At 45.0% G+C, this 288,358-nt stretch overlaps 3 protein-coding genes across 11 annotated transcripts; 2 read left to right on the top strand and 1 right to left on the bottom strand.

The window, feature by feature from the left end:
- Nucleotides 1–7,592: 7,592 nt before the first annotated feature.
- CNGA2 (cyclic nucleotide gated channel subunit alpha 2) lies at nucleotides 7,593–31,999 on the top strand. Of its 2 annotated transcripts, none has more exons than XM_029604952.1 (6): nucleotides 7,593–7,702; nucleotides 10,300–10,410; nucleotides 20,872–21,051; nucleotides 21,531–21,629; nucleotides 28,550–28,656; nucleotides 29,821–31,999. In XM_029604952.1, the coding sequence occupies exons 1-6, from the start codon at nucleotides 7,599–7,601 to the stop codon at nucleotides 31,239–31,241; spliced, it is 2,022 nt and encodes a 673-aa protein (XP_029460812.1). In that variant the 5' UTR covers nucleotides 7,593–7,598; the 3' UTR covers nucleotides 31,242–31,999. The 2 variants fall into 2 exon arrangements, with proteins under 2 accessions (XP_029460812.1, XP_029460811.1); XM_029604951.1 differs by having other exon boundaries at nucleotides 21,522–21,629.
- Nucleotides 32,000–45,603: 13,604 nt separating this feature from the next.
- PIH1D3 (PIH1 domain containing 3) lies at nucleotides 45,604–134,685 on the bottom strand. Of its 4 annotated transcripts, none has more exons than XM_029607345.1 (8): nucleotides 134,540–134,685; nucleotides 127,138–127,250; nucleotides 114,858–114,963; nucleotides 112,682–112,772; nucleotides 103,452–103,557; nucleotides 92,506–92,602; nucleotides 71,359–71,444; nucleotides 45,604–46,047 (listed from the first exon to the last, which is right to left on the bottom strand). In XM_029607345.1, exons 3-8 carry the CDS (start codon nucleotides 114,948–114,950, stop codon nucleotides 45,918–45,920), a joined length of 603 nt encoding a protein of 200 aa, XP_029463205.1. In that variant the 5' UTR covers nucleotides 114,951–114,963; nucleotides 127,138–127,250; nucleotides 134,540–134,685; the 3' UTR covers nucleotides 45,604–45,917. The 4 variants fall into 4 exon arrangements, with proteins under 4 accessions (XP_029463205.1, XP_029463207.1, XP_029463204.1 ...); XM_029607347.1 differs by lacking the exon at nucleotides 134,540–134,685 and adding an exon at nucleotides 134,302–134,470 and having other exon boundaries at nucleotides 127,138–127,327; XM_029607344.1 differs by lacking the exon at nucleotides 134,540–134,685 and adding an exon at nucleotides 134,302–134,470.
- A 63-nt stretch (nucleotides 134,686–134,748) lies between these two features.
- NUP62CL (nucleoporin 62 C-terminal like) lies at nucleotides 134,749–261,905 on the top strand. 5 transcript variants are annotated; one of them, XM_029607341.1, is made up of 16 exons: nucleotides 134,791–134,886; nucleotides 137,853–137,977; nucleotides 138,085–138,186; nucleotides 157,465–157,557; nucleotides 158,168–158,471; nucleotides 171,139–171,494; nucleotides 182,451–182,597; nucleotides 199,059–199,232; nucleotides 206,030–206,140; nucleotides 206,570–206,681; nucleotides 218,958–219,102; nucleotides 222,838–222,887; nucleotides 229,839–229,973; nucleotides 251,216–251,327; nucleotides 255,944–256,010; nucleotides 261,673–261,905. In XM_029607341.1, the coding sequence occupies exons 5-16, from the start codon at nucleotides 158,179–158,181 to the stop codon at nucleotides 261,762–261,764; spliced, it is 1,794 nt and encodes a 597-aa protein (XP_029463201.1). In that variant the 5' UTR covers nucleotides 134,791–134,886; nucleotides 137,853–137,977; nucleotides 138,085–138,186; nucleotides 157,465–157,557; nucleotides 158,168–158,178; the 3' UTR covers nucleotides 261,765–261,905. The 5 variants fall into 5 exon arrangements, with proteins under 5 accessions (XP_029463198.1, XP_029463202.1, XP_029463201.1 ...); XM_029607338.1 differs by lacking the exon at nucleotides 137,853–137,977 and having other exon boundaries at nucleotides 134,749–134,886; nucleotides 138,013–138,186; XM_029607339.1 differs by lacking the exons at nucleotides 134,791–134,886; nucleotides 137,853–137,977 and adding an exon at nucleotides 134,908–135,454 and having other exon boundaries at nucleotides 138,013–138,186.
- Nucleotides 261,906–288,358: the final 26,453 nt, after the last annotated feature.

The raw sequence follows: 288,358 nt of genomic DNA, 5'->3' as shown, positions 1-288,358 counted from the left end.
TCCCCCGTCCATGGTCTCAGATAGAAATTTATATCATAAGCCCTTTGGGGACAGGGAAATACTTCACTACCTGAATATAACCTGCTTTGAAATGGTTGACCAGTCACAAAAGGCAGAATATATATAAAAAATTAAAACATAAAACCTCCAGTCCTCGTGGACACCCAAACCACTCCAGTTTTCAGGCTCATGGATAGCTGAATCGGACACGGTTATTTTAAACAGTCTGTGTCCCAAAGATTACACAGTCTTCTCCTTGTCCAGAGTAAAGCGTAAAGGAGGAGGAGTTGTTGCGTTTATAAAATCATCTCTTAATCCGATTAGGAAAATGGTTACAGACACGGATCCGTTTGAAATACTTATAATAATGACAATGTCCTTAAATATAATCAGAGCTTACTGTCCTCCAAAAACTCTAGAAATATATCTATCAAAGTTCCTAGAACTTGTTGCCTCTCTAAACCTGAATTTAGAGAATAGTATAATAATAAGTGATTTCAATATACATATAAATGCTTTAAACAAATCTACTAGCACTATCTCTTTCCTAGAAGCTATGCATGGCATGGGCTGGTTGCAGCTCATTACTGAACCTACTCATATAAAAGGTAATACCTTAGATTTGGTATTCTAACTATAATCCTGCTAGTCACTATACCTTCCGACAAATATAGGAATGAAAAAGTACCCTGGTCTGATCATCAATTAATTTCTTTTTCCGTAAATATTGAAAAGCAAGACAGAGCAAGAAATACAAATAGAATTATAAATATAAGGAAAAAGTTCACAACTGAGGACTTTTTTTTACAGCATTTGCCAATAAATTGCCTACAATATTGCACGAAGATACAGAAAAAACAGTTGAAAATTGGAACAACTCCATTATTGACACATTAGATTCAATAGCCCCATTAAAATCTATTATGATACATAAGAAAAAATCAAATCATCATTGGTATACTGATACACTACACAGCCTGAAAACATCTCTGAGAAAAAAGGAGCGTCTTTGGAGAAAGCATAAAAGCAGTCATGCAAAAAACAGCTATTTTGCAATATTAAGAACATACAGACGAGAGATAAATGTAGAGAAAAAGAAGTATTATGCTAACAAAATTAATTTAGCTAATAAGAATCCAACTGCTTTATTCAATATTGTTAAATCTTTGACCTCTCCTCTTAGCTCTGAATTATCTGATATTGACAACAATACCTGTGATAAAATAGCTTTATTTTTCCAATCAAAAATTCTGAATATTACATCAGAATTTAATAATTTACCTTATCCCACATATGCAGATCAAATTCCAACATACTATTGGAACACATTTGATAAAATCTCAATTGAAACAGTTCAAAAGATAATAAACAAGCAAAAACCATCCAATTCCCCCTTGAATCCCTGTTCTGGTGCTATTTTCAAAGGTCTAGGAGAACACTGTCCTGACATAATCTGTTCGATAATAAATCAATCATTAGAAATTGGGAATTGTCCATATCAATTGAAACAAGCCTCCATTACTCCAATTCAAAAGAAAAAGTCAACAACATTTTTGGATCTTTCTAATCTCAGGCCAATTGCTACTTTGACTTCCCTATCTAAAACAATAGAATCATTCGTATTATATCAATTGAATGAATACCTGCTTGAACATGACATATTGCATCCAAATCAACACGGATTTAGGAAGGGATACTCAACAGAAACACTCCTGCTCTCCTCTTTTGACACATATATCAGAGGTTTCGATTCGAATACATATTTTTTATTAATACAACTGGATATTTCTGCAGCGTGTGATACGCTAGATCATAAGATACTACTGTTCAGACTCCAAACTATCGGTTTACAAAATACAGTATTAAGCTGGTTTAGCAGCTATCGCACTAATTGTTGTTATCAAGTAAATCTCAAAGGCAAGTCATCACAAATTTATACTCAGTCTACTGGAGTCCCACAAGGGTCTTCTTTGATGCCAGTATTATTCAACATTTATGTATTACCGCTGTGTCAAATACTATCTGCATTAGACATCCAATTCAAGATCTATGCGGATGACATACAGATCTTTGTCCCATACAAATCTTCATGGGCTGATACCATCTCCCTATGTAAAATTTACATTAAGACAATTGAGCAATGGCTAATTCACAGCAGGCTCAAACTCAATACCAAAAAAACAGAGATTCTACTGTTAAGTGTGATAGAAAATCCTGCAAACTGTCCACTGTCATCGATTACATTAGGAAATGATTTAATAGAAATCAAAAGAGTAGCTTGCAACCTAGGAATCCAATTAGATACTAATTTGTCCCTAACACACCATGTTTCAAATTTAGTAAAAAAACTCATTTTTCAAACTTCATACTTTAAAAAAATTAAAACCACTCCTATTCAAATCTGACTTTCAAACAGTGCTTCAATCTCTTATTTTCTCTGGATTAGATTATTATAACAGTCTTTATTTAGGTTTATCTGATTCCACTCTGAAACCTCTGCAGCAGATTCAAAATGCTGCAGCTTGTTTACTGACAGGATCTCCAATGAGACAACACATTACACCTATTCTGTTCAAATTACATTAGCTCCCAATTAAATTTAGAGTTAAGTACAAAGTATTATCACTAATACACTTGCTGATATATGATCATGACTCGACCTGGTTATGCACCGCATTGCGGCTCTATAACCCAACCAGAAGCCTCAGATCTTCTAGTATGAATTTACTTGATGTTCCCACAATCAGGCTTGCAAGATTAAACATAACCAGGGAAAGAGCTTTTTCCATAGCGGGTCCTTTACTCTGGAATTCGCTTCCAAATGCTCTGAGACAGATCACCAATCACAAAGAATTCAAAAAATCAGTAAAAACATATTTATTTAAAGAAGCTTTTGCAGGACAAGAAGGAATGAACATACAACAATTATAAATTTCACATACTTATCGATTCCCTGCCAATTATACTATTGTAAACTCTATGAAAAAAATTCTGGGAACCTCTGTTCCTAATCTAATTTTTAAGTTATTTCTGACTATACCCTTGTTTGTATAAGATTTAGCATAGTTAATTTAAAGAATTTGAGGCGATACAGTTAGAATTAGGGCTTAATTTATAAATTGCATTTTTTTCTTAACTTTCTATTCTTCTGTTTATTCTATATGATTTTCTATATTTTTATATTATTTTAAGTTTTTATCTTAATTTAATTTGTAGTTGTTATCTCCAATTTTTATTTTGAAATTTGTAAACTTGGTCAACTCCTGTTGCGAAAGACGGTATAGAAATGTTTTTAAATAAATAAAATAAATAAATATTCTTAATGAATATACATGAACTAGATTTGCATGCATTAGTTATATCCTGAAAACCCAAGTGGATTGGTGTCCTTGAGGACTGGAAGTTGCCTGTCCCTGGGCTTTGAGAACATGGGAACTAAATCTCAGAACCTGGAGACTCTGGACCAGATATTAAGAGTTCTCAGCCATGTTTATAAGGAATAGTAGAGATAATTAGGTGAGTGAAGTGGTGCTGGGCCTTATTGCTAAACTGAATTCCTTTCTGAGTTGAAGAAGTTGGATATCATCTGTTCTTTATTCTTTAGTATTTTTATTTAATTTTGCAAAATTCAGATTCACTAGTGCTACAGCTTTTTTTCCCCCATAGCAATGGTTATAAAGATAATAATTATTATTTATTGTTTGATTTATATTTCACTTTTCAGGCACTTCAAAATAAAATACATTCAGCTACTCAACATATTATTATGTGCTTGCATGGTAAATTGTTGAAGATGGGTAAATAAATGTTGAATTTTGTTAGAGGACACTGAAAACTGTAGGGAATTAGAAAATTGCTGACCGAGAAATCTTGTTATTCTTGTGTTATTTCTTGCCATTACTTGTATTTTGCATTGCTTTCGCCTTTTACATCAAAGACTGAAATTGAAGTAACTGAGAGTCAGCAGCAGCTCAGAAGGAAAGGCTAAACCTGTTGCTTAAATCTGAATACCTTTGCTGTTATACCAGATTGTGATAAATTGCAGGAAGACCTTCTGAGACTGGAAAATTGGGCATCCAAATGGCAGATGAAATTTAAAGTGGATAAGTGCAAGGTGATGCATATAGGGAAAAATAACCTATGGTATAGTTACACAAGGTTAGGTTCCATGTTAGGAGCTACCACCCAAGAAAGAGATCTAGGCGTCATAGTGGATAACACATTGAAATCGTCGGTTCAGTGTGCTGCGGCAGTCAAAAAAGCAAACAGAATGTTGGGAATTATTAGAAAGGGAATGGTGAATAAAACGGAAAATGTCATAGTGCCTCTGTATCACTCGATGGTGAGACTGCACCTTGAATACTGTGTACAATTCTGGTCGCCGCATCTCAAAAAAGATATAGTTGCGATGGAGAAGGTACAGAGAAGGGCGACCAAAATGATGACGGGAATGGAACAACTCCCCTATGAGGAAAGACTAAAGAGGTTAGAACTTTTCAGCTTGGAGAAGAGACGGCTGAGGGGGGATATGATAGAGGTGTTTAAAATCATGAGAGGTCTAGAACGGGTAGATGTGAATCGGTTATTTACTCTTTCGGATAGTAGAAAGACTAGGGGACACTCCATGAAGTTAGCATGGGGCACATTTAAAACTAATCGGAGAAAGTTTTTTCACTCGGGTAGATTTTAAAAAAGAGCGCGATCGCGTACTTTTGTTCGCGCAGCAGGCGCAAACAAAAGTACGCTGGATTTTATAAGATACGCGCATAGCCGCACGTATCTTATAAAATCCTGGATCGGCGCAGCCTGCCTCCGTTTTCTCCGAGGCCGCTCCGAAATCGGAGCGGCCTCGGAGGGAACTTTCTTTCGCCCTCCCCTCACCTTCCCCTCCCTTCCCCTACCTAACCCACCCCCCCGGCCCTGTCTAACCCCCCCCTTACCTTTGTCCCTCGATTTACGCCTGCTAGAAGCAGACGTAAATCTACGCACGCCAGCGGATTGCTGGTGCGCCGTCATCCGACCCGGGGGTTGGTCCGGAGGCCTCGACCATGCCCCCGGGCCGGCGCCACACCCCAGGTCCCGCCCCCGAAACGCCGCGTCATTCGGCCCCCGCCCCCAACATGCCTCCTTAAAAAAAACCCCGGGACTTACGCGCGTCCCGGGGCTCTGTGCGTGCCGGCGGCCTATGCAAAATAGGCGCCGGCACACGAGGGCCCTGCTCGCGTAAATCCAGGCGGATTTACGCGAGCAGGACATTTAAAATCCTTCTCCAAAAGTGGCACATTTGAATTCAGTTAGGGACAGGACTTTGTCTTTGGCTGGTCCTAAAATTTGGAATTCCCTTCCTGTTGATATTAGAACGGAAACTTGTATCCAGAAATTTAAGAAATTGATAAAGACTTGGCTATTTGAACAGGCCTTTTTAGAGTCAAGTTGAGTTATTTAACATCTTAGATTCTCTTATTGATTATATAGAATTTTAGTGTTATTGTTTTTTAAGTTTTAAAATTAATCTATTTTTAGATGTTTTTTAGTAATATTTTATGGTTTAAGATGTACTACATGTGTATTAAATAGACTTAGAAATGTCTTTTAGAGAGGTTATAAATGTATGATTTATTTTATTATTGATGTTAATTGACTAAAATGTGCGTCTTTATGATCTTATAGATCTGTATTGACATTTTACTCTGTTAACCGTCTTGATTTCTTTTTGAGGAAAGTCGGTATACAAAAATCTGTAAATAAATAAATAAATAAATAAAATCCGCCCGTCAGTGCACAATTAAGCTCTGGAATTTGTTGCCAGAGGATGTGGTTAGTGCAGTTAGTATAGTGGTGTTTAAAAAAGGATTGGATATGTTCTTGGAGAAGTCCATTACCTGCTATTAATTAAATTGACTTGGAAAATAGCCACTGCTATTATTAGCAATAGTAGCATGGGATAGACTTAGTTTTTGGGTACTTGCCAGGTACTTATGGCTTGGATTGGCCACTGTTGGAAACAGGATGGTGGGCTTGATGGACCCTTGGTCTGACCCAGTATGGCATGTTCTTATGATTATAAACAAAAGTTAAAAGTTTTCAAATTCATACTTTACCAATCCTAACAAATGACATTAATAAAAAGGCAACTGTTTTGTGGCCTGAGTAAATACAGGATCTATAACATATAATAACTGTAATTTCTGGGAGAAACCCTTTGCTGACCTGAATCAATTTTAGGGGTTTATCAAACTGAAATAAGAGTAGATGAGGGGTGCTCAAACCAGTCCCTGGGGCCCCCAGTCAGTTAGATTTTCATGATATCTCTAATGAATATGCATGAGATTTATTTCCATACATTAACTCCTATGTATGCAAATATTTCTCATGCATATTCATTAGGGATGTCCTGAAAACCAGACTTGCTTGGGGGGGGGGGGGGGTGCTAGGACAGGTTTGAGCGCCCCTGGAGTAGATTAGTGTTTCCCAATCCTCTCCTGGAGGTACACCTATCCAGTCTGGTTTTCAGGATTGCTGCAGTGAATATGCATGAGATAAATTTGCATACATTAGGTATCCAATGTATGCAAATCTTTCATACATGTTCATTAGGGATATCCTGAAAACCCTACATGTGCCTCCAGGAGAGCACTGGGAAACACTGGAGTAGATGCAACATGAATGAAATAACAGAAATTCAAACACTGGCCATTTCAGAAAGGCAAACCCTGCTTTTACTTTATTTGCCAGTCCTCATTCCTAAGCAGGTGTGTGGTGGTCAAAAAGCCAACCACAATAGACAAATAAAATATTGGTGACCACATCAATGTTTTATGCACTATAAATCCACAATCCATTTTTCAATGAAAATAACTTCTGAGCGTGAGCATTGTGCTGTTTGCAACAAATTTTATAAGGACATGAATGATGGGTTACAAGTTGTATTTCTGACATTTGTTAGCCTAAGGATGGATTGCGAGTGATCTTAATCTCTCTCTGGTTTTTATTCTCTGCAATTTGCATTTCAGTTCTTGGATAGTGGAAGAAAAGGAGATCAGAAATGCACTATTCAGCTCTTTCAAGCACAATTTAGGATTAATTAAAATTTCTGTACTATAGGATCATTCAGTTGATCCAGCGTGCAGCTGCTTTTAACTTCCTCACTGTGTAGTAGCTGTAAGATCTGGTGCTCCATAACTTGGGTAACATTTTCATTTATAGTTAATCCACTTTGATTTCATGTTGTGGAAGCGCAGAATATAAATGAATAAAAATAAAAACCCTGGGTTTAGTCCTTAGTTGATGAATACCGGGTCAGCAATTAAAGTCCATGGGTTTAATCTAAAAATAAAATTATATCCAAATTGGGGCCAGAATGCCTGGGTTTATTTCCCAGACCATCCAAAGTGACACTGGGAATTCAGGATCTGGTTAATGTGTGTGAGGGGTGGAGATATGGAGAGAGGGGTCTGTGTGTCGGCAGTGCAAGTGGACGTTGTGGGGAGGAGATTAAAGTTTATGTGAACAATGTTGGATCCTGTACATTTCATTTTGTTTTTTTCTGCAGTTTTCCAGAACAAAGCCCATGGCTCTGTAGTCTCACATGGAGAAGGATGGGACAGATAAACGTACAGAAGAACTCCCCATCCAGCCGCAGGCTCTCTGTTAAATCCAACAATGATGAGGAGCAGGAAAGACTAGAAAACGGCACCAGCAGGTCAGCTTCTTCATGGATACCATTCGCTGGCTCATGCGTTAGAGACCAGGCTAAGAATCTTTGGATTTTGGGACAGCAGAATGGATGAAATGAGAGGTTACTCAATGAGTTGAAACATTTTTCTATGACTTTCCTCGACTTCCATCCAGTCCTACCCGCCCCCCCCCCCCAAAAAAAAAAAAAAAAACTAATTTTAAATCTAGTGTACAGAGAATTACTTAAGAACATAGATTTAGATTGATGTAAGAATGGCACGAGTTCATTGCCTCATAAGTTCTTTCCAAGTGGATACATGTGGAAGAGCATAAATGTGAACCCTGCCGGCTAAGGATTCCCTTCTGAGAAATTAGCTGAGGGTTCTGGGAGTGGGGTTTTGGAGTGTACCGTGGGAGTAGAGCACATTCTTAAATTATTTCATTGGGGGCGCCAAGGGTGCCATGCTTTTCCTCGCCAATGAAAGGGAAGGGGGGAATGGTAGGATGGCTTTTCTCTGACTAGATTATTCTGTTCAGGTACATGAGAACACAGGGCGATTTCTTTCTTAACATTAAACTGATCTGAGAAGCAGGAGAAGGGCCCCGCTCATTTAAGTCATTATTTAGCTGAGGAATTGTGATCGCCTCTTAAGATTTGTTTGAGAGGAAAAGAGAAGAAAGTATTTCTTTCTTTTCTAACGTTTTCAAAGCTATGAAACATGGCAGAACATGGCTTTGTAAAACAACTCAACCTACTGTTGACTGCCTCTGGGATATGTAGTACTATACATGCACAAAACTTTAACGTTTTATTTTTTTATTTTTAAAGAAACTGCAATAAAACTGGGGAGCACAATTTTTGTTGAGTTAGATCTGACACTTATTTTTGACTAACTTTTGACATCTGAATCAAAAAATGACCCCAGTTTTTCTCTATCACGTCAACTTTTTAAGGTACATGATTCCCTCCCTTTGTCCCAAGTATCATACAAAATGTATATGCAAAGGAAATAAAAGAAAATATTACCTGAATATACTGTTTATTTAGTTATTTTATTCATACAAAGGCTATATATTGTTACTGTAAGTCAAATTGTGTACAAGTAGTAAAGTTCTGCTACCAAACATACATATTAAGGTAAAAATTTACGCTTATAGCTTTTCCGGCAGTGTTCAATCTGTGGACAATCTCGCCGGATGCTCCAACAATAGTCATCCATCATATGTACATCCCATCTACCCTGAATACCATGCCTCCATGACCTTCACATCTTGGTGGAATTATTCACCTTGCTCATCACTGACTGCACCAAGATTTTTCCGGAAGTCAGCAAGATGGCTATGCAGAAAATGCACCTTGATGCTCATGTTGCAACAAAGCATTTTGAAACTCTCCAAGAGTTTCTGGACAATTTTGGTGTAATTCTGTGTTCGTGTATTTCCAAGAAAGTCCTTGACAAGGTTTTTGAATGATAACCAAGCATACAACAATTCTGGCACTTACCGCAAAGTGCGAAAAAGTTATCGCAGTTTGCAGTAATACCTATGCGAAGCGCTAAGATAGCGCACTTTGTGATAAATTGCCTATTACCATAAAACTCGCCCCTTTTCCTATCATGCGATATTTAGTGCATTTTGATAAATCCAGGCCTAAGATAGGCTGTAGAGAAAAAACTTGATGTGATAGAAGAAAACTAACTGCAGTTTTGAAATCAGCATGCTTATTTAAGTCTGAAACAGCTGAAAAATCGAACTCAACAGGAATTATGTTAAAAATTGTTCCCCAGTGTAATTTGTGTATGAGCATGGAAACACTTCATCCTTTTTCTACAGGGTTCCTCTTTTCTTATGTGAAAATCTCATTCAGTCAGTTAGCAATTAGAAACAGGCCAACCTCCTCTGACCCTGTATAAATCCACATTCGGATCTAGGAACATTTGACTTAATGTTCTTGGAATGTCAGTCAGTTTAAATGATTCAGTTGTGATTGTTGTTTTAAAAATCCAGATTTAATTGGATTGATTTGGATTTTCACAAATATTTCTCATGAAGACAGCATGGAACTTCAGACTTTGAGTATGACTTGGAATCTATGAATATCCACATTTGAACCAGATGGATATGGATTCTGAGTTGAATGGCAAACAACCAAGATTTAGCTGTGTTGTGCTGCAAAGAGCTCAGATTTATCCATACCTTTTTGTAATATTGTCTAGCTCAATTGTTTATAATAAGAACCTGTTGTATAATAAGTTTGCCCATCCATAGTAACAATGGGATCCATTTTCATATCCGGCTAACTAGAAGGATATGTTCAGTGATGCAGTCACGCTGCTGATTATACTTGGTTATCTTAAAGTTAGCTAGTTATGTCTAACCGGCTAACTTTAGGGTGGCCTGACCAGAGTTAGCCGCATAAGTTAAATGTCTAACTCCGAATATTGGAGTTATTCGGAATTGCTTCTTGCCAACTCACAGAATGCCCCCTTCTTATCCGGCTAATTCTAGTCAGATAAGGACTAAATTTAGCTGGGTAAGCTTTTTAGACAAATAACTATTTCGTTATGGTCTAAATGGCTTTTGAATACGGAGCTCACAATTGAGACTGATTTTTCTTCGCAGAGCACCATCAGCATGTGATGATACTTCTTCGGAGCTGCAGAGGGTTGCAGCTCTGGACAATGGGGAAGTTGCATCGCACGCTTCCGTCCGAGGGAGAAGGGCGTTGTCCAGGTACAGTGAATGTTAAGTTTCTAGATCCACTGACTGAATCTGCTTCATAGCACATAATATATTTCCATTGTGAAAGAGGTATGATAAACTCTCTTGAAAACCAAGAAGGAAAGGGCTATTGAAAATACTATCCATATACAACACTTATTTTTGTCTCTTTACCTATGAGTAGATTAGAAATATATAAGTCCCATTTAACGTGTAGATAGATTTATGGTTAGGTTGTACAATACAGCACAACTGAATAATCATGATATTTGTGCAAATGGTACGCATGGCTTACTACCGCTATGGGTGTTTAAAGTGGGTTTTTTTGATCAGTCAAGTCCCACTCACCCTGAAAAGCCGCAACTTCTGATTGAAAATGAATGAAGTCTCATTTACAGTGACACCCACCAACCTGCTACCTAAGCTGAATTTAAAAAATGGGCAAAAGTGATAAAATGCAGAGGTACGCCTTCCTGTCCAACCCTCCAAGTTGTGTCTGCCCCTTCTTCCTGCCTTCTTAGCAATGCCTCAGATTTGGAAAGATGAGCATTTAAATCCACCCCCCTGCAAAAAAATCCAAAGCCTCCCCATCTCCTTCTTTTCCCTTCCGTCTCCCTTCTGATCCCACCTTCCTCTCAGTCCCATACCTGCCATTTTTCCCCCAGTTCCCCCCTCCTTTCTTGCCTTCATCCCCCATCCATCTCCTTTCAGATTTCTCTCCCCCCCCCTCCCAACTTTGTTTCTCTCTGTCTACACTCTCCCTCCTGTCAGGTTACGCTCCCTGCCCCTCTATCTCCTATCCATCCTCACAGATTATGGTCTTACCCCACTTACCTTCTTCTGGGTCCTATCAATCCTCGGCTTCCTCTCTTCCCCCGCCCCAATTTTAATGTTCAGGCTGTGGTGGGGAAAGGCTGGGAGAATGGGAATATGAGGGCCTGCTCCTCCTCCTCCCTCATGTGCTTTCTCTTTAGGGAGATGGCTGGCGGGGGGGGGGGGGGGGGAGAGGCTACCTAGGCTGGAATCATTGTTGGGGTGAGCAGAGGAAGAGAGAAAGGAGGAAGAGCAGATTCTTTGTAGTTAATGGCTCAGCCAGTTACTCTTCTTCTTCCTGTTCCAAGTAGGACTGAGGCAGGAATGGTGGTGGTATGAATTACCAGCACATACTGCCCCTGTCAAATAGGTTCGCCCTCACTACTCGACTTAACATTTCTGTAGCACTACTAACAAAGTAACATAGACCATTTGGTCTTTCTGCAGTCATTATTACTATCTAGTTTGCCCAGTAATTTTCTTATGGTAGTAACTCCTGCTCTGTGTAGGTCACCTCCAAGCCTTATGTTAAGAGTAGTAATATTTACAATCAAAACCAAGCAACTGTCAAACCCATAACGAAATTGCTGCTAGCTACATTTTTATGGGGAGAGAAGCCTTCCTGATAATTCACATAATGCTGCTTGAATGTGTCTTGTTTTTGCACTGCCGCTCCATGCAGGTTACTTCCATGTACCTTTTTCTTCACTTCCAACCTCTAGCCTTTAGAGATCCATAGTATTTATCCCCTATCCTTTACTGTTTTCATCTTCATCACCTCTTTCGGAAGGGCATTCCAGGCATCCATCATCCTCTCCATGAAGAAATATTTCCTGACGTTGGTTCTGAGTTTGTCCCCTTTGGAATTTCATTTCATGACCCCTAGTTCTATGGTTTCCTTTCCAAAGGAAAAGGTTCAAAGTTCATGCCTCATTAAAACCTTTCAGCTATAGTATCTGAAGGTCTGTCTCATATTGCCCCTACACCTTATCTCCTCCTGGGTATACATATTTAGATCCTTCAGCCTTATAAGTCTTCCAATACTGACCCCAAACCATTTTGGCCACTCTTTTCTGGACTTTCTCTGTCCTGTCTCTATCCTTTTTGAGATACGGTCTCCAGAACTGAACACAGAACTCTAGGTGAGGCCTCACCAAGGAACTATACACCTCCTTTTTCTTACTGATTATTCCTCTTTTTATGCAGCCCAGCATTCTTCTGGCTTTAGCTATCACCTTGTCACATTGATTCGCTGCCTTCAGATCACTAGACACTATCACCCCAAGGTTTCTCTCCCAGTCCATGCACATTAGTCTTTCATTCCCCATTACATACAGCTCTTTTGGATTACTGCACCCCAGATGCATCACTTTTCAGTTCTTGGAATTGAATATCAGCTGCCAAATATTTGACTACTGTTATGAATTTGATGCACATGGGTTCCCCCGCAAGCAGACTGCACTCACCTCACACCACGCTTCACTGACGCGGGAGAACGCCACCGTCGGGCCTGCCCACGTGGCCAGAGCCGCGGACTTGTTTGTTTCCTGTGGTCCGGAGGCTGCCCATCGAGCTGCCCTTCACCACGGACTTGTCTATCTTCCTCTTTGCGGCTGGAGCTGCCCCCGATGTCTTCATCACCCCTGGGTTGGAGTAGCGGCTGGAGTGGGACAGGGTGGTCCGCGACTCAGTCCCGCAGGTGGGCTGAGTAGGGCGCCCTGAGAGACAGTGCCAATGTTCTTCCGCCCAGCTTCTCGTCTCGTCTGGACTTCGTCAGTTCCGCGTCTCGTCCTGGATGCCGTTGCATCACTCTTGGTATCATGTCTTGTTCCTGATGTTGTCGCATCGACCCTGGTCCGGGATGCCGTCGCATTGACCATTGATCCGTGATGTCTTCGCATCAGCTTTGGTGTCAAGTCTTCGCGATGCCGTTGCATCGATCCTGGTGTCATGTCTTCGTGTCAAGGCCCGTCTGCCCTCGACCTCAGGCCAGGCCTGCTGCTCCATGCCATTCCAAGCGGCAGGTCCGAAAGGGCTTGGAATGGTCGGAGGACCATTCACATTCCAACATCATCTGTTGTTGGCCATGGGAGCTTGCAGGCCTGGCAGAGGGTAAGACGGTCAGCCATGGTGGAACACACCGACAACCCTCGGTTCGGTCCTGGATCCGTCTGGGGTCGGGCTGAGGCCCATGGGCACACGAAAACAACCAGTCTCAACAGAATTCAAGGCTATGTGCCTGATGGTGGTGCTCCGCCGATGGATCTGCCTTGTTTCAGAGATTTGTCTTTGTTCCTGGACTGGTTATGGGACAGAAATATTTTTTTTTTCAGGACTTTGTGTTCTCGACCCACTGGAGGTGTCAGTTTTGCCACTGTTACGACCTGCTGGAGGCGCCAGCTGTCTGGATTTCTTTTTTAAAACGACCTGCAGGAGACACCTGCTCTCCTACTGGTGCTGCTGGTTTTTGTTTTCCCGCCCTGGGTTCCCTCCCCCAGGTCTTCTTGGTGTTTCGTGGTGCTTCTTGTCTGGGTCTTGTTTGTTGCTTGTTGTGTTTTGTTCTTTGTTGGTTGCTCGTTTGTCCTGTTTTTTGTTCATTGTTTGTTTTGTTTCCGCTTGTTGTTTTCCATTTGTGTGTTCCTCGTCCTCCTCGTTCCCGCATTTCCCATCTCTCGCTCTTCACTCTTTCGCCCTTCGCTCTTTTGCCCTTCGCTCCTTCTCTTTCCGCTCTGTTGCTCTTTGCTCTTTCGCTCTTTCAGCTCCCTTGCTCTCCACTCCCTTGCTCTCCGCTCCCTTGCTCCCTCTCTTGTGTTTTTTGTATTGTTGGTCACGCGGTCACTGCTTGTGCGGTCACTGCTAGCGCGGTCACCGTTCGCTCGGTCACCGTTCGCGCAGTCACTGCTCGCGCGGTCACTGTTCGCTTGGTCATTGCTCGAGCGGTCACCGTTCACTTGGTCTCTGCTCACGCGGTCACCATTCGCCCGGTCACCGCTCGCTTGGTCTCGTGTTCCCTCGGTCTCGTCGTGTCTTCCGTGTTTTTGTGGTTTCCTGTTGCTTTGCTCTGTTTCATGCTGTCCCCGGATTTACCAGCTTCCATTTTTTGGACCCTCGAATACCTCCATCCGGTACGGACTGATACCCTTATCCTCAAACTGTTGATAGGAAGTTTGAGGAGGGGAGCTTTGAGGAGGGGGTACTGTTATGAATTTGCTGCCCGCGGGTTCCCCCGCGAGCAGACTACACTCACCTCACCCCACACTTCACTGACGCAGCAGGACGCCACCGTCGGGCCTGCCCATGGGGCCAGAGCCGCGGACTTGTTTGTTTCCTGTGGCCCGGAGGCCGCCCATCGAGCTGCCCTTCACCGCGGTCGGAGCCGCAGACTTGTCTATCTTCCTCTTCGCGGCTGGAGCCGCCCCCGACGTCTTCGTTACCTTCGCGGCCTGGAGGCCGCACCCCCCGAGTTGGAGTAGTGGCTGGAGCCATCCCTGGGGTCTCCTGCAGTAGCTGGAGCCGCTGCCGTCTTCGGGCCTGCTCCTTAGGCCCAGCTCTGCGTCTGTACGCGATGACGCTGTGCATGCTGCTGTCCACGGTCCTGTACAGCCCTGCTTCCTGCTCCTTAGGCGCCGGTGCATGCCTCTCTGCAAGATTTAAAGGGCCAGGCACAGGAAGTGTGCTGGCCCCACCTAGGGAGTGGACTTCCTGCCCAGCCCTATAAAAGGGCTGCTCCATCAGTCAGTCTTTGCCTTGCATCGGAGTTGCTTCACTCTGGAGGCTCCAGCCTGCCAGAGCTCTGTCAGGTCTTCATCGTCTTCACCATGGAGTTCTTGTTGTCACGCCATGTCAAGTTATGTCTTCGTTGCCTGAGGTCCCTGTCCAGGTTTCCTGGTGTTTCGCTTTGATCCTCCGTTTCCTGATGTTCCAGGTTCTTTGGTGTCCTGCTCCTGTGTCTTCGTCTTCAGCGCTCTTGAGCCTTCTGGTTCTGTAGGCCGGGGTCCCTCGGATGATGTTGTGCCCGAGTATGGACTAGCCTGCAGGTGGACGGATGTCCCGTGCTCCTGAGCTGTCATGTCCTGCCAGCCGTTGGAGTTCTGCTTCGACTGGATCCTTCCCCGCACTTGTCCTGCTCCCAGCGTGGTCCGTGATCAGCCTCTTTGGGCTGTGTAGGGCCTGGATTGGCCACTGTTGGAAACAGGATGCTGGGCTTGATGGACCCTTGGTCTGACCCAGTATGGCATTTTCTTATGTTCTTATGTTCTTAAGATATAGGAAAAGGACTGGAGAGCCGAGGATCAGGCAGAGGTTAGGAAGGGAGAGCACTAGGGATCCATGAGTCATGGACATACCTGGGAACTCTCCGGATTTGGCCCGGAGACTCCGGAATTCTAAAAGAATTACCAGGTCTCCGGGCCAATACCGGAAATCTTCTGGTGCTGCAGCAAAACCAATGTGCTTGGACCCGGAAAGAAGAAAGGAACATCATTGGTCTTGTGTGGCTGAAAAAGGAGGAACTCAACAGTGATTTCTACCATCTCTGGACCTTTTCAACATTGCAATTTCCTGCCCGTGCATCAAACGAGAAGTAAGAAACAGGCAGCGTCCACTTCCGCAGCACTGGAAGAGAAGGAAGAGGCTGCTGCTGCTCCAGGAGCCCAAGTTAGAGTCTGCTGTTGCTAGTGTGTTTTGAAAGGGGTGGGGGGGGGGGGGGGAGAGAGAATGAATGAGCATGTCTGTGAGAGTGAGTTAGTGTGTATTTGTGTAGGAAGAAGAGATCTGAGAGTGTATATAGGTGAGTAGGAGAGAGCTGAGTGCAAGTGAGCATGGGTGTGAAAGTGAGTGGGCATGTGTGTATGGAAGAGGGAGAGATGTGTGTGAATGAGTGTGTGTGTGTTGGTGGGAGAATGGCAGAAGTAAAGGTGTAAACGGACATGTGAGAATGAGCAGTGAAAGTAAGTGGAAACATGTAAAAGTGTTTATGAGAGCAAATTTGTGAGCATCCGGTCCCACTGTGCAGTTGCGCCCCCCCCCCCCCCCCACACACACACACTAATCCATGGTAATCTCAGGGTGACTGGAAGTCAAAAGTTCCCAGGTATGATGACCATATCCTAATCATGAGAATCAGTGAACCATGTCTCTGAAACAGGAACAATGGTGATTCGATTATTAGGAATGTAGATAGCTGGGTGGCTGGTGGGCGTGAGGATCGCCTGGTAACATGCCTACCTGGTGCGAAGGTGGCGGACCTCACGCGTCACCTAGATAGGATTTTAGACAGTGCTGGGGAGGAGCCGGCTGTCGTGGTACACGTGGGCACCAACGACATAGGAAAATGTGGGAGGGAGGTTCTGGAAGCCAAATTTAGGCTCTTAGGTAGAAAGATTAAATCCAGAACCTCCAGGGTAGCATTCTCTGAAATGCTCCCTGTTTCACGCGCAGGTCACCAGAGGCAGGCAGAGCTCCGGAGTCTCAATGCGTGGATGAGACGATGGTGCAAGGAAGAGGGATTCAGTTTTGTTAGGAACTGGAAAACCTTTTGGGGAAGGGGGAGTCTCTTCCGAAGGGATGGGCTCCACCTTAACCAGAGTGGAACCAGACTGCTGGCGCTGACCTTTAAAAAGGAGATAGAGCAGCTTTTAAACTAGAACAAAGGGGAAAGCCGACAGTCGCTCAGCAGCGCATGGTTCGGAGAGATGAATCTTTAAAGGATACTAATGATGCATTAGAATTAGGGCATCCCGACAGTGAGGTTCCAATAATTAGAAAAGTAGTCCAAGTGCCTGTAACTAAAAACTCACCTGAGCTAAAAAAATTCTAACTTATCCCTATCAATTAAAAAGCAGAATAAAAATACAAACAAAAAACAAACTTTGAAATGTTTGTATGCTAATGCCAGAAGTCTAAGAAGTAAGATGGGAGAATTAGAATGTATAGCAGTAAATGATGACATAGACTTAATTGGCATCTCAGAGACATGGTGGAAAGAGGATAACCAATGGGACAGTGCTATACCGGGGTACAAATTATATCGCAATGACAGAGAGGAGCAGTCGGGAGGAGGTGTGGCGCTTTATGTCCGGGATGGCATAGAGTCCAACAGGATAAACATCCTGCATGAGACTAAATACAAAATTGAATCTTTATGGGTAGAAATCCCTTGTGTGTCAGGGAAGACTACAGTGATAGGGGTATACTACCGTCCACCTGGTCAAGATGGTGAGACGGACAGTGAAATGCTAAGAGAAATTAGGGAAGCTAACCAAATTGGTAGCGCTGTAATAATGGGAGACTTCAATTACCCCAATATAGACTGGGTAAATGTATCATCGGGTCACGCTAGAGAGATAACGTTCCTGGATGGAATAAATGATAGCTTTATGGAGCAATTGGTTCAGGAACCGACGAGAGAGGGAGCAATTTTAGATCTAATTCTCAGTGGAGCACAGGACTTGGTGAGAGAGGTAACGGTGGTGGGGCCGCTTGGCAATAGTGATCATAATATGATCAAATTTGATTTAATGACTGGAAAAGGAACAGTGTGCAAATCCAAGGCTCTCATGCTAAACTTTCAAAAGGGAAACTTTGAGAAAATGAGAAAAATTGTTAGAAAAAAACTGAAAGGAGCAGCTACAAAAGTAAAAAATGTCCAAGAGGCATGGTCATTGTTAAAAAATACCATTCTAGAAGCACAGTCCAGATGTATTCCATACATTAAGAAAGGTGGAAAGAAGGCAAAACAATTACCGGCATGGTTAAAAGGGGAGGTGAAAGAAGCTATTTTAGCCAAAAGATCTTCATTCAAAAATTGGAAGAAGGATCCAACAGAAGAAAATAGGATAAAGCATAAACATTGGCATGTTAAATGTAAGACATTGATAAGACAGGCTAAGAGAGAATTTGAAAAGAAATTGACTGTAGAGGCAAAAACTCACAGTAAAAACGTTTTTAAATATATCCGAAGCAGAAAGCCTGTGAGGGAGTCAGTTGGACCGTTAGATGATCGAGGGGTTAAAGGGGCACTTGGAGAAGATAAGGCCATCGCGGAAAGATTAAATGATTTCTTTGCTTCGGTGTTTACTGAAGAGGATGTTGGGGAGGTACCCGTAATGGAGAAGGTTTTCATGGGTAATGATTCAGATGGACTGAATCAAATCACGGTGAACCTAGAAGATGTGGTAGGCCTGATTGACAAACTGAAGAGTAGTAAATCACCTGGACCGGATGGTATACACCCCAGAGTTCTGAAGGAACTAAAATGAAATTTCAGACCTATTAGTAAAAATTTGTAACTTATCATTAAAATCATCCATTGTACCTGAAGACTGGAGGATAGCAAATGTAACCCCAATATTTAAAAAGGGCTCCAGGGGCGATCCGGGAAACTACAGACCGGTTAGCCTGACTTCAGTGCCAGGAAAAATAGTGGAAAGTGTTCTAAACATCAAAATCACAGAACATATAGAAAGACAAGGTTTAATGGAACAAAGTCAGCATGGCTTTACCCAGGGCAAGTCTTGCCTCACAAATCTGCTTCACTTTTTTGAAGGAGTTAATAAACATGTGGATAAAGGTGAACCGGTAGATATAGTATACTTGGATTTTCAGAAGGCGTTTGACAAAGTTCCTCATGAGAGGCTTCTAGGAAAAGTAAAAAGTCATGGGATAGGTGGCGATGTCCTTTCGTGGATTGCAAACTGGCTAAAAGACAGGAAACAGAGAGTAGGATTGAATGGGCAATTTTCTCAATGGAAGGGAGTGGACAGTGGAGTGCCTCAGGGATCTGTATTGGGACCCTTACTGTTCAATATATTTATAAATGATCTGGAAAGAAATACGACGAGTGAAATAATCAAATTTGCAGATGACACAAAATTGTTCAGAGTAGTTAAATCACAAGCAGATTGTGATAAATTGCAGGAAGACCTTGTGAGACTGGAAAATTGGGCATCCAAATGGCAGATGAAATTTAATGTGGATAAGTGCAAGGTGATGCATATAGGGAAAATTAACCCATGCTATAATTACACAATGTTGGGTTCCACATTAGGTGCTACAACCCAAGAAAGAGATCTAGGTGTCATAGTGGATAACACATTGAAATCGTCGGTTCAGTGTGCTGCGGCAGTCAAAAAAGCAAACAGAATGTTGGGAATTATTAGAAAAGGAATGATGAATAAAACGGAAAATGTCATAATGCCTCTGTATCGCTCCATGGTGAGACCGCACCTTGAATACTGTGTACAATTCTGGTCGCCGCATCTCAAAAAAGATATAATTGCAATGGAGAAGGTACAGAGAAGGGCTACCAAAATGATAAGGGGAATGGAACAACTCCCCTATGAGGAAAGACTAAAGAGGTTAGGACTTTTCAGCTTGGAGAAGAGACGACTGAGGGGGGATATGATAGAGGTGTTTAAAATCATGAGAGGTCTAGAAAGGGTAGATGTGAATCAGTTATTTACTCTTTTGGATAGTAGAAAGACTAGGGGACACTCCATGAAGTTAGCATGGGGCACATTTAAAACTAATCGGAGAAAGTTCTTTTTTACTCAATGCACAATTAAACTCTGGAATTTGTTGCCAGAGAATGTGGTTCGTGCAGTTAGTATAGCTGTGTTTAAAAAAGGATTGGATAAGTTCTTGGAGGAGAAGTCCATTACCTGCTATTAAGTTCACTTAGAGAATAGCCACTGCCATTAGCAATGGTTACATGGAATAGACTTAGTTTTTGGGTACTTGCCAGGTTCTTATGACCTGGATTGGCCACTGTTAGAAACAGGATGCTGGGCTTGATGGACCCTTGGTCTGACCCAGTATGGCATTTTCTTATGTTCTTATGTTCTTATCCATATCCATCATTAGTGCCTGCAGGTCTGGGATTTTATTGCCCAGATTCCGAGCATTTGTGGTCATAGAGTTCCAACTTTTCTCCTTTGGTTTGTTGCTCTTCCTAGTCATGTTTTCTGCTCTTTTTAACGGATTGATTTTGCTATTTTCTTCTCCCACTTCCTGTATTTCTTGGGGATGAAATGCCAATTTCATTGCCCACCTCCTGCCACCCCTGCCTTCTAGAGTAAATGTCTGAAAGTATGTTCTGAATTTCTCACTTAGTATTCTCTTTCTTGTGACAGAACTGTGTAGACATATAAAATATAGTTAGCCCCTGCTCCATTGAGCTTACAATCTAATTGAGACACAGTTAAGACAAATAGTTTCTAGTATTCACTCAAATATTACAGTAAAACCCGTTTAACGTGCAACGGTCAAGATTTGAATTCGAGGCTTTTGAATTTAAAAGCAATCTCAAAGAAGTGGGTCTTTATGTGGGCTAGAAACACAGCCAGAGATGGAGCAAGAAGCATCAACTCAGCAAGGCTGTTTCAGGCACATGGTGCTGCAAGACAAAAGTGCAGAGTTTGGAGTTAGCAATGGAGAAGAGCACAAACAGAAGAAGCTTACCCGATGAGGAAGGAGGTGGGCGTGACAAGAGATGAGAGATAGCATGGAGCCGCGGAGTGAATGCATGCTTGCAGGACACTAAATGGCGTATCGTTGTTACAGGAGATAACAGCATATCATGCAGTAAGAAATGAATCTTTATCTGCAAAGCCTCTTATTGAGTCTCCACCTCCTCTCTCTCTCTCTCTCTCTCTCTTTCAGGATAGTCCGACTGGTAGTGGTTCTGAGAGACTGGGCTCACAAAAGCTTACAAGACAACGAGCAAAGACCTGATTCGTTCCTGGATCGGTTCCGTGGGCCAGAACTCCAAACTACAGATAGCCGGGTCAGCAATACACAACCAGACCAGGACGATGGAGATGGCAAGAAAAAGAAAAAAAGGTAGAGTTCCTTTTACTTCATCTGTTTCTTCTTTGGCTTTAATCAGCTGGGCCTTTATTTTTCCTCTTATAGTATTCAGTCCATAGGACCTCTCTATATACCCTGTGTAGAGAGGGCCTTTGTTGTTTTCTGGTTTAATAATTGAGACGAGGATAAATAGACAAACCCTGGGCCTTATTCAGAAAGGACTTTTCCTCACTTTATGCCTACGGACAGTTTCTTTATTGAATCAGGTCCATTATAAGGGCAATTTTTGAAAACCATTTACCGGGGTAAATGAGCTGTCTGAAAATGTCTCACCCTGTACGTGGCGAGATCAACCAGCCACGTCCATTTTACCTGTGGGGGAAAGTAGGCGTGCTCCGAGACAGCAGCAACACACTGTTTGGCATTTTCACAGCTGTGTTATATTTCAGGGGAAGAGTATCCACAGACACAAAAAGAGACTTGTGATTTTGTTTTCTTTTTAGGAAAAAAAGGCGGATATTTGTAGTGAACCCTGCTGGGAAATGGTATTATCGCTGGCTACTGGTCATTGCTCTGCCTGTCCTTTATAACTGGAGCTTACTGGTGGCAAGGTGAGTCTGGCTTTCTTTCAAATGATAACAGTACAATCGGTTTGCAAGCCTTTGTTTTACTCAAACTGAAATGCATGCATTTTGTAAGACAATGTCACTAAAGATTTATATACTGCATTCTAATGCAGGTGAAACATCTTCAGAGCGATAGTCGTGTTAGTCTGGTGTAGCAAAATTGACAGGAATCGAGTGGCACCTTATAGACTAACCAGTTTATTTTAAGCTCATGTTTTACTAAATTGGTTAGTCCTATAAGGTGCCACTTGACTCCTGTCATTTATTCTAATGCAGTCATCAGGATATCCACAATGAATACGCATGAGATGGATTTGCATACAATGGAGGACTGGGTTGAGAACCACTGCAATATTTTACTTAATACTTCTGAGAAGAGTATTATACAGATCAGTAGCAAAGTTAGTGTTACCAAAACAGTAAGATGGGAAGAAGTAAGAGGAATAAAAGAAGGAACATGCAAATGCACACACTAGGCAAGGAGAAACCCAGAAACAGAGGATGAGAACACGGTAACAGAAAGAAAACTGTATTAGGAGCTAGGAAGAAGATGACAACCTGTACGGAGCTGTATCATATTTCTACAACAGCAGTGCTGGCCACTGACGAACCAATGCACTTTAGTTTGAAATGCATTTTCTGAGTTTATATTTATGTGCATACTTTTGGATATTGAAAGTATGTACATAAATACATTCCCCGCCCCAGCTTGGTCTCTCAGAACACCTCAGGCAGGGCTCAACAGTTTATTTGTATAACTCCTCACCTCTCCTTCCAGACTACTTCTTCACTGGGTTGCTTTTTAGATGTCTTATGTCAAAAACCACATGAAGCAGCATAGGCTTCTATACCAGGGGTGGGCAATTCCAGTCCTTGAGGGCCGCAAATCAATCGGCTTTTCGGGATATCCCTATTGAATATACATGAAAGAGATTTGCATGCACTCTGCCTCATTTGTATGCAAATCTGTTTCATGCATATTCATTAGGGATATCATGAAAACCTGACTGGTTTGCGGGCTTTGAGGACCAGAATTGCCCACCCCTGCTCTATACAAGCACCCTCTATACAAGGAGTGGCCAACTCCGGCCCTTGAGAGCCACAAACAGGCCAGATTTTCAAGATATCTACAATAAATATGCATGAGATAGATTTGCATGCACTGCCTTCATTGTATGCAAATCTATCTCATGCATATTCACTGTGGATATCTTGAAAACCTAGTTTGTTTGTGGCTCTCTAGGACCGGAGGTGTTCACCCCTGCTCTATACTGTCCTTTTTCTCATGTGAATTGCACAGCCATCAGCTTGGGAGCCCCCTTGTGTCGCTGATTCATCCTGCTTTTTGACAGAGAAAAGAAAGCTACTTACTTGTAATAAGGGTTCTCTGTAGTCAGCAAAATAAATCATCTATACAACCTCTCCTGTCTCCCCTATAAAATTGAAACTAAGCTTAATTAGCAACTAAGGTACATGCATGGGAATAGGCCGCACTGGAACTCCCATACATGCAAACAGCTACTCTGTCTTGGTGCCATCAGAAGATATCAACCACTTGTGTGACTGATTTATCATGCTGTCTATGGAGAACCCCTGTTACAGGTAAGCAACTTTACTATTAACGCCGAGATCCTTGATTAACTGTCACCCACACGTCCTCTTCTCCCTGTGACTCGTAGCCATAACAAAAATGACGCATGACTTCACATTTTTTAACATCAGTACCATAACTTAACTACAATACTCAGCACGAGCCGCTTGCTGCCTGCTGTCTCCTAGCAGCTCTCTTAACCCGCCCCCCCCCCCCCCCAGCCGTGACTTCCGAGCAAGCCCGGTGGCTCATGCCCCCCGCCACCAGCATGAGGTAGTGATACTTGCCTCATGCCCCCCCAAAGCTGCAGCCTCTTCACTTCAGAAAATCGTCTATAGCTTCCTGTATTGCATTGTTGAAAAGATCATACCCAATATCCGAAAGATGATTTCAGTCTGTACAGTCCTTCGCAGAGATCATCTGCCCAACCATGCAATATGTGGTATCCCCCTAACCTCCAGGCCCATCGCCCCACCTGTCGGTTAACCTTCCTGTGCCCTCTTTCCCATAGCCTGCTGTCTCGCCATTTTAGCCGATGGATGATATCGGACCACGTGTCTTCGGGAGCCATGAAACCAATGCCCTCAAGTCATTCTTCATGCGTTGTATCAGTTGCACACATGATGATTTCCCCAGATCATTGCTGCCTAAGGGCCGGATTTTAAAAGGGTTATGCGCATAAGGTACGCGTGTAACCCTTTTAAATCCCCCCCCCCCCCGCGCGCTGCCCCGGGACTCACGTAAGTCCCGGGGCTTTGCTAGGGGGGCGTGTCGGGTGGGCGGCGCGACGATCGGGGCATTCCCGGGGTCGTTCTGGGGGCGCAGCTGAGGCCTCCGGAACAGCCCCTGGGTCGGGAGATGGCGCGCCAGCAGCTCGCTGGCGCGCGTGAGTTACGCTTTCCAGAGGCAGGCGTAACTTTTAGAATAAAGGTGGGGGGGGGGGGGGGTTTAGATAGGGCCAGGGGGGTGGCTTAGGTAGGGGAAGGGAGGGGAAGGTGCGGGTGGGTGGAAGGAAAGTTCCCTCCAAGGCCGCTTCGATTTTGGAGCGGCCTTGGAGGGAATGCGCCGACCCCGGATTTTATAAGATGCGCGCGTATCTTATAAAATCCAGCGTACTTTTGTTCGCGCCTGGTGTGCGAACAAAAGTACGCGCTCGCGCTGTTTCTTAAAATGTACCCCTAAGTTAATAACAATGACCTCAGGCTCGACCAGGCTATCTTTCTTGAGTTTTAAAAAAAAGGCAGCAACTGATCCCACATCATTCCTTGCTTGCCCATCCAAATTATACAAACATTTTGTGCAGCCAAACCTAAATGAGATCCATACGAATGACTTCCGGCCCTCCTTGCTGCCCAATGAACAAAGGAGTGTCCCACGATCCAGACATTCCTTTGCCATTGCGATAATTCTGCAAAAGAGGCCAAAGAAAGGTTATAGACTCATATTCGATCTGTCTTGATATAAATGTATACCACATCTGACTTCCACCTTCCTATTTTCTGAATGGTTTCTATAGTCAACCCTGCCTGGGCGGTGCTAGTGGCAGCCCCTATTCTGAAGGAATATGTCCCAAAATCCTTAGAATTGCAGCTGATTTCTGATAAGGCTAGGTTCAATACTGCTGTATCTGGTAAGAGGGGAATGGTCCGCGTGTATTAATAAGAATTTTCCCCTTCCGTTCGTACTGCTACGAAATTCAAAACATTCTGCACCGGGCAAGTCATTAGTGACGCCGTCCGGTTAAGACTTAATTTAACTTCCCTCTCTGCCTGGTCTGTCTTTGACCTCTGTATAATTATCTGTACTGACTGATCAGAAACGTTCACGTTCCAAAACAGTATGCCCCTCCTGCCATTGTCTCTTCTGGACGCAGCCACCAGCTCGCTAATGCATAGTGCACCGAAGAAGGCCAGTGAGAATGCGGCCCAAAACAATTTAGTTTCAAAGTCTGAGTGACACACGGCTGGTAACCCCAGCCACAACCGAATGAGCCGATCGTGTATAATAGGTAGTCTAGAGTCAATTGCTGGCCCTGCCTTTCTGGCCCATCCTGTCAGCAACTTTTTACCAAGAAGCTTTTTGTTGGGTCGCCCCACCCCTGCACTTTCATGAAGACAGTGAATCCTGCCAGCTGATTAGTTACATCACCAGACGAAGTCGTTGCTTTACATTGCCGGTCCTCCTCCCCTCCTCCTGGAGCAAGGCTGCTTTTCGCGCCTTGCTCTGGGAGGAGGGGAGAGAGGACGGGCAATCTCGAGCGGCTGCGAAAAAAAAAGTTAGTGGTTGCTTTACACATGGGACTGTGAGGAGGGAGGAGGCCTTAGCTGCTGGGGGGAGCAGGGAATTGAAGTGGTGAAAACGAGAGTCTCCCAAAAGAAAACAGGCAAAGTGCTGGAAGAAAGTGGAGGGAGGGGAAGAAAAAATACGGGAAAGCTTCAAAGCGTGTCAGGTCAGTCCAGTAAAGTAAAGCAGCCTTGCTTCGGGAGGAGGGGAGAGAGGACTGGCAATCCTGACCGTCCACTTCGTTGCAACTTTTTTTTTTTTTTCCGCTTTTCGCTTTTTAGATTTTTTCTGCTTTCGTTGCTTCGGGAGGAGGGGGGAGAGGACTGGGGCTGCCCCGGAGACCAGCACCCATTGACGCGGCCAGGGCAGGTGAGCGTAGGAGAACCGTCCACTTCCTGGTACCTGTCATTTCAAATGACATTTGAAATGACAGATACCAGCGCACCCAGGATACTGTATAGGCGCTGTATAGCGCTCTATACAGTAAAATGGGTTGCACGGGCCTAACGCTTCACGGACGCTTCTTAGACGCAGCTTGCATTTGCAAGCTATTTACATACAGGATCGAGTGGTAGGTGAGCTGGACTGTGCGTGCGGCAACCGCGGGTGTGCCGGGCACTAACGCAGCTCTTCCTACCACTTGTTACTGGATTGACCTGATAGTATATTACACATAATGTGCAAGCTATAAATAGTCAAAAGCAGCCACTTTAATCTTATATACATGTCTCGAAAATACAATAAAATACTTGAAACCGGTCTCTCAAAATGGAAAAAATCTTCAGATTCAGGTAATGAAACAAAGTTATAAATCCTAACAAAAAGCTCAAACTTTGAAATCAGTCCTTCAAGATGAAGAAAATGCTCAAATTCATGTACCGAAATGAAATTGTGAATTCAAACGCCAAGAACTGTAAGCACAAGCTTTTCATATAAAATTGACATCATGTCATTTTGTAGGCTTTGTTATGGTTAGAGGTGTTTGAGTGGATTCTTGGGGTACTGTGGAGATGACCACGCCCACGGGGAGGAGCCCCGTGGGGAGCCACAGCACCAGGCTAGACTCAGGGCGCACGAGCACACAGATAGTCTTTTATTAAACAGCTGATGGGTTCCACCAGAGGTGGCAGTAGTGAGGTAATCCAGATATCCTCGGCAGAGAAGGCCCGTCTCACTAAGATGGAATGGGGTTGTCCGGTTCCAGGTTCCCAGTGCAGCAGAGCTGTGGAGGAGACAGACTGACAGAGTTAGAATACTCACAAGATGGTAGCTGTGTGGTGGCGATTCCAGTAGCTACAGGCACTGGGGCAGGGAGAGCAAGCCCTCGAGGAGCGAGTACTTGATTCCTGATAGGTACCTGAGAGAAAGAAAAGGGCCCCCGAGGAGCGGGTACCCAGGTTAGAAAAGTACCCGAAGGGCAGAGGGATAATCAGCAGGAAAAGTCCAGGGGTCCTCAGTGGAGGAAACCAGTCCACTATCAGGTAGAAGATAAGCCGTGCAAGGTAACGAAGCAGTTTCCGGATGCATACTCAGCACAGGGTTATAGTTGACAGGAAGACCAGGTAATTACTCACAAGGGTAGATAGCGGTAAGGATGAAAATCCTGGCAGGCAGGAGCGAACCGGTGCAGGTACTAGGGAAGAGAGCGCAGGCCCTCGAGGAGCGAGTACCCAGACTCCCTGGGGTACCTGAAGAGAGAACCAAGGACCCGAGGAGCAGGAACCCAAGATTCCGCAGAAGAGATCCGGAACAGTCCAGTAAGAGAGAGGAAATCTGGGGAGACGAAATTCAAATAGCAAATCCTTGAATGAAGCAAATTTAGTAACGCTCGGAATCAGCAGAGAGGCTCCTTGCTAACTCAAGGAGCAAAGGGTGGAAGGAGGTTTTAAATAGTCTGTCCTAGCTGACGTCATCCACGGGGCGGAGTCCAGTTCTCCCACCCTGGTCTCTTTAAGTATCCTACAATGGAGCGCATGCGCGCATAGGCACAACCTGAGGGGGAGCTCCAGGAAGCGGCAGCGTCTAGACAGGACGCCCAGGCCTCCTGCCCACAGAGCAGGCTGTGGCGCTGCAAAATGCCGGGAGGCACTCCACCCTCCCGCGGCATCGTGAGGAGCGCAGCTAGCTGGAAGGTAAGCCGGCTCGGCCACATCAGGTGGAGCCGAGCAGCGCAACAGGCTTGGGGCCTGACTTATTCATCAAACTGTGCTGCACTACAATGTCTCTTACAGTTCACACTACAATGTGTGCATCAGTAGCATGGGATCTTCTTGGTGTTTGGGTAATTGCCTCTTGTGGCCTGGTTTGGCCTCTGTTAGAAACAGGATGCTGGGCTTGATGGACCCTTGGTCTGACCCAGCATGGCAATTTCTTATGTTCTTATGCCTGTTACCCGTAGAAGAGAAAATTGAGGATCTACTGTGTCTCCCTCCTGCCAGACCAATCAGTGTAGGGGTTAGAAAGGATCGCTAGGGTAGAGGGGCAACAGAGGAAGGACAAAAAGAAGATCAATTGAAATGAGAGAGGAGAGTTGAATGAAACAGGGGATCAGCTGATAGAGGAGACAGGCTGGAGAGGGGATTGACTAGGGAAGACATGTATGTGTTTTTGTGTGAGAGGTCCAGGTATGGGAGCACACGATGACTGGGGAAGAGAGACAAAAGGGGTGAGGGATGAGAAGGGGAGATGGACCAGAGATGGGGGACATCTCTTTTTCCCCAATCCAGATCCTTCCTCCTCTGACCTAGATCCTCAGTCCTTCCTCCGTCTCCCACATGATGTTTAATGACTTTTTAAAAAATCGTGTTGCATTGATTTTGTAAACTGTTTTGGATTTCATTTTATGGGAAAAGGCAGTATCAAATTACGAAATGTAATATCCCCTCTCCAATCCCAGAATTTCTTCCTCTTTCCTCCATACCCTCTTTCTCTTCCTATCTACTTCCTGTGAATAAAAGATATTTAGGTCAGAATTATACTGCATCTAAAAGGCCGTCTCTCAGATTCTTAAGTTATCTAAATTCTCCTGCAGGGCCTGCTTCAATGATTTGCAGAAAGGCTACACCCTCATCTGGTTGGTCCTGGACTATGTCTCTGACTCTATCTACGTCGCTGATATTGTTATCAGGCTGCGTACAGGTAAGCCTGTGTGACTATACTATTACCATGAGATTGATGCACGAAAAAAGGATGAATATAGAACCACCACTACTACCAGCATTAGTGACTACAATTTGTAAGAATAATCAAGTACTTGAACAAACTACCTACGGAGATGGTGGAATCTGTCATTAGAGGTTTTAAGAGCTCGTTAAGCAAATTTTTTTTTTTTTTGAGAGATATAGTATAGTGAACCCTGCCTGGAGACAGAGGGATGGACTATTTGACCCATCAAGGTCTTTTCCTAGACCTATTTTCCTATGGTACTGAGATATTTCAGCTTTGCTCATTTTTGTGTGTGTTCTATTGAATTTAACAGAATTATACGCCTAGAGATGTTCATAAGATCAGAGGTGATAGCACATTATACAAAAATGTGCTAAGATATGGTTCCAATACAACAAAAAATGTGATCACTAACTTGGTATTGACAAAGAGATACTATGGAATTAAAACTCCACCTCAGAGAAAGTAAACTAGCTAAAATATTCAGGAGATGAGAGTAAAACTTTCATATTTAAAGATGTAAAAGCAAGGGCTATGCTGAATAAGCCATTATAGATTTATCCATTTTAAGTTCTTTCAGTGTACTGTATTTAGGAAAAAGAATATATGGAAGTATTTTAAATTAAGGTAATTTATAGAAGTGGGAATAAAATAGAATTTTGTAATAGATGAAACAAATCTATTGATGAAATATGGAAATACAGATATTTACATATTTCTGTGCTGGACTTTGGATTTTAGATTTAATTACTTGCCTTTTCCAAGTCTGAGCTTAAGGCGATTTACAATTCAGGTACTGTAGTTATTTTGCTGTTCAGGAGGGCTTACAATCATAATCTTGCTGATGTAAAATTTCTATCCTTACTTAAATCTTTTTTCCACTTCTAAAAGCTCTGTTTATATTTGGAATTTGAAACAAAGAGAAATCTCTTTACGTACCATAGAAAAAAATATTAAATTCTAGAAGCTTAATTCAGACACTTATGACTGACACTTTGTGGGTATACAGGGCCTTTGCATGCGAATAGAAGCCCAAGTGGTTAATTTGACTGAGTGTTTGAATGGGTCTCAAAGAAAATATAAGTCATACAACAATGAAAACTTCCCAGATGGCAATGTTTCTCTTCCTTGTCTTAGGTTTCCTGGAACAAGGTCTACTAGTCAAAGATCTGAAAAAGCTGCGAGACAACTATATCAGTACCCTACAGTTTAAATTGGATATTCTCTCAATATTGCCTACTGATCTGGCATATATCGCACTGGGACTGCACTATCCTGAGCTACGCTTTAATAGGTTACTTCACTTTCCTCGCATGTTTGAGTGTTTTGATCGAACCGAGACAAGAACCAGTTACCCTAACATGTTCAGGATCTTCAACCTGGTCCTCTACATTCTGATCATCATCCACTGGAATGCATGCATTTATTATGCTATTTCCAAGTCCATTGGTTTTGGAGAAGACTCTTGGGTTTATCCAAATATCACTGATCCTAACTATGGATATCTCACCAGGGAGTATATCTACTGCCTCTACTGGTCCACCTTGACTCTGACTACAATTGGAGAAACTCCACCTCCTGTGCGAGATGAAGAGTATCTGTTTGTCATCTTTGATTTCTTAGTAGGTGTTCTCATTTTTGCCACCATTGTAGGTAATGTGGGCTCCATGATTTCAAACATGAATGCTACCAGGGCAGAGTTCCAAGCAAAAATTGACGCCATAAAACATTATATGCAATTCCGTAAAGTCAGTAAGGATATGGAGGAGAAGGTCATCAAGTGGTTTGACTATTTGTGGACCAATAAAAAGACAGTAGATGAGCGGGAGGTTCTCAAGAACCTCCCAGACAAACTTAGAGCAGAGATTGCCATTAATGTCCACCTTGAGACACTAAAAAAGGTTAGAATATTCCAGGATTGTGAGGCAGGGCTCCTAGTGGAGTTGGTATTGAAACTTCGTCCTCAGGTCTTCAGCCCTGGAGACTATATTTGCCGGAAGGGAGACATTGGCAAAGAGATGTATATTATTAAAGAAGGAAAACTAGCTGTGGTTGCAGAAGATGGAGTAACTCAATATGCACTACTAACTGCAGGAAGCTGCTTTGGCGAAATCAGCATTCTCAATATTGAAGGAAGCAAAATGGGTAATAGACGTACAGCAAATATTAGAAGCATTGGCTATTCGGATCTCTTCTGCTTGTCTAAAGATGACCTCATGGAAGCTCTAATTGAATACCCAGATGCTAAGAAGGTTCTTGAGGAACGTGGACGAGAGATTCTTATTAAAGAAGGCTTGTTAGATGAGTCTAAAGATAAACAAGGAATTGGGGGAAAAGATGTGGAGGAAAAGATGGAAAGGCTCGAATCCAATCTAGATGCACTACAGACCCGTTTTGCCCGTCTCCTAAATGAGTACAACTCAGCCCAGTTGAAACTCAAACAGCGAATCACCATTGTGGAAAACAGGGTGAAATATCTTAACAGCAGTGATTATTTATCTGATGATCTGGACAGTGCCACTGAGACAGAGGAACACAAAAAACATGACAAACGCTGATGGCAGGAGGTGAAAGTCACTGCTGATTTCCACTGTAATAAACACATACCTGCTAGTGGCTTCCTGGAAGCGAGACTATATTCTTCTTCCTACCTTAAAGCAGTCAACCCTAGTGCAAACAAAAGCTATATGTACCTCTGTGCTTTGTTATATTTAATTATGTTATTATGGGTAGTTTTTACTCAGGTTTATGGAGATTATTGCCTTAATCAAAGACTTCTACTTTTACTGGACAGAGTTTATTAAGGCAGCTGCGCTAGCCCTGAATTTTTCTCCTAATATTCTCTTAGCAGACAACCAAATCAATGCAATGTTTTAAACACACTAATCAGAGCCATGGGGCACATAGGAGCTGATGTCATGACTCGTGTAATAAAGCCCTGGTGGATTGTAAGGTACCTTCACCTGCCTTTCTCCAGTTTTTTAAATTGTAACTGAGGGAGAATAAAGGATCTGGTTTCTTATACAGTTCTGATTCCTGTGGAAAACAGAGGCCCAAAATATGAACTAAATAGTTAAGGCTGGATTCATATGAAAATATTCAGTCATGTCAGGTGCTTTACTGCTGTAGCTAAAGGCCCTGAAATCAGTCAGTCAGAGTTGACATTTTTCTGGTCATGGTTGATACTATGGATGAATACTTTGCTCAGAACTGGGTCCTTATAGTAATCTCTCAATTGCTATTTCTTGTACTTAGTGATGTAAAAAAGTAAATACATTTTTATCCCTAACTAAAGTTGCTGGGAACTTATGGATGATCACAGAAAAATAAGATAAAAATATACTGAAAGATAAATAAATTGTAGAAAACAGCATACAAGATGAGCACGAGTTTTTATTACCTATCCCTGAATTCTTTTTGTGTGTTGTACATAGGCAGTAGATTCTTAAATATGATTATCCCAAACCATGATTTTCTGGAGTTTTGATGAAATCAGACTTTGATAAACACTTGAAGCAACTGTGAACCTGAGTACAGGAAACTTCAATAAGCAGGCAACACGCAGCCTTTTTATTTTTTTAATTGCTAGCAATAAAGCCAGACGGCATATTGAGTATTCATGTAGTCTTTTATCAAAAATCTTTCAATATTCATGTAGCTATCTAATTGTCGAAGAATTTCCTAAAAATCATATTTTTCTCATGTTAGGTAAATAAATGTTGATTATATTAACAGAAAATTGGGAGAGAATTATTTTTTCATCTTATAATTTCCTAGTGAATTTATGGTGTAAATCAGCATATGCTGATTTTTATGTATACATAAATATACTGTTCAATCTGAAACAGAATTAGAAATGCCTATTTTTATTTTAAGAGGATAATTTTCAAAAATCATTTACTTAGGCAAAAGGGCTATCTGAAAATTGCCCACTTTATATGTGGGTACAAGTATGCATGGGGATCAACACATGTAATTTTACCTATGGAAAAAATACGTGGGATCACAGGACAAGTGAGATCAGGGGAGACAACAGAGCCTATAGTTTTTGCAATTTCAAAAATATGTGCATTGTCTTTTATGGAAAAAAATATATGCAAATCTCTGCAAGTACTTTTTCCCTAGGAAAATTTCAAAGAGAAAATACATGCATAATTTCATTTTGAGAACTGATGCAAAATCCGTAGCCCATGGACTTTGCAGCAATCCGCATAGTTTTGAAAATTGCACCCTTAGGATAAATGGCTGTTGTGGACCCTTGGTCGCTGTGGAGATGACTCCGCCCATGGGGAGGGGCCTTGTGGGTAACCACAGGCTGAACTCAGATAGCAGACACAGTATGGACAGAGGCTTTATTGTACTGCTGTAGAGACGCTTTGGCGCCATATTTGAAAGTGTTGGGTGAGACAGTGTTTGTCCGGGTATTGAAGAATAGTGGCCGTTCTGATTAACTAATTTTGAGAAATTTCCCCTGATGAAGATTGTTCTCTGCAATCGAAACATGAGTCATGTCGGGAGCACTTTAATCTAGACTTCATGTTGAACTGGCTAAGTATTCCTCTTTCCAACATTTGTTGTTACAAGTTTTTAATGTGGTGAGAAGCATTATGAGTTGTGTTCTATATTGATGGATATACCTTTTTCAGGGTGATTTGAAAAACTTTTTTGTTAAGAAGATTAGATATTTAAATTAAGTTACTAACTGGGATGTACAAATGACAATAAATGATTGAATTTCACATTTTGCTTTGTAAGCTGATTGAAGCTTGCGGGGCGAGAGGCTGCAGATTGAAACTCCAAAGCGAATATTTTATGATATTGTCATTTGTCATTATTTGGGTTTGATGGTATCCACTGGACTTTGATCCTTTTCCCTCTCTTTGTTCTATTTTTGAATTACTTAAAGACTGTCATATAAATTGTGTTATTTTGATCAATATAAAGTTTGCAGATTTTTAAGGTTTTTTGTGCGCAGAATTCTCCCAGGAGTATAGAGCGGGTACCTTGAATTGGGAACTGGAAAGGGTGGCTTTTAATTTTTTGTGGGGGGGGTTTGGGTAACATAATAATGACAGCAGAAAAGGCCCAAATGGTCGATCCAGTCTGCCCAGTAAACTTCTTATGGTAGAATCTGTTGCACTGTGTAGGTTACCCCCATGTTTCTCTTAAGAGTAGCAACTGCCGCTCCATGCAGTTATACCTTATGGGTATGGGGTATTCACTTCTGGGCTGCTTCCAGCTGGGGGCCTGGGAGAGATGGGCATTGGTCTTGCACACTTGGGGGATGCTATTTCAGGCCTTTTAAACATCAAGCCAAGAACATTGGGACTGTGTTCACATATTGATGCTCCCAGTGAAAGTTAACTAGATCCTTAGTTGTTGCTAACTTTCGGGAAAATGCAGCGTTGTGTTTTTTTTCCCCATTGAATTAGCTAATAAGCTGCTTTGCATACATTTGAAAATCTTATGCATGCAAAGCGGCTCATTTAAATACCCACATTATTTGGCCAAAAATGTTGCACAATATTGCTGCAATAAGCGTTTTTTGCATGAGAAACACTTATTGCAGCTTAGTAAATATACTCTTTAGCTTGTTACAGTTAACACTGGCAGGCTGAGGTCAGTACGGATGCTTGTAAGGGGTGACATCAGCAAACCAGTTAGTCTCTGTCTTGTTCTGCTAATTGGTGGACATAACCCATTCATCTGGACTGGTTTGACTATATTCAAGGAGAGGAGATTATCAGGCAAGATTAAATTTCTCTATTATGGTTTTAAAGCACAGCAAGAATGCCTTAAAGCATTAAAACTATCTATATTGCTCAAAATAATACCTTAACTATTTCCTAGTACTTTCATCCTTTTTAGGTCTTATTCAGGAAATTATTTCTTTATTATCCTAATAATTGTATTATTTTTTTATATATCCGGGAATGCACCCACTTATAAAAGTATCCTTCTCCAAATCTATTCTTCATTTGCTAATGGTACATTTATGTTTTCTATATATAATTAGTGAGATGATTATGTGGGGTACTGAAAAAGAGACACACCAGTGTGGCATAGTCGGGCCTGCTGCTAGGGGCGCATAAGTGACCCTAGCACCTCCTTGACAACGCAACCCCTAATTTAGGACTTTAAGACTGGACTAATTTAATTTTGGTGCAGATATTAATTTACAGTGCTTCAAAGATACAAGAACCAAGGTAGCTCACCTTGCATCAGGCACAACTAACAGGCAAACGTCCACCATCTGGGTGTATTGTGAGGTCCTACCCACTCCCTGGGGCCTTCCCAAGCCTTTCTAGACTCGAGTTCTTATGGTATGGTAAAGGGAACCTCCCTTCACCCACAATCCCTTGCAACATTCTTCCTTAAGGAGGACTGGCTTAAAACCTTGAACTGGGCTCCTTAAGGTAGAATGAGCAAGTTGATGGTACACTCCGTCAAAACCAGTACCTAGATATTCTTAGATTAATGATGGGAGTGGCTAATATAAACAGTTAAACAGATAATATAAACAGTTAAATATAAACAGTTCCTCAAAAATGAAATAGAAATCAGAACAAAAAGGGGGATATTAATGATTTGGGATATTTTTTGGTCCAGCAGTTTCCTCTTGTTTGTTTGAGTTTCCAGTTCAAATCAGAATTGGCTTCTAAGGCAGGGGTTCTCAACACAGTCAAGACACACCTAGTCAGTCACATGTTTAAGATAAGAAAATTATTCCTTACCTGCTAATTTTCGTTCCTGTAGTACCACGGATTAGTTCAGACAGTGGGTTGTGTCCCCCTTCTAAAAGATGGAGTCAGAGCAAAATTGTAAGGACGGCCCCTTATAGGTTAGAGCGCCCTCTGCGTCCCTTCAGCATTAAGAATATCAAAGCCATTAAGGAACATTTGGAAGGATCATGAATCAAGTAACATTGAACCTTGAAAAACTTTGAGTAAAAAACTGATCAAGAAAACTTGCAAAAAGGAACTGGTAGGCACATAACAGCACAAAGTGAAACAAGTAGTAGAGCTGAGAGCAATCCCTATCCCATAGATTCTTAGGGAGGGCATCTGGACTGATCAGTGGTACTACAGGAACGAAAATTAGCAGGTAAGGAATAATTTTCTTTTCTCTGTACGTACCCGGATCAGTCTAGACAGTGGGATGTACCAAAGCTTCCTACGTAGGGTGGGCCCCGGATAGCCCAGCTCGAATGACATGTGCACCGAAAGAACCAAACACCGGTGGCTGTACATTCAAGCAATAGTGACATGCAAACGTGTGCAACGACTTCCAGGTCGCCGCTCTGCATATTTCCTGAGGAGAGATGGCCTGGCTTTTTGCCCAGGAGGCGGCTTGAGCACGAAGCGAATGAGCTTTGATACTTTACAGAGGTACATGACCAGCCCCGATATACGCTGAAGAGATCGCGTCCTTTAGCCAAAGAGCAATGGTGGTTTTAGAAGCCTTGTTTCCTCTGTTGGGACAGCTCCAAAGGACAAAGAGGTGGTCTGATAAGCAGAAATCATTAGTAACCTCCAAATAGCGAATGAGTATACGCCTAACATCAAGTCGTCGAAGTTCTCTGGAGTCTTCGTCTGTAAAAGATGGGAGTTCCACCATCTGATTCATGTGAAAAGCGGAGACCACCTTTGGCAGGAAAGCAGGAACCATGCGCAAAGATACTCCGGAGTCCGAGAAATGGAGATAGGGCTCTCTGCACAACAATGCTTGAAGTTCCAAGATCCTCCAAGCTGAACAGATAGATATTAGGAAAACCATCTTGACTGTGAGATCCTTTATTGTAGCTCTTGCCAATGGCTCAAAAGGCGGGTCGGATACAATCCGGAGGACCAAATTCAGGCTCCACGAGGGACAGACACTGTGAACCGGTGGCTTGACATGCTTTGCTCCCTGCAAAATCGTACAATGTCAGGATGAGACGAGAGAGGAGCTCCATTCAAGTGATGTACTAGAGAGCCAAGAGCCGCCACCTGGACCCTGAGGGAATTGTAGGCCAAGCCTTTGTCTAGGCCCTGCTGTAAAAAGGAGAGAACGTTGGCTACCGAAGCACGACTCAGAGAAACCTGCACGGTGTCACACCAAGTCTCAAATACTTTCCAGATCGCACATATGCGATGGATGTAGATGGTTTTCGGGCTTTAAGGAGGGTGGAAACTACTGCATCTGGGTAACCACGTCTTCTCGGCCTGTGCCTTTCAAAAGCCAGGCCGCAAGACAGAAGCGATCTGCCCGGTCGAAAAATACCGGTCCTTGACCTGGAAGGTTTGGTAGCTGTCCCAGTCGAAGAGGTTCGTCCACTGCCATGTTGACTAAGTCCGCAAACCAAGGTCTGCGGGGCCACTCTGGTGCCATGACAATTACTGCCCCTTAGTGGACTTCTATTCTTCAAATCACTTTCCCCACCAGGGGCCACGGCGGGAACACATAGAGTAGAAGGTTTTGTGGCCATGGGAGAACCAAGGCATCCATTCCTTCTGCGCCGTGCTCTCTTCTTTGACTGAAGAAGCGCGGAGCTTTCGTGTTTTGCTGAGTGGCCATGAGGTCTAGATGAGGAGTTCCCCATCGACGGAAAATCAGCTGAACTGCTGCATCGGACAGTTCCCACTCTCCGGGATCTAAGCGTTGACGGCTTAGGAAGTCTGCCTGAACATTGTCCACTCCCGCTATATGGGAGACCACTAGCTGGGCGAGGTAGAGTTCCGTCCATGCCATCAACTTGTCTGTTTCCCGGGATACGTGACGGCTCCTTGTTCCTCCCTGACGGTTGACATATGCTACTGTCGTCGCGTTGTCAGAGAGTTTCCGCACCGCTCACCCCTGGACCAGGGGAAGGAAACGCTGTAATGCTAGATGGACCGCTCTGGTTTCCAGATGATTTATCGGCCATTGTGCCTGCTCGGACGTCCATCAACCCTGAGTCGACAGTCACTCGCAAACTGCTCCCCAGCCGGAAAGGCTGGCATCTGTGGTGACGATCACCCATTGGGGAACCTCCAAGTCCACTCCCCGCAATAAGTAATCCAGATGGAGCCACCAGAGCAGGATGTCCCTGGCCAAGTCCGGCAATGGTAGTTGTGCTTGAAACTCCCGAGATACCGGCTTCCAGTGAGAGAGCAATGCACTCTGTAGAGAACGCAGATGTGCGAAGGCCCAAGGAACTAAATCTATAGTGGAAGCCATAGAGCCTAGCACCTGGAGATAGTCCCATGCCATGGGGAATGGAAGGCAACTGAAGCGCTGAACTTGGGCGAGTAGGGCTTGTGCCTGGTCCTGATGAAGAGAAACCTTGCCCAGACTGGTATTGAAATGAGTCCCTACGAAGTCTATTGTATGTGAAGGGGCAAGACTGCTCTTGGCAAGGTTGATGACCCATCCGAGAGAATGGAGGAGCTGGAGGACTCTGTTGACCGCTCGCTGGCACAGATCCCTGGACTTCGCTCGGATAAGCCAGTCGTCCAGGTAGGGGTGTACTAGGACTTCCTTCCATAGTGCCGCCACTATGACCACCATCACCTTGGTGAAAGTGTGCAGTATGGTTACCAGACCAAATGGCAGAGCCTGGAACTGAAAATGTAGGCCGAGGATCTTGAAGCGGAGATAGCGCTGATGATCCTGGAAGATGGATATGTGAAGATAGGCCTCTGACAAATCCAAGGAAGCTAGAAATTCCCTCTTGTGTACCGCCGCTATCACGGAGCATAAGGTTTCCATCCAGAAACAAGGGATCTGTTGACCATCTTGAGGTCGAGGATGGGATGAAAGGATCCTTCCTTCTTGGGGACCACAAAGTAGATGGAATAATGGCCTGACCCTTGTTCCTCCAAGGGCACCGGGAGAATGGCCCCCAAGTCCAGGAGACGATCTAGCGTCTGGCGAACTACGCGTTGTTTGTGCACTGGTCCGCAAGAGGAGAAGACAAACTGGTCTCTTAGAGTTCGAGCAAATTCTAAAGCATAGCCGTGCTGTAGAATATCCAGGACCCATTGGTCGGAGGTGATTTTGACCCATTCCTCATAGTAGAGAGACAGCCATCCACCTATCCTGGGCATCAAGCAGTGGGCCGGCAACACTTCATTGAGAGGACTTGGCAGGAGCCCCTTGCGAGGGGTTATCCCTGGACGGTCTTCATCCCCGAAAGGAATGGGCCCAGGACTGTGACCTGGAGGAGGGAGTCCTCTGCAGAACTGTCCGTGATTGCCGGAAATGACGTTGACCCCGGAAACAGGTGCAAGTAGCACCGAGAGTCCTGACACTCTGAGGACGATCTTCAGGTAACTTGTGTACCTTATTCTCACCAAGGGATGCCAAAGCAGACATCTAGCTGAGACACCTTGCACATAGGCCTTCACGGGAGAGCCGCGATCCGGCCTCTCCACAGGCACAGCATTGTGCCGGGCGTGGCATCGGAGGGGAAATCAGGTCCAGCTCCTCTCCAAACAGTAACTTTCCTTTAAATGGTAGGGAGTACAGCTGAGACTTGGAGGAAGAATCCGCTGACCAGTTACGGAGCCAAAGCAGATGTCTAGCCGAGACTACCGAGACCATAGACCTGGCCAGTACCCGGAGTAGGTCGTAGAAAGCATCTGCCCCATAAGCTATGACCACTTCCAGTTGTTCCGCCTGCTGTGCCTCTTGTGGAGATAGTTCTTGAGCACTGAGTCGCTGCTGCACCCATCAGAGACCTGCTCTTTGCATAAGAGCTACAGACAGCTGCTCTGACCCCCAGAGCTGACACCTCAAAAACTCTCTTTAGGTATACCTCCAGCTTGCGATCCTGCATGTCTCTGAGAGCTGCTCCCCCAGTGACTGGGATAGTCATTCTTTTCGTGACTGCCAACACTGACGCGTCCACCTTGGGGACTTTGAGGAAATCCGAGTCTTCAGGAAGTGGGTACAACTTGTCCATCACTCTGCTGACCCTCAGAGAAGCTTCCGGAGTATCCCACTCCCTGGATAACAACTGGAGGAGCATAGGATGAAAAGGGAATGTCTTGGCTGGTGGACAGAGGCCCATCAGGACAGGATCACCCTTCTTTGTTGTTGTACTGGGACCTGAGGTATCTTGAGGGGCCTCAATGTCCAGTTCATTTAGCACATGGGGAATAAGGGGATCTAACTCATCCCTCTGAAAAAGACGTAACACCCGGGGGTCATCACCTTCTACTAGCATCGCAGGCGTTGGATCGTCCAGGTCTGGGTCGGTATCCAGATCCTGATGAGGGTGATTGTGAACGGGAGGGTGAGAGACCACCCGCAGGACCCTTGTGATGGGGCTCCTGATGCTGGAGGTACTCCCCCTCCTGTAGATCCCTGGGGCAAAGTTAGTCCTGAGCCTCATCCCAGACTCATCCAGCCTAAACACCTTGGAAGGAGGAGGGGCGGAGGCTGGGTCCATCCGAGCCAGATAGGCATTATGCATCAAAAGAATAAAGTCTGTGGAGAAAGGCTGAGGGGAGGTGGGCCCAGTGGCAGATTCTCAGGAGGGTGCCCCAATGGAGATTCTGGGTCTGGGAGGTTCGTGGGAGTCAGAATTGGTGGTGCCAGCGGAAATCCGCCATCAGAAACTGAGTTTGGCTGTGTTGGAGCAGGCAGATGAGGCAAGATGGCCGCCGTTCCCGCGTTGGACGGGAACAGGGCGTCTTCTTGAAGCTGTGTGTGCACAAGTGCGCAAAGTAGAACGCCCCCCCTGGGCTTGAGGTGCCTTCCCCGCCGAAGAGACACCTTGCACATAGGCCTTCACGGGACGGCCGCGATCCAGGTTCTCCACAGGCACAGCATCGCGCCGGGCGCGGCATCGGAGGGGAAATCAGGTCCGGTTCAACAAACACCCTCTGGAAACTGTCAGCAGTCACAAGCAGAGTCTGCGCTGGCAAGGTAATAAAGGCTGATAGAATTAGCATAGAGGAATGGCGCCTCTCTGTTAGGGCTGCTCTGAGGAAAACGTCATCTCAGAAAGCAGGCCGGGGGGGAGAAGTTGGGCCACCAACGTGCACCCCAGCCGGCAGCAAAATAGTGAAGAGGATTCTGGTGAAAAAGAAAAAGTACAGAACTTACCCCAATGTGAAACAGAAATACATAGACAATTTGGAAGTACCAAAGTTCTGCCTGCAAGTTTCAGAATGATTGAAAGTAAGGCAAGCTCTTTCACAGATCCTTTATATTTCATTTTTTTTTTTTTTTTTTAAATATGATCCATCGAAAGAAAGAAAATACTAATAAAATCTATCAAGAGTACAGGGGAACCCCAGGTGCCACCTTCATCTGCTGGAGTCAGAGTAATACTTGAGGGACGCAGAGGGCGCTGTAACCTATCCTGAAAACCTGACTAGTTAGGTGTCTCAAGGACTGGGTTGAGAACCACTGCCATTAGCCCATATTTGCAACAACCCAGGGTTTTTTTTTCCGCATTTCTAACTTCCATTAACCCATCCATTGCAATTACAGTGCTTGGCCAGGGGCCACAGGCTATGGCATCCTCCAGAACCTTGTATGCAGGCACCCTGGGTCTTGATACCAAGCATCACAGTATGCAATAGCTGAGAATCCCGCTCTTCCAGAAGCTGTACCATTGTATCCACTGCATCCCCAGCCCTGACTAGCCAGAGCAACAGTACACAAGCTTGGAAATAGCACTGCATGCCATTTTGGAGCACGGAGTTCTCATTCAGCCATTGGACTGGTCTATTTAATAGTGAACTGAATCATCTAAATGTTTTATTGTACTTCTGCTGTAAAGAGATATTAAGAGGTGATTTTTATGCTGAAGAAGGTCGCATCAGTCAATAGAATTAGATGAGCAACAATTTGTTGGTGCTTAAATATTTGCATCTGATACATATATTAAGTTCTAGTAAAATGAATCTGATTGGACTGCCTCAAGGGTTTCTTCCTTTTTGCGTCTGTCACAAACACAATAGTTAATAAACTATACTGTAAATGAAAGCCAAAGTCCAAATCTCACTACATCACTGCATAATACTAGCACATTTACAGCAGTGCCACATTTATTACAAACTTGTCAATATTTTGTTCAGGGTGAAAGGTATTTGTCAAAGTGTTATAGAATACCATGTCATGGTAAGATTAAGTTTATTCATTTTACACGTGTTACTATAGTAGCAATACCACAGACCAGCTAGAAAAATTAATATTTAGTGCTTGTTGCACAGGAATGACCTACCATCAACAGGGAACATTCAAAAGGAAGGCATAATAGCAAAGCTAGTGTATCCTTGAACTGAATTAACCTGCTAGGCTGGAACTAAGGTATTGTTTTGTCATCTTGTTGTTTTGCCACCAAGGTTATTTATTAATTCTTGTAACTGAGAACTTAAGACAGGAGTCCTGGATTTTTCAGATATTTCTCTTATTCTGTGTCTATGGGGAAAAGATGTTGCTTTTCACTTTTTGCATGCTGATTTAATATAGGTTTGGTTAATGACTTGCTTCTAGACTAGATTTAGGCCTGATTTACTAAGACCCCCCCTCCCCCGTTCTTTGTCCATGGGAAAAGCTTAGTAAAACAAACCCTTTACCTAAAATTTCATAACTCTTCTAAAAATCATAAGTGAACACCATTATCATAAAAATTCAAAGATAAAAATGGGAAAAAAAAGCAAAAAAAAAAAAAAAAAAGTAAAACAAACTAAAATGTTTATTTTACAGATCAGGTTGCTGCAACCACCTATTTCTTTTCCAGCATGTAGTCCTCCAGAATTCATAGGGGGCCTGATGTATGAAATGTCATAATCAGGTGAAAAGAGCATGTATTTTTTTTTTCATTACTTAAATGCCATATGGCAGTATTTCCTTCCCCACTTTCTTTTTCATTTCTTATGTTAGAAAATGGCTTAGAAACAGTAAGCAGTAATGTTTTGGCCTTTACAGCTCAGTAAACGTAGCACGAGGCAAAGAACAGATCCATTAGCAATTATTAGCCAGGAAGACGTGGGAAATCACCATCCCTTACTTCTGGCCAAAAATGTTTATTATGGAGGCAATTTTTGCAAAATTCCTGCAGAAGTGCAAATTCCACTGGTACTTTTTACCCATGGACTTGGCAGCAATTTTCAAAGGGAACACTTTCCCTTTGAAAATTGCCTAGGAAAATGTACTCGCACCACTTTGCACTTTCTTTTTGTGTGGGTACTTTTAGCAGGTGAAGTTAAAAAAAAAAAAAAAAAATGTACATGGAAGTGCAAGCCCAACCCTAACCCTGCCCCTGGGAATGTCTCTCTCACTATGGGGTAGATTTTCAGAGCCCTGCTCGCCTAAATCCGCCCAAAACCGGGCGGATTTAGGCGAGCAGGGCCCTGCGCGCCGGGAAGCCTATTTTACATAGGCCTCCCGGCGCGCGCAGAGCCCCGGGACTCGCGTACGTCCCGGGGTTCTCGGAGGGGGGCGTGTCGGGGGCGTGTCGGGGGGCGGGCCCGGTCGTCGCGGCGTTCCGGGGGCGTGTCGGCAGCGTTTTGGGGGCGGGTACGGGGCGTGGCTACGGCCCGGGGGCGTGGCTACGGCCCGGGGGCGTGGCCGCGCCCTCCGTACCCGCCCCCAGGTCGCGGCCCGGCGCGCAGCAGGCCCGCTGGCGCGCGGGGATTTACGTCTCCCTCCGGGAGGCGTAAATCCCCCGACAAAGGTAAGGGGGGGGTGTAGACAGGGCCGGGTGGGTGGGTTAGGTAGGGGAAGGGAGGGTAAGGTGAGGGGAGGGCAAAGGAAAGTTCCCTCCGAGGCCGCTCCGATTTCGGAGCGGCCTTGGAGGGAACGGGGGGAGGCAGCGCGGCTCGGCGCGCGCAGGCTATACAAAATCGATAGCCTTGCGCGCGCCGATCCAGGATTTTAGTGGATACGCGCGGCTCCGCGCGTATCTACTAAAATCCAGCGTACTTTTGCTTGAGTCTGATGCGCAAGCAAAAGTAGGCTGATCGCGCTTCTTTTAAAATCTACCCCTATGGGTACAGTTATGGGTGTCCTGGCACTATGTATGTCATTTTACCCACACATAAGGTAGGCAATTTTCAAAGACCCCATTTCCATGGGTAAGTAGCTTTTGAAAATTGCCCTCTATATCTGATAATAGAATCCTGTATAACAACAAATGACTGGATGCTATGAACAATAAACTCAGTAAAAAAAAAAAAGACAGAAGCATTCAATTCCCTGAGCATCACAAAACTATCCAGAAGACTTTATTTTCCACATCAGTGCATGTATTCTGGGTTATTGCCCAGGCAGAAGGGTAAGTTTCCAGGGAATGCTGAAAAGCTCTAAAACACACTGCTGCAGAGCTGTAAGTGAAGAGACATCTCACGCAGAATACTCATGAGTGCACAAAAATTAAACATCTGTATGGTACAACAGGCAGGTAAGGGCTGATTCGTATACTTTGCTGTAGTCTACTTAGAGACATAGTATAAAAGGTCATCATCATGTTTAGCTCATTTTGCATGGACCTGTTGAACTCTTGAGAGACAGTCACTTGTTTGTTGATCTTTATCTGTACCATTTGCTTAGCATGGTTTGAGTTTTTGGATCACAACAGAAAACAAATCTCAGCCCATCTGCTTTTTTTTCAATCATGAACCCTAAACTGTGTGTTTTTCAACCTGTATACCTTATCTAAATGATAATCACAAGCAGCAACATCTATTTTAAGACAATTTTAGCAGACTAAAAAAAGAAAAACAAAACAAAACCCAAAGAAACGCGAGCTGTGGATTGTGATGCAAACCCCCTCTCTTAGGGGGTAGATTTTATAACATGCGTGCAGTTCCCGGTGCGCACACATGGACGCACCAATTTTATAACCTGAATGTGCTGGCTCACGCACATGCGCGCCAGATTTTATAATCTGCACACGTATGTATGGGTGGTGCACGCAAGGGGGGGGTGAATTTATGCAAACTCTGTGCGGCGACGCATTCGGGCCTTCCCCAGTTCCCTCCCAGTTCATTCCAAATAAGCGGACTGGGAGGGAACTTTCCTAACCCCCTGCCTAACCTTCCTTCCCCTCTCCTCCCCACCCCTTATAAAACGTACCTACCTGGCTTTAATTTTATTTTATTTCTTGCTGCTCCTCCTGCGCAGAAGTAATTTATGCATGCCAGCCGGCTGCCAGCGCGCGCTTCCCCGGAACAGTGGCTAGGCCACTGTCCTGGCCGGCCTCCGCCCTGCCCCACCCCTCCCAGAACATGCCCCCCGGTCCGCCCCATTGAAGAGGCCCGGCACTTGTGCTTGTACCAGGGTTTACATGCGTGGCCGGGCCCAATTCGCCCGGCATGCTCAAGGCCCGACCACCTGAGTAAACTCTGGGATTTACGCGCGCAGGCCTTTTAAAATCTGGGCGTGAAATATATAGGGGTAGATTTTCAAAAACGGCGCGCTGGCATACTTTTGTTGGTGCTCCAGGCGCCAACAAAAGTACGCGGGATTTTAGTACGCGCGTAGCCGCTAAAATCCTGGATCGGCGCACGCAAGGCTACCGATTTCGTGTAGCCGGCGCACGCCGAGCCACGCAGCCTGCCTCCGTTCCCTCCCAGGCCACTCCGAAATCGGAGCGGCCTGGGAGGGAATTCGCTAACGCCCTCCCCTCACCTTCCCCTCCCTTCCTCTACCTCACCCCCCCCCTACCTTTGTTGGGGGATTTACGCCTCCCAGAGGGAGAAGTAAATCCCCACGCGCCAGCGGGCTGCTGGCGCGCCTAGACGCAACCCAGGGGCGGTTCCGGAGGGCGCGGCCACGCCTCCGGACCACCCCGGGCCGAAACCACGCCCCTGGGCCCGCCCCCGAAATGCCGCGTCCCGCCCCGAAAACGGCACGCCGCTCGGCCCCACCCCCGACACGCCCCCCTCGGAAAACCCCGGGACTTACGCGAGTCCCGGGGCTCTGCGCGCGCCGGTAGGCTTATTGAACATAGGCGCACCGGCGCGCAGGGCCCTGCTTGCGTAAATCCGGGCGGATTTACGCGAGCAGGGCTCTTAAAATCCGCCCCTCAGTGAATGTAGCAATTAGATTATAACAATTCTGATCCTTCCCACAAGTGTCTGGGGGAGGGGACGGGATGACAGCCCTCACTTGGGTATTGCTCAGACTTTAAGTTTATTAAATTTTATTTATTTGATTTATATTCTACTTTTCTATCCAAAAAACAATTATATAATTAGGAATATCCTTTCACAACATTCTTTCCTTGCAGCAGTCTGCCCCATGAAGTTCTTTTCTCAAGCAAAGTTGATAAAGTCAAAATCTCTTTGCATGGGTAAAGTGATTTCCAGAATCTGCTTCTCTGACAGGAAGTGAGCTTTTCCGTTCTTGCTGTCCACAGGGTGAGGAAGGAACAATCCCAGCTTACTGGAAAAGAAAACAGTATGAATTCACAGATCTATTCACAAGCACAATGTGTGAGGACAGAGTGGAGGGACAGCAAAGTGGAAGGTGTCCAGTAGGGGGAATTGTGAGTTCATTCTGGACAAGGCTATGCAGATAATTATCAGATATTATTCTGCTCTCTATTTGCTCTTGACTTGAGCAGTGATGCTGCGCCAACAATTCCTCGTGACTGATCACTGCATTTCACTTTTTGATTTAAGGCTCTAGTGATGCACAATTGTACATTGCAGATGAAAAGTCCTGTATAAGATACATCCATTTTGCTGTCAAAGTGGTATAAATCTGAATAAAATTTAGAAGATCCAATAGGTTGGTATGTGAAGAAAATGAAGACTATGGTACAATGTATAACTTCACAGTCATAAAGAGATGAATCATCCCAGAACACAAGACAAATGAGCTTAATTTTATCAGAATATTTTAGGGCAATGGGAACATTTGTTCTTTTACTTTTTATCACCTTAGTGCTTGTGCAGTATAAACTCATCCCATGCAATAATTGTAACAGTAACATCATATCATACAGTAAGCAATGACCTCCTTTCATCTCCCATTCCTCTGAAATATATGCTGACCTTTTTTTTTTACTTCAAGGCTGCCTTCACCCTTGCCAACCAAGAATATTAACAACTTTTCTCAGTTGTTAATATTCTTTTTCATTTTAAATAACTTTTCCTATTAACGTTAGAGTTTGTGAAATAAGCCCAGATACACAGGTTTGCAAACTAAAATCCTAAATCATTTGTAGACCATATATACTAGCGATATGCAGCAGCTGCACAAACTTCATAAAATAAGCTACAAGTAGGAGGTAGAGGCTTTCACTGTTGACAAGTCAAAAGGTAGGGATCTGATATCACTGCTCATTTCCAATTTATTTAAAAAGAAACAGTTACAGACTTTCAAACCTACCATCCAAACAGCAATCGTGATTTACTGTGAGCAGTGGGCAGTCCTCACACATGGGTGACATCATCGGATCTCAAAGATTCTAGAGCTTTCAGCATGCTCTACTGAGCATGTGCAGCTGTAGTCTCCTCCCTGCCTCCTAGGCAGTGCCCCCCAACTCTTTTTCAGTGGAGCGGTGTGGCCATGGTTTCAGCTTTGTTCTCCTCACAGCTACTTCTGTGATGATTCTGGAGCTGCAAGCAGCTGTTTTTTTTCTAGCAGAGCCTCTGTATTTTATATTTTTCTTCTATAACCTGTGGTAGTTTGTGTTTCTTTTGATTTTTCCCCTTTATTCATGCACCTCTCTGCCGACTGCATTGCAGGCCTAGTGAACTGGGCAGCCCAGTAGAAGTTTCTCTTTTCCTTAATAAATAATGTTGCACATGCCTCGTGGGACTGACAGTATACAGATCATGTGTGGTCCAAGTAGGCATCGGGCCCTGGGGACCACCTGAATTCCCGTCCCAGGCAGTAGTTTCAAGAAGTTTTGTCCGACTGCTGGGCAAAAATGAAGACTCAGATAGTAAAGGAATCCAGGACCGGACCATTCCCATGGGGAAGAGAGTGCATCCACACCACACTACTAGGAACTAATCTCCATGAGCTCAAATTAATCTTCACCTCTGGTGTCCTGGATTATGTAGCCTCCCTTCCTGCTTTTCATCTTGCTCTGGTAGTGCAGGCTCTTTGGAAGAGAGGGTGAGCATGAGCCTAGGCAATCAGATTTGCTGCTGCACCTTTAGGTGCCATGCCTGAAATCAGTTACTCATGCACGTCTGTTTCAGAGCACTGATGGTCAGATGCTGGAGCATCGAGCACCATCAACAGTGTCGAGTGTTATAGACGCCATTGAGTGCCAGGGGTGCTGTCAGGCACTATGGGCGTTGAGTGCTATTGAAGCCGAGGGTGCCATGGGCATTGTTGAGTGCCATCAACACCATGGAGTGCTGTGGTGCGACATGGTCGCTGTGGAACTCCATGGGCACTGTTGACACTGTGGAGCACCACGGCCACTGTTGGCACTGTTGACAGTGGTGTAGCTATGGGTGGGCTTGGGTGGGCTATGCCCCACCCACTTTGAGCTCAGGCCCACCCACTTAGCATTTCCCCAGCCCAGCAGCATGAGAAGAGACACCCTGGTACAGGGCCCCCACGAATAGGCCCTGTGCTACTAGCTGTTCACACCTAGCAAAACAGCTGTCAAAAAGGGAAGGTGGCCCAGGAGTCCACTGGTGGACCCTGTCCCACCGGTGACTGAAGAGGGAAGGTGGCCCACGAGGCCACCAGTGGTTCCCATCGCACTAGTGGCCGAAAATAGAATGAGGCCCGGGAGGCCACTAGTGGACCCCATCCCACCAGTAGCCGAGAAGAGAAACTCGACTGGAGAGAGCCCATTCGCCTGCTCCTTATCGGTTGTTGGACCTACTGAATTCAAAACACTTGTGGCTATCACATGTTCTATGCTGATCTCATGATGCATGAGATCAGCATAAAGGAAGTGCTAGCCGCAAGAGTTTTGAATAGCACAGGGGCCGGCGATGAGAAGGAGCAGCAGTAGCAGCAGAACGGGCTCCCCCATCTGCTCCCAATGGGGAGACTGCCTGGGTTTTGGGCTTGTGTGAAAGGGAGTGTGTGTGTGTGAAAGGGAGTGTGTGTGTGTGGGAGTGTGTGTGTGTGTGTGTGTGTGAGAAAGGGAGCCTGCCTGGGTGGGTGTTGGTGTGAATGGGAGCCTGCCTGGGTGTGTGGGAGTGAATGGGAGCCTACCACGGGGTGGGGGTGTGACTGCGAGGCTACCAGGGAGTGTGTGTATATGAGAGAACATGTGGGTATGGAGAAGCTTTGTGTATGTATGTGAAAAAGCAAGTGGGAGAGACCGTGTGTGTGTGTGTGTGTGTGTGTGTGTGTGTGTGTGTGTGAGAGAGCGTGAGCGAGCAAGCGTATGTGCTTGGAATTGGGAGTCTGCATGTGAGAGAGAATATGAGAGTAGGAGCCCCAGATTGTCTTTTGGTTGTCTTGTGAGACTGAAGACCTCTTTTCTCTTGCTTTGGTTATTTGTGCCCTTTTCTGTATCCAGGAGGTCCTAAGCCTCTGGTATGTTTCAGGGTTCACTTTACAGAAGCTCTGACTGCATTAGCTTTAGTGCGGAAAAGTAGGCTTCTCACCCCGCGTTCACATCACATCTGTCTTAGGCGTCTATTGCTGTGCAACGGGGTTTTTGTTTCTTAGTCTGTCCTATGGGTCTCTTTGAGTTGTAGAACCCAACTCCTTTCCCTCCTAGAGCCCATTATGGGTCAGCTGCCTCAAAACAAATAAAATAAAATCATGCTTAACAAAGAAAAGGGGGAAAGGTAGTGCCTTTAGCACTATGGGGCTTCCTGCTTTTTTCTTGTTTTGGGCAGTCTGTGGCTTGGTAATCACCCATGTGTGAAGACTGCCATCCCTTGGAGAAAACAGAGTTGTGTAACTGTAACAGGTATTCTCCGAGGACAGCAGAATGTCAGTCCTCAGAATTCCCTCCCACCTCCCCTGGGAGTTGGTTTCTCCATGTATTAGCTTTATCATGGACGGAGGGGTTTTGCCTAGGAGGCAGGAAGGTGACTGTAGGAGCATGTTAAAGCTCTAGAATCTTTGAGATCAAGAACATAAGAACATGCCATACTGGGTCAGACCAAGGGTCCATCAAGCCCAGCATCCTGTTTCCAACAGTGGCCAATCCAGGCCACAAGAACCTGGCAAGTACCCAAAAAAAGTCTATTCAATGTTACCATTGCTATTGGCAGTGGCTATTCTCTAAGTGAACTTAATAGCAGGTAATGGACTTCTCCTCCAAGAACTTATCCAATCCTTTTTTAAACACAGCTATACTAACTGCACTAACCACATCCTCTGGCAACAAATTCCAGAGTTTAATTGTGCGTTGAGTAAAAAAGAACTTTCTCCGATTAGTTTTAAATGTGCCCCATGCTAACTTCATGGAGTGCCCCCTAGTCTTTCTACTATCCGAAAGAGTAAATAACCGATTCACATCTACCCGTTCTAGACCTCTCATGATTTTAAACACCTCTATCATATCCCCCCTCAGTCGTCTCTTCTCCAAGCTGAAAAGTCCTAACCTCTTTAGTCTTTCCTCATAGGGGAGTTGTTCCATTCTGTGCCAGGCTTCATTGGATGATATCACTCGTGTGAGGATTGACAGCCTGCTGCCCTCGGAGAATACCTGTTACAGGTAAGCAACTCTGCTTTCCTAAGGATTTGATCTTTTTAAATTTTTCTTTAAAAGCACAAATTAATTTTTTCATCTCTATTTGCAATTTCATATCCGTTCAATATTTTCTTTTTCGCTGTGGGTAGAAACCCAAAAGGCTATAGCAAATTTGCTTACCATAAATGTGGTACTCCATAGACAGCAGGGTAAATTAGCTATGACACATGGGTGATGTCAATTGATGGTGCTGAATGGACCCTTATTTCTTGGCTCATAGAGCTTTTGCTTTACTAAGCATGCTCAGAAGTCCTCGCATGTGTGCTGCCTCATGAGCCCCTTAGTTGTCTATAGCGCTTAGTTTTAGCTCAGTAGTCAGCTATCCAGTGAGATGAACGGGTATGAAGCATGGCTATTTTATCCTGCTGTCTATGTAAAACTCCATTTAAGCTAAGCAAACTTGTTTTCTCCATCAATAAGCAAGGTTGATTTGCAATATCAAGTAGGGAATCCCAAGCTGAGGGTTGTGTGACATAGCCTTTACTGAAAAACCAATTCAGACCTCCCCTTGACGAGTGGACTTCTGAGAGAACAGACTGTGCAAAACTGCTTGCCTAAAATTACTGTCACTTCTTGATTGATTGTCTAGACAGTAGTAGGAGCACTGAGAGGAGAGGACCACCTTGCTGGTGGCTGAAAGGAATCAGTAAGTTTTTGCTTGGGAAATTTTCTTTTTTAAAAGTATTGGGACGACGTTAACTATTTGGGAATATTATTTAGTGTGTTTGTGTGTGTTTGTGCTTTTAATAGTCTGTAAGGCAGCTTATAAGCAGAAGTTAGAGTGTTTATATATTAAAAAAAAAAAAAAAAAGTAGCTAGAAGCTAGAAATAAGCTAGGAGAGGTGTATACCTAAGTAAAAAGGTTGAAAAGTTCAGTTCAGTTACTCACCTTGGAAAGGTGTTGAGGTAGTGTGATTGGGTTTGAATAGGGACCAACATTTGTTAATCAAGAGAGCAGTGAGTCACTCTGGCTAACTGAAGTTAGACTGTATTTCGCAACCCTCCCACCCCATCCTTTAAGTTATAGGCAGGTGCCACTTTCACAAAAAACCCCCCAAAAAAACAACCTAACAAACCTTATTGAGAGTTTGATCATTCACCTGTAGGCCACTACCAGACATATAGTGAATTCACTAATATATTTAATATACATATTTAATATATTTAATTAGTCAGCTGGCAGGCGTGCAAAAGATAAAACAAATTTTTTGAGGAGGGTTAGATTAGGGCTAGGGGGGAAAGGTTAGGGGAAGGGGTGGGAAGGTCAGGTTAAGGAGAGGGAACGGGGGAAGGCAGCGTGGCTTGGCACGCACAAGGTGCACAATTGTCTACCCCCTTGCGCACGCCGTCCCCGGATTTTATAACTTGCGCGTGCAAGTTATAAAATCAGGTGTACATGTGAGCACACCGGGTAGCGCGCGCCCATGTACGCCGCATACGCATGTTATAAAATCTACCCCTTAGTGTAGCTGTGCTTAAAAAGGATTGGATAAGTTCTTGGAGGAGAAGTCCATTACCTGCTATTAATTAAGTAGACTTAGAAAATAGCCTCTGCTATTACTAGCAACAGTAGCATGGAATAGACTTAGGGGCTGATTTTTAATCCTACGCGCATGGAGTACATTTGTGCGCGCTACCCAGCGCGCACAAATGTGCACCCGATTTTATAACATGCGCTTGCTGCCGCACGCGCATGTTATAAAATCCGGGGTTGGCGTGCGCAAGGGGGTGCACACTTGTGCACCTTGCGCGTGCCGAGCCCTAGGGGAGCTCCGATGGCTTTCCCCGTTCCCTCCAAGACTGCTTCGAAATCAGAGCAGCCTTGGAGGGAACTTTTCTTTTGCTCCCCCCCACCTTCCCCTCCCTTCCCCTATCTAACTCACCCCCCAGCCCTACCTAAATCCCCCCCTACTTTATTTTATTTTTTATGCTTGCCTCTGTGCTGGAGGCCTCGAGACTGCCCCTGGACCGTCGCCCCGCCACCGGCCCCTTCCCGACCCTATTTTAAAGCCCCGGGACATACGCGCGTCCCAGGGCTTGTGCGCGCCACCGAGCCTATGTAAAATAGGCTCAGTGTGCGCAGGGAGGGTTTTAAAGGGTTACGCGCATAACCCTTTGAAAATTTACCCCTTAGTTTTTAGGTACTTGCCAGGGTCTTATGGCCTGGATTGGCCACTGTTGGAAACAGGATGCTGGGCTTGATGGACCCTTGGTCTGACCCAGTATGGCTTGTTCTTATGGACTAACACCACTTTCCATGTAAGGAAGTTTAAGAAGCAGACTTCAGGGGCTCGCAGAATGCCTTCATTAGTTGTGTCATGAACCTCGACACCAGAAGATAGATGGAGATTGGCTTGCCATCCACTTGAATGCGGTAAGTTGCAATGGCACTAAGATGTACCATGACTGACTATGGACACAGAAGAGGAGACACAGAATAAGTACTTCAGAAAATTCTTTGAAGCGTATGCAAATGGGTTCAGGGAGCCTGTTTGACATGAAGATGAACATTTTTTCCATTTAAAACTGTATGCTCTTCTGGTGGAAAGCTTCCTGGCTGAAATCACAATATACTTAACTTACTTGGAGAGTGATAGTGATGATGCCAATGAGCACTCAACCTCCATGCTGTCAGGAAAGAGGAGTTTTGGATAACATAGATGATCCCCCTCTTCAGAGAGTAAGCTGGATTGGATCCCAGAGGGATCGGAGGGCTGACTGAACCTCTTGAAGTAAGAGAATCACATTTGCGTGGGCCTTGCTGGAGCAATGAGGATAAGGAGCACCCAGTCTTTGAGTGCCTTTTGCATTGTTCTCACTACCAACAGGAGTGCAGGAAAGGCATATGGCAGCTCTGCATCCCATTTGAACAGAAAAGCACCCGAAGCTGATCAGTACTTGATTTGAAGAATGGAGCTCCTAGAGAATTCCAGGAGGGAGTCCCCTCCTGCATCAACTGTACTGGTAATGGCTTACAGACCAGAGGCACAACAGAGCATATAAGATATGAAGTCACCAAATGAGGAGATGGGATGGAGATAAGGAAATCAACATGGTTGGAGGTAAGTGTAGTAACTCCATTTCAGGGCCCTTCAATAACTGTTTGTGTTTTGAGTACATTCAGTGAACTAATGGGGACTGGTGCTCACATTGTGCTGGGGCATGGAGAGTCGATGGTTCCGAGGCTGGGTGCATCGATGAAACAAATATCTGTATTTGATTAATTAAGGCCTTATGTGCTGACAGCCTGGTGCATCAATGGCACCAAGAACTTATGTGATATTGGCGCTGGGTGTTTTGAGGGGGCTGATCTCAATTTAAGCTTCGGCAGCACATGTTACATGTGCCGTCTGCGGCAGGACCCCCTCACATTTCTACAGTGACTCCAGCTTCTGGTTCCTCCTTGTTGGCGGCAGTGGGCTGTCAGCTCCGTCCTTGGGCCTCCGGCTCTGCCACAGGCCCTGGTGTTCCCAGTCTTGCTTCCACTTCTCTTCGGGCCTCTCCACGTGGCCCACTGAGAGACACTGCTATTCATGCTGCACCCCTCCCTAGGCACGTGTGCACCATTGATCCTTCAGTAGGGTCCGTGGCGGGAACCTAGCCGTGGCCCTGGATGATGACGTCAACTTAGCTACAGTATTTAAGCTCATGCTCCGCTCCCTAGCGTTGCCTTTGCAACAGGTCTCCTCGCTGGTCGAGTACTTGTTGCCTCCTAGAGATTAGTCTCATCTTTGCGTTCCTATTCATCGTTGTTCCTGTCTCCTCATTCCTACCTTGCTACATACCTCTGATTGACTCTGATTGACTACATGGACTTTGACTTTGCTTTGCCTGACTTTGCCATTGATTATCTCCAGATCCAGACCTCTGCTTCGCCTGACTACGCTACTGCCTATCTCCAGATCCAGACCTCTGCTTTGACTGACTACGCTTTTGACCATCTCCGCGATCAGACTTCTGCTTTGCCTGATTATGCTCTTGACTATCTCCGTGATCAGATCTCAGCCTTGCTTGCCACTGACTTCGGATTGCCGCCTGCCCTTGGACACTTCTCCCGCTTACTCCCTGGACATGGGTTTTTCAGGCTTCGGCCTGCTTTTGCTTGAGTGCCCTCTGTCTGCCTCCGTTCCATTGGCGCTCGAGTTTCCAGGACATTACCCAATCCATAGTAAGACTGTACCATCTCTCACCTGCTGTCTCTGGGCTGAACCAACTCTTACTTCGACTACAAACAGAGGCCCACCTAAGCCCCGGCACCCAAAGGCTTAACTCGTGGGGAATGAGGGCTGGTAAAGGTGAAGCTCCAGCGGCCTCTGTCTATCAGCCCACTCCGCCTGCCGAAGGTGGGTACCCGTAGGTCCTTACCTACAGGGTGTGTTAACCTTACCTCGGCCCAAGGGTCCACCTCTGACGCAACAGCACTGACTGTGCCAATGTCTTTGACACATGGCACTTTTTCTTCTTGTGTACTAACAAGCCACACACAGCATGCAATGCAGGGTTCAGCAATCCCTTTCATGAATCTTTCACATTTTGCTTGATCCTGATATTGTGCCGAAGGCAGAGCTTTGCTTGAGGTGCTCCTGTTGAATTTAAAAAGGAGGGACCTCAAGGAATCCTTACTCAGAGAGGAAAAATAACTCTGACTTTTCATTGGCCTGCAGAGTTATTCCATCTTCCAGGTCCTGTTCCTCTGGGACCTCAATGACAACTGACCACAGTTGTAGTAGCTGGCTGAGTTGCAGTCTGGCCCCAGACATTTGTAACTAATATTATAGCCATTGGTAATGAACATCTTGTGGAAACATACACAGTCCATTAATCCATTAGAACATAAGAAATAAGAAATTGCCATGCTGGGTCAGACCAATGGTCCATCAAGCCCAGCATCCTGTTTCCAAGAGAGGACAAACTAGGCCACCAGAACCTGGCAAGTACCCAAACGCCAAGAAGATCCCATGCTACTGATGCAATTAATAGCAGTGGCTATTCCCTAAGTCAACTTGATTAATAGCAGTTAAGAGACTTCTCCTCCAAGAACTTATCCAAACCTTTTTTGAACCCAGCTACACTAACTGCACTAACCACATCCTCTGGCAACAAATTCCAGAGCTTTATTGTGCGTTGAATGAAAAATAATTTTCTCCAATTAGTCTTAAATGTGCTACTTGCTAACTTTATTGAGTGGCCCCTAGTCCTATTATCTGAAAGTGATGATCTTCTTGGAACCAGACATTCTTTATCCTTCTGTAATAAGCAAGGATAAGGAAGATTTAAGCAGTTTGTGTGATATTTGTTTAGTTGTGGTAAATTTATTGTATTTGTTTTGTGTATGTGATCCCAGTATTGTAAATCACAGCAACCTTTTTTTTGTGAGTGTGAGGAATAGAAATTGTTTTACATAAAGACGTTTTCTTTTTTTTTGTCTAGCACTGAAAAGTACTGCTGAAGGACTGCTGAGGCAGCAAGGCAACCTGAACAGAGTTTGAAGGAAACAGATTATAGAAAACTACAAAATTCCAAAACATATACAGAGAGGGGGACCATGCCCGTGCAGAAGCTCGGATAAAAAACGATGGAGGGACTCATAAGGCAGCATGCACATGGGAACTCCTGTACATGCTCAGTAAAGCAAATGCTATACGAACTAGGAGAAAAGAGTCTGTTCGGCGTCACTCATATGCCATGGCTAATTCAGCCCTTTGTCGACAAAGAACAAATTTTGTGAAGGTAGTTAGACGTGTATGATACATCTGCTTTTGGCAACAAGATCAAAAGCTCCAAGACGTTTCCTATAGGTCACAAGATACTTCTTAGATAATAATGACCCTACTGCTCTCTCATGGCAAAATATGTTACCATTTTCTGATGTTAATTAGTCTAAACAGTTCAGCTGAAATTTGTTTACAGCTTTGTAGAATGCAAAGTCCAAAAAGTATTTGATCTCACAAAACATTTTAGCAAAGAGAGATGATTTAATGAAAAAAAAAAAATGCCTGTCAGAAGTGAGGATCTAAAATGAACTGTAAATATATAAACATTTTTTTTTAAAGTTTTAAGGATATTAGTGTTGGTCACAATTAAAAAAAAAAAAAAAAAATCCAATAGAAACCCATAGTTTGGTCTGCTGCATCCCTTACAGACGGTGTAACAACTCAATATCCAAGGGATGGTCTACCTTTGACCAGGGAACCACATGTTGCTCTATCATGGTCAAAATGTAGCTCTTCTCTCTTGGCCACTTGGCAACTGAGCTGTAAGTGTTACGCTCGGCAATCCACGGGCTATTTCTGCAGACCGCTGCTCTCACTTCCAGGCCAGCCTGTGCGGGTGTGCCATGACCCAGCTCGGGGAGTGGCTCCCTGCACACCTGCGGCCGCTGCCCGCAATGGAAGCGCTGCCAGCTCTAGACCCTACGTGATGCTTCCTGACATCTGTGAGAGGCCCCTGTTTCAGGGCACTCTAGACTGCTGGGTGACACTGGCTTCACGGCTGTCCCTTCCAATGCCTATAGCGCCGGAGGATGCAGCACTGCTCCAGGGCCTCCCACAGGAGCGTGCGCGTCCAACTGACCTCCCTTAAAGGGCCAGTGTTATCTAAAGCTGCTTCAGATGACTCCCCAATACCTGGGCAATTGGTCAACTCCTCCTGGAGAGTGCTTTGCCTGCATTCCTGGTTCCTGTCTCTGCTATGGTGTTCTTGAGTTTGTGTCTTCGGTCCATGGTTCCCTGACAGTCTGGTTTGTCTCCAGCTCTTCTCTTCTGTGGTCAGTCTTCCTCTTGTCTGTCGTCAGCAACTCCTCATGTTCCTGTGGTCTCTTGTCTTCCTCCTGTTCATCATCTTCCTTGGATTGATCTTCTGGCTTAGACTTTGGACTGGACCCCGACGCTGATGACCGCAGCCTGCCATTGATCACAGCCTGTATCTCGTCTTTGATTGAAGTCTGCCTGCCTCCATCCCCTGCCTTGTCCAGACTCTACTGCCTGTCGCCTGTCCAGATTGTGGTCTGACCCAATTGCATTTCCTGCTATGCAAAAAATACAATAAATAAGGCCATTATTTTGGTTCGTTAAAAATGGAACGAACCAAAAATAGTTTCTGATGAAAATACCCCAAACGTTTGGGTATTTTCATATATCATTACATTAAAAAAATAATGGGCATTTGGCGGCCTGGCCCAGTCCCACACCAGGCCCAATGTAAAGGCCTAGGCCTGCCTGGAGTGGGCCAGGGCTATGTCCTTCACAAGTGCTGAGGCACTCCCACCCCAGCCCCCTTCCCAGATCTTGCATTGAAACAGGCAGGAGTGATGCCCAGTCACTCCTGACTAGGCCCCAATGTTTTAATAAGTTATGCATCCACCTGGGAACAGCACCAAAATGATGTCACTTTGGCACCTTCCACCAGTGCAGCTGGCCCCATTTTGATGTACAGCCATACAACAAAATGGTGTGAGCCACATCAGTTGAAGGTACTGAAGTGACAGGTGGGAGGGACTGAGCATTGCTCTTGCCTGTTTCAACACTGAATCTGAGAAGGGGGTAAGAGGCATTGGGTGGGAGCTCCCTGGTCCCAGACTATTCTGGGTAAGCCCCAGGCTTGGGCCTCAGCACTAGGCCCTGTACCAGGGGCTAGGCCAGGCCATGGGCAGTTTTATGGCCTGGGAAGGCTAGCCACCAGAGGCAGTTCAGGTTTTTGTTTGTTTATTTTTTCATGGTAACCAAACCAAAAAAAGCATCAAACTTAATAAAAACGCTCCCCCTCCCCCAACAAAATAAAAAAGGAAACACAAAATTTGGGGGCTGCACATCCCTACTGAGCAACACTGCAGAGGGCAGGAGAGGTTGAAGCAGTAAGCACACACAATAGAAGAGATGTGAGCTATTCTGCCACAGCCCCTCTTCTCCTGACCTCAGCAGTGCTGCTGGTTACTGCAGAGACATTAAGGAGGGGCTGGAGCAAGGATCAGAGGCTTTTCTCTGCCACCCCCTCTGCAACCAGCAACAGTGGAGGACAGGAGGATAAGGGAGGCGTGAGACTGGAGCTGACAGGACAGCAAAGAAGAGCCAGTCACCTCCCAGCTTCAGCCCTCCCCATCCTGTTCAACCCCACTGCCTGAAAAAGAGCTCTTCTGTCTGGTGGGAAAGGATAAAGGGGCAGATTTTCAAAGGGATACGTGCGTACCCCCTGAAAACCTGCCCCAAGCTCCCCCTGCGCGCGCCAAGCCTATGTTGAATAGGCTTGACGGCGCGTGTAGGTCCTGAGGCTTTCCTGGGGGGTGTGTCGTGGCGGTGCGTCGTCCAGGGGTGTAGTTCCGGCCCTGGGGCGTTTTGGGGGTGTGGGGGGGGGGGGTTAGGGAGGGGAAGGTGCGGAGGGAACGGAGGCAGGCTGCGCGGCTCGGCGCACGCAGGCTGCCGATTTTGCACAGCCTTGCGCGTGCCGACCCCGGAGTTTAAAGGCTACGCGCGTATCTATTAAAATCCGGCGTACTCTTGTTTGCGCCTGGTGGGCGTACTTTTTAAAAATCTACCCATTAGAGTATAGTGCCCCAGGACCAGCTCTCACTGTGCTTCAAGACTTTTAGTTGACAGCAGAGGGAAGGAAGGAGTCACCTTACGTGACAGTCAGGCTAGAATGATTTGAGGCAAGGGAAAAAGGGTGAATACTGAAAGGGAGTGAGGAAAGATGGGAGTGAATATAGCTGAGGAATACTTGGGGGACAGGCATTGCATGAAGTGAAGTGGGGAAGGTGAGGAGTGGGAATACTTGAGGAAAAAGCAGTACAAAAAGGGAGGGGGGTGAATGTTTCTGGGGGCAATGATGTGAAAAGAGGTGAACGTTGTGGGGTGGGTGGCAGCACAAGGAGGAGCTTACGCTGTGGGGGGAGATGGGGGGACAGTGCTTCCCTCACCATTTCCCTGAAGTCAGCAATGCAAACTGTTAAACATTTTATTCCTCCCCAAGGTCCATGCAGCCACCTATTCTGCAAGAGGTGTGAGGGAACCCTGGGTTTGGAGGGGGAAACAAAGGGAGAGGGCTGGGATAGAGGGTTGTATAAAGTGTGTGAGGGTGTGTGAGTTGGTGGTAGAAGTGGCATAGGAGAGCCAGGGATGGGGGAAGTAGAAAAGATTTTAAAGAATGGGGAAAGGCAGTAGAGGGATGCGAGTATGTGTGCAAGAAAGCTAGAAATGATGAGTGGTGGTGAAGGGAAAAGGTATCGGGCTGGGGCAGAGGTGGTGATGGGAGAGTCGTTAGGGAGCTGAAGAAGAAGAGAAAGTGAAGATGGGTGGCAGAGAGCTATAAGTAGTGAGGAGGAAGGGACGGTGAGAGAGAACCAGAAAGGGTGAAGAGAGAGAATAAAAAAGAGTGGGGGAAATGAGGGTGGGGGAAACAGAAGCCAGAGGTGTGATTGGGAGGGAGAAGGAATAGAGATGCAGAGGTGGTACAAGAGGGGATGAGTGCTTCTGGGGGAGCGACTTGAAAAAGGCTGAATGTTGGGGGTGAGACAAAGGAGAAGCAAGATTGGAGGATTGAGAGATTGGGATAAGGACAGAATGGACTGAGAGACAGACTGGTGGGGTCAGAGCAGAGGGATTGAAAGAGATTAATGGGTGCAGGGTGGAGGGACTAAAAGACACTGCTGGGCACAGGGTATGGGGACTGAGAGAGAGAGACACTGTTGGAAGGAGGGATGCCTCCCACACTGCCCATCTTTTAAAAACATGAGAATTTTTGGTACTGTGGATTTGGATTCCTTGGCTTTTGGTGTGTAAAAGGTTAAGCACCCTGTCCTATTATAAAATCTCACAAATGCTAGCTTTAAGTATAAAGAAGACTGAGGTCTTGGTTCTTCAAAGGTTTGAAAAATTGAATGTTCCCTCGTCATTTGTTTTTCAAAATCAGACAATTCAAATAGCTACTTAAATTAAGAATTTAGGTGTGATGCTGGACCGTAACCTGAAGATGTGTTCTCAGATTAAACCATTATTATAAAGCAGGGTACTTCAAGCTATGGTGGGGAAGGCCATTAAGATCTCTTCTGGGGTTGCAGGAATTTTGGTTTGTGGTACAAGCGTTGGCCCTGCCCATGCTGGGTAAGATCATAAGAAAAGAAGAAGTTGCCATACTGGGTCAGACTAAGAGTCCATCAAGCCCAGCATCCTGTTTCTAACAGTGGTCAATCCAGGCTACAAGTACCGAAACAGTAAATACATCCCATGCTACTAATGCCAGTAATAAGCAGTGGCTATTCCCTAAGTCAACTTGATTTATAGCAGTTTATGAACTTCTCCTCCAGGAACTTGTCCAAACGTTTTTAAAACTTAGCTCTACTAACTTCCTTTACCACATCCTCTGGCAATGAATTCCAGAGTTTACTGTAATGCCTTGCTATTGGGTTACCTAAGAATACATTTAAGGGCCTTACAGATCTTACAAAATTCAGCAGCAAGGCTGGTATCTGGATTAAACAGAAGGGCTCATATTTCCTCAGTGCTACAAGAACTGCACTGGTTGCCTGTTGCAGAGCACATTCAATTTAAGGTATTATTACTCATACATAAGATGCAAAATATGGACTTGCTGCCTTGGTTTAATCAGTTGCTTTGCATATACAATCCAAAGTGTACCCTTCGATCAGCACAAAGAGGGTTGCTTGAGGTACCATCTATGAAACTAGGCTGATTAGCTGATATGAGACAGAGATTTTTCTTTGTTGCCAGTCTGATATTATGGAACTCATTACCTTTGCAATTGTGGATGACCAAATGCACGCAATCATTTTTAGAAATTGTTAAAAACTAATTTATTCTGCCAGGCTTTTGATTGCTGAAGATCACTGTAAATGTTTTCAGCAAGTGGAAAGTAATACTGTTTTTTTTTCTTTTTCTTGTTTTTAGCTGTTTTAGTTTTGTAACTGACTTTGAATGTTAATGTTGGAAGCCGCTTAGTGCTTTGAATAAACTGCATACAAATCTCGAAATAAATAAATAAATCTGTAAGATTTTTTTTTTTGAAAGGCTTAATAAACACGTGGACAAGGGTGAGCTGGTTGATATTGTGTATCTCAATTTTCAAAAGGAGTTTGACAAAGACCCTCATGAGAGGCTCATCAGGAAATTAAAATGTCATGGGACAGGAGGCAATGTCCTACTGTGGATTGGCAACTGGCTAAAAGACAGGAAACAGAGTAGGGCTGAAAGGTCATTTCTCTCAATGAAGAAAGGTAAATAGTGGAGTGCTCCAGGGATCCGTACATGGACTGATGCTATATTTATAAATGATTTGGTAAAAAGAACAATGAGTAATGTAATCTACTTTGAAGTGCTGAAAAGCAGAATATAAATCAAACAAATAAAAATAAAATAAATAAAATTACTATTCATATTATGAGCCAACTATGAGGAATGGTAAAAGGACCTTGCAAGACTAGGGGACTGCACATCTAAATGGCAGATGAAATGTAATGTGGACAAGTGCAAAATGATGCATATAGGGAATAGTAATCCAAACTATAGGTACATGCTGCTGGGCACTGTATTATGGGTCACCATCTAGGAAAAGGATCTTAAAAGTCACCATGGACAATTGAAATCCTTGGCTCATTGTGAAGCGATGGTCAAAAACGCAAATAGAATGTTATTAGAAAAGGAATGGAAAATAAATCAAGTTTGCTTACTGTAAATGGTGGTTTTTGTACATAGCAGGATGAATTAGCCATGGCATGTGACATCATCTGGTGACACCTAATAGTCTTGTCTCTCGTAACTAGTAGAGCTTTTAGCTCTACTGAGCAGGTGTGGGAATTCCTGCATGGGCATTCCCTCATGAGCATCCTCAGTTGAGTTTAGAGCTAAATTGAGCTAGGTACAGTTGACTCTCCAGGGAGGCGGGTGGGTATTTACATGGCAATTCATTCTATCTATGGAAAATAAAGTTTACAGTAAGAAAACTTGCTTTTCCTATTGTAAGCAGGGCTGAATTAGCCATGAAGTGGGGAATCCCAAGCTGAGGGTTGAAGTGGAGCGTTTACTGAAGTAATCCGGTTCCTACCATGGAGAGCAGATTACCTGGTGAACAGGGCACACAAAACTTTTGAATTTACTGTCACTCCTTGAGAGGTTGTCCAGAGAGTAATGGGATGTAAAGGTGTGTACTGAAGACCAAATTGAAGCTTTACAGATGTCTTTGAGATGTACTGTTCGCAGATGAGCAATGGAAGAGGCCATAACTCTAACCTGATGAGGTTTGACAGAGTCTGTAATTTGTAGACCTGCAGTTTTGTAGCAGTGATGGATGCAGTCTGTTATCCAGTTAGACAATATACACTTGATAACTGCTATGACTAGTCTGTTAGGATTATATGATACGAAAAGTTGCGAAGCCTGATGAGGCTGAATTATTCTCTTGTAGCAGGCTAAGGCTCTTTTGCAATCTAGGATATGAAGGGCTTTCTCACCTTCATGTATGTGTGCCTCAGGAAGAAGGTGGGCAATACGATGGCCTGATTTCTTATGAAAGTTGTATTAGCTTTTCATAATAACTTCAGGTGTGTGTGTGGAGCACCACCCTATTGTGGAAGAACTGCATATATGGCGGATAGTGAACTAATGCCTGAAGTCTGATGTAACTGCTACAAGAAATACTATTTTCCATGTAAAAAACTTAAGGGAAGCAGATTCAAAAGGTTCAAAGGGCAGCTTCAGCAATTGAGAAAAAGTAACCTTTAGATCCCATAGCACTGGAGGTTTAACTTGCCTTAGGCCTTTCATAAATCTTGATAGCAACAAATGAGTAGTTATAGGCTTACTGACTACTTGAATACGGTAAGCCACTATGGCACTGAGAAGTACTCTCAGTAGGATGTGGCAAGGCCCGACTCAGAAAGAAAGCAAGTAGGTTAGCAAATGTTTAGGTTCACATGAAAATGGGTTCAAGACTCAACTCTCCGACTACCTTGAAGACAACAAAATTCTATTCCCCTCACAATACGGTTTTCACAAATCAATGAGTACAGAATCCCTCCTCATCTCCATGTCAGACTTCATTTTAATGGGCCTTGACAAAGGTCAATCCTTCCTCCTGATTCTACTGGACTTATCAGCGGCCTTTGATAAGGTCAACCATTCCACTCTCACATCCTTACTGGCTTCTATAGGTATCTCAGGCACCGCACTCTCATGGTTTAAATCTTTTCTCTCCAATAGAGGCTTCAAGGTTAAGATACAGAATAAGGAATCATCTCGAATGGACTCTTCCATAGGAGTCCCCCAGGGCTCCTCGCTGTCGCCTACACTCTTCAACATTTATCTCTTACCAATCTGCCAACTCCTCTCCAACCTTAACCTCAAACACTTTCTTTACGCCGACGATATCCAGATCGTGATACCCATTAAAGAATCTTATATGAAAACATTGGATTACTGGGAAAATTGCCTCCTTCAAATTAAACGCCTCCTATCCAACCTAAACTTAGTTTTAAACTCCTCCAAAACCGAACTGCTGCTCATCTCCCCAGATAACAACAACTCCATCTCTAATCTTCCGGCTATCCCTACTACCACACAAGTGAGAGACCTAGGAGTCTTAATTGACAACCGGATGAACCTTAAAGCCTTCATTAACAGAACCACCAAAGATTGTTTCCACAAACTCCAAGTTCTGAAAAGAATTAGACCGCTCTTCCACTTTCAGGACTTCAGAACTATTCTACAAGCTATCATTTTTTCCAAGATCGATTACTGTAATTCTATCCTTCTGGGCCTCCCTTCCTCCTACACTAAACCACTTCAGATAATACAAAATGCTACAGCAAGATTACTGACAAATTCCAGGAGAAGGGACCACATAACTCCAATCCTAAAAGATCTCCACTGGTTGCCAATTCACTTCAGAATCCTCTACAAATCTCTTTCCATAATATACAAAACCATCCATCTACATATTCCACTCGACTTACAAGTCCCTTTCCAAATATACAACTCCTCCAGACCAATTAGAGACACACTCAGAGGATCTCTTCAAGTACCTCCTACTAAAACCACCAGACACATCACTTTAAGAGATCGGGCCCTCTCAACAGCCGGCCCCTCCTTATGGAACTCCATCCCTCCCAACCTCAGACAAGAACCTAGCCTCCCAACTTTCAGGAAAAGACTTAAGACCTGGCTGTTTAAACAAGCATTCCCGGACACCAACTAATTCTCACACCATCAACCAAACGCTATCCAGCCAGTCCTACCAGACGTTATCCAACCAGTCCTACCCCTTCTCCATGTAATATCTATAGCTTATATTATAGATATTGTAAATATATTTATCTAATGTAAATTTCTTTATCTAAAGTTATCCTCTCCTTTTTTCTTCTCTTCTCCCAAGTTTTAATTCCCTTGTTATTTGTAACTGCTCACTTCCACAGGTTACACTGTTGTTCATTGTACACCCCTGTTATATGTAAACCGGCATGATGTGATTGTATCATGAATGCCGGTATATAAAAATCTTAAATAAATAAATAAAAATAAATGTTGACATCATATTGAGAACCTTTCCCATTTAAAGCCATAGGCTCTTCTAGTTGATGGCTTCCTAGCAGATGCTATTATGTCCTCAATCTCTCTGCGTAAAGAGAAATCTGCAATTACTGAGCATTCAACATCCGAGGGCTAGGAGATTTGGATGGAATTGACTTCCTTCTTCTTAAGTTAATAAGGTTGTATCTGACTCCAGATGAAATGGAAGGCTACTGGAAAGCTGTAAGAGATATGCAAATCAAATCTGCCTGGGCCATGCTAGAGCTCTGTGGATCAGTTGAACTCAGTCCTTGAGCACTCTATGCACATCTGCTACACGCTAGGAAATAAAAATTTGCCAATGTCCAAAGGTTCTGAAACATATTTAGGTCTATCAAATCCCACCTAGTGGACAGATAACTAGAGATGTTAAATATGTTCTATGAGCCAAAACAGTTTGATGGGTCCAATAGAATAATTGTTCAGATAGGTGCCAATTAATGTGTTGGCTAAATTATTGTTTGTATCTTAAATAGCCTGTATATCTATAATGGAATATTATTTTCCTTTCTCTTCCTCTCCTACTGAGTCTAATTAGACATGGTGACAGTATTACATTACTCAATTAATTCTTAATTCATATGTTCTACTCCATGGTATTTCTTTTCAAGAACTGCCTTGATTTATGTAATGATCTACCTAATTTTAAAAAATCAGGTTTGTCAAATAATGCACTGAAACAAACAGATGTATAGGCACAACAAAAATATAGAGGGACTATATAATGGAATTTCTATTCAAAGTTACAGTGGAAGTTTTATAATTTAAATATGTGGAAGAGTAAAGATTCAGCAGGAGATCTATAGTATCTGTAGACAATGTGGTAAAATAAGGAAAAGGAAATGAGAAGCAGGAAGGATAGCTTGTGAGGAGGAGAGAAGATGATGGCTTCAAAACAGAAAGGGCCGGATTTTAAGAGGTACGCGAGGACGTACATTTGTGCGCACAAATCTATGCTCGATTTTATAACATGCACACGCAGCCACGTTACACCTTGCGCGCGCCGAGCCCTAGGGGAGCCCCAATGGCTTTCCCTGTTCCCTCCGAGGCCGCTCCGAAATCGGAGGGAACTTTCCTTCCACCCCCCCACCTTCCCCTCCCTAACCCGCCCCCCAGCCTTTGTTAAATAAGTTGTGCCTGCCTCTGGGCAGGCATAGGTTGCGCACGCCGGCCAAGTGCCGGTGTGCGATCCCCCGGCATGGCTGCTGTGCTAGAGGCCTCGGTCCTGCCCCCACCCCCATCCCGCCCGTCCCACCCACTCCCCGCCCATTGTTTCAAGCCCCGGGACATATGTGCATCCCGGGGCTTGCGCGTGTCGCCGGGCCTATGCAAAATAGGCTCGGCGCACGCAGGAGCAGGTTTTCGCGGTTATGCACATAATTTACACCCGTAACCCTTTTAAAATCCACCCCAAAGGACTTAGGAAAATGCTCCTTTCATTCTACTTACATAGCACTGTGAGAGTGGTATAGTTCCTTTAAATGACTGAAAATGTTCAAAATATTGGTAGAGAAGCTCTGAGAAAGAGAGAAAAAAAAGGCAGGCCGAACAAACCAGAGTAGAACCAGGCTGCTGGTGCTAACCTTTAAAAAGGAGATACAGCAGCTTTTAAACTAGAACAAGGGGGAAAGCCGACAGTCGCTCAGCAGCGCATGGTTCGGAGGGAGGTATCTTCAAAGGATACTAATGATGCATTAAAATTAGGGCATCCCGACAGAGAGGTTCCAATAATAAGAAAAGTAGTCCAAGTAACTGAAACTAAAAACTCACCTGAGCTAAAAGATTCCAAATTATCCCTGTCAACTGAAAAGCAGGTTGTTAATACAAACAAAAAATATATTTTGAAATGTCTGTATGCAAATGCCAGAGGTCTAAGAAGTAAGATGGGAGAGTTAAGAGTGTATAGAAGTGAATGATGAGATAGACATAACTGGCATCAAAGAGACTTGGTGGAAAGAGGATTACCAATAGGACAGTGCTATAACAGGGTACAAGTTATATCGCAATGAGAGGATCAACTTGGTGGGGGTGTGGCACTTTATGTCTGGGAGGGTATAGAGTCCAACAGGATAAAGATCATACAAGAGACTAAATGCTCAGTAGAATCTATATGGGTAGAAATCCTATGTGTGATGGGTAAGAGTATAGTGATAGGAGTATACTACCGTCCACCTGGACAAAATGGTCAGACAGATGATGAAATGCTAAGGAAATCAGGGAAGCTAATCAATTTTGGTAGTGCAGTAAAAATGGGAGATTTCAATTACCTGAATATTGACTGGGTAAATGTAACATTAGGGCGCGCTAGAGACAAAAAGTTCCTGGATGAAATAAATGACTGCTTCATGGAGCAATTGGTTCAGGAACCAACAAGAGAGGGAGCTATTTTACATTTAATTCTTAGTGGAATGCAGGATTTGGTGAGAGAGGTAATGGTGGTGAGGCCACTTGGCAATAGTGATCATAACATGATCAAATTTGAACTAATGACTGGAAGGGGGACAATATGTAAATCTACAGCACTAACACTACATTTTGAAAAGGGAAACTTTGATAAAATGAGGAAAATAGTTAGAAAAACCTGAAAGGTGCAGCTGCAGAGAAGGTTTTCATGGATAATAATTTGGATGGACTGAACCAAATCACGGTGAACCTAAAAGATGTGGTAGGCCTGATTGACAAACTGAAGAGTAGTAAATCACCTGGACCGGATGGTATATACCCCAGGGTTCTGAAGTAACTAAAAAATGAAATTTCAGCCTTGAGATCGGGAAGGAGAGTGAGTGGAAGGAGACCAGAGGCTTTACGGAGGCAGAGTCAGCTGATAGCTCTGACAGGGCCAGCCGAGACACTCTCCGCATCTGATGTCATCAGCTGGGTGATGCCGGAAGGGGCCTTTAGAAGCGGCCCCCCCAACGCTTTATTCCCTTGGAGATCGGGAAGGAGAGTGAGTGAGTGGAGGGAGACCAGAGTCAGCTGAGAGCTCCGACGGGGCCAGCTGAGACTCTCCGTGTGTGACGTCATCAACTGGGCAACGCCAGAAGGGGCCTTTAAAAGTGGCCCACCTGCAGCGCGTCGCCAAAGGGGCGCACGGCTTTGTTTTATTCTTTGGTCAATTCTGTTTATAATCCATCATCATTGACTGGAACTCGCAACTCTTCCTATCTCCAGAAGGGGGGGGATCTCAGATTGAACATGATCCTAATTGAGCTAAGTGAACCTTTCATTGTTTATTGCTATCATTAGAATTTTTCATATTAAGTAATGCCCCACTCAACCCGGAAGTGTTGGGTATGAGAGAGGCCAGTAATGGAAGGCACTATAACAAGCCTGCTGTTGGGCCCTATGGATGCTCACATCAGGAGAGGAGTTATAAATCCGGGTGAGGTGTCACTTGAAGGGAACCAAGAAGGAATGGAATCCCTTCGTGACTTGGTGATCTCACTGTCCCCGGATCAGAGAACACCCCCTAAGAACCCTGCGATAATTAGATCAGTATCAACTTTGGACACCCTGCTTCCTTTTGGTGAAGTAGGTGGAAATCCCGGAATATCTAAGATACCTGTCCCGGAGGGGGCCGGTTCTTTTGGCAACTCAGATGGAATCGCAACAGAGGGGCAGTTACTACATCAATTAGATGCTAATATTTCTGGTGATTTATTGAGTTGTGAAACTGATATTTTGCCTAAAGTTAGACTGCCTGTTTTCTCCTTAAAAACAATCTAGGAAGCTTTGGTGGTGGCAAATAAAACTTTTACCTCGTAATTACAGCCTTTGGCTAAAAAAATTAGTAAATATAGAAACCAAAGTAAATAAGGTAATGAATGAAGATATTAGGAGAGATCAGGCTATAGAGTCTACTAGGGTAGAATTAAAGAAATTAGCTGAACAAAATGAAATGTTAGTTAAAGAAAACCAGTATGTAACAAGAAAAATGGAAAATCTTGAAAACCAGATCCGCAGTAAAAATTTAAGACTGGTAAACTTTCCAAAGTTACCAGCAATTTCTGCGAAAGAAATGTGGAACAAATTTGCATTGGAAGTTTTAAAAATTCCTCAACAAGCTTTGCCTCCACTAACTCAAATTTATTATCTCCCTTCATGGAAGAAAGCTTCGGAAAAGGATCAAGATTTTCAAGTAATATCTCCCTTGAATGTTTCAGAATTATTAAAATCTTCTAATTTGATAGAGGCCCAATCTGCTACCATGATTATATCTTCTTTTAAACAATGATAGAGATTGGGTCTTAAGATTATATTTTAGAAACATTAAAGAAAAATTTTGCCAATTAAATGTTAGGAATTTTCCAGATGTCACTAAAGATACACAAATGAGAAGGAAACAATTTTTGATTATGAGATCAAAACCTTTGCAAATGGGAGCCTTGTTTAAACTAAGATTTCCATGTAAATGTTGTATAGTTTACCAGAATGTTAAATATTGTTTCTTCCAGCCGCCATATTTGACAGTATTTATAATGGATAGAAGTAAGGATGAAAGTTATGCTGTAGCAACCCCTTAGAAAGTTATGATGTTCTCTAAATTGTAAAAGAAACTCCTCAGTTAGGACTGTGCTAAATAAATTTCTTGATATTTCGTATTGTTTAGTAAGTAACCTTCAAGTGTTCAAGGAAACCCCCTTTTTGAGGACTTTGAAAAATTATGGTTTAGTTTAGTATTATTTCTAAAATATAACTATGCGGAAGCCGATCCAGTTGGCTGTATTACAGTAAAAACAATAGGAATCGGATGATAATACGAAGCCCTTTATTTCAATGCCCGACTCTGACCGAGTTTCGCTCATAGAGCTGCCTCAGGGGCAATTCAGTAGCAGAATGAATGTCAGAGCATCTCGCAGGAACTAGTGCATGTTCGCATGTGATATTGTGACATTGTGACACTTTGAAAACAGCCCAGCAGGCAAATTTTAAGCCCTGCAAGTTGAATTGCCCCTGGACACCGAGGGGGGTCATGGCCGAGACTCTCTTTCCTTGCAGTGTTGAAGTCCCGGACTCTGAAGTTGGTGGTTCCGATTTTTTTTTTTAGCACCAAACAGTTTCTCCATTTTGTCCAGGTGCACCTGAAGACCCTTGGGGGTCATCTGGGCACAAAGGTCGCAGCCACAGACATCATGCAATGCCCCCAGGCACAGGACACAGACCTCATGGGGGTCTGTGATGGACATGGTCTGGGGCACTGGGAGCAGCAGCAGAAGCCGGATGACGCCATGGCAAAAAGAACACTGCGCACAGTCGATGCCCAGCAGCCATCAGGAGATGACACTGTTGGGAATCGACTGCGAAGTACCACAAAAACTTACCAATACCGTGAAAAAAGACCCGAAAACACACAGAGGGACCCAACGGGACTCGGGGAGGAAGAAAAAAGTTATTTTCCACAGCAAAAAAGCACAAGCTCCACAGCAGAGCGGCTTCAGCTTCGCAGAAAGAGAGACTGAAGAGAGACCCCGCATGGATGCGTGGATGGCGGCATGCTGGGCATGCTCAGTGTGTCTGTCAAATGTTTTCTGTGCCGGGCTCCATATGATGATGTCACCTATGTGTGAGGACTACCATCCTGCTTGTCCTTGGAGAATGTAAATGTAAGTCAAAGGTCAGTATTAAGTTTTGCTTCTGCCTTCTGGGCGTAACTTATAAGAAACATTGCATTACAAGAATGCAATGTTATTAGCACATAAAAGAGAAAATTAGAATATTATCCAGTTAGAAATTGTTACATTAACAAAGTAATTAACCCACTAGTGACATATATAACCAAGTGTAAAGGCTTGGGAGCTCTGAGCTTACTTTACATTATTGGTAAAGTTCACTGTTCCTAAGATATCTTTTAATAAAGATTAATGATTTTTCTCTTACTGCCTACTACTATTCAGTGCTTACTAGTGCCCCCAACAACGTGGTTGCAAATTTTATGGAAGCTTTAAATATGCATACTTTAAGAAAAATTCAAAGAGCGACTTTTCATGTTGGCTCTCTTTGAAAATTTGCAGCAACAAAGTACATATGCTAAAAAAGTTGCATTTTTCTGCAAGTGGATGAGCAGGGGGCAATAAAGCATGTGTACATTTGAAAATCAAATGGAAGTAAGGTCTGCATGCATTGTTAGCTGCTCTGAGGGCAATTTTTAGCTAAGCCCTTTTACCCGTGTAAATGGCTTTGAAAATTGCCCTCCTCAGCCGGCTTCCAATTCCTACCTGCACTGATTTTTGGTTCACTTTATATTCAGGTCAGTGATCTTCTAACTCTTGTGGAGTAAAACTGTATTTATTAGCAAATGTTTGCTAGCAGACAGAAATGTTAATTATGACACAGTCATATTCTCACTGCATTTATTAGTAACCAAAGTGGCCCCTCTTCAGCATAAAGTATTTATGGCAAACAGAATATAACAAGATGATAACTAGAGATAAAATTAGCTTCAAGAACCAAGCCTCTCTTAGCTCAGTGAAAGAGAGATGCTGCTCAACTTACTTTTTAGGGGTTCGAAGATCAAGAAACTTGTCCCGGATATCAAGAGTAATATCTGCAAGCTTTGTATCTTGCAGTTTGATTTTAATCTGAAAGAAGAGGTTGCAGTTACTGTTACATGGCAAAGACTACTGCTGCTACAGATCTGTCACTGTATGGAGTGCATAATAATCCATATGAAATATTCAATTTTTCGTATTACTTTTTGCCACTTATACTCCCTTTTCTATTGGCAAATAAAGCAAAATGCTCCAATAGCTTAGGAACAGAAGGGAGCCTTACCTGATACTACATTCTTCAGTGTTTCTCTTTTGCCAGTTCTGCGATTAGGATTACCATATTTCCAAAACTAAAAACCAGGGGGCAATTTTAAAATTACATATACTGGTGTAAAGTCTGTGGGTACTTAATTTGCACAATCTTTTTTTTTTTTTTTTTCCATGGCAAACATTGTGCATAATTTTGAAACTTTAAATACACATGTCTGCATTCCTCACCTTAACCCTGTCCCAGGACCGCCTCCACACAATGCATGTAACAGTATATGCATTGCAGACCATGCATACCTTTACCCACAGGGAGGCAAGGTAATTTACAAAAAACCCTTTTACACAGGTAAAAGTGAAATGTAATCTTATCTGCTAATTTCCTGTCCTTGAGTCCCGACAAGACAGTCTAGACAAGTGGGTTATATTCCACTACCAGCAGATGGCAGCATAGAGCAACTGGTTTGCTGTTCCCCTATATAGGGTCTTAAATGTGTTACCTAGTAACTTCATTGTGTGTTCCTTAGTCTTTGTACTTTTTGAAAGAGTAAACAACCGATTTGCCAAATTCATCCACTCATTATCATATCTCCCCTCAGCCGTCCCTTCTCCAAGTTGAAAAGCCCTAACCTCTTTAGCCTTTCCTCATTAGGGGAATCGTTCCATCCCCTTCTCTGTATTTTTTCTAATTCTGCTGCATCTTTTTTGAGATATAGTGACCAGAACTGCACCCAATACTCAAGGTGCAATCCTACCATGTAGCAATAAGGAGGCATTATGATATTCTCTGCAATATTTCCATTCTTTTCCTATTAATTCCTAGCATTCTATTTGTTTTCTTGGCCACTAACCACACATTGAGCAGAGTATTTTAATATATTATCCACGATGATGCCTAGATCCTTGTCCTGGGTGGTGACTCCCAATGTGGAAGCTTTCATTGTATAGCTATAATTTGTCTTGCTTTTCCTGACATTCATCACTTTGCACTTGTCCACATTTAATGTCATCTGCCATTTGGATGCCCAGTCTCACTAGGTCATCTTGCAATTAAAAACTTTAAATAATTTTGTATCATCTGCAAATTTGATCACCTCACTTGTTGCTCCCATTTATAGGTCATTTATAAATGTGTTAAAAAGCAGTGGTCCCAAGGGGCCTGGCCCAAGATGGCAGTAGCTTAGATGGTCACACTCCTAACAACTCCTGATTTATTTCAAAATTTCTTTGTTCATACCTGAATTAATTGCCATGGTTCGGAAGAGGAAGGGAAAGTGCTAGTCTACCTGCTGCTCCTCCGGATTCCCTTTCCTCTGGTCCTATGTATTCCTTTTGTGGTCTGATCCGGAGTGCTAGGAGCTAAGTTGGGAGGTCCTTCATTGGGATCCCTGGGGGGAAAGATGTGCCCCTGGCTTCCCTTGGAGATAGCATTTCGCTGAGCCCCAATATTAGGGGGTCCTCCGGAGGATCCATTCGTCGTGTGTTTAGCTGATGTGGATGGAATGATCTCATCAGCTGGTGAGGTGGGAAGTGCAGCCATGATTTCAGGGAATTTGGCTTCATTGGCTGGACTGTTGCAAGGGAGCTTTTCTCCCCCGATAGAACCCGGAGGGAGCCCTGTATCTCTGGAAAATGCGGCATGTGTGTCATCTTATCCTGCTACTGGAGCTCAGGTATATTTGGCCCTCTCTGCTACTTCTGTACTTTCTGAAAATGAGTTTTCCTTGGAAAGACTGACTGTTTTTACCCTTGAGGAAATATGTATGTATTTATTTATTTAAATCTTTTCTATACTGTCGTTAAGAGGGGTCCGTCACAATGGTTTACAATAGGGCACATAAAATAGGATGCTGCAATATATTAATTTACACAGGTGCCATAATGATTCGGTACATAGTTTTTAAACAAAATAATTGGTTTGTGATACAATACTGTCCAGAATTTTCTCTCAGGTTTGAAAATAATGCTATCTTTGTGTTGCTTTATCTTAGAGTGATGGGCGATAAGATAAAGTAAAAGAATAAAAATACAGCCACACACATATTGATTGTATTGGTGTGTGTTGATGTTCATGTGTTTGTACCTCATACTTCGCTGGCTTCACTATTCCCCCTTCTCAATTTGATAAGCTTGCTTAGCCAGGTTTTTAAGCTTTTTCTAAAGGTTTTGCTGTCTGTTTGTAACCTTAACTCTAATGGCATGGTTCCACAGGATGGGTCCTGCCAAGGATAGTGCTCTCTCTCTTACTTGTGTTAGTCTTGCTGATTTTATTGATGGAATATTAAGGAGTACTTTGTTGGCTGATCTCAGGTTTCTGTTTGGTACGTGTACGCGGAGGGCAGTGTTAAGCCATTCCGCTTTTTCGTTATGTATTAATTTATGTATGGTGCAAAGTGTTTTGTATTGTATCCTTTGCTCAACGGGTAACCAGTGTAACTCGGCTAGGGTTTCGGTGATGTGGTATTTTTTACTTTTTCCGGTCAAAATTCTTGCAGCAGTGTTTTGTAAAATTTGTAGTGGTCTGAATGATGTGTATGGTAGACCTAGTAATAGGGCATTACAGTAGTCGGTGCTTGCAAAAATCAGTGCTTGTAGTACTGAACGAAAGTTGGTAGTCGTTAGAAGTGGTTTGAGTCTTCTGAGAACCATGAGTTTAGTGTATCCTTCTCTCACTTTTAAGGATATATGTTGTTTTAGGTTTAATTCTGTGTCGATTATAACTCCTAGGTTCCGTACTTTCTCTGCTAGTTCTATTTTTTGGTTGTTTTTGAGTGTGATAGTTTTTTGAATGATCTCAGTCTTTTTGCGTTCTAAATGTAGAAACTCTGTTTTTTCTATATTGATTACTAGCTCCATTTGGTTTAGTAATTGTTTTATGATATCAAGATACATATTAGCTATGTTTAGGTTTTTTCAATAGTTTCATCTATGGGTAGTACTAAAGCAATATTGGGCACAGGCAAAGTGCCGACATCTCAAATTACTTCAATTTCTTCAAAAAATTTGTCCATTGACCAAAGAATTGGAAGTTTGGAACTGTATAGGAATGAAAATCAAAATCATTTATCTAAGGTCGCTACCTCAGTTAAACAGATGGAGGAGGTTAATCAGGTGGTAATAAAGGGTAATGTTGTTCTTGCACTTATGTGGGAGAATTTAGACAACATAATTAGGTGCAGGAATTGATATCTAATCAATTTTCCTTGTCTTCCTTTTGTTACACCTTTGGATAAGTTTAAAAAAATATTTGAAAGAGGTATTAACAATTCCTAAAAATTCTTTTTCCACCAATTTCTAAAATATATTATCTGCTACCTGTTAAAAAGTGTGATGGGTTTATCTAATTGTTATATCTACCCCAAGGACTGTATCTACTAGGTCTGAATTCAATTTAGAAAAGCCATCTGTAATCACTTTGGTCTGCTATCATGGGATTGGGAAGTTCTCTATTGGGGAAAATGGACTCTATGGGCCGGAGTTTCAAAGGGTTAAGCACGCCGAGCCTATTTTCAAAAGGCCCGGTGACGTGCGTAAGTCCCGGGGCTTTACTAAAGGGGCGGTCCGGGGGTGGGGCCAGAGGCTTCCGGCACAGCGGCCATTTGCCGCTGTGCTGGGGACTGCGCGCCGGCAGGGCTGAAGTAAGTTTGGAAACAAAAAAAAAAAAAAGAAGAGAAAGATAGGGGGGAAGGGTGGGGGAGGGAGGGGAAGGGAAGTTTCCTTCGAGGCACTCCGATTTCGGAGCGGCCTGGGAGGGAACGGGGGAAGGCAGCGTGGCTCGGCGCGTGCAAGGCGCACAACTGTGCACCCCCTTGCACGCGAGTTATAAAATTGGGCGTACATGTGAGCACGCTGGGTAGCATGCGCACATGTACGCCCATGCGCTGTTTTGAAAATCTACCCCATATTATTAAAATATGAAGATCTTCAGGAGCAATTTGCCTCCCATGAACAAAATTTCAAGGTACATGAAGAGAAAAATGAATCAGTTTGCAACTCAATATAATGACATGAAAAAGTGTCATTTATCCCTAATTAGAGATAAGAAGTGGCCTGCGTCAATTTGAAAACTTGGATAACTACTCAAAGAGATTTAATTTTAGATTTCTGAAATTTCCTAAGGAGGATTTGATTGTACCTCTTGAAATGCTAAAAAGATTCTACCTGGAAATATTAAAAATTCCAGCAGAGGCTTTTCCACCTATTTCTAAAGTTTTCTATCTTCCTGATACATCCAAAGATCAAGAAGGTGTTAGGGGCAATGTCCCCAATTTTGATAATCCTAATAGAGATGTAATTTGACTGCTCTTTTGCAAAAATCTTAACTGGATGTGGAGACCCGGGCCACCTTGTAAAATGATTTATATTTTAGAACCTGATAAAGAATGTATTTTTAAAAAGTACTTTTGTATTGAATCTTGTTTCTTCTTAGGTAGTAAAGTATTGATTTTTTTTTCTAATGTAGCCAGAACCACTCAGCAATGTTGTAAACCCTTTCTTCTGAAGCGACAGAAGGTGTTGGCTTTAGGTGCCATCTTTTCATTGCGTTTTCCTTGTAAATGTCATGGTAAGTGGGGAGGCAACAAATATGTTTCTATGAACCATACCAGCCTGAGGGATTTTTGTTTAACCAAGAGGCACCAGTTCCAGCAGCTGTTAGCTGAACCTATGTTAGCTTACGCTTTGCCAGCATTATATAATATATTATTGGGCACATGTTTTTCTTGAAATTGTTTTCTTCTTAATCCCCTCAATGATAGTGGTCTAAAGTTTCCTTTATTTGCTCCTAATATGTATGGAGGATTTTTATGTTTTTTTCTTGATGGAATATTGCTTTCTTTGTCTAGGTTTTTCTGACATGTAAATTTAAACTTCAATTAAAAAAAAAAAAAAAGTGTGATGGAATGGCTTTGCTGGGTGATTTATCCCCTACATTAGAAGACAGTTAAAATGTAACTGATATTTTGCAAACATCGGATAGAGATTTGGCAAAACCATCTACCTTGAAAGCAGCTCTTGTCTTGGACCCAGAAAGAGATTGGCTATTGTGACTGTTCTTTAAACATCGTGGTGTTCTCTTAACTTATGGATTAATATTTTTCCAAATATATTTAAAGTTACTCATAGGAGAAGGAAACAGTTTTTGTTAGAGACCCAGAATTCTGTAGCTTGGAGCAAATTTTTTTCGTCAAGTTCCCATGTAAATGTTTAGTTAAATTCCAAAATGTTTCATATATTTTCTTTGAACCTATTCAACTAACATTGTTTCTAAGTGATAGAATTGTTGCCAGGTGTTCTGGTAACGTATGATATTATTTTTACTTAAGATCAGGGTTCCTTAATATTGATTGTATGATTGCTGTACTTAATTTTTCCTTTTTGTTCTTTTCCTTAGATTGGGTCAGCCATTATTGAGGACTTAAAATTGTTTGAAAATTGGCCCGGTGTGCATAAGGCCCAGCCACACGCGTAGACCCTAGTATTCACACGTGCTGGGGTTTTAAAATCTATCCCATAAGCTTTATGCTATGGCCTTGTACTCTCCTAGTGCCCCTTTTATCCCTCGATCATTTAAGGTCAAAATGACTCCCTCACAGGCCTTTTGAGTTAAAAGTACCTGAAAAAGTTTTCATAATGTGTTTTTGCTTCCACAGAAAACTTCTTTTCAAATTCTCTCTTGGCCTTCCTTATCAATGCTTTGCATCTAACTTGCCAGTGTTTATGCTGTTTCCAGTTTTCTTCATTTGGATTCCTTTTCTGTTTATTGAAAGATGTTCTTTTGGCTAGAATAGTCTTTTACAACTCACCTTTTAACCATGCTAGCAGTCGATTGACCTTTCTTCTACCTTTTTTAATGCATGGAATACATCTGATCTAGGTTTCCAAGATGGAATTTTTAAACAACGTCCATGTCCAATGTAAACTCTTGATCTCTGCAGCTGCTCCTTTCAGATTTCCTAACCATTTTTCTAATGTTCTCATAGTCTCCCTTTTAAAAGTTAAATGCTATTGTAGTACATTTCCTCAGTATCCTCCCTCCAGTTATCAAGTCAAATTTGATCATGCACCAATACCTCTTACACCAAATCATGTGTTCCACTAAGGATTAGGTCTAAAAGAGCTCTCTCCCTCATTAATTCTTGTGCCAGTTGCTCCATGAAACAGACATTTATTTCAGCTAGAAACTTTGAGGCCCATATTCAGTCACTGTCCAGATAGGAAAGTTAGCCGGATAAACGTATACGGCTAACTTTGGAGGTATATTCATAACATAAGAAATTGCCATGCTGGACTAGACCAAGGGTCCATCAAGCCCAGCATCCTGTTTCCAACAGAAGCCAAACCAGGCCACAAGAACCTGGCAAGTATCCAAACACTAAGAAGATCCCATGCTAATGATGCCAGTAATAGCAGAGCCCATTCCCTAAGTCAGCTTGATTAATAGCAGTTAATAGACTTCTCTTCCAAGAACTTATGCAAACCTTTTTTAAACCGAGCTACACTAACTGCACTACCCAGATCCTCTGGCAACAAATTCCAGAGCATAATTGTGCGTTGAATGAAAAAGAATTTTCTCCAATTAGTCTTAAATGTGCTACTTGGTAACTTCATGGAGTGCCCCCTAGTCCTTCTATTATCTGAAAGTGTAAATAACCAATTCACATCTACTCATTCAAGACCTCTCATGATTTTAAAGACCTTGGGGTGATAGTGTCTAACGATCTGAAGTCAAAACAATGTGACAAGGCGATAGCTAAAGCCAGAAGAATGCTGGGCTGCACAGAGAGAGGAATATCTAGTAAGAGAAAGGAAGTGATGATCCCCTTGGACAGGGCCTTGGTGAGGCCCTGTCCAAGGGGATCATCACTGGATCGTCCCTGGAGTACTGTGTTCAGTTCTGTAAACCGTTTCTCCAAAGGAACAGAGACAGGATGGAGGTGGTCCAGAGAAGGGCAACCAAAAAGCTGGATGGTCTTCATAAAATGACTTATGAGGAGAGATTAAAGAACCTAAATATGTACACCCTGAAAGAGAGGAGGAGCAGAGGTGATATGATACACCTCTTTAAAAAAACTTAAAAACATGGCTCTTCAAAAAAGCTTTTCACAATGAGAGTGGAGAGTAAGGAATACTAGCGGACAAGAGAGAACTCCGGCACACTGTTAAAAGTCAACAAATAGCAGTTATCCCTCCTTTATTATTTTTTCTCATACCTAAAGATTAATTTAAGAGTACAGTATTCTCATATGGATATCCTATTATTCATATAAATGGAACTTCCAATCCACAATCCAAATAGCGTATATTATTTGAATCATGTAACTGAAACTTTATTGGCACCTACTAGCTAATTTATAATCCTAACCAGAATTATTTATGTGCCTATCTGTAAACCGTTGTGATGGTATACTACTAAACGACGGTATAGAAAAGTTTTTAAATAAATAAATAAATAAATAAATAAATAAATACTTTCAGATTCTTGAAAGGTTTTAATGATTCATGGTCAACATCAAACCTTTTACAATGGAAAAAAAAATCAGTAGAACTAGGGGTCACGATTTGAAGCTCCAGGGAGGAAGACTCAGAAACAATGTCAGGAAGTATTTCTTCATGGAGAGGGTGGTGGATGACTGGAATGCCCTTCCGGAGGAAGTGGTGAAGACTAAAACTGTGAAAGATTTCAAAGCGGCGTGGGATAAACACTGTGGATCCATAAAGGCTAGAGGATGGGAATGAAGAGTAGAGATATGGGAGTGGCTTGCTGGAATGTTAACTACTACTACCTGGTGATTACTACCCTTACTCAAAAAAAATCCCTTGCATGATTAATGCAACCCCAACATTGCTCTCTGCTTCAATGGCAGGGGGTAAAGTGGAAAAGATGATTGGCATTCAGACAACAACCAACAAGGACTAAACTTCATAATCTGGGTAAACAAATAAGCGTGGGGGTAGCTTGCTTATTACGCCGGTTACTACCCTAAACCAATTAAGCCTGATATATCACTTTGAATACATATACATTGTTGCTCTCTGCTTCTACGGCAGGGGGAAAAAGTGGAAAACAGGATTTACATTCAGGCACCAACCAACAAGGCATTGATCTGTGCAATCTGGGTAAACAAGCATCGGGGTAACTTGCTTGATGCGGCGATTACAACCCTTAACCATAAGCCTTATGCTCACCTTTGATGCAACTCCAACATCCTGCATCAATGACAGGGGATGGCAGGAAATTTGAATCAGTTACCAACAAGAGTCCTGAAGTTGGTGGTTGGTGAAACAGATAAGTATGGGAAAATAAGAGTGGAAGCTTGCTGGGCAGACTAGATGGGCCGATTGGTCTTTTTCTGCCGTCATTTCTATGTTTCTATCATATCCCCCCTCAGCCATCTCTTCTCCAAGCTGAATAGCCCTAACCTCTTCAGCCTTTCCTCACTATTGAATATAGCTGGATATCTTAAAGTTAGCCAGTTATCTTTAGGACTGTTCTTTGGCCCAACTAGACTTAGCTGGCTAAGTTAACCAGCTAATTTTGAATATCTGAGTTAGCTGGCTAACAACTCCTCCCAGTTATGCCCCCGAATACCTCTAACTTAGCTGGCTAAATTTAAGCTGGCTAAGTGCCCAAATATTCATTAAGCCATATAACTTCTGAATAATCTATCCAAATGCTTCTGAATATGGACCTCTATCTCCTTAGCATGTCCTGATGTGGCATTTATCGGGTCAATACTGATGTAATTGAAATAACCCATTATTTCTGTGTTTCTAATTTTGTAGTGTCCCTAATTTCTGTTCGCATTTCATCATCTGTCTGTTCATTCTGATGAGGTGGATGGTAGAACACAACCACTGCTATTCTATTCCCTCTCTCACTTAGAATTTCTTTCCATAAAGATCCTATAGTGAATTTTGTTTCCTGCAGAACATTTATTCTGTTTGACTCTATGCGCTGTTTAACATATAGCGCCACCCCGCCACTAATTTGATCCATCCCATCATTACAATATAATTTGAACCCTGCTATCACATCGCCCATTTAGTTATCCTTCTTCCACCAGGTTTCTGAGATACCAATTATATCTACCTCTTGATTCAGTGCTATACATTCTAGCTCTCCCATCTTATTTTTTTAGACTTTCAGCATTTGTATATAGACATTTCAAAGTATGTTTTTTGTTTATGTTAACCTGCTTATCAGTTGACAGATGTAATTCTGAATCTTTCTGCTCTGTCTGCTCTTTACTTAAAGGCACCTAGGCTACTTCAGCATTAATTGCAATCTATCGGGATTCCTAACTTTCTTGTTTTGTTAGTATCCTTCAAAGGTACATCATTCTGAACCATGCAATTCTGAGCGACTGTCAGCTTTCCCCCATCATCTAGTTTATAAGCTGCTCTATCCCCTTTTTAAAGGTTAATCCCAGCAGCCTGGTTCCACTATGGTTAAGATGGAGCCCATTCTGTTGGAATAGGCTCCCCCTTCCCTGGAATGTTCCCCAGTTCCTAACATATCGTCTCATCCATGCACTGAGACTCTGTCGATTGGCCTGCCTCTGGGGTTCTGCATGTGGAATGGGGAGCATATTTGAGAATGCAACCCAGGAGGTTCTGGATTTCATTTTCATATCTAAATTTGGCTTCCAGATCCTCCCTCCTGCACCTTCCTATGTCACTGGTACTAACAAGTACCACGACAGTTGGGTTCTCTCTGGAACTCTCTACCTTCATACCAAGCAAGTAGGTTATTAAGCGATCCACACATACACAGCAGCCACCCATCTATCTAATTTCTAATGATTTAATCATCAGCTATAACATCCCTTCTAACCTTTACCTCCTGGGCATATGGCCCTGGAGACACATCCTCGGTGCAAGTGTAATGTATCACTTGAAGAGCAGGTTCTATCTACAGGAACACTTTCTGCTACATGAAGGTGATGGTTTCTTGCAAAGTGATTTTGCTCCTCTAAAGCAGCACAAAGACTGCTTGACTGGAGTTTGGACTGCTCTACTACATCGAAACATAGAAATGACGGCAGAAGAAGTTCAAACGGCCCATCCAGTCTGCCTAGCAAGCTTTCAGTTATTTTTCTCATACTTACCTGTTACTCTGACCATTGAGGTCAGGGCCCTTATTGGTAACTTTTTGGTTATAATTTCCTTCCACCCCCGCCAGTGATGTAGAGAGAAGTATCAAGCCTAATTGGTTAGGGGTAACCACCGCCGCAATAAGCAAGCTAATCCCATGCTTATTTATTTACCCAGACTATGCAATTCAGTCCTTGTTGGTAGTTGTCTGAATGTAAATCCTCTTATCTTCATTCCCCCCTGCCGTTGAACCAGTGAGCTGCGCTATATGGGACGGATTACGCACGTAACCCCGAAAACCCGCTCCTGCGTGCGCCGAGCCTATTTTGTATAGGCCTGGCAATGCACGCAAGCCCCAGGAATCGTGTATGTCCCGGGGCTTGAAAAAAAGAGGCGGGGGCATGGCCAGAGGCCTCCGAATGACCACTAGGCTGGGAGTGCTGGCGCATGCAACCTACGTCTGCCTGGAGGCAGGCGCAACTTTAAGAACAAAGGTATGGGGGGGGGGGGTTTAGGAAGAGCTGGGGGCTGGGCGGAAGGAAAGCCATCCCTTGCGCGCATGTTATAAAATCGTGCGTAGATTTGTGCGTGCTGGGTTGCGCGCACAAATCTACGCACTCGCGTAATTCTTAAGATCCGGCCCTATATGCATTCAAAGTGAAGTATCAGGCTTAATTGGTTTGGGGTAGTAACTGCTGTAACAAGCAAGCTACTCCCACGCTTATCTGTGAATGCAAATCCTTTGTCCCGCATTCCTCTTGCCGTTGAAGCATAGAGCAATGTTGGAGTCGCATTAATCGTGTGTATGTTTATTGAAAAAGGGTATTAATCACCAGGTAGTAGCCGTCATTCCTGCAAGCCACCCCCATGCCTCTTATCTTCATTCACATCCTTAAGACTTTATGGATCCACAGTGTTTATCCCATGCCCCTTTGAAATCCTTCACAGTTTTAGTCTTCACCACTTCCTCCGGAAGGGCATTCCAGGCATCCACCACCTTCTCTGTGAAGAAATACTTCCTGAAATTGGTTCTGAGTCTTCCTCCCTGGAGTTTTAAATCGTGACCCCTGGTTCTGCTGATTTTTTTGCAATGGAAAAGGTTTGTCGTTGACTTTGGATCATTAAAACCTTTCAAGTATCTGAAGGTCTGTATCATATCACCCCTGCTCCTCCTTTCCTCCAGGGTATACATATTTAGATTCTTCAGTCTCTCATCATAAGGCATTAGATGAAGACCATACACCTTTTTGGTCGCCCTTCTCTGGACCGCCTCCATCCTGTCTGTTCCTTCGGAGATACGGTCTCCAGAACTGAGCACAATACTCTAGGTGAGGCCTCACCAAGGACCTGTACAAGGGGATAATCACTTCCCTTTTCTTACTCAATATTCCTCTCTCTATGCAGCTCAGCATTCTTCTGGCTTTAGCTATCGCCTTGTCACATTGTTTCGCCGACTTCAGATCGTTAGACACTATCACTCCAAGGTCTCTCTCCTGCTTCATGCACATCATACCTTCACTCCCATCGAATACATTACTTTTGGATTTCCACACCCCATATGCATGACTGCACGTCTTGGCACTGAATCTCAGCTGCCATATCTTCGACCAGTCTTCCAGCTTCCTTAAATCCCGTCTTATTCTCTCCACTCCTTCCGGCATATCCACTCTGTTGCAGAACCTATCATCTGCAAATAGACAACCTTACCTTCTATCCCGTCCGCGATGTCACTCACGAAGATATTGAACAGGACCGGTCCCAACACCGACCCTTGAGGCACTCCACTCATCACTGCTCTCTCTTCCGAGTAAGTTCCATTTGCCATCACACATTGTCTTCTGTCCTTCAACCAGTTTGCTATCCAGGCCACCACCTTGGCACTCACTCCCAAGCTTCTCGTTTTATTCACTAGCCTCCTTTGCGGGACTGTATCAAAAGCTTTGCTAAAATCCAAGTAGATGACATCCAGCGCTCTTCCTCGATCCAATTACTTTGTCACCCAATCAAAAAAAAGTCTATCAGATTCGTCTGACAGGACCTTCCCTTGGTGAAACCATGCTGCCTCTGGTCCAGCAATTCTGCTGCTTGTAGATAGTTCACTATTCTTTCCTTCAGCAGCTACTCCAATACTTTTCCCACCACCGAGGTGAGGCTAACCGGCCTGTAGTTTCCAGCCTCCTCTCTGCTCCCACTCTTGTGAAGAGGGACCACCGCCGTTCTTCTCCAATCACTCGGCACCACTCCCATTTCCAGGGATCTATTGAACAGGTCACTCAGCGGAGCCGGCAGCACATCTCTGAGCATTTTCAGTATCCTGGGATGAACCTCATCAGGCCCCATGGCTTTGTCCACTTTCAGTTTTCCTAGCTCTTCCCAAACATTCTCTTCCATAAACGGAGTTTCATCCATTCCACTCCTCTCCAGTTTCTTGTTAACTAGCGTCGGTCCTTCTCCGGGGTCTTCTTTAGTGAACATCGAACTGAAGTATTCATTTAATATTTCTGCCATTTCTTCATTTGTCTCCACCCATTGATCCTTTTCACCTTTCAATTTCACTATACCACTTTGGACTTTTCTCCTTTCACTGATGTATCTGAAAAATGTTTTGTCACCTCACTTTACCTCTTTGGCAATCCTTTCTTCCGCTTGACTTTTCGCTTTCTTGATTACTTTCTTCGTCTCCCTCAGTTTTACCAGATATTCCTCCTTGTGATCCTCCCTTTGGGATCTTTTATATTTCTTAAACGCTGTTCTTTTAATTTTTATTTTATCAGCCACTTCCTTTGTGAACCAGATAGAAAAGTAAAGAAAAGAATGAAACCTAACATATATATTAGTCGCTTCAGTAATTGCTCCTTTTAATTTGGCCCACTGTTGTTCCACATATCTCATTTTCTCCCATCCTTCTAGTTCTTCCTCCAGGTACTTCCCCTTTTCAACAAAGTCCGTGTTTTTGAAACACAAAACCCTGGTCTTTGTGCGACTTCTCCTCTATATACCTGTCTGCCTCAGCTCCTTCAGGTCTGCCACTCTGGCCTCCAGAGATTGGATTTATTCTTTGATAGCCAGCTCTTTGCACTGGGTGCACATAAACAATACCCTACCAACAGGGAGATAATCATACATATAGCACTCAGTGCAAAAAAATTGGATAGCCCCCAACTTGCAGCTGGACTTCTGTCTGCATCTTAATTTTATTAAGTTGGTAAAGTTTAAAGCTGATTATGGAGTATGTATGTCTCTCAATTTAAGGCATCTTAAATTATTTGGAGAGCAATATGTAACCACTCTCCAGTTTGTGCAATTAGCCAGATAAATTTATCCAGCTAACTAGCACTATATATTTAGCAGCGTTGCTGTTGAATATACCTGGCTATCAATGCAAGTCAGATAAATTTATCCAGCTAACTTTAGGACAGGTCAAGGGGCAACCAGAATTAGCCAAATAAGTCATCTGGCTAACTCTGAATATTGGAACTAACTGGATAACTTATTTAACTAACTCAACTCCTCCCAGTTATGCCCCAGCAACACCACTAAGTTATCCAGCTAAATTCTAGCTGGATAACTTATTTGGCTAGAATTCAGCTGGATAAATTTTTTTATCCAGCTGTTTTTTGTAATTTCCTCCTTTCTCAAGTTTATTGTAAACTGGCGTGATGTGCTCGCACGAACACCGGTATATTAAAAGCTGTTAAATAAATAAATAAAATAAATAAATAAATGCATAAATTTTCATTTAGTCAGATAATATTCAGTTATCCAGCTAAATGCTTTTGAATATGGACCTCGTGTCTTTTAAAATTTAAAAGCTGAATTTTAAAAGCCCAGTGTGCGCCAAAACCAGGAAATACGCGCACAAGTCAGGCCGATGCGAGCAAGTGGATCTTAAAAGCCATCTGTGTACGTGCTTATCTCCCGCTATGCGCACAAATAAAAAGTTATGAAAAAGGAGTGGGGCATTGGCATAGGCTGGGTGGGGCATTGGTGTTCCTGGATTTCACCTTGAAATCTGCATGTAAATACTTACGTCTACAGGTGCGTGCTGGGGTCCCCAGCCGCATATCATTACTTCTGCTATGGATGGCATGTAAGTCGAAAACAATAAAGACTAAACAAATCAGCAGGATTTTAAAGTTCAGGGCTAAGAGGGGGAAGGGAGGCTATGAAACCAGGGGGGTTTGGAACTGGGAATAAACTGGTAAAACTGATAATGGTGTCGGCACATGTTTGTTTCTTTTAAAATGCCTCCACTTACGTGGTAGAAGTGGCATTTGCACGCATAGGCTCGCGTCTACTTAAAATTGTGCACACATGTTCAGGCTATTTTATAACTTGTGCTGTTACTGGAACAGAGATTCTGTAATATTATAGGATCAGAACATCTATACTGCTGGCAATGAAAGGTCTTAATTATTCTTTTTCTCACTGCAGTAATTGTATCTTCTGCAGCAATACTCCATAGTAGGTACAATATTTTGACAGCATATACACCAGTGCTCATGGAAAGGTGGGAAAGTACATTTTATCCTTGAGTTCACATAACAGAATCTGCAAGAAGTGAATGCCGCAAAAGGATTGGCTAAATAAATATTGTGTTCACCATGTTTGGTAACACTTCTTTTTCATAACATGGCAAATATCCATCATTTATACTAACCAATTCACAGCAGGGCACAGTAATTCTCCATTTTATTTTCAAAAGTGTGCATTGAAACCCACATAGTAAATCTTGTATTTTCTCACTAAGATTTTCTTAAACAAGCTATATGCTGTGGCAGTAATCCTGTGATAGTATGGTTGACTGTTCTTTATTACATGTTCTTCACATTCTCGATTAAACAAAATGTTCATTGGTCACTAAGCAGAGGAAGGGGGATCACTAGTCATTTAATAAGGTAACTATTGGCACACACTGGGCATGGTCTATAAATTAAGGAAAAGGAAAATTCATTTTTGGAATACCACAGATAAATCCAGATGCATAGCTTTTTTGTCCCTACCAGCAGATGGAGACAGAGAAGAAAAGCTTAACGGACACTGTGCTACTTAAGATAGCGTGCTACCTGCAGTCCCTCAGCATGAACTGTACCCAAGACAAGATTAGATTAAACCATAAACAACTTCCCCCTCCCCCAACATGAGCAGAGGAAAGTCAAGCCCTCAACCTGGAGCCTTTCCATCTATAAAAGAGATTGAATACTCCCAAACCTAAAACTATTTCTTACTATTTAAACACAGAAAACAGAATGGTTCCAGAGAGGGTGGGGCATTGGACTAATCACTGGTATTCCAGGAATGAAAATGAATAGGCAAGAACCAATTTTCTTTTCCTGTTCATATCCCAGATCAGTCCAGATGCATGGGATGTACCCAAGCGCCCCTTAACTGGGCAGGAATCTGAAAGACACACTTACAACATCTCTCCAAGCTGCTTCCGGTGCCCGGACATCCAGTTAGTAATACCTTGAAAATGATCTGTAGGGAAACCAACTGACACTCAGCAAAGAATACTGCATGCACCCAAGTAGAATGGACTTGTAGCCCCATTCGAATCAGACACCCTTTGCAAATATAAGCCCACACAATGGCTTCCTCCAGCCATCGTGCAATGCTAGCTTTAGAAGCTTTATTCCCTTTACTCATTCTACCCCACAGAACAAAAAGGTGATTGGACCTCTGAAAACTGTTGGTAACATTCAAACAGCGCACATCCAACAAGTGAAGTTCCTTCATATGTGGAGAAGAAGAATACAAATTCTGAAAAACACTAAGTTCAACCTTCTCACTGAGATGACAAGAAGATACCACCTTCGGTATAAGAGAGTGGTACCATGTGCAAAGACATCTCATCCTCCAAAATCTGAAGAAAAGGGTCCATACAAGACAATTCCTGAAGCTCTGAAATCCACCTGGCCAAACAAATCGTCACTAGAAAGATCACCTTTGGCATAAGGTCCTTCAGCAATGCCTTTCTCAACGGCTCGAACAGAAGATCACAGAGAACTCACAAAATCAAATTTAAGGGTCCACGAGGGGAACACTCGCCTCACTGGAGGCTGCAAGTGTTTCTCCCTTCTATGAAAACGGACTGCATTTGGATGCAAAGCCATTCAAATGCACCTTACCTCTAAATTAGCCCAAGGCTGCAACCCAGACCCTTAGAGAATTAAATACCAGCCCTTTCTCTAGATCATTCTGCATAAAAGGCTTGCATGTGAAATATGAATGCCCAAAGGGGTGCAATACCCTCCCTGAGGCACTATGTTTCAAAAGATTTCCACATTTTGACATAAGCCTATGAAGTGTAAGTACTCCTAACCTGCAGTAAGGTCATAATGACTTCCTCTGAATAGCCTTTCAATCACAAACAATTCCTTTCAAAAGCCAGGCTGCGAGACAAAGGCGAACTGCCTGATCCAAGTTGGTCCTTTATGAAACAACTTGGGAAGATGCCTGCACCTTAGAGGGCCATCCACTGCTCGATTTACCAAGTCAACAAACCATGGCTGACACCCCATTCTGGAACTTCAAGGATCACCTTCCCCGGGTGAGTCTCGATACGCCTTAGCACCCTTCCTATTAGGGGCCAAGGAGGAAACACAAAATAGAATTCCCGACAGCCACAGGATAACCAAAGCATAGAGGCCTTCTGCTCTCACCTCCCACCTGAGACTGACAAAGTGGATTGCTATGACGCTCTGCTTCGATGCTATCAAGACCAGGTGAGGCATACCTCACCTGGAGCAAATGAGAGTCACTGCATCTTCCACCAACTCCCATTCTCCATGGTCCAGTACCTGCCAGCTGAGAAAATCTGCTTGAACACTGTTCACCCTGGCGACATGAAACGCTGCCAGAGCCACTAGGTTTTGCTCTGCCCAGTGGAAAAGCACCGGCCACTTGAGACTCCAGGAGGCTACTGATCCCTCTTGGCAACTGACAAACTATGATCACTGCATTGACTGATAGGGCCCTCACCATTCTAACGTGCAACTACAGGAGACAAGAAAGCAAAGCCTTGCAAAATGCTTTCGTTTCCAAATGATTGACTGACTACGAAGCTTCCTCCACCAACCACTGACCCTGTACCTCTTGCCCTTGACAAATGGCTTCCTCAGCCTTTCAGACTGGCATTGGTGGTTATTACCACCCAATCTGGGATCTCCCACTCTACGCCCAGCTCCAAATGGGCCTGAAAAGCCATCAGAAGAGGCTGAACCTGGATTTCCCTAGCAGTGGTAAATGGAGTTGACATTCCTCAGACTGAGGGTTTTAGCAGGACAGAAGCGCCCTCTGAAGAGGCCGCATGTGTGTGAATGCCCAGGGGAACTAGATTTAGTGTAGATGTCATAGAACCCAGGACCTGCAAATAATCCCAGACTCTAGGTACAGAAAACTGCAAAATCTGGCAGACCTGTGCCTGCAACATTAGCACCCTTTTCTCTGTGAGAAACACTTTGCCTGGTCTGGTATCAAACTGGGATCTCAGGAACTCTAGCAACTGGGTTGGAACCAAGTTGCTCTTTTCCAGATTCATCATCAAGCCCAAGGTCTACAACTTTGCAGGACTCTGATGAAATGAATGCTGACATAGGTCCTTCCACTTCACCCAAATGAGCCAGTCATCCAGATAAGGATGCACCAAGATGCCTTCCTTCCTTAGTGCTGGGGCGACCACCACCATCAACCTGGTGAACTTACAAGGAAGCAGCACTAGTCTAAATGGGAGTGCCCAAAACTGAAAATGTTCCCCTAGCACCATGAATCAAGGAATTTGTGGTACTCTGCCTGGATAGGAACCTGTAGATATGCTTCTGTGAGACCCAGAGAAGCCAGGAACTCCCCTGTGTGGGCCAATCAATGATTGTAGGGTTTGCATAAGGAAATGCAGAACCCTCAGAGCCACATACACCTTCTTCAGATCAAGAATGAACCAACAGGTACCCTTCTTCTTTGGGAATACAAAATAGATGGAATATATTCCTTTGCCTGCTCCCCTACAGGTACAGAGACTATCATTTCCAGGTGTTGTAGCTATTCTAATGTAGCACCAACCATCTCTCGTTTGAAATGGGAGGTGAAAGGGGAGAACATGTAGGCTTTGCAGGGAGGCCAAGCATATCTTACACTTATGACTGTCAGAACTCACTGGTCTGTTGTTACCTTGGTCCACTCTTCGTAAAAGAGGCCAACCATCCGCCAATGATCTCTGGAAAAGAGTGGACCAGCCGCATTTCATTCTGCAGTATTATCTCCTGCGGGTCTACACAAGCCACATATGACTGCGTACTACCAGATCCCTGCCTCTGAGAGGCCGCCCGAGCCACGAAACCTCTACATGTTTTATCTCTCAGCACCAGGACTGACTCCTCAAACCACCCAAGATGGAGCTCCATATTACGATCTTGAAGATCTTGCAACGCTCCAGTTCCTTCCACTGGGATAGCGTTCTTTCTTCTCACTGCCGACACTAAGGCATTCACCTTAGGACTCTTGAACAGCTCCACAGGATCCTCTGGCAAGATTTAAACATTGCCTTTGTCCTTCCAATCTTCAGGCCTGTTTCTGGAGTGTCCCACTCCTTCACCACCAAAGCCCTATGGAAAAGAAAAGTCCCCATGGGGCCCCGCCTAAACGGGGTCCTGTATCCTCATGTTCCGATTCCACCTCAGATCGTTTTTTTTTTTCTTTAGCTCTGCCAGGACCTCTGTGATCATTATTTGCTACCCCTCATGCCTGAAAGGTCTTCGCACTTCAGGGTCATCATTGCTGGCCACAGGAATCTCGCCCTCCTTCAGAGGGTCCTCTCCAAAACAGATACCAAGCTCAGATCTGGATCTAATGCAGATGAGGCAAGATGGAGAGCAGATGGCCTTCAAAGAAGATCTCTTCCTGCCTGAACTTCCAGGCATGAGTCCCTTCTTTTTCCAAAAAGGACTTGTGCATCAGCAGCCAACAAAAAAAAATAATTCACTGAGAGAGGATCCCCATTCTCCTGCGAATCAAACCGGAGATCAGCTGGACCTTCCACTTCAGGCTGGAAGGACCCCGAGGAATCCCCCATTGAAACCAAGGAAGGCGTATCTACATTTTATCTTAAGTTCCCATGCAAATGTGTGGTCTTTTTTCAGAAAATAAGTTTATTTTTATGGACCCCAAACATTTGCAAACTTTCATTTCAGACAACAGTGTAAATTAAATTATTACCACACCAAAAACTCAAAGCCCAATTGGTCCTCTCTTCAACAAATCAAAACGTAATAAACAGAGGACACTATATTTTCTCTTTATGTACACTGATGCTTGGTATTTTCCATTAGGCTAAACCATAGATTGGTGATAGCCTTACTAGTAAATATACTGTCTTTAATTTTTATTTTTCTTCAATAATTTAAAATTCTCTAGTTTTGCTTATTAGCCATCCATAAATGGTATCTCTCAACTAATAGCGTTTGAATGATATGCTTAAATTAGCTCTCTCTTATACAGTCTCCATCAATCGCCCTGTTAACAATACTTTATACTTAGATGTTTTAGTGGGAGGGTTTCCTCTCCTTGTAAAGTCCATTCAGTATTGCAAAATTGGAACCATCAGCCCTGAATTGACCAAGTCCAGGAAGTAAGCTGAAGAGGCGTCAAGGGACTTGGCTTGAGTCAGGGCTGGTGGCAATCTGGAAGCAGTGGCAAGCAAGGCTGAGGTCAGATCACAGAGATAGTCAAGCATAGTCAAACAATGCTGAGAGTCAATGGCATCATCAGGCGAAGCAGAGGTCCGGGCTTGGAGAGAGGCAACGGCGTAGTCAGATGAAGCCTGACCACGCCATTGCCTCATTCCAAGCCCGGACCGTATTGCCTGATTACGCCTTTGCCTCTCTCCAGACCTGGACCTCTGCATTGCCTGACTATGCCGTTGCCTCTCTCCAGACCCGGACCTCTGCATTGCCTGCCTACGCCGTTGCCTTTCTCCAGATCCGGACCTCTGCATTGCCTGCCTACGCCGTTGCCTCTCTCCAGATCCGGAGCTCTGCATTGCCTGACTACGCCGTTGCCTCTCTCCAGACCCAGACCTCTGCATTGCCTGACTACGCCGTTGCCTCACTCCAGACCCAGACCCAGGCCTTGCTTGCCACTGCTTCCAGATTGCCGCCAGCCCTGACTCAAGCCAGTCCCTTGAAGCCTCTTCAGCTTACTTCCTGGACTTGGTCAATTCAGGGTTCGGCCTGCTCTTGCTCGGGCGCCCCCTGTCTGCCTTCGTTCCTTTGGCGCTCGAGTCTCCAGGATATTACCTTGTCTGGTGTAAGACTGTACCATCTTTCTTCTGCTGTCTCTGGGCTGAACTCGATCTGCACATTGTCTACATACAGAGGCCCACCTAAGTCCAGCTGGCCCCGGCACCCAAAGGCTCAACCCGTGGGAAACGAAGGCTGGTATTGGTGAAGCTCCAGCTGGCCTCTGTTCATCAGCCCACTCCACCTGCCAACGGTGGGGACCCAGAGATCCTTACCTACGGGTTGCGTCAACCCCACCTCGGCCCAAGGGTCCACCTCTGGAGCAACATGAAGGACTTCAGGTGGCATGCTATGTTAAGCAGCACAGTGTCAGAAAAATGTTTGTCTCCATCTGCTGGTAGGGATGAAAAACACATGTATCTGGATTGATCTAGGGTTTGAACAGGAATTAAAGAATAGCATTGGAGGTCTGGATAGTACAGGCTAAGAAAAGGGGATATGGAAAATGCATTTGAGGATTAAGCCAAGCATAAGGTAGATCATGGGGTCTGACTCACCAACATGTCCTCACAGCAGGCTGTAGATACATCCCTTCTACTCATTCCCAGGAATATATCCTCTGTCCCAACACGCTGTTTGAAAACAATCTCGTACCTGATAGAATGAAAGTCAATGGCGACATGACAAAATGTTTCTGAACAAGAGGGAGACAGGAAATCAGAGGGATTGACTTTCAAACCACTGGGACATGCACTCTCAAGTGTTTTCTTTTATATTATAAAAAGGAAATACTTGGTGAGAGAATAAAACCTAATATATATAGTCAGGTAACTAGAAAGAAATAATGGTACTGTGCAGAAAGAAATAACAGTAAGTCAGGTGGATTGGAGAGGAGTCTCCTCCCAGAATTGTTTTTATAATTATACAAAGTGATGCATTTTGGCCAGTTTAGGTAAACCAAAATTGGATGAGCAAGGGTGTTTTCTTCAATAAAGCACTGAAAACATTTTAGATTTGCCAAGTCCTTCTGAGACTGGATTTTGCAAATCTGCAATTCTATTACAACGTTTCCTATATAAATAGAAAATGAAATATATTTAAGATTTTAAAGCATTAAAAAACAGAGTACTAAATAAAATTTTAACAAAAAAACAAAGCAGTTTCAAACTTACAAAAGAAAGAGATACTATACTGTTTGTAGGAATGGAAAAGTGCTTCTACCGCTGAAACTTCCTGAAATTATTATTATTTTACTAGCAAAAGCTGCCTGGCATTGCTTGGGTTGGCTGGTCTTTAACAGCTATAAATTTTAAAATCAAACAAAAGTGAAAACAATAAATATTGCTTTATTTTGTTAAATAATTAACAGCAAGCATATAGAAACTTAGGAAACCTCTCCATAACTACATTGACAGTTTATTAGATGTCTCTCGTTGCCCAAATCTAGAGAGCGCTAAACAGCGATTGTTATAGAAGACTAAAAAGCACCTGTTCCAGTACGGATACCTGAGGCACTGCACTATTTACTATCCTCCACTGACAGAACTGACCAATTAGTCTTACTCTCGGTTTCCTTTCTTTTAACTAGTTCACAATCCACAACTGTGGCATAGCTAGAGGTGGGCTTGGGTGGGCCATGGCCCACCTACTTATGGCTCAGGCTCACGCAATCAGGCCTGCAAGTTGGCTGCCATGGTTCTCATCTTGTGGCGGTCAAAGGAAAGGGCTGCCGCAGGACCCCCATCCTGCATTGAGCAAAGAAGGAAAGGGCTACTGCGGATCCCATCCATGGTGGTTGAAGAAGGGGTCTGGCAGTGCCTGAAGAAGACACCTTGTGTGTGTGTGTGGGGGTGTGTGTGTGTGTGTGTGTGTGTGTGAGAGAGAGGGGAAGCCTATGTGTGAGCATGCGTGTTTCAGGTAGCCTGTGTATGTGTGTGTATGTATGTATGCATGTATGTATGTCTGTGGGAGCAGGAGAGATAGGGCTTTGCAGACAAAGCATACTAGCAAAAAGTACCTGGTGGTGCTCTGGTCCACAACTGATATAACCAAACAAAAGTGGAAAAGAAAAAATATTTTTTTAATATATTAAATTAAGAGAAGAGCCTGTGGATGTTGGTGTGTGTGTATGTGTGTTGCGCCCGTCGGTTTCGACGGCTTCGCCCCGCCTACCTCTCTCTATTTGCGGCTCCTCCCGCTCACCTTGGACTGACGGCCGCGGCGGCGTCTGCTTGCTGTTTTCTCCGGCGTCCCCGGACCGGCTTTGGTGCTGCCTCCCGCCATTCTCCTTCAAGGTACCTCTAGGGTGCATGCACGCACGCTGCCCTCATCTTTAACTTCATGTTGGCGCGAACCTCAGGGGCGTCCCCCCCTGTTCTGACGTCACGACGCCAGGGTATATCTGCCTACAGTATTTGCTAGCTTGTTGAGTTAGCAACAGGATTCGTACGGATGGGATTTGCTCTCCGTTCCTAAGCTACTCTGCCACTCCAGCTCTATCTGGAATTCTTACTACCCTTCGGGGTCGCTAACGGGGTACTCGCTCCTCAGGGGCCTCTCTGCTTCTTTCAGGTGCTATCAGGAAACCAGTACTCGCACCTCGAGGGCCCATGTTCCCTGTGTCGCTGCCTGCAACCTCTATCTTTCTGCTTGGAAGAACTACCTTACAATCACCATCATTGTGTACAGAAGACATTTCTCTCTACAGTACTGCTTCGCCAGAATCAGGTACTCGCTCCTCGAGGGCCTGCTCTCTGCTCCGGTGCCAGACCTCTCGTCTAGTGGAATCTCAGCTAGTGAGTACAAACACCACTGAGTCTCTCTGCTCTAAGGGATCAGGTACTCGCTCCTCGAGGGCCTGCTCTCTGCTCCGGTGCCAGACCTCTCATCTAGTGGAATCTCTGCTAGTGAGTACAAACACTCCTGAGTCTCTCTGCTCTAAGGGATCAGGTACTCGCTCCTTGAGGGCCTGCTCTTCCTGTCTCTGAGCTCTCCTATTTTTATTTGGGACTCTGAATGCTAATCTTATTGTGTGCTCATAACTCTCAGTCTCTTTCCACTACAGCACTGCTCTACAGAGGATCCGCTGTTCCAGCGTTCTGTGAGAGACGCGCCCAGCCGGGCTCTACAACTACTACTCACTACTGCCACCTCTGGTGGTTCCATAAACCGTTTAATAAAAGATTCAAATCTGTGTTTGTCTGTCTGGAGTTTAGCCTGACACTGTGGTCCCTCACGGGACTGCCCCCCGTGGGTGTGGTCAGCTGCCACAGTGTTCAAGGATCCACCCAAACACCATTAACCATAACAATGTGTGCCTGAGAGTCAGCACTTTGCAGACAGAGCATATTGTCTATGAATAATGCACCTTCCATTGTTCAGGACACCATCTGGTGGCCACAGACAGACACGACAGTGTGATTGACAAAATTCTTTTATATATTAGATTTATTTTTAGAAATACAGGAAGTAATCATTTGCCTAAGAATTGGGGGCATGCTTCCAGATGAAACACATGAAAGAGCACTCTCAGCAGTAGGTCCAATATTTTGGAATACTCCCCCCATTGAATTAAGAAACTGTAAGGACTCTAGGATATTTAAAAAATATCTTAAAACCCACCTTTTCAACATTGCTTTTAATGAATAATTATTTTTAGTTAACTTTTAGTTTTTATTTTAAAATCCATTTTGCTTTGCTTAAAATTTACTTTATGTATAATTGTCTCTTTTGCCAAACACTGTGAGTGTATCTTTGTAATCCACCCTGAATGTAAGAAGGGCGGAATAGAAATATTCTAAAATAAACAAATAGTTGCTCTCTGCCCCTCTGAGGAAGCTATGATGGAGCCAAAGTGAGAGCATGTCACAACCCAATAGGCTCCGAAGGGGTATGAGAATCACTGTAAGGAAAAGGCATCTGTTGCAATCCGCGGGCCCATCCCATGGACCGCCGCTCTTACCTCCAGCTCAGTCCCAGATGCACAGCTTCCTGATGCCGCGGCCATCCAACTCAGCATGGCTAGCCCAATGCCGCTGCCTCCGTGACATGCTGGAGGGATTCCCTAGGTGCGCGCATGCCCAACTTGCTGACTTTTAATGTCATCAAAGTGCGCCGCGGCAGGAAAATCCCACCAGCACCCTTTGATGACATCAGACTCCAAGAAGGAAGCTAAGACTCTGTCTACCAATAGGGTGTATGACTGAGCCATTGATCTCTACCTAACAGCGAACCGCCTCAAAGGAGAGTATATCCCTTATCCACCCCAGTGATGAAAACGATAGAGTACATCAAGGAAAAACTTGACTGGGGTTTCATCAGGCCCTCCACATCTTCTGCTGAGGCAGGGTTCTTTTTCTTCTCCAATAAAAATGGCTATTATGCCCATATATCGATAACAGGGTGCTGAATACAATAATGAAAAAGGACCAGTAACCCTCACCATTCATTTCCAAGCTGTTTGAACATCTTCAGGGATCTAGAGTATTTACAAAGCTGGACCTCCACGTGGCCTACAACCTAATTCGGATCAAACACGGAGATGAACAGAAGATGGCATTCAATATGCGAGATGGGTACTATGAGTACTAAGTGATGCCTTTTGGCTTAACCTTTTGGTTTATGTAATGCCCCCGCCATATTTCAGAAAGGGCATCTCTGAAAGTATGGCTTCTTGTAAAAGTAGAAGGAGCATCTCAAGGAAGAAGGCTGTTTGTGCCCTATCGAGAGGGATTAGTTCAGTTCTTTTATTTGAGCTATCTTTTCTCTGAGCTTTTCTCCAAAGAGATGCTCCCCCAGATCAGGGACATCAGCTAACTTTTCATGAACATTGTTGAGAATGCTGTTGGCTCTTAACCAGGCCATGTGTCAAGCTCCTATTGAGGCAGATGAGGTATGTAATATGGCATCAAAGGAGTCATAGCCAGAGCAAAGATGATGTTGTATACATTCTTCTGCATCTAGAAGTGGTTAAAGATGTGCGAAGGTGGTGGACCTCGTGTGTCACTAGATAGGATTTTAGACAGTGCTAGGCATGAGCCAGCTGTTATGTCATTGGTGCCCACATGTACCACAAGAAAATGTGTGAGGGAGGTTCTGGAAGCCAAATTTAGGCTTTTAGGTAGAAAGCTGAAATCCAGAATCTCTAGCATTCTTTGAAATGCTCTCTGTTCCACGCACAGGTCACCAGAAGCAGGCAGAGCTCTGGAGTCTTAATGTGTGGATGAGATGATGGTGCAAGGAAGAGCGATTCAGTTTTGTAAGGAACTGGGGAACCTTTTGGGGGAGGGGGAGTCTTTTCCGAAGAGACGGGCTCCACTTTAACCAGGAGATAGAGCTCTGTACAGATGGAAGCATGTGAGAGCTTCCATCTGTACCTTCAGAGTGTTTAGGGCCAAGCCCTTAACCAAACTCTCCTGCAAAAATTCCAAAATCAGTGGAATATCTACTCAAAGAGGATGAGAACCCTCTCACTCTGCACCAGCTCTCCATTACTCTCCAATCCCTAATATAAGTGAGAGGGATAGAAAACTTTCTAGCTCAAAGCAATGTGGATATCACTGCTGGAGAATAACCACACTTAAGCAGATGAGTCTCTCAAGGGCCAAATTGTAGACAAAACGGACCTGGATCATTGTGCACAATCGGCCCCTGGTGCAGAAGATCCAACCTGACTAGCAGCCTCATAGGACTGTCCACTAGGAGTTGGAGATTGGCATACCACGGTCTCCATGGCCAATCTGGAGCCACCAGATGTATGGTCTTGGTATGACTCACAATCTTCTGAATTACCCTGCCGATCATCAGCCAGGGAGGGAAAACCTAGAACACCCTGCTCCATTGCTACATCTGGACAAGAGCTCGAGCCTCAGGACTCTCTGATCCCTTCTGCAATTGTAGAATCGTGGCACTTTTGCATTGCTATAAGTCGCCATTAAATCCAGATACGGCCGACCTCAATGAACCACTATAAGGGGAAAGCATCGTCCACCAGCTCCCACTTCCCTGGGTCTAAGATCTGCCTGCTGAGGATGTAGGCCCTCACATTGTCCTTCCCAACAATGTGAGAGGTGGATAAACTCCTGAAGATATTGCTCTGCCCACATCATGAGATCATCTATCTCCATTGACACCTGATGACTTATTGGTCCACCCTGCTGACTTATGTAGGCGACCATCTTCGCATTGTCTGACAGTATTCTCGCCGCTTGGCCTGCCAACCATTCGGTGAAACATTGACACGCCAATTCCAAATGAATGATGGTCAACTGTCATTCCTCGGCTTTCCACCAACCCTGCCAATGAGCCCCCTAACCCAGGAAGCTCGCGTCTGTCATAAGCACCAACCAGACGGTGTCTCCAAGGGCACTCCTTTCCCGAGGTGGTCCGCTTGTAACCACCACTGCAGCTGCTCGCCCACTTCCAACGGCAAGTGGAGCTTTATTGTGTACTCTTGTGATTGAGGATTCTACTGGGACAGCAACACACACTTAAGTGGCCACATATGCGCCCTCGCCTAGGATACTTCCTCCAGCGTTGCTGCCGTTGACCCCAAGACCTGCAGATAGGTCCACACCATTGGATGAATACTCATCTTCAAGGACTGGAGTTGAGTTACCAAATTCCAGATGCATTTCTCTGGTAGCAACATTGCCCCGCTACATATTGAGTTGCACTCCGAGGTACTCCAGGCTCTGTGTGGGCTGTAGACTGCTCTTGGCTAAGTTCACTACCCAAACCAGCCTCAGAAGTAGGCAGATCACTTTTCGAGGTACCAATTGACTTTCTTCCGCACTCTTGGCTCAAATCAACCAGTTGTCCAGATATGGATGGACTAGAAAGCTCCTCTTTGCACAGAGATGCTGCTATCACCACCGTGACTTTGGAGAATGTTCTAGGCACCGTAGCCAGATTGGACAGTAGGGCTTGATACTGGAAATAGTGCCCTAGAACGTTGAAATGAAGGAACTGCTGATGCTCCTGTTGAATGGGGATCCCTGTATAGATAGACTTCTGTCAGATTGAGAGATGTGAGGAATTCCTCTTTTTGTACTGCCATAATTACAGAGCGTAAAGTTTCCAACCTGAAGTGAGTCATTTGCAAATACCAGTTGACACCCTTCAGATCCAGGAACGATAGGAAGGAATCCTCTTCCTTTTTGGTAATGATAAAATAAATAGAATATTGCCCTGTATTTTCCTGTGATCTGGGAACTGAAATCATGCCATGAGGTCTAACGTAGCCTCCACTGCCACTCCCTTCTTTAGTGAGTTGCATGGAGAGACCATAAAGGCATCTGTTGGAATTCAGAGAAATTTCTTATTACATCCAGGACCCACTGGTCCATCATGATTTGGGTCCACCTGAGATAAAAGTGAGATAGACGTCCATCTATCTCTGGAATCGATAGGTGCCCCCCCCCCACCCCCACACCTTCATTGCGAAGATCGAGATACTCCGGTCTTGGAGCCTGCGTTCTTATGTGGCTTCTTAGGCCAAAAGGACTGACAAAGGGACACAACTTCTGAGTTATCGGCCCTCTGTAAGGGTGAAAATGACAGGAGTCCATGGAATGGGCTTTTGCCCCAAAAGAACGTGCCACTGCCTTGTCTTCCCACTGATTCACCATCTTCTCCAACTCATTCCTGAATAAAAGAGAGCCCTTAAGGGTAACCTTTTCAAATTTGACATAGAAATAGTATCAATTGACTAGTTCCGTTCACAGCAGGCATCTTGTCACTATCATGGAAGCTATACCTTTAGCGGCTGTATGCATCAAGTCACATCCCGCATCAACTAAAAATGTAGCTCCTGGTTCCATTGCCAGCTTGCTATTAGCTCCCAATCCTTGAGTCTCCTGAGAGAGATGCAAACTTGTTCGTGCCACCAAGACATCAGCAAGAATCTATTTGCTAATTCATGCCATTACTTCAAATGCCTGCTTGAGGATGGCCTCAATCCTTCTATCCTGGGCATTGTTCAGAGATGCTCCCCTTTTGACCGGAATGGTGGTTCACTTGGTAACAGCGCACACCAGTGCATCAAACTTTGGGAATTGCAACTGCTCCCTTGCCTTCGGATCCAAGGGGTAAAGGCCCACCAAGGAATACCCACCTCTAAAACTTGCTTTTGCAGCATTCCACTCAAGGACAATTAACTCTTGCACTGGTTCCAGGACAGGAAAAAACAAAACAAGACACCTTGTGCAAGGTAACCAAGATGGGATCTTTCTTTTGTAATCCTGTAGCATTACCCCCCATCTACTCTGAGCATTTTCAGGGATCTGGCAACTTGTCCTTGTGAAAGAAGCAGAGTAGAGTCTTATGTGGCTCCAAATCAGGTGGAATTTCCCCCTCTTCCAGAGGTGTGGAATCTGAGTCACCACTGGATCATCCGATGGGTCACAATCCTCATCCTCCTCTACCTCACCAAGGACAGCCTGTCTACGGCATTTGCCCGACTTGAACGCCAAGTGGGAAGAACTATGACAGGTCCCCTTCTTACTGAGCTACTTCATCTTCACTGGATGTCTTTTCAGAGAGGCCTGTAAGCCTTGGAAAAACTCCACCCAGGAGAAGGAGAATGAATCCATACCAGGGCCCATAGGAATGAACATGGTACTCTCCAAACCCTTTCCCGGGGATGTCCCTCCCATTGGGAAGGGGGAGAAGGGAATTGTCCACCATATCACCTCTTGTATCCCTCTCCACTGAGTCCTTCATTGGTAGAGGGGATGCCCCTGTGGCAGCAAAATCCTTGGGAAGCAAATCACATTGAGCCTCCAGAGAGCGCTGGCACAGATGAAGTGAGAGCGACAGCTGGATTGCCCTTATATGGCAAGCTGCACAAATAGCCCCCAGTGCCATTATCCATCACCAAAAAGGCCACTCTCCATCCATGCAATCTCCTGAACGCATATCAATGTGTGTGCAGATGTACCCGCAGAATTACATGCTCAAATCTAGGCTGTGGGTGTGCGCATCTACTGTAAGCCACAGTCACACTGTGCATACTCAAGCACGCATCTGAGCACATGGGAAAAAAATTGCTCACCGCGGCCTAAGAGCGCTTAGCTGTGGCCTAGCCGCCCACCATGCAGTCGATCGATAGGTCCTGTGACGCAAGGCCTAGAAGCAAATGTTGCTCTCCCCATTGACCTGTGCCACCTCCTCTCTACACTAACTCCGCAGAGGTTGTGGGGGGAGGGGGTTTAGCGCTGAGGGAGAGAAATGACCCAGTAAGGAAAAAGGGGGGTTTATCACTTCCCTCCTTTCTCTTTTATTTTTTTTTTTAAACTGAGCTCAGCCCTTCCCTGGCTGAGAGCATGATCAGGTCAGCGGCTATGGGGAGAGAGGGCACACATCTTTTCTGCTGATCTCTCCCTTGTCCTCCAACACTCTGTTTTGTTTTGTTTTTTTTTTTAAACTAAACCTGGTCAGGCATTGAGGCTCAACTGCTCAACTGAGGGAGGGACCAGCCTGGTATCACTTCAGGAGTTCAGCCTCTTCCTTTTTTCTTCTTCTTTTTATGTTCTTTCTTTCTTTTTTTTTTTAAAACAGGCAATCCCCATCAGGGAGATGTATGCCCACCATCTACTGGAGATGGGGAATACTGGCAGGCTGATGACAGGGCAGGGTTATATGTCAGTGATGTCAGCGAGTCAATTTTCTCTGTCTCCATCTGCTGGTGCATAATCCACTGGTGTGGATTGGCCTGCCTGAGTGCAGAGGAATGCAATATTGCGGGCATATAACCCAGTACAAATTTTAAGGTCTTCCCAGATAGCATTACTTGACGTTCCTTCCAGTAAGCAGGAGTGAAACTAGGGAACATGCCTTTTCCATCATAGCACCAAGCCTATGGAATTCTCTTTCTATAGAAAGGAGTATAATAGGGTGCTCATAAATGTTTAAATCTGTTTTAAACAGGCTTTTAATTTATCTTAATTTAGATTAGATCCTTAATTTAGATTAGATTGATGGCCTTTTTTTATTTCAGAAATGCTATTTTGTTTTAGCTTTTAAGAATTTTCCTTTTGATTGACCCAGTTTAAATATTTTATATTCTATTTAATAAGAACATAAGAAATTGCCATACTGGGTCAGACCAAGGGTCCATCAAGCCCAGCATCCTGTTTCCAACAGCGGCCAATCCAGGCTACAAGTACTTGGCAAGTACCCAAAAACTAAATCTATCCCATGCTACTGATGCTAGTAATAGCAGTGGCTATTTTCTAAGAGAACTTGATTGATAGCAGTTAATGGACTTCTCCATGAACTTATCCAAACCTTTTTTAAACCCAGCTATAACTGCACTACCCACATCCTCTGGCAACAAATTCCAGAGTTTAATTGTGCGTTGAGTGAAAAAGAATTTTTTCTGATTAGTTTTAAATGTGCCACATGCTAACTTCATGGAGTGCCCCTAGTCCTTCTATTATCCAAAAGAGTAAATAACTGATTCACATTTACCTGTTCTAGACCTCTCATGATTCTAAACACCTCTATCATATCATAGAGGTGTTCTATCATATCATAGACATATCATATCATATCTCTATCATGGCAGGAGCTAGAGACAACCTCGTCTGTCTCTGGCTCCTGCCATGCCCTCAGCCTCCAGCCTTGTCCTGCCAAGTCCAGTACTAGCCCAGCTTCCAGTCAAGGCCAGCCATGATGTTTACCAGGAGACAAGCCCTACCGGCCCCCAGAACCTAAGGGTTCAATCGGCAGGGGAGGGGAGTTGGCTAGGCAGAAGACCAGCGCTCGCCCAGCCCTGCAGTCCTGTACCACCACTGTGAGGGTTTATCCGGACTCCAGCCTGGCACCCCATGATAGATATTGCACAGATAGAAACATAGAAGGAAAACTGACACACCCAGTTGGATAAATCAGGAAAAAGAACAGCCTACAATTAAAATGGATCATTTCATATATAATGGCACAACTTCATGCAGTATCAGTCATGCAGCTAATTTATAAGGCCCTAGCCCCCCTCATCTGGCAAATTTTAGGGGGAAAAAACCCCTCTCTTCAGATCTCTCCCTCAATAAAAAATATATTTATACCTTTTCTGTGCTGCGCTGAGATGCACATGTGCCTCCTCTTTGGTGTAGCTGGCACCAGCCACACAAACAGCCGCCTACAGTATGCTGACTCTGCGCATATGTGCCTCACTCTCACACCCAGTGTGGACTGCAAAAACGCCCGTCTCTGGTGCCGACTGGGACCTACAGTGCAAGCTCCTGCTTTCAATGTTACTGGCACTGTGCATTCTTAGCGGCCAGTTGAGCAGGCCTGAATTTTGTGGTGAATTTCCTGTGCTACAAGGGGGTATCCTGGGAGATGAAGAATACTTTGCCTTCTTGGGCAGGCATTTAGCCGCGCCCCCCCCCTTTGAGAATTTGGTCCCCTGAATTGCCGAGGTTCTTGGGGGTATCCCTTACACTTTTGCGCCTAACCAAATTACCTGCCACAACTTTAGCCACTGTTATGTTGCACTTACTCCGGCTGCTCTCTGGGATCCCAAAGGTCATCCAATTCTGATCCTTCTGGCACTTCCTCCACAGTCCAGATATCACTCTCATTTACACATTTCTCTTCAGAGGCAACTGAAAAATGACAGAGAAAACAACAGATCCTTACTTTCCTTTCACTAAGATCCAGATATGCTTTTTGATTTAAAACTTTTAGGCATGAAGCCTTGAATGCTTCTTCATGACAATGACCGGATTTTAGAGGAGCCGACTGTGAGAGATGCTCTCTATAAGCACGAAGTGTCCTTGTGTGGCCCAGCCCTATGTTGGGAGAGATAGGAGTGTCTGTTCCGCATGCAGTCTGTGGCAGACCCGCAGCACAGCCCCCTCATCTTTCTACAGTGACTCCAGCCTCTGGTTCCTCCTTGCTGGCAGTGGTGGGCCGTCAGCTCCATCCTTGAGCCTCCCCCGGTGCCTCTGGCCCTGCTACGGTCCCTGGCGTTCCTGGTCCTATCACTTCTCGTCAGGCCTCTCTGCGTGGCTCGCGGAGAGATGCTGCTAATCGCACCATGCCCTTCCCTAGGCACGCACATGCACTATTGATCCTTAAGTCGGGACCATGGCGGGAACCTAGCCATGGCCCCAGATGATGATGTCATCCTAACTACAGTATTTAAGCTCAAGCTCCGCTCCCTAGCATTGCCTTTGCATCAGGTCTCCTCGCTGGTCGAGTACTCGTTGTTTCCTAGAGATTTGTCTCATCCCTGCATTCCTGTTCCTCGTTGTTCCTGGTTCCTGTCTCTTCATTCCTACCCTGCTTCATGTTTCGGATTGACTACACGGACTTTTGACTTTGCTTTGCCTGACTTTGCCATTGATCATCTCTAGACCCAGACCTCTGCTTTGCATAACTACGCTGTTGACCACCTCCGTGATTAGACCTCTACCTTGCTTGTCTACGCTCTTGATTATCTCCGTGATCAGACCTCAGCCTTGCTTGCCACTGCCTTCGGATTGCCGCCAGCCCTAACTCGCCTGCCCTTGGATGCGTCTCCTGCTTACTCCCTGGACATGGTTTCTTCAGGCTTCGGCCTGCTTTTGCTCGAGCTCCCCCGTCTGCCTTTGTTCCATTAGCGCCCGAGTTTCTAGGACATTACCCAGTCCGGTGTAAGACTGTACCATCTCTCACCTGCTGTTTCTGGGCTGAACCAACTCCAACTGCAACTACATACAGAGGCCCACCTAAGTCCTGCTGGCCCCGGCACCCAAAGGTTCAACCAGTGGGGAACAAGGGCTGGTATAGGTGAAGCTCTAGCGGCTTCTGTCTATCAGCCCACTCCGCCTGCCGACAGTGGGGACCCACAAGTCCTTACCTACGTGTTGCCCAAGGGTCCACCTCTGACACAACAGGTTGCAAAGGCCATGGACTCTGTGGAACCGCATGCCCTCCTGGCCATCCCAGGCCTGGCATCCAAGATACAAGAACAGCAGCGGTTTCTTGAGGCATTGGCTTCCTCCATTGAGCATCTCCATGCCCGGCTTGATGCCCTCACCAGTAATCTGGTTTCTATGCTGGCTCCTCCTCATCCACATCGATGCCTCAAGCCTTGCTGGCCCTCCCAGCGCCCCCATGCTTCAACGGTGACTCTAGACTCTGCAGAGGGTTTATCAACCAATGCTATATGCAATTCGCTCTGCATCCCTTCATCTTCCAGGACAAATTGAGCAAAGTCACCTTCATCCTATCTCGTCTTGAAGGGAAGTTGCTGGCTTGGGCTTCCCCCCTATGGGAACGGTCAGTCTCCCTCCTAAGGGAGTTATCTCAGTTTGTGGCTGTGTTTCAACGGACCTTTGATGATCCTGGGCAGCATGCCGTGGCAAGCACCAGCTTATTACATCTTTGTCAAGGTCAAAGAAATCTTTATGACTATACCATACTTTGGCTTTTGAGCTCGCCTGGCAGGAGGACTGCCTGCGAGCTATCTACCTGGATGGACTTTCCTCACAGATGAAGGATGAGCTGGCTGCAAGGGAGCTCCCGTCCTCTCTCGAGGACCTTATAGACTTGACAGGCCGAATCAACCACTGTCTCCAAGAGCGTCACTGGGAGAGTCGGATGCCCAAGAAGCCCTCTCGGGTTCGATCCTGTTCGCCACTGACCACCAGCTCTGCCCCGAGTAGGGTCACTATTGTGGCTAAGATGGAAGAGCCCATGCAGCTGGGTCATGGGCGGCTGTGTCTGTATTGCAAAGCTCCTGGCCGCCATCTCCAGACCTGTTCTGTCTGTCCGGGAAACTTCCCGGCCTAAGTTCAGTAGGGGTCCTGAACTTGGGCGCAATTTCTCTGGCCCCTAAATTGTCTGTACCGGTCACCTTGATCTTGGATTCCTGGTCCTTTCCAGTTCTTGCTCTGATGGATTCCGGAGCAGGAGGTAATTTCATTCTCAAGGATCTAGTCCAGCTCCTGGGTATAAGTACCCGTCCGCTAGAGACCTCTTTGTGTATAGCATCTATTTATGGATAACCGTTATCCGGTCGAATCTTCCTTACCACGGAACCAGTCCAGCTGCGCACTGGCGCCCTGCATACAGAAGAACTTGAACTGTTAGTATTGGAGAAATCCATCCATCCGGTAGTTCTTGGACTCCCCTGGCTTCAAAAGCACTCTCCCCAATTTAACTGGGGTTTGTTGCAACTGGTGGAGTGGGGTCCCGCCTGCCACCAGTCTTGTCTTTAGAAAGTGGTACCGCCATCCGTAGTTCCTTTGGCTGCCACCTCTTCAGATATACCTGCTCCTTACACAGATTTTGAAGATGTGTTTTCCAAGCAAAAAGCAGACCTTCTTCTGCCTCTGAGGTTCGACTGTCCCATTGACCTCCTTCCTGGGACCATGCCTCCCTGAGGACGCACCTACCCTCTGTCTCTGCCAGAGACAAAAGCTATGACGGAGTACATCCAAGAAAACCTTGCAAAGGGATTCACCCACCCCTCAACTTCTCCTGCTGGGGTGGGATTCTTTTTTGTGACCAAGTAAGATGGGTCGTTCAGGCTGTGTATTGACTACCGCAGCCTAAACTCCCTCACTTGCAAAGATAAGTATCCTCTGCCACTGATCTCAGAATTATTCAACCGTTTGCAGGGAGCATCTATATTCATGAAATTGGACTTACGTGGAGTATATAATTTGGTATGGATCCGTCCAGACGACATTTGGAAGACTGCCTTTAACACCTGGGACGGGCATTACAAATACCTGGTGATGCCTTTCAGCCTCTGTAATGCGCCCGCAGTTTTCCAACGAATGATGAACGCAATTTTCAGAGCTTTGTTGTATACCAAGGTTGTGGCATACCTGGATGATATCCTTGTCTTTTCTAAGGATCTGGCCACACACTGCACTAATGTCAGTATTGCCCTCTAACGCTTTCACGAGAATCACTTATTTGCAAAATTGGACAAATGCTTGTTCAAGAAATCCAGTCTGCCTTTCCTCAGATACATTATCTCCCAACGAGGATTTTCTATGGACCCTGTCAAGCTGAAAGGAATCCGGGATTGGCCGCATCTCGTGGGTCTTAAAACCCTCCAGCGCTTCCTGGAATTTCTAAATTACTATCACCATTTCATCCCACACTATTCCACTTTGGCTGCTCCTCTGACAGCATTAACTCGTAAGGGCCAAGATACATGAAATTGGACTCCGTAAGCCGTCGCAGCCTTCCACCGCCTCAAAGAAGCCTTCCAGGTGGGGTCTTGTCTTATCACCCAGACTCGAACTGTCCTTTTCAAGTGGAAGTGGACACCTCCGCTATTGAAACTGGGGTGGTCCTGAGTTAACGCACTGCTTCTGGTGCTACAGTCCCATGTTCATTTTACTCCCGCAAGTTCTCATCTGTGGAGCAGAACTACAGTATTAGAGATCGCGAGTTACTTGCCATAAAATTAGTCCTCGAAGAATGGCACCCGTGGCTAGCGGGTGCGCAACATAAGTTTATCGTGTTCACCGACCATAAGAACCTGGAACATTTGAGCCATGCCCAGTGTCTCAACACCAGTCAGGCCCGATGCACCCTGTTTTTTCCCAGGTTCAATTTTGAGCTTCGTTACCGTCCAGCCGATAAAAACCTCCGGGCAGATGCCCTATCACGCTCTTTCGAGCCTGAAGACACTCTGGAAGAATCCAGCCATATAATAAACCCGGCTTGCATCTGTCTGTTACTCACCCAGTCCCTGCTGGGAAGACTGTCATGCCTCGATGACTCCAAGAAAGAGTCCTCCGCTGGGCGCATGATTCTAAGTTTGCTGGTCACCTAGAGCGCAGCACAAACCTTGGCACTGCTCCAGCGGTTCTTCTGGTGGCCTACTATGGTCTCTGATGCTAAAGCATACGTCAATCCTGTAACACTTGTGCATAGCAAAAGCCCTCGGTCGGTCGACCTTGGGGTCTCCTGCAACCACTTCCAGCTCCCGGGGAACTGTGGACCCACCTGTCTACGGATTTCATTGTGGATTTGCCAAGGGTCATACTGTTATATGGGTAACCATAGACCGATTTTCAAAAATGGCCCATTTCGTCCCTCTACCGGGCCTACCATCTGCTCCAGAACTGGCACGCCTATTTTTCCGCCACATCTTCAGACTGCATGGGCTACCCAAGGACATCGTATCTGATAGAGATCCACAGTTCATTGCCAGATATTGGCACGCTCTTTGCTGAAAATTCGGTATTAATATCAGTTTAACAACTGCTTATCACCTCCAAGCCAATGGACAAGTCGAGCGAATGAATTGATCTTTGAAGCCCTTCCTGCGTGCTTACATCAACGACCGCCAAGACAATTGGTCTGAACTTCTCCCTTGGGCGGAGTTTTCTCCCAACTCCCACATTGCCACTGCTACAGGCACATCACCGTTCTCCATCATCTATGGAAAGCAACCACGACCATCGTTGCCCATACCTTTGTCAGTACAGTCCCCTGCGGCACAGGCTACTGTGGATGCCCTCAAGACTTAATGGGAACAGACGAATCTTCGCTTACATCGAGCCGCTTCCCAGGCCAAGAGAACTGCCGACAGTCACTGACGCTCGGCTCCTGAATTCCTTCCTGGCCAGAAAGTCTGGTTAAGTACTCGGTATATCCGACTCAGAATACCTTCTCAAAGGTTCGCTCTACGGTACATTGGACCTTTTACAGTCACCCGATGCATTGGACCAGTTACATACTAGCTTCGGCTGCCTACTACGCTGGGAATTTATAATACATTTCACGTATCTCTTTTAAAACTGTGGTCTTATCCTGGCCTGCCCGAAAGGATCCTGAACTATCTCCACTCGTGGCTGAAACTGATTCGACGTACAAGGTACATGAACTCCTCGACGTCCGCCGTAGGGGCCGCCGGTGGGAATACCTCTATTCTTGGGAGGGTTATGGACCTGAAGAAAATTCTTGGGAACCAGCTCAGAACATCCTGGACAAAACCCTCCTCCTGAACTTTCATCATGCCCATCTGGGCAAACCCCCGACCTCAAAGAGGGGGGCGTAAAGGGGGGTACTGTTTTGCGTGCCGTCCGCGGCAGACCTGTGGCACGGCCCCCTCAACTTTCTACAGTGACTCCAGCCTCTGGTTCCTCCTCGCTGGCGGCGGTGGGCCATCAGCTCCATCCTCGGCCTCGCCCGGTGCCTCCAGCCCTGACACAGTCCCCGGCGTTCCCAGTCCTGCTACCACTTCTCATCGGGTCTCTACGAGTGGCCCGTGGAGAGACGATGCTACTCACGTCGTGCCCCTCCCTAGGCGCACGTGTGTGCACCATTGATCCTTAAGTAGGGACTGCGGTGGGATCCTAGCCGTGGCCCCGGTTGATGATGTCAGCCTAACTACAGTATTTAAGCTCAGGCTCCGCTCCCTAGCATTGCCTTTGCATCAGGTCTCCTCACTGGTCGAGTAATCGTTGCTTCCTAGAGATTCGTCTCATCCCTGAGTTCCTGTCTCTTCATTCCTACCCTGCTTCATGCTTTGGATTGACTACCCGGACTTTGATTTTGCTTTGCCTGACATTGGCATTGATCATTGTTATTGTTTGTAAGTTTTTGGGTGGACTCTTGGACACTGTGGGGGAAGTACAGTGAAGGGCCACAGGTCAGGCTCAGCTTTGGACACACAACACAGAATTATCTTTTATTAAACAGAGTTGAGAAGCCACCAGAGGTGACAGTAGTGAGTAGAGATGAAGCCCGGCTGGGCTTGTAATCCCTCAGGACACTAGAACAGCGATCCCTCAATAGCTGTGACAGCGGTTTCTCCCGGAAGGTAACACAGAAACTGGAATAGAGGCAGGCCCTCGAGGAGCGAGTATCTGGTTCCAGGGAACAGCTCTGAGAGAATATAGATAGTAACTCACTGATGGTGTAGGCAGCGGTTTCTTCCAAGCAGAAGTGAGCTGAGGCAGCGAGTCCGGGAACATGGGCCCTCAAGGAGCGAGTACTGGTTCCAGACAGCGACCTGAAAGAAAAGAGAGAGGTCCCCGAGGAGTGGGTACCCCGATAGAGTAAGTCCAATTAAGGAGAGGCAGAGTAGCTAGGTACGGAGAGCGAATCCCATGCGTAAGGAGTCCCTTCACCCCTTGTTAACTCGATTAGCTAGCAAACAAAGTAGGCTTTTGTATCCGGGATGCGTGACATCATCACAAGGGGATGCCCCTGAGGTTTGCGCCAAAGAAGGAATAAGAAGCAGGGCCGCGCGGTGCACGCACCCCTATGGCAGCTGAACAACATTGCGGGATGCAGCGCTCAAGCCGGACCGGGGACACCGGAGAGGACGGGAGGCAGACGCCGCGGCAGCCAGATGTCCATCAACTGTGGGAGGAGTCGCCAAAGAGGTAAGAAGGGCGGAGTGGAGATGTCGGGCAGCGACAGTCGTAACAATCATCTCCAGACCCAGACCTCTGCTTCATCCGACTACGTTACTGCCTATTTCAAGACCCAGACCTCTGCTTCACCAGACTACGCTCCCACAAAAGAGCAAGCCTTTAAAGGGCAACTTCGTAAGGTTAGACTTTGAGGTTGTATCAGCCAACCAATTTCTCAGCCATAGCTGATGTCTGGCCGCTATTACCGAAGCCACCCTTCTGGTTGACGTGCAGACCAAATAGCAGCCCGCATCTGACAAAAAGGCAACTGCTGGTGGTCAGAATTCACACCAGATTCAACAACCTCCTCAGAGAGAAATAAACAAGATAGTATGTGTGCATGCAAAACTGAGCACCCAGGTAGGTGCTCCTATGCGCCTAACTAGGCACCCAACTGGACGCACAGCCAGGCACACAAGCACAAACTGACGCAACTGAAGAGGGGCAGCCTTATGTGCAGGAAAAATGCGTGAAAACGTCACTGCGGCCTACCACATGGCAAAAAAGACAAGCCTGAGAGCAGGGCCTAGACAAAAGGCTGCTCAACTCGCCAAACTGCCCACGTCCCCTAAGCTCGCCCCGGACACGGTAACAAATTTCAGATCGGCGCACCGAGACTGGAGGAAAAAGAATCCATACTGAACTCCCTTTCTTCTCTCTCTCTCTCTTTGTTTTTTTTAAATTACTCTTTACCGGAGCTTAGCCCATCCTGAGTGAATACAAAGTCGGTCTCCAGTTGCGGAGGGGAAAGGGCAAGGACCTTCCACTGGTCGGCTTCCTGCACCTGCTTGCCTTTCAGCTGGTTTTTTGTTTTTTTTACAGCTAAGTCCAAGCCGACTGAAAAACCAGCTACTGGATCAAGGCACTCATCTGAGGGAGGGATCCAAAGATATCACCTCAGGAATTCTCAACTGAGGGAGGGGCCCATAAGGTATCACCACAGGAGAGCAGGGCGAATAAATCTCCTTCTCTTCTCCTTTGAAAAAAATTTTTAAGCAATCCCCAGCAGGGAGATGCACATCCACCATTTGCTGGAGATGGAATATCCTGGCGGGCTGATGTCAATGCAGGGATATATTTACAGTGAAGTCAGCTTTGCTCCATCTCCATCTGTTGGTAGAGGTGCATAACCCCATTGGTTTTAGATCCACCAGTCCCTATGCTAGGAAAGGTTTAAACTTCAGAGCTCTCTATCAATTTTTTTTTTTAAATGCAGATTGAGATCCCAACTGTTTTGAAAAGCACAAGAATGATAGATTGTTTAGCTTCTGAATGGTTTTTTTTCCTTCTATTCTCTGACTACTTAATGTTCATAGAAATAAAATAAAACCTTGCAAAAATAGTATATATATCCAAGTCCAGGTCTAAGGAACTAAAATTGCTCTAGAATTTTTTTTTTTTTTTTTTTTTAAGTTTCACAACACTAGGATGACATACCCATTTTTAAGGCAATGACCTTCTTCCAAACACTATTTGCTTCGACAGTGGCATAAGTAACAAGATTATTCTCTTTAAATACTTACATTTCATTTTTTAATCTAAAAAAAAAATTAAACATGCTCTCATTTGGAAATCAGCAGGTTGGAAAGGCTATTAATGCATGTGAATAAAGCAGGTCTAATTTCAGTGAGAATAGGTTTTGTTAATTGGCCTATGTTCTAGATTAATTTATATCTGTATTGGATGAATGGATTTCAACACTTCTATTTAAAAGAGATAAGAGTCACTATTGCTGCAAATTAAGCTGCACAATGTGCAGAACATTTTTGAGAGATGGAAAAAAAGCTTCCCTGCTTGATATCTCTGTTTCTGGGGGAGGGGTAGGGAGGCCGGTGGTATTCAGGCTTGGTCTACTTTGGTGTTGAAAGATACTGTGCTAATCACCAATAAATGATGAATGAGATCAGTAAGCCTCCTCCGGATCCCCCCCAATTCGTGTCACCCAGTCCAGCAAAGCTTTTCCCATTTTAAAAGCACCGTTGGCTCAGATTACATTTTTGCTAGGAAAATAAATCAGCAACATGTGATACACCCATGTGATCACTAGGTGTCTCAGCTCAGCACAGTAATTTTCCTGCAGAAGCCCGCTGAGAATGAATATGGAATCGTAATTGTTCCCTCACTGCAGGAGCACTGCAGTCCCACCAGGTAGCAGATCAGGGCTGATCTCCATTACCAGTGTACTGAAGAGAAGCACAAGACCGAGTGAGTGAAAAGGGAGGCTGACTACTTTGTTCACTCTACACTGGAACCCTCCCCTCCCCCCCCCCCGAAAAACTATAAACCTCTCTCCAGTTACTCAGCTGTTTTCTCATCTGAGAAATGACAGGAAGATAGAAGTCAAAATTCATACCCACTTCTGTCTGGTTCCCTTTGCCTTTCGAGTAAGCATTCTTTGCTTGTCCAATATGCTCAGGACTCGTGCTAGAAAATGCCTGTGGCTGCTAAAAGAACAAAAAACAAAAATACAGATGTGATGAATTCCTGCAAAACTAATATCATCAGCAAGACAAAGTCTCTGTGTGACTGATTATTACACATCAATAGATCTTGATGTGCTAGATTTAAAAAAAAGGCACCATTTTTACTGATTCAGAGCACAAATGGTAATGTGTGTATATGTGCATTTTTCACTGGGTAGACACTTTCAAATTGCTTACCTTACATTCCTCTCTCAAAAACAATCCAGTTAGAAACAAAAAAAGTCTAACATCTAAACTCTAGAACAGGTATTTCAGAATCAGTTACATACGGTGTTACACCATTAACTTTGAGGGAGATAAAAAAGGATTTCTTGGGGCCTGACTCTTTGTTGCTGCGGTTCAAATCCCTTTTTATTTCACCACACGGAAATTCTGTATCATGTTTTGCTATGCACAGGTTTGTGGTTCATTTATATTGCATTAGAAAATAAACTTCAGACATACAACTCATTTTTAACCCCACAAGGGATTTTATTTCTATCCAGCCATCCATAAAAAAGAAATTGTTTTTATATGAGTTGAGGCATTGTTTGATTCCTCTATGATAAACATGGGAAAGACCCAATAGAACTGTAGCTAAGGCACTTTTAGGAGGACTCTGCAAGGCAGGGAATGGCATTCTTAGGTTTTCTAGCAGCCCCAACCAAATAAAAATCAGAGGCAACTTCTGATGCACTAAGCTCTATGTTGGGCTCCTGCAGCACTAATGACACAAAATTAATATTTCCCTATTCATATCCCATACTCATATCCTGTATCTATTTATATGATTCTCTTTCCAAACCCGTCGTTTTTGTGACATTTTACGTAAGATCACACAGTTGTAATTTTCAAAGGGTATAGGTGCCCTGTCACATGACAGGGGCAAAGGTCTACCTGAGGCTGGCTGGCGTCATTTTGACAATGGTGCAGTCAGCCCTGGATGCCTAGGGGGCATTCTGGCAACCACTAGCCATTACTTAAAGTGCTTTTGGGGGTTATGGAGTTGCTGGGAAAGGGAGGGGGGGGGGGGGGGGGAGTGCAATTTTTCATACATAAAGGAGCAGGGTTTGGGACTGAGGGAACCAGGCCCACATCATTTAAACCATTTTTTTTTTTTAAACAACTTTGACTACCTTGGGAGATAGTGGTGGGGGGAGGGCAGAGGAGACGAGGGGTCTCACAAGACTCTGGAGGTTTTTACACTACCATGGAAGGATGGGAGAGAGAGAAAGTGATGGCAGCCCCAGGATGTGGGGCCACCATCGCATGAGTTAACACTGTGGCATTTTGCCACAGGATTTACTAACCTGTGGTACCAAATACTGAATTTCAGTGAATCTCACAGTACTTTTCCATCAGTGAAGAATACCATACCTTAATAAATAGACCCCTTAGGGTCTATTTATTAAGAAGTTAGGTTCCTAAATCGGTCCCTTTGAAAACTGATTAAAGCTGAGCACCCAGTTTCATTAGTCTCCTAAAAAGAAGGTGGTAACAGGGCTGAAGTTCAGGCAGGAAAAAAATTAGGAGCTTAACACCAATTTTCAGCATTAGGCACCTAACTTGGGTTCCTAAATCTAACCAAATGAACTGCAGATCTAAATTTAGGGACCTAAATTCATCCAAATTTATGTGAATTTTCCTCTGAAAATGTAGGTACCTAAATTCAACTAAAAATCTATCTAAATTTAGAAGTCTAAAATGTAGGTATCTAATTTTAGGAACTGAGTATTTTTTTTAAAATTGACCCAACAGTCACTAATCTACTCAAGCTTCCTCTGGTCTCTCAATGTCTGTTTTTCTGCTCAGCACCTTCTCCTTCAACCCCTGCCTTTCCTGACTTTTAAAAACAGTCTCTGAAAATCACCAAGGTCCCAATGTCTCTCATGTCCAACTGTTTCAGCCCCTGTATGCCAGCTCTTCCTATGGCCCAGACTGGTTTCTTTAGGGGATGAAGGAACTCATGAAATAGCACAGACTCCTTATAACACAGAGAATCAGTCCAGTTAAAAGCAGTACATTTTGGATTTAACAGTCCTGATACAGTAGAGAACCGATACTGACCTCACTGTCAAAATCCTCATCCTTTGCATTTGGAGAAAGCAGGTTAGCAAGAGCCTGCAGAGAAGCAGATGAAGTAAAGCCGTCGAAATTCATTCTGAATGGTCACCTACACTCACAAACAGACAAACAATATATATTTTACATATATTTTGCAGTGTATAGTGTGTGTGTGTGTGTATATATATATATATATACACAAAACTGACTACAGGAACAGAAAAAACATTAAATACACAAAAAATATCTAATGTTTATTAATCTTTTATTTTTAAATAAACAAAGCAAAGCCCTACAAAGCTATTCTTCATCTAAAATGAAATTCACAACGCGACATGTGACAGCATTTTTAAAAAATGTTTTTCATGTCATGTAGAGAAAATAATTAAAATAACTTGTATATCAAACGGTAAGATATACTGAATAACATCCTGATATCCTGTGGAGGAGTAGCCTAGTGGTTAGAGCAGTGGGCTATGAACCAGGAGACCAGCGTTCAAGTCCCACTGTCGCTCCTTGTAACCTTGGGTAAGTCACTTTACCCTCCTTAGGCCTGGATTTATCAAAATATGAGTGTGTGTGTGAGAGAGACACTAGGAAACTCACCCAAAGATGAGATTTGTGCAATGTTCTCTCAACCTAGCTTGATGGACTCTCTACCTGGGTAACATCAAGCTAGGTTGAGAGAACATTGCACAAATCTCATCTTTGGGTGAGTTTCCTAGTGTCTCTCATCAAATCTTCACAAGAGAGCAGTGTTCTGTTTGTACGTCTTACTTTGAATGTCAAAGTGGCCCGTAACCCCTACACTAATACCTAAACCTCACCTTGAGTGACTAGGTATGTCTCATACCTAGTCATAAATACCTACCTAGTATGATGGCATTATGGCTAGACTAGGATATCTCTCTCTCTCTCTCTAATATGAGGCCCCTGATAGCTAGGCTGGCTCTCCAGCTGCTTAAAATACTAAAAAACGCTATTTGCGAAAACATCGCAAAGCATGCTAAAGCCCTATTGTACGGCTTAATGCAAATGAAAAAGGTGTAGTTAAAATTGGCATTACAGCCGTGCGATAGGGCTACGCAAAATTTTGAAACCAGCCCACTTGGCCATAAATCCCACCATAAACTCCTCCCCTTTTTCTAATTTGTATCACACCATGCGTTATGGTGCTTTCGCATGCATTAAAGGCGCTTTTGCAGGCGTTAAAGGTGCTTAACGCATGTGAAAACGCCATATAGCACTTTGATAAATGACCCCCTTAGATTGTAAAATACCTACAGAACCTGAATGTCATCCGCTTTGACGTGCTGAAAAAAAGTGTGAAAAGCAGAATATAAAAATTAAAATAAAGCTGTTAAACATTCGAGTCTGCTTTCATAAGAGTCTTTACAAAAGGATATGCAGCCTATGACCTGCTGATAACACCAGCACATAACCTGTAATCCACACAACAAAATTGGCAAACCAACAATCTTGTAGATCCTTGATGACTGAGAATCTCACCCATTCTTGTTTCACCACTGTCAGCTTCTTCAAGGGGAGGTAATGTTTATTTTTCAATCAATATCAAGGTGTTCATAGGAACACGAAAAGAGGGCTTGCGACTTATATTACTTTATTTATTTTTATTTATTATTTTTACTATACCGGCTTTCATGACATAGATCACATCAAACCGGTTTACATTTAACAAAGTGTGCAAGAAACGTGATAACTCAAAACAACTGAAACAAGAGCATTGTAAGGAGAGTGACAGTTACAATAAAACAAGGAAATAAATAACTGGGAGTTAGAGGTGAGAAGAGGGGGATATAACTTACAGCAAATTATTTACAAGGTTACAAGATTGAATCCGATTAAATGTGATTTGAATAGTAAATGATAGTGTTAACACTGTGAAGGTGATGGCAGCGGATGACAAAGTTTGTTTTTTAAAACCATTTTTTTAATAGTGTGGTTGAGATGTGGGGTGTAGGTCTCAGTCGGAGCTTGGATAGTGTGGTTAAGATGTCTGGTGACGGACTCAGTTAGGGATTGGAAAGGCTTTTTTAAAAAGCCAAGTTTTTTAAAAAGCCAAGTACTTCAATATGTTGCTTTATCTCGGCTATCCCTCTTGCTCTGAATGCATATTTAATGGATACATTTTCCATTTGCTCAAGTTTCTTGATATAATTGCTTTTCATCCTATGGCCAAAACCTAAGACCAACGAAATATTAACACTTCTGTTCCATGATAATTTGAACCATTACAATTTTTAATATTGTCTTAACAAGGAACACCTGCACAGGTATTACTAAGAATGTCTTATCTGTTCTTTTATGGTTAAATTAAGGCTCATGGAGTCTTAGTATCAATCATAATGTTTCAAAATGCCATGCAATGAAGCTTAAAATCTTCTATAGTAATGGAAAATTTACATCTTTGGTTACTCTAATCTGTTAATAAGGTCAGTTTTTTTGAAAACCACAAAATACTTACATCTGAGCTTACTTGCTCCATGTATGTTAAGACAGAATAATTTAGAGGAGATGTGGATTGGGCTTTTATTTATTTTTACAAAAAAGTACTTACCTGGTCATCTTGTGAATTTAAGAAAATATATGTGTAAGAATTGTTAGTTTCTTTTCTCAGCCTAAGAAATCACCTGCACAGTCTTCCTATGGCAGTGTGCCTATAGAAATGATTTTCTGGGAATCCATGGATACCAACCCAAATGGATACCGGAATATGATGTGCTTAGACAACGAAGCCATACTTCAATTATTATAATCTATGTATATTTATAGAGGTGCTCATTTTACTCCACTCTGTATACAGATGTCACTTTGGACTTGGGGCGAAAACCATAATATAAAACTATTTCAACCATTCAATTCAGGAAATCATGCCCTTCTGAGATACTTAGCGAACAACTCTCCAATGAACTCAGAAACCTAGATTTATCCAATCCCGACTCAGCTCTATCCTCTTGGCATAAGATTATTGAGACAGTTGGAAACAATCTGTGTCCAATAGTCTCCAAAACAATTAATCCAACAAAAAAAGGCAACCAACCCTGGTTCACATCGGAACTTAAACGGATGAAACAAGATCTACGGCACAAGGAAAACAGATGGTGCAAAACTCCGAATTCATCCACCATCTCAGCATACAAAGGAACTTTTCATCTTTACAGATCCTCTATTCTAAGAACAAAAAAGGAATACTACGCCAATAAAATCCACCACCTTCACTATGATGCTCAGGCCCTCTTCTCATATGTAGCTCAAATCACTAAATCAGCACCCCCTTCAATACGAGATGAACAAGCACTCTCCAAGGCTAATGAGCTCGCATCATTCTTCCTACAGAAGATTTCAAATACGCTCGCTCTCCTTCCATCTACAACTACACCTCTCACCTCAGCCAAGAATCCTCACTCCATCACAAGAGCCAAGCTCAACCACTTTGAAGCAATCTCTTCCAAGGAGATCGACTCCCTTCTAAAAATACAGAAACCAACCAAACACCCGGCAGATAATATTCCTTCCAAACTATTACTTCTCATCCCAAACACTATTTCTGGACCCTTGACAAGTATCATAAACTGCTTCCTAACTCAAGGATCTTACCCAGACAGACTAAAAACCGCTTCCCTCAAACCCCTCCTTAAAAAACACAATCTGGACCCCAACGAATTATCCAATTACCGACCTATCTCCAATCTCCCATTCTTAGCCAAACTAACGGAGAAACTGGTAAACAACCAACTTTCAGACTATCTAGAAGAACACAACATCCTATACCCTTCACAATACGGTTTCCGAAAATCACGCAACACGGAAACTCTCCTCATATCACTTACAGACCATATTATGATGGGGCTAGACAAGGGACATTCCTTTTTACTAGTCTTGCTTGACATCTCGGCGGCTTTTGACACAGTCAACCATGCCATCCTCCTGGAGCGCCTAACAGACATTGGTATCTCCGATTCAGCCCACAACTGGTTCAAGTCCTTCCTCTGCAATAGAACCTTCAGAGTCAAAATCAATAATAAGGAATCACCCCTGACAAATTCCCCACTTGGCGTACCACAAGGATCTTCCTTATCTCCACGCTGTTCAACATCTACCTCCTCCCCCTCTGTCAGCTGCTTACCGACCTCAATCTAATCCACTATCTCTATGCAGACGATGTGCAGATTCTGATCCCTATAACAGACTCCATCTCAAATGCTCTCACTCACTGGAACAACTGCCTTCTATCCATTACAAACCTTCTCAACAGCTTAAACCTGGTCCTTAATGCCTCTAAGACGGAGCTCCTCTTCATCTCCTCAAACCAAAACAATTTCCACCATCAGACCACCCACAATACTCTTTCCACCCATCAATATGTAAGAGACCTCGGGGTAATTCTTGACAATCGCCTAAACCTGAAGAGAATGGTCAATACCACAACCAAAGACTGCTTCTACAGACTCCAGGTTCTAAAACGTATCAAACCCCTCCTATTTTTCCAGGATTTCAGGACAGTTCTCCAATCTTTGTTGTTCGCCAAAATTGATTACTGCAGCGCCCTCCTTCTAGGCCTCCCTAAATCTACCACCAAGCCATTACAGATGATACAGAATGCCGCAGCGAGACTACTGACCAATACCAACCGTGGAGACCACATATCACCCATCCTCAGGAACCTACATTGGCTACCAGTGAATTTTAGAATCCTACACAAATCAATCACTCTAATACACAAATCCATCCACCACCAACTTCAACTAGATCTCGAAATCCTTTTCAAACTACATTCTCCAAACAGACCAACAAGAAATTCACAAAGGAATACTGCAATTTCCCCCTACTAAAGCCACACACCTTACCTCGACAAAAGACCGAGCCTTCTCGATAGCAGGCCCAGATATCTGGAATAACATCCCCGCAGACCTCAGATTGGAACCCTGCCTCCTAACATTTAGGAAAAAACTCAAGACATGGCTCTTCAGTCAAGCCTTCTCTGAACCCCCTGACATTCACTAGTCTGCCCTTATTCTATGCCTGTAGGACATGACTGAATTGTTTAGCCTTATCTCCTGCCTGGACAATAGACTCCGATACTCCTAAGCACCTTAGGCATTATCTTAATAATAGTATTATAGTTATAAACTTCAGCCTGCTATAACCTATCTTTCCAGCTGATTAAGCTTCCAAGTTCCATATTCCTTGTTCAATGTAACTTTGCCTCTTCCACACCTTTGTTTAAGTTTGTTGTCACTACAGTTGTTTACCCTTGTTCGATGTAAACCGATCTGATATGGTTTTGCCCATGAAGGTCGGTATAGAAAAGTGTTAAATAAATAAATAAAATAAATAAATAATTAATTCTGTGCCTTGTAAATGTGGAAGACCCTGGCTTGATTCTCAAATCTGGCTTCTGCTTGTCAAGTCAGCCAGACATTGGAGTCCCAGTCATCATGTAACAGTTACACATTCTGCCAGGTTCTTAGTTTGAGAGTGGAAAGAAGTCAATTATAGTCCATTATTTTCTGCTAGAGGTCTGCTGTTGCATGGCTATACCATGGAACTTTTGAGCTGTGGTCACCCCGAGAGTGGTGGGAGACAGTAGGTAGGACTGTGTGCAAACGGTCTCCGCACACCAGACTGGTGTGTATAAGTTGAGTGGGTGGGAGGGAGGGCAGCTGGCAAACTTTCTTTCCCACCCCCCAAAATGGCAGGATGGGGGAAGGGGAATTTTCTCTAATCCTCCCCAACTCGAATTGTTGGAGGCAAACTATCTCTCCTTCCACACTTCCCAGACTCAGATTGACTGCCAAGGGCAAATTCTTCTCCATCTCCCAACACACATAAACTCACGATAGTCTCTCAGTCTCTCTCTCTCTCACACACATACACACTTATTCAACCACTCTCCCCAGCACTCTTTTGCTTCCAGCCTCCAGGCCCAACCCCACTAGCCTCTACCCACACGTTTAGTCACAGCTATCTGCTCCTTCATCCAGCCCATGTAAGTCTAGAAGACACCGCCTCCACTTTCATCCAGTTCACATGGGCCAATATGACATTGCTTCCACCTTCTTCCAGCTCATGTGGGCCAATGTAAGGCTGACTGACTTTTTCTGGCCCCTGTGGGACACAACACTGCCTTCTTGCAGCCAGTGTGGGCTAATTCAGATGGCACCAGAAACACACGGAGCTTTCTTGTGTTTCTCCAGAGACCTAGCAATTCAGAATCCCAGAGTATCCAGGTTGTGATGGTTGTGATCCAGGTTGTGATGGTTATCGTTTATGGATTGCTTCAGGAACAAGTGGATTAATATATGGAGAGGTGAATCCAGGCCGATAACAGAGAAAGCAGGAAACATAGGTGCCTTTCGTATATACCAATCACCTTCCCCTCAAGTTGAGCCTTCAGGTTCTGGTATAAGAAACAGAGGTAACCCCCAATACAAGCAAGGAGTATTTTATAGTCTTCCATCTTACCAGGATCTGTTCAAGGCAGATTACAAGCAGAATAATAATTAAAATGCAAATTAAAAACAGATCAAACTTAAGTCATACAACAATTAAAAGCTTCATAAAACAATGTCCTTTCTAAAACATTTGTAATCTTTTAGCTGCCGTAGATTTACAGAAAGACTATTCCAGAAGGATGAGGCGACCTGAGAAAAGGCACACTTCCTTGCACACTGCAACCGAGTGGTCTTAACTGCTGGTATAGACAACAGTCATTGGTCCATTAAATGTAAAGACTGCTCAGGTCGATGTAGGACCAAACATTTTTTTTTAAATAGTTCGGTGCAGAGCCATATAGGGTATGATGAACCATGGTCAAAATTTTGAATTTTACCCACTGCTCTAGGTGGTAGCCAACGTAACTTGAATAAAGTTGGCGTAATATGTTCTTGCAATGGGCAATGTGTACCCAGGTGAGCAGCAGCATTTAGTAACAATTGAAACAAATGCAAACAACATTTCAGAAGCCCAATGTACATAGTGCTGCAGTAGTCTAAAACTGACAACACAAAGAAATGCATCAGGGACTTAAAATCATTCTTATCTAATAAAAACCTGAGACAATGTAATTTGTGCAATTTAAAAACACCTATTTGAACAACCTTACGTAATTGTGGTCACAAGGTAAACTCCTTATATAGGACACCAAGAACACGAACAACCTGAAATGGACCAAAATCAACCTCTTCCAGCTGGACAGTAAACGAATGAGATAAGTCCACATCGCTGGACAAACAGGCTCTCTGCATCAGAATTCTGCACATCGCTGCCCAAAGAGTCAAAGCTGAGACTTCAAAGAGCCACTTAAATAGGATCTCCAGCTTCCTATCCTGGACATCCTTGAGTGCCGCTGCTCCCACTACTGGGATGGCCATCTTTTTGGTAACTGCCGACATGGCTGCATCCACCTTGGGAATTCTTCACAACTCCAAGGTCTGTTCTGGCAAGGGATATAATTTCCCCATAGCCCTAGTGACTTCAGGCCCACCTTGGGAGATTCCCACTCCCGATCCACCAACTTCTTCACCTGATTCGGCAATGGGAAAGTGGTAGGGGATCCCCGCAATTCCTCCAGGAGCGGGCTCACTCCTTCCTTGTCCGAGTCTTCCTGGGCAGCTTTAATCCAGAGCTCCTCCAGCACCTGGGGAATCAACGGACCCAGTTCCTCCTTCCGGAACAACCGGACCAATCCCGGGTCATCTCATTCTGCAACCGGAACCACATCTGGGTCCTGAGCATCCGGATCCTGCATGGGATCCCCCAAAGTATCCATGGATCCTGGTCTGGGTCCTGCCTCAGATCTCCCAGGGCACCAATAGGGTACTTGTCTGGTCCCACCAGACCCCCCTTGAAGCTGATCAGGATCATTCAAGCTATACGATGAATCATTCCCCTCCGGGGCTCATCTGAGTCCCAGCACATGCAGGATCCCTCCTGACTCCACCGGCCCACTAGCCTTTTTGGCCATCCGGGACTTCCTAGACAAGTGTCTCTTTGCCCCTAACTCCTTCCTGGCTAAATAAGCCTTATGAAGGAAAAGTACAAAACCAGTGGAAAACGCCTCTGGGTCCGAGGAGGAAGAGTCCTGAACCACTCCCACACGAACCTCTCCCCGTCCCCTGCCAACAGCAGGGTTCTTTCCTCACAGGCAAAAAGCATGTGATGGGAGTCCCGCGGCTCAGAAATAGCAGCCTGCACTTCAGCATGTGCTTCCAAAATGGCCACTGGCTCCTCTGACCCCCCCCCCCCCCGAGCCTCCTGAGCCATCCCAGTCGCCTGCATCTTCTCGCCGCTCCCCAGGGGTCCTGCCAATACGAAGCCAATCAAGGCGAGCTTGCCTCAAACTGCAGCAGCAGTAAAGTTTGCTGCACTGCGCAGGAGCCGGCATGTCGGGATGGTCGTGCCTGCACACGCGGTCAGGCCTAAAAATAAACAGTGCCGATGTGAATGCTCCTACCGCTGTCCGGTGCTGACCCAACTCCTAACACCTAACCCCAATGAAGGCAGGCAATTCAGCCCGCTCCCTCTTGTCTGCCTCTTGGTAGGAAAAACAAACACTTACCCACTCCTCAGCCCTGCAGAGCCGATGCTGCTGCCGCTCTCCCTGCTTCAACTCTTTTTTTTTTTTTTTTTTAATTAAATTAAAGAGACAGGCCACAAATAAAAAGGGGAAACAACTACTCCCCTGCTTCTGGAGACAGGAGGCTGAGGAGGTAGGTTCACCGAGGGAGTGAAGGGCCCAGAAAGGGAGAGGGAACCAGGACCCCTGATTATCTATCCCTCCTGTCAAGCAGGGCCGAGTCCGGACAGGAATCACCAACCCCCCACTCGCCCTGTTCCACCCGAGTGATGGCCCTCGAAGGAACCTAACACTTCGGGGAGCTGAATCCTCTTCTTACCTGATCTCTTTCTCCAAACAACTCCAGACTGCAGGTTTGCACCTCTACCATCTGCTGGAGACAGAGAAATACTGAGGGACTGCAGGTGGTACTCTTGGTTATGTAGCAATACCTCAAAGTTTTGTTCTCTGCCTCCATCTTCTGGTAGGGATGCATAAACCCCACTCGTCTGGACTGATCTGGGGTACGAACAGGAAGAGTTGCCTGCATTAACCTCCTCTGCTGGAGATGCTACTTAATAGCTTCTTCTATTCTCAATATAAAGGTCCTGGTACTGACAGTAAGGGGACTTCATCTAGTACTTCCCTCTCTAAGTATGAAAAGGGAAAGGTGGGTGTTTCTGCTTAGCATCCCCTCTTTGCTACACGAAAAGGTCCCAGCACTGACCTTGAGAGTGTTTCCACTTAACTTTCTCAAACCCACATGCTGCTGTCTTTTCCCTACCTGTCAGGTTTTCAGGTCTCCAATGTATGCAAATTTAAGTTATGCGTATTCATTGTGGATATCCTAAACACCCTATGGGGTCAATAGGACAGATTTGGGAACCATTGATTTAATATATCTACCACTTTTTCCATTAGCTGCCTGTAAGGCCATATGTTAAAGTCCAGATAAACTATGGAGGTCATTTTCAAAAGGTTTTATGCATGTAAATAGGTTTCTGAAAACTGCTACAATGTATGCTACTTTTACGTGTGTAAGTTCTTTTGAAAATTACCTCCTAAGTGACCAGTTTAACCTCAATTTCCAAGGTTGGTCTCCTTCTCAGACTGATCTGACTAGATTTTTTAAGCCTGACACAGGGTCTGAAAGAATAAATTATTTCACCTGACTGTATCATCGCTCTATTTATTTCACCTTATCTTCAAATAGATACAGTTTAAGAAGGTCAAGTAAGCAAATAAAGGCTGTGAGTGCTTACATCTCAGAAGTATGTTTTAAACAGAATCAAAGGACTACTAGGACGTGCCAGAAAAACTCCAAAAAACTAGGACTCCTCTGCTTGGAAAAGAGACAAATGAGGGGGCAATACGATAAGAGGACTATAAAATCATGAAAGATGCAAAGAAAGGAACACTGAAACTATCAGAAAGCAGGTTTTAAACAAACAAATAGACTTCATACAATACATGGGGAACTTACTGCCACAAGACACTGTGGAAGCTAATAGTATAACAGGATTCAAAAGGGAATTAGACAAATTTATAAACAGTGGACAGATGCCAGGCTATTTAATGTAACAGTTGGGGATACCAGCCCGAGTTCAATGCATTCCTAAATCATGACTGCTAGCAACTGGAACGGTATGACAGCAGATGGAGAATTCGACATAAGCCTGATTTCTTACACCCTTCATTTAAGCAGCGGCTGCTTGCAGGGCCGGATTTGTCATTAGACAGATTGAGTAGCATGCCATTGCATATTTTTAGCTTTTCCCTATCTTTTCCAGACTGTCTAATTCCTCCGCAGCCACTGCTGAGCCTAGCCAGCCTATGATCTCCTTGGCAGGAGAGCTGGGCCTAGAGGACACCACCCATGATTCCGCTCCACCCAGGTGGGCAACTAGGGCAAATGCTGTCTAGAAAATTCAGTATGGGGTCTGTAAGCCAGGGTACTTTCAGAGATCCTGCAGGGGTCCCGAGGTGGTGCCACTCCCTAGGTAACAGCAAACCTGCGCAGGAGGAGCAGGCAGGGCCACTTCAGACTCTATGAATTCCTGCCAGCTAACAGGCACCGTACTGAATTTTTCTCCTATTGTAGCTGCAGAGGCTGGTGCTTGCATATTTCAGCCAGTCCAGGGACCAGTTAAATAAGGAGAGAACTCAGGAAGGGGGCTAAAGAGAAAGGATCTGGAAAGAGGATGGAAAGGCACAAAAGGCAGAATTTAAGATACTTATGTAAACCGTTTTGATTAAACATTGTTTGTAAAAGCGGTATACAAATACTTTTAAATAAAATACATAAATAAGGGGCCAGAGGAAGGGGGATAGAGGTAGAAGGCAGAGAACCCAGGAGAAGTGTGAGGGCTTTCCCCCAGTCTTCTGGAAGTTTAGATGGGAACTCCTCCTGCCCACTGCTTACAATACCTTGGCTGTAAATCTGACCCTGCCTACTGATATAGAGAGGATGCCAGACTATTTATCCTTTGGCTGGACCCTGCTAGGGTTGTTAGCTCACCTCAGGTTGATCCAATAGGCTAATCCAGTTCTGGTTTTGCCCCATTGCATGAATGGAGAGTAGTTCTTACTGATTTCCCCTAAATAATCAGAACTACAACTTCATGCACGAATGGGATAAAACCAGAACTGGATCAGCCTGTTCAGTCGACCTGGGGTGAGTTAGCAAACTTAGACCTAGCTGGACAATTCTTCTGTTATGTAAAATTGTTGTTAATTAAATTAGCCCAAAACTAGAAATTACCAGATCTAAATGTATTAAACACTATTAAAGTACAAAAGCTTGGTAAACTACATAGGGTAATGAGCCAGTCATTGGGGTCCCTAAATAGAAACAAATGCAGCCATAAGTGCAAATTACTTTGACTGTAAGACCAACTACATTATTTGACTGTAAGACCAACTATATTATTGTTGAACTGTTGACCTGTTCTATGTTTATTGTTTATTGCTCAATGTTCTATGTTCGATGTAACGCCATAGCCGCGACAGTTATGTTCAATTGTAAACCGATATGATTTGATATCTTTGTTCAAGAATGTCGGTATAGAAAATTTGAAATAAATTTGAAATAAATAACTACATGCTAATACATCTCATGAATATTCATTGAGAAAACCAGTCCTTTTTGTTTCCCTTGAGGACTGGAGATGGAGATTCATCCCATTGCCTTCCACTGAAAATCCACATAGCAATAGTAGAAGAGCTGCAGAGTGGTACTGATTGCTGTGAGCACAGACTGTTTGCTAGAGCTTCCAGAATTTGTTGAACTTTAGCTACTGGTCCTTCACAGAACATCCAAAATAGCCTGAAATGAATCTTGTGATTGGGGGGGGGGGGATCAGGTACAGCAGAGATTTACAAACTTTGAGTCCCTGAATATACTCAGAAGAATTGACAAGCACAACCTCACGGGACATTTGACCAGGAAATTCAGGAGTAAAAATCAGAACAGTAATACAGCTGCTGCTCAGAGAATATTCTAAACCAAAAGAAAGAAATTTACTGGGGTGAAAACACCTCCTTTTGGTCTGAATTTTGATATCACATGATTCTGTGGAGACTTCAGTGATTGAAGCTAGAAAGTGCTGGGTTTCCAGATGACATAAAATGGACCATAAAAAAAAAACTAGGATGCAGAAATAAAACGTTAAAAAACCCATTTTAACCTAAATTGTATTTATTTACCTCCTCTTTGGCTGGTGCTAGGTTGGTTCACCTCTTTCTCGGATCCGTTTATTTCTTGTCTGTACAGGGCTGCCAGTCTGTATCTCAGTCCTCTAGCTGGCACTGGGACACACCTGTGGTGTAGAGGAGGGAGATCCAAGTCAAGAAGTCCAGCTTGACTCGGGGTCACACAGGAGCTGAGCTAAATTAGCTAACATGGAAAAAATGATCTCATGTCTCACAAAAATAAAAATCAATCAATAAACAACGTTGGTGGTCTGTGATTTGATTTATCCCTTTTTAGGATTTCTCTGATTTATATTCTACTTTTCAGCACTTAAGAGACTGCCTCATTTCTTTTCATTTTACACTGTTCTTGTTGTCTTCATTTCTTCAGCATTTTTATTCTTTCCTCCACGTACCTCCCTACTCACAGGCTGTCTCTCCAGCTTTTCCTTCCTTTCCTCACACCAGAATTTCTCTCTCACCTTGCGCTCTTCTCCACAAAATGCTGTTTGCTTTTCTTACCTATTCTGTTCCTTCCTCATGCCACCTCCTTCTCTTTTCCCCCCATATATATATTCCCTCCCTCTTACCTACATGCAGCCTTCCTTTTTTTCATATCACTTCATCAAGATACTTTCCTTCCCCTCCTTCTCAGTTCTCCACGTTCCCACTTCGATGTTACTTTACACAGTGCATTGTAAAAAGATAAATTGGGCTCATCTGTCCGACTGTCCTACCACCTTAGCTGCTCTCCCAGTGGACACTGATGTAGCTCACATGCACAAAAACCTTGTAAAAAGTGTGTGTCTTAAAAATCTATGGTAGTTTTATCACAATTTAATTTGGTTCTCTCCACCTGGAAATTTGACATGATAAAATCTCTAATTTGTAACAAGTACAATGGAACTTGAATGTCTATGGAGTTACAACCTTGGTTTAATGTCTTATTCTCATTTAATAAAAATCATTCTCTGTGCCCCTCCTAAAGCCAGGAAGGGGCATTAGCTCAGAAGCACAAAGCAAAAAGCATTCCCCACTGAACAATTAGCTCCACTTCCTCCAGCACCCAGAAAGTTGTTTCTTGAAGGTCTCCTAATAACATAAAGCTAGAATCAAGTGTGCAGTCTCCTTATGCTAAGCTTTTGCCTTCTTTGAAAGGCTCAGCTGCTCGGAGGTAACAAATGGGGTCACTATAAAAGGTCTGTGTTTGGACTACTGATATTTTTACTTTTATTAGAAATCTGAAAGGAAATAAGCAGCAATATTAACAATCTTGTAAGTGATATCAAACTGTTACATTGTAAATACATTGCAGAAATTACCCATACCCTAGGTCAATGGGCAGAAGATGACAGATGAGTTTGATATGTACAAGCGAAGGGCAATGTACATTAGCACAAAACTAGGTAGTGCAATATACTTTGAACACAGCAGTAATGCTAACATCTGTAAGAAAGAAGACATGAACATATTGCCTCTCTCTACCACCCTTTCTCCACCAGTTCCTATCCCCTCCTACCACTGTCTGGAGTGCATGTTTCTATTGACTTTCAACAATGGGGACCTGGCAGGGAATGAGTGCTGTGGTTTACTATTCCACTTGCTGGCAGTAGCCAGAAAAAGTATAGATTTCACAGAACCCCTGCAGGTGCCAATCTGAGAGATTCATGCTTGGCACTCCATGAAGGAAAACATGGACTTCAATCAGGCAGAAAACAGGCCTGTCTTTGCAGCTGTTCTTGCCTTCAACTGGTCAGCAGTTGCAGGAGAAAGAAGCTTTTCCTGGCTGCCTCTACAGCAGCTCAACAGGCAGAGCTGTCTGAACCCAGATAGCTTTTAAAATTCTGCCTGGACCCTAGACCCTCTTAAAAAGATGACGTTTGGGGAAAAGCCAGACATCTGGTAAACCTATTCATCAAGAGCACTGTTAGCTCTGAGCACATGGACCAAGTGACGTGAATTTCATTTTACCTGCTTTAGGCTTCTAAAGGAAAAAGGAGCCAGACCCAGCCTTAAGACACAGGATGAGTCTATTATTTGAAGCCTAATAAGTTGAGAAAGCTTGCATACCTGCTTCCGGCCAACATACCTGTAACTCTACCCTGGAGCACTCAGATTGGTCTTTGGGGGATCTCTATGGATATCCCAGTATTTCCAGCAAATTGAAGGCTACAAACTATGGTTTGGACTCTGGGATGAGGAAGATTTGTTGCAATGCCGCTCGCGGGGCCGTCCGTGAGCAACCTCTCACCTCACTGGCCTGACGCCGCGCTGTTCCCCGACGTCGGCCCCATGCTTTCTCTGCGGCATGGAGTGCTGCTGCCACCGCTGCTGTCTTCGCAGCGGGCCCAAGCCAATGCAGGCCTCACACCATCTTCGCGGCTAGGGAGCAGACACTGCCTGCTGGCTGGACACCGGCTCCGCTCTCTCCGTGGCTGGAGCTACCTGCTGCTGCCTTGCTCATCTTCATGGCCCGGGTACAGTCAATGCTCCCGGCCTTCTTGTGTGGCTGGGAGCCGCTGTTGGGATCTTCTTTGCGGCTGATGCTCCTGCTGGCTGCCATCGCCCCTGCCGCTTCTGCAGTCACCTTTGTTGCAGCAGGCCCGACCCTGCCACCAACAACATCTTTGCGGCAGAAATGCCGCCGCTGCTGCTTCTGCCCTGACATCGGCTCCTGCATAGACATGTGCACGCGCCTCTCTTCCAGATTTAAAGGGATCTCGGTGAGAAAAGCCCCGCAGCTGATGATGTCACCGCCTTGTCCTGCCTTCAGCCCTATAAAAGGGCTCTCCGTCAGTTCCTCGGGGACTTCGAAAGGCATGTTCATGATCATCCATGGTGCGTCTTCCTTCAAGGTCTTCCGTGGTCATCGATCTGTCTTGATGGTCTTCATGTTCCTCGTTGAATGTTTCGGATCCTCTTGTTCCTGTTCCAAGTTCTGGTTCCATGTTCCTGGTTTGGTTGTTCCTTATCGGAGTTCCTTCATGTTGCTTGTTCCAAGTTCCTGGTCTCTTGTCGATTCCTCATCTAGTCTTCTGAATCTCTAACGCTTCTGAATCTTCAATCAAGTTCCTGATGTTCCAGTCTTTGTTCCAAGGTCAGCCTTCTGAATTCTCCCTTGTCCTCCATCCAGGCGTGCTAGTGTCATGGTCTGTGACCAGTCCACGGGAGACAGTGTAGGAAGCTTCCTGGCTCAGGGCCTATTTCCAAGTCTGACTTCGCTGGATCATGTCCTCAGAGTCCATCCTTGTTTTTAGAGTTCCAAGTTCCAAGTCAAGTCTCTAGTTCCTAGTCATTGTTCCAAGTTCCGGGCCTATAGAGCCTGTCCAGCCAGTGGATCTCCTTGCTCCTTATTCCAAGCCATATTCCTCATTCCAAGTGTTGTCCTGACTCCTGTCCTCCTTTGAGTCTCAGTCCTGAGCCTGTCCTGCTCCCCACGTGGTCTGTGACTAATCCGTGGCAGGTTGTCTAGGGCGTGCAGTGGGACAGCATGGCCCGCAACCAGCCCACGGGGGGTTGTATAGGGCACGTTGAGGTGCAGAGCCCTGGGAAGTTGAACTCTACCTGAAACTGAGCCTTCGTCCATGTTCCAAGTCTCCTAAGTCTCTGCCTCAAGTTCCAAGCCTCCAGAGTCTTCATCCCAAGTTCCAAGATTCTTCCAAGTCTTCGTCCGAGTTCCATGTCATGACGTGGCCTGTCCTCAGCCTTCTTCTGTCCTGACACACAAGCCGTTCCCAAGCGGCAGGTCCAAAAGGGCTATTGAATGGCTGGAGAGCTACCCCAGAGACCAGCATTGCGTTGTTGGGACTCACTCCATGTGTACAGGCTCAGCGGAGGCCTGAGCATGCCTTGTCTCTGGTTCCAAGCTACATTCCAAGGCCCAAGCACATCCCATGCCTGAATTGCTCACCTCCAATGGTGCCTTCCTTGGAGGCTCACCCTGAAGTTGCGCCATGGTTCAAGAGTTCACTCTCTCTCGAACAAGCAAACGCATTCCCCGCACTCGCAACAAGATTGGTAACCCTGAGCATCTGCTGGCAGTATTTATAATATATTGATTAATTAATTAATTTTATTTAAACACTTATATTCCGCCTATAGGGGTAATTTTCAAAGGAGTTACGCGCATAAATGTAACTACTATTGTAGCAATTTTCAAAAGCCATTTACTCATGTAAAGTGCACTTATGCGAATAAATCCTATGGACGATTCAATGGCATATATTGTAGCAATTTTCAAAAGCCCACTTACTCGAGTAAAGTGTATTTACATGCGTAAAACCCAGATTTACGCATGTAAATGCTTTTTAAAATCTGGCCCATAATGAACATATCATGCTAGGCAGACAACAGAATCATAAGAATAAAACCAAAACACAGCTAAAAAAATACATTTTAAAAGCTACATAAAAGCCTCTCTAAACAGCACTGTTTTTATAGTCTAACAGTACAATTTAAGATCAGCGAGCTCCCTCAACTCCACTGGTAAACTGTTCCACAGGACAACACCTCCAAAAGAAAGTCATGTGTTGTAAATACCACCGCGGGATGGGTCCGTAGGTGGCTCACTCTCCCCCGATACCACCACTTCCTCCTCCGATGTGGCTTGTGATGCCACCGATGCTGCAGAGCCTTACTGCTGCCTCCATGCGGCACTGAGTCTTCCTGTGCACTCCTTTGCTGCTGCTGTTTCACGCAGTCAGGAGCTGCCACTAAGGCCATCTTCGTGGCCTGGCCACAACTCCACCATGCTTCTCCTGCTGGCGTCTTCCTCCTAGGCACGTGCATCTCTCCTGTAGATTTAAATGGACCGTGGTGGGCAAAGCTCCACCGCCCTCCCATATGACGTCAGCCTGCTTTCCCTATAAAAGGACTCCAGTTTATCCCTTGTGGCTTTCGCAAGAAGTTGCCTTGCTCCTGAAGTTCCTGTGCCATCTCTTTGTTCCAGGAGTCTTTGCTTCAAGGTCTTCTCTTTCTTGTTCTTCATGTTGCCTGTTCCATCTTCCTGGTCTCTTGACGGTCCCTGCATTTCTGTTCTTGATGTCAAGTTCCTGAAGTTCCAGTCCTCATTTCCAAGTTCTGCCTTCCTGGTCTTCTCTTTTGTCCACTCTTCCAGGCGTGCCAGCATCGTGGTCTGCAACCAGTCAACAGGTTGTTTAGGGTGCCTCGTGGCACAAGGCCTGCCTTCTTCGCTGGTCAAGTCTCTGGAAGTCCCTTGTTTTTAAACATCGGGGTCCCGTCCCTAGTTCCAGAAACGCCAGGGTCCTGTCCCTGGTTCTGAGTTCCTGAGTCCCTGAATCCTGTTCCTGGTCTTCGGAGTTCCTTGTCCAGCTTCTGTCCATGTCCTAGTCTCAAATCCAGAGTCTGCCTCGCCTTTGGCATGGTCCGCGACCAGCCCACTGGTTGTGTAGGGCGCGCAGTGGTGCAGGACTCTTTCCAAGTCTTCATCATGTTTCCAGTGCCAAGTGTTCGTCATGTTCCAAGCCCAGACACTGCTCTGCATTCAGCGTGGTCCGCAACCAGCCCACAGGCTGTGTAGGGTGCACTGCGGTGCAGGGCTCTATCCACACCTGAATCTGAACCCGAATCTTGAACCGGAGTCTTTGTCTATGTTCCAAGTATTCAGAGCCTTCATCCAGTCCTTGTCTTCAGAGATCTTCCGTCCTCGACCTCTGTTTGTCCTGATGCACACGCAGTTCCCAAGTGGCAGGTCCGAAAGGGCTTTCGAGTGGCTGGAGGTCCACCCCAGGGGTTAGCATTGCGTTGCTGGGTCTCACTCCTGTGTGTACAGGTTCAGCGGAGTCTCCAAGTATTCCAAGTCTCTGAGTGTTCCAAGTTTCCAAGTGTTCCTAGTTTTCAAGTGCTTCCGAGCTTCTGTCCAACCTATGCCTGGATGTGCTCACCTACCCACGGCATGTAACTGGAGCCCTGCCCTGAGGTTGTGCCGTGGTCCAAGGGCTCATTCTCTTGAGCAAGCGACCGCATTCCCATGCTCGCAACGCCACAACTTTGTATCTTGCAATCGAATATCCTTAACTGAAGGAAGATGATGAAGTTTCTTATCAGCTGACCGCAAGGAACGCCTGGGAACATATTCTATAAACAAATTTGTCATTTTATAAATCGATTTAAACATAAGAACTAAAATCTTAAACTTAACACGATGCTCAATATGCAGCCAATGTAACTGACATAAGGGGGGGAGGGGGGGTCACATGATTGTACCTAGAAACGTTAAATAGCAGCTTGGCAGCTGGTATGTGAAAACTAATGGAATATTCTGACCCAGACAAGACTGATTGAGTATTGGGAAAGGAAATTGGTTCTTACCTGCTAGTTTTTGTTCCTGTAATACCACAGATCAGATCAGTCCAGACTCCTGGGTTTTGCCTCCCAGCCAGCAGATGGAGATAGAGAAAAAAAAGTTTCACTAATGCTGCATATAACCTAGTATGTCACCTGTAGTCTCTCAGTATTGACCCTGCTGAAGAAGCCTTGATAGATGACTAAATCTTAGAGGCCCATTCACCGCCAAATTGACCAGATCCGCAAACCAATGCGGCCACTCCAGGGTAACCAGCATTACCTGTCCCATATGTTGTTCTATCCACCAAAGCACCTTGCATACTAGTGGCCATGGGAGAAATCATAAAGCAGAAATCCTGGAGGCCACGGCAGCAGTGCATGGGGCAGAAGGCATCAATGCCTTCTGCCCCATGCACTGCTATTACTAACAACAGTAGCGTGGAATAGACTTAGTTTTTGGGTACTTGCCAGGTACTTGTAGCCAGGATTGGCAACTGTTGGAAACAGGATGCTGGGCTTGATGGACCCTTGGTCTGACCCAGTATGGCTTGTTCTTAAATCCAAATCTAGGTCCGCTTATGACGAGACAGAATAAATGTATTTTGTTTTCGGGGAAGGGGGTCACAGGGCGAGGAAAGGAGTGTCTAGGAGTCCGATTAGGGATAGACTTAAGCACGTTTAGGTCCCTAGGTGATACCCCGGCCATACCGCCCCCTGCCAGTAAATATTAACCCTTAATCTGACCCTTTATGAGTCACAGCGACTGCTACATCCACCCCACTCAATCCATCACGGGAGAAGAAGGAGTAACTGAGAGTTCATGGGGAATGAGGGCAAGGCTCGGGGTTCTTAAATTGCGACGACTCCTATTACCTTACAATCAGTAGGCAGAAGTCGCCTCTGCTCACCGGCTGCAGAGCTTCCACCAGGACACAGGACACAGCTCAAACTTTCCCCATCTGACTCAATCAGCAGCGCAGCGTCCGTGTTACCATAGCAGCCATGAAGCGCAGCCCCGAAGCACTGACTGACAAGCTCGGCAACCAATCACATTTTCCGGCCGCCGCTTTCTCCCTTCTCCCTTTCTCCTCCCCCTGAGCCGCTGCCTCACCTTCCCACGTTCCTTTTCGATTCGACCTTGTGCGACCACTTTTTTTTTTCTTCCTCTCCTCCTCTCCAGGCCACTCCTAAGCCTCCGCTCTCTTTTCCTGCATTCGCTTTCTCTCCGGGGCAAACTCTTATTTTTCCCGCTTCCTTCCACCGATCTGCTAGTGCCCTGCAGCGCGGTGCATAAGTTTGAGCCCTGCCGACAGCTGTAGTTACGGACAGTTCTCGCGATACTTCTAACTTCCTAGCACCGCCAGTGGCGCGAGAATAGGCCGAGACTTCGGAAGTCGCACGGCTCAAATTTGCTGAGACTCGTGGTATCGGGGGGGAAAAACGCAGCAGTGCACAGAGGTACGAGGGGAACGTTTGAAAGGAAGTGGAAGCTATGTGTGTTTATTCTAAGGTCAGCCGGCTAGGCTTGTAAGAGAATGCCTGATCTCGTAGCGCTGCCCTCTCAGCCAACAGGAAAGGCTTCTGCTTCTTAGCCGCAGCTTGTGTTCCCGCCACCTTTTCTATTTAAAGAGAACCTGACAGACAGGAGTCAGGAACTGTTTCCAACCCCGTCTGCTGCTGGGTTACTGGCCTTTGTCAATGGTCAGCACCAAACTCTAGCCTACCTTGAAGCCGAAGGAGCGGCGTCCCTTTCTCGCAACCCATCCTCTAGACTATTTGGTACCATTGGGAGTAGTGGCCCGGGGAACCCAACATATATTGTCCCTGTCAGAAGGAGCGGCTCGAGAGAACCGTTCTTTCCTTGATTGTTGTTACGAGGAGGAATGACAGGACCTGTGGAATCCACCTCTTCCTGGTCTACTACCGTCAAGTGGCGGGCAAGTACATAGGACTTCCCATACCTATCCTAAGAACTCAAAAGCCATTCGGAATTTCAGGAGATCCATAAGGAATGCGCTTGAGAGAGGTTTGTATATACTTGGTCTCCAGGACCCCACTTGTGAAGCCATAGATCTGTCCTCTGGTGAGCTGGGTAGAAAAATGTGGCTGACCAGAGAGTGGTAAGAGGGAAGGAGGAAGTGACAGGGAAGGACTGGATGGCAGACAAGTGAAAAGCGGAAGAAGTACAGAAAAAAAAGAGAAAATGTATGGCTAGGGAAGGAAACATCAAGGGGAAGAAGAGGGAAATGAGAGAAGATAACACCTTGAGTTTTGGAAGATGGAAAAAGTTGGAGATACAGACTCTGGTTATGGAAGAAAGGACGAAAAAGCTGAAGAAATAAGAGAAAGTCAGGAAAATTAGAATAATGTGGATTAAATTATAAGGTCCTGATGCTGATTCACATTCTACTAAGCAAGTATTTCACCCTGGATATATGCTATGCTTTATATTTCACCCTGGATATATGCTATGCTTTATATTTACATCCCTCCCTGGGCTTTGTGAGCTGCCCATTGTGGTCTGCTTGAATTACCATCTCCTTGTCTGGCACACTTAACACTTTCCTAGCCTGTAGACCAGAGCTTTCCAAACTTTTCATGTTGGTGACACACTTTTTAGACAAACACAATTTCATGACACAGTAATTCAGTCTATTAGCAAACCAGAGGTTAAAGGTTATACGAATGAAACGTATTTTGACAATTTATGTGTTTCCTTAAATATATATATAAAATGTTTCACGACAACTTATCTCATGAAAACCTTTCATTTATATAAAAAATATATAATATTCCAAGATTAATGTTATTGTTATAATTTGAGTAACAATAATAAAACAAATTGTCTGTCGCCCCCACCCTCATGTACCTCTTCTTTTTGCTTGTTGCCCCTTAAGTGCTTCACTCCCTTCAGGGTTCAAACCTGTCGTGGTGCATAACACCTTTCATAATCACCAGACACTGTTGCTTGCAGTCAGTACTCCTCATGGCCAGGCCTCAGCAGCAGCCAATGACAGGGACACCTGGGCTCAAGTCCCACCTACCAAGCCCAAAAAAAAAAACCACGATTGACTGCAAAAATTGCCCAATAATTAGCAACTCACAAACTGAAAAAAAAAAAAAAAAGTGAATCGCTGGAGGGGAGCGGCTATGTGGACCGGGCTTGTGCGACACACCTGCACACTGCAGGCGACACACTAACGTGTCGCGACACACAGTTTGGAAAGCTCTGCTGTAGACAGATGGACTTAGGACTAGTGGGTTATGCTCCCCTGCCAGCAGATGGAGACTGAGCAAGCTGACGTTACAGTATATATACTCCTGTAGTGACTCCAGCCTACCAGTGTTCTCCGTCTCCAGCAGATGGTGGACGTGCATCTCCCTATGGGGATTGCTTCAGATTTTGGAAGGATATTGGAAGGAGAATTTAACATAGAAAAAGAAAAGCCCCGCTCTCCTGCGGTGATACCAAATTGTCCCTCTCCCAGTTGAGAATTCCTGAGGTGATTTCCGTGGTCCCTCAGTTGTGTTCCTTGGCCCCAGCGTGGACTTAGCTGATTATACAGCTTAAAGGCAGCGGGTCCAGTAGGCTGAGCATGGCAGTGATGGTACATATGCCCTCTCTGCTCCCTGCAGCTGGCGACAGTCTCTGTACTTAGCCGGTAAGAACTGAGCTCAGGTAAGTTTAAAAAAAAAAAAAAAGTTTGTGAGACAGTATAGAGATGTTTACAGGACTTCCTCCGGTCTCCGTGCTCGGTGCGCTGTTCCGACGTTTGTTCCCGTTCCCACAGAGTTGGGGAACTGGGCAGCCTGGCAAGTTGCGCGGCCCCGCTGGGCTATGCCCCGCAGTTAGACTTTTTGGCTTTGTGCTGTGTGGCAGGCTGCAGTGGTGTTTTCACGTGCTTCGGTGCGTGCCTTACTGCACTCTACAGGACGTCTGTGTGTGCAGAGCACTCAGTTTTAGGGAGTGCCTTTTATGTGCACAAATTTCTAAGTGCTGGTAGTGCACCCAGGCCTTGAAGCACAGTTTGTGTGCATGTTTTTTGCAGCACTTACTTTTGGGGTGCCTAGTTTTTGTGCAAATTGAAAGTTTTTCAGCGCGAGCTGGCTGGATGCACATTCTCTGTCGCCTGTGCACTGATGGTGCCGGTGAGCAAGAAACCTAAGCACCTTTCTCTCTGTGTTGTCTATCATATTTGGGCATCTCAGCCTGACTTGTCCTCTAACCTGTGTCAGCGATGTTTAGAGGCTCAGGGAGAGTTGGCTTTCTCTCTTTTCGCTAAGCCTGGATCCTCCCAGCCTGGTGATGGTCTGGTTAAAGATCTGTCAAACACAGTGGTGATCCAGCAATTTTTATACAGTGTTTTGTTTGTTAGTGTATGGATGTGTTTTTATGATTGTTTGTACCTTGTCTTGAATTGTAGATTTGAGCATTCTATAAATCTTTTAAATAAAGAAAGAGATGAACAAGGTGGAGATGAAACTTGCAGAAAATCAAGAAAAGAATAAGTTGACAGGCTAAATTACACAAAGGTTGAAAAATGTTTTGGTGAGAATTTTTATTTTATTTTATTATTTTTTTAGTGTACTAGCTAATTTGGCTCAGCTCCTGCTTGACTCCAAATCAAACTCGATTTCTTCCCTTGGCCTACCCAGTTCTAGAGCACAGGTATGACAGGGTGCCGGCTAGAGGCCTGAGGCGAAGAAAGAAGAGACTGTAAAGGAGTCATAGTTGAACTAACTCCAGCAAGAGAATAGGTAAATATTTGTACTTGTTTTAATTTTATTGTTTTTGTCTGGGATATGCCTTCTGTCCTTTTTTGTGTCATTTGGTACATTTTTGTCATACCTTTCAAGGTGATGAGTCACTGAGTGATTTTTTTTTTTTTTTTTAATTTTTCCAACTCCACTTCTTTGGTTTCTCACTCTCTATGTTTCCCTGTATCTATTTTTCTTCTTTCCCTCTTTCATTCCTTATCATACTTTATCCCCCTCACCTTCATTTCCATATCCTTTTCCCACCTCTCATGTCTTGTCTGGCACCATTTGTAATTGATTCATTCGCATGATGGGCGACTGGGGATTGCTCCTGCCCTTTGAAAAAAATTTGAAAAAGTGAAGAAAGTAAACAGGTTCAAGCTGAAAGTGACTTTAAAAAAACTTTTCTGGCAGTGGTGGCCTAAAATTTGTTTAATGAAATGAAAAAAATGTTATTTTTTTTTCTTCCATTTCATGTTAAAAACAAAATAAAATGGGAAATTTCTTTAAAATTCCCATTTGTTTCTAATGAATTACACATGCCTTCTGCCGGGATTGGGAAACTGGAAATGGCTAACAGTTTGTTTAGAGCATGTCCTCTGGTCTCCCACAGTTCTGTAGAAGGGGAGGAGGAGGTGACAGGGAAGGACTGGATAAGTGGAGATAGGAGTAGGATTTTGTTCTGTCCATCTGAAGAGATCAGGGACCAGAACACAAATATGTAGGTCACGGCCTCTGCTCGTGCACCAATCCCAGCTTTCTTTAATCAGAGTATAATGGCTGCAACGTGGCACCTCTGGCTGCTCTCTCTTCCTGTGCAGCCCAGAGCCGGAATGTTGAGCTTTGACCCATAGGGGCTGCTGTAGTGCAATGCAACTCAAAAGATGACAATCTGGCCCTGGACGGCATGGGAAAAGGAAGTAACCTGAGATGTTATATTACTGCTGCTATACTCTGATTTAAGAAAGCTGGGATGGCAGACATGGATGAGGAGGGAGAGAGGGTTTCAGTGTGGGTGCTGGTGAGGGAATTGGAGTGGAGATGAAAGGGAGGGGTATGAAGTGGAAGTTGATGATATGGAGGGTGTAGAATAAGGGGAAATGAGGATGCGAGGAATGTATATATGAGTGAGGGGATTAGAGGTGGTGTGGATTAAATTGTGAGGGATTGTAGGAGGAGGGGATATTGGTGGTGTGCAGAGTCATTGGAAGTACTAGATGGACTAGGTGACTGCCTATAGTACCACAATTTTGGGGGCAATGGGATTTTATTTTCTCCTTTCTGCCTGTGTGGACTTGGAAGAGGACACAGTGTCACATGGTCCCTCCTTCCTACTGAAAGTGGTTTCCGAGTTCCATTTGAACCAAGCCATCTCCCTACCATCGCCGGATGAACATAAAGGCTCGGAAGACTCACGCCTCCTTCACCATTTAAATGTCGGCAGACTCCTGGTGCGATACCTGGAAAGAGTTTCTACAGGACGGTATGAAGAAGGGATTGTCACTCAACTCCCTCAAGGTCCAAGTAGCCGCCCTTTCCTGCTTCAGAGCCGAAATGAACGGTATCCGTCTATCAGCTCATTCGGATTTGACCCGCTTCCTAAAAAGGGGTTAAACAATTTCGTTTTCCGTAGTGTAGACAGATGGACTCAGCATCCCTCCCACGGCTGCCCCAGAAAAGGAGGACCTCGGAAAGCGAATCTCGAGACTAAACAAATACGGGTAAGCCGTTGCCTACCCCTAGTTCAAGACATTCACAGTTAGTCTGGTGTCGGCGTTAACTTAGTTGAGTGCACTGGCGGTCTCCAGTTTTTTAAATCAGTTCAATCAAGTTTAGAAGTTTAATCAAGTTGGTTATGCAAAGATATATATCCACAATGGCTTTTCGAGGAGGATACTGAGGAGCTGAGGTCACTGCAAGGGTATATCTAGGGTGACGTCAGCTTTGAAATCTGACTCCGTCTTCCACTGGTCCTGAGTCCATCTGTCTACACTAAGGAAAACGAAATTATCAGTTAAGTAATTTCTCCATTTTTTGTTTTGCCGTTTTTTTGCTTCTTTTTCTTCTGTTTTTACTTTCTGCTTTTCTTTGCTTTCCTCTTTTCTCTCTTTCAGGCGTTTTCCCCCTGCCTTCCAACTCTCTTCCCACCCACTTCTAATTTCTTCCACAGCCCGTCTCCTTTTGCATAGCAAGGGGCAGCTCCAAGCCCTGGTCTTTCTCCTTGGCACCTGTTAGGAGCAGCAACTGCGCTGTGTCTTTCTCAGCCTGAGCCTTGCTGATGGTGGCCTCTCTTCCCAGTTCAGTGTCAAATGTTTAGGGGCCTGGGGTTTTTTCAGGCCTATTTGTACCCATGATTTTTCTCTTCCACTGCCATCTCCAGTTTACTTTGATATTTAGTGTTCTAACCATTATTTTTTAAGTTGGCAAAATATTCTACCTCCTGAGTTGGATACTTTGATATCCCTTTGTTTTGCCTTTTGGAAAAGTGCCAGTTTTAGTAGCCGCATTTGTCCAAGAGAAAACTGGAATCATAATGGGTTGTCCTATTTGTCTTAAAGGACCATGCAAAATATTGTTGTACCTGAGCTTTCAAGATCACACAGATGGTAAATTAGCTAATTAATACTGTTGTGTATGATAGACAAGCAGAGAGTAGTTTGGGGCAATGACAAAAGGATGGTCAAGATGTGGAAAAATGGAAAGCTGAGTATAGAGAGCACATCCTATTTGCCAGCCTTCTACTAAAAACACTACAACTTTATTTCTATAACGTAACCAAGTGTATGTAGCATTATACGTATACACATAAGAGGCTGCCCATTTGTGAAGCTTAGAGTGCAGACAAGACACAAGCTTTCAGAAAATGTTTTTATTATGGTCAACGTCTAAAATCCAATAAGACAACTGAGCTATCTGGGTGGGAATGGGGTCAGAGGAAAAAGCAGTGCATTTTGAGGAGAGAAGCAGTTTGTTTCTTCCATGATTTTACAGAAGGAAGGATGGTGGTAGGGGCTAATGGATAGGGAGAGGAATGCACTATGTGTTGGGGTAGGGAATAATTTGAGAAGTGTGGAGAAGAGAGTTGGTCTGGAGCTGTTTGTTAGATGGTTGCAGTATATTTATTTATTTAAATATTCTTATTTTCTGTATCTTCCACAATGTTCAGTGCAAAGTACAAATTAAGCATACATAGTAATTCAATGAGACAATACTTATAACATTATTTATTTATTTTTAATTTTTATATACCGGAATTCCTGTTTCCCTGTACGTACCAGGATCAGTCCAGGACACCTGGGTTGTGACTCCGCACCAGTAGATGGAGACAGATTAAAACTTGTGGGCGGAGCCATATATAAGCCCCTGTGCCAGTCACAGCCCCTCAGTCTTACTCTGTCTCCAGTAGATGGTGCAGGTCCAGTCACAGCCCTTCCTGACCTGATTCTGGTGTTTGTCAGGTTTGGTTTTTTGAATTAGTTTTTTGTTAGGTCTATTTGTTCTGGGCTAAATTGGGTTTCTTTTTAATTCTTTCCCGGTTGCCCTGCCTCCCAGGGGAGTTGAGAGGTCCTGAGGGGACTACCCTCCCCCGGTCGAGGCCGCTGCCAGGGTTGAGGACCCGGCTGAGCTAGTGGCAGCGTCAGGGGTGACACCAGGGAGCCTGGTTCACTCACCCCTGCAGGAAATAGGGCTTTCAGAACCTGGGACAGCGCTTTTTTCTGTAAAAAAAAAAAAAAAAAAAAGTTTTACTTTTATTTTTTTGCGGCTCTCTGTTCCTTGGCGTTGCCGTTCCGTTTCGGTCGGTGGGGGGCGTCGCCTGAAGGGGGGAGGTCGCCGAATTGCGAACATCACCCGGGACAGCCTTTGTTCGGCTTGTGTCCCGGGTGATGAGGGCACCTCAGCAGCACCTCGGAGAGCTCGGTCCCGGGTCGCGCGATCGCCGCCGCGAGGTGGGGGCCCCTCTGTCACCCCTCAGGAGCTGTTCCCGCTTAGCGCGGGAGTGGCAGCCATTTTGGCCACGGGCCGGGAAATTTCCAGAGAGACAGTGGGGGCTTCGTCTCTACCTCCAGCGCTTTCCCCGCAGCGTGACAAAGCGAGGGAGGTCCCCTCGGAGGGGATTCGGTCCCCGGGGGACTCGAGTAGCGATTCAGCGGGTTCCGGAGAATTTTCTGAGGACTTTGCGCTGTTACGCGCACAAGTCCTCAGATATAAGCGCAGCAAGCGCATACGGGGGGATGTCTCGCGTACTGCTATCCGCAAGTCCCCGCCTCGGAAAAAGAAGGCCAGGAAGGGTGCGGAGATCGCCCAGAGTTCGTCCCGAGGGAAGCGGCTTCCCCGGGGGCTGCCGCAGGAATCGGATTCCGAGGATTCCCCCGGGACGGGTACGGAGGCCTCCGAAGAGCCCCTGATGGGGGCCGGGACGGCAGCACCGGATGCAACGGCACAGCCTAGTGCAGGGAAAGGTGCACAGGCCTTAGACGGGGATGACCCCAAGGTGGTGCGGCTATTCCGCAGAGAGGAACTGTCACCTCTCATCCCAGCCATTCTCCAGGAGCTGGGGATTGAGGCTCCCCCAGTGGTGGTCCGCCAGGAGGCGAACATGGATCCCGTTTTGCTCGGCCTCACAGGGCCGGCGGTCGCCTTCCCTTTTCATTTCTCATCCACGGATATCCTCTTCAAGGAATGGGATACTCCGGAGCTGGGTTTGAAAGTCAGCAAAGCCATGGATAAGCTCTACCCTTTACCGGAGGAGGCGTTGGAACTCCTCAGACTCCCGAAGGTGGATGCGGCGGTCTCCGCTGTCACGAAGAGGTCTACCATCCCGGTCACGGGAGCAACTGCCCTCCGGGATATTCAGGACCGAAAGTTGGAGGTTCAACTCAAAAAGATTTTTGAGGTTTCCGCCCTAGGAGTACGAGCTGCCATTTGCACGAACTTTGCTATGCGTGCTAGTCTGTGCTGGGCCCAAGTATTGCAGGCTAATGCGGATCTCTCTCCGGAGGAGGCTTCCCAAGCAGATAGGTTGGAAGCGGCTATTGCATATGGGGCTGATGCGCTCCATGATCTTTTACGCACTTCAGCTAGGTCCATGGTAGCAGCGGTGTCGGCACGCCGTCTTCTTTGGCTACGCAACTGGGCGGCGGATGGTTCGTCCAAGGCTCACCTCGGGGCGTTACCCTTTAAAGGGAAATTGCTGTTCAGAAAGGAGTTAGATGACTTAATGGTTTCTCTAGGTGAGAACCGAGCGTTTAAGCTGCCAGAGGATAGGGCCCGGGCGCGCTCTTCTTTTTCCAGCAGAGCTCGTTTCCGGGGATCCCGAAAGTCCAGGCCACAAAGATCCACCGGGTCCTCTTATAGACCGTCCTCTTCTCGGAACACTCACTGGCAGCAGTCCTTTCGAGGCAAACGTTTTGGCAGGCAAGGAGGAGCCCCGTCGGGTGCGGGGTCCAAGCCTTCGCAATGAAGTTCGGCTGGCCCATCCCTCCTTGCGTCCTCAGCACGTTGTCCCAAACGTGGGGGCGCGTCTATCCTTGTTCCTCGAGGAATGGGCCAGCATTACGTCGGATCAGTGGGTCCTCAATGTGATAAGACACGGTTACGAGTTAGATTTTGCTCGCATCCCAGTGGACAAATTCCTGGTCTCGCCCTGCAAAGATCCCAAGAAGAAAGCGGCGGTGCTAGATACCATTCGAAGACTAGAAAGCTTGGGGGCCATCTCTCCGGTTCCGGCCGATCAGTACGGCAAGGGCCGTTATTCCATTTACTTCATAGTTCCCAAGAAAGACGGCACTTTCCGACCCATTCTGGATCTCAAAGGAGTCAACAGATGCCTTCGGGTCCCTCACTTCAAGATGGAGACCATTCGTTCGGTGATTGCGTCAGTGCGGCCAGGAGAATTCCTTGCGTCACTAGATCTCACAGAAGCATACCTTCATGTGGGCATCCAACCAGCGTTCCAGCGGTTCCTACGGTTTTGCATTCTGGGAAGACACTTCCAGTTCCGGGCTCTTCCGTTCGGCCTGGCGACAGCGCCTCGGACATTCACGAAAGTGATGGTGGTGGTGGCGGCGCACTTACGTCGGGAAGGCCTCCTGGTTCACCCTTACCTCGACGATTGGCTGATTCGGGCGAAGTCAGAGAGCTTGTGTCGGCAGGCGGTAGCCAAGGTGCTTCAATTCTTGCAGTCCCTGGGCTGGGTGGTCAACTACAACAAGAGTCATCTGGAACCCACTCAGTCCTTGGAGTATCTAGGAGCCGTCTTCGACACAAAACGGGGCAGAGTGATTCTCTCTCAGGAACGGATATGCAAATTACAGTCTCAGGTGCGACGGCTTTTGTCTCAGCACCGTCTGCGAGTCTGCGATTACCTGACGGTTCTCGGATCTATGGCCTCCACGCTGGCGTTAGTCCCTTGGGCATTCGCTCACCTACGGCCGCTGCAGTTTTCATTGCTTTCCCGCTGGAAACCGATTTCAGAGGAATTTTATCTTCCACTGCATCTCGACAGTCAGGCGCGCTCCAGCCTGAGCTGGTGGCTGGACTCCAAACATCTCTCCTGTGGAGTATCTCTTCTCCTTCCCAACTGGACAGTGGTGACCACAGATGCCAGTCTTTCCGGTTGGGGTGCAGTCTGCCAAGGGAAATCGGTTCAAGGTCTGTGGTCAGAAGATCAGACCCGGTGGTCTATCAACCGCCTAGAGTCCAGGGCGGTCCGTCTGGCATTGCAAGCTTTTCTACCCCTCGTACGAGGAAAGGCGATCCGAGTATTGTCGGACAACGCTACCACCGTGGCTTACATCAATCGCCAGGGCGGGACGAAAAGCCCTCAAGTAGCGGAGGAAGCGCGTTCCTTGATGGCCTGGGCAGAGCGGCATCTCAGCGATCTCGCTGCGTCTCACATAGCAGGAGTCGACAATGTCCAGGCGGACTTCCTCAGCCGGCACCACCTGGATCCGGGAGAGTGGGAGCTGGCGGAAGAAGCGTTTCTTCTCATTTGCAGGACTTGGGGAACGCCCCACATGGACCTGATGGCCACGTGGCACAACTCAAAAGCTCCGAGATTTTTCAGTCGTTGACGAGAAAGAGGAGCAGAAGGGGTCGACGCGTTAGCTCTTCCCTGGCCAGCGGAGGTGCTACTGTATGTGTTCCCACCGTGGCCCATGATCGGCAAAATCCTGCGGCACATAGAATTGCACCCGTCCAACGTGATCATGGTGGCGCCGGAATGGCCGCGCCGTCCGTGGTTTGCGGATCTGATCCAATTGTCGGTGGCGCCGCCCCTTCGTCTACAGGGGTTTCCGGGGCTCCTTCGTCAGGGCCCCGTCTGTTTAGAGGATGCGGATCACTTCTGTCTCGCGGCATGGCTTTTGAGAGGAATCGTTTGAAGCGCAAAGGTTACTCAGATGCGGTAGTTGCCACATTGCTGAGATCCAGGAAGCAGTCTACATCTCTGGCCTATGTTAGAGTCTGGGTAGTTTTTGAAGAGTGGTGCGTAGAGCGGGGTCTGGATCCCACTTCCGCTACTATTCCTGATATTTTGGCTTTTCTCCAGGCTGGGCTGGCCAAAGGTTTAGCATGCAGTTCCCTACGGGTCCAAGTGTCGGCGCTTGGTTGTTTGCGTGGTAAAGTCAGGGGAGTCTCCCTGGCTCTCCACCCTGATATTTCCCGTTTTCTTAGGGGAGCGAAACACCTCCGTCCTCCTTTGCGGTTCCCTTGTCCATCTTGGAACCTCAACTGGGTGCTCTCGGCCTTATGCTCAGCTCCGTTTGAGCCTCTTAAGCGGTCTACGATCAAAGATCTCACGTTGAAGACTGTATTCCTGATAGCGATTGCGTCCGCTCGTCGAGTTTCCGAGTTGCAGGCTTTGTCCTGTAGGGAGCCCTTCTTGCGCATTTCCGATTCGGGGGTTTCCTTGCGGACCGTTCCATCTTTTCTGCCTAAGGTCGTATCGGCTTTTCATTTGAATCAATCAGTTGAACTTCCTTCTTTTGCGGTAGGGGAGTCTTCTGACCCGAAATCAAGGGACTTGAGAAAGCTAGATGTGCGGAGGTCTCTTCTTCGCTATCTAGAGGTCACAAATTCATTTCGGTTGACGGATCATCTGTTTGTGTTGACATCGGGTCCAAAGAAAGGTTCTGCTGCGTCCCGCACGACGATCGCCCGTTGGCTCAAGGAGGCCATTGGTTCCGCGTACATTTTGCGCGGTAAATCACCGCCGGTGGGTCTTCGTGCTCATTCAACGAGGTCTCATGCTGCGTCTTGGGCGGAATTTTCTCAGGTATCGCCTCAAGAGATTTGTAGGGTGGCTACCTGGAAATCGTTGCATACATTCATTAAACATTACCGGTTGGATGTTCAGGCTGCTGATGCTGGGGGATTTGGAGAGAGGGTACTCCGAGCGGGACTCTCTGCTTCCCACCCTCGGTAACTTAGCTCTGGTACATCCCAGGTGTCCTGGACTGATCCTGGTACGTACAGGGAAAGGAAAATTAGTTTCTTACCTGATAATTTTCGTTCCTGTAGTACCAAGGATCAGTCCAGGATCCCGCCCGCAGTATTGCGCTATAGTAACGGAGAGTCCGCTCATTGTTGTTTTTTAATACGCTGACCCCTTGTTTTGTTCGCTCTCCCGGTTGGGGAGTCTGTTTTCCTGTAGGGGTGTTGTAGTTGTTTTTTGGTTTTCTTAGTGAATTTCTATAGTTAGCTATGTTGGCTTTTGGATTTTCTACTTTGACATTACGTATGACTGAGGGGCTGTGACTGGCACAGGGGCTTATATATGGCTCCGCCCACAAGTTTTAATCTGTCTCCATCTACTGGTGCGGAGTCACAACCCAGGTGTCCTGGACTGATCCTTGGTACTACAGGAACGAAAATTATCAGGTAAGAAACTAATTTTCCTATACAATACAAATCAATCCGGTTTACAATAAACAAGTTACCCTGGTTGGGGCAGTCCGACCTGGGCTTATTACAAGGAACATTGAAAGTAACAATAACATTTAACAAATAACATTTGACATTATTCGTGTTTTGAAACAGTATGTGTGTTCAACTTTTTACAGGGAACTTTAGTAGCATATAGAGTATACAAGTATACAGTTATATAGAATGTGATTAATGACTGTTAAATACACATTGTGAAAAAGCAAGTATATAAATTAAGTGTCAATGGTGTTAGTGACATGCTGCAATGATTGGATCTGAAAGTCAGGAGGAGGTGTCTAGTTACACTCTGGGAATTGAAACGCTTGCCTGAAGAGCCAGGTTTTTAACCTTTTTTTGAACTCTGGTAGACTGGGTTCGAGGCATATGTCTGATGGGAGAGCATTCCATTGGTGTGGTCCCGCAGTTGAGAGTGCTCTTTTTCTTAGTGTTGATTTAGCTGGAGCTGCGACTAATGTGCCTTTGTAGGCGCTTTTGATGGGTCTGGAGGATAAGTGTGGACGAAGTTGAGTTTGTAGTGATATAGGTGCGACGTTATGAATTGCTTTATGAATAATGGTTAAGGTTTTATATAGGATTCTCTGTTTGATGGGTAGTCAGTGGAGGTTGCTCAAGATGGGGGTGATATGGTCTCTTCTATTAGAGTTAGGATTCTAGCTGCGGCGTTTTGTACCATCTGTAGAGGCTTAATGCTGTTGGAGGGGAGGCCAAGTAGGATTGAGTTGCAGTAATCAAGTTTGGAAAAAATAATGGATTGCAGAACGAGGCGAAAGTCATTGAAGTGAAGGAGTGGCTTTAGTTTCTTTAGGACCTGTAGTTTAAAGAAGCAGTCCCTGGTGGTTGTGTTTATAAATTTTTTTAGGTTAAGTTGGTTGTCAATCCATGCTCCTAGATTCCTGACGTCTGCAGAGAGATCCATGTTTAAAGATGTGGGTTGTGTAAGGCTAGGTGGGTGGGTGTTTGGGTTGTGTGAAATCAGTAGCATCTCTGTTTTGCTGGAGTTTAGAATCAGGTTCAGGCTGGAGAGTAGTTGTTTAATTGGTTGAAGACAATTCTCCCAGTAGGCGAAGGTTTTTTGAATTGATTCTGTGATGGGGATGAGGATCTGGATGTCATCTGCCTCTATGCAGATGACATGTTACATTAGTAACAACAGTAATAAAAATAATTGCCGATTTACACTGTTCTTCCATAGGTTTCAGCAAAATATAAAGCTTTCACTTATTTACGAAAAATGTTCAGATCTCTCTCCATTCATAGTTCTATAGGCAGTGCATTCCAGCAGACTATGCCATAGTGAGAAAAACAACGTATATGTGATACTTGGAACTTAAATGTCTAGACCGAGGGAACTATTAATAACTGAATATCAGTGGGATGTAATTGACATTCAGTGGAGTGCAACTCCAGAGTATTTGCTAAGGGACAAGGTACACTTGAATACAATAATTTGTGAATGAAAACAGTTTTAAATCGGCTTCTAAGCCCTATCGGTAGCCAACGTAGGCTGTACATAACTGGCATAGCATGCTCTGTATGAATTACACCTGACAACATTCGGGCAGCAGCAGCATGCTAGATCATTTGCAAGGCCTTTAAGATTTTTTGAGATAGATTTATATAGACTATTACAACAGTCTAACTGCCCATATAACAAAGCCTGTAGAACTGATCTAAACAAATCACTAGGCAACAGCCTTTTAAGTGGCTTCAGTAGTTTTTAAAAAAATAAGCTACCTTGATTACTTTTTACATGATTGTTTAAAGAGAGATCTGTCTAATAAGACCCTCCAAATTTTGGGCACAGCATTGTAAATTGCAAACCTCCATAATCTATAGTAGGCACATAATCAGCTCTCTTCATTCCTATCAACATAATAGGAGGTTTTAGAGATATTAAACATAAGCATGTGTTCTCTCAACCATGTCTATACTGACTGCCTACAGGTTTCAAACAAAACTTTATAGTCATTGTTACCCCAGTGGGTGGGAATATAAAATTGTAAATCAGAGTAGATAAGAAAAGAAAATAACTAACTTGTGCAAAACTTCACACAATAGCTGCAAATACCTTAAAATAGGTGCTAATATTGAGCCCTGAGGGACCCCAGATTTAACTGGAATCCAGCCTGAAGAGTCAGAACCCATAAGGACGCACCTTTGTCTGTCAGTTATATATGACTGAAACCAGGATATAACTGTCCCGCCAATGCCTAGTTGAGAGAGCCTAATCAGTAATATCCCATTATCTACAGTGTCAAAGGCTGCATTGAGACCCAGTTGAACCAAGATCCCAGTGCAGCCCTTATCCATTTCATGCATAAGAGAATCTGTCAAAAAACCCGACTCAGATCCATGGTTCTTTGCTTGGTGAATGCAGTAACAGACTGCAAGAAGACAAGTGAATTTGAAATGTAGGAGGTTAGCATGGGAACAGGATTTTAGCCAGAGATGCCCACACAGGAACATAGGAAGCAAACTCTCTGGAAATGAGTGAGTTTTGGAATTTGGTAAGCCTTACAGGATGGGGCAAGTGTGTTCAGAACAGTGTATAATATTACAAGAAACTGCCTGGACAATACACTGACAAGATTATAGAGGAGAGAATGATAGGGCAGTTGCTGACAGAACAGCACCCTAGGAAAGAGTTGCTTTCAGCGCTTCCTTCCATTCTGGGTTTGAATGTTCACAGACTCACAGATTGATTCAAAAGGGTGTTGTGGCATTCAAAAGGGCGTTATGGCCCCCCTCCCCCCCCTCTTCATTCCCCTGGCCTGGCTTCCAGGACTTTTGCCTTTCTTGCCCACCTTTTGTGGCAGTCCTGTTATTAGCCTGGAGATTCCTGACGTTTTGGTAGTGACTGGACAAGACTGTAGTAAAGGATGGTTAGTTAAGTGTGAAAGTTATCAGTTGATAATCAGAGAGGGGAAGAACAAAGATGGAGAAGCCTGAGAGCATCTGAAGGAAAGGACTTAGTGAAAGCTTTGACTATGCTGGTGAGTGGTGTTCGAGCATAGTTGGACGTCAAATGAGCTGGTTAAGGCAAGAAGTTTGGAGGCATAAGATCAGTGTGGAAGTTGGTTGCCAAGAACAAGGAAAGAGGAAGATGGGACAAGAAAGAATGCAAGCCAGCAGTAAGTGTTAACAAAGAGAAGGATTTAGTCTAGTTGTCATCTAACAAAGGGAAAGAACTGAAAAATGAAATTGCAGACCTACTGTTGCTAATCTGTAAAAATCAGCTATGGCACCTGAAGATTGGAGAGTGGTTAATGTAATGCAGGCTTTTAAAGAGAGTTCCAGGGGTGATCCAGGAAACTACAGATCGGTGAGCCTGATGTCAGTGCCAGGAAAAATGGTTGAAAGTATTCTAAAGAATAAAATTTACTCTTGTGCAAAAAATATTTAAAATTCTGCGCACAAAAGCTTAAAATTCTGCAAAATTCTGCATACTTGATAGTGGTCAAAATAAAATAAAAGTAATTAATTTTAAATACAGAAAAAAGTTATTACTTAAAGATGCAGAATTTTAAATATTTTGAGCAGAATTTCCCTAGAAATTCACTGTAAGAGTGTCCCTTCCACATAATTTTCCTACCCATGGGTTAAGATGGTAGCCTAACCTCGTTGCTCTGACCAAGAAGAGATCTAAATCTCTTGCAATCGTCCTTGTAGCTGAGTGTTAAGAATCTCACCATCTGGTAATCAGCTACCTAAAAGTATGCCATTATACTGACAAAGGAAAAGTGGTAGCCACTGCCTCATAAACATGACGTTTAGCTGATCCTGTGGTGAGGAGCAAGGACTTGGGGTCGGTTCCTGATCCCTGGTGAGGCCCCCTTGGTAAAGCCCAGGAGCAGTGCGTGAAGCCAGCTTACCCTCCTGAGCAGTGGACCACCTCAACAAGAGGTATTCCCACCAACCTGCCCTCCTTCCCGACTGCCAGGGCCTGCTGCTCTCTAATCTTTAACCCTCCGTGAGTATCTCCTCCAGAGAACTGCAGCCCTCCCTTCCTCCCTCTCATCTGATACAACCTACCTGCTCTCCAGGCTTCTGCCTCCTCCTCTCAACGGAGGGCTGCCACGACCTTCCCGACCGTGCACTCGGCCTTGCTCCTGCTCTCCTGGCTTCTGTCTAACTCTGCCTCCTCTTCCCGACAGCGGGGTTGACTGCAGACTGCCTGCTCACCTGCTGAGTTCCTCCTCCTTGGGAACAGTGCGCTTTAGAAGACCTTGTGCCACACGCCCATCCTCCCTCTCCGATTGCCTCATGCAGCCTCCTCCAGAGGAGTGGAGTGAGGAGCATCAATTGGACTTGTGAGGCAGCTGTGAGAGAGAGAAAAAAAATTGTGTGCCTCATACCCCAAGTCCTGAGAGAGCTGTGAACTAGGCCACTGAAGGGAGGAAAGGAGGCAAAAGATTGGGTGCTTCGGTTGCTGCTGCTGCTGTTGTGAGAGGAGTGAAGAGGTGAAAAGAGAGTGAGGAAGTGTGAAGAGAGGAGAGAAGGGAAAACAGCAATGAAGAGGTGAAAAGAGGGAGGAGAAGCGAAATGAGTGTAGAGGAGAGAGAATGAGAGTAAATGTCAGAAGGAGGAAGAGATTATAGATGTGAAGAGGGAGGAGAGAGCTACTGAGCTGCAGTGATGAGGTGAGAAAAGACAGGATAAAACAATTGATCTGCTGAAGTGAAAAGAGGAAGGAGAGCTACTGAGCTGAGGTGATATGAGAAGATTCTGGAGATGGCAATTGAGCTCCTAAATTAAGGAAAAAAAGGAAAGATCCACTACCCCACAACCCCAGTCATTATAAAGGGTAGAATAAGCTATGAATTTTCGTTTTCCTCCACCCAGCAAACCCTCAATATCCACCTGAGATCAAATCCTAATTAAACCACCTAATGACGCCACTGACACATGAAATCTCATCTTAAGATCACCACTGATTTAACCAACACCAAAACAAAATCTCCACCTGAACGACTACACCACCAGAAGACACTGGCCAAGGACACCATTTCATGAAGACACCTTAAAATACCCACAATTAGAAACCATCTAATATCATCTGCTACATTTTCCTCAACCATCTATCCCCCACTCTGGTTGACTTACCCTAGGTTATTACCATTTTTCTGGGAGACCACCCAAGGACACTACTTCACTCTTATTTCTGAATCATCTCTGGCTAGCATGGATTCCAAAATCAAAATAGTTCCAATAACAGGTAACAGAAAGAACAGTGACATAATGACCACAAATACAAAAACAAATACCTTAACAATATTGATAAATATTTACATCGCACAGCCATCTCCAAAAACCAAAATATCAAAACTTGCTTACTGTTCACCCTGCTACTAAATGATTAATCCAATTAAAAAAAACAAACCACTTATCAAGGATATCATAGATAAACAATAACCCTAAATATTTTGCATAACCAAAACCTGGCTAAACGACAAGGACAATATTCTTTTAAACCAATTATCTCATCCTAACTACGATCTATTCCATATTCCTTGACAAAAAAGGAAAGGTGGAGGCCTACTAATTATCTGCAAAAAGAGAAGTCAAATTAACTCTAAAGAAAATTGAAATTTACCCTCCATATGAAGTGTTGCGTGTGCTGGCCGCGGCCAAGCCCTCTTACCCTCTTCTGCCTGCTCCAGCATCAGACTCCAATTCCCTCGTGGCTGTGGGCCGCTGTTTCCGGCCTTGGGCCGTCCCCGGCGCTCCTGTCTCCATGGCTGACTCCTGTGCACCATGGCGGGTCTCTCCGTGTGGTCCGTGGAGAGATGCTGCTGTCCCACACCGTGCATTTCCGGCCCTTATAAAGGGGCCGCAGCGGGAATCCAACCCGCGGCCCCAGATGACATCACTGAGCTCTAGTATAAAAGGCTGGGCTCAGCTCCTATTAGTCGCCTTTGCAACAGGTCTCCACACTGGACGTGTACTTCGTTGCCTCCTTGGTGATTTCCTCATGTTCCTGATCCTGGTCTTTGTCTTCTCCTAGTTCCTGTGCTTCGTCAATCCTTCATATTGATCTTCTCCTGGACCCAACCACTGCTTCGCCTGACCACGCTACGGGTCATCTCCTGGACCTGACCTCTGCTTCATCTGACCACGCTAAGGGTCATCTCCTGGACTGACCTCAGCCTTGCCTTGCCTTGCCACTGCTTCTTGTCTTCTGCCTGCCCTGACTACTTTTTGACACCTCTACAGTCTCAGTCCTGGACTTGGCCTTTCAGGCTTTGGCCTGTTTACGCTCGGGCGCCCTCTGTCTGACTCTTGTTCCTATTGGCACCTGGGTCTCCGTGACGCCGCCTCATCCAGTACAGGCTCTCCACTCCTGTGGTTACTGCCCTCTGGCTGACCTCCTTTTCATCTTCTCAAAGACCACGGATGGAGGCCCACCTAACTCCAGCTGGCCAAGGTACCCAAAGGCTCAACCCACGGAGAACAAGGGCTGATATTGGCGAAGCTCCAGCTGGCCTCTGTCGGTCAACCAGCTCCACCTACTGATGGTGGGGACCTGTAGGTCCTCCCCTACGGGTAGCGTCAACCCCACCTCGGCCCAAGGGTCTACCTCCTGCGCAATATGAAGTAGCTATCTTAAAATCAAAACAGATGAATATTGGCTTGGTATACTACCCTCCTGGCTTACTCCAAAAAGATTGCTCACCCACTATTGAACTCTTCACAAAAGAATTCCATACTCCAGAATCAACAATAATCTTAGGAAATTTTAATCTACACGTAAATGTTTTACCAAGATCTACCGCTTGTGACTTGTTCCTAGATGCAATGGAAGCCTTAGGTTGGACTCAACACAAACCTGGCAACACACTTGATTTAGTATTTGCAAATCCTAATTACTTCAATATAAGAACTAAACATAAGACAATTCCATGGTCTGACTACCATCTAATCAAGGCTGATCTTATATATATATACTAATAACTAAAAGCTCTGAGATGAAAAACAACATAACATTCAGAAAGAAAATAAAAACAGAAACTCTAAAGCATTAGAGATAAAAATGAATGATTTAAAACTAAACAGCTGCTACGATGCATTTAATTCATGGGAAAATATGATCAAAGAAATTGCTGATAAACAGCCCCATTCAACAAAAAGTCTAAATGAAAATCTGAGAAAATTAAAACCCTGATATATAATGATAAACTGAAAGAGCCCAAAAACTACTAAGAAAAGAAGAAAAAAATGGCAAAATAACCCTACCGCTGAATCACTTAGAAGATACAAATCTCATCTATCCCGTTACAGAACATTAACGAACAAATCAAAAAAAGAATATTATGCAAAACAGATACATGGAATAATTTTTGACTCAAAACTTCTGTTTGAGACAGTTAAGAGTCTAATTAATGACCCTTCCTCACATCACACAACAAACATCTACTTTACAAAAACTTCATGTAGTGATTATGCAACAGCACTAACAGAAAAAATCAAAATGCTGAATCAACAAATCACCTATTTCTGCCCTCCAATCGCAACTGAAGATCTATCTGCACAAGGTAAATGATCATCATTCGACATAGTATCGAAACTAGAGATAAATAAAATTATAGCCAAACTAAAACCTGCTACACATCCCCCTTGACCCGATACCATCCACCCTATTAAAACAAGTAAACCAGAAAACAACTCCCACAATCACAACTCTAGTCAGCCTCTCCCTTGAGGAAGGTTATATGCCCAAAGGTTTACAACAGGCAGTTATAAAACCAATTTAAAAAAATAAATCTGGAAGACCTGATGATTGGAATAACTACTGTCCAATCTTGAACCTAACCTTCATTGCGAAAATACTTGAAAAAGTTGTCTACCCAACTAGAAAATCATCTTGAAGATAAGATACTTTATCCTAACCAATTTGGATTTCAGAAAAACCACTCAACAAACTCTTCTTCAATCCTTAACTGATCCTATTTTACGAGGTTTTGACTCAAACAAATCGTACTGCCTAGTCCTAATTGATCTAACAGCTGCCTTCGTCACTGTTGAATATAAGCTGCTATGTTAACAGTTTAAAAAAACAAAAAATCCGGGATAGCTGGAAATGTGCTAAAATGCTTCACCTCCTTCCTCGCAGATAGATCATTCCAAGTAAAACTTGGCAATTACTTGTCCAACAACTTCCAAAGCACAACTGGCGTTCCACAAGGATCAGCGCTCTCAGCAACATTATTTAATATGTACATGCTGCCCATTTGCAAATTACTAACTGATCTGGGCTTAAACTGTTTATATGCAGATGATCTACAATTCTATATCCCTCTAACTAAATCATTTGAAAAAACATCTCAAATTTCCGAATACATGTTTAAAATAAAAGAAAACTAGCTCAATGGAAACTCTCAATGAACCCCCAAAAAAACTGAAATAATCTGGTTAAGCCACTACCCACAAAAAAGTATACCCCTGGGGATAAATCTCGGATGTTGCAAACCAAGTGAGAGATCTAGGGGTCAAAATCAATGAAAACTTTACAATGAAAGTCCACATAAGCAAGCTAATTAGATCTGGTTTCCATAAGCTGTGGATATTGAGTCGATTAAAACCTCTACTACCATCACCCCCGGTGATAGTGCGTGCAGATTTACGTCTGATTTTAGCAGGCGTAAATCTGCCAACAAAGGTAAGGGGGGGTTTAGATAGGGCCGGGGGGGGTGGGTTAGGGAGGGGAAGGTGGGGGGAGGGCGAAGGAAAGTTCCTTCCGAGGCCGCTCCGAAATCGGAGCGGCCTCGGAGGGAACAGGCCGCGCGCAGGTTGCACAAATGTGCACCTCCTTGCGTGCGCCGACCCCGGATTTTATAAGATATCTTATAAAATCCAGCGTACTTTTGTTCGCGCCTGGTGTGCAAACAAAAGTATGCGATCGCGCAAATTTTTAAAATCTACCCCATTAAGAATAAGATTATTCTTGGGTTTTTTACAAAAGCAAAGAAAGAGTGCTAGTGCCTAATAACTATGTTGAGATTTGGAAACATTTGAATATTTATAGGTATTATTCAGTTATTGGAATTTTTATACGCCATCTGAAATAGATATGTTTTCAAGGATTTTTTTAGATTGCTGTCTGTTGGAAATTTGACGGAGTGAGTTCGGCATGGAGTTCCAAAGAAAAGGACCTGAAACGGAGAAAGCACGTTTTTTTGTAAAGTGTAATCTGGCAAGTTTTGGAGAGGGAATTTCCAGTAGATTTTGTGATAGTGACCTTAAGTGTCTTGCCGGTTGATAGATACGGAGCATAGAGCATAACCATGTAGCGGAGGAATTATATATGAGTGAATGGATTATTAAGATTTATATTGATTCTTGATTTTATAGGGAGCCAATGAAAAGATTGAAGTACAGGAGATATATGATTTCGTATAGATGTACCTGATAGGATGCGTGCTGCAGTATTCTGAATCAGTTGTAGTGGATGCAATGTAGAATCTGGTAAACCAATAAAAAGAGCATTACAGTAATCTAAGCCGGAAAATACTAAGGATTGGAGAACTGTACGAAAGTCTTGTTGGAAAAGCAAAGGACGAATTCTTTTTAAGTAAATGAATTTTGTAGAATGACTTTTTTGTGATAGATGAAATGTGTTGAGTCATGGATAAGTCTGAATTGATTATTACTCCTAAGTTAGTGGCTTGATTTGTAATAGGTACAGAAACACGATTTAAGGAAAGATGGGGGGGGGGGGGGCAATCCTAGAACTGGAGATAGATGAAAGATGAACTAGTTCAGTCTTAGATGTACTCAGTTTCAGACAGTTGTGTGATCACTGTGGCAGATCAAAGTCGGGGAAGGGAGGAGGAATCATAGGAAGCAAAGGGGAAAAGATACAGTGCCAAGTCGAAATGGTCCAATGGTGTGCAACCTTCTTGGTACCTGACCTGCTCCTCTGAGGAGTGTGGGTTTGCGTGGCTTGCAGACTTGTGCAGACAAGCTGCAATCTCCCTCCATACTGAAGATCACAATTTATGATGATGATAAATTCTCCCTGTCTAATATACATTGATATGTTCCCAACTTTGCTGCTGCTTCTTGTTTTGCTTACAGGTGCTTAGTTTATTATCAGCTAATATGTTTGTCTTTTTTTCTCTGGCAAGTGTTAGTATTACTTCTGTTCCAGTATATATTGCATTACCTAGTTTTGTTTTAATGTGCATTGTCCTTCACTTGTTCATATATTAAAACTCATCTGTCATTTCTCTCCCTATTGACCTACGGCATGGGTGATTTTTTTTCCAGAGTATTTAAAGTGTAACAATTTGTCGCTTACAAAATTGGTAATATTGCTACCTTTTATCATTTCAGATCTCCAATAAGTGTAAAATATCAGTAGTACAATCACAGACCTTCGTGGAAGCCCCATTTGTCACCTCAGACCAGCAGAGCAATAGCTTCAAAGTAAGCAATAGCTTAGAATAGGAAGACTACATGCTTAATTCTAGCCTTACATTGATAGGAAACCTTGACAAAACAACTTTGTGCTGCTTCTGAGCTATTGTCCCTTCTTGCTGTTAAGGGAAAATGGAGGATGGGGGCGCATGCACAGTACAAAGGATGCTATTTGTTAAATAATACATTAAACCAAGATTCAGCTCTGTAAATGTTCAAATTTCCATTATACTTTTTGTAAGATCAGAGATAAGTTGTATGTTACGCTGAAAATGAAGTAGAGATCTTATATTCTGGTCTGTCAGAATTCCCAGATAGAACCAAATTCAACTTGGATTAAAAATTGCAGTAGATCTTTAAAGGTGCACACTTCTTGGAAGGCTTTTGTTGGATATAAGATTAGCAGTGTTTACTAGGAGAGCACCTGACTAGATCAGGCAATCGGATAGGCTAGAATTTGTCTTTTTGCAATACAAGGTACAGTAATATCGAGATTTACTTAAACAGCTTTTGTTTGTGTACCTTTTTCAAGCAATCTGTTTTCAGGCATGACAGTGTAAATCAGTGAAATCTTTTTAGCTAATCACACTTCCAACTAATTTTATTTTACCTTTCACAGACCGAAGAAAGATGAGTGGGTTCAACTTTGGAGAACCTGGGAACACGGGAGGGTTCAGCTTTGGTACCCCAAAGACATCCAGCAATACATCTGTGGCAACAGCTGTGACAGGGTTTTCTTTTTCTACACCTGGCACAGTAGGCGGATTCAGTTTTGGTACCCCAGCTCCAACCCCAGCCACCACACAGTCCGGAGGCCTTTTCTCCCTTTCTACCTCCTCTGCATCTGCACAGATGCCTGGGTTCAGCTTTGGAACCCAGACCACATCGGCCACTACCCCGGCAACAGGAGGCTTCTCATTGGGGTAAGTGTTGTGAACCCATTTATGCTGGTTGAATATCAAAACCGTGTTTACTGTTTTTGTGCTTAATTTAGTTCTGGAACAAAACTTTTGCCCCAATTTTACATCTTGTACAGAATCTCATTTCATCTTCTACCTTGATATTCAGAGCTAGTGCTTAGGAAGAGTTAGGGAAATGCAGAGAGAAGGCAAAGGTTCTGTCTTGACTGATATGTCCTGCTGCAGTTTTGAAATCATCAATAAGGATGCATTCTAATTCTTTGTTGCAACCCAGTTTTCAACATTACTTATTCTCTTTTCCCCTCTTCTTTCTCTGAATTGGAAACCCAATTGAACTTGCCCCTAAACTCATTTGTTTCCATTTATGAGAGGGGGAATCCATGACAAAGGTGCCTTGGGCATTCATTTTTATTTTAAACATTTAAGCAGCAGTTCCAGCTGAAAAGTAGTACCCAGATCCTGGTATAAGTGTGCCCTAAATAGCCAGTAGGTGTCTAAGCAGCACACGTTTCCTGCTGACTGAGGACTTGAACTCAGGTTTCCTACCCATCAGTTTTTTTTTTTTCATTTTTTTAAGGCAGCTGCCCTCTAATGTCAACATTTTAATTTTGCAACAGTTTTGAAGGCCTTAGTATTATTATACGACCTCTTTTATGGTGAGAGAGAACCAAAAGTAAGGGTTCTCTTCTTCCAAGGGTTCTCTTCTTCCAAACTAAAAGGTGGTTGTTTGTAGCCCTGGCTAAGAAGCATTTCCTCAGTGATTCCCAGTGGATAGACACAGGCACATTGAGAGGCAGTGAATACACTTATCCCATTGGTTAAAATTATATACATTGTTACACAGCATGCATGCTTTTATGTGTATTGAGGCTGTGCAATGTTCAGAAGGCTGTTCTCCAAGGACAAGCAGGATGGTAGTCCTCGCACATGGGTGTGACATCATCGGATGGAGCCTGGCATGGAAAACTTTTTTATCAAAGTTTCTAGAACTTTGACTGGCACACTGAGCATGCCCAACATGCCGCTAACCATGCATCCACGCGGGGTCCCTTTTCAGTCTCTTCTTTTCCACGCAGCTGTAGCCTCGCGGTAGTGGAGCTCGTGCTTCTTTTGAGCAGTTTTTTGCTTTTTGAAGTATTTTTCTCTCCACACATCACGTAGGGTCCCTTTTTCCTTCTCTGGGTCCCTTTTTTTCAGCGATCTGGTAAGTGTGTGTTTTCGCGGTTGATCGCTGACTGCTTCCTTACCCAGTACCCACCACTATCGACTGCGTGCCGCGTACTTTTTTCCCATGGCATCGACCAGCTTTTGCCAGTGCCCCCAGTGCTCCCAGACCATGTCCATTACAGACCCCTATGAGGTCTGTGTCCTTTGCCTGGAGTCATCCCATGATGTCCTCAGTTGTGATCTTTGTGCCCAGATGACCCCCAAGGGTTGTCGGGCTTGTATTGCTAAAATGGAAATATTTATTTGGGTCCAAGCAGTCGGATCCGTCCTCTGCCTCGGGGACCTGCACCCCGCTCGGGAAAGAGATCCCGGTCTCAACTCCAACAGATCCGTCCTTTATTCCCCGGCCCCAATCTCGGGGCAGGGGACAGACCGCAGTCAGTGTCATCCCGTTTTCGGTTGGGTTCCTTGCCGTCGCCATCAGTTCTTGGCAAGGACCACAGGGACCATCAAGAAAGATCGATGAAACACTGTCATTGATTATCTTCATCGTCTAAGCCAGACCGTGGGCAATCATCGACGTTGGTGCCTTCCACGAAGTGGTCTAGGGCAGAGGAAAGATTCTCTCCGATCCCACCGATACCTTCAGGCAGTCTCCACCGACTCCGGTGTAGGGGCTTGGTGCCCCTCTGTGCTCCAGGGGACGTCCCAATTCCGCTTGCTCCTCCTCAAGCCGTCTTGTCTTCTGTTGCCTTTGAGGAGGAGTTAGAGAGGCGCGTGTGGTTGGTGGTTAGCCAGATCCTTTGGGGCTTCAAAACTCTAGTTCCACCGGGACTGCCACTGCCACAGGAGCCTTCTCCACAGGTGCTTGTGCCATTACTGGACAGATCGATACGCTGCTCGGTGTCCTACTGACGCGGCCGGCTCTGGTGCCCCAAGCCCCTTCGCGGTCTACGGAAGCACCGTTGCCACTGCCACCAGCCCCTATACCGATGAGTAACTCCTCCGAGGAGGGCCTCTTTTATGGTGAGAGAACCAAAAGTAAGGGAAAAACAGATTCTGCTGACAATTATCTGGGGGACACATGATGCTACATCACCTCCCAGCTCCCCCAAGGCCCTCTGGATCAGTTCCTCCATTGACTTCGGTGCCCCCGATCCTGCTGATGCCATTGGATCCATCGGTGCTCCTAAGACCGCAAGGCCCATCGAAGCCTCTGGCTCTTCATTTGGTGCCTTCAAGGCCCACCGTTGAGTCTTTGACCCCCCCCCCCCCCCCACATCACCGGAGTGGTCGCTGTGAAGGAGAGGCCCCTTATGACCCCTGGGAAGGGGAGGCATCCATATCCTCCTCTGAGGGATCTAACTTTCAAACCCTCCCCACCGAATGAGCGATGAAAATCCCCCCCCCCCCCAAGATCTTTCCTTTGCGGGTTTCATAAAGGCCATGACAAAATCGGTGCCTTTCCAACATTTAACGGAACAGGACACTAGGTACAAGATGCTTGAGATCCTGCAATTTATGGATGCCCCTAAATAGGTAGTGGGGGTGCCAGTCCATGACATCTTTAAGGAGTTGGTAACCCGCCGTTGGGAGCACCCCATCTCGGTTTCACTGGTTAACCAGAAGACAGACGTAGTGTACTTAGTCCAACCATCCACCAGGTTCGAGCAATGTCAGCTCCCCCACCAATCGGTGGTGGTAGAGTCAACCCTGAAGAAGGAAAAAAGGATACGCACCCATTCCTTGGCTCCTCCAGGGCGTGAGCATAGGGCTTTCGATGCCCTTGGATGCTGGATTTTTCAGGGCACTTAGTTGTCTGCCCGGATCGCTTGCTGTCAATTATACATGGGGGCAAAACTCCAGGAACCTGTGGAAGCAGGCCCTGGAATTTAGTGAGCGCCTACCACAGCAATTCCAGGAGGATTTTCAGGCAATTGTCCAGCAGGGCCTGGAGTGTGATAAGCATGAGGTTTGCTCTGCTTATGATGTCTTCGAGATAGCCATGAGGACCGCTGCAATGGGCATAGGAGCCCGGCGAATTGCATGGCTGCATGCCTCAGATTTGCACCCGGAGGTCCAAGACCTTCTGGCGGATTTACCATGTACGGGGGAAAATCTGGTCGGAGACAGAATTAAAGAGATGGTGGTGTAACTGAAGGGCTATCAAGGGACCCTTCAGCAGTTGTCAGCCAGTACCTCTGACACCCAGCCACACAAGAAACCCCGATGGTAATACCCTAAGAGGCCTTTTTATAGGTCTTGAAAATACTACCCGCTAGCATCCAGGTCCAGGGCTCAGTGGCCTACTCCCAGGGTGTGGCCAAGACAACCTTGACTGCCCTGAGCAACCACAGTTCCGTCGCAGAACCCCACCACAGGGTTTTGACTGGCGGCAGGGAGCATGAACCAACCTTCTCTGCAAGACGCAGTGTCCCCGGTGGAGAGTGACAGGGGACTTATAGATACTTCGGGTAGAGCTTTCTATCCTCGTTCTGGCTCAAGCGGTCAAACCCGTCCCGCCTAGCCAACAGGGTGAGGGGTTCTACTCCAGATATTTTCTAATCCTCAACAAAACGGGTGGTTTTCGACCCATTCTGGACCTGAGAGCTTTAAACCGTTTCTTAGTGAAGGAAAAGTTCAAAGTGGTCTCGCTGGGATCCCTGATTCCCCCTTCTCAAGGTGGGAGATTGGCTCTGCTCCCTCAACCTAAAAGACACATACACCCACATTCCCATCATTCCAACGGGTCGGCAGTACCCTCAATTTCTGGTCAACGGGAATCATTATCAGTATTGCGTTTTGTCCTTAGGCCTGGCATCCACACCCCGTGTCTTCACAAAATGTCTGGCAGTTGTCTGGGCACATCTTCGAAGGTGGGGGATTCACGTTTTCCCATACCTCAATGATTGGCTTATCAAGGTCAACTCCCAACAAGGGGCTCAGACTGTCTTGAGCCTCATGATCAAAACTTTGGAGACCCTGGGATTTCTGATCAATTATCCCAAATCCCACCGCCAATCGTCATTACACCTGAATTTCATTAGGGTTTGACTGGACCCGATCCAGGCGAAGGCTTTTCTACCCCGGGACAGGACGGAAGCCCTCGCGGCTCTTGTTTAAGAGGTCTCCAGTTGCCCCCATGTCTCAGCACACAAATTCCTTTGGTTGCTGGGAACATGGCTGCGACAGTACATGTCACCCTGTTTACTCAGCTGCCCATGCGCAGAGCATAGTGAATGCTGAGCTCTCAGTGGTGTCAGGCCACTCGGGACGTACGTGCTTGTGTTCTTATTGCAACACTATTACAGCAGTGGCTCTCCAGTAGTGGGCAAAACTCTCAAATCTGGTGCTGGGTTGCCCCTTTTGGAGCCCTCAGCCCCAGGCCACTCTCACCACCCAGGGTTTTTGGTCTGCCCAGGAATCACAGCTCCAGATCAACCTCTTGGAGTTGCAGGCAATTCAGTATGCCCTGCAGGTATTCCGTGAGCAGCTCATGAACAATGTAGTTTTTGTTCAGACCGAAAATCAGGTGGCCATGTGGTCTCTAAACAAGCAAGGGGGGTCAGGGTCCTTCCTCCCCCCCCCCCCCCTCTGTCGAGAAGCAGTCCGCATTTGATCGTGGGCCATTGAACATGGCATCACTCTCTGGGCAGTGTACCTTCTGGGGGTGGACAACATTCTGGCGGATACTTTGAGCCATGTGTTCCGTCCTCATGAGTGGTCCCTCAGTCAAGAGGTAGCGAACCGGATCTTTCACTTTTGGGGGACCCCTGGCATAGACCTCTTCACCTCCTCCGAAAACAGGAAAGTGCATCGCTTTTGCTTCCTCGGCCAGAGGAGCGGGGGATCGATAGTGGATGCTTTCTTGATCCACTGGGACACCGGGTTGCTGTACACTTACTCTCCCCTTCCTCTCATATTGAAAATGCTCCAGAAGTTGCAGCAGGATCAGGGTTCCATGATCCTGATTGCCCCGTCAGGTCTGGTTTCCGACCATTCAGGACCTAATCTCGCGCCTCCCCCCGATCCAATTGGGGACAACTCCGGACCTCATCTCCCAGGACCAGAACAAGCTCTGCCACCCCAACCTCCAAGCCTAGCTTGGATGTTGACTAGGTGACTGCGCAGGCCCTTGGCCTTTTGGAAGGGGTGTCATGTGTTATTCTGGACTCCAGAATAACATGTGACTGGATCCCTTCTCTTGCTCCCCTCCCGCTCTCCTAGACTACCTGTTGTCCCTCTCAGAATCTGGTCTATAGACCACTTCACTGAGGGTTCACCTTAGTGTCATTGGGGCATTCCACTGGGGTATGGATGATACTGCGATTTCTTCCCATCCGCTCGTGGGACAATTCACGAGGGGCTTATTACAACTGAAGCCTTCCGCTCGCCCTTCGGTGATCTCCTGGGATCTCAATGTAGTCCTCTCGCTACTCATGAAATCTCTGTTTGAGCCATTGCGTTCTTGCGACTTAAAGTACCTTTCATGGAAAGTTATTTTCTTAGTCGCAGTTACATCAGCTCATGACCTGCAAGCTCTCATGTCATACCCACCTTATACAAAGTTTTTTCACGATAAGGTGGCCCTGCGAACACACCCGAAGTTCCTTCCCAAAGTGGTGTCAAAGTTCCAGCTCAACCAGTCTATTGTGTTGCCTTCCTTTTTCCCAAGGCCTCATGCACACCAGGGTGAGCATGCACTACACACAGTGGATTGCAAGAGGGTGCTTGCCTTTTACTTGAAACGGACAGCGCCTCACTGCGTCTCCACTCAGCTTTTTGTCTCATTCGACAGAAACAGATTAGGAGTCGCCATCTCTAAACAGACCCTATCCTATTGGCTAGCGGACTGCATTGTGTTCTGCTACTCACAGGCAGGCTTGTGGCTTGATGGTCACGTCAAAGCTTATTTCGTGTGGGCCATGTCAGTCTCTGTGGCTTACTTGCATGCAGTTCCCGTTCACGAGATTTGCAGACCAGCGACCTGGAGTTCCCTCCACGTTACTGCCTGGTCAAGGATGGCCAACAAGACAGTCATTTTGGACAGTCGTCCTCCGTAATCTCTTCCAGCAATGAAAACCCACCTTTCCCTCCATGGGCCTTATCCTTGGGTACAGGCCTGCTCCTGTGGTTGTTGCAGCTCTAGTTGTTGTGCATGTTGGGCACCTGTTCTCTGCTGCACATGTTAGGAGAGGCCTGGAGCTACTTAATCTCCCATGTGGGAGGACTACCATCCTGCTTGTCCTTGGAGAAAGCAGATTTGCTTACCTGTAACAAGTGTTCTCCAAGGACAGCAGGATGTTATTCCTCATGAAACCCACCTGCTGCCTCGCAGAGTTTGGTTTTCTCTTGGTTTTTTATTTTTTTCACAAACTCTGTTATAAGATTGAAAAGGGACCCCGCTTGGTTAGCGGCATGCTAGCCATGCTCAGTGTGCCAGTCAAAATTCTAGCAACTTTGACAAACGTTTTCCGTGCTGGGCTTCATCTGATGATGTCACCCATGTGTGAGGACTTTGGAGAGCACCTGTTACAGGTAAGCAACTCTACTTTTTATGCATATAAACACTTTTTTACACCTGTGAAACATGTATTGGTCTCATGATAAAATTTGTATTATTTTCTGTTCATTTAAGTTTGTTGAGGCACAGTTTTTGGTTGAATACTGAGCAGACCCTAATGAAATGAAATCAATCAGTAAATGTTTGAAAAGAAAGCACAATTATAGTTTTTTGGAGCTTGACTGACAGTGACCAACACAGAAACACAACAAATTTATATAGAGAGATTTTTGATATTTTGCCCTTTTTTTTTGTTATTTTTGCATACTTTCATTTACAAGGGGTTTTTGTTCAATATTTTGTTTATTTTTATTTCATTTTGTGTTTTTGCTTGGTTTTCTTTTATTTTCTCTTTTGGTCTTTATCCTGGTTTCTAAATGTGAAATGGGTAGCCCCCATGGCTCTCTTCAGAACTTGGCCCATCAAAGTAGCCCCAACTTTCTTCAAGCCTGAACCAGCAGCAACTGCTTAATTATGGGCAACTTGGTGATAATGAATTCTTCACCATTGTCAGTTACATTACATTTTTTTCTAGGGTTGAAACCAGGTCATATTTTGAGTAACCAACAGGAGTGGAAAATTATTTAAAAGATGTAGGTGTCAGTCAAATTTTCCAGATAAATACAAATCTCGATAAAAAATGACGTGAGCCCTACAAAAATGCTGATCAACAATAACAAGAGGACAAGGCAGTCTCATAAAGTGGGTTGGAAACCACACAAAAAAACATGGAGAGATGAGCGAACACACTAGGCTGAATAGCAAGGAGGAGGTGTATTGCAATAGTGTTCATAAATGGTCCAACAACCTCAGAATGAACAAGCATTAAGTGCCTTCAGGGTTTGTACATAACATTTATTATGGAATCGGTCTCTTGACACGGAACCATGTTTCGCATGGGAGGGACAGTTTACATAAGAGTAGAAATCCGTGTAAGGTTGAAAGTGAATTCCAAATAAGAGAGAGATTATGGTTGTGCCATGGACATTGTACTATTCCAAAAGGAAAACAATTATGCATGTAAAGATGGGTGCAGATCTAATAAAAAAGGGGGTTGGCAATCTGAAATCGTAATAGCGATTGAAGAGGTAGGAAACAAGGTTTATATAAAGATGAGGTAAGAGAGGCTAAGGTTAAAGTTCTGTTGACAGTAATTCGAAACAGCTGGCTGTGACATTTATTATGTTATGCCTAAGAAGGAGGGCTCTTTTCATCCCATCCTGGATATCAGAGGTGTCAATCGTCTTTGCATGTGACTCATTTTCACGTGGAAAGCTTGTGCTCAATGATGATGGCAGTACAGTTGAGGGAGTTCCTGATGTCTTTGGATCTGTTCAAGGCGTGTATGGACATTCCCATCTGACTTACAGCATCAACAATTTCTGCGTTTCACGGTTTTGGGGTATCATTTTCAGTCTCTAGCACTACCCTTTGATTTGGCCACCATGCCGAGAACTTTTTCCAAGGTTATGGAGTGGTGACAGCGGAGTTGAGAGAGGATGGGATCCTAGACCCACCCGTACTTGGATGACTGGCTGATTTGGGCCAAGAGTCTGAAAAGAGCCTCTGGGTCTCATGCAAGGTGATCTCCTTGTTGCAGGTCATGAATCTGGCCTAGAACTATCTTCAGCCATTGCAATTGCTAGAGTATCTTGGTGTTCAGTTTGACAAGAAACAGGGCAGGGTGTTTCTGCTGGAGGGCTGTATTCAGAAGCTCATGGTGTAGGTGCATCTACTGACTATAACACAATATGCCCAACAGTTTGGTTCTATCTACATCGGATTGATGGTGTTGACCCTGGAGTTAGTATCGTGTACAAGGCCGCATATGGGTCCTCTTTAGCGCACTCTACTGTCTTGTTGGAGTCCACAGTCTCAAGACTATTCGCTTTAGCTCCACCTGCCAATGGAGTTCTGCACTCAACTGCAGTGGTAGTTAAAAGCAGATCTAAGAAAGGGGGTTTACCTTAGTTCACCGGACTGGCTAGTACTCATGTGAGCCTCCAGGGTTTGGGAGCTCAGAGTCAGGAGCTGACAGAGCAAGGGCGCTGGAGTGCAGAAGAGTCTCTCTGGAACATCAATTGGCTGGAAGCCCGTGCGGTATGGTTGGCATGCTTGTGGTTCGGCAACAGATTGCAGGATTGAGCAGTCCACATAATGTCAGACAATGCAACAGTGTCTTACATCAATCTGCAGGAAATAGCCCAAGTTATGGAATGGGCTGAAGTGCATCTTCAGGGGATCTCAGCCTCGCACGTTGCAGGAAAAGAAAATGTAAGAGCCAACTTTCTCAGTAGACAGTCTGGATCCAGGAGAAAGGTAATTGTCAAATGAAGCATTTCAGCTAATAGTGGATCGCTGGGGCCTTCCATTAATGGATCAACTAGCAGTTGCTCGCAGTGCAAAAGTTGCTTGTTTCTTCATTTGCAGGAGAGATACAAAGTCTTTGGGCATTGATGCCCTCGTGCTAGAGTGGCAGGAGGACAAGCTGCTGTATGCCTTTCCCCCATGGCTTATGTTGAGCAGAATAATTCGGAAGATCAAGAGTGTCAGGGGGATGGTGCCTCTGGTGGCACTGGATTGGCCCAGAAGACCGTGTAATACAGATTTGCGAAGACTCCTGGTGGCCTCTCCTCTCCAGTTTCCAGTGCACAGGGATATGGCAGGGACCTGTTCCTCATGAAGATCTGAATAAGAAAAAAAACAGAGAGGGCTCTAGCCACAGCTTCTCAGAGCATGGCCCAAAGCTGTATTTTTTTTTTTTAATACCTGTCCTAATAATTTAGGGAGTGTATTCTACATCTCTATTTATCAGATTGAATTTTGGAGATATTTTGTGTTTCACTCTAGGTGATATTTTTGGAATTGTTATTGCAAAGGCAGATACCCGTGCCAGATGTGATATTTAAAGGTAAGTAGTCAAAGGAGCTGAGACAAATCTCAGTAAACTTGGAAGATGTATAGAGCAAATAGAGCAAATTGAGTAACTAAAGGGAAGCAAATCACCTGAACCAGGTGGTGTGCATCCTAGTGTGGTGAAAAAACAGAAAAATTAAATTTCAGACTTACTGGGGTAGATTTTCAGACGAGCGCGAATAGCCTACTTTTGTTTGCGCTCCAGGCGCAAACAAAAGTACGCTGGATTTTAGTAGTTACGCGCGTATCGGCTAAAATCCTGGATCGGCGCGCGCAAGGCTATCGATTTCGTATAGCCTGCGCGCGCCGAGCCGCGCAGCCTACCCCCGTTCCCTCCTAGGCCGCTCCGAAATCGGAGCGGCCTAGAAGGGAACTTTCCTTTGCCCTCCCCTCACCTTCCCCTCCCTTCCCCTACCTAACCCACCCGCCCGGCCCTGTCTAAACCCCCATCCTACCTTTGTCGGGGGATTTACGCCTCCCGGAGGGAGGCGTAAATCCCCGCGCGCCAGCGGGCCTCCTGCGCGCCGGGCCGCGACCTGGGGGCGGGTACGGAGGGCGCGGCCACGCCGCCGGGCTGTAGCCACGCCCCCGTACCCGCCCCCAAAACGCTGCCGACACGCCCCCGCAACGCCGCGCGCTCCGGCCCCGCCCCCGACACGCCTCCCAACACGCCCACTCCGAAAACCCCGGGACTTACGCGAGTCCTGGGGTTCTGCGCGCGCCGGTGAGCCTATGTAAAATAGGCTCACCGGCGCGCAGGGCCCTGCTCGCGTAAATCCGCCCGGTTGTGGGCGGATTTACGCGAGCAGGGCTCTGAAAATCCGCCCCACTATTTGTAATCTGTAAACCATCATTAAAATCGGCTACGGTAACTGAACATTGAAAGATGCCAGTTTTTTAAAAAGTTTGCAGGAGTGATCCAAGAAACTATGAACCAGCATTCCTGTCCATGCTGAGATGGTTGAAACTAGTATAAAGAACAAAATTACGAAACATATACATAGTCATAGTTTAATGGGACAAAGCCAACATGGATTTAGCCAAAAGAAGTTTTGCCTCATCAATCTGCTACATTTTGTTAAAGGCGTGAATAAATATGTAGATACAGGTGAGGCAGTTGATACATTTGGATTTTTTTTTAGAAAGCCTTTGACAAAGTATCTCATGAGAGACTATTGAGGAAATTAAAAAGTAATGGGATAGGAGGCAATGTTCTGTTATGGACCGAGAGCTGGTTAAAATATAGAAAGCAAGAGGTAATCTTCTCCTAACTCCTCCCTAATGAGATGAAGGATGTACTTATCTGAGCCTTTGACCAGAAAATCCTATACTTTTGAGTGGAAGAGGTTCTCAACATGGGGTGGATCCAACCATCTGGATCCCTTCAGCGGCCCCCAGGGACTTGCTCAAATACCTGTTCTTCCTCTCACACTCAGGCCTCAGCGTCTCTTCTGTCATGGTTCATCTCAGCGCCATTGTTCATATTACCAACAGGTAGAAGGAGCTCTGCGCTCTCTTTCCACCCTTTTGGTATTTAAGTTCATGAAAGGTCTGTAGCATTTTAAGTCTTCAGTCAGTAAACCTCGGGACCTCTGTGTTCTAGCTCAGCTCATGAAATTTCTCGAGTCAAAGTATACATGAACTTTTTCACCTGGAAAGTGTTTCTTATTCCCATCATTTTTGGAACAAAAATTAAGAGAATTACAGGCTCTGGTTTCTTATTCACTGTACCTGAAGTTTTTCACAACAGTGTTACTCTATGAACTCACTTCAAATTCCTTTCAAAGGTGATATCTGCATTCCTACGTTCTTGATGAGATTGCACGCACACAAAGGAAAAAGGGGCTTTTCACTCCTTGGACTGCAAGAGAGCCCCTAGTGTATTATTTGAGGAAGACTTCTCAGCTGTTCATTTCCTTTGAACATAATAAATTGGGAAGGGCAGCTGCCAAAAGAACTCCTGCCAGTTGGCCTTCAGCCTATGTAGCCACTGAGTGCTGGCTGCCTTATAGATAGCGACCTTCATTTTCAGTTTTTATTTTATTTTACCTGGGAATTTCAATGTTAGATTTAAAAAAAAAAAAAAAAAAAAAGTCAATAGATACATTTTCCACTGATTTTTTTTTTTGGTTCTAATATTGAAATTCCCAGGCCTTTCTAAGACTAGTATAGTTTTCTTTAATGTATCTGCCCCCAAAACAGTTATATGCATTCTCTTTATCAGGTGAGAGGTTGCTATTCATTTGAACATACACATAAATCACAGCTGTGCATGGACCTTGACTAAGTCTCTGCCTAGTAAGAGATACCAGGAAGGAATATAATAAAAAAAATAAGTATTAACTTTTTGTGATACATCAAATATGGTTGGGAATCTGTTTCTGAATCTGTTTTTAAATTACATAATGTACTTGCTACAATGTAAGAAACTTAAAAATATATAGGCACTCCCAAGAACTGGTGTTCTTTTTAAAGGCGTTTAAGGTTATTTTTTGTGATATTGAATCTTCAGCAGAGACTGAGCAGCAGTAGATGAGTTGACCAAAAACAAACCTGGAGAAAAAGTCCAGAATATGCAGATGTCTGGGTATACAAATGAGTCTATAGATAGGAAAGTAGAGCTGTAGGATAAGGACTTAAGGCTCATTACTGTAGGAAGACTCCAGTTTGAGCATTGTGGGAGAAGTTATTTCTCCCATCATTTAACTTTTTTCACAGTTACAGTCAAGTCCCTTCTCAAATTTCTGCCAGAAAGCAGAGATTCTTTGAAAGCTTCTCTGGTCTTGCATTACAGAACTGTGATGAGAAATGTGAAAGTTCATCAAACTCTAGAAACATGTGGGCTTCAAGAAGAGCTTGCAGAATTTAAGGGTCTTTGGTTTTGCTTACTTTGATTAGCTTTGCTAGTTCATTGCACCATTTTTTCATTGTTCCCGAGAAGGTGGACAGAGAACCTGCTGTCTTTTTTTGTACTGGGTTTCTCTGGGAGCCTATGGTGTTAATTCATTTTTCTTTTCTCTCTAGGGCAAATACACCAAAACTAAATTTAGGTGGCACTAGCGCATCTCAACCCACGGGAGTGTTTGGGCTTGCCAACAGTGTACCAAACAGCAGCATGCCAGCAAACCAGACCTCTGCTCCTTCTGGTTTCAGTTTTGGCACCAGTACCACACCTGCCCAACCTGCAGCACCCACAGGGTTCACGTTCTCCAGTGGAGGCAGTGCTGCTGCTGCCAACCCTTCCAATTTTACCATCTCCACTGCTGCAAATACAGTTCAGCCAGCAGCTTCCACAGGGCTGTTATTTGGAGCGTCAAGTACTGTAACTACCACAGCAACAAGTACACAGTCATCTATGTTCCAGCTTGGTCAGCCTACAGGTAAGCTCTGGTTTCTTTGTTTTATTTTTGACACATCAGTTTCCTCCTGCTCCTTTCAGGTTGCCAGCTCAATTGGAATCAGCCCCTGTTAGGACTAGGGAGTCAAAAACGTTCATGCGCAGCTACCTGGAATTTTTTGTCCCATTTTTCACGCCCTTTTAATTGTCTCAGCTATGACAGGGACACTCTTGCTGAGAAGCATTGCCCAAGGTTCCTTCTGGAACCTGGTACAAGTGCACCCAATCACATTGATCGGTGGTCGCTCTTGCACAGTGACTAGAGCTCACGGCCTCATGCCGCAGCTGTGATTTCACAGCCTTCATGCGCCAGCTGGCCTGAGGAGAAGTCAAGGATCAGGATTAAATCTGGGGTTTCCCAAATGATAGCACGGAGCACTGCCCCTGACTGTGCAGCTGGGACACTCTAATCTGGGCTTCAGTGCAAATGTTCAGGATTGGAAGATTCTTGATTTGTGCCTGCGTGTTCTGAGTCTGGCACACAGACATTTAAGCCAAGTCTTATGGCTCCGTGCTTGGTATTTAAAAGGAAATCTGTAAACGATTTCCCCATGACAGATTTCTATAGTTGGGGTTTAGTACACATTAAAAACCTGTCTTTCGTCAGCAATGGTTTAATTCCCTGTGGAACTATGTGGAGGACCTGCTTTTTCTAGAGCTACTTCTTGAGGAGCCCTGACAGAGAGTGGCCAGGATTGTGCACCCTAGAATGAAGACCCTATACGATGAAAATATATTTTCATTCAATTTATTTTCTTCTCCAAAGGGTGTATAGCAGTGTGTTGTAACTTTGTACACCTGCAGGAAATAATTGTCTCATCTTTCGCATCTGATACGTTGAAGGAGGTTTGTAACTAGTATAGCAGTTACATTCATTACATATAATAGAAATAAGAAAACACATTGTAGGGCATAGAATGACTTGAACTGCACAATCTTGAAACAGATAAAGAATTTTTCAGTAAAGTGTCTGTGACAGCTTTAACTGCAGTGAAATATCATAGCAATAAATGAAATAATCTGCAGAGGTGGGAATGAACATCTTTATGGTAGTCTAGTGGGAATGCAAACAATGTAAAAGGGATAGAAAAAAGGCACAGTTTTGTAATATAAACACAACCCCTCCCCCTAGATTTCTAAATAAGAGTTTTTTCCTTACCTTTTTGAGGGCCGTTTTGGGTCTTGTAATCCCAGCAGTGCTCTAGGAACCACTGGTGAGCGCTGACAAACTGTACTCCTGGGGGAATTCTGCACACAAAAACTTACAATTCTGAAAAGTTTATATTGGTCAAAATAACACAATTTACATGACAGTCTTTAAGTAATTACATTTTAAATTAATACAGAAAAAAGGTATTACTTAGAGATGCAGAATTTTAAATATTTTGAGCAGAATTTCCCTAGAAATTCACTGTAAGAGTGTCCCTTCCACTCGCTCTCCCTACTCCCCTGGCCACTTTGCCCTCTCAGGCCCCAACTCCTCTACCTGCCGGTATCTCTCCCCTCCACCTCTAGGCTCAACCCCTTCCACTCTATTGCCAGTCCCAGAATTTGACCCCGTTCTCAGTACTGCCTCTCACACAGGCTCCCTCTGTCCCTCCTTCTCTCTAATACACATACACACACCCTCATACAGGCTCCCTCACTCTCTTGCACACACACATCCCCTCATACAGGGTCCCTCTCTCTTGCATACACATCCATACAAACTCCCTTTCTCTGTCACGTATACATCCTCATGCAGGCTACCTATGACTCTGTGTGAGACAGGCTCTGTCTCACACATACACAATCCCCTCACACACACACGATCCCTTTTTCATACACATGAGATCCCAATCTCTCACACAATCCCAATCTCTCTTCACAATCTCCTCATATAGGCTCCCTCTCTCTGGCACCCACACACAAGCACCCCTTCCCCTCTCTCACCCTCCCCTCCCCTCCCCTCCCCCTGCTCTCACAACCCCTCCACTCCTCTCTCATCTCTCACACCCCCTTCCTCTTTCTCACACCCCTGTCCCTCTCCTCTCTCTCACACACACACACACACACACACACACACATTCACTCTCACCGGGGCCTTCATCTTCGCTGTGAGCGGAGCACACTCCGTTTGCAGCACATGGGGGCCTTCATCTCTGCTGCAAACGGCGCGCCGGGGCCTTCAACTTCGTGCGCTCTGTTCGCAGCATGCCGGGGTTCTCCTCTGCCATTTTCTGCACAGAATTTGGAAATTCTGCACGGGGGGGTGGGGGAGGGGGGTAATACTGCGCTCCGCAGTAGCACAGAATTCCCCCAGGACTAAAACTAATGTCTGTACTTGTAAGCCAGTGCCAGGTTGTCAATAGGGTGGTATTATAGTTCCATGCCAAGAGGGATAAGCTAAACTAGTCCTGTTACTGCCTCACTGCATGTATGGAGATGTAGCTTTGTCAATTGATTTCTTTAAGAAAAGCAGGACTATATCTCCATACATACATAGAGATCAGAACTGGCTCAGTTTTGTCCTCTTGATATGACGCTATATATTCACCCTATTAGTTTGTCAGCTCTCACGAGTGTTTCCTAGGAGACTGATGGGATTGTGAGAACCAAAATAGTCCTCAAAATGGTAAAAAGAAAACTCTTATTTAGAAAGGTGGAAGGGGAAAGGGTTGTGTTCATATTTTTGTAATGAAGTTGCAAGAAGTTTTTTTATATACAGTATAAACAAAATATAAACTTATCTGGCAGAATACAACCACCATGTTGTACAATATAGTTTATGTATACAGCTCTTTATTGGTATCAGCATCCAAGATGCACCAAACCTTTTTCATGTTCTCTGCAGTTGAATCCTCCCAAACAAACTAAGAACACTAAAATGACCTTACAGTACACAATTTTGGCTGCACAAGCTGCATTTAGAAGACTTATAAGAGTCATGTTCTGTTCAATCTTTGCTTCCCATAACCTGTATTTATCACGCAGGTTCTAACCATATATATTGACAGCAGTCCTAATCACGGTTTAGTCCTCTTCACTTCATTCACTTTCTAGTCTCATTATCTCACTTAATCCAGACCTTTTTGTATTTTTACTTTTCTCCCCATAAATATCCATCCTTGCATTTAATACCTTCCACTCGGTTTAACCAGCATGCTTTTTGTTTGAGCTATTTCCCATAGCCATATCTTTAAATCAGTTTTGCACCATTCTCCAGAACAAACATATGACAACTATTACAAATATTATATTGAGGTACCTATTATGGCTGCCATATTACTCCACTCAAATGTGTATAAATAAAGGCCAATGAAAGAGTAGGTGTTCTGTTTTTATTGGTCTTAATACATCAGTGACTAGCTTTCTAGAGTTATCCTCCTTTCATCAGGTCATTGGAGAAATGGCACAGTTGCACTGGGTTTAAATATTTAGACATTAAATCATTTGCATATGTCGTTACTGCTCAGAAAACTGTACAATCCAAAGAGCCTATGTCTTATGACATCCTTTTGTGTTTGTTTCAAAATGTTTATCTGAATTTCAAATGTTTTGTATTCTTGTGTACTCCTAAAATTGTTTCCTTTAAGTACTTTTATCTAAAATATTTGATATTCTGCGCCCTCCAAAACCGCCATTTGGTGTGGATTCCATCAAATCAAATTCATAATTAAAGCACAAAATCAAAAACATATTGGACTAAAACATAGAAAACATCATATAAACACACAATTGCCACAGTTACATAAAAGTATCTTTGAAAAACAAAGTCTTCACCTTTTTCCTAAAAAAAAGATTTTTTCTCATTCCTAAGCTGTTCTGGTAAAGAGCTTCACAGATTGGGGCCAACAAAGGAAAATGCTCTCATGCAAGGAGGTCAAGGGACTTCAAAACGTTTGAATTAAGTTTGTCAGTGTGTGCTATTTGACAAGTTGGGAAGGGGGAGGGCATGGGGAATGGTAACTGTGGAAGTAAGGTAGACTTATATGCTGCTGATCTATTGATTTACATTGCAAACATCAAAATATCTTTCACAGCTGATTAAGCTTATTGAGCAGTTTTTGAGCTTCTCTTTATACAAGATTAATTGGAGCAAATATGTATTCCTTTCCTTAAATGTCTATGATCTTCAGAATAGTTTTGCTTGATTACCTTTTCAGTGGAGCCTGGAAAGGGTCTGCTATTTGTGAATTAATTTGTGTGGACATAAATTAACTCTTGTGATTAATATTAAAGATTTGGTCTCTAACTGTCTCTTCTGTACATTTCATGGTGGGGAAAGGTAGAAATCATTAAGGCATACTCTTAGTATACTACCAATTGTAGTAGCGTGGTGTGTGGGTAGGGAGTACTAGAGGGCAGAAAAAAAGCCTGGACTCCAGCTTAAAACAAAATAGAAGAAAGCCTACTTACCTTAATGGCATCGCACAGATATATTCATGCATACTCCTTAGAGCTGCTTCCTCCCATTTTGGGCCTCCCTGGTTTTTTATTTCCCTCCCCAAGGAACTTGTCCTCTGACTTGGGTACCCATCCTGGGTGGACTGCGCTAGATAGCGGGACCTGGTTCTTTTAAGGTTTTCTGGTGGTCAGAACTATACACCCTTTCGCACTAATCCTATGTGTGCTGTCCATGATTTATTAAGTTCTTCTGGAGAAGTAAAAGGGCAAGAATTGTTAATTTTTTTATTTTTTTTTTAATTATCTAAAGGTAAGGGAAACGGTTTCCCTAACTGTATTATCAGGTGATTCTTTTACAGCAGGATGGTCTGTGGTTGACAGAAGTGCCTACAGAGCATACAAATTTTATCTCATGCATATTCATTGTGCATATCCTGAAAACCCGGCTGGCTGGGGATCCCCAGGATAGGTTCTAGGGCCTCATTTCCTTTGGAAGAAGCTAGCCTCCTATACATGAAAATCTTTGAGATTTGTTTGCCAGAGGATGTGGTTAGTGCAGTTAGTGTAGCTGGGTTCAAAAAAAGTTTGGATAAGTTCTTGGAGGAGAAGTCCATTAACGGCTATTAATAAGTTTACTTAGGGATTAGCCACTGCTATTAATTGCATCAGTAGCATGGGATCTTCTTAGTGTTTGGGTAATTGCCAGGTTCTTGTGGCCTGGTTTGGCCTCTGTTGGAAACAGGATGCTGGGCTTGATGGACCCTTGGTCTGGCCCAGCATGGCAATTTCTTATTTTCTTATGGATCGGAAACTGGAGATTGACCTCAAGAGGATCTTTGAGGTGTCAGCCCGGAGCCTGCATTCTGCCATCTGCTCCAGCTTCATGCAAAGAGCGTGCCTGCGCTGGGTACAACAGCTTCAGGAAGGGCAGGCAAAGTCGGGTGACGAGGTGGTTAAGGCTGAGCGCTTGGAAGCGTCGATTGCATACTTGGCGATGCTTTGTATGATTTGGTGAGAACTTCATCTCGTATTATGGGATCCGCTGTATTGGCCAGGCAGTTATTGTGGCTGCGTAATTGGTCGGCGGATGTGTCGTCTAAGACCCAATTAGGTTTGTTGCCCTTTAAGGGACGTCTATTGTTTGGAGAGGATCTGGAACAATTTATGAAACATCTGGGAGGGAATAAGGCACTCAAGTTGCTGGAAGAAAAACCTAAGAGCAAGTGGAGTTTTCAGTCTCGTTTGCGGTTTCGGGAAGGCAGGAGGTCTCATCATGCAAGAGGTGCCCCAGCTTCGCAGAAGCAATTTACTCCTTGAGGTCAGTCCTAGGGCCAGTCCTTTTGAGGTGGTTAAAGGCCCTTCAGAGCTTCCACAGCAGGTGACTAAATCCTCACAATGAAGCGAGGCCGGTCCACTCCGTTGTTCCCTGAATAGGGGGCCATCTAGCACGATTTTACAAGGAGTGGACCAAGATCACTCAGAATCAGTGGATCCTCAGCGTAATAAGAGACAATTACGCTTTAGGATTTGCTCATACCGTTCATAACATGTTTCTTGTCTCTCCCTGCGGATCATTAGAAAAGCATTAGGCAGTGCGGGAGACATTAAGTTGCAGAGTTTAGGGGCTGTGATTCTGGTTCTTCTGGACGAACAAGGCAAAGGTAGATTTTCCATTTACTTCATGGTTCCAAAGAAAGCACTTTCCGCACGATTCTGGACTTGAAACAGGAAAGTGCAGCGCTAAAGGTTCCGAGATTCCGAATGGAGACTCTGCGGTCGGTAATTATGGCAGTGCGCAAACAAGAGTTCTTGGCTTCTTTGGACCTGATGGAGGTATACCTACATATCCCTATTCGCCAGGATCACCAGTGTTTTGAGGTTTATGGTACTAGGTCAGCATTTCCAATTTCAGGCTCTCCTTTTTGGGTTGGCCATGGCACCATACACCTTCACCAAAATAATGGTGGTGGTGGTGGTGGCAGCGGATCTACGGCGTGAGCGGGTGCTGGTACACCCTTATTTAGAAGACTGGCTCATCAGGGTGAAGTTGGAGGACAATTGTCCCAATGGGGTGCAGAAGGTGATCCATTCTCTGGAATCTCTAGGCTGAGTGGAGAATTTGGCAAAGAGCCACCTAATTCCATCCCAGACTCTCGAATATCTGGGAACACGGCTAGACATGATGATAGGCAAGGTGTTTCTGATGGAGGAGAGAGTGCAAATTACAGAAGCAAGTTTGGCACTTGTCATTGGAAGTGCCCAGAACCTGGGATTTTTTTGCAGGTTCTGGGTTCGATAGCTTCAATGCTGGAGTTGGTACCTTGGGCCTCTGCACGTATGAGACTGCTGCAGAGAGCTCTGTTGGCAGAGTGGAGTCTGTTATCAAAGGAATTTCATTGGTCTGTGCCTCTCAAGGGTTATGCGCGGGATAGTCTGTCTTGGTAGCTGCTAACGCCCAATCTAGTACATGGTGTCGATCTGGAGGTCCCGGATTGGGTAGTTCTTACTTCCGATGCGAGTCTGTCTGGTTGGGGAGCAGTATGCCAACGACAATCAGCCCAGGGCACTTGGTTAGCGGAAGAAGCCTCTTGGTCTATCAGTCACTTAGAGACCAGGGCAATGAGATTAGGAATACTTTCTTTTCTGCCTTTGGTTCGAGGCTGGTAATGAGGGTCTTGTCGGACAATGCGACCATAGTAGCATTATCAGTCAGGGAGGTACCAAGAGTCAAGCGGTGGCCCAGGAGGCCCAGCAGTTAGTTTTTTGGGTGGAACAATACTTGGCTCAGATAGTGGCATCTCACATTGCAGGGGTCGAGAATGTTCAAGCAGATTTTCCAAGTCGCAAGGTGTTGGATCCAGGGGAGTGGGAGTTGTGCGAGGCAGCAAAGCAACTCATCTGAGAAAGGTGGGGCTGCCCCCATGTGGATCTAATGGTGACTTGTCTCAATGCAAAAGCAGTTCAATTTTACAGCCAAAGATGAGAGTATGGAGCCAAGGGAGTCGACGCTCTGGTTCTGCCCTGGCCTCTGGTAGGCAAGATGTTGCATCAGATAGACAGAGACCCAAGCGATGTGGTGTTAGTAGCCCCGGAATGGCCATGTCTGTCATGGTTCACGGATCTGGTCAACATGACAGTGGACGGTCCATTACGATTCAGTCAGCTTCCACGCCTTCTTCATCAGGGTCCTATATTTTCAGACCAGGCCGATCACTTTTGTTGAGTGGCTTGGATTTTGAGAGGCGGCGTTTGAGACAAAGAGGCTACCCAGAGGCTGCACTTCTTCAGACTAGGCAGTAGTCTATTTCATTGTCATATATCCGAGTCTGGAAGATTTTTTAGGCCTGGTGTATAGTTAAAGGAGTACAGGCTTTTTGAAGTCTTCGTTATCTCAGATTTTTATCTTTTCTAGTCAAGGGCCTAGCTTTCAATTCTCTCAGGTAGTGGCTCATGCTTGTCTGCAAGGTAAACTTGAGGGTTGCCTGTTGTCTTATCCTGATGTAGTTAGGTTTCTTTGGGGGGGCTAAGAATTTGCGCTCTCAGATGAAAGTTTGTCCATCCTGGAATTTTAAACTCATTCTCTGAGGTTTGTGTGAGGCACCCTTTGAATCTCTCCGCAGAGCGACACTTAAGAATTTGACTTTAAAGGTTGTTTCTCTTGTGGTCATTTGTTTAGCGAAGAGAGTCTCTCAGTTACAGGCTTTATCTTTCCATGATCCTTTCCTACATATTTCAGACTCAGGAGTGTCCTTGCAGATGGTGCCTTCTTTTCTTCTGAAGGTAGTCTCGGCGTTTTATGTTAATCAGACAGTGGAGCTTCTGGCTTTTCCAGTTCTGGATTCTTCCGGGCTTCATGCATGGGAGCTTAGTCTGTTGGATGTTCACAGGGCTTTGTTGAGATACCTCAAGGTGACTAATGATTTTAGACGTTTAGATCATCTCTTCATTTTATGGAGCAGTTCCAAGAAAGGTACCCATGCTTCTAAGGCTAATATCGCAAGTTTGCTTAAGGAGGCTATTGGTTCGGCCTACATTCTCAAGGGACGTCATATACCTGAAGGTTTGTGGGCTCACTCTACAAGGTCACAAGCAGCCTTCGTGGATGGAGGCTCAGTTGGTGTCATCACAGGAAATTTGTAGAGTGGCGACTTGGAAGTTGCTGCATATTTTTGCGAGGCACTGTTGTATAGATGTAGGGGAGCCAGAGACTTGATCGTTTGGCAAGAGTGTCTTACGAGTGGAACTCTCCAGGTCCCACCCTAATTAGGGAGCTTTGGTACATCACAGGAGTCTGGACTGATCCAGATATGTACAGAGAGAGGAAAATTTGATTCTTACCTGCTAATTTTCACCCCCGTAGTACCATGGATCAGTCCAGAACCCACCCGATCTATGGAGGTAGAGAGTCGTCCGCTCAGCTGTAATTTTCTTGATACAGTCTAAGATTTGTTTTCTAAATTTTGTTAGGTTGTTTGGCTACTTTTTACAAGTTTTTACAAGTGTGTTTGCAAGTGTTTTTTGCTTGGGTATAGATCAATACTGAGGAACTGCAGGTGACACTATGGAATATGAAACAGTGTCAGTGAAGCTTTCTCTGTCTCCATCTGCTGGCAGGGATGCATAAACCCCCAGGAGTCTGGACTGATCTGTGGTACTACGGGAACGAAAATTAGCAGGCAAGAACCAATTTTCCTATAGAGACTGGGACACTGAGGGGCTTCTTGTAGGAGACCATGGCGACCCAGCAGCTGTCCTCCATCCAGCTACAGCTTGTTTCTGAAGGGAGCATTTCCTCTTTTAGAAGAAAACCTTCTAAAAGAGACACTTTGAAAGAAGGGTTGACTGCTACTCCATAGTTCTTGTTTTAAGAAAAAAACTAAAATGTGTGTATACTTAATATGGTAGATGACTAGGTGTGTGTGTGTAATGTGTGTGTGCATAATTTTTTTCTTTATTTTATTGCATTGGGCTTTCCTTAGTGGTACAAGTCTGATAGTTCTCAATGCCTTTTCCTGGGACTGCTGTTTTGTGCCTTTTCAAAATGTATTTATTTTTCATATTTGTGTCCTTACTATATTGACATAAGATCTCAAGGAGAGTTAAGATAAAATGGTACATCCAATATAACTTTAATAAAAATAGAGAATCAGCTGACAATAACATAAATAAATACAAAACAAACAATCTGCTGTTGAAACATCAGTACAACCATCTTCATCTTGTTTATTTCATGCTTTTGCAGCTAGAGAGAGCAAGACATGTTAGGGATTGTATAATAGGTTACAAAATAAATTGTTGAAAATTGGAAAAGATTCAGATTTCTTGTTTGTCACTGTTTTTTTCTATTTTGCCATTTTTTAATTGCAATGAAAAATAAAAAATAATCACTGCCCCCCCCCCCCTTCATTTGACTCTGAGGGAAAATCCCCTCCCCTGATGTCCTCGCGAGGCTGCTAATGTGGCCACCAGAGGTATCGTGATTACTGATGTGGCCTTTCATGCACAAAAGGTTCTCCACCCCTCTTCTAGTGCATTCTTTCCCATAAAAAAGGTGCATTGCTATGCATTTATACCTTGAAGGTACTTGAATGTTAATTGAACTGAAATGACTCATGCCACCCCCTTGCATTCTTGGTGCTCCAAGTTCTCCCGATGATGGCTAAGAAGTAACATTGCTGCAGCATGTCCCCTTTTTAAGGTTCGTTAGAAACCAAATTCATAAAGGTTAGAAATGATCATTAAATTAGCTGTGTAGGCTGGACATGAAGTCCGTTATGCTGATTAATGTCCGTTCGCTTGCTTGTTGAGTGTATTGGAAATCACTACGGCTCACAACCAGTCAGATTAACGCTACCTGACATTATTCTCTCACTTAAACAGCAGAGCAATTTTTCATTGTTCAATTAATGAAAAAAGAGAGTGACTTATTTCTTTACTGTCTGCCTTTTCCTTTTTAATATGCTGGAGAGTAGAATGAAAACTGGTCACTCACTCCTTGGGATGAGTATTCAGGACTGTATAGCATAGTGCCTCTAAATCCGCTCTCTTAGAGCTGAATGGCTGAAGAAAATAATAAACCATGTTTAAGATTCTGCTGTTAGAAACAAAAGCACTCTGGGAGCTTGTGTAGTTGGAGCAGTACGTAAAAGACTTCTCACCCGTTCATAGAGGACACAATTGATAGCCCTGGAAATATCTTTTGCATGCACTGATAACTGCCCAATAGGTGCACATTTGTGTTTAGTACGAAAATGCCTTGTTCTAATGCTTAATACATAGTTTTCACTGAAAGATTTTTCTCATGCGTGGTCCATTTATTTGTACTCTGAATCTGAAAGTCATGGGAAGTTTGATGGTCTGAACAATATCAGATATGGTGGCATTTGAAAAGCCAAAAGCTGTCACTTCGGGAGCTCAATGGATCATGAGTATTAATGTTCTTGCAGCCATTTCTGGGCCCATATGTACACTCTGGTGGGTTTACATCGAAAAGTATGACTTAAATGTGAAATTACCATAAAAAGAAAAAAACTTTTGTTCTCTTTGTTTTCAGGACTGGGATTTGGAATGCTAACAACAACAGCAACCATTGCTAGTACTATGACCACTTCTTCTACAGGAATGGCACCAATCAGTACTGCCATGGCACCAGTCAGCACAGTGCAGGGGCCAGGTTTACATTTTGGAACGAAACCCTCAGGTATAATGCATTAGAAAGTGTATCCATAAGGGAAACTCCCTAAATATAGACCTAATAATTGAACTCTCCCCTTCATTCTTGAATGATAATCTGCCCATTTGGTGATTAAATTGCTTTGAAGAAGGTAATTGTTGAGGGTGTCTGTGTGACTACTTTGGGACCACCACCACACTAAGCAGATATGCGTGGGTAAATAAACATTTTGCGGGCCAGCTCTGTGGCGCAGGCTGCAGTGCTGCCGCTCAGGAGTCCGAGTTCTAGTCTCCTGTTTGGGGCCAGCTGGGATCCGATGCTGCAGTGGCAAACAACCTAATTCTGGGGACTGAGGGAAGACAATTGCTATTACTGCAGTAACCCCTTCCCGGTCATAGCGTGGTGCAGCTGATAAGTCTGGGAAGAGGCTTCACTTCAGCCCTCCTGACCAGCAAAGATGCAGGTCACTCAGATTTGCCTTTTGGGGTGGAGCTGCATTCTTAGAAATGCTTCCCATTCCATGAGCAACCATAGTGGAACCATGCTGTTGGCACTAACCTTTTAAAAAGGAGGTAGAGCAGCTTTTAAAGTAGATGATGGAGCAAAGCCAACAGTTGCTAGAAGTGCTTGATTCAGAACGATGTATCTTTTGAAGGATATTAACAAAATAGGGATGTTAAGGCATGCTGATAGAGAGGTTGCAATAAATGCTGAAATAGCCCAGGTGCCTTTAAGTAAAGAATAGAAAGATTTCAAATTATGCCCGTCACCTGATAAGCAGGTTATTATTACATACTTTGAAATGACTATATACAAATGCTAGAAGTCTAAAAAATAAGATGGGAGGGTTAGAATGCACAGCACTGAATGAAGAATGCACAGCACTGAATGAAGAAGCAGATATAATTGCATTTGACTTATTTTATGAATGTTTTATTGCCAACCGTTTAGTAAGGTTGATAAGCATCCTAAAAATTTTTAAATAAAATGGTATCTCAGAGACCTGGTGGAAGGAGGATAACCAATAGGACACTGTTACTAAGGTACAAATATCGCAATGATAGGATGGATCAATAATTACTGAACATATAGATAGATGTAGTTTAATGGGACAAAGTCAACATGGATTTAGGCAAGGGAATGCTTGCCTCACCAATCTGCTTCATTTTTTTGAAGGCGTGAATAAACGTGGGTAAAGGTGAGCCAGTTGATATAGTGTATCTGGATTTTCAGAAAACATTTGACAAAGTCCCTCATGAGAAACTTCTTATGAAATTAAAAAGTCATGGCATAGGAGGTAATATTCTATTCTGACTTGAGAACTGATTAAAATATAAAAAAGAAAGAGTAGGGCTAAATGGAAGGCTGAGTAAAAGAGAATTGCAGTAGTCAGTACCTGAAAAAAAAATTGATGATTGTAAAACTGTTCTAAAATCACATTGCAATAATAATGGCTTTAATCGTTTAAGAGTCAGAAGTTTGCTATACCCCTCTCTCACTTTCAGGTCTATCCAGTACCGAGCGGTAGGAAGAGCTGCGTTAGTGCCTACGGCACCCGCGGTTGCCACACGCACAGTGCAGCTCACCTACCGCTCGATCCTGAACACTAATTTTATTTAAATGTAAACCGCGTCCGAAAAGCCTTAGGCCCGCGCAACCCATTTTACTGGATAGAGCGCCTATACAGTATCCTGGGTGCGCGGGCCTAAGGCTTCACGCCACGCTAGTATCTGTCATTTCAAATGTCATTTGAAATGACAGATACCAGGAAGCGAAAAAACCAAAAGCAAAAAGTAAGTCGCTTCGCCGCTTCACTCTTCCCTCCTCCCGGAGCAGGGCGCGAAAAGCAGCCTTGCTCCGGGAGGAGGGGAGAATAGACACGGACAGGGGCGAAGCGAAAAAAAACCAAAAGCAATTTTGGTTTTTTTTCAAAAAGCTAAAAGTAAGTTGCTTCGCCGCTATCAGTGTCCCCCCTCCTCCCGGAGCAAGGCTGCTTTTCGCGCCCTGCTCCGGGAGGAGGGGAGAAGAGATGACAGCGGCGAAGCAAAAAAACCAAAAGGGGACCCGACCTGACTTACTTTTGCAGCCGTCCGGCATCGCTGCTCCCCCGCCTCGTCCGGCATCGTTGCTCCCCCGCCTCGTCCGGCATCGTTGCTCCCCTGCCTCGTCCGGGAAGATGGCTGCCAGCACGGGAGAAAGCGGCCCCTGTGCATTCAATTGGCTGCCGTGACGCCAAACTTCGTGACGTCACGTCTTGAGCAGCCAATTGAATGCACAGGGGCCGCTTTCCCCCGTGCTGGCAGCCATCTTCCCGGACGAGGCAGGGGAGCAACGATGCCGGACGAGGCGGGGGAGCAACGATGCCGGACGAGGCGGGGGAGCAACGATGCCGGACGGCTGCAAAAGTGGGTCGGGTCGGGTCCCCTTTTGGTTTTTTCGCTTCGCCGCTGTCATTTCTTCTCCCCTCCTCCCGGAGCAGGGCGCGAAAAGCAGCCTTGCTCCGGGAGGAGGGGGGACACTGACAGCGGCGAAGCAACTTACTTTTAGCTTTTTGAAAAAAAACCAAAATTGCTTTTGGTTTTTTTTCGCTTCGCCGCTGTCAGTGTCTATTCTCCCCTCCTCCCGGAGCAAGGCTGAAAAAGCAGCTCCGGGAGGAGGGAAGAACTGAAGCGGCGAAGCAACTTACTTGCACGGGGGAAAGCGGTCTCCGTGGCAGCCCCAGTCCTCTCCCCTCCTCCCGAAGCCAAAAAAAAAGCGAAAAAAACGTTGCAGCCCCCCTCCGGACATCGGAGGGGGGCTGCAACGTTTTTTTCGCTTTTTTTTTTGGGCTTCGGGAGCAGGGGAGAGGACTGGGGCTGCCACGGAGACCGGCACCCACGATCGCGGCCGGGGCAGGTGAGCGGGGGCTGGGGGAAAGCTTGCCATCTACCCTTACCCCTGCCTCTACTGCAGGGGTCAGAGTAGGCGGTAAGTTTGCAGGTTAAACGCGCGACAAAACGGCAGGGAAAACTAGCGATAGTCGGGGCGCGGGTTACGGGATGCTAGGGAATAGCTAATTCACTCGTTTGCATGCAATATCGAGCTAATTCGCTCGTTTGCATGCAATATACATGCCGCGGGCGGAAGGGGTTGCCCGGGGAATTTAGGACGCGGTAGGAGTAGGTTAAAGGGGATTCGGGATCGCAGGAAGGGCTAACGCGGCCGGAACGTGAGTAAAAAGCGGTTTAGGAGCAGGGTAAACGCGGCCGCACTTTACAGGATAGGCCTGTTTGTTTGAGAGAGGTTTTTTAAAGCTAAGTTCTGTATCAATAATTATTCCAAGGTCTCGAGCATTATCAGTTGGTTTAATAATTGTATTGTTTTGAAACAATAAGGTTGTCTGTCTCAAATTTGTAGATCTTCTTTCCAATAAAATAATTTCAGTTTTATCAATGTTTAGAACAAGTTTCATGTGTGTTAAAAGTTGCTTAATAATTGTCAAATACATTTTTGTTAGTTTGTAAGTCTTTTCGATTGTGTCAGGTATTGGAATCCGTATTTGAATATCGTCTGCATATATATAATGATTGAGACCTAATCCGGCTAGTAGGTGACATAATGGTAGCATGTATATGTTAAACAGTGTTGCCGACAGAGCAGAGCCTTGAGGGACTCCATTATTGAGGCCTATCCTGTCTGATATAGTATTATTGATTTGTACTTGATAGGAGCAATTGTCAAGATATGATGAGAACCATTGCAGTGTGGTTTCTTAAGTCCTATTTCTGATAATCTGTCGAAGTATTGTATGATTTACCATATCAAAGGCTGCAAAAAGATCTAATAAGATTAAGAAATTACTTTGGCTGCTGTCAAATCCTCTTAATACTGTGTCAGTTAATGCTAGCAATAATGCTTGTGTTGAAATATTTTTAAAACCAAACTAGGAAGAGTAAAGAATATTATTCTCTTGGAGATGTTCTGTTAACTGTTTCTGGACCACTTTTTCAATTAATTTGGATAGGAAGGAAAGATTCGATTATGGGTCTATAATTGTTTAGCACAGTTGGGTCAAGATTTTTTTTTGTTTTAGAATGGGTCTGATTATTGCGCACTTTAGTGTTTCAGGGAGGTGACCTTCTTTTAATGAAATATCGATCATGGATTCAATCTGAGGAGTGATTATGGGGTAGATTTTATAAATTTACGCGCGCGCGTACTTTTGTTCGTGCACCAGGCGCGAACAAAAGTACGCTGGATTTTATAAGATACGCGCATAGCCGCGCGTATCTTATAAAATCCGGGGTCGGCGCGCGCAAGGGGGTGCACATTTGTGCAACCTGCGCGCGCCGAGCCCGGCACACGCTGCCTATTCCCTCCGAGGCTGCTCTGAAATCGGAGTGGCCTCGGAGGGAACTTTCCTTCTGCCTCCCCTCACCTTCCCCTCCCTTCCCCTACCTAACCGACCCCCCCTACCTTTGTTGGCAGATTTACGCCTGCTGAAAGCAGGCGTAAATCTGCGCGCGCCAGCAGGCTGCTGGCGCACCATCACCTGACCCGGGGGCTGGTCCGGAGGCCTCTACCACGCCGGCGCCACGCCTCCCGCCCCGAAATTTGTGCTGCCCACTCGACACATCCCCTTTGCAAAGCCCCGGGACTTACGCGCGTCCCGGGGCTTGCGCGCGCCGCTGAGCCTATGCAAAATAGGCTCGGCGCGCGCAGGGGGGGTTTGGGGTAGGTTTTCGTATCTTACGCGCGTACCCCTTTGAAAATCTACCCCTGTGTGTGCTATAGATTTTAATGCTTTTATTGGCACAGAGTCTAGAGGATGATTTGCTGGATTTAATTTCTTTATGAGACTTTGTCTCCACTGTCGATGTTTCTTCAAAATTTGACCATTTGCTAACCTCTTTTGGGTGCATATTTATTTCTTGTTTAGGTATTCAGTCAATACTGATTATTAAATTTACTATTTTATTTTTTAAAATGTGTGTAATATCATTGCACTTATTCTCAGAAAGAGTAGTATTATTATGAGACAAGTTTTTTTGTCAGGTTTCTAATTATATTAAAAAGTGTTCTAGGATTATGGGAGAACTTTTGGATCTTGTTACTGAAATATTCCTTTTTTTGTATTATTTATAAGTTTGTACTTGGCAAGAAAAGAGCGATAATTATTCAATGTATGAACAGATTTATTTTTCCTCCATGCTTTCTCTTTTTTTTCCTCCATGCTTTCTCTTTTTTTTCTGAGGAGTTTTTTTGCAGTATCAATTTGTTATACCAAGGATTTTGTTTCTTTTGTTGATTTAATGATTTTTGTTTTTGTTGGATTTAGATTGTCAGCAATAGTGGATATGATTTTGAGCCAGGAGTGTATGGCATTTATACCATTAGATAAATCAATGCTGTTAATGTTCTTGTCAAACTCCTTTTGGAGATCTTCAGTTTTAAATGGAGGTCAATATGTAAAAGCAATCGGGAGAGCAGGGCTTGAGGTTGGTTTAGACATGAATGTCATATTTGTATGGATTAAAAAATGATCCTACCATGGAACTGGAGTGTATTTAGTTGATGAAGCAAATACTTTTTTTGAATTCTTAAAAATTAAATCTAGGGAATGTCTGGCTTTGAGTCGGGTCTGATATGATTAATTCATAGCTAAGTGCTGAGAGTGATTCTATGAAGGTGCAGCAGGTGGTAGAGAGCGGTTTAGTATCTATGTGGAGATTAAAATCGCCAAGAAGTATTGAGGGTTTATTTGGATTCAGAGTGGAGACAAAAAAATTCTATAATAGGCAAAATGTTATGATTTAAAAGACTGGGCGGACAGTAAAGTAAGCATACTTGCAAATTCTTTGAGTCAAATAGTGCAATTTCATAATGTTGTGGTATACTCATAAGTAGTAATTTCAAAGCAAAATCTTTCTTTGCAATAAGCATGAGTCCACCACCTCTGCGTTGAGGTCTGGGTACTAAGTGTCATAATTTTCATTGGCTATTTGATTAGGAGCCAGGTTTCTGTTATTGCAGTGAAATCTGGTTTGTGGTCATGTAGTAAGTCGGAAATCAGTACAGTTTTTTTTGTTAATGATTGCACATTAATAAGAAAAAAAATATTAATAGAAGAAAACTAGTGTCATTAGCAGGTATATTCACTAAATTGCGATTGGATATAGTCCTTACTTCTTTTTGGATATGTTGTCTTCATGTTGATTGCAGATCTCTTACCGTATTTTCCGTGATTTAAACAAACAGGAATTGAGAATTTTATATTAGTTAATGTTATTATAGTCAATATTATACAAGAAAAATGTATATTCCACATGTTCCATAGTTCACAGTGGATTCTATAAGAAACATACACAATAAATCTCTCATCACAAATAAGATACAATAATGTACTTTTTAATACTGTAACAGACCATAAATATCTCATAAAATAAATATCAAGTAAAAACAAAACAGTAAAAGCAAAAATAAAACACATTAAATCATATAGATTAAAAGTAAAAAAAAAAAAGATAAAAACAGAAGTGACAGACAAATACTGCCATCATATTTCCCTCTCCCCATACACTTTTTGAAAGAGAGTGATTTTTAATGCTTTCTTGAACTGCTTTGTGTCTATCATACATAACTGTTCAGGGAGAGTATTCCAAAATGCAGGGCCCACAAAGGAGATGGCACATTCCTGGGCCTCCTTCAAGCAAACCAGTCTAAAGGGGAAGGTACCCCGAGCAAGCTTTTACCAGCTGTGAACATAAGGTGTGCAATGGAGCAATTTTATCGTTCACAATCAATTTATGAATTAACATAGTCCCTTTATATTTTATTCTCTATTCTGTTGGAAGCCAATAGAGGGTTTTCAACACTAGAGTTGTGTTCAGCTGTCCTAGTACCTGTAAATAGCTTTATTCTGGATAATTTGAACAACTCTTAAATTCAAAGTTGGGATGCCTAAAGCGCAATGAATTACAATAATCAAGCTCACCCAGCACAAGCACCTTCAATACTGATGAAAATCCTCTCCCAACAAGAAAGGTTTTGATGTAATATGGGACTTCATTATAAGCTGTGCATCTAAAATTACCCCCAAACTCCATACTTGTCTTGCTAGTGGTAAGGTAACATTCCAACATTAAAAACTGCTGGAACGTCTGGATCATGAAACATCTCCAAAATAATAAAATCTGACGACTTCAGGTTTAATGTTAGTCGATTATGGGATAACCATGCACCAGTGGATGATAGAGAGTAAATTCTGTATGGCCTGACAGGTAGAAAGTTTAGGTATAAAAAACTGAATATCATGTGTACAACTTATAACAGTCTCCCAGTGCGTAAACAAGCCATGTAAACACTGAACAGTAGAGCTGACAGAGCAGAGCCATGTGGCACCCCGTTAGGCATGTTATGAAAGTCAGAGTAGGCAGAGGCAATTGACACACACTGCTGTCATTTAGAAAGAAATGACTGAAACCATTTAAATGCAGTCCCTGAAATTCTTGTTTGAGCCAAATGAAAGAGCAGAATGCCCTGGGTCAGTGTATCAAAGTCTGCAATTACATCTAATAAAACCATTTCAAAACTCAACACCCTGATCAAAACCTCTCCTTATAGCATCTATGCTTGTCAGTAAAAGTGTCTTTGTACTAAAAAAAAATTTCTAAAACCAAATTAATATTGGCCTGAAGTTCCATTCTCATTAAAAAAAAACAAACAAAAAAAAAAACAACTCATTCAACTGGGTTAAAACTACATTCTCTATGATTTTTGCCAAAAAGGGGAGTGTTGAAACAGGGCATAACACAGGGAGACAAGACATTTGCTGGCTCCAGTTCCCTCCCCCTCCAAAAATACACCACACTTTAATGGAGTTGAAAAAGGCCGCAGTTTATTGAATTACCCGAGCCCGAACAACATGTAACAAATATATAACTTTAACATTTCAAACAGTCTCCCCGCCCTGTCCTCTACCACCTCCATCCAGTGGTAAAGTTGCTGTTTTACCCTCCCTCTTTGCTCGCCCCCAGCGATGGCAAGCTTTGGCCATGAACCTCAGCCCCCCCCCCCCAAAGCTCTTTTGCCCTCTCGAGCAGCAGCCCCCCCCAACTGCCTGAAACCCCCCCCACTCCAATTAACCTTGCATCTTCCCCCATTACAGCATGGGCTCGGGTTTCCACCACCAACAGACATATCCTCCTTTGTGTCCTTGTTCCCCCACTGCGGCATTTACAACTTTAAAATTTCCTTCTTGAGCCCCCTTTGCAGGGTAAGATTGAAAAGATCCATACCAGTCTCTGATAAATGGATCCCATCCCCACAGAATAACCCGGCCTCCATTCCTCTGGACCACTCATGCTGCACACTAAAACCACCCTCCCAAGACATCCATCTGTTTATTCATTTTTACCACTCCCCGGGTCCACAAGGCCTGATCCTTGCCGCTTAACTGCATGATCATATCGGACCACCCTAATCTGATATTCGGCTATCTGATCATAATTTGGGCTAAGTCCTTTTTCATGCATGTCAATAAATCCCTGCAGGATTTTTTCCTGATATCATTACCCCCAAGGTGAATTAACAAGATGTGGGGCACCCCCACATAGCTATCTGCTCCTGCAAGAGGTCATCCCACACCATGCCTCTTTTGCTGAACCAAGCCAAGGTCCAATTCTGTTTCTCCAGCTCCAGTTGCTCCCCGTAAGGCCTCCTCATCGCCCGTCGCTGTGCTCGATGAATGAACAAGTGGTCACAATCTAGGCACACCCTATCACTGGCTGAACCCCCTTTTGCACTGCAAAATAAGGATAAACAATTAGTGCCCATCACACTTACTCTCCCCTCCCCCCCCCCCCATCCCAACAGCACTGTAACTCTAGGTGCGCACATTCGACCTGAACGCCTGAGACTTCCATCTCTGTATCCCTTTGATCCCCTCAACCGAGGTAACACCTTCTGCTGCCAAAGTGGCAGCCTCGATCCTAAAGGAATGTGAACTAAAATCCCTAGTCTCCCATCCCATCCTCCATACCACCATATGCAACACTCTATTGAATTGAAATCTGGTTGGGGGGTTCCATTCTCATGCACTAACAAAGGGGCGGAGACAGCCGGCCTCCATCAACCATACTCTTGCAATGTCCTTACAGGGCATATCCACAGACTAGCAGCCGGGAAAGGTAAGATAGACTGCCCCTTCCCTTGCTGATCCGTCTTCGACTTCTGTAAAAACATCACCCATCCCCTGCCCCACCTGTACCTGCTCCACCCGCAACCCAGTTTCTCCAACCGTGTTCCTCGACTTGGCCACCAACTCGCTTATCCGCATGGCCCTGAAAAAGGCAAGCGAGAAAGCCACCCTGAATAGCAAAACCTCATAGCTGGACCAAAAGCCGCCCGCAATTGCGCAGTGAGGTGCAGCAAGTCCCCGTGATAGATCAGCTTCCTCCTATCCCCTGCACGCCCCATACCCCTCCGCCACCCACCTAATATCCTCTTTACCATAAAGTTTGTTAATGGATTACCCCAGCCCTTCAACTTCTGGAAGAATTAAAAACCCACTACCTGAGCCCTAACCGCTGTTACCGCAAAACCCTGCTGCTTTGCCACAAGATAAATTGTACCACCATCCCGGCCTCCCCTACAGCCCACCCCATGCAGGAAATTGGCTACAGCTCTATGACCCGAAGTATAAGCCTGCACCACCCCCAAGTTATCACATCAAAAGACTACCCTCTTATTTTTCAACTGTGTCCCCCAAACTGCCATGTCCACTACCATGGGAAATAACTCCAAGAAAGTTATATTTTTGGTTAATCCCGCCTCTACCCAATCTTCTGGCTAAGGCCTAGCACACCATTCCCCATGAAAATAAACACCGAAACCAAAGGCACCCGCCACATCCGAAAATAACTCCAACTCTTGATTCGAGGTCTCGTCTTCCGGGATAATGCGTATACCATTGTAAGAATCCAAGAATATCCTCCACACCTCTAAATCCTCTTTAATCCTAAGTGTAACCCGAATACGATGATGCCCAGCCCTAACCCCCCTGTGGAAGCCAAGAAATGCTGATCACCCGGCAAGCAAAATTCAGGGAGCCCACTAGGGACTGCATCTCTCGCAAGGTTACCTTGTTCTCCCCTTCCACCTTTCGCACCAATGACCTCAATTTCATAACTTTATCCATCGGCAAACGCGAAACCATAGCCTCCAAATCCAGCTCAATACCTAAAAAGGTAATCCTGGTAGAAGGACCTTCTGTCTTTCCCGTCGCTATTGGTACTCCCATCCTCCTGGCCACCTCCAAAAACCCATCCAAAAGGAGTTGACACTCTATGGATTCCCCCATACCCACAATTAAAAAATCATCCAAATAATGCAGTAATTGATCGCACCCTGTGTATCTCGCGGTCACCCGGTGTAAAAACGAGCTAAACGCCTCAAAGTAAGCACAAGAAACTGCGCAACCCATCAGCAAGCAACGATCAATGAAATACTTACCTTGAAATGAGAAACCCAATAACAGCATGCTCACAGGATGTATGGGTAACAAGCGAAATGCAGATTCTATGTACGCCTTTGCCATGAACGCTCCCTGACCCACTCTCCTCACCAATGCTAACGCTTCATCAAAAGAGGAGTATCGAACCGTACACTTCTAGGTATATAATCGATCACAGACTCACCAGGTGGATAGGATAAATTAAGGATAAGCCTAAATTTTCCTTGTTCCTTTTTAGGGATCACCGTCAGAGGCAAAAGATGCATGTGAGAAAAGGTGGGGGGGGGGCCTCGAACGGCCTGGCGAGTCTCCCTAACCTCAATTCCCCTGCCAGTTTTTCCTCCGCCTCCTGTGTAAGCCTTAAGATGAACCTTGCATTCCTTACCCTCCCCTCCCAAACCCAGGCCCCGTATACGGTATTGGAAAACCATCTGCAAAACCCGAAAAAAGAAATTTGGCCGCTTTTGCAATCTGGATAATGTTCCAGCCATCCCACTAGCTCCTGGAACACTATAGGGGAATCCGCTTTTACTAACCCCAATTCATGGCTTGGACCCTCTAGCAAGGGCCGCACTCTGGGACTGTCCACACTTGGAGGCAGGGTGTGCTCCGTTGCACGTGGAACAGGCATGCCTAAACTTGCAATCCGGGAACAAGCATGTTGCCTTATTAAATCTCCAGCAAACATCTTGATTCCCGACCAAGCCCTTGCTACCCAACCCAGTTTTGTTTCCCGTCCCTGACCCATGAAAGGAGCTGCTGCCCCCCCCCCCCCCCCCCCCCCCGCCACCACCCATCCCATTGGACCCAGTGAAACCACCACTCACTCATTTCATATTGCCCGCATTTTTGTTGGACATTTGTGTTAACTATAAATTAATATCCTGCGTTCCCCACGAGATATGTCTGTTACTTCCATCTTATCCCGGAACTTCTCATCATAATTGAGCCACGCCCAACCTTCGTAATCTTTAAATGCTCCCACTATACTATCCCCGTATGCCAAAAGGGCACCATATTGCTGTGGCTCAAAATGTCCCACACGCTGGCTAACCGAAAGAAACCCCTCACCCAGTTCAAAATGTTTTTGGCCACCTTAGGGCCTTCCCGTCTCCTCTTCCTACTCTTCTTTTTATCCTTTCTGCTTCCCCATCTACCTTCCAAGAGTTTAAATATATTTATGCCTCTGGATCCTCCTCCGCAGCATGTTGGCACCCCCTCCCATAATTCCATCAACGATACCAGTGCCGGATGCCCCATATCCTGCTGTGGACCCTCCTCTGCACCTTGCCCACCTCCCGAGGAAGTACTGGTGGAAGACTGAGAACATGATGAAGAACTTGAGTCCGACCTGGAACGCCTGGAAAGCTTTTTACGCTTCTTGCCTTACTCTGCTGAAGGCTCAGCTTATATGGTTGTACACTCACCTTTATCACTCTGTCCACCCTGTCAACCTGTCGCCCCCTGCTCCTGCACTGCGGTCGATCTTTCTCTATTGCTGGGGAGTTCCTTTCGACCGTCCCCTGACCATTCCCTCCACGCTTCCTCCCTTGATGTTCCCAGTCGCTCAAACTCCGCGGCGGCTGTGGAAAGATACGTACAAGCCACAGTACCCTGCTTCCATGCTCCGCCCTCCCATTCCCCCTTTCCTTCCACACCCATTCTGACCTCCTTCCCCGCACCTTCACAGGTAAACTAGTGCCAGTTGGGAACCCACTCCCTGCCCCCCCCCACGCCGGCCACCCGCCAAAGTCATCCCGTTGTCCTTGAGCCGCATGTATTCCCCCTCCGGCCCCCTCCTCACCGCTCCCTTGCCTAGACAGCCATTGCTCCCCTTTCAGCTCTGTATCCTCCCCTTACCTGGCGTGATCGGTACAGAGCACCTCTGCCTCACGCCACATGCTGTACTGCCCCGCACGGTTCCAAAGCGGTGTGACTCCAAACTCCCATGCCCCTGTGAGGAGTCATGGCCAGGCGCATCCATCTTCCACTCGCTGGCACATCTCTCGTCCGTTGAGAAAGGTGCCTCCGCTCCTCTCCCACGACGGCTTGTCAGGTGCGACGCAGCATGTCCTAAACCGCGATGATTGGCCTTGATCACCGGGGCTTTGACCATCCTGGCTCCCCTGTACGCCTCTATTCCCTTCCTTAAACCCTCCCTCGTGCCCCCAACAGAGGGCTGCTTGAGTCTTGCTGAAACACTGCTGCCACGTGCCCCTGCAGCAGGCTCCCTGGAAGGGGATTCTGCCTTCCCGAACCGTGGAAGGAGAGGGCCAAAGACTGGAAAGCTTCCTCGCAACCTGGGGGAAACGGGGATGCCCAGGAGACAGTCGGAGCCTCCGCACCACTCTTTCCTGAACTGGAACCCGAAGAAGTTCTGATTGTCACATTCGCCTGCTCTGCTTGCTCCATCCGTCCCGTGTTCGCTGAAACCCGGTCCGCTGCACTCCGCCGTCTGCCGCTGCTGTGTGCGCTGCTCAGGCCCCTCCCCGACCGAGCTGACTTATCTCTACCTCGATGCAGCATGCTGTGCGCGCAGCATGCCGAAGGAGGCCCAGAAACGCTGGCCGAACTGGCGCTGAGGCACGCGAGGTAGGAAAAAACTGCCTTGGATGTGAGAACTGAAGGAAAAATGATTTAATAACTTTACCCGAAATATTATACAGCGACTAACCCTACTAGAAAACCCGAGAGAAAAACCAGCACTCCACCACCTAGCCACTGCTGACCCGAACTGTGAGCCAGCCCTACCACGTCACTAACTATCCCTGCTAGCCAATCAGGAGGCGATATTTGAATAACCACACTTCTACTGTTATGCATTTCTACCCCGCCCAATTATTTTTCACGCCCCGCTCACTACACCTCCCCACCCCACCCTCCCTTTCCTGCACTTATTCCTGTCACCCCGCGTGCTTTACCCTAGTTATGATCCTCGTGACAGGACAAGCCTGTCCCTCAGATTATTTATTTACTGATATCTGATGGATCCAGGGAAGATTTTTTTTCAGTGAAGGCCTCACTGATGCCTTTTTTAGGCAACTTGGCCTGCATCCTTCACATTCTTCCTTACGTATTTTGCCAAATCTTATGAAAACAATCTGAAAAAGTGAGGAAAAAAATAAAAGTCCCAGACATTCTCCTGATTTCCTCTGGTCATTTTCACTAAACATTATCTGGTGGGAAATGGTGGGTGAGGTTCAGAATAAAAACCAGAGTGGTGGTGTTTTTGCCCATCCTTGTGAGAACTGAATTTGAGTTGTCTGAATTTTCCCACTGCATATCCTTTGGCTTGCTTACACACAGGCCGATTCAGAAAAACCTGCGGAAGATCCGGCGCTCTGTGTTGAGCACCCGCTCTCCTGGGCGCACGACTCTGTATTTAAATTAGGGCTCGCTCTAATAGGAGGCTGTCAGTGGGTCCGACAATCGACGCTTAATTTTACCGGCATCTGTTATCGAACCCGCTGATAGCCACAGGTTCGGAAAACGGACACAGTTTTTTTTTTTTAAACAAGTTTTTGGGGTTTTTTTTATTTTTGGGGCCTCCGACTTAATATCACTATGATATTAAGTCTGAGGGTGTACAGAAAAGCAATTTTTTCTGCTTTTTATACACTTACCCGGTGCCATCTATGGTTAATGACTGCCTTTGGGCAGGTATTAATTTCTGAGAGTAAAATGTGCGGCTTGGCCGCGCATTTTACTTTCTGTGTTTCGGCTGACTAACTAATAGGCTCATCAACATGTATTTGCATGTGATGAGAGCTATTAGTTTCAGAGGGGTTGGCCGCGCGGTTTCCACGCGCTTTTACCCCTTACAGTATAAGGGGTAATAATAGTGCATCTAAAACACGCGGCCAAACGGGGGCTAAACGGTGCGCTCGGCTGAGCGCACCATTCTGTATCGGCCTGACAGTGATAGCTAAGGATTTAAATTATCTAAGCTCAAAGTAACTTGATTTGCTGTAGAATATGATTCTTTTTTCCTGTCTGTTTTGGCCTCCAGAATTCAGTTTTGATGCATTATCTATGGCAGTCTTGAGAAGGCCCTTAGACTCCTGCCCAGAATATATTACACTGAATTGTGCGGAATCTTGAAAGCTTTTGTCAGAACTTTTCATAGATTGTCATTTTGAGGGGCAATAATAAAAGCCATTTGTGCAGGTAAAATGCTGTTTCATTATTGCCCACCCTCTGAAAGGCCGATACAGATCGGTGCACTGGTTAGCCCCCTTTTGACCATGCATTTTAGACGTGGAAAATGCGTGGCCAACCCCCCCCTCCCCCCCCCCCGAAACGAATAGCGCTCATCACATGCAAATGCATGTTGATGAGCCTGTTAGTTATCCCCACGGGATCTGAAAGTAAAATGTGCGGCCAAGCCGCACATTTTATTCTCAGAAATTAACGCCTGCCCAACCCAGGAAACGTAGGGGACCCGAGGCTGCACCTTGCATCAGACTAGTACTGGATTACCTATTCTTCAGAAAACTACTGAAAACTTGGCTGTTTGAAGCAGCATTCAGGTTACACCTGTATCATGAACCTTAACTATGATCCGCCTGTTCAGTCACAGTAACCAGAAACATGCCATACCTGATATATTAAAACCTCCCCAAGCAGACCAAAAAAAACAATAAATAAACATACACACTCACAAGTTCTACCTCAAATTCCACTACTCCCTGTCTGCACATGTTTTGTACATAGCTCTCATGTATACTTGCTTACTGGACTTCCCATATATACAACTGTAGCATGGTCCTTTTATAATATTTACTGTACCTTTTGTAGTTTCTCTAAACTAGACCTTCAGCTACTGTGTCATTATACCCTGTCTTGCACTATTTATGGTGCATACTCAACTATCTCCCCTATACTGTGTAACAGATACACATTGAACTCTTGTTGGAAAAGCAGGATATAAATGACGCGAGCCCCTAAGATTTGTTGCAGCATGCAAGCAGAAGTGTGCGTATTGTTCCTTCACACAGCAGTAGTTAGAACATATTGAGTTAAACATATTAAAATATTTAAAGCAGTAAATATAAAAAAATGTAAGTTTTAGTACACAATCTAAAATCACTAATTATATCTGCTAAAACATTTCAGTTAAATATTAAAAAAAAAAAAGTAAAAAGCCCTATCAAGCAGGGTAAAAATGCATGTAGGATGGTTAAGCTGAATAGCGAAGTTAAGCCGCCTCTTCCACTAATAAGGAGGCGCTAGGTACGCGCTCTTGTTCCTAGGGCCTCCTTTTTAGCATGCGGCCTAATTTAAATAGAGAATCGCCCGCCGAGGAGGGGTTCCTGGACACATGTCGAGAGAGCGGGCACTCATCATGGAGCGCTGGCTCTCCTGCGGGTTTTTTTTTTAATTGGCCTGTATGTGGATAAAAGCATGGACATATGTCGTCAGAACCCAAATCCCATGGGTGAAAACTACCCATGGGATTAGCCAGAGTGCAAGTGGTTTGATTATCTATTCCTTTATTGTAATGAGATGCAGAGCTGTTATGCCAAACAGAAGCTAAGTGTTATTACAATGCAGAATTGACTTTTATAGTTGAAAAAAATATTAAAAACGCCACAAATGAAAGTGGCACGGTGTTATAAACTCTAGTATTACAACTGAGTCTGACCCAAAAAGTTGCTAAGGTTTAACATTCCCTAAGTAAATTCTCACAGGCAGGGCCTAGCAACTAAGAAAACTGGCAGTGTGTGCTAACATTTTAGACATTTCCTAATGAAATACTGCCAAAGTTGTAATACATTTTGATACCATGTATTGCAAGATTTGACTCAGTTTGTAAGGCTGAAGGATCATTGGCCTTTAAATGAAAACAAGTGACCAGTTGCCCAGCAATGGGTTGTTTGTTTTGAAAAGTGAGTTGATGGAAGTGGAGAATGCTGCTAGTTAAATTTTGTTTTAATTGATGTTTCAGATGCTGTTTATTAAGCTTATATATTTGGGTTTGTTGGTGGTAATTCCAGGCTTGACTCCAGCATCCACGGGAGCAGCAGCTCCAGTATCTGCTCCTGCCTCAACACTGACATCTCTTCTTGGATCATCGGGGCCCAGCTTGTTTGCCTCCATCACAAGTTCCTCAACACCAGCACCCACTACTGTCACTCTCTCTACGGCTCCTGCTCCTCTTGCCCTGACACGTAAGTCATGAAGAAGCATATCTCACCCCATTGCATAAGAGCTGTCTGTTTTTTAGTTTCTCTTGATTTTGGGTTCATATTCCTTTGAGCAGTGTTATGGCTTATTTTTGTGGACTGCTACTTGATTGATTGACATGGAGTATGTCCTAATGGTTAGAGGAGTGGGCTGAGAACCAGAAAAGCCAGGGTTCGAATCCTGTTTCACCTTTGGGCAAATCATTTCACCTTTCATTGCCCCAGGTAAAAAAAAGTTAATTGTAAGTCCTCTGGAGCAAGGAACTACCTACTGTACCTGCAGTGTAACTTGCCTTGGTTAGGTTTGGAAAGATAACTAATCAAATCTAAAATCCAGCCTACCTATGGCTGACTGTATTCTTGATTTTATAGTCTTTATTTTTGGTAATTATTTAATTCTTGATGTTTGTTTAATGTTCTGAATTTATTTCTGTAAGCTGCTTTGAGTGAATGTATGTTTGTAAAGGTGGTATAGAACTGCAGTAAATTCTGAGAAACTGCAAGCAGAAAAGCACCAGAAAGAGATGCTACCTAGAAATATTTATTTTATATTACATTAAAAAATTAACTTACAAATCTTGTCAATATTGTTAATTTAATGTGTCACCACTTAGCAGTATGCAGGGTCAAAGCTCCCACTGTTTTGGCCAATATATCAATCTACTTATTAAGAAATTATAGTATAGTTTAAAAATAAATAATATGAATGCTTATTTTAAACTATACAAATTTCGCTTTGCAGTGTTTTGAGTTATCTTTCATCATAAACAAAAGACAGCAAAAGGATCCCAAATTCTCAGATGGTAGCAGGGATGGTAGTCCTCACACATGAGCCCCGATGTGGAAAACTTATGTCAAAGTTCTTAAAACTTTGACTAGGCACACTGAGCATGCCCAGCATACCCTATACCATGTGTCCATACGAGGTCCCTCTCCAGTCTTTCTTTTTCTGCGGAGCTGTAAGCCTCGCGGTGTAAATGAGCTCACTTTTGGTTGTTTGGCCTTGTGAAACCTACTTTTTTCTCGCATTTTTTCCGGGTTTGTTCTCGTTCTGTCTCTGGGTCCCTCTTTGTGCCTCCCCATAGTGTTCCTAGTCAGGGTTTTTGGCGATTCTGGTAAATTTTCTTTTGTGGTCGATCCCCTGCGGTAGCAGTGCCTTGATGTCCACCGGCCATCGCCACTCGCTGCTATCGAGTTTGGTTTGCACCCTTTTTGTTTCATCCTGACATGGCCATGTCCAGTTTTAGGCGATACTGAAGGACCATGTCCATCACTGATCTGCATGAGATATGTCCTCTGCCTGGGGGCATTGCATGACACCCGGGGTTGTTGCTTATGTGCCCAAATGACCCCAAAGGGACATCGGCTTCGACTCAAGATGAAGCAGCTCTTAGGAGGAATCCTATGACTCCTGGGGGGATGATGCTTCAGAGTTATCCGTCCAGTACTCAGAGGGTCTCCCATCAGACCGTTCTCCTCCAGAGGAGCAAAGGAAGTATCTGCCTGAGGACTTGACCTTCATAGGGTTTGTGAGGTGATGGCAGCCATCCCATTTCAGTTTTTCATTTGTTAATGAAGAAGGATGCCAGGCACAAAATGCTTGAGATCCTCTAGTTCGCGGAGCCTTGTAAGGAGATTGTGGCAGTCCCGATGCACGAGATCCTTAAGGAGCTGCTGATGAGGATATGGGAACACCCCCTCACAGTGCCTCCCATTAGGAAGGCGGATGGGGTCTACCTCATCCAGAAAGCTGCTGGATTCAATAAGCAACAACTGCCCTACCAGTCAGTGGTGGTCGAATCCACCCTCAAGAGGACCAAGCATTCTTTGGACTCATTCCTTGATGTGCCCAGGAAGGACCACAGAGCAATGGACGATCTTGGAAGGAAGGTATTTCAAGGCACCATGCTCATTGCCCGCATTGCTGCCTACCAGCTGTACATGAGCCAATATTCGCGGAACATCTGGAAGCAGGTGCAGGAGGTGGCCGAGCAGCTGCCTCAGCAGCAGCAGAACACTTTAATGTTTCTGGTGCATAAGGACCTGAAATGTGGAAAACATGAGGTCCATGTGACTTGTGAATTTTTTGAAATGGCTCTGAGAGTCTCTGCAGTGGGAATCGGCATCTGTAGAAAGGCATGGGTGGTGGCCTCTGATCTCCCACCAGAGGTACAGGAATGACTTGCCAACATGCTGTGTACTGCAGAAAATCCCTTCAGATAGGGTGAGGGATTCCTTGGCTGTATTCTGGCATCACCATGAAACCCTCCAACTCTCCGCCAGCCCTCCAGAACTGTCATCCTCTTCTAGGAGGCCAGCGAGATGGGGACAAAGGAAGTCTTTCGCCAGAGGAAGTACTTGCCTACGCCCCCAAGCCCCAGCTGGCGCCTCAGTCAACTCCAGGGACGAGGTTATGACTGGGTCGTAGGGAGCGTAGACCAGTCGCCCTTACCCGGGATGTTGGGCCTTCCGGTCAGGGGCAGGCTGCAGTTCTTCGCTAACCAGTGGCCCAATATAACCTCGAACCAATGGGTTCTTTCCATTGGCCAACAAGGATACCAATTGAAACTATTGGGTGTCCTGCCAAATTGCCCTGCGTGCCCTTTCTGGGGGCCGATAGTGCATCAGGAGCTCAGCTTCCTTTTAACGGCCAGGGCAATTGAGCCTGTACCACCAGGGCAAAGAGGGTGGGGATTCTACTCCAAGTACTTCCTTATTCCAAAGAGAATAGGACTCCATTAATCCTAAGGTCCTTGAACAAGTTTCTAAAAAGAGAAAAGTTCAAGATAGTTTCCCTGGGCACCTTGATCCCACTTTTGCAAAAAGGGGACTGGCTATATGCTCCCTCGATCTAAAGGATGCATACACTCTCACAACGAGATTTTCACCGGTCACAGGAAGTAACTCCAATATGTGGTGGGAAAACAGCACTTCCAGTCGCAGGTGTTGCTGATTTGGCTAGCATTGGCCCCACGAGTCTTCACAAAATGTCTGGCCATGATTGTGGCCCACCTCCACAGGCTGGGAGTGCATGTTTTCCCCTATCTGGAGCACATCTCAGGCAGGGGCCGTCAGGTCCATACAATTGACCATCTGGGTGTTGGAGTCACTAGGGTTTGTCATCAACTACCCAAAGTCCCATCTCAGCTAGTCACTTTAATTGGACTTTATAGGAGCCCTGCTAGACCCGGCTCAGGCCAAGGCCTTCCTGCCTCGTCATCTTGAAGACCATTTCAACTGATATTCAACAGAGCCAGCAGGTGTCAGCCTGGCACATGTTGAGGCTGTTGGGTCACATGGCTGCAACCATCCATACCATTCCCTTGGCATATTTACACATGCACAGAACCCATTAGACCCTGAGATTGCATCCGAGTCACCCTCTTTCTCCTGGTGGTGGGCACTTTCAAATCTGGACCGGGGATCTCTTTTCAAAGTCCCCCTACCCAAATTGTTTTAACCATAGATGTGTCCACCCTAGGCTGGAGAGATCATGTAGATGGACTCAGGAACACTCTTGTCAAATCAACTTCCTGGAGATTTGGGTGATCATGTACACACTATGGGATTTCAGAGATCGGCTGTCCAACAAAATTGTCCTGATCCAAACCAACAACTAGGTAGCCATGTGGTATGTCAACAAGCAGGAAGGCACATGGTCGTACCTCCTGTGTCAGGAAGCAGTCCATATCTGGTCTTGGGCCGTATCCCTTGGGATGGTGCTCAGGGCATGCATCTGGCCGGAACGGAGAACATGGTAGTGGACAGCCTGAGTCAAGCCTTCAGACCCCATGAGTGGTCCCTGGTCCAGGAGGTAGTGAATCAGATATTCTACCTCAGGGGGAGTCCGGATGTAGATCTATTCTCATCCCCTTTCAACAGGAAGGTGCCTCGGTTCTGCTCCCTCCACAGGTCAGATGGCAAACCAGCCTTGGACGCCCTTGCCTGTCACTGGGACAAGGGTCTTCTGTGCGCGTATCCTCTGATTCCCTTAGTGGTGAAGACTCTCTTGAAGCTTCATGAGGACAAGGGGACTATGATCCTCATAACCCTTATTGGCCTTATTGTAGTTTCCACTCCTTTGGGAGTTGTCCTTCTGGAGACCTATCAGTTTGGGAACTTCCCCAGATCTCATGCAAGATCGAGGCAGGTTGCGGCATACCAACATCCAGGCCCTGTCACTCCCAGCCTGGATGTTGAGAGGTTAATTCTGCAACCGCTCGATCTCTGAGGATGTGTCTGAGATCCTGGTGGTTTCTAGAAAGCCTTCCACTAGAAAGTCCTATGGACTGAAGTAGAGGAGGTTTTCCATATAGTGTGAGCAGAAGGTCCTAGAACTGTTCTCCTGCCCCACACAAAAAGTGCTTGTTTACCTTCTACACCTATCAGAAGCTGGCTTAAAAACCAACTCCGTTAGAGTTCATCTCAGTGCAATTGGCATATACCACCAAGGGGTGTAAATGGTGCGCCCATCTCTGTACAGCATAAGTTTTATGACTCATGCGGGGCCTGCTTCAATTGAAGCCTCCCCTAAGGTCTCCCGTTGTGTCTTGGGATCACAATGTGGTGGTAGCTCAGCTGATGAAAGCTCCTTTTGAGCTGCTGCACACCTGTGACCTAAAGTACCTGACCTGGAAAGTCATATTTTTGGTGGTAGTCATCTCAGCGCACAGGGTCAGCAAGCTCCCGGCCTTAGTGACTTATCCACCTTACACTGTTTTATCAGGACAGGGTGGTCTTGCATATGCATCCTAAGTTGCTGCCTAAAGTGATGATGGACTTCCAAATTAATCAGTACATCATCCTGCCAATATTCTCCTCCAAGCCCCTTTTGTACCAAAGCAAACGAGCACGGCACAGTTTGGAATGCAAACGAGCCTTAGGCTTCTTTCTGGAGCGGACAGAAACCCATAGACATTCCATCTTATGTTTTGTTTCTTTTGATAGGAATAGTTTGGGTGTTGCTGTTGCCAAACAGACTTTATCCAGTTGGGTAGCAGATTGCATCTCCTTCTGTGATGCCCAGGTGGAACTGCGTCTTGGGGATCATGTCAAGGCTCATTCTGTCAGAGCCATGGCAGCTTCGGTGGCCCACTTGTGAGCAGTTCCCATGGAGATCTGCAAGGTTGCATCATGGCATTCTCTCCACACATTCACATTGCACTATTGCCTGAATAGGGATGGCCGACGTGACAGTAGGTTCAGCCAGTCTGTCCTTCATAACTTGCTTGAGGTGTAGAACTCAACTTTCCATGCCTAGGGTCCGTTGTTTGGATGCAGGCTGTCTCCCCCTCTTGTTACCAACAGCACCATTGTTGTTGTGCCTGTTGGCATCTAGTTGGGTGTCTGTTGGTCCCCTTTTATGTTGGGGAGCAGCCTGTAACTAGGGATTCATCCATGTGTTTTTTATTTGATTTTTTAATAGTTTTTTAATAGTTTTTAATTTTATATATTTTAATTTTATATTTTATATTTATATATATTTATTTATTTATATATATATTTATTATATATTTATATATATATTTTATATTTAATAATTTTTTAATAGTTTTTTAATAGTTTTTAATTTTATATATTTTTATTTTATATTTTATATTTATATATATTTATTTATTTATATATATATTTATTATATATTTATATATATATTTTATATTTAATAATTTTTTAATAGTTTTTGAATTGATCAGTAATTCTGTTATTGGAAAGTCGGTATAGAAAAGTTCTAAATAAATAAATAAATAAATGTGTGAGGACTACCATCTTGCTAGTCCACAGAAAAAGCGGAGTTGCTTATCTGTAACACATGTTTTCCCGAGGTCAGCAGAATGTTAGTCCTCATGAAACCCACCTGCCACATTCTGTGTTAGAAGACTGGAGAGGGACTCTGCGTAGTCGTACAGTGTAGGGCATGCTGGGCATGCTCAGTGTGCCTAGTCAAGGTTCTAGAAACTTTGACATAAAGTTTCTGCATCGGGACACCCTCTAATGATGTCACCCATGTGAGGACTAACATCCTGCTGTCCTTGGAGAACACCTGTTACAGCTAGGCAATTCTGCTTACTCTGTAGAAGAAAGGGAAATAACATACCTTGTATGCATAGGACAAACTAAAGAAAGCCAAGAATCAATTGTAGATTTATTTTGGAATTTCCAATGCATGAGTACATTGCAACTAGCAGCCACCAACAAATGTATTACTAAGGGGATTCCACTTTCTTATTAAAGAAATATATTCTGAGGGCAGTCCAACAGCAAAATTGCACATGGGTCACGCAGTAACTTGATATGTTTTATACGGCAATTCCAAGATATAATTTGCATATGGAGATCTGGATGGTGGGTAGGACTGCCAAATGTGGAAGAAGGAGCTTTTGTCTTAAGAGTCCCTCCAACAGGCATCTGAAGAGAAGACCAGTCTTTTTCAGTCTAAGAGCAGTATAATCCCAGTGATGTATCATTTTATGCACATTCTCTTGTATACTATTGCAAATTGCATTTCTTTTACTAATTCTTGACAAAAACATTCGGTCCTAGTCCTCCTCTGTTTCCAATATCCACTTCCTTTGTCCATTTGCAATTTAACATAGCTTTACTAACATGATACAGTAGAATTTGGATTCTTATTTTAGTTGACTGCTGTATCTGCCTTTAACTGCCGCGAAAAGCATTTTACTTGTAATGAAAGCAGAAATTGCTGTTGCAGCCAGACTTTCCAAGCACACACAAGCCTTTCTATTCCTAAGCGACCATTTTGCTTTTTCTGTCTATCCCTACAGTCAGTGGTACTTTGACAACTCCTGGGACTTCTGGCCTTGGGACTGTTGGGTTCAGTTTAAAGGCACCAGGAACAACAGCACCTGCAGGAGTTACGGCCGCGGTCACCACCAGTAAGAATGGGTTAGACACTGGGATGGGAATTAGAAGCTATCAAGAATATGTAGCAGTTGTTATGCTCTATACTTCTGTCTGTAATTTAGTTTCCCAGTTACCAATCTCGTTTCATTTTTGCACCCTTCCTTATTTTGTATGCTTAGCTTTTCAGTAGCTGTTGACAGTTTTCCTTCTCTCTGCACTTGCCTTCTGTTTTCTACCTCCTATGTCCCTTTATTTGTTGATTTGTTCTCTTTTGTCTAACCTTGGGTTCACCTCAAATCCCTCTTCTCTCTGCAAGTTTTTGGAGAAAGCAGAGGCTGCAGAGAGCAAGAGGGCTGTTGCATAAAGAAAGCCAGAGGCATGTGTTAATGGGATGTGTAGTTGATGATGATGTTTTAGTTCCCTGTTTGTAATGTGATTTTTAATATCATTTATTTTCCCAGGCACCCCTTCCAGCTCCGGTTTCTCCTTGAATCTCAAACCTTTAACGACAATGGCAACCACTAGCACAGCTGGCACTGTGGCTCCTTCTGCTGCCTTAGTCAGCAGTACTAGGTGAGTCCTGGTAGAGTGCTGTCCTTTATTCCCAATCAATAAGGTAACGGGTGCAACAGATTTTTTTTTTCCAAATCTTTTTTATTAGGACATGGTAAAGGAAAACAATAAGCAGCATACATAGAATAAGCATAGATATAGTAAGTCAAATAAATTAAGCATTTATACCAGTGAAGAAAACTGCAACAAGAGGATATCAAATCCTTTTTTTATTTGTAGAAATATTCCTTCCTACATCACTGAGAACCCTCCCCCTGTACCCAAACACCTCCCAAATCACACATACACCTATTCATCCAGCATACATCCCATTCCATCACTGAGATATTTTCTTTTGTTTATCACCAGGATCGTGTTCCAGATTCCATAACCAGGAGTATAGCCCACCTTTTGTAACTTGGTTTGCTCATCAACAGGCAACAGATCGTAGAAACATTTCCAAGCTGCTTATGTAGTCCTCAGGGATTTTCCTAGCTAAGCGGCATACATCAAACTTCTCCATTTGCATGAGTGTAACCATATATTCCCGCCAGATATTAAATGAAGTAGAATGACCACTGATCCATTCTTTTCAGTATGCATTTACGTGCTAATAACAGAGCTAGTGGAATAAACAAAAAATTACCTTTGGGCAGATCAAATCCTAACGTCTCTAAGAATTTAATATCTCCTAAGAATAAGACATCAACTTGGAAGAGCAGAGTTATTTTTGTGCATTTAGCCAAGCCTAATATCACATCTTGCTAAAATGTGCAATTTGTGTGACATGTAAGGAAAAGATGTATATAAGTGTCTTTTTCAATGTTACATTTATGGCAAGTTTCTCTCTCCACCAAACCCATCTTAAACAAATGTAATCTGTCTGCTTAACAGTGATGCAATATTTTATATTACATCTCTTTGTAGTGCGTTGCTACAGGCAGCTTGAACATAGCCTGAAACAAATTGCCTATTCTCCGAGAACAAGCGGGATGGTAGTCCTCACACGTGGGTGATGACATCAGATGGAGCCCAGCACGGAACTTTGATCTCAAAGAATCTAGAACTTTTAAACATGCTCTACTGAGCATGTGTAGCTGTAGTCATCACCCTGCCCCCTAGGCAGAGTCTCTCAGTCTCTCTTTTTTTTTTTTTTTTCCCCTCAGAGCCGTGGGGTCACGGGAGCCATGTGTCTCATGGTATTCAGCTTTGCTCTCTCCTCACAATTTTTGCAAGTGATTTTTTTCTAGACCTGCAGCGGTTTTCTTTCCTTTACCTTTTGGTAGTTTTATTTCTTTTCCCTTTCTTCTTCTTTCCTTTGTCTGTCAGCCACATGGTGGGGCTTAGTTGCTGTGCAGTCTGACAGAGTCTATTTCTGTCCCTTATTAAAAAAAAACAAAAAACTGCACCTGCAGTTTAGTATCTGTGTCCTCTCCTTGTGCTGTCTGTTTTTGTACTTTTGTCAGGTGCTGGCAGGACTGACTGAATGCAGTCTGAGGGTGAACTGTGTAGGCCGCCGAGTCAGGGGACTTACCTGAGTTCTACCCGGGCAGGAGTTCTATGTCATTTCACGGATCAATCGGCATCGATGGAGGTTCAGACAGTGCAGAGATTGAAGGACCATACTCTGTTCCTATGGAGGGGGGAGAGCTCATCCTCCCCACATTCAAAGGAACTAGTCACCACGGGCAGGAGCCCTCTTGCTGCAGCTGCATCTTCAGTGCCATGCCCAGTAACTGTTGCCTGTGCACATTTGAGATCAGCGCACCGTTGATCAGACGTATCGATGTCAGGACCACGTCGGGGACCAGGACTGCCATGATGACCCTTGATGCTGTCGAGATGGCGAGGCTCCCTTGATGCTTTAAGGGTCTTTTGTGCCGTAGGCATCTGTGGACGTGGAGTCTTGATGCACTGTATTCGAGTGCCTAGAGCAGGGATGACGAACTCCAGTCCTCGAGTGCTGCAGACAGGCCAGGTTTTCAGGATATCCACAATGAGCACGCATGAGAAAGGTTTGCATCCAATAGAGGCAGTGCATGGAGATCTTTCTCATGCGTGTTCATTGTGGATATCCTGAAAACCTAGCCTGTTTGCGGCCCTCGAGGACTGGAGTTCGCCATCCCTGGCCTAGGGCCTAGATGTGATGGAGTAGTGGCACTGACCTCTAGTTTCAAGGACCAGGTCTGCCCTCAAGCACCATGGTCCCCTTTGATGTCATCGGAGTCAGCCTCGATGTTGATGCTCCCAATGCCATTGATGCCTCAATGCCATTGATGCCATCGAGGTGTATGAGTGGCCACCCTTGATGCAGTTGAAGTACGTGGCCTTGATGCCACAGCCAACCCTCTGCTGTCGAGATGCTTGACCTCAATGCTGTGGCTGACCTTGGGGCCATGGCGGTGTGGAGTTGCCCTGATACCATCGATGCCATCAAGGAGGCCATCAGGCATGCTGACCACTGATGTCTTTTGTTGCCGCTCTCGACAATGTCGAGCATCATCAATCAGGCACTGGGATCACCATTGAGAGACCTGGTTGTCCCCAAAGCCGTTGACCGCTGGGGCTCTCGAGAGCCATCGAGTGCCACTTAGGCCCTCAAGAAACAGGGATTTTGGCCTTGAATGTTTGAGTGCCGGGGTTGCCATTTACTCAAGGCACCCTGGTACACCGAGGCATCCAAGTGCAGTGGTCTGGTGCCTGCAAGGCTCCTTGTTAGTGACCCAGGCACTGAGGGGTATTGTGCTGTCCCATCACTGGCATACAGCTATTGGGCATCATGGATGCCAATGATCTCGGGAGCCCTGAGCCACAGGGATCGGTGGGCATCGCAAGCCCTGCCTGGATTTGTGTACCATCGGTGTTAATGACCACTAGCGAGGCTATCTTCAGACATATTCGCTGGCAAGGGATGTCAACAAGCTAGCAGCATCGATGTCTTCGGACGGATAGGTGAGCCGAGGGGAACAATCGATGGTGCTGGCAGTCATCACTTCCTCTGGCACCAGTGAGGCATGCCTGCAAGTGCTGCTGGCATCCTTGGTACTGCTGGTCCATCAATACTTTCAGGGACCGAGGTCTCTATTGGTGCATCCGTGCTGTTGAGGTTTGCGGGCACCTGTGGCGCCGGGGATAATGCTATAAACCATCAAACCTATCAAGGTTCAGTCAAATGCCATTGAAATCCTGGGTGTAGCATCATTTGGTGCCCTTGATATGATCCATCGTTGGTGAGTATGAAAGCGCTATGAGCTCTTCAGGTGCCATTACCACTGTGGGCACCAGTAGATGTGGTCGGTTGCCGCAGGACACGACCACAGAGCACCATGGGCACCGCCAGTCACCATAGACTTCGCTGCTGTTGTTCCATGAGGAAAATGGCAGTGAGCCATTAGTTTCCAGGTCTATGTCCAACCTCTTGGAGCATTATCAGGTACTGGAAGGGGCAACGCCATAGAATGCCACCCACCACCATGCCATACCCAAAGCCCAAGTGGTACTGGGGATGCTGTCGTAACACTGTTTGCACTCCACTGGGAGTCACTGTAACAGTGGAGCGCAGCATTCGTGGTCGGGTTATGGCAAGGCATCTACTCCAAGTACTTCGGGCGATGGCAGGCAGCATTCTCCCTGTCTATGCAGTTCTCAGCCATGCCAGGGTTCTACCATCAAGGTCTCAGCCTCCTCATCAGTTCTGTACCACAAAGTGCTGGGGAGCACTGGAGAGGAAAAGTCATCACACATGCTGAGATTTGCCTTTGGCAGCTCGCAGCCACTGACTCTAGCAAGTGGTGCTCGGTCCTTGCTGTGCTGTTAGATTCTACCCACAAGCATGGCGAGTGGAGTAATAGTTGTGCCACCATCAATAGGATGGCATACCACTGTATGAGTACTGGTCAGCGTGCTTTTACAGCAGAGGGCTCTCTTCTGCAGTTGCCCTCTACTGTATGGGTGTGTGTGTTAAGTTTTCCTTGTGGCGAGAACAACAGGTTGTGTGCCGCTGCTACTGGTCTGACCTAGGACAGCGTTCCTGGTCAAACCCTAAGGGGCGTAGACACCAGGTGGGTAGGGTTGGGAATCTTCTTCTTCCTCAGAAGAGGAATATGTCTTTCAACCCCCTTCTGTGTCACTCATACCCTGGGACTCTGTCCCTGGCAGGTTTGTCGCTGAACCGGAGCCTCAATTCTTTCAATCGATGCATCTCCTTGTAGGCCAGGGCCAGGGGACGACAGTGGCGGTCATCTGACCACTTTTGCTGGAGCCCATTCGTTGATTACCATGATGGACTTCCCCATCTGAGGGTGGCTGCCTGTGGCAGATTGGTCACTTCTGAACCTCAGCAATCAGTGATTGTCAACTCTCCAATTGAGAGATTGGGAGGATTGGGAGGCCACAATTCCCATTGCTTTCCTGTCCTTCAGTAAGGGGGGATTCGACTGGGTTCCAGGGCAACTCTTATGGGTTCCCCCCTGGACACCTAATTGTCCACTCCTGCAAGGGATGTCCCTCGTTCTCGGTTTACTGGAAAAGACATCTTACTGCTTCTGACTGGCGGTTGCTCTCGGTTCCTCATGGGATCCAAGAGCCAATCGAGCGGAGAACTCTTCTTAAGTCGTCCTAAAGCACAGCAGGTCTATTTTGTGAGGGAGCCTTTCCAGAGTAGTTCCCCCATTAAGATTAGGCATTTCTCCCGTCCAGGAGTCAGCTTTGATATCTAATGAGCTCAATGGGCAATTTTTTGATAAGGACCACTATTGCCAGTTATTCTCGCCTCTGGGACTCTACCTTAGTGAGGAGGGTTCTAATCCATCTAATTGGTGAGTATGCCTTTCAACCTATTGCCATTCTATGGGTGAGGGAGTTGAACGAGGGACCCCGCAACAGAGGTGCTGCTCTTTGGATGCCGTGGCTTGCAAGTATACTTCCCCATTGTAGGGATAGCCATGTTTATGGACAGGGGAGACTTGGTTCATGCAACGATTGTTCCGTTTACTGGACTGCATGCTTCCTTGGGGGGAGGAGTATATGCTATCATGGCTGAGGTATTAATACCTAAGCCAGGTTCGGGGAAATCTTTTCCTAGATCCCCCTTGCCCTGCCCTGGCCCTTAGAGTTTCCAGGCCAGTGAAGAAATCCTGTTCGACAGGTGTTTGCACTTGCGGCATCCCGGCTTCCTGTCTCTTAGTGGAGTGTTTCTGGATTTATTCCCTGTGGAATTTGCTCTGTTTCAGCTGTTCCAGGCTCTATCTCAGTGGGTAACTCCCTACTGGAATCGTCAGTGAATTATTCACTTGTGGTTGAGTTATACAACCTAGTGACTTGTGCTTACCTTAGCAGTCCAACAGTCTGCCTCCTTGTGTTCTTCGCTCCTTCCAACTTCCAGTTGGAATTTTGGGGGAAGGGGGGAAAAGCTAAGGCATTCATGGTATATCTGAGTGACCTGCAAGGAAAGATACACCACTTTTTCCCTATATTTTCACCAAGCTCTGGCCAATACTGCTTTAGCTTTTCTCATTTCACTAGGTTGCCCAGAGTGTCTTCCTGCTCACCTGAACTATCCTGTAGACAGGATGGATAGCCCTGCCCTTGACAGGGTGCAATGTGGGTGAGCTTCAAACCTAACATTTCTCTCTGCTCGGAGGTTTGGGCTAGCGATCCTATTCAGGGATTGCCTTTCATCCCCTGTCTGGTACTTTGGCATGTAGGCCCATTGAAAATGTACTTACCGTATTTTTCGCTCCATAAGACGCACCTGACCATAAGACGCACCTAGGATTCAGAGGGGGAAAATAAAAAAAAAAAAAAAAATTGTGCTAAACCGGCTCTGCGTCTGGGCGTCTTATGGAGCAAATTAGGGGAGTGCATAGCTTTTTTTTTTTCTCCCCATTTTGTTTTCGGGTCTGGGGAGGGCCATTTCGGTCCACTCCCCAGATCAGAAAACTTTTCTTTCTCTGGGAACCCCATCCCAACCCTTTAAATTAACAACCCCCCCAAGACCTGCCGACTTAATTTACCACAACCCCCCACCCTCCTGACCCCCCCCAAGACCTGCCGACTTAATTTACCGCAACCCTCCTGCCCCCCCCCCCCCCACAAGACCTGCCGACTTAATTTACCGCAACCCCCCACCCTCCTGACCCCCCCCCAAGACCTGCCAAACGTCCGCGGGGGTCCAGGAGCGGTCCGGGAACGATCTCCTGGGTGTGGGGCCGTCGGCTGCCAGTAATCAAAATGGCGCTGACGGCCCTTTGCCCTCACTATGTCACTGAGACCAACCAATAGCAGCGGTCGGTCCCAGTGACATAGTGAGGGCAAAGGGCCGTCGGCGCCATTTTGATTACTGGCAGCCGACGGCCCCACACCCAGGAGATCGTTCCCGGACCGCTCCTGGACCCCCGCGGACGTTTGGCAGGTCTTGGGGGGGTCAGGAGGGTGGGGGGGAGCGGTAAATTAAGTCGGCAGGTCTGGGGGGGTCAGGAGGGTTGCGGTAAATTAAGTCGGCAGGTCTTGGGGGAGTCAGGGGGAGGGGGTTGTTAGATTTTTGTGTTTTTTTTTTATATTCGCTCCATAAGACGCACATACATTTTCCCCCCACTTTTGGGGGAAAAAAAGTGCGTCTTATGGAGCGAAAAATACGGTATGTCTCTTATTGAGAGTCTCTCTTTTTTTCTTTTTTTTTTTATTGTGCTCTACCTGTTAATGTTCGATTTTAATTTTATTTATTTATTTGAAGTATTGTGTGCCTTTGTTGAATACATTGTATTTTATTGTGTGTTTATGTTCTTTCTTATTGTAATCTGCCTAGATTGCGCCTATTGCACTGGCAATAGGCGAAATATAAATTATTAATAAATAAATAAATGATGGTTCTTCATAGGAAGCAGGATAAATCAGCTTGTCTACTTCCCTGTTTCTTAACTGCTAACTCAGGCTTAAGCTCTGAAAGTGTCTGAGATGCTCAAGAGGCAGTGGCCACATGCAGAAACTCCTGCATATGCTCAGAAACATTTCTGAGCACTGAGATTTGGATCTGTGTCCGCGCCCTTGGATAATGGCTGATTTATTCTGCTGTCTACGGAAAACCCCTGTTTCAGGTAAGAAACCTTGCTGTCTCTAATATCAGGGTGGTATAATTTGTTTCATTCCAGAGAGAATGGGGCATTTGTAGGTTAATAGATTTCATTTTGTAGCCAATGAGTTAGAGAAGATTTGCACCAGTTAAATCCAATTAGATAAAACCAAAAAGCAAGTGGATGTCACTTCATAACCACAGGAGGATAATATAGAGTCCTTCACAAAACTGAGTGATACACAAATTGCTCAGTGTTGCTCCACGCTTTCATGAAACAGGAATACCAAGGTAAACACTTTTTGCTCACTACATTTAATCATGAGTCTCAAAAAAGTGCTGCATTAAACATTGTTTTAAAGAATTATTTTGCTACATATAAAAATAACGATGATAGAAATTTACTTTGTTTATCCTAGATAATTTACTTTACTTATCTTAATATTGAGAGTCTTTTTTTTAATATTCCCCTAACTGACACACTGTGTGTGTATCTTCCTCAGGGGCAGTACCGAATCAGTAACTTGTGCTTTCTTACTAAACAGATTTAAAAAAAATTGTAAGAGGTAAAGCCATATAGTACCATTCAAGAAAAACATAATCCATAACTTAGGTTTTAAATGAGGACCAAACACACTTTCTAGGACAAATATTTCCAGCTCTACACACCAGCAGACTAATTGCTCCATTGAAAATGGTCACATTTTGAATACTACATGAACCAATCAGATGTGAAGAATAATTCTATTTGACCAATAGGAACCTACATGTGTTAAATCAAAGAGGACCTATCAGTGGTCTCATTCAGTCCCCTCGATGTGATCATTTTTAACCTAAAAATCCATTGGTGTTCTTTAAAATTGAGTGAGGCAGCTAAAGCACCTCTTGCTCCGAGCTATGTATTCAATCAATAACAAACCATTTCAGCTCTTCAAATTTGTGGTTATATTCCAGGCAATGTTTCACTATAGGAGCCTCCTCTTTTTTTCAGTTAAGTAACCGGCTCCAATGTTCCTGAATCTGAACCTTTATTGGACGTGATATTCTGCCAATATACATTAGTGGACAGTCGCATTGAATGCAGTACACCACATTCACTGATTTACAAGTGGTAAATGATGTCCTTTCATATTGCATTCAAGTGTAGGGATATTTTCACATCAGTCCTGAAATGGTCAGCCCACATAGATCACATTCATCACACAGTAATGACCCTTTTGAGCCATGAAGTTATGATCAGGTAAAGAGGGCAAAGTCCCTGACAACCTGGTCTCTGATGATCTGACCCTGTTTATAAGAGATCAAAGGACCTTCAGAAAAAATGGGATGGAGGGTTAATATGCCCCGATGTTGGCGAATGCTATGTGCTATCAGTGTTGACTTGTCCAAATGAGGGAGTACAGACACAAATGGGCAGTCAGACGACTTAGAATGATATTGTAAAAGACTGTCTCGATCTGAGTACATCACTCTATGGTATGCCACCTTGAAGACAGATAAAAGGTAACCTCGTGCAAAAAAACAGAGAGCCAGCTGAAAGAATTGACATTTGAATTCCTTTTTAGTCTAATACAAAAGAATTGACTTGACTAGTAATCCCTTCTTAAATGCCAGAGGATGAAATGGTTGAAATTTCAATATATTATTCCAATCTGTTTTTTTATGGAAAATGGTGTGCAGTGTATCAAATGTTTGAAAAATCAGGTGCAGTATAAACGTGAGTTTCCTCAAAATCTTCCAGCTCCTTCCATCGCAAATCTAAATTTGCGATGGAAGGAGCTGCTGAAGACCCCATCACAATACCATGTTTCTGTTAAAAAAAAAAAAAAAAAAAAAAAAAAAAAAAAAATCCTTCAAAAATGAAATTATTATTATACAGGACTAATTCAGCCAATTATAATAGAAAATGATTGGGTATCCAGTTTTCTCAAGAGGGTCTCTTGTTCTCATAACTATATCATACAACACATTCGCATAAAGAAAAGAAATGTCCATCGTCACTAAGAACACCTATGATGGTAAAGGCAGCAGATCTTTTAGTTTATTAACTAAAAGATGTGTGGTATCTTGTACATACTTCACATCTCAATCTGAGGCTGAAGGAATTTATCAAGAAAGATAGTCAAAAATTCCAATAGTGAATCGTTATTAGAAACAGTCGGTCTTGCTGGATGGTTCGTCATAGTTTTGGAAACTTTAGGAACACCATACATTGCTGAACTCATAGACGTGTCACCCTAAGAAATTGTCATTCACGGGATGTAAGAAAAAGGAGTAAGTTTAGGTAATAAAATTTGCTGATACACCTCTTTAAATCATCTGCAGGATCATTATTCAGTGGCATATAACATGTGTCTCCCAATTGACGATACATTTCTGCAGAATATTGAGACCTAAATAAGATCACTATTCTTCTGCCTTTATTAGCAGGTTTAATTATCTCAGATTTGGTTGATAACTCTCTTAATGCTGTATGATATGAGCTTTGCAAATTGTGAAACATTTTGACTGGTGCCTTTTCAATTTGATCAATATCCTTCAGCACAAGATCCAAAAAGTTGATATATATGAATCCAATGGGATCAGTGGCATCCATTTTGACTTCAGATAAAGGACAGACTGAGAAATATTAGATTCATCTCATACAAAAAAGAATAATCTAATGTGTAATGTCTGTATGAAGCAAAATAACACTATTCAGCATCTGAAAGGGTTGTGTGGTTAGTTGGAATATAGGAGAGACCTAATTTTAACACACCTTCCCATGCCAGCATCAGATTATATGAAGATAAGTTGATCCCCTTCCTAAAAAAGACTTAGATCTTGTTGGAGGGTATACTCCTGTTTTTCTGTAAATGGCATGTCCTGATTCATCAGAGTCATCAGATCCACTTGAAAGACCATCACCTGAGTCATCAAACGTAACCCATTTAGGGAGAGTATATTGTCTTGTTGGATTTTTCAGCCACCGATACACATTGTTACTAGCATAATCTTCATCATACCTCTTCAACGTCTTAATTTTAAGTTGTTTTAGAGATCTTTTAAATTAATCCGATTCTTGATGTTGAAGGAGCAACGAGTCAAAGGCCTCCAAAAACATTGTGGCCTTCAGTTGTTGAGATAAATCAGATATCTCTGCTATAGTATCAATGATATTTCTTTGTGTATTCTAGAATTAACAAAATCAAGTCCGATGAACATTTATTAAGGATCACTATCTATTTTTGAGTAAAAGACTCATCTTCTCTAAATGTAACGGAAGCTTATTCAACTGCAGCCCTCTAGGGATCAATTTCTGTCTTATTTATTTATTTAAGGTTTTTATATACCGGCATTCATGATATACTCACATCATGCTGGTTTACAGTTAAACAGGGGTCATAATAAACTTCAAACAAGAACTATAGTGCGGAAGAAAGCAGTTACAAATAACAAGGAAGAATAAACTTGGAGAGGAGGGAAAAAAGAAAAGGTTAATAGTAGTTAAAAATAATTACAAAGAACTGGAATTGAGCTGGCTGTGTTATGAATGTTGATGTTGTGGGACATTAGTTGGAGTCCGGGAATGCTTGTTTGAACAGCCAAGTCTTAAGTCTCTTCCTGAAGGTTGGGAGGCAGGGCTCCTGTCTGAGATGGGGGGGATGGAGTTCCATAATGGTGGACCAGCTGTAGAGAAGGCCCTGTCTCTTAAGTAATATGTCTAGTGGCTTTGGTTGGGGGTACCTGGAGAGATCCTCTGTAAGCGTCTTTGGTGGGTCTTGAGGAGTTGTGTAAGAGGAGAGGTATTTGTAGGTCAATTATTGCATGTTGATGGATGATTTTGTATATAAAGGAAATGGACTTGTAGATGATTCTATAGTGAATTGGCAGCCAATGTAGGCTTTTTAGGATTGAAGTGATGTGGTCTCTCCTCCTGGTGTTTGTCAGTATTCGAGCTGCCGCATTTTGTATCATCTGAAGTGGTTTGGTATAGGAGGAAGGGAGACCCAGCAAGATAGAATTGCAGTAATCTATCTTTGAGAAAACAATTGCCTGGAGGGTTGTTCTGAAATCATGAGAGTGGAAGAGAGGTCTTATCCTTTTCAGCACTTGGAGTTTGTGGAAACAGTCTTTGGTGGTTTTGTTAATATAAGCTTTCAGGTTCATCCGATTGTCAATTATCACTCCTAGGTCTCTCACTTGAGTGGTTGATGGGTTGCCTGGATGAGTAGAAGTGGTGTTACTGTTCTCTGGAGAGATTAGCAGGAATTCGGTCTTGGAAGAATTTAATACTAGGTTTAAGCTGGTGAGGAGGTGTTTGATTTCTTGGTGGCAGTTTTCCCAATGATCTAATGTGTTCGAGTAGGTGTCTTTAATGGGGATCAGGATCTGAATATCATCTGCGTATAGAAAATGTTTTAGATTGAGGCTGGTGAGGAGGTGGCATAGCGGTAGAAGATAGATGTTAAAGAGCGTAGGAGACAGGGAGGAACCCTGAGGGACTCCTATGGTTGAGTCATAGCGTGATGATCCTTTGTTTTGGATTTTAACCTTGTAGCCTCTATTGTTGAGGAAAGTTTTAAACCAATTAAGTGTGGTGCCGGTAATTCCTATGGAAGCTAACTGGTTTATGAGGATGGAGTGATTGACAGTGTCAAATCTTAAATATTGCACCAGTGTAGATGAATGGAGTTCAAATCGTACAAATCGTTTGCTTAGAGTCAAATATTGGATCCAGTTATCCCATCCAGGTTCACTGCTATTGACCTCCAATAGGAGTATCTTGTAGAATTTCTGCCAAATGTTCAATCGTGTATTTAAATGTGTTCTTAAGCAGATCGTGGTTCATTATGGCATAATTGAGTCAGTCACCCAAAAATAACCATATAATTCCCACTGTTAGATTAATATATTTATTATATTATATATTATATTTATTATATTTAATTTCTATATAATAACCCAAAAACCAAGTGGATGTCACTTCATAACCCCCCGAGAATAATATAGAGACCTCATAAAATTGAGTGATGCACAAATCTCTGTGTTTCTCCACGTTTACATGAAACGGGAACATGTTTTGAAAAATAAAGAACTTAAAAAGCAAACAAAAAAAATCCTTGTGCCTGTGCCTCTGTTCCTTCCAGATTTAATTTTTCAGTTAAGGTTTTCATCTGCAACACCAGAGTGTCATCCCTACTAGGGTCTCATCACCTTGACAGTTTTTCTGTATTTTGTTTTTTCAGCACTCCTCCAGTGATGACATATGCCCAGCTGGAAAGTCTGATTAACAAGTGGAGCCTGGAGTTGGAGGATCAAGAGAAATATTTCCTGCATCAGGCCACCCAGGTCAATGCTTGGGACCGAACACTGATCGAGAACGGAGAGAAGGTGAGGCGGTGCTAGTGAAAATTATCAACAGTTTATTCTCACTGACTGGCTGAAATGCGTTTAGGAGAAGAGAGATGCTGTTAGGTTATCCTTTATGTGACCAGAACGACTAAAGAAGGTAGCAGTGCTGTGTGCTTGAGATGCATGCTTCCCTCTGATATCCTTATGGTGGGGTCTGGGTTGATTTTCCAATTGTCCACATTGGGAAAAAAAATCATACGTACAGTTTAGCTATGGTCTTTGCATCAGTTTTCAAAGAGAATACGCACATGATTTCACTTTTAAACTTGCTGTGGATACAAAGTACCCACAGACATTTACATCTGCTTTTTATTCAAATAGACCTTCTTTGGAAAATAACACATGTAGACTTGAAAATACAATCTATGTGCATCATTTTCCCATCCCACTAAAAATATGCGTCCTGGAACATGCTCCTCTCACAGTGTCAGTTTTACTTGTTGCACGTGTCCCTGCTATATGATGCAACTCAGATGTATACAACAGCAGATGTCAGGGTTTGCACCTTCCATTTAGTTATAGTCTGTGGCAATGGAGGACTGGGGTAGACTATTGCTTATTTGGTAATTGTGTACATTGGGTACATGTAACTCCCATTCAGTGTGAAGCTGATTGATTCTTTCAGCTATCTTTTTGGCCTTAACAACTTTGCCTCCTGCTGTATGACATAACCAGTTTTGGAGCTGCATATGAGATCCCGCCTAGAACAGTTTTGCTAATAGAAGTGTCAGTGTCAAGTAGAAGATAATCAAGTATCAAGAAATGCAACTGGAGACCAGGAAAATGTGGTAGAAAAATAAAAAAATAGTACCACTTGTTAAGAAAAAATTCCAGGCACACCATGATATGTATTGCCTGTCTACTATACCATATGGAGCTGTAGAAGGAGGCTCTCCATGGTAGAATGCCAGTATTAAGAGCACTACAATAAATTTGAAAAATTGAGATCATGCCCAACATCCACTGGCTTAAAAGGTTTTGTTAGGGACTGACCAGTATGTAGGAATCCTCAACCAGGAGTAGTATTTCTAAGGTCAAAGAAGCATTGTACAAGGAGCAAGCAGGTACTAGGCATAGAATCCACAGGGAGCCCAAACTAAGCACCAAGCAGGGAGTCCACAGAGCTGGCGGGAATCAGGAGCCAAATTAACAGACAGCGAGTGACAGAAGTCCAACAATGCTGTTATTGCCAGTTGGCAACAGTTGGCTTTATAAGTTCTAGTCATTTAGTGATGTGCCCTTTCCTGAACCAATCATTCCTTCCTAGGGACATGGCTATGTCTTTCTGCTTGTAGTTGAATAGCCTTCCTTGTAATCTCTTGGCTTTCCTGAGTTCTTGTTCTCAGTACTTCAGAGCCATCAATTCAAACCTTGCTATTCCCTACAAGTTCATCCCAGTAACTGGATAAGCAAGACAAACTCATTTCAATGGAGATTTTAACCTGAGAGAATTTGAGGGCTTGGATTCTGTAACATTGTAACCATTTCTCATGCATGAAAAGTGAGTTGAAGCCAGCTTACCTCCTATTTACATTTCATTCTAGTTTTCAACTTCAGATATGTTACAGAAATGGCATGAATCAACTGGGCTAAAAAGGTGGTATGTCACAAGGGGTGGGTAAGTGAGAAGTCAGATGTGAGTCGGCCTCCCTTCTTCCCACCAGTCTGTTGGAAAAGCTCCCTCCTGTTGGTACTGTCTCATGGATCTGCTATAGGTGAGGGTTCAGGCTTGATGTGGTAGCCTAAGGCGCTGGGTGAGACACCAAGACGAGCTCCTAAGCGGCATAAGGGATCACCTCTGGGGCAGTCTCCCTTGGTGCTTAAGAAGACAGTGCTGTTAGTGCATTGGAGCAGGCTCCACCTTGAAGTTGAGAAGAGCATCTTTTGGTCTCCTCATTGAGAAGCTGTTTGGCACAGATGGCATCGTCCTCTGATGTGGAAGAACCTTCATGTTGCTGGGTAGCTTGTTCTTCCCAGATGTTTCCAGTCTTAATGCTATCCAGGGCACCTTTGATTGCTTTGGCACAGAGTTCACCAGTGAAGGCGCAGTCACAGAGTGCCGTGAGTCTTAGAAAAAGTAGCCACTAATGGTGGAAATTACAGACTGCGCACGGAGAGAATCCTTACTGGTGTTCATGATCACCTGGCAGATGTCCCATGCATGGATGAACCTGGTTTGGGGGTAAGGTGCAGGAGACAGTGACACTGACCTGTCCTCTCTACAATCACTTGTCTTCGGGGCTGGGAGACCAGCCTGCCGTGCCTAGATATTCATACTTCCTATACAAAAGATCGTTCTTTTAAAGGAGGCCCTTTTGCCCTTTCTAGAGGCTATGGGCTCCTCCTCCTCCTCATCTCCTCTCTAGAGGTCAGTAGAGGGAAAAGTGATGACCAAAGACTCAACAGCAGCCACAGTCCAGCCTGGTGTGAGGTTTTGATGCCTTTGACAGCTATCTTTTCCTTTGGTGGGAAAAGGTAGCCATTCTTGTTAGTAGGTTCTTCTGAAAGTGGTATCTGTCTTGCAAATAAGTCGAACAATCATGCTACCTACATTCTTTTCAAAATTGCAAGCACACAATGGACTCTGCAATCCTTGGACTGTAAGAGAGCTTTAGCATATTACTTACAGAGGACTCAGTCTTACCACCAAGCTTCACAGCTGTTCGTGTCCTTTGATCCCTACAGGTTGGAAAAGGCAGTAACCAAATCATCTCTTTCTAATTGGCTAATGGATTATATAGCACATTGCTATGTTCTGGTTGAATAAACAACTTACAGAATCTGTCAAGGCTCATCATGTAGGAGAAGAGACCTTTGTTTTCAGTTTTTATTTTAATTTGGGAATTAAAAAAGAAATCTGTGGAAAAATGACCGTATGACAGGAGCAAAATCAGTGGAAAAGTCCGTTTTCCACTGGTTTCTTTTTGTTCTAACATTGAAATTCCCAGGCAAAATGAAATAAAAACTGAAAACAAAGGTCTCTCTGAGCCGTGTCAGTGGCTCATCGGAAGGCCACTTCTGTTGAAAACATCTGCAAAGCTATTAGCTGGTTGTTAGTTCACAGTTTCATGTCCCACTACTGTCTGGACAGTATGTCTTGAAGAGACAGTATATTTGGACAAACAGTTCCAAGTAGTCTGTTGACTCAGTAGTCCACTCTCTCCACTGGGTGAGGTCCAGATTGTCTGTTGTCTCACAAGGCAACCCTCAGCTTGAGACTCCCTACTGGTTATGGCTGATTTAATCCTGTTGTCGACAAGAGAAAACAAGGTTGCTTACCTTTAACAGGGTTCTTCATAGACAGCAGCATTAATCCACCATATAAGTATTACACGCCCACCTCCCTAGAGAGCTGTCTATTAAGCTTAAGTTCTGGAAGAAATTGAGGGGCTCATGAGGTAGTGACAGTGTATGCTCAGAAATGTTTCTAAGAGCTGGGTCCCTTCTGGCATCATTGAATAATGATGTCCTCTGGTTATGGCTGACTTTATACTGCTGTCTGTGGAGAACACTCGTTACAGGTAAGGAACTTTGTTTTCCTTATTTCTCCTTCCCCATCCTCTCCTATCTCCCATTCTATTCACTAATAGTTTGTTAATCTTTTACCCTTAGTTGCCAGTAACAATAAATAAAAACAGCATGGTGCTTTTATATAGTTCTGCTTTGTCTCTCTGCTCTGAGAATAACTTCTGTGCCATGGTTGTGTGCTTGCAGATCACCACCTTGCACAGGGAAGTGGAGAAAGTGAAGCTGGATCAAAAGAGGTAAAATTGTAATGCTCGTATCCTTTATTTTTGTTTTTGTTTTTTTACTCTTTGCCCCTTTTTTCCTCCTTTTAAAGAAATCTTTTTATAAACATTGCCACCTTACACAACTACCATTCTCATTCCCATTTTACTGTTTGTGCATTCCAGATACTTGCAGCTTTCTAAATCTATACTGGGCAACACTTTTTTTCTCTGAATTTATCTAGCTTTCTCCCATCCTCCACACCCCTGTGCCAAAAAATTGTAACCCCCTCTCTCCCATTCTTTGTGCTTAGCTTTCTATATCTGTGTCTCTGTGTAAGACTTATTTCCATATACTATTTCCCTGTATATACCCACATCAGTCAAGACTCCTGGGTTTTGCCTCCTCTCCAGAAGATGGAGACAGAGAAGTTTTGACTGACACTGCTACTTATCCCGAGGTGCCACCTGCAGTCACTCTGTATTTATCTGTCTCCAGCAGATGGTGGAGGAGTAAAATCTGCAGTCTGGTAGCTAGATTCTAATGTGTGAATAGCTTAGTTAGGCTCCCGCAGGAGAAAGTTTCAGCATTCCAGCCTTCTGGGGGGTAGTCAGGTCCCAGGCGGATTATCCGCCCTGGTATTTGAGGCAGAGGGGCTTAGGTTGGGGACCTTTGATTAGCCCTCACCCCCTAGGCGCCTGGCAGAGTTGAAACCGGGGGTCCCGGCTCACTCACCCTGCAGGGGACGCATAGAGCCTGCTGCCATTCCAGGGAAGTGTCTTTTTCTGCTTGTTTTATTCAGTTTCTATTAAGTTTAAAAAAACAAAAAAACAGCAATTCTTTTTCTCTGGCCCGCAGCGCATTTTCAACACCCTTTGTGCTTTAAGCAGTGCCGGCGGCTCTCAGGCTCTCTCAGGTCCTTTCCCTCACTACCACCCCATTGTTTTTCTGCATCCATCGCTTCGCCATGCCACATGGTGTGGTGTGCTCCGCCTGTGGTGATGCGCACGCCTTTCGCGTGGTAGCTTGTGCTCCGCTGCCTCCCTGGTGTGGAGGGCACCTCGGGGAGCAGATCGGGGCCAAAATCGAGCGGGCACCGAGAGGCTGGGTGGCTCTCTCCAGCGCAGCAGCCTCCGGTGGATCCCTTCCCGCTCAGCATGGCGTTCAGGGCTCCCGCGGGGGGGGGGGGGGGGGGGGGAATCCCCTCCACCATTGTTGCTGCAAACGGGGGGTCTCCGGAGGAGGCCGTGGGTGGAGCAGGTATGACTCTGAGGAAGGATCAAATACCTCCTCTTCTTCTTTTTTGTCTGAGTTCATCCTTCTCATGCATAAGGCGTTCAGGGTCAGAAAGTCAGCCAAACGGCATGGTGACAGGGAGTCCTCTCCTGGTCCCGCAAAGAAGGCCAAGGTCCCAGAGGAGCTGCTCCTTCCCCGCCCACGATGGACACTTCCTCTGAGGCTTTACCTCGGGACGATCTGCTCGGGCAGGATCCTCCAGGGGCAGATCCCGATACAGAACATCAGTCTTTGCTTCAGGGGCCTGCTGTTGAAGGCGAAGACCCCAAGGTGGTGTGGCTCTTCCGCACAGAGGAGTTTGCGCCCCTTATTCCTGTGGTGCTGGCTGAGCTGGGTATTGACACCCCCAAGGAACATTCTGAGCTGGGGGCAGTAGATCCCATTATGGTGAGCCTTAAGAGGTCCCACCAGGTCTTTCCCGTTTCACAACTGTTACAGATGTACTTTTCCGGGAGTGGGACTCTCCAAATATGCGTCTAAAGGGCGGTCGAGCCATGGACAAATTGTACCCGCTACCTGAAGAGGCTCTGGATCTCAAAGCGCCCAAAGTGGACGCTGCAGTTTCGGCAGTCACTAAGAAAACGACCATTTCGGTCACCGGGGCAGTCGCGCTTAAGAATCTTCAGGATCGGAAATTGGAGGGCAATCTCAAGAAGATCTTTGAGGTCTCCGCTCTAGGAGCATGAGTGGCTATATGTAGCAGTTTTATGTTGAGGGCTGGTCTTGGCTGGGTTCAGCAACTTCAGACGGACAGGTCTTTGTCTCCTTCTGAGGCGGTTCAGGCCGGCCAGTTGGAGGTAGCAGTGGCCTACAGTGTGGATGCGCTTTATGTCCATCTCCATACTTCTTCCAGAGCCATGGTGGCGGCAGTTTCCATGCACAGACTTCTCTGGTTGGCGGACATTTCCTCTGAGTTGCAGCTGAGCTCCTTCCCCTTTAAAGGAGGAGGTTTACTCTTTGGAAAAGAGCTAGAGGACATGATTAAATCCCTTAGAGAACAAGGTTCATAAGCTGCCTGAGGACAAGCTGAAGTCGAGGATTACCTTTTCTGCTCACTCCCATTTCCGGGGAAATCGGAAATTCATGGGAACAAGATCGTCAGGGTCCTCCGTGAGACTGGGATCCGGTCGGCAACAGTCCTGGAATCAGTCCTTTTGTGGCTGCCAGTCAGGCAGAGACGGCTCTTCTCAAGGATCTGGGAGACTTAAATCCTCCCAATGATGTGAGGCCGTTTCACACCTCTGTTCTGCTGATACGGGGCTGGTTGGCTCTTTTTATGAGGAGTTGGCCAAAATCAAGTCAGACCAGTGGGTCTTAAGTGTGATAAGACACGGTTATGCATTAGTATTTGCTCGTTCCCTAAGGCCCCGGTTCTTCGTCTCCACATGCTCGTATGAGCGGAAGCGGTTAGCAGTGCAAGACACTGTATACCGCCTCAGTGAGTTAGGAGCCATTGTTCCAGTGCCCCTGGCCAAGAGGGGAACAGGTCGCTACTCCATTTATTTCATTGTTCCAAAAAAGGAAGGCACGTTCCGTCCCATTCTCGATTTGAAGAAGGTAAATGTGGTGCTGAAAGTTCCGCGCTTCCGCATGGAGGATGCTCTGGTCCGTTATTGCTTCGGTACACAAAGGGGAGTTCCTAGCTTCTCTGGATCTAACAGAAGCCTACTTGCACATCAGCATCAGGCCTGACCACCAGCAGTTTCTGCGGTTTATGATTCTGGGGCAGCACTTCCAGTTTTGCCCTGTGCCCTTCAGGTTGGCGACTGCGCCCAGAATCTTTACCAAGGTCATGGTGGTGGTAGCGGCGGCTCTCTGGAAAGAAGGGATCTTGGTCCACCCCTACCTGGATGACTGGCTGATTCGGGCGAAGTTGGCACCCACGTGTCAGGCAGATGTAGAAGCCGTCCTGCAATGTTTGAGATCTTTGGGGTGGGTAGTCAACCTTACCATCTGGTTCCTTCCCAGAGGCTGAAATTCCTGGGAGCCCTTTTTGACTTGGCGGTAGGGAAAGTTTTTCTCACCAAGCAGAGGATCTGCAAGCTATAATCTCAGGTTTGCCAGCTTCTGGAAAAGTGTTTGCCGAAGGTCTGGGATTACTTACAGGTGCTCAGCTCTAAGGCTTCCATCTTGGAATTGGATTCATAGGCTTTTGCGCATATGCGACCTCTAGAGTCAGCTGATCCCGTTGGGATCTGAATTTTAAACTTTGCCATCTGCCTCTGCCTCTGCCTCTCATGGACCCAGCTCAAGCCAGTCTGTCATGGTGGCTTCTCCCCAACAAGTTACGCCGAGGAGTGGATTTGGAGTTTCCGTCTTGGATGGTTGTGACCACGGATGCCAGCCTTTCTGGTTGGGGGTGGTCTGTCAGGGGCATTCAGCACAGGGCCAGTGGTCGGTGGAGGAGGCATCTTGGTCGATCAACCGCTTAGAAACTTGAGCTGTCAGTTTAGCCCTGCGAGCCTTCCTTCCTCTATTGCAGAGGTGGTCGGTGAGAGTGCTGTCGAACAATGCAACATAAATTGGCCTACATAAATTGCCAGGGTGGTACCAAGAGCAGAGCTGTGGCTCAAGAAGCACAGGAACTTATCTCTTGGGCAGAACTACATCTGGAGAGGATAGCGGTCTTGAACATAGCGGGTGTGAGCAATGTTCAGGCGGATTTCCTCACAGAAATCAGCTGGATCACTGAGAGTGGAAACTATCTGATGTCGCCTTCTGGCTCCTTTGCAGCACATGGGACATGCCTAATCTGGACCTTATGGTGACGCTTTTCAATGCCAAGGCCCTGCGGTTTTTCAGCCGGTAACGGGAGACTGGTGCAGAAGGAGTGGATGCCTTAATTCTCTCTTGGCCGACGGACATTCTCCTATACGTGTTTCCGTCCTGGCTGCTGATCGGCAAAGTCCTTCGTTGCATAGAATCTCGTCCAGGTGACATGATTCTCGTCGCCTTGGAGTGGCCCAGGCATCCGTGGTTCGCAGGTCTAGTCAACCTCGTGGTGGGCGGTCCATTGTAGTTAGCCCACCTGCGTCAAGGACCATCTGCGTCAAGGACCCGTGTTTTTGGATCAGGCGGATCGTTTTTGTCTAGCGGCTTGGCTTTTGAGAGGAAGTGTTTAAAGAATAAGGATTATTCGGATGATGTGGTCGCTACCCTCCTGCAATCCCGAAAATCCTTGGCGTATGTCCGGGTGTGGAGAGTTTTTGAGATTTGGTGTTTGGATCGCTAGATTCAGCCTACTTGGGCCTCTGTGGCAGATGTGTTGGCCTTTTTGCAGGATGGTCTTGTCTGTTAATTTGCTGAGGGTTAAGGTGTCTGCCTTAGGCTGTTTCCATGGTAAAGTCTGGGGGAGTTGCACTGTCAGCACATCAGGATGTAGTGCAATTTCTTCGGAGTGCGAAACATCTGCGTCCTTAGGTTCAGAGTTCTTTTCCTTCCTGGAACCTTAACTTGGTCTTGAAAGCCACGTGTGCACCCCCGTTTGAACCTTTGAAGCGAGTGACTCTTAAGGACCTTACTTTGAAGGTTATTTTCTTGGTGGCTATATGTTCTGCTCGTAGGGTCTCGGAACTCCAGGTCTTGTCCTGCAGGGAACCCTTTTTGAGGATTACAGATACTGGCATATCCCTAAGAACTGTCCCCTCCTTTCTGCCCAATCGGTGGAGCTTCTGTCCTTTCCAGAGTCGAGCCCCGCTACTCCTCAATCTAGAGACTTACGATGGTTAGATGTGAAGCAGGCATTGTGGAGATATTTGGAGATGATGAACAGTTTCTGCCTGTCCAATCATCTGTTTGTGCTCTGGAGTGGTCCCAGCGGGGTCTTAAGGCCTCCTGGGCAACTATTGCTTGGTGATTGAAAGAGGCGATCAGTTCTGCCTACATTTCTCAAGGGCGCTCTGTTCCCATCTGGCTTCGGGCGCATTCCACTCATTCGCAGGCGGCCTCCTGGGCCGAATGTCAGCAAGTTTCACTGCAAGAGATCTGTAGAGTGGTTAGTTGGAAGTCTTTACACACTTTTTTCAGACATTACCGGCTCGATGTCCAGGCCCCAGACCAGGGGTCAGGAACCTTTTTGGCTGAGAGAGCCATGAACGCCACATATTTTAAAATGTAATTCCGTGAGAGCCATACAATATGTTTAAAACTAAATACAAGTAAATGTGCGCATTTTATGTAAGACCAACACTTTTAAAGTACTATAAGTCTCTGAATTCTTTTTAATAACGTTGTTATGCTGTTGCTAACCAATGATGAATAAAGTACTTCTTACCATTAATGTGACTTCTGGTGCTGCATGGTTTTGCTGATAACTTTGTAGTCTGGTTGATACGTAGTAAGGTTAAGTTTCATGCAGGCGTTAAGATTTCCATCCGTTAAACGTGATCGTAGGTTGGTCTTAATGTTCCCTCCCCCTCATTCTCCCACCTCCCCCCTCTAGTCTCCCTCCCACTCTCTCTCACCTCCCCCATTTCCCCTCACTCTCTCCTCCCTCCCCTCCCCTCAGTCACTCTCTCCTCCCTCCCCTCCCCTCAGTCACTCTCTCCTCCCTCCCCCCCCTCAGTCACTCTCTCCTCCTTCCCCCCCCTCAGTCACTCTCTCCTCCCTCCCCCTCCCCTCAGTCACTCTCTCCTCCCTCCCCCCTCCCCTCAGTCACTCCCCCTCTCTCAATCCCGTCCCCTTTCAGCTCATCTACAACCCCTTCCCTCAGATGGCGCAGACGGAAGATCTCGGAGGGGGACACACCCTCTCTCGCATGCCGCCACTACTGCTCCTCGTCGCCGCCGCTACTGCTCCTCCCAGCGCCATTTTTTTTTCAGGCACGCTCTGCTCTGACTGACGTGCTTGCCCGCGCATGCGCGGTAGAGCTGCTCTCTACTGCGAATTTGCAGGCCGTCGGTCAGAGCCCATTTATAAGGTAGATTTGTCTGCAAACCAGATGTAGCCATCAAAAGAGCCACATCTGGCTCGAGAGCCATAGGTTCCCGACCCCTGCCCCAGACGTTATGATGTTTGGAGAGAGTGTGCTTCGTGCGGGACTCTCAAGGTCCCACCCAGGCTAGGGAAGCTTTGGTACATCCCAGGAGTCTGGACTGATCTGAGTACATACAGGGAAAGGAAAATTGGTTCTTACCTGCTAATTTTCGTTCATGTAGTACCACAGATCAGTCCAGAGTCCCACCCAGAGGGATAAGGAGGTTCAGAGAGTCCGCTCGAGTCTGTTTGTTTGATTTTTACTCTGTATCTACTCCAAAGTATGGCACAGGTTCTTGTTCTATTCAGGGTTTTGTTTGAGCTTTCAAGGTTCCCTTCCCTGCTGTTTGGGATGGGCTGATTGTTACTCTGTTTAGCTTGGGTACATTTCAATACTGAGTGACTGCAAGTGGCACCTCGGGACAAGTAGCGGTGTCAGTCAAAACCTCTCTGTCTCCATCTGCTGAAGGGGAGGCAAAACCCAGGAGTTTCAACTGATCTGTGGTACTACAGGAACGAAAATTAGCAGGTAAGAACAAATTTTCCTTTGTCTACCCAACCCCCTTCTTTTTGTTTAGTCTGCTCTCACAGCTAAGAGTTCTTTCAATTCAACACAGTTCCTTCTTTGTGCCAAAGAATGGATTTTCTATTTGTCACCATTAGCCTGCATTCTTGAAATCCTGTACTCAGTATTTTCCAATGTTGGGTTTGTTCAGGTTGGATCAGGAGCTGGACTTTATCCTTTCACAGCAAAAGGAGCTGGAAGACCTCTTGAATCCCCTAGAGGAGTCCATGAAGGAGCAAAGTGGAACCATCTACCTGCAACATGCAGATGAGGAGCGGGAGAAAACGTAAAGAATCCCATACTTCACTTAGTGGTGCTTGTCATTGGATGCTCTAGGCAGATCCACATTGTAGTATTAAGGATTAAAGGGATTCTGTTAGGTTTGGCAAAATGAAGAAGGGACGCTTTGAGAAGAATTATTCCTAATCTGTTTTGTATTATCATTTTGATGATGATCCTTTTTAGGTTTCTTGCTGGGTTGTTTTTCATTGTGTTTGCTATAAATTTAAAATAATTAGTCTTGATGTGCCACACTGCAAAGCCCAGAATTTTGTTTACATTTTTGAGTCTTGATAGAGTTGAGCAGGATCAACTAATCCTTTTGCAACAGTTTGCTACTTTACGTTAAAGGAAAATTAAAATGCAAAAGCAGTCCATTTCTTTAAAAAGGTATGAATTGCACATACAAATTCTTTATATATTCTGAAAGGAAAAAAATCTTACTAATTTATACTTCTGCTTGAATCTACAGTTTTACATTTGTTTTCTTATTATGGTGCAGCAGCAAAAATATGCAAATTGAAGTACTGGGATTAACATGTCCAGCTGGTGCAAATCCTTATGCAGCTGAGTTTCTTTTGCTTTAATTTGTATATCTTTGTTGAAGTATCCAAACTGTAGACAAATATTAGCCTTTTCCTTTATATACCAACCCAAACTGTATCCCTTTAATCATAGATAGCTTGGGCTATTGGTGGTTCCATATCAATCATCAGGTAAAGTCTCATGAGGATGTATTTCTGTATATATTTTGATGGCTTCAGTTTTGTTCCTGGTGGAGAGAGATCCTCATTACTAAAATTGTCCCTTCCATGTTTTCCCATTGTTTACTGCCATACCAGTCCACTCCTCATAGATAGGTTTTGGAGGCAGAGCAAACTGATTTCTCCAGTGACATCACACCACTATGTATTGGTGGTGCAGCACGGGGAGAGCCCAGAATTTTCCGAGAACAAACAGGATGATAGTCCTCACACATAGGTGACATCATCAGATGGAGCCTGATGCGGAAAACTTATGTCAAAGTTTCTAGGCACATTGAGCAGGCATAGCATGCCCTGTATCATGTGTCCATGTGGGGTCCCTCTTCAGTCTCTTTTTTTATTCTGCAGAGCTGTGAGCTTCACGGTTTGATTGAGCTGTAAAAAGATTTGGCTTTTTGCCTTGTGGAAAACTTCTATTTTGCAGTTTTTCACAGTCTTTTTCCTTCGGTCTGTAGAAGGGACCCTCTTAGTGCCTCCCCGTAATGCCCCCAGTCAGGGTTTTTGGCATTCGGGTAAGTTTCTTTTCAAGGTCGATTCCCCCCATTGTGACGGTGCCTTGGTGCCCATTTCACATTGACACCTGCTATCATTGTTCCATGTTTTTCCCCATTTGTTTCTCCCCCGTCATGGCCACGTCTGGTTTCCACCAATGCCCCCAGTGCCTGAGGATCCTGTTGATCACCGATCCTCATGATGTTTGCATGTTCTGCCTGGGGACATCGCATGATGTCCGGAATTGCAGCTTGTGTGCCCAAATGATCGGGAAGGAATGTTGGCTTCGACTTGAAAAGATGGGCCAACTCTTCGGGTTGAAAAAGTCCGAGCCATCAGCATTGGTGGCATCGGAGGACCTCTGAGCCACACTAATGGACACATGCCATCGACATCAGCGGGCCCATTGGTTCTGTCAAGGTTGCAGTTGGATAGAGTTGACTGAGACCGACCATTGTCGATCTCCTCCTCCTGCCTTGGCACTGGGGAAAGACCGGGCTGAGCATCATGGGAAGACCAAGAAGCAATGGCATCAGTCCCCATTGATGCATGGTGCTGGGTACAGGGATGCACCAGCTTTTACTGTGATGCCCATGAAGCAACCCCGTGGCAAGGAGTGCTCAACCTCCATTGATGCCCAAGGTCCATGACGGTCTCCACTGGTCCTGGTGCCAGTCGCCGATCCTCCTCCCGGGTCCAAGGAAGATGTGGCCACCCCTCCTTCCTTCCAGTAGGTGTTGGCATCGGTAATGTTCAAGGAGGAACTGGATTTGTCAAGTCCAGCTAGCAGTGGAATGGGCACTGCAAGGATTCAGTCCCACAACACCGGCATCAGAGCTGGTGCTGCCTGTCCTCATACCACTTCTGGAGAAGCTCGGTGTGCTTGTTGATGCCTTACCAAACCAGCTGGTGTCTGTTCCCTGGGCAGCACAGGTGCCCAGTGGGGCATTGAGGCTTCCCCCTACCAATACTGTGATCATTGCCAGTACCTCCAAGAAGGAACCTCCACTGAGGCCAGTTGAGACACTGAGGCCTGTAGTTCCCTTTCCAGTTCCATCGGTGCTTGCACCTCTGGACATTGGCCGAGCAGCTAGGGCCCAATCTCCTGTGATATCCAGTGAGGATGAGGGTCCCTGTGACCCCGAGGGGATGATCAGACGGAATCCTCTGAGGTTTCGGATGGGCTCCCATTGACCCTTCTCCTCCAGAGGAGTGAAGGAAGCTTCTGTCTGAGGACTTCACAGGGCTTGTCAGGGTGATGACGGAGGCCATCCCATTCTGGATGCTTGAGGTTCTTCAGATCATGGAGCCTACTAAGGAGATCGTGGCGGTCCTGGTACATGAAATCCTTACGGAGTTGATGCTGAGGGTTTGGGAACACCCACTCACATTCCTTCTGTGAATAAGAAGGCGGATGGGGTTTACCTCATCCAAAAGGCTGCCGAATTTGATAAACGTCAGCTGCCCCACCAGTCAGTGGTGGTCACATCTGCCCTTGAGGACCAAGCGCTCTTGGACACACTCCTCGGTGCCCCCGGGGAAGACCATAGGGCATTGGACGCTCTTGGATGGAAGGTGTTCTAGGGCACCATGCTTATTGCCCACATTGCTGCCTACCAGCTCTACATGAGCCAATACTCGTGGGACAAATGGAAGCAGGTGCAGGAAGTAGTTGAGCAGCTGCCTCAACAGCAGCAAAACACCCTCATGTCACTGGTGCACAAGGGTTTGGAGTGTGGAAAACACAACGTAATCTATATTCTTAATATTTTATTTTCAATTGCACCTCATCTTGAAATTTTTTATTCTTAAGTCACTTCTGTTCAGCCCGCCGAGCAGCCTTACTTTCTTTACTGGGTCAGACTCGTTTTTTTAACCCTTTTATTCACCTTTCATCGCTCCCATACTTCCCTAAAAATACTCTAATCTGTATAACTCCTTGTTTTTTTTCCTGCAGACTAGTCTCAACTTTTAATTCCTTTGTCTTTATAGGCACAGAAAACGAAATCAATACATGTTCCCTGTACATACCCGGATCAGTCCAGACCTTGGTTTTGCCTCCCTTCCAGCAGGTAGAGTCAGAGAAAAACTTGAAAGGCACCCTCACTTAACCTGGTGTGCCTCCTGCATTCCTTCAGTATTTCTCTGTCTCCAGCAGATGGAGGTGGTGCAAATCTTGCAGTCTTGCCCTGTTTCTGGGGTTTAGGCTATCCCTTGAATTTACTAAAAGTGAACTTGCTAAAAAGTGTTGAATCAATCAATCAGGTAGTGTTTCCCTATCCTCCTAGGGGGTTGTTAGATCCTGCAAGGTGTCATCCCCTCTGGTGGCAGGTTATTGGAGCTGGGGTTGGTAACCCCGCGTGGCTCCAGCCAGGTAAGGAGCTGGGGAAGAAATTACCGGTGGTCTGGTCCCTCTCTTACACCGTGCCAAGCCTTAGCATTTAAAAAAAAAAAAAAAATCAAAAATTTTGAACATTTTTCTTTTTTGGTCTGCTGCAATCCAGGACCCCTCCCCATCTGAATTGCCACATTTTTGACGAATTTCACTGCGTTTTTGCCGAATTTTGGGCCGTTTTTCCCCCTCCACGATGCTGCGGCCATCTTTGTGTGGCATGTGGAGAAATGTCCGCGCGGCTTTCCCTGGCTGGTATTTGCTATCGCTTCCTTCCTGGAGGGGAAGGCAGCTCTTTTTCTGGGTCTGCAGCATTAGCTAAGCCCCGAGGAGCTGAAAAACGATCTGCTGCCCTGGGAACCTCGGGCTGACCCATTTCCCCTCAGTGCAGGGATAGCAGCCATCTTAAATACCTTTGCTGAAGCTCAGGCAAGGGCTATGGGGACGGGAAAGCTTCCCCCAATGCTGTCACCTGTTCCTACCAGTCCTGACAATTTTGATCAGGATTTTTTCCGGGGGGACCCTGATGCCCCAGGGGAAGATGATGTTGATTCTGATTCCTTTTCTTTAGATTTTGTCCTCCTCATGCATAAAGTCTTTCTGGCTTCCAGGTCTCCACAAGGTGGTGCTTTGCCAGTGTTATCTTCGCAGGGACTGGCCCCCAAGGTACCCAAGCGCACAGATGTGTCCGGGACTCTACGGGTTGTGAAGTTAAAAGACTTCCTGACTTCAGGAGGAGCAGCCGCTCCGGAGGTTCTGGGCAGTATGGCTACAGCTGCAGTGACCTCTCCTTTCCCTCCTGCTGCGGCAGGATCGGAAGAAGAGCAGGGGAAGATGAGCAGGTGTTGACCCAAAGATGGTCCGCCTATTCCTTATTCCTGCAGTTCTTTCTGAGCTTGGGGTGGAACTCCCCCTGCAAGCTCTGCCACAGGACTCTGTGGACCCAGTTCTAGCGGGATTGAGAACTCCGACTTGAGCTTTTCCTTTCCATCCCATGCTTCAGCAGCTGATGACTAGGGAGTGGGACGCTCTGGATGCTGGTTTGCGGGTCGGCCGGGCCATGGATAGGCTGTATCCATTACTAGATGAGTCTCTGGAGCTCCTGCGGTCTCCCAGAGTGGACGCTTCAGTCTCAGCTGTTGTTAAGCAGACCACTATTCCAGTCGCGTGTTCGGCGGCTCTAAAAGATCTTCAGGATCTCAAGCTAGAAGTACTGCTTAAGTGCATCTTTGAGGTGCTGGCCCTGGGTATCCGGGCGGCGGTGTGTAGCAGTTACATGCTGCGTGCAAGCCTGTGCCCGGTCCAGCCATTGCTGACGTCTAGAGTTCTTCCTCCGGGGGAATCAGAGCAGCCGGAACACTTGGAGGCTGCGGTGGCATATGGAGCGGATGCACTATATGACCTGCTCCACACTTCCTCTCTCACCATGTCGTCGTTAGTGTCGGCAAGGTGGCTTTTGTGGCTCCGAAACTGGTCAGCAGATGTTTGCTCCAAGGCTCAACTTGGGGCTATGCCATTTAAAAGTGGTTTTTTTATTCAGTGAGGATTTGGAGCAGTTGATAAAGTCCCTGGGGGAGACAAAGTTCACAAGTTACCAGAGGACAGACCGAAACCCTCCAGAGGATTTCCATCATCCCTTGCTCGTTTTTGAGGGCAACATAGGTTGCCCTCAAAAACGCAAGCGGCCGGACAGCGACAACCAGTGGCCAGAAACCAAGCCTAACCCTTGTCCTTTCGAGACCGCAGAACCTCCTGGGAGAGTGGTTCCTCCTTTCTTGCCTCCAAGACTACACAATGAGATGGGGCCGGCCCATCCCTCGATCCCTCGGGTTGGGGGTCGCCTGTCCCGATTTTACGAGGCATGGGCCAGAATTACTTTTGATCAGTAGGTGCTAAACATAATAGAATGAGGCTATGCTTTGGAATTTGCTTGACCTCTCAGAGACTTCTACTTAATGTCCCCATGTGGTCCCCAGGTCAAACGGCAGATTGTTCGTCAGACTCTCGAACGTCTCCTGGCTCTCGGTGCTGTGAAACCGGTTCCTCCAGAACACTGGAGGACAGGGAGTACTCAACTTACTTTGTAGTTCCAAAGAAGGAGGGATCTTTCCAACCAATTTTGGATCTCAAGAAGGGTAAACAAGTCTCTCAAGGTGATGCATTTTTGCATGGAGATTTTGCATTCCATCGCGGCAGTACGCAAGGGAGAATTTCTGGCCTCTCTGGATCTGATGGAGGCATATTTATACATTCCCATTCACGAGGATCAGCAAACGTTCCTTTGCTTTATGGTCCTGGGAATGCATTATCAATTCTGCGCTGTGCTGTTCGGTCTTGCGACCCCCCCCCCCCCCCCCTCCCTCTCCCCGTATGTTCACCAAGGTCATGGTGGTTGTGGCGGTGTTCCTCCGGAGACAAGGCCTTCTGATTCATCCCTTCCTGGACGATTGGCTCATCAGAGCGAAGTCGAGGGAATGTTGCCTGGTGACCGCTTTCTTGGAATCCCTCGGATGGGTGATCAATTAGGCCAAGAGCAATTTGATTCTTTCTCAAGCATTGGAGTTTCTGGGAGCCAGGTTTAGCACTACGGTCTGGAAAGTCTTCCTCCCGACGGACCAAATGCACAAGCTGATGGGACAAGTTCGTCACTTGTTGGCTCTTTCTCTACCCAAGGCCTGGGACTACCTTCAGGTTTACGGCTCGATGGCATCTACTCTGGAGGTGGTTCCCTGGGCTTTTGCTCATATCAGACCATTGCAACAAGTGTTACTTTCCCGCTGGGATCCCAAGTTGGAGAATTTCCAATTCCCACTGCCACTCACCGATCACGCCAGGTCCAGTCTTGGGTGGTGGCTTTGCCCACACAACCTGTCTCGAGGGGTGGATTTGGAGGTCCCGACCTGGATAGTGGTGACTACAGATGCCAGTCTCTCAGACTGGGGAGCGGTTTGCCAGTATCTTTCAGTGCAGGGCAGCTGGTCCCCGTAGGATTCCGGATGGTCGATCAATCGCCTGGAGGCCAGGGCAGTTCCCTTGGCCCTGCAACTCTTTCTTCCCCAGTTGCGCCATCAGGCGGTTCAAGTCTTATCCGACAATGTGACAATGGTGGCCTGCATCAACAGTCAAGGAGGCACCAGAAGTCAAGCCGTAGCCGCCGAGGCAGAGCTGCTCATGGCTTGGGTGGAGCAACATCTGGCGATGATTGTGGTATCTCACATCGCCGGGAAGTACAACATACAAGCGGACTTTCTAAGTCGCAGGCACATAAATCCAGGAGAATGGGAGCTCTCGGACCGAGCAATGGATCTCATTTCTCGCAGGTGGGGGACCCCCCACATGGACTTGATGGCAACGCAATCCAAAGCTCCTCGCTTCTTCAGTCGCCGAAGGGATCACGGCACAGAGGGGGTCGATGTGCTAGTACTGCCCTGGCCAATGTCGGTTCTTCTTTAAGTGTTTCCTCCTTGGCCTCTAGTGGGCAAGGTGCTTTGCAGGATAGAGATCCACCCAGGGACTGTAATCCTGGTAGCTCCTGAATGGCCCCGATGCCCATGGTTCACGGACTTAATCAATCTGGCTGTGGACAGGCCTCTAGGACTCGGACATCTTCCACATCTTCTTCATCAAGGGCCTATATATTTCGACCAGGCAGATCGCTTTTGTCTAGCGGCCTGGCTTTTGAAAGGAGGAGATTAAGGAAGAAAGGATACTCTGAGGAAGTTATCACTACACTGCTGCAAGCCAGAAAAACATCTACCTCTCTCTCGTATATTAGAGTATGGAGAGTTTTTGAGACATGGTGTCGGGAGCGAGACATTCTTCCCAGACATGCTATGATTGCTCAGATGTTGGCCTTTTTGCAAAATGGTTTAGCCAAGGGCTTGTCTTTTAACTCCCTCCGGTTACAGGTGGCAGCCCTAGGCACTCTGGTTGGTAGCTCAGCAGCGTCACATCCAGATGTGGTGTGTTTCCTCAGAGGAGTACGGCATTTGAAGCCCCCTGTCCGTCCGATATGTCTGTCGTGGAGTCTTAATTTGGGTCTTCGCGTATTGTGTGATCCGCCGTTTGAACCCCTGAAAACAGTGACGTTAAAGGATCTCACCTTGAAAACGGTGTTTTTTGTGGCTATATGCTCAGCTCGCAGAATTTCTGAGTTACAGGCTCTCTCTTGTAAGGAACCTTTTTTTGAGGATCTCTGATTCGGGGGTGTCTCTTCGAACTGTTCTGTCTTTTTTGCCCAAAGTGGTCTCATCCTTTCATTTAAGCCAATCAGTTGAGCTTCTGGCTTTTCCTAATTTCCCCTTTGCCAGTTGCTTACGAATCTAAAATTAAACACTATCTCTACGCCAACGACGTACAAATCCTGATCCCAATAACCAAATTCCTCTCAAAAACACAAGTTCTGGGACAACTGTCTCCAAGATATCAACTACCTCCTCACTAACCTAAACCTGGCTCTGAACACGTCTAAGACAGAAATGCACCTTATATCTCCCAATCACAACAATAACCTTCAATCGACCCACACCAACACCCTGGTCAGCCAAGCAAGAGACCTCGGAGTTATAATTGATAACCAGTTAAATCTAAAGAAGTTCATCAACAACACAACCAAAGACTGCTTCTTCAAACTTCAGGTGCTAAAAAGACTCAAACCGCTTCTGTACTTTCAGGACTTCAGATCTGTACTCCAGGCCATTATATTTTCCAAATTAGACTACTGCAATTCCATTCTACTAGGCCTTCCCGCCTCCTCCACCAAAACGCTTCAGTTGCTTCAAATCTCGGCCGCTAGAATCTTAACAAATTCCAACAGAAGAGACCACATCACACCCATCCTAAAAAATCTGCACTGGCTCCCTGTAAGCTTTAGAATCCTACACAAGTGTCTCACCATCATTCACAAATCCATTTACAACCAGACCCCTATCGATATCCACTACCCACTCACTCTGCACACCTCTTCTAGACCCATCAGAGAAGCTTATAAGGGCTCGCTACACCCTCCCCCAGCCAAATCCACACTCCACTCATCCACCAAAGAACGAGCCTTCTCAACACCGGTGCAAATCATCTGGAATGCTATGCCTCCTGACCTTAGACAAGAACCCTGTCTACTGACGTTCAGAAAAAAACTCAAGACTTTGCTATTTCTACAAGTTTTCCCTTGATCAGGGACCTTCCCAGCTACAGTAACACTCCAAGGCCCTCTAGTCGATGCACCCCAATTCCGATATTGTACATGACTTGATATTGTTTAGTTCCAAGTTACCTCTGCCTCTGGCTCCTCTTCTTCCCAGTTCGAGTACCCCTGTTTTATTGTAACTTTTCGCTATCTTTGTTTGTTAACGTTATTTCCCCCTTGTTCCTTGTAAACCGATATATGATCTGTATTATGAATGTCGGTATAAAAAAGCACTAAATAAATAAAATAAATTTGTCAAACGATGTACAACACGCACGAGAGCTTTGGCGGTTAGATGTTCGGCGGTCCTTGTTACATTACTTGGAGGTCACAAATAGTTTCAAATCATTTATTTGTCCTATGGAGCGGTCCCAGGAAGGGTCACAAGGCGTCTAAGATGATGATTGCACGATGATTGAGAGAAGCCAATTCCTCTGCATACATTGGTAAAGGCAGACCTGTTCCTGAGGGCCTGAAGGCCCATTCTATTTGTTATCAAGCAGCTTCGTGGGCCGAATGCCAGTTGGTATTGCCTCAGGAGATTTGCAGAGCTGCTACTTGGAAGTTGCTCCACACATTTGCTCGCCACTACCGCTTGGATGTTCAGGCTCCTAGAGATTTTGGCAGTGGCGTACTGCGCGCGGGACTCGCGAAGTCCCACCCGGTTTAGGGAAGCTTTGGTACATCCCAAGGTCTGGGCTGATCTGGGTATGTATAGGGAAAATAAAATTGGTTCTTACCTGATAATTTTCGTTCCTGTAGTACCACGGATCAGTCCAGACGCCTGCCCAAAGATTAGGAGTGGGTAACAGGGGGATCTATGGAGTCCACGTGCACATATTCAGATTATGTTATTGCAGCATACTAAGAAAGAAGGATACAGGTTACATGTTTATATGTTCGTTCTTACAGTTCTGTTCTTGCTTGATTCATTGCTAGTATTATTCTGCTTTGATACTCTATATACTGAAGGGATGCAGGAGGCACACCAGGTTAAGTGAGGGTGCCTTTCATGTTTTTCTGTCTCCACCTGCTGGAAGGGAGGCATAACCCATGGTTTGGACTGATCCGTGGTACTACAGGAACGAAAATTATCAGATAAGAACCAATTTTCTTATCAGTCCATTGGACAGGCTGTACCTTAGAATGGTCACCATAGACGCCTTGACCCACTGTTCCAGCACAAACACATTATCGAGGATATATATTTATTTATTTATTTATTTATTTATTTATGTATGGCCTTTATTGTGTGTGGGTGATGGTGTTGTTAATTGTTGAAACCACACACTTCTATAGTTGTTAAAAAAAAAAAATCATCAATTTTTCCCATTCTAGGGCCATCAAAATGAAAAAAAATCTCCTAAAATCATTAAATTAGTAAACAACATATTCAACCACCAATAAAAACTCTGATAACTCCAGCAAATCAATCGCATTTGTCCTTGGGGGATGATAAACTAAACAGATGGTTTATTTGTCGATGTAACCACAATAATTTCACAACCCTTCATTGATTCAATTGTTTTTTAAAAAATAAATTTATACATGCTGTTAAACACAACTAAAACCCCTCCTCCTTTCTTAGTATCTTTTGCTTAATATATTTAATTTATCCACACTGGCATACTGCATTCAAAAGTATATTATCCACTATTCCCAACCATGTCTCAGCAATACAAAACATATCAAATCTATTATCTGATCAGCAATAATTTGAGAGTTCATTTTACTTGCTCAAACATTCAACAGTCCACATTTAAATTTCACAAGATCGTTGTTATTAATCTTTCTTTTACCTTCCATATTTACATGGTTGCAACAATTGATAACAACTAACTCCCATGATCGATAAGTCTTTACTTTTACTGACAGCTTTTCTTATAATTATATTTACCTCTTCCTTGTATAACATCAATACTAAACATTCTTTCCCAACCTCAAATTCTTCCCACTCTGTGACCGCTTAAAGGGGCAGGCTACCCCGTTTCCTGAATTGCTCTTGCTTCCACAACCAGTCTCAAGCAAGCTAAGGGGAGGTACCTGCTTTCCTCCCAGTACAGGGTTCCTTTGAGAGTCTTTATTTAATGCCTTACAATAGTAGCTGCATGCCTCTGTTGTGAGTGGATTCAAATTCTTTCCCGTTCCTGGACGACTGGTAAATGACCGTGAGCTCTTGGGTATAAGCTTTGTTTTTCCCTGCACAAGATGGCCTGTCTTCTCCAAAATTTGGACTTTTCGAGTCACTTTGTCAAGGAGTTGGATCTAGTCCCTTCTTAGAGAATGAAATCTATTAAACCATGGCTAGACACACTGCAGGAGAAAGAGTTTCTGATGATGGATCAAGCGTATATGGTAATATTGTTTATATACAAACTACTGACCTCCCAGCATGCGATACCTAGAGCAATTCTCCTTACTTCGGTACATATGGTGGCGGCTGTCGAATGTGGTTCTACTGACTCACCTTTATATCTGTTATCTACACAAGATTCTTCGCACACACTATCCACCATAATCTAGGTTTCCAAGACGAGTTACTTGAGTGGTCAAACCCTCGTGGGGTTCCAAATGGGGCACCGCTTCAAGCTCTTCCTCATTGTTTCTTGCTAATGATAGACACCTCGAAAGGGGAGGGGGCTCTCCCATGGGATCAGTTTGTTCCCAGGGTACCTGGTCTTGCGAGCAAAGCCACTGTCCAATCAATCTGCTCAAATTAAGAGCGATCAGATACATTCTAGCAAAGTTTAATTTTCTTCGAGAGAAGAGCATCTTAATTGCAGCAGCCAGGTTGCTATGTTTAGATCAGGAAACAAGGAGGCACAGAATCATAACCTCTCTACAAGGAAGCATTCAAGATTGAGGAGTGCGCATCCAGTTATCGACTTATTTTACAGGTCTGTCTTCTGGAAATCTTCAACATGCTGAGTGATCAAGTCAACAGAATATTTCTACCATGCCAATGGTCCTTGTGACGATCATCAAGCAACAAACCATTCATTTTAGGGGGTCGGCCATCGTTTGACCTATTTTTGCCAGTACAGAGCAGATAACTAGATTGATTTGTTCTTATTTATTCACAGCAATCTCTGACTGTCTTAGGGTGCTTTCCTCTTCTGTTGGGGGACAAACCTAAAGAACACTTCCACCACTACTGCTGATTGCCAGGGCAATGCAAAAGCTGCTGCATGACCATGCTCCCTTACTACTAATAGCTCCAGCATGGCCCAGACAAACATAGTTTGCATATCTTGTACAACTTTCCAGCACTGTCCCCGTATACCTGAGGACAGACCCTATGTTGTTAAGTCAAGACGAGAGAACGCTCTATCACCCAAGTCTTCTGTACCTCCATCCAATGGGTTGAATGTTGAATGCTCAGTACTTGCTCTTCTTTCCTTGTCTAGTGTGATCGAGGACTTTTTAGTTCCAAGTAGAATGCAATCCACCAGAGTGTTATTCCTTCCCATGAATTGGATATTCTACAACCCATTTTTTTGGGAGCCTAAGCATTTGCTACTTTACTTGTTGCTCCTCTCTGACTCAGGCCTGCCACACCACCAGTGAAACTGCAACTCAGTGTTACCACATTTCATATACACATTAAACCCTTATCTATTCATCCACTGATATTTGGCATTTTAAAAGGCTTGTGCTGCTTTTAGCTGTCGGCACAGCTACCTCCCCTTCCGTGGGACTTGTATGTTGTCCTTTTTCAACTCATGGGACTGCCTTTTCGGTTCTCTGTAGACAATTCTCTTCAGTTTTTGACATGGCAGGTAGCGTTCCTCACTGCAGTTAGCCCAGCTACGAGAGTCTGCAAGCTTCAAGCTCATGTCTGCTTTATGCCATACATACACATTTTCCAAGATCAGGTGGTCCTTTCCATGCTATCAAAATTTTTACCAAAGGTAGTCTTGGCTTATCCTTTTTGAGACCGCATATCCATGAAGGAGAAAGAGCCCTTCATACCTTAGATTATAAAGTGTCTTCATCTAATATAAGAAAACTCAATTGTGTTGCCAGGCTTCTCATCTTTGGTCACATGCAATAGTAACTGACTTGATTTCAAAGTTGCCTACTGTGCATTGTCCACTAGGTTAGCAGAATGTGTTCAGCACTGGTACCTCTTAGCAGGATTGCAGATAATAGACTAGGTCAAACCTACGCAGCTCAAAGCTGTGATTTCTCCTGTTGCTCATCTTAGGGGTAGTACTCTTCAAGTACATTTGCAAAGCTGGACCTTGGTCATAAGTTTACACCTTTATGTCCCATAGCTGTCTGAACAACCTCTCGAGGACCGACAGTAACTTGGGGCAAGGAGTTTTGCATAACCTGTTCTCATAGTAGTCTACCCTCCATAGAGGAGTCCAAGTTGCTTATTAAGTAATTGCTCTACTGCAGTCCTCATTTTGGGACTCCCCACATCATGGCTAATTCCACCATAAATGGTGTTTTCTGTGGATAGCAAGATGAATTAGCCATGAGATGCCCACCCTCCTCCCAGGAGAGTCTACTACCTTGCTATATATTTAGCCATAATATAGACTGAAGAGGCTGTCAAGGCAATGTCTGCCATGGGAAATCCCGCACATGCTCAGTAAAGCTCAAAGCTGTACTAGCTTGGAGAGGCTAATCTGTTCGGTGGAAGATGTCACTCACAGATTATGGCTAACTTATCCTGATGTCTGTGGAAAACACCATTTACCATAAGCAAACTTGCTTTTTCATTCGACATACAATTAATTACGGTGTGGAGTTTATTGTTGGAGGATGTAATCGTGGCAGTTAGACAGATGGGTTTTAAAAGGGTTTGGACAAGTTCCTGAAGGAAAAATCCATAAACAGTTATTAACCAGGTGACTTCAGAAAACCTGCTGCTTGCTGGAAGCAAAGAACAAGAAATTGGATCTGCTTTATGGAATGGGCCACTGTCATAAACAGAATGCTAGGCTCAATAGACCTTTTTTGGTTTATCTAGTCTGTATTTGTGTTTTTATATTTGTATATCATAGTAGCTGGATGTTCATAATTGCCTGGTTTTTTTTGTTAAGTGAGAGAACTTCCCATGGAAATTGAGCTTGAAAAAAGCAAGCTGTTTCAGTAGTATAACCTCAGCTAGATTTGAACTCTGCTGTTCAAGGATCAGTGGCACTTTCAGATATTCTCATTTTGAAAGTCTTTTGGTTTCTAAAATTGTAGAAAAAAATGCCTAGAAAGAAGAGTGCTGTTGTCCAGAAATTGGTTGCTTTGTAAATTATAAATGCTTGATCGTGGAGTACTTTGACTCTTTAAAAAAAAAAAAAAGTTAAATTTATAGATTTGGATGCCAAGAACATTATTTCCAATAACTCAAGTGTGCTGTGACCTCTCACCTACCTCCTCTCCCAGGGGGCATGCTTTTCTTGGTGATGCAACTACAGCCAGGCCATTTCTGTGAACGTTTGCTATTAAATCTGAAGAATTACTTCATTTAGTCCCAGTAATAAAGGTAGCTAAAGAGAGAAAGGGAAGCATTTGGGAATCAGAAGTCTCTTGTTCATTGCTTTGCTTCTACCCTTTTCACTGTGAGTAAGAGTTGGCAATCCAAATATTTCATCATGACCCTGTATTAAGTGAGGGAGGAAACTGGATTGGAATCTTGTCTTGTCAGGTTTAATTTTATAGCACGTGCCCATAATTGCCTTGGTAGTTACAAGTAGGAATGGACCAAGTCACTTGTTCTTTTGACTCCTGTCCCTGTAGGCATTTCTTCTTCTGAACATTTTAAGATAGCTGTGCTGGGGAGGTGAGGGATGCCAAACATAGAAATATGATGGCAGCAAAAGACCATATTGCTCATCTAGTCTGCCCATCCACCTAATTAATTTAGCTTTATAATTCCCATCACTCCCTTACAGATCCCCTGTGTTTTATCCCATGCTTTCTTGAATTCAGATGCTGTTTGGATCTCCATCACCTCCATTGGGAGGCTGTTCCATACATCTACTGTTCTGTCTGAAAAGAAATATTTCTTAGCATTACTCCTGAGTCTACTCCTTTCATTCTTATTCCATGACCTTTCGTTCTAGGTCTACTTTCATTTGAAAGAAGCCCACCTCTAAATGGAAACCTTGGAGATATTTAAATGTGTCCATCATATCTCCCCTTTCTCCCCTCTTCTGTAGGGTATATATGTTTATATCTTTGTCTGTCCTCATATGCTTTAGAATGAAGACCGCTGATCATTTGAATATCCATCCTCTGGTATGGTCTCCAAAATTGTACACAGTATTCCAAATGAGGTCTTGCCAGGGACCTATACAAGGGCAGTATCATCTCCCTTTTTCTGCTGCACTCATGCTTTTTTTTCAAACCTGCAATTGCAATGATAAAAACTTTAAAAAACTGAACTGCCCGTTGTATAATGATACGAAATACTTGGTTTGAGAAATGCCCATAGGGACTGCAATTGAAACTATTCCTGAAATGTCTATCATAAGAAAATAAGAACATGCCATCCTGGGTCAGACCAAGGGTCCATCAAGCCCAGCATCCTGTTTCCAACAGTGGCCAATCCAGGCCATAAGAACCTGGCAAGTTCCCAAAAACTAAGTCTATTCCATGTTACCATTGCTAGTAATGGCAGTGGCTATTTTCTAAGTCAACTCAATTAATAGCAGGTAATGGACTTCTCCTCCAAGAACTTATCCAATCCTTTTTTAAACACAGCTATACTAAATGCTCTAACCACATCCTCTGGCAACAAATTCCAGAGTTTAATTGTGCGTTGAGTGAAAAAGAACTTTCTCCGATTAGTTTTAAATGTGCCACACGCTAACTTCATGGAGTGCCCCCTAGTCTTTCTATTATCCGAAAGAGTAAATAACCGATTCACATCTACCCGTTCTAGACCTCTCATGATTTTAAACACCTCTATCATATCCCCCCTCAGCCATCTCTTCTCCAAGCTGAAAAGTCCTAATCTCTTTAGTCTTTCCTCATAGGGGAGCTGTTCAATTCCCCTTATCATTTTGGTAGCCCTTCTCTGTACCTTCTCCATTGCAATTATATCTTTTTTGAGATTCGGCGACCAGAATTGTACACAATATTCAAGGTGCGGTCTCACCATGGAGCGATACAGAGGCATTATGATGTTTTCCCTTTTATTCACCATTCCCTTTCTAATAATTCCCAACAATCGGTTTGCTTTTTTGAATGCCGCAGCACACTGAACCGACGATTTCAATGTGTTTTCCACTATGACGCCTAGATCTCTTTCTTTGGTTGTAGCACCTATTATGGAACCTAACATTGTGTAATTAGGGATGTGCAGACAAAAAGTTTATGTTCATAAGTCCATAAGTCGAAAAGGGGGGTCAATTTCGGTCAATATGGACATATGGAGAATTCCATAAGTTGAGTCTATGTCCATACGTGCACCGGTTCCCTAAATAAAAATTTAAACCCCTCACCCTCCTTAATCCCCCCCAAGACTTACCAAAATTCCCTGGTGGTCCAGCGGGGAGTCAGGAAGCCATTCCTCTATTCCTTTGCGAGGAGCACGTGACGTCCGCGTCCGGGAGCGGAACCGCGGTGGACCACGTGACGGCCGCGTCACGTCGGAGTGACGCGGCCATCACGTGGTCCACCGCGTTTCCGCTCCCGGACCCCTCGTTGGACACAAACGGAGCTTTTGGCCAGCTTGGGGGGGCCTCCTGACCTCCCCAAGCTGGCCAAAAGTTCCGTTTGTGTCCAACGAGGGGTCCGGGAGCGGAACCGCAGTGGACCACGTGACGGCCGTGTCACGTCGGAGTGACGCGGCCGTCACGTGGTCCACCGCGGTTCCGCTCCCGGACCCCTCGTTGGACACAAACTGAACTTTTGGCCAGCTTGGGGGGGCCTCCTGACCTCCCCAAGCTGGCCAAAAGTTCCGTTTGTGTCCAACGAGGGGTCCGGGAGCGGAACCGCGGTGGACCACGTGACGGCCGCGTCACTCCGACGTGACGCTGACGTCACGTGCTCCTCGCAAAGGAATAGAGGAATGGCTTCCTGACTCCCCGCTGGACCACCAGGGAGTTTTGGTAAGTCTTGGGGGGGATTAAGGAGGGTGAGGGGTTTAAATTTTTATTTAGGATCAACGATCGGGATTTCCAACGTATTCAACATAGCTATGTTGAATAAGTTGGAAATCCGATCGTTTTCGCCTCATCACTTTTTTAAGTTAAAAAAAAAAAAAAGTAGCGTTTTACATATAAGTTCAAAACGAATGCACACCCCTAGTAATTATAGCATGGATTATTTTTCCCTATATGCATCACCTTGCACTTATCCACATTAAATTTCATCTGCCATTTGGATGCTCAATTTTCCAGTCTCACAAGGTCTTCCTGCAATTTATCATAATCTGCTTGTTATTTAACTACTCTGAACAATTTTGTATCATCTGCAAATTTGATTCTCACTCATCGTATTTCTTTCCAGATCATTTATAAATATATTGAAAAGTAAGGGTCCCAATACAGATCCCTGAGGCACTCCACTGCCCACTCCCTTCCACTGAGAAAATTGTCCATATAATCCTACTCTCTGTTTCCTGTCTTTTAGCCAGTTTGTAATCCAAGAAAGGACATCGCCACCTATCCCATGACTTTTTACTTTTCCTAGAAGCCTCTCATGAGGAACTTTATCAAACACCTTCTGAAAATCCAAGTACACTACATCTACCGGTTCACCTTTATCCACATTTTTATTAACTCCTTCAAAAAAGTGAAGCAGATTTGTGAGGCAAGACTTGCCTTGGGTAAAGCCATGCTGACTTTGTTCCATTAAACCATGTCTTTCTATATGTTCTGTGATTTTGATGTTTAGCACACTTTCCACTATTTTTCCTGACTGAAGTCAGGCTAACCAGTCTGTAGTTTCCCGGATTGCCCCTGGAGCCCTTTTTAAATATTGGGGTCACATTAGCTATCCTCCAGTCTTCAGGTACAATGGATGATTTTAATGATAGGTTACAAATTTTTACTAATAGGTTTGAAATTTCATTTTTGAGTTCCTTCAGAACTCTGGGGTGTATACCATCCGGTCCAGGTGATTTACTACTCTTCAGTTCGTCAATCAGGTCTACTGCATCTTCTAGGTTCACCGTGATTTGGTTCAGTCCATCTGAATCATTACCCATGAAAACCTTCTCCAGTGCGGGTACCTCCCCAACATCTTCTTCAGTAAACACTGAAGCAAAGAAAACATTTAATCTTTCCGCGATGGCCTTATCTTCTCTAAGTGCCCCTTTAACCCCTCGATCATCTAACGGTCCAACTGACTCCCTCATAGGCTTTCTGCTTCGGATATATTTTAAAAAGTTTTTACTGTGAGTTTTTGCCTCTATGGCCAACTTCTTATCAAATTCTGTCTTAGCCTTGCTTATCAATGTCTTACATTTAACTTGCCAGCGTTTATGCATTATCCTATTTTCTTCTGTTGGATCCTTCTTCCAATTTTTGAATGAAGATCTTTTGGCTAAAATAGTTTTTCACCTCCCCTTTTAACCATGCCGGAAATCGTTTTGCCTTCTTTCCACCTTTCTTAATGTGTGGAATACATCTGGACTGTGCTTCTAGGATGGTATTTTTTAACAATGACCACGCCTCTTGCACATTACTTTTGTAGCTGCTCCTTTCAGTTTTTTTCTAACAATTTTTCTCATTTTATCAAAGTTTCCCTTTTGACAGTTTAGCACGAGAGCCGTGGATTTGCTTACAGTCCCCCTTCCAGTCATTAATTCAAATTTGATCATATTATGATCAGTATTGCCAAGCGGCCCCACCACTGTTACCTCTCTCACCAAATCCTGTGCTCCACTGAGAATTAGATCTAAAATTGCTCCCTCTCTCATCAGTTCCTGAACCAATTGCTCCATAAAGCTATCATTTATTCCATCCAGGAACTTTATCTCTCTAGCCTGTCCTGATAATACATTTACCCAGTCAATATTGGGGTAATTGAAGTCTCCCATTATTACCACACTACCAATTTGGTTAGCTTCCATAATTTCTCTTAGCATTTCACTGTCAGTCTCACCATTTTGACCAGGTGGACTGTAGTATACTCCTATCACTATAGTCTTCCCCAATTTCTACCCATAAAGATTCAATTGTGCATTTAGTCTCATGCAGGATGTTTATCCTGTTGGACTCTATGCCATCCCGGACATAAAGAGCCACTCCGCCTCCCGGGTGCTCCTCTCTGTCATTGCGATATAATTTGTACTCCGGTATAGCAGTATACCATTGGTTGTCCTCCTTCCACCATGTCTCTGAGATGCCAATTAAGTCTATGTCATCATTCACTGCTATACATTCTAATTCTCCCATCTTTCTTCTTAGACTTCTGGCATTAGCATACAAACATTTCAAAGTTTGTTTTTTGTTTGTATTTTCATTCTGCTTTTTAATTGATAGGGATAAGTTAGAATTTTTTTATCTCAGGTGAGTTTTTAGTTACAGGCACTTGGACTACTTTTCTTATTATTGGAACCTCACTGTCGGGATGCCCTAATTCTAATGCATCATTAGTATCCTTTGAAGATACCTCTCTCCGAACCATATGCTGCTGAGTGACTATTGGCTTTCACCTTTGTTCTAGTTTAAAAGCTGCTCTATCTCCTTTTTAAAGGTTAGCGTGAGCAGTCTGGTTCCACCCTGGTTAAGGTGGAGCCCAACCCTTTGGAAGAGACTACCCCTTCCCCAAAAGGTTCCCCAGTTCCTAACAAAACTGAATCTCTCTTCCTTGCACCATCGTCTCATCCACGCATTGAGACTCCGGAGCTCTGCCTGCCTCTGGTGACCTGTGTTTGGAACAGGGAGCATTTCAGAGAATGCTACCCTGGAGGTTCTGGATTTAAGCTTTCCAGCTAAGAGCCTAAATTTGGCTTCCAGAATCTCCCTCCCACATTTTCCTATGTCGTTGGTGCCCACATGTACCACAACAGCCGGCTCCTCCCCAGCACTGTCTAAAATCCTATCTAGGTGACGCATGAGGTCCACCACCTTCGCACCAGGTAGGCATGTTACCAGGCGATCCTCACGCCCACCAGCTACTCAGCTATCTACATTCCTAATAATCGAATCACCAACTATGACGGCCGACCTAACCCTTCCCTCCTGGGCAGTAGGCCTTGGGGAGATATCCTCAGTGCGAAAGGACAGTGCATCACCTGGAGAGCAGGTCCTTGCTACAGGATCCTTTCCTGCTGCACCAGGTTGATGCTCTCCAATCATGAGACCTTCTTCCTCCAAGGCAGCACCAGGGCTGCCAGTCTGAAGTTGGGTCTTGGCTACTATGTCCCTGAAGGTCTCATCTATATACCTCTCTGTCTGCCTTAGCTCCTCCAGGTCTGCCACTCTAGCCTCCAGAGATCGGACTCGTTCTCTGAGAGCCAGGAGCTCTGTGCATCGCATGCACATGTACAACTTCTCACTGGAGGGTAAAAAATCATACATGTGACACTCTATGCAAAAGACTGGGAAGCCCCCCTCTTGCTGCTGAGCTGCTGCCTTCATCTCAATTTTGTTCAGTTCCTAGTTTTAGGTTGCTATGGGAGTAGGAATGTATCTAATTAACGTCCTTTAAATGTATTAGTGAATTCACTATATGTCTGGTAGTGGCCTACAAGTGACTGATCAAACTCTCAATAAAGTTTTTGTTTTGTTTTGGGTTTTTTTGTGAAAGTGGCACCTGCCTATAAATTAAAGGATGAGCTAGTGGTGGGTGGGCAAGGGGTGGGAGGGTTGGGAAAATGCAAACAGTATAACTTCAGTTAGTCTGCCAGAGTGACTCACTGCTCTCTTGATTAACAAATGTTGGTACCTAATCAAACCAAATCACACTACCTCAACACCTTTCCAAGGTGAGTAACTGAACTGAACTTTTCAACCTTTTTACTTAGGTATACACTGCTCCTAGCTTATTTCTAGCTTCTGGCTACTTTTTTTTTTTTTTTTAATACTAACACTCAGTTCTGCTTACTAGATGCCTTACTGACTGTTTAAAAATACAGTCTAACTTGTTTATTCGCTGCCTTACTGACTATTAAAAGGACAAACACACAAACACACTAAATAATATTCCCAAATAGTTAACTTTGCCCCAATACTTTTAAAAAAGACAATGTCCCAAGCAAAAACTTACTGATTCCTTTCTGCCACCAGCAAGGTGATCCTCTCCTCTCAGTGCTCCCCCTTGTCATCAGCATTAAACACTAACCATAACTTCCTGCATCCAGTGTCTTAGCTTATCAGGGCAGTCCCAGTAATCTGGCCCTTAGACACATGCAGATCTAAAGTGCAGTAAAAAGCAGATCTAAAGGGCAGTAAAAAGCAGTGGGCATGTTAATTTAAATATATAGTTGAAATTGACTTGTTTTTGTTTTTTAGCTACAAGTTGGCAGAGAACATTGATGCTCAGTTGAAGCGCATGGCCCAAGATTTGAAGGATATCATTGAGCACCTGAACACATCTGGAGGTCCTGCTGACACCAGTGACCCAGTGAGTAGAGCTATCATTGTTTATGTGAAAGAGAAAATCTCTAATACTGGCGAGGAGAGAATGACGGATAAGGGCTTGTCGCCTATAGCTCTGCCGCCAGCCTTGCTTGGGTTGGGGCTCCTGTTCCGGATCTGGAGCTCGTATTCTCAGACATGGAACTGGCGTCTGGCCATGGGTCGACGAGATCCTCCCATTCATCCAGGGTCTTTTTCGACTTGTCTTCAGTATTGAGACGCAAACAAGAAGGGTCACATCTTCAAGAGCCCTTGGGAAAAAAGGCACAAGCGGGCCTCCCATGTAGAACAGGTAACTATACGGCCCAGAGGCCCTGATTCTGATATTCTACTGGCGGAATTGCCTCCCAGAGGACCTCCAAGGGAACCCTCCCCTAGACCACAGGGAACCCTGGCCTCCCAAGCAATGACACAAATCTCGCAAATACTGACAGTTTCTTTTGTCGGTGGAACAGCACGGCGGAAGGCAGGGAAAGTATTCCCCCCACAGGACTCCGCCTCCAAGTGAGGGTGACGACCGGCCGGCACTAAGCCCCCCTTAGAGGCACCTCAAGAAGTTTCCACATACAAGTCATCCTCTACATTGCCTGGCTCTTCGACAGGTTATCCCTCCGACCCCCCTGGAGGAACAGCCTCAGCCTGTCTCCCCACCAGAAGACCTCTCCAGTCCAAGTTCGTGGAGAAGGTGGGGAATGCCCTCACTGTAGAAATCAGGAAGGTACCAGATCCCCGGGCAGAGGTCCTGGATATATTCAAAATATTTGAGAAACCAGCAGAGCCAATTGCGTTATCCTCGCATGTGATCCTGGATGATCTAATGACTAGAGTATGGCAGTCTCCCTTGGGGCCAGCGACATCCCGCAAAACAGACTTGAAATTTCGGATGTTCGCATCACCCTTTTATAGCATGATCCAACTCCCCTACGCTTCCATTGTGGTTGAGTCAGCCTTGAAGAGGGCGAAAATATCTCTGCTGCACTCCATTACCCCTCCAGGGAGGGACAACAGGACACCTTTGGAAGACATACTTTCCAGGCTGCAATGCTGAATGCCAAAATACAGCAGCACCAATTTTATATCACTCGATACTTGTACGAGTGTCTCCAATCCCTGAAGCCCGTGGTGATGAGCACTGGCCTGGATGGCAACCCACTGACCCAACTACATGCGATGGAGGAAGGTCTACGCCACTTACTCCGCACCATTTATGAGGCATTTCATACATCAGCTAGAATCACCACAGGAGCTATCACAGCCAGATGTTTGGCGTGGCTATGGGCGTCTGTGGTCAGGATGACCTGATGAGCTGGCTGTCGGAGTGACATTCCCATGAACAGTGTCATAGGGCGCAGCCACCACTGGAAATCCCTTTTCATGCTCATGGTGACCTTGACCCTTCTTGACAGGGAGTACAGATGCTGTGTCCACTGTGTTTTCAGGCCCCACTGTAGTCTGCGCATATGTAGGCGCATGTGACACCACGTAGACTGACGCCACCGTGTGCCCCAGGACAGTCAACATTCCCTATCTCCCGGACAACCTCTTTGGGGATAAGCTACGGGAGTCAGTAGCCCAGCTAAAAGAACAGAATGTCACAATACAGTTCCTTACTTCTCTGAGAGATAATCATCAGGAAGAAGGTATTATTCTGCCCCTCAGAGAACACACGCTCAACTGCGTACAGGCAGAGCTTACCCCTTCTTTCGCCTGCAGTCGTACTAACCACCTAGGGGACCACAGCCACAGCAAACACAAGGCCGTGGTAGACAACTTAACTCGTGTCCCCTGCATGGCCCCGTGGACCCAACCAACTCCAAAACCCAGCTGGGGTTTTAGGAACACCCGAACCATCTCCAACACTGTACCTCCCGCATCTCAAATGACTATAGGGGGATGGAGTGCGCAGCAGGATTGCCCTCAAGGAGGAGGTCTCTAGACTGCTTCACCAGGACTGCATCTGCTGACTTCCCGTCTCCTTGTGGAACTGGGGATTTTATTCCCCATACTTTCTCATTTCCAAGAAATAGGGAGGTCTTTACCCCATACTGGACCTACGGATGCTAACAAATTCATTTGCAAGGAAAAGTTCAAGATGACTTCCCTCAAGTCCATTATACCTTTTTATAGCCCAATGACTGGATGAGTGCGTTGGACCTAAGGGATGCGTATGCCCACATTCCCTTCCAAGTACCTGTTGGCAGTACCTCTGCTTTCAGATCAATGGACACCATTTCCAATACAAGATACTCCCATTTGGACTGTTGTCGTCCCCCGAGAGTCTTTACCAAGTGCCTAGCAGTGGTGGCAGCCCATCCCAGGAAACAGGGCATATGGCTGTTTCCTTACCTCGACGACTGGCTGCTGGTTGACCCGGACCCACCCTCCCTGCAACGCAGCCTATGAATTACCATCCGATGCCTGGAAAACTTGGACTTATTTATCAACTACGAAAAGTCCAGCCTGCAGGCAACCCAGACCCTTCAGTTTATTGGAGCAGTAATCGATACGAAAGCAGGCAAGGCGTCCTTGCCAAAATCCAGGGGTCATGCTCTATGGACCCTGGCAACACAACTGCTGGTGGTCACACATACCCCAGCCTGACAAGTATTGACCGTCCTGGGGCACACGGCGGCGTCAGTCTACGTGGTGCCACATACGCCTACATATGCGCAGACTACAGTGGGGCCTGAAAACACAGTGGACACAGCATCTGCACCCCCTGTCAAGACGGGTAAAGGTCATCATGAGCATGAAAAGGGATCTCCAGTGGTGGCTGCACCCTACAACACTGTTCATGGGAATGCCTCTCCGACAGCCAGCTCATCAGGTCATCCTGACCACAGACACCTCAAACACAGGCTGGGCTGCCTACATACATCAGTTTCAAACCCATGGCCGATTGTTGGCCTGGGAGAGAATGTAGCAAATAAACCTGTTGGAACTGCGAGTGATCAGGTACGCCTTGCACACGTTCAGGGACGCCCTATGGGAAAAGACAGTCATGGTCCACACAGACAACCAGCTGGTGGTGATTTACATAAACAAGGAAGGGGGCGTCCAGTTCTTTGAGGCTCTGCTGAGAAGCCATACGCATTTTGGAGTGGGCGGAAGGGGAGTCCATCGCACTCCAAGCAACTTATTTCCCCGGTATAGGAAACTCAAGAGTGGACAGACTCGGCAGGATTTTTCATCCCCACAAATGGGAACTCAACCAGGAGGTGGCAGACCACCTCTTTCAGGTGTGGGGCTACCCCCTCGTAGACCTCGTTGCTATAGAGAACAACAGGAAAGTGCCTGTGTTCTGCTCCGTCTACCCCAGCAAGCATCGCGTAGCACAGGATGGATGGAAGGACTGCTATACGCCTTTCCCCCCATCTTGCTCATATGAGGACCATCCAGAAATGCATCACGGACAGAGCCGATCTCATTGTCATAGCTCTGGCGTGTCCACGGCAACCGTGGTATTCCTATCTAGTCCGCCTATCAACCAGGCAGCCAGTGTCCCTTGAGCACACTCGGAACCTACTATCACAGGGAGGAGGATCCCTTCTTCATCCCATGCACTACGCCCTCCATCTGACAGCATGTTGGGGGGGCAGCATGTAGTTAGAGATTCACCCCCAATGTGAGGATTACCATCCTGCTTGTCCTCTGAGAAAGCAGAGTTGCTTACTTACAACAGGTGTTCTCTGAGGACAGCAGGATGTTATCCTCACAAAACTCACCTGCCACCCCATGGAATTGGGTTTCTCCTATTTTTTGATTTTTATATAATTCTATTATAAGAATGAAGAGGGACCACATATGGATGCATGGTATAAGGCATGCTGGGCATGTTCAGTGTGGCAAGTCAGTTCCAGAAACTTTGTCATAAGTTTTCTATGTCTGAACTCCATCCGATGATGGATGCTTTCCGAAGGGTGTGATCAAGGCAACTAGCATAGCTGGATTTAAAAAAGGATTTAAATTCCTGGAAGAAAAGTCCATAAACAGCTACTAACCAAGTGACTCATAGACTCAACACTTGTCACTGGAAATAATCAGCAAGAATTGGATATGCTTTGGGATTGTCCACTGTCTTGAGACAGGATGCTGGGCTTGAAAGACCCTTGATCTGATCCAGCAGGGCACATTGCATTGTTATGTATATTCTTTAGTTCCCACCTCCCACACTTTATAAATACAAATGCACTTCCATTTTTCACAAACATAATTGCAGTTGGTTTGGTTCCTCATCAAGATTAATCTTTCAGTCCTGCTGTGAAGATTTCCCCTTTCCTGGGTGTGGAAGAACTGTACCAAAAGCATTTTTCCTGGGGATACCAGATATACTAGTGTCACTGAGCACCTTTTCTCTACCGGTTCAAAAAATGTCACTCGAAGCATGGGACTTCCCACTCAGCAGGTTGATGAACTGTTGTAATCTTATCATTCCTACAGCCCCAGAGGGAACTTGGGTCTATTCAAAACTTTAATTTACTAATTGGTAGTAACTTTGTGATGACATGGATTTCATTATCCATATCCATGCTGAGTTGATGCTTAATGAATGTTAAAAATGTCTTATTGCAGAACATTTAATCAATACAGATTTTCTTTCAGCTTCAGCAGATCTGCAAAATCCTAAACGCACATATGGACTCACTGCAATGGATCGATCAGAATTCTGGTAGGAATCTTTTGGGATTTGGTAGTGATCTGGGTGCAATTAGCTTTTGAAATGGCCTCTGCAAGTTGTCAAATTATGTTTGCATTTGTTCGTAAGAGCAAAGTAAATGGTTTAATAACCTCTACTGGGACTTTGAGAAGCTGGTGGTGATGATATAGTACCTGAATGTAATCCACTTTGAAGTGGCAGAAAGGTGGAATATAAATATATAAATTAAAATAAATAAAATAATGTACATTTTTTTGACAAATACCAATAGCCTTCACAGAGCTAGAGATTAAAATGAACAGGAAAAGTTCCTATACTTTTCCAGAAGTGATCCAAAAATGTATTTTTCCATAGAGTTCCTGAATCTGTTTAATATCACCATTTAGAATATTTGTTGTATATAACATCAGTGCCAGAGGTAATCAAAATACTTATAGTATCTTAGCTTGCATTCTTTGTAGGCACAATATCTTTTACTAGTCCAGCATATAAATAATTTTAACATATTTTAGTATATGAACTTTCAGTACCACATAGGTCCCTACTTTTGTGGTCATCAGAAAGAAAGATCTGTATGGTCTGAAAAGCTCATGTATTAAAATATGTTAGGAATATTTTGGTCCAATAATATAGGTCTTATACCTTATAAAATAAGTTTATTTTCTTCAGGCCCAGTTAGGGCTTCTACAACTCTTCACCTGAAACATTACAATTTCCTAGCACATAGACGGGTTCAGGACCAGTGGGTTATGCACCTTTACCAACAGATGGAGACGGAGCAAACCGACATCACAGTATATATATACTGCTGCAATGACATCAGCCTGCCAATATTCTCAATCTCCAGTAGATGGTGGACATGCATTTCTCTACTGGGGATTGCTTTAGATTTTGGAAGAAGAAATTGAAGAAAAAGTTTGCCCCGCTGTCCTGCAATGATACCAAATGGTCCCTCCCCCAGTTGAGAAATTCTGAGGTGATGTCTGTGGTCCCTCAGATGAGTACCTTGGTCCGGTAGCTGGTTTTTCAGCCGGGATGTGTGTGTGTGTGTGTGTGTGTGTGTGTACACATATAGGTAGGTGCCGGATTTTGAAAGACTTATACCCCTTAGATCCAGTGGTGAGAGAGCGTTTATATTTTCCGAATATGGACGCACTTGTTTGTGCAGTCTCCAAATGGACGACTTTACCCCATAGAGGGAGGAGCAGCCTTGAAGGATGAAGGATGTTCATGATAGGAGGATTGACACCATCCTTAAACAAGCATTTGAAGCAATGGCAATGAAGTTGCAGATGGCTTCGTGTTGTTCCCTGGTGGCTCACTCTTGTTTACTTCTCTCTCATGAGATTGATGACTCTGAAATGAATTCTAGAGCAGTTATGGAGCCAGCAGCCACCTTTTTGGCAGATGTGGGTTATGATTTGGTCCGCACTTTGGCCAGATGGGTGGCTTCTATAATAGCAGCCCGGTGTCGGTTATGGCTGAGAAATCGGTTGGCTGATGCGACCTCTAAGGCTAACCTTACAAAATTGCCCTTTGAAGGTTCGCTCTAATTTGGAAGCGAGATGGAGAAAATGGCCAGTAAGTAGGGTGAATCCCCGGTTGCCAAGGATAAGAAGCAGACAGCACACTCCTTTACCATGAGAGGTCGTGCTCAGGGATCCAGACGTTTTCGACCCTACAGAGGAGCAATCTTCCCAAGGACTCGTCCTTTCGGTAGGTCTCAGTCCTTTCGTCCCAGACAGCCCAGACGGGGCATGAGCTTGGGCAGTGGAAGCTCCCGAGCCTCCCAATGAAGGCTTGCCGACCCACCCCCATGAACAGGAGATAGGGGGACGCCTTTCTCTTTCTTATCAGAGGTGGGTAGAGATCACATCGAATCAGTGGGTCCTGAGGTGATACGAGAAGGATATGTGCTGGAGTTTCGCAGTGTCCTTCGGAAAGTGTTCATGGTGTCTCCCTGCCACTTCCTGCAAAAGAAGCAGGCAGTGGAATCTACTCTGTCAAGGCTTCTCAGTACCAGTATCCACGTCTCAAGAAAATATGGGGCGATATTCTATTTTTTATGTCGTTCCCAAGAAGGAGGGCTCCTTTGTCCCATCCTGGATCTCGGGGTCAACCATCATTTGCTTGTGACACAGTTTCGCTTGGAAACTTTGCGTTTAGTGATAATAGCCATGCAGTTGGGGGAATTTCTGACCACCTTGAATCTGTCCGAGGTGTACCTCCATATTCCCATCTGGAGCACCAGCATTTTCTGTGTTTTGCGGTGTTGGGGTTTCAGTTTTAGGCATTGTCTTTTGTTCTGGCCACCACACCTAGAACGTTTTCCAAGGTTATGGTGGTGGTGGTGGTGGCAAAGTTGAGACAAGATGGGATTCTAGTTCATCCGTATTTGAATGACTGGCTGATTCGGAGCAAGTCTATGGAAGAGAGCCAACTGGTGACTCACAAGGTGATCTCCCTGTTGCAAGAGCTTGGTTGGGTAGTGAATCTAGCCAACAGCAGTCTTCAGCCATCTCAGTTATTAGAGTATCTGGGTGTTCGGTTTGACATGAGGCAGGACAAAGTCTTCTTGCCAGAAGCTCGGATTCAGAAGTTGATGATGCAGGTGCATCTCTTGGTGAACACTATACCACCAGCAGTGTGGGCCAATCTACGGGCATTCGTTTTGATTGTGGCAGCCCTGGAAGTGGTGCCGTGGGTGAAGGCGTACACACGTCCTCTTCAGCGCTTCCTGCTGTCTCGTTGGAACCCGCAGACTCAGGACTATTCAGTTTGGATCAACCTGCCGATGGAAGTCTGCTCTCACCTCCAGTGGTGATTGCAGGTGGATCATCTGAGAAAGGGAGTTTCCCTGACATCTCTGGATTGTTTGGTACTCACGACAGAAGCGAGCGTCAAGGTTGGGGATCTCAATATTAAGAAATATCTGTGCAAGGGCACTGGATTTCAGAAGAGTCTCTCTGGAACATCAGTCAGCTGGAATCCCGGGCGGTCCAGTTGGCGTGCCTGCAGTTCAGCTGCAGGGTCAAGCGGTCCAGGTAATGTCAGACAACGCAACCACGGTGGCTTACATCAATCTGCCAGCAAGTGTCGCAGGAAATAGACCAACTTATGGAATGGGCAGAAGTGCATCTTCAGAGATCTTGGCCTTGCATGTTGCAGGAAAAACAATGTAAGAGCAGGCTTTCTCAGCAGAGAAAGTCTGGACCCAGGAGAATGGGTATTGTCGGATGAGGCGTTTTAGCTGATGGATCGCTGGGGCCTTCTATTCTTAGACCTGCTGGCAACTTCTTGCAATGGAAAGGTTCCTCGATTCTTCAGTCACAGGAGAGATCTGTAGTCCTTGGTATCGATGCTTTCATGCAGGTCTGGCCGGAGGACAAGCTGCTGTATACTTTTCCTCTGTGGCCCATGTTGGGTAGAATAGTTCAGAGGGTCGAAGGCCACAGGGGGATGGTGCTTTTGGTGGCACTGGATTGGCCCAGGAGACTATAGTATGCAGATCTGTGAAGACTCCTGGTAGACTCCCCTCTTAGTCTTCTAGCACACAGGAATCTGTTGTAGCAGGGTCTCATCATTCACGAAGATCCAGCTCAGTTTTGTCTTACGGTATGACCCTTGAGAGGTCTCGCTTGTTGAAGCGTGTGTATTCTACTGCGGTGATTGCCATCTTGATACGAGCAAGAAAATTCTCCACCTCCTTGGCCTATGTACAGGTTTGACAAGTGTTTGAGGCTTGGTGTGAAGATCGAGGAGTATTTCCTCGTTCAGTTAGGATTCTGCTCATTTTGGAATTTTTGCAGTATGGATTGAATAAAGGGTTGGCCCTTAATTCCTTGAAGGTACAGGTAGCAGTTCTTGCCTGTTTCAGGGGTCAGGTGAATGGTAAATCATTGTCTTATTCTGATGTGGCCCGTTTCTTGGGGGGAGTGAAACATCTTCATCGTTCCTTTCGGTTACCAGTACCCTTGTGGCGTCTTAATCTGGTTTTGGCATTTTCTGGTGAGTCCTATGTTTCAACCGATGCACTTCCTTTCCTTGTGCTTACTGACCTTGAAAACGGTGTTTCTGGTGGCAATATGTTCTGTGCCTTGAATTTCTGAGCTGAAGGCCTTGTCTTGTTGGGAACCGTTCCTTTGGGTGATTCCAGAAGCGATTCAACTGTGTATTGTTCCTTCTTTCTTGCCTAATGTGGTCTCAGATTTTCACTTCATTCAGTCCATGTCCTTGCAGTCTCTGTATAAGGAAAGAGATGCAGAGGAATATCACCTGTTGCTTCCCTTGGATGTCAAGAAACATGTCCTGAGGTATCTGAAGGTTTCTAAACCTTTTCGAAAGATGGATCACCTGTTTGTTCTTCATGGTGGAGGTAAACAGGGCAAGCCGGCTTCGCGGGCTACAATAGCTTGCTGGATTAAGGAGGTAATCACTGCCAAGTGGCCACTGAAAAGCCATTGCCTACTCAGGTTTGGTCTCATTTCACTAGGGCTCATGCAGTGTTATGGGTGGAGGTTAGATTGTTGTCTCCTGTCGACATTTGCCGAGCTGCAACATGGGCCTTCTTACACACCTTTATCGTCTGGGTGTGCAGGCCTGTGAGGAGACAGCCTTTGCACAGGCGGTTTTGACTGGACCACGGGCAGCCTTCCACCCTATTCAGGAGTAGCTTTGGTATATCCCACTGCTCCTGAACCCATCTGTCTGGTGCTAGGAAATGAGAAATTTCTTCTTGTCTGAATTTCTTTTTCCTTACTATAGACAGATGGGTTTAGCTTCCCGCCCTTGGCTGCCGTATGTTGGTGTTATAGACCTCCTGGGTGACTGCGTGTTCTGGGGTTACTGGTAAGCGTTGTTCCAGTCCCTAGACTATTGTTAATGTATTTCTTGTCTGAGCTCAGGGTTTCATGTTGGCTGAGTATTGAAATGGTTATCTGTTTTTAATCAAGTGTTTTGCTAGTCTGTCCACAGTTGCTTTTGAAGAGAGTACTAGCAGGCTGATGTCAGTGCAGGAGTATATATACTGTAATGTCAGTTTGCATCATCTCCCTCTGCTGGTAGCAGTGCATAGCCTACTGGTCCTGAACCCATCTGTCTATATTAAGGAAAAGGAAATTATCAGGTAAGTAGTAATTTCTCATTTGATCACAGGAAGGTCACACAGTGAGTGTTGGATGGGGTTATATAATAGAGCTCTCCAGGTTTGAAGCATTGTACTTTAAAAAAACAAAACAAAAAAAAAACCCCCCAAAAATGTTTTATTAATGCTGCATTATCAGTATATACAAGACAAGCTGATAAGGAAAAACACATGGAATCTCAGAAATTATACAGAAAAACAAACATGCCCCATTAAACCAATAAGGGGGACAAAGTATAAATCTGAGCTGAAAAGAGAGAGAAAACCAAATTTAATAGGCCCAAAATGCATTTATTGCAGCTCTGTACTTTCAACTACTGCATCCCAATGTTGGCTTCTCCCAAAGGACAATTCTGCCACCATCCAGTGCTAGTGTTCTTTAACTGGCCAGTCACATCATGTCCTTTTTATACTAAATATGCAAGTCAGGTATAGAAGAGTCCAAAAACAAAGGACTTGCTAAGGGAAATATCTTTCTCATAATCCTTTTAAGTGCTAGGCCATCTGACTTTTCTTCTCTTACCCTAACAGCTCTGCTGCAGAGAAAAGTCGAGGAGGTGACAAAGGTCTGTGAGAACCGCCGCAAGGAGCAAGAACGCAGTTTTCGGATTGCATTTGATTGAAAGAATTTGAGAAATACAATCTTTGTCATTGGTCATGTGATAACCATCAAGTACAAGCTCAGCAAACACAAAAAAAACTGACAATTTGGGTTTTTTGTTGTGTGTTTTGTTACATTAAAGAGGTAGTTTTTCATTCCAGAACCATCCTGTTATTTTTATAAAGAGTTTATCACCATGGATGTAAAATGACTCTCGTCCCAACAAAATCCTCCCCTTTAGTTGGAATTTCACCAGGACACCAAAGTTAAATCTCCCTGCTTAGAATCATAACAAGTGTTTTGCAAAAACACATTTCTTCTGCTTTGACTGGGCTCTTTTTTCAAAGTTGCATTTATATTGCCAGTTGCTGCCCTGTACCTGAATCTGCTGCTATTGAAAACATTTTCCATTCCTTCTGTATTCATATTACACACACACACACACATACATAATGAAATCTACCTGATACATGACAAAACCATTCTGCTGCTGTTGAAAGCGAAACCTGTCTATCATGAATTTGTAAGGAATGTGTGGTTTGACAGTGCAGTCTGTTTCTGATGATTCGTATGTGTAAAGTCTTCAGAGGGACAGCCGTGTTAGACTGGTGTGGCAAAAAATGACAGGAGTCGGGTGGCACCTTATAGACTAGCCCATTTATTGAAGCATGAGCTTTCGAGGACAGTACGTCTGACAAAGTAGACTCTGTCCTCGAACGTTCATGCTTTAATAAGTCTATAAGGTGCCACCCGACTCCTCTGATTTTATGCGGAAAGCTGATCTGTTTTGTAATTCTTACTGAAAGGAATTTACTATGATGCCCTCAAGATCAAATCAATAATTTTGGCTTCCATCTGTTTCCAACTGTTCCCCATGGTTCATTTTTAAAGTAGGGCAGGTAATAAGGCTAGGGATTATGACTGGCTCCATGGTTATTCCAGGATGAGGAAATTTCTGCCAGTTGGGCATGGTGTGCAAGATGAACTGGTGCAGGAGCTTTTAATGGTAGTGTGTATAAGATTTGTAGCCTGGTTTTATGCTATTTAGTTGCTAGCTCAACAATATAATGTATTTTGGAGAATGTGTAATAGAAATGTTGCTGCCAGCAATAAGAGGGGAGCTAGGTGCACTTAGTGGAGGTTGCTGAGCGTCCTAGAAGTTATCTTCCTGTTACTGAGACTTTTTTGTGTCCAAATGATGGAATGAGATAGTAGAGTCCTTTTGGATTTGTAATATAACATGGAAATATTTCTTTAGAAACAGCAGTGGCTGTTTTAGTCAGAAATGTTCCAAAGGAAACATAAAGGAGTGTCTCAAGATCTTCTTTCATCCTTGCTTCACGTCATGTACATCTGACAAAAGAACAACCAGACTGAAAGGCTAAAAACCTAAATATCTATGCTTTTTATTTTTGTGTTATATTAGACTGGTGAAATGGGTTTAGATGAGAAAATGCTGGTTTCCCCCTCATTGTTATGGACTATGCACATACTGATGGTGCAGTAGGAATCAGATGGCCCTCAGGAGTCACTCGGTAAAGAATAGATATTCCCGTGATGCAACTCCGGCTTGCCATATAATGGCACGACAGAGAAGGGGATCCCAGAATTCCTTGTACAGAAAAGGGAAGTGTTTTCCTAGCTCTAGGTCGGGGTTTAGGTACACTAGTGACTCAAAAGAATGTGCATTCTGTTAATTTATAGTACAGAGATTGGAAGTGTCCTGTGGTCCCACTGCATTCATGGGAGTGGATATGATAAATAGCTGCAGCAGCTAACAGGAACAGTACCAGCAGGAGGAGCTCTAGGTGACTAAGGAATGAAGAAAAGCAGGTCACACATTTTGAATTGCTAAATAAAAATAATTCCTTTCTTAAAAACAAGATGTGATTCATTATTGCTTTGTTCTATTTTGCAACTTTTTTTTTTTTTAGGAGATTAGAAGGAGAACTGTGAAATAAACTTTTGAATGGCACACATTAACAAGACTTTTAATTTAAAGCTGGAACATGCATGTGTGATCTTTTTTTTATTTAGTTAAGATTATTTTTTTAATTACAGGGAATAAAATAAGATGCCTGCCTAGTGTGATTAAAATAATAATAGATGGAGAAAAATGGACATCTGTGCTGTGTATTGCATTTGAAGATTATAAACAATTGATATAGGCTTCCTCTTCTGCCATCCAGACCAATCCAAACAAATGGGTTATGCCCACCAACTAGCAGATGGAGGCAGAGGTTAACAAGTTTGCTGATGTTACTTTACATAGACTCCCATGCTGCCGTCAACCTGCCGGTATTCTCTATCTCCAGCAGATGGAAGGAGAGCAAGTCCTGATTTCTGTGATGAGGCCTAGTTAGGCTGTTTGAAGAGTTGGATTTGAATGGCATCTCCTACAGTGAAAGCTTTGTGTTCCCTCCCCCAGTTCAGTACGGTCTTAGACCAGGGGTTCCAAGAGTTTGATTTGGGCTACACATTTCATTCTGTGTTGCCCTATTTCCTCCCATTTCCCTACCCCCAAACACCCCCCACCCCACCCCACACACACACACACTTCACTCTTCTCTCTTCTCTGACTATGTTTTCAAAAAAAGGAAATTCTGCTTGAAGTGACAGCCTTGTGCTCCCTCCATCACTGGGACTTGTGGATCCAGAGGGCTTCCAGGGAAAATGCTTGTAGTTATCTTGCTCTCTCTCTCTCTCTCTCTTTCTTTCAGAAGCCCCTGTATGCTGCTTCTCCTTTAAATGTTTTAAGCCTTCTTTGTAATGGCAAAGAGAGAGAGGAGTGTAGGGGCAGGTTTCTCCTGGCCTCAGAGACCATTAGCAGAGGGGAGAATGGAGTTTCTTGGAGTGTAGGGAAAAAAGCCCATGCTCTGCAGCTGCTGTGGGATAAAGCAGCTGCACTCAGGGAGTGCAAATTAGCTTTGCCATCTTTGTATACAGCTGTGGGGCTGGGATGTTCAGGGAGGACTTGCTTCAGTGGGACCAACTGAAGGGTTTTCAGCTGTGGGTGAGGTGTTCACTGTGGGAGCAGTAGTGGCATTTTAGGACCATGGGGGAGTCGGAGCCTTCTTCTCTCACTTCTATTAAACAATTTTTTCCCTGTACGTACCTGGATCAGTCCAGACCATGGGTAGAGCCTCCTTTCCAGCAGGTGGAGACAGACTAAAACTGAAAGGATATCCTATATGAGGAGAGAGCCTATCCTGTAACCCTTCAGTATTTGTCTGTCTCCAGCAAGTGGATCAGCTCACCCTTCGGTCTCCTGATTTAGGCTAGTCAGCTGTCTCTTCTTCCTTTCTTTGGATCAAGCAAGTACTTCTTCCTTAAGTTTAGGATTGGCTCTCGCTCTCTCTCTCTGAAAAAAAAAAAATATAGAAAACAGTAGTCTTTTTTTTCTGTGCAGGAGACAGTACCGTCTCCTGGCTCTTGCCGGACTCAGGGGGGCTTCGCCCCTTGTGCGGAGCATAGCCTGAGTCCGTGAGTGCTTCCAGGTGTGGGGACCGAGGCTGGGGGTCCATTTCTCATCTCACCCCCCCCCCCAACCTTCTGGCTGCCTAGGGAGCTTAGAGCTCCATTGCTGTGCTCAGTCTGTAAAAAAAAAAAAAAAGTTATTTATTAACTTAAAGAACAGCAATATAAGCATATTTTTTACATTTGTACTTAAAGGGTATTTGAACCGGCAGCCAGACAGGCAGGAGTCAGCAGGTTTTTCCTCCCCTGCTTCACTTCTGCCGGCGGGCTGCCAATCAAATCTATTTTTACCTTCTTTTCCTTTCAGAGCGGCTCCTCTTCACGGCGGATGCTGCGGCCGGCAGCCTGCCTTGCCTGTGGGCAGACCTCATCGCGTTTATTGCGCGAAGGGCTCTGCTCAGCCTGCCGGGTGAGGAAGGCCCCTCCTTGGCAGGACAGGAAAATTTAGCCCGGGGATCGCATCCCCAGAGCATGGCCAGGCCGTTCCTGGGTCGGCAAAGCCCAGGAACGGTGGTCATCTTGGGTTTTTCGGCAGCTCCTATTTCAGAGCTTCCTGGGGCTGGGGAGCCGGATTTTTTTAAATTCCCCCCCCCCCCCCCGGGAAATCCAGGGCCCGTTTCTCTTCGGACTTTGTCCTCCTCCTGCACAAATCTTATTTAGCTAGCCTGCAGGAGGAGGAGGAAGGTCCCCCCACCCCCCCCCCAGCAAAAATTCCACGCTCCTTGCCATTGACTGCTTGCCCAGCCGCGGAGCCCCAGGGGTTGCTTCGGGTGTGGGTGGTCCCGGGGGTGCCCCCCCCCCCGGACCCCCCCGGTGGCCCCGGCTCTTCTGGACCCTGACCCCGCATCTGATTCAGTGAGTACTCTCCTGCCCCTAGAAGGGGATGATCCCAGGGTCCTCCGCATGTTCCAAAGGGAGGAGTTGGAGCCCCTCATCCCCTTTGTCCTCCAGGAATTGGGGCTGGAGGGGCTCCCTGCGGATACCCTTACGGCCTTCCTGCCCAAAAATATGGACCTGGTCCTGGTGGGACTCAGGGCTCCGGAACGCGCTTTTCCATTTCATCCCATGCACAAGTTGCTACTCCTGCGGGAATGGGAGGCTCCCGAAGCGGGACTCCGGGTGGGGCGTGCTATGGACAAGCTCTACCCCCTCCCGGAGGAATGCCTGGAAATGTTGAAAATTCCCACGGTGGACTCCTCGGTCTCCGTGGTCACCAAACACACCACTATTCCTGTGGAGGGATCGATGGCTTTGAAGGACGGACAGGCCCGCAAGCTCGAGGCACATATGAAACGCATCTTTGAAGTCCTGGCTCTGGGGGTCCGTGCAACTATCTGAGCAGACTCATGCTGCGGGCAGGTCTCAGGTGGGTTCAACAGTTACTCGGCACCCAGGTTCTCCAGTCGGCAGAGGCGGAGCAGGCTGAATGTCTGGAAGTCGTCATCGCATATGGGGCTGATGCACATTACGACCTCATCCGCATCCAGGTGAAGGCGATGGCCTCGGCGGTGTCCGCTAGAGGACGACTCTGGTTGCGCAATTGGTCGGCCGACCTGTCCTCCAAGGCACGGCTAGGCACGTTACCCTTCAAAGGTAAGTTACTTTTTGGAGAGGACCTTGAGAAGCTTATTGATTCCTTGGGGGAAAATAAGGTTCATAAGCTTCCGGAGGACCGTCCGAAACGATCACGCTCCTTTACACCCTCCCGTCCTCGTTTCCGGGGACAGAGACGGTATACGCCACGTGGACGGGGTGGCTCCTCCAGGGGGTATTCTTCTCAGTCTTGGTCGCAGCCCTTTCGTGGGCGTCGCTCCTTTCGCAAGGGTCAGCCCGTGCGCTCTACCCCTAAGCCTTCTACACAATGAAGTTCAGTCGACCCATTCCTCGATCCCTTTTCTGGGTGGCTGCCTCTCCCCTTTTTTTGAGGAATGGGTCAAAATCACGTCGGCCCAGTGGGTCCTCGACATTGTTCGAGACGGGTATGCCTTAGAGCTTGTTCACGACCTACCGGATCTCTTTCTATTCTCCCCATGCGGGCATCTCAAATGGGAAGCGGTAGAGCAAACCCTCGCCAGACTCCTGAGTCTGGGCGCAGTGCTCTCGGTTCCGGAGAAGGAGCTCGGCGAGGGCCAATATTGTATTTACTTCATAGTTCCCAAGAAGGGACGGGGAACTAAGGCCGATCTTAGACCTCAAAAGGGTCAACCGGGCCCTCAAGATCCCACATTTTTGCATGGAAACCTTGCGAGCGGTCATTGCGGCAGTTCATCCCGGAGAGTTCCTCGCCTTGCTCGATCTGACAGAGGCATACTTCCATATCCCGATTCACCGCGATTACCAGAACTATCTTCACTTCCACAACCTCAACTGGGATTTCCAGTTTTGGGCACCGCCTTTCGGCCTCGCGACCGTGCCTCGCACCTTCACCAAGGTCATGGTGGTGGTGGCGGTGGCCCTTCGCCGGGAAGGCATCCTAGTTCACCCCTATCTGGATGACTGGTTTGTAAGGGCCAAGTCGGAGGCCCTTTGCAAACAGGTGATGAATCGGGTATTAGCCCTCCTCGCGTCTCTCAGATGGTTAGTGAATTTTTCCAAGCGCAACCTTCAGCCCTCTCAGGAGTTAGAGTTCCTGGGAGCCCACTTTGACACTCGTGTGGGCAAGATCTTCTTGCCTCATGCGCGGGCCCTCAAGTTGATCGACCAGATTCGGAATCTGCTCTCGCTGCCTCTTCCAACGACCTGGGACTACTTGCAGGTCCTAGGGTCCATGGTTTCCACCATCGACCTAGTCCCCTGGGCTTTTGCTCATATGCAACCATTACAGAATGCTTTGCTTTCCCGTTGGCAGCCGGTGTCGGAACAGTTTCACATAGTCCTCCCTCTTTCAGCCTCTACCGTCACCGACTTGCAGTGGTGGATTTCGCTTCCCCATCTTCTCCGGGGAATGCCCCTTCAAGCTCCACAGTGGACGATAGTGACCACGGATGCCAGTCTCTCGGGCTGGAGTGCGGGCTGCCTGTCCCAGTCCACACAGGGGCTCTGGTTACCAATTCAGCGTGGGCGGTGTGTCTGGCTCTGCAGGAGTTCCTGCCCCTCATACGCGGCAAAGCGGTGAGAGTGCTGTCCGACAACTCCACCACCGTGTCTTACATCAATCGTCAGGGGGGTACCCGCAGTCGCCTGCTGGCCCTAGAAGCCAGCCGGCTCTTCACCTGGGCAGAACGACACTTGGATTGCCTGGCGGCCTTCCACATCGCGGGCAAGGAGAATGTCCAGGCCGATTTTCTCAGTCACTAATCGCTCGATCCGGGAGAGTGGGAACTCTCGGACGCCGCCTTGGATCCGATTGTTAGCAGATGGGGTCGTCCCCCCCACCTGGACTTAATAGCGACCTTGTGCAATGCCAAGGCCAATTGGTTCTTCAGCCACTGGAGGGAGCACGACTCGGAGGGCGTGAATGCTCTGGCTCTCCCTTGGCCCACGGACGTCCTTCTGTACGTGTTTCCTCCATGGCCCCTGGTGGGAAAAGTTCTCAGGAGAATAGAACTCCACCGAGGGCCAGTGGTTCTGGTAGCACCCGAATGGCCTTGCAGGCCATGGTTCACGGATCTTGTCAACCTGGCGACGGACGGACCTCTGCGGCTAGGCCATCTTCCTCATTTTCTTCGGCAGGGGCCCGTATTTTTCAACCAGGCCGATCGCTTTTGTCTAGCGGTCTGGCTTTTGAACTGCGGCGCCTGAGGCGCAAGGACTACAAGAGGTCATCTCCACCTTGCTTCGAGCCCAGAAGCAGTCAACTTCTCTAGCCTACGTGCGCGTTTGGAAGGTCTTTGAGACTGTTTGTGAGGAGTCAGGGTCTCTGTTCTTTCCTTTCTTCAGAAGGGTCTCTCCAAGGGCCTCTCCTTCAATTCCCTGCGTGTGCAAGTCTCTGCTCTCGCTTCTCTCCTCTCTCCTCGGACGGGTCGAGGGTCATCCTTTAGTGGGCGACCCGGACGTGGTTCGGTTCTTAAAGGGAGTCAAACACCTGCGTCCGCTCGCTCGCAATACTTGCCCGTCGTGGAGTCTCAATCTGGTCCTTTGGGTCCTCTATTCTCCGTTCGAACCTCTCCGTCGGGCTACGGTAAAGAACCTCACGCTCAAGGCGGTTTTTCTTGTTTCTATCGCCTCCGCTCGGTGGGTCTCTGAGATTCAAGCGTTGTCCTGTCGGGAACCTGTTTTGCGCTTCTCCGACTCTGGTGTTTCCCTCAAAACAGTGCCCTCCTTGCCGAAGGTTGTGTCCACCTTCCATGTCAACCAGTCGGTAGAGCTTCCAGCGTTTTCTCCGGAGGAGATTGCAGGTACCGCTGGAGGTGACCTTCGTAAACTGGATGTCAAACGAGTTCTACTCAGGTATCTTCAGATTACCAATGACTTTCAGGTCTCGGACCATCTTTTTGTCCTCTGGAGTGGTCCCAATCAGGGCAAGCTGGCTTCTAAGACCACTATTGCACGATGGTTGAAGGAAGCCATTTCCTCGGCTTATCTCTGCCAAGGTCATAAGAACATAAGAAATTGCCATGCTGGGTCAGACCAAGGGTCTATCAAGCCCAGCATCCTGTTTCCAACAGAAGCCAAACCAGGCCACAAGAACCTGGCAATTACCCAAACACTAAGAAGATCCCATGCCACTGATGCAATTAATAGCAGTGGCTATTCCCTAAGTAAATTTGATTAATAGCCGTTAATGGACTTCTCCTCCAAGAACTTATCCGAACCTTTTTTGAAGCCAGAAAAGAGATTCTATCTGGTTCAATGGATTCATTGGAAGATTTTCAGAATCAGGGGATTCTGGCAGCAGAGAAAACCTGGAGGAGGGAGATTCCCTTTGGAAGGAGGAATTATTTTATGTTTGATGGAGAATTCTATTTACAGATTCGTGGGACAGCAATGGGAGCAGCTATGGCCCCTGATGTGGCCAATATCTTTGTTGCCAGTTTTGAAGCTCTGTATATTGAAAAATGTCAATGGACCTCCCATTTTAAATGTTGGAAGAGGTATATTGATGACATTTTTGTGTTATGGGAAGGGCCTCAATCAATTTTACAGGAATTCCATACTTGGCTTAACAGCCTGGACGCCTGTTTAAAATTTACTATGGAGTGTCATCCACAACAGATTGCCTACCTTGATATACTTATCACAAGAAAAGATACAAATGTTATCACAAGTATATATCGAAAGCCCAATGACCGTAACAATCTGCTACGTTTTGATAGCTTTCATCCTGCTAGCTTTAAAACCAATTTACCAGTGGGCCAGTTTTTGTGGCTGAGGAGATTATGCACGGATCAGAGTGATTTTAAGAATCAGGCAAAGGATATGGCTAACCGTTTTCTGCAGCGTGGATATCCAACGCAATGTATCAAAAAAGCCTATCGGAGGGCATTATATTCCAATAGAGAATATTTGTTTTTGCCAAAAACATCTGAGCCAGAATCGAACCCTCAGACTGTTGTACTTAGACACATGCTTTTGTTGGCCTCTATCAGTAGAGCTATGAGAAAGCATTGGGGGATTGTTCAGCAGATTCATCCTTTATTAAATCAACCCCTGAGGATTGCTTATTCTCAGGGTAAAAACATTAGGGATTATGTTGTAAGAACAGGCTGTACAAAACCTACCACAAATTTGAAACCTTTGAAAATTTGTGATAAATGTAAGGTTTGTCCACTGAAATCTTCCCAGACGCATATCACTACAGCGACCGGCAAAGTAATAGCGCTACCAGATTTTTCTTGCCACTCTACTCATGTGGTTTATGCCATTTTCTGTCCATGCCCATTAACATACGTAGGCATGACAAAAAGACAAGTTAGAGTTCGTTTAACAGAACACAAATGTTGCTTAAAAACAGATCGATTAGAGGAACCCTTGGTTGCACATTTTAAGGAGTTAGGATATAAATTCAAAGACATAAAATGGACTGTTTTATAAATTGTTAATCAACATTGGAGAGGGGGGTATCGAGTAAAGACTCTGAGACAATGCGAACAGAAGTGAATTTTTTATCTACAATCAGTCACTCCCGGTGGACTGACTTAAGAGATCGAATGGTTTCACTTCATGTGATTTCCCGCCAAAATCAGGAATGAATTGGATGTCAGGTGGATTCTTGAGCACTTTATTTAAAGTCAGACCCGGTCCGAGCTGTTTCACCGCTAAAATTTCAAGCGGAGAAATGGTGTTGGGTCCTGTAAGTGTTTTTACAAGCTATGCTGTCCCAACTGTGAAAAAATGCATCGTCAAAACATTTTTAGGAAAATGTTTATAAAATGCTGAAAAAGCTAAGATCGTTATAAAGATGATTTAACATAACGTTTTTGATTTTTTAGAAATTATAGTGGACCTTCAGTTTCTATCAAGTCGCCTCAGCAACATTCGGCGATTTCTAAAGAAGCACTGGCGTGAAAGATTTGCCTACAATCCCGTCTGTAAGACGCATGGGGAGTGCTGGATCAGGAGAGTCAGTAAAATTTATGTCTCTGAAGCAGCAGTGTTGCGAAACGCGCGCGTCAGACTACTGACCCCGACAGTTACTGAAGGGAAGTTATACCTCCTGTACTCTTTTTATATATGTTTCCAAAAAAAAGTTAAAAAATTGAATACTCGAATACTGGACTTTTTGGATCGATGATTAAAAGTGACCCAACAAAGTGCATGAAACACAAGTTTTAACTTGCAAGCACAGTGGGTGGTATGATGGTCCCTAATTTCATATAATTATATATCTCTTTAAGTTTATTAGAAATAACATACAGCATTGCAAATTTAAAACACATTGAACCATGTTGTTTACTTTAATGTTATATTAATCGTGGGTCTATAGATTAAGAGATATTTTTTGTATTTGGTAATTGAAATCTCCCATTATTATTGCACTGCCAAATTGGTTAGCTTCCCTGATTTCTCTAAGCATTTCATCATCTGTCTGACCATTTTGTCCAGGTGGATGGTAGTATACTCCTATCATTATACTCTTATGATTGCGGAGGGCTTAAAGGCTCATTCACTACGTTCTCAGGCTACTTCCTGGGCGGAGACCCAATCAGTCTCTCCGCAAGAGATTTGCAGGGCCGCCACCTGGATGTCCCTGCATACTTTTGCTCGACACTACCGTCTGGACGTGCAAGTGCCAGTTTTTGGTTCCTTTGGGTGGCAAGTGCTTCGAGCGGGACTGTCTCAGTCCCACCCGGTACATCCCACGGTCTGGACTGATCCGGGTACTCACAGGGAAAGGAAAATTAGTTCTTACCTGTTAATTTTCATTCCTGTAGTACCATGGATCAGTCCAGAATGTGGGTTGAGCCTCCTTTCCAGCAGGTGGAGACAGACTAAAACTGAGGACAGAGCCTATCCTGTAACCCTTCAGTATAACCATTGTCAAAGCAGAAAACAACAACACCAGAATAGGATCAAGCAAGTAACCATAAAGCTGGGGATGCTGGCAGCAGAGAAAACCTGGAGGAGGGAGATTCCCTCTGGAAGGAGAGGATGGATCCTCCATGATCTGCCTTTGTGTAATGGGAAGCTTTTGTCTTTGATTACAGCAATGTGGGTGGATTCTGAATATGGCTGATAAGGAGATCATCCTTCAGTGGAAGATTTTCTTCTGCTTAGTATCAGAAAGCCCTTGGAAATCCTTTCCAACAGGAGATTATTTTATTTACAATCTTTTATTAGCTATGCACTCCAAAGATCATGGTGGCTCCCAACATAACATCCATAATTAAAACAAAATCTACATATAAATAACATCAAATTTCATATTTTAATGTTTTCATCATGCATCCATTTGTGAGATCGCCAATCCTATTTCCTCCAAAAAGATGATCCTGGGTAGCTTTCTCAAGGATAGGAATGGAATCTTGTGAGGTGAATTGTTAGTGGGTGGAACGTTTGCTAATTGTATATATTCTGGCATGAGGAGAAATTTACTTGAGGGTGGATGCAGTCATCTCATGGACCACTATTCTTGTAGGAAGTGGAGCCATCTTGAAAGATGTGCTGGACAGAAAAAGGTTAAATCAATTAAAGCAGGCCTTGAGGTAGCTGGCATGGCACTGCTGATAGTCTTGATTTGTTTTTGCCCCAGCATGTGTAGGAAAATCTGCAGTTCACTGCAGAGGTTTTTGAAAGTACCTCACAGTGACTAGGGACTGTATACTCTGCAGATGCTTCATAATATTGTGGCTGCCCTTGTGGAAAATCTTCCACTGAAGGATGATCTCCTTCTTATCAGCCATATTCAGAATCCACCCACATTGCTGTAATCAAAGACAAAAGCTTCCCAGCTAGGAGGCTCCTTTGATTGTGCTATTGCCCAATCTGTTGGGCAGTTAGTGTAGCCGTTTTCAAAAAAGGTTTGGATAAGTTCTTGGAGGAGAAGTCCATTAATGGCTATTAATCAGATTTACTTAGGGAATAGCCACTGATATTAATTGCATCAGTGGCATGGGATATTCTTAGTGTTTGGGTAATTGCCAGGTTCTTGTGGCCTGGTTTGACCTCTGTTGGAAACAGGATGCTGGATTTGATGGACCCTTGGTCTGACCCAGCATGGCAATTTCTTATGTTCTTTTTGAGGATCCCTCTTGCTGGTGAGGGGCTTGAAAGGATGGCTAAAGGCAGATTTCCAGAAAACCAGTATGGAAGTCTTTCCTGTATGCCCCAGGGGTGTGGTGGATTCTGTGATGTCAGTGGAAGCAGGCAGAGGCAGTCTTGCACCTCTCAAAGGTCAAGACCCTTCTGGAGTTTTGGATCTGTGACTGTATTAGTGTGTAATCTTGTGTACACTCTTTTTGAGAGAAAAATATTGTCATATAGTTGTGATTTGTATGTAGTTTGTCTCACTGAGAAATGCTTTGTGTTTTGCAGTCTCCTCACCTTTTGTTCACAGAAAGTAGTCTCCATTGCTGTGCACCAAGCAAGCACATAGCTAGTAGGGAGTACTGTATAAGAAAAGATAACACACATGATTGTGGGCTGTAGTAGCCCCCCCCCCCCCCCCCTCTTTTTACCCTCCCTTCTCTCCCTCTGCTAGAAGCTGCTTGGCATGTTTTATAGCTTATATGCCGCCCTCCCTTTCTCCAAGGTCACAGATAGATGCCGGACACAAAATGGAAACTTGACTTAATTAGAAGTATAAGAACACCACTCGTTTAGAGCGAGCCAAGAGATGGAGAGTTAAAAGGTTTTGTGTCCAAGCTTCACTAGTGCTGTGCAGAGACACCTGGCATACACCCAAATTAATTTTACTAACATTTGTTTTATTAAGAAATATATTATAGAATTGTATACAGTATTCAGATACTTACTTTTGTAATGATTTAATAGTAATGTTCCTGCCTGAATTATTATGATTTTCATTTACACTAATGCAGATATTTGCATTATAAAGAATATATTAGATTGTAGTCACATAATAACATTTATGAGAAATAGGGAATTTGCACAAAGCATAAGAATTTTACCATTTATGAGTGGTCCAGAAGGCACGCAGCAAAGTTCTCTTATCAGGAGCCTGACACTATTTCAGAAAACTTACACAAAGAGAATTGTTCTATGGATGTGCAAGGCCAGAATATAGTATACGGATGCAAGCTGAGATGTGGAGAGGCTGCTGACTGTCTAGAACTGAACAGAGAACAGTGTCTCCAGTATTGTAAATATATATATATTTCTTGTTTTTGTAATTTGTTTAGGGTGTTCTTATAAACACCTCTTATATATATGTTTGTGTGTATATATTAATTTTAATAGCTGTATTTCACTAGTGTTCTCATAAACACTAGCTGTTTTGGTACAGATATACAGAAAAATATAGCTTGTCATTGGTTCACAAAAGACTGTTTTTATTTTCTTAGTTTGTCTGTTTGATCCCCACCCCAAAGAACCAACAATTGCAACTAGTCAGCGGACTCTTTTTTTTCTAAGATTAATTTGACTAATCTGCCATTTAAGGGTTGACTCATATGGGGAAGAGCTGGAAAAGAGTTTGGAGTGACAACTTCCCCAAGAACAATCTTCAGACATCTCAGATATTGAATTGTCTAGGAGCTCAGTTTGATATGATGATAAGACATGTTCATCTAACATGCCAAATAATTCAGAAGCTGTGTGACTAGCTCTGGTTGATCAGATTGGCCAGGACTGACAGTATGGTCTTATCTGCTGACTTGGATCCATGACAGCTGCATTAGACCTTATGCTGTGGGCAAGGGTGCCCAGGCATCCTGTTCAAAAACCTTGCTTTAAAGGTGGAAACCCCACTCTCAAGACTCTTCTATATATTTGATACTGCCAGAGTCAACATGGCTCAGCTTGCAATGATGGGTGGACCGCAGCCACTTAGAACAGAATGTGGGCTTGGGGACCCCAGTCTGGATTGTGATAACATATACCAGTCTGACAGGTTGAGGGGTACATTGTCAGGAACTATTCATTCAAGGACAGTGGACTCCAGGAGAAGCAAACTGGTCCATCAACAGGTTAGAGGCCAGGGTGATTCAATTGGCTTTCATGAATTTTACGCCGCTGACAATGCCATAGCAATAGTATACATGAAACAGCTAGGAAGGAATCTGAAGTCCTCCAGTATCATTAGAGATGGACTTACTTCATTGAGCAGAAATGAATTTGGAGAACTTATTGGCATCTCACATAGGCGTGGACAATGTGCAGGTGGATTTCCTCAGTCGTCATGTAGTAGACCTGGGGGACTGGTCTGTCTCAAGGAGCTTTCACTATACTATACAGGAACATCTGTATATAAAAATAAATAAATAAATAATTGTCGCTGGATGGGGTCTGCTGGATCTGGATCTGATGGAGGCCAGCAAGAATGCGAAGGTGCACAGGTTTTCAACAGAAAATTTGACACTCTTGTCTGGACTCGATGCCATAGTATAAGGTTCACCAACAGAGGCAGTTCGGTATGTGTTTCCTCTTTGGCCCATGATAGACAAGGTATTTCAGAGTATCTTTTGTCATCCGGACTGACTGCTGCTAGTTGCTTCAGAGTGCCCATGTCGGCCATGGTTCAGAGTCCTCAGTTCTGTTTTGTGGCAATCTTCTAAGTTATTGTCTGGCTATAATGGCCATTCTCCTGAAGATTATGAATTTTTCCACCTCCCTAGCTTATGCTCGCATATGGAGAATATTTGATGATTGGTGCACTGGGCTTCAATGTGCTTCTGAAATTGCATCAGTTCCACTGATACTGGTTTTCTTGCAGGAAGGCCTCTTTATGGGCTTGGTTCTGGACATATTGAAGATTCAGGTGGCACCTCTGTCTCTTGCTATATGGGGCGTATTTAAGATAGACCATCTTTCCTATCCAGATGTGTCTTACTTTCTAGAAGGAGTGAAGTATATTAGGCTTCTACTTTGAATTCTGGTCCCACTCAGGGATCTGGATTTAGTTTTGGCCATCTTGGCAAGATCTCAATTCATTCCTTGAGTCTGTCGCTATACAACTACTTACCTTGAAGACTGTTTTCCTAGTTGATATTTTTTGGGCTCAGAGTCTATCAGAGTTACGGGTGCTTTCTTGTGGGGAAATTTTTCTGTTGATTACAGATGACTGGATACAAATTCATATCATTCCTTCCTTTCTTCCAAAGGTGGTTTTAGGAATTCCATCTCCATCCATCAATCTCTATCTTCATTTAGTAAACAGATGGCAAGAACTATGCCTTCTTTGTCCCTTTGAGATGCAAAGACATCTTTTATGAAATCACAAGGTTGCATGCATGTCAGAAAGTCAGATCATCTGTTGGTCCCATATCGTGGACTACAAAAGAGTGAAGCAGTCTCTAGATGCTGGCAGTAGCTTATGTGGACTCAGATGTCATATTGCTGAAGTGGTACGGGCTCGCTTCACAGGGGCAACTGGTGACTTTGAGTAGAGTTGAGATTAGTCTCTCCATTGGAAATCTGTAAAGCACCAGGATATCAGGGCTAGAGAGAAGACATTTCCTTTGCCTCAGCACTTTCTTCAAGGGGATTGGGCAGCATCCTACCCTATAAGGGAGTAGCTTGGGTACATCCCATTTGTCTGGATTGGTCTGACTGGAGGGTGGAATTAATTCTTACCTAATTATTTCCTTTCCTTGAATGCAGTTGGATCAGTCCAGTACCCTCCCAATGCTGTTAGCATCTTTAGTGTCTTAATTTATGCTCTGCATTGCAGAAGAAGTTTTTACAGGAAAGTAAGCAGAGTTGGGAAGCACAGTGAATGTCTATGCTTGGCTGCAGATGAGTAATTTCTTATTCTACTGTTTGGAAACTTCTTTGATTTCTGCTTCCTGATTTTTCTGGAAGTCCACCGATTTATAAAAAACCAAAAATGGTTAAATGGTTAAATTGTTGATTGTGTTGAAGTTGTCCACAGGTTGTTACAGACATACTGGCAAGCTGGTGTCAGCTTGGATGTATATAAGGAGTGACATCAGCGAGCCTGTTGATTTCTCTGCATCTGGTTGGCGTGCATAATCCATTTGTCTGGTCTGGTCTGACTACATTTAAGGAAAGAAAATTAGAAGATAGTAAGTAATTTTTACCTTGCAATATTCAGCAGTCACAGTGAGTATTAAAAAAAAAAAAAAAAAAGTAAGCTTCTCTTTTTCACATACCTGGAGTTTTTGTTTTATTTAATGAACGGAGTATGTCCTTTCTGATGAAGCGTGGAGGAAAGCCCATGCTCTGTGCAAGTTGTTCAATTCAGAGGGAGATTGGGGGTAGGGGGATCCATTGACTCATGGTTATGCAGAGAGAGAGGAATTTGGGGAGCAGAAGGAGGAGTCTTGGGGGACCCTTCTGACCCCCACAAGACTTGCCAAAAGTCCCTGGTGGTCAAGCGGGGGTCTGGGAGCGACCTCCTGCACTCGGGCCGTCGGCTGCCAGTATTCAAAATGGCGCTGATAGCCTTTGCACTTACTATGTCACAGGGGCTACCAGTGCCATTGGTCAGCCCCTGTCACATGGTAGGAGCACAAGATGGCGCCGGCTGCCATTGCTCCTACCATGTGACAGGGGCCGACCAAAGGCACCGGTAGCCCCTGTGACATAGTAAGGTCAAAGGCTATCGGCGCCATTTTGAATACCGGCAGCCGACGGCGTGAGTGCAGGAGATGGCCGCTGGACCACCAGGGAGTTTTGGTAAGTCTTGGGGGGGGGGGGGTCAGGAGGGTGGGGGGTTTGTTTAAATTCGCTCCTTTAGATGGCCGAATAATTTGGTGAAGATTCGTTGTATTCGTGGGGAATCGCGATACGTTTCGCTTCCCCACGAATTATTACCAATACGTTGCAAACGAATGCACACCCCTAACAACAGATGCCAACCTCTTAGGTTAGGGAGTGCACTGTCAAGGTCTTTTTTTCACAGGAAACTTGAACAGCATTGGAGGCCAGGTGGTCAATCTGCTTGGTAACCAGAGTGGTTCAGTTGGCATTGCTCCATTTGGCGCCGGTTCTTCAAAATCAAGCAGTTTGCTTTTTGTCAGATAATTCTAGGGCAATGACATATGTGATTCATCAAGGAGATGACAAGAGCTTTCCAGTGTCAGTGTAGGTGATAATCACGTGTAACCTGGGAGGAGAAATATCTAAGAATCCTATTGGCATCTTGCATACTTATGGTAGAGAAGGTTCAAATAGTCTGTCTCAGCTGCATTGTTCTGAACTCCAGGCAATGGGAACTATCAGAAAAGGCTTTTTATCACATTGCAATGTGATGAAGGGAGCTGATGATGGACCTAAAATGGTGTTCCACAGGAATGCAAATGTAGAAAGATTCTACAGTAGAAGAAAAGAAAAAGGATTGTCTAGGTTGGATGCTTTAGTTCATTCTTAGCTGGAGTGGTAACTATTTTGTATTTCCTTCATGGCCTCTATTACAGTCTCCTGCAGAAAATCTTCAGGTTCAAGGGTCAGTAGCTCTGGTAGCATGTAATTGATCAAGTTCTGTTCCACAGGTGGATGAATATACCCTTTTTTTTACCTCTGAACTCAGGTCTCCTAAGGCAGTGTTTGGTGTTTTTTTTTGCAGGGATCTGATTCAATTCTGTCTTGTGGCCTGCCCCTTGAGAGGTCTTGTTTAAGCAAGATAGGATATTCTCAAAAGATGGTGGATACCTTGTTGTCTTCTCAGGAAAGTTCAACATCCCTGGTATATATCAGGTTTTGGTGTTTTTTTGAAGAATGATGTGCCTCTAAGCAGTTTTTTTCCTAGAGGGAATTTCATACCTTCCATTTGGCAGTTTTTTTTTGCAAGGAGGTTGAATAAAAAATCTAGCTTTCAATTTCTTGAAAGTGCAAATAGTAGCAATTGTGTGTTTCAGAATTTTTATTCAGGGTATGCCTTTAAGCCTCTAATTTGGAGTTTTCTTGTTTCTTAGCATTCAGACAGGTCAATCCACAACCAGTGGTTTATGCACCTCTACCAGCAGATGGAGACGGAGCAAAGCTGAAATCACGGTTTATATACCCCTGCACTGACATCAGCCTGCCAGTATTCTCTGTCTCCAGCAGATGGTGGATGTGCATCTCCCTACTGGAGATTACTTAAAAAAAATTTAGAAGGAGAAAGGAAGGAAATTAATTCACACTGCTCTCCTATGGTGATACCTTATGGTCTCTCCCTCGGTCAAGTTTTCCTGAGGTGATATCTGTGGATCCCTCCCTCAGTAGAGTGCCTCAGTCTGTTAGCTGGTTTTCCGGCATGGACTTAGCTATAGAGAAACAGCTGAGAGACTAGCAGGTACAGGAAGCCGAACACGGCAGTGAAATCCTTTGCCCTCTCCCCCCCACGCAGGCAGGGACCGACTCTGAATTTGACTGGGATGGGCTGAGCTCAGGTAAAGAGTGTGTGTGTGTGTGTGTGTGTGTGTGTGTGTGTATATATAAAGGGGGAGATAATTTTTAGGGATTCCATTCTCCTTCTGGTCTCCGAGCTCGGTGTGCCGATCCGATATCCGTTCCCATCTCCATGGCACCTTGGCGGGTTAATTAGCCTTTTTGGCTAGGATCTGCTCTCAGGCTTTACTTAGATGCTGCCTGGTAGGCCACGGTGGTGTTCGCCGCGAAATAGTGTCTGACATCGGTTCGCACTTATACCCAGGTGGGCACTCAGGTGGGCGCCTACCTGGGCCGCGTATTGGGTGCCTACATTTTGGGACCCGTAGTGTGCGCTTATAGACAGAGCTTGTTTTTGGGTGGCCTTTCCAGGCTTGCTTGTGCGGGCACACAGCTGGCGCACAATTGGTCAGATGTTTTTGGAGCTTGCTACTAGTGGGTGCTTATCCATGGTGTTGGTAGCAAAGAAGCCTAAGCATCTTATCTTTGTGCTGCTTGCCATATTCGGGCATCACAGCCTGGCATCACCTCTAACGTGTGTCAGCACTGCTTGGAGGCTCAGGGAGAATTTTCTCCGACTGATTTTTCTGAGCCCAGCCCTTCCCAGCATGATGTGGGAAAGGGACTGGAGGGGAACTGCCAGAGGTTTCGCCTGTTTTTGGGGCTCCCCTAACTGGTTTGTCAGCAGAGGAAGGCAACTCAGTGGGCGCAGGACAGACACCCTCTGGTTTTGGTATGGATCCTTCTGTCTTTTCTTGGGTGGAATTTTTTCAAGGGATGCAGTCTGACTGTGCCTACTGACTTTAGGCACAGTCAGTAGTCCCAGCCAAACCTAAAAGTTCAGGGTCGCAGACTGTGGATCCCTGCATGCCTGGTGCTGTGGGTAAGCATCAGAGTACTTCTAGACCTGTTGCGGGTCACACTGATAGGGCTCCAGATGGCATTGATGATAAAGGCAATACTTACTCCCTGGAGAATGGGGAAATTCCTCCAGGGTTGGAGCTGTACAGAAAAATGTTGGCTTCTTTCATATAGATGAGTTGCTGGCTCTGATCTCCCAGACATTGAAGATGCTGGGATGCCGGATGCTGATTCCATGTCTGAACCAATGAGAAATCTAATTTTCATTTCTTTGTGTAAAGCATCAACTTTCTTCCCCATTATGGATGCTATTCAAGAATTGATTGATCTTGAATAGAGCACCCTGGAAGCTAATTTTAAAGGGGAACAAGCTTTGGAAGTGCTGTACCCCTGGATCCAGTGGTGAGAAAGCAGTTGTGCTTTCCAAAAATGGATGTGCTGGTATGTGCCATCACCAAGTTGGATGACTATCCCTGTAGAAGGGGGAGCAGCATTGAAGGATGCACAGGATAGGAGAATTGAGGCTATCCTTAAGCAGGCCTTTGAGGCGGTGGCAATGAATTTGCAGATAGCATCTTGCTGCACCCTGGTGGCTCGCACTTGCTTGCTTTTGTCACAGGAAGTCAATGAATCTGGTTTGAATTCCAGGGCAGTGATAGAACCAGCACCTGCCTTTTTGGCAGATGTGGGCTATAACTTGGTCTGCACTTCTACCAGAGGGATGGCTTCGGTGATAGCAGTCAGGTGTCACCTATGGCTGAGGAATTGGACAGCTGATACAATTTCAAAGTCTAATCTTATGAAATTGCCATTTTAAGGATCACTTTTCTTTGGGAGTGAGTTGGGAAAAATGTCAATAAGTGGGGTGAGTCCCAGACTCCTCGGTGACCAGAGGATAAAAAGCAGGCACTGTGCTTGTTCGTCGCAAGAGGTCATGCTAGGGGTTTCAAATACTTTCTATGCTACAGAGGAGCAGCTTCTCAGAGGCTTGACTTTTGGGTAGGTCTTATTCCTTTTGTCCCAGGCAGCCCAGACTTGATTGGCAGTGCCCCCAACCCCCTCAATGAAGGTTTGCCAACCCACCCCCGGGATCAGGAGATAGGGGTCGCCTCTCTTTTTTTTTTTTAATCTGAAGTGGGTTGAGATCACGTCAGACTAGTGGGTTCTGGAGATAAGAGACGGCTATGCTCTGGTGTTTCTCAGCATTCCTCGGGGAGTTTTCATGGTGTTTCCCTGCAGCTCTCCGCAGAAGAGTCAGGCAGTGGAGTGTATGTTGGCAAAACTCCTCAGCCTGTGGGCTGTGATTCCAGTGCCCATGTCACAAGGAAATACAGGCTGCTATTCCATTTTATTTCATTGTTCCCAAGAAGGAGGGTTCCTTTTGCCCATCCTGGATCTCAAGGGAGTCAACCGTCATTTGCGAGTGATTCGTTTCTGCATGGAAACCTTATGCCCGGTGATAATGGCAGTACAGTCAGGGGAGTTTCTTATGCCTCTGGCTTTGTGAGAGATGTACCTGCATATTCCCATCTGACTGGAACATCAACAGTTTCTGCGTTTTGCTGATTTGGAGCAAGACTACCAGTTTCAAGCACTACTCTTCGTTTGGCCACTGCACCCAGAATCTTCTTCAAGGTCTTGATGGTGGTAGCGGCAGTATTGAGAAAAGATGGCTAATTCTGGCCAAGAGTATGAAAAAGAGTCTTCAGGTCTCGCACAAGGTGATCTCTTTGCTACAGGAACTAGTTGGGTGGTGAACTTGGTCAAGAGCAATCTACTGCCATTCCAGATACTGGAGTATCTCGGTGTTGGTTTCAACATGAAGCAAGGCAGGGTGTTCCTATCAGAGATCCACATTCGGAAACTGATGGTGCAGGTGTGACTATTGACAGAAACAATACACCAAATGCTATGGTCTTACTTACAGGTGCTCGGGTTGATAGCAACCACCCAAGAGGTGGTTCTATGGGCAAGGGTGCATATGCGTCCTCATTAGCACACATTGCTTGCATGTTGGAGTCCACAGTCTTAGGACTACTCAATACAGCTTCACTTATGGTGAAGATCAGCAGCCAACTGCAGTGGTGGTTGCAAGCGGATCATCTAAGGAAGGGTGTTCCTTATGAACACCGGACTGGCTGGTAATCACGACAGATACGAGCCTCCAGGGTTGTGGGGGGCTCACTGTCAGGAATTGACAGCACAGGGGCACTGGAGTACAGAAGAGTCTCTCTGGAGCACTCATCAGCTGGAAGCCCATGCTGTTCCGTTGGCATCCTTGTGATTCATCGACCGCTTGCAGGGTCGAGCGGTCCGAATAATGTCAGACAATGCGACAGTAGTGGTTTACATCAATCACCAGGGAGGAACTAAGATCCAGCAAGTGTCGCAGGAAATAGCCCAACTCATGGAATGGGCAGAAGTACATCTTCAGGAGATCTCAGCCTCACACATTGCAGGAAAAGACAATGAATGAGCCGACTTTCTCAGCAGACAGAGGCTGGATCCAGGAGAATGGGAATTGTCAAAGTGTTCCAGCTCAAAATAGGCCTCTGGGGTCTCCATGTCTAGACTTGCTGGCGACATCACACAGTGCGAAGGTTCCTCGCTTCTTCAATTGCAGGAGAGATCTGAATTCTTTAGGCATCGATGCCCTTGTGCAGGAGTGGCTAGAAGGCAAGCTTCTATATGCCTTTCCCCTGTGGTCCATGTTGGGCAGAATGATTTGGAGGACAGAGAGACACACGGGGATGGTGCTTTTGGTGGTGCCAGATTGGCCAGGAGGCCATGATATGTGGACTGCCCTCTCTGATTACCAGTCCACAGGGATCTGCTGTGGCAGGGGCCTATTCTTCAGGAAGATCCAACTCTATTTTGTCTTACATTATGGCTCTAGAGAGGGTTTGGTTGCTGAAGCGTAGATACTCCACTGATGGGATTTCCACCTCACTTCAAGCATGAAAGTTCTCCACTTCCTCAGCCTACATTCAGGTTTGACAAGTGTTTGAGACCTGGTGTGAGGAATGAGGGGGTTCATCCTCATTTGGCTAAGATCCTGCTAATTTTGGATTTTTTGCAGGATAGGTTGATTAAGGGTTTGGTTCTTGAGGGTTCATATGGCAGTTCTTGCCTGTTTACACGGTCAGGTGAATGGTGAACCCATGTCGGCCCATCCAGATGTGGCCCATTCTTAAAAGGGGTGAAGCATCTTCATCCTCCCTTGCAGTTGCCAGTGCCCTTGTGGAGTCTTAATCTGGTTCTGGATTTTATGGTGGATCCCACCTTTCGACCACTGTGTAGCCTCTCTTTGAGGTTACTTACTTTGAAGACTATGTTTCTTGTGGCAATTTGTTCTGCATGTAGAGTTTCCGAACTGCAGGCCTTATCTTGCAGGGAATTGTCTCTGTGAGTGACTCCATGGACGGTACAGCTGCGAACTGTTCCATCCTTTTGCCAAAGGTGATCTCGGATTTTCACTTGAATCAATCAATTTTCCTGCCGACACTGGACAGGGAGAGAGGTGTGGATAAATATTGCATGTTATGGACCTTTGACGTCAAGCGGCATATCTTGAGGTATTTAGAGATTTCTAAACCTCTCAAGAAGATGGATTAGCTGTTTATATTCCACGGTGGGAGTAAACAGGGTGAGCCACTGGATTAAGGAGGTTATCATGGCCGCTTATGTGGATGCTGAAGAGCCGATGCCTAGTCAGGTTAGGGCTCATTCCACTAGAGCTTAGGCAGTGTCATGGGCGGAGGTTAGATTGCTGTCTCCTGTCAAGATTTTCTGTGCTGCGATGTGGTCATCTTTACATACCTTTTCTAGGCATTATCTCCTGGATGTGCCATCCTGGGAGGATGCAGACTTCGCGTGTGTGGTGTTGATCAGACTGCAGGCAGCCTCCTGCCTTGTTCAGGAGTATCTTATTAACCTGTGTGAATGCTAAGAAAGGAGAAATTACTACTTACCTGATAATTTTCTTTTCTTTGATGAAGACGGGTTAATCCACCTTCCCGTCCTCGGCTGCTGGATGGTGGTGCTGGATGGTCCTCCCGTGTGGCTGCGTTTTCGGGAATTACTGGTAAGTGTCAGATCCAGTCCCTAGATTAGTGCTATTACACTCCTTGTTTGAGCTCAGTCTTTTCCTGTTAACTGAGTGCTTGAATGGTTGTCTGTTTATAGTTTTGTTCATGTATTGTTTAGTTGTCCACAGTTGGCTTTTGCAGAAAATACTGATGGGTTGATGTCAGTGCAGGGGTATATATTAGAGATGTGCATTCATTTATCATGAATTAGGCAATTTCAACGAAATTGCTTAATTCGTCCTGGTTCGGGGGACGCAAACCCCGAAACAGTTTTTTCCGGACTTCGGGAAAAATTTGTTTTTTTGGGTTAGTGCAGGGGGGGAAAGGCACATTTATTTAAAAAAACAAAAACAAACCACCCCCAACCCTTCAAATTTACTTTATTATAACCCCCCACCCACCATCCCGATCCCTCCCCAAGACTTACCAAAAGCCCTGGTGGTCCAGCGGGGTCCCGCAAGTGATCTCTCCCTCTCGTGCCGTCTGGCCATTGGGCCTGCCAGGAATCAAAATGGCACTGGTGGCCCTTTGCCCTTATGATGTGACAGGGGCTACTGGTGCCATTGGTCGGCCCCTGTCACATGGTAGGAGCTATGGATGGCCGGAGCCATCTTAGGTGGGAGGAGGCAGGAGGGACATGGCTATGCCCCCATTCATTTCTATGGGGAGTGGGTAGGGCATGGGCGGGGATTAGACCGGAAGTGGACGCTGATTGGCTCCTGTCATCAGTTTGATTGATCGTGTACCCATAGACTACTGAGCCCAATATAAGTTGTTTTTTTGCCTGAGCTGCTAGTGGAGATCTTTTTGGGTGAATTTGTGAGCTGTAAGCTCATTTGTGCAGGGAGCCTGTCTTGGTCTTTCAAATTTGGCTTTACTTCCGAAGATGATTTGCTTTTTCACCTTAGTTGGATAGTATGTCTTCCTTCCTTCCATAGAAAGTTGTGTGGGGAAGTGTATTTGTGGCTTCTTTCCCTGGATGTGTGGAATATTCTATTGTGCAATTGGAATCATGAACAGTTTTAGGGGATTAGATCATCTCTGTCCGCCATATGGGGTCATTTAAGAGGGACATGGCTATGAAAGTTTAATTGGCGTGCTGATTTAAAGATATAAATGTGGCCTAATTAGTTAGAGGACTATCACTTTCAAACAGGATGCAAGTGATTTTTTTGGGTCAAGCTTTGGTTGGTTTCACCACTGAAAAGTTAAAAAGCAGCGACCTGATCTTCCTTGTATTTTTTTGCGATGCTTTATTGTCTCAACATTTGAACCAAGGAGAAAGCATCCTTTGGTTCAGAGGTCTTGAGAGTGGGTTTGGCAGTGTCACACCCACTCGAAGTATAGCTTGGGTACATCCCATGTTTTTGGATTGGTCTGTTTGGATGAAGAAGAAGGAGAAAGTTCTTACCTCTTTCCTTTCCTTGAGTCTATTCTGACCATTCCAGGACTTTCCCTTATCTGCCACACATGTGATATGCTATAGTTCTTTCTTTTCAGAAAGTAAATATAAAATTTTAATCAACCTTCAGTAGATAAGGTAAGGGGATATTAATCTATTTGGTTTATCCTAATTGTATTTTATTGGTGTGCTTGTTTTATTCTTCCTTAGAAATCCACTGATTTTGGGAAGGGGAAGTTTGTTTTTAGTATGTTATTCTTAGCTTATTACAGGGTACTGGCAAGCTAAAGACAGCATGGAATCCTATGTAAGGTGACATCAACAAGACTTCATTTGTGCCTCCATCTGCTGGTTGGTGAACATAAACAATACATTTGGACTAGAGATGTGAATCGTGTCCTCGATCGTCTTAATGATCGATTTCATCTGGGAGGGGGAGGGAATCGTATTGTTGCCGTTTGGGTGGGTAAAGTATCGTGAAAATCGTTAAAATCGTGAGCCGGCACACTAAAACCCCCTAAAACCCACCCCGACCCTTTAAATTAAATCCCCCACCCAAATGCTTTAAATTACCTGGGGATCCAGCGGTGGTCCAGAACGGCGGCGGTCCGAAACGGCCTCCTGCTATTGAATCGCGTTGTCTTTAGCCGGCGCCATTTTGCAAAATGGCCGCCGCAAAATGGCGGCGGCCATAGACCAACACAATTCGACTGGAGGAGGTCGTTCCAGACCCCCGCTGGACTTTTGGCAAGTCTTGTGGGGGTCAGGAGGCCCCCCCAAGCTGGCCAAAAGTTCCTGGGGGTCCAGCGGGGGTCTGGGAGCGATTTCCTGCCGCGAATCGTTTTCCGTACGGAAAATGGCGCCGGCAGGAGATCGACTGCAGGAGGTCGTTAAGCGAGCCCCCGCTGAACGACCTGCAGCCGATCTCCTGCCAGCGCCATTTTCCGTACGGAAAACGATTCGCGGCAGGAAATCGCTCCCAGACCCCCGCTGGACCCCCAGGAACTTTTGGCCAGCTTGGGGGGGCCTCCTGACCCCCACAAGACTTGCCAAAAGTCCAACGGGGGTCTGGAACGACCTCCTCCAGTCGAATCGTGTTGGTCTATGGCCGCCGCCATTTTGCGGCGGCCATTTTGCAAAATGGCGCCGGCTGAAGACAACGCGATTCAATAGCAGGAGGCCGTTTCGGACCGCCGCTCTACCCCAGGGTAATTTAAGGCATTTGGGGGGGGGGGGGGGGTTCGGGAGGGTGGGGGATTTAATTTAAAGGGGCGGGGGTAGGTTTTAGGGGGTTTTAGTGTGCCGGTTTTCCTGCCCTCCCCCTTCCCCCGATTTAGCTAGGGACCGCCGCTGGACCCCAGGGTAATTTAAGGCATTTGGGGGGGGGTTCGGGAGGGTGGGGGATTTAATTTAAAGGGTCGGGGGTGGGTTTTAGGGGGTTTTAGTGTGCCGGTTTTCCTGCCCTCCCCCTTCCCCCGATTTACAATTTTTTGACGATAAATCGGGGGAATTGGTATTGTATAGTGGCCCTAACGGTTTTTGACGATTTAAAATATATCGGACGATATTTTAAATCGTCAAAAAACGATTCACATCCCTAATGTGGACTGATCTGGCTGGACTCAAGGAAAGGAAATTATCAGGTAAGAATTCATTTCTCTTTTCCAAAGCTATAATAGCATGATCTAAAAATAAAATAGTGGTGGGGGAGGGATTTCTATTTTTTTAAATAGGTTGTGTTCAATGCTGAGAGCATTGGGAAGTAGCAGACCTAAAATGTCTTCTATTTCTCATTTTTCTTCCTGGGCAGAATACACATACATGACCTTACTCATGGATAGGTGCCAGTCATTCTTGAAGATAGTGTAGCAAGTAGTTTTGCTTGTTTGCATGAAG

The sequence above is a fragment of the Rhinatrema bivittatum genome, chromosome 6 (assembly GCF_901001135.1).
Source record: "Rhinatrema bivittatum chromosome 6, aRhiBiv1.1, whole genome shotgun sequence".
Taxonomy (NCBI): domain Eukaryota; kingdom Metazoa; phylum Chordata; class Amphibia; order Gymnophiona; family Rhinatrematidae; genus Rhinatrema; species Rhinatrema bivittatum.
The sequence above is the reverse complement of the archived record's forward strand: the minus strand, read 5'-3'. Positions and strand labels throughout refer to the sequence as shown.

Excerpts from the sequence above, each read along its gene's own strand:
- CNGA2 (XM_029604951.1), top strand. The coding sequence starts at position 7,599 with ATGGGACAGATAAACGTACAGAAGAACTCCCCATCCAGCCGCAGGCTC. Across the intron at positions 10,411-20,871 it reads GGGAGAAGGGCGTTGTCCAG|GATAGTCCGACTGGTAGTGG; the intron begins GTACAGTGAATG and ends TCTCTCTTTCAG. Across the intron at positions 21,052-21,521 it reads GGCAAGAAAAAGAAAAAAAG|GAAAAAAAGGCGGATATTTG; the intron begins GTAGAGTTCCTT and ends TTTTCTTTTTAG.
- PIH1D3 (XM_029607345.1), bottom strand. The coding sequence starts at position 114,950 with ATGAATTTCGACGGCTTTACTTCATCTGCTTCTCTGCAGGCTCTTGCT. Across the intron at positions 112,773-114,857 it reads ATGAGGATTTTGACAGTGAG|CAGCCACAGGCATTTTCTAG; the intron begins GTCAGTATCGGT and ends TTGTTCTTTTAG. Across the intron at positions 71,445-92,505 it reads CCTGCTGTGAGGACATGTTG|ATTAAAATCAAACTGCAAGA; the intron begins GTGAGTCAGACC and ends CTCTTCTTTCAG.
- NUP62CL (XM_029607338.1), top strand. The coding sequence starts at position 158,179 with ATGAGTGGGTTCAACTTTGGAGAACCTGGGAACACGGGAGGGTTCAGC. Across the intron at positions 171,495-182,450 it reads CCAGCTTGGTCAGCCTACAG|GACTGGGATTTGGAATGCTA; the intron begins GTAAGCTCTGGT and ends CTTTGTTTTCAG. Across the intron at positions 256,011-261,672 it reads ATGGATCGATCAGAATTCTG|CTCTGCTGCAGAGAAAAGTC; the intron begins GTAGGAATCTTT and ends TTACCCTAACAG.